The sequence below is a fragment of the Pelodiscus sinensis genome, chromosome 5 (genome assembly GCF_052426305.1).
Source record: "Pelodiscus sinensis isolate ZL-2025 chromosome 5, ASM5242630v1, whole genome shotgun sequence".
Lineage (NCBI taxonomy): Eukaryota > Metazoa > Chordata > Testudines > Trionychidae > Pelodiscus > Pelodiscus sinensis.
In genome coordinates this window covers 94,613,388-94,894,277 of record NC_143056.1, presented here as the reverse complement: position 1 = coordinate 94,894,277, position 280,890 = coordinate 94,613,388, and the positions used below count along the sequence as shown (strand labels likewise).

The window sequence follows — 280,890 nt, the reverse complement described above, 5'->3', positions numbered from 1 at the left end:
GTGCTTATACATCTGTGATCATAAAGGCACAAAAAATTAGAACCTTTCACCATAACAGAATAGTTCAATGTGTATAGTAACATGTGCACAACAACCAGGAATGCTAATAATGAAAACAGATTTCCATCTGGGTAGCCTTTCTATGCAGCTGCTACCATATACTTCTACATGTGAAATGGTTAACTTTTCCTGATTTAAAGACAGTAGCTATCTACTAGGATTAAATGAAGCAATTTTTGTGAATTAAAGGCTGTGACTAGTTACTAGGATCAGGACTGGTGTAGCCAAACATAAATGGCTCAGGTTGTACAAGTAAAATCTCCCCTTCTCCTGCTTTCTCTCTCGTGCATATATACAGAGTGGCCTGAAGCAGGCTGCGGCAGCTGGCACCCCAGGTAGAACGCGTGATTGGGCGCCCCTGCCTGCACGGCCATCAATGGGCTGTCAATGGGGTGATGTCATCATTGGGCGTTGTTGAAGGCGGCGCACTAGGTGACGGCCAAGTCGGCCTATAGCCACAGGCCACCCCTGTATACAGTGTATTGCTATTTAGATATAATTGTTGTTTTTGCTAATGGTTTGCCATTTTCTAGTCCTCTGCAATCTCCCCTGTCTTCCATGACTTTTCTGAAATAATCACTAATGGCTTAGATATCTCCTCAGTCAGTTCCTTGAGTATTCTAGGATTTATTTCATCAGGCGTAGGTGACCTGAAGACATGTAACTTGTCTAAGTAATTTTTCATTTGTTATTTCCCTCTGATCCTACATCATTTTCCCTGGTATTCCCCTATGTTAGGCATTCAATTGCTACTATCCTTTTTGTGAAAACCAAAAAAAAGTCATTTAGCATTTCTGCCATTTCCATATTTTCTGTTGTTTTTCCTTGCCTCCTTGAGCAATGGACTTATCTTGGTCTTCCTCATACTTCTAATTTATTTGTAGAATGTTTTCTTTTTACCTTTTATGTCCCTAGTAATCTTGTCTTGTGCCTTGGCCTTTCTAATAGACTATAAACAATAAAAATGTTTAAATACAAGTTCTTGCTGCTGTCATGAAAAGTACAGCAGAATCTAAATTACCAGTGGTTCAAATAATGGTGATTGACAGTGATCTGTCTTCGTTAGTATATTTGCCTTTTCTAACACTGATGAAACCACATTAGTTGTTGCAAGAGAAAAAACACTCAAAAACAAAAAAACCCCATCCGAATCTAGTATTGAGAAATGGGCAGGCAGGTTCTGTAAACCATTTAAACCTGGTATAGGACAGGCTCTCCAGGAAGGGATGTGTGTGAATTTGTCGCCCACAATTACATGTGCAGTCTTGGGTGGTATGTTAATTTGAACTCCCGAGGACACACTGTCACGTGTTAAGTGTGTTTAGAAAGAAAGCACAAGCTGTACAGTGGCAGAACTAATAAAAAGAGCTGATTAGGGTTGCCAGATAGTTTAACAGCCACCCCCCCCCCCCCCGCAAAAAAAAACAGAAAAAAATTCTGTTGAGAAAAAAAGGGGGGGGAGACCAAAGTTGTTGAACAAACAAACAAACAAAAAACCCCCAGTGTGGCCCCTTTAATAAACGTTTTGCTTTTGAGGCTTTTTGGCCCTAACAGGCTGCTGGCAGCTGCTTGTCATCTTGCCTCCCTTCTCCAGGCTGGGCAGCTCCTCTGCAGAACCCAGTAAGCACCCAGGATTTTTGCCTCCTGGCCGGGAATAAATCAGAAAATACCAGACTTTTTAGGTGTCCGGTATTTTCTGAAATTTTTTACCGGACAGGAGGTGAAAATACTGAATGGTCCAGGTCAATACCAGACACCTGGCAACCCTAGAGCTGATATTGCCCAATTTAAATCACCAGTGATACAAGTCGCTCTATAAAAGTACCAAAGCACACATGGACAAAGGTACATGTTGGGACCTATTCCTGGGCCAGCACAAGTTCTTCCCGTTCCCTTCGGTATCTTTGCCCCTATACTCTCGGCATACCAGCTCTCTGTTTTTAGGGCCCACTGGAACCTCTCTTCCTGAGGAGCTCCAGATCTCATGTATTTCTCTCAGATTCCCACGAACATGCCTCATCTCTTTATATCTCTAAGGTGCACCAGGTTTCTGCAGTCTGTATCTGCATGAGTAGAGCATCTTTCCCAGACCTCCTGTCAGGCTTCAGAGTGTCAATACAGGTGCATAGGAGTGGAGCACCTCCTGCTGCCTGTGTGCAGCAAGATAATACAGTCACAGTGGGAGCTGCATCAACCAGGCCATCAGCAATAGCAGGGCAAGGGCTGGAGATAATCCTGTATCTCCGAGAGGTGGGCCTGAAACAGAATTTGAGAGAAACAGAGGAAGTCCCCTGAAAAAGTCAGGTCCTCAGGGATCCCCTACGTGGGAGATAATATGGGCCCTGTCACATCATTGAAGTTTACATGTTTTTTTCCTTGGTTGGACAAGACAGAGCATTTCCCCTTCTGCTCCACCAAAGCATCTGGGCTCCTTGCCGTCTTTATTCTCATAGACAGGGCCCCTTCAAGTGATCAACAAATAATAGTTTAACTTAGTCAATGTTGTAGAAATGTGCGTCTATATGTGCACCCATCTGTGAGTCCGTTTGTTCAACAACTCCTCGTAAACAGTAAGAGCTAGGATCACCTCATTTTACATGCAGCTTCGTCTTATCATAACTTAATGCAAGATCAGGGTTTGGTTGTGCTGCTCAACCGCCACTGCCCTGGGCTGGCCCTGAGGAAAAACCAACAGGAAGGTGGCTTATGTGGGCTTCCCCCACCCAGGCTGGCTCCAGGGAGAAGCTGGCAGCCACCTTCACCCTGGCTATGTCTACACTACAGAGTTTTTTCGGAAAAACGGACGGTTTTCAAAAAAACTTCACTTACTTCCACATTGCAATCGTGTTCTTTCAAAAAAAATCGAAAGAATAGAGGAGTTTTTCCAACACTGGTAAACCTCTTTCTACGAGGAAGAAGCCTTTTTCTGAAAGAGCTCTTTTGGAAAAAGGCATGTGTGGATGGGGAAGAGTGAGTTCTTTTGAAAGAAGAGGAAAAAGGAAAAAGCGCAGGTGCCCTGGTGGCCATTCCATCCATAGCAATCACAGCTGAAATGCGAGAGAGCGTCCATTTAATGTGGATGCTATCTTTCGAAAAAACAGAACGCTTTTTTGATGTGCTTTGGCAATGTGGACACTTTCTTTTGGAAGAAGTTTTTGGAAGATCTCTTACGGAAAAGCTTCTTCCAAAAGAAACCTGCAGTCTAGATGTAGCCCCCCTCTGCTGAGCCTCCCCACAACCTCCAAATCCCATATACTTAGCGCCCCCCCCCAACCTCCTGCTCTAACTCCTGTGCCTCCTATCCCCTGCCCTGAGCTCCTCCTCACCCTACAACCCTGACTCCTGGACCCCTCCAAACACCCTTAGCCTCCTGCCCTGACCCCAGCCCCCCCCCCCCACATCCTCAAGCCCCTGCCATGACTCCTACACCCCCCACACTCCGAGCCCCATGCCCTGAATGACTCGAGCACCACTGGGTAAGTCTTCTAATTAAATATAACATTTTGATTTATAACTTATTTATATATAAATATACTTATATTTATATTTATATTTCTGCTTCAGTATTTCACAAGACCTAACATAATTTATTTGTACTGACTTTGATAGCCTTCTTGTCATGGCAGCAGAGCAACATAGTGTAAGGGAGGGCGGGAGTAGAAAATAAAAAAAAAACTTTTATGTGAAAGCAAATAGAGAAAACATAAATATGAGAGAATGAGTATATTTAATATATGCATAAAATGTCAGCTTTCTGGACATTTAGAAAAGCCTTCTTTTTAAATACTTGTTTAAAAAATGAAAATTCATGAATACTAAATAAAATCTTGCTTCAGTTTCCATAGAAAACTGCAACAACTTCTCAGTGGAGCCTATTAAAATCAGATGCAGTTATATTCCTGTATAACCTCCACTAGAATTTATTGCATATTTTCACACAGAAACAACACTGCTCATATGCTATTTTTACTTACTTAAGGAAATTCACCTAACTTTCTGGAACATGGGCTCTTTCCTTGGCCCAAAGGAAATTGTTTTATGTATATCTGTCGCCTTAGGACATATGCATGAACTCTGATCTTCGAGCAAGCTGAAATGTTTTATGTCACATTTGACACAGAGCCTGTTTTTCTATTCCTTGATTGAAATTAGAGTTTAGGGAGCACAAGAAATGTAGGACTGAGCCCATATTTTATTACCCTACTGTTACAATTCAGCTTACATTCCACTGAACTCTAAAAAAGAAAATAGAAAATCACTCTCAAAAGCATCTGCATTGTTTTTGTTCTTTTATAGACCTTTCCTAAGTTAAAACATAGATTACAAACATAACTACATGTCCTTAGGGCTTTAGGATGTTTGCCAGCAAATCTGAAAAATAATGAAGATAAAAGTACTGCAAATCATAACTACACAAAATAATAAGATCTGGCTGTTACTGAAATACATGTAATGAACAGCCTGACAAGCTAAAGGTTTTTAGTAGCTTTTTATGCAGGAGGTTTGTGTGAGAAGATATTAAAACAAACAGTGGCTGAAGCCTTAGATGTTTTCAGGGGCCTGCAATCTATTAGTCAATCAAGAGTCCCATCACAAAGTTCCCTTTTTTACCACAGTAGTGTATTGCTGGTATGGATCGTAGTACAAAGTGCTATGATTTGGCTCAAAGTACCCAGTAAAGAGAATATCAGATATTAAACACTTGCTTTTAACCACAGGAGCATGAAGCTCCATAGCAAGAACATTTCACAAAGGGTAGTAGACAAATATGCTAGTCAGTGCTTCCTGATTGGGCCCCTCGCTACTAAGACCAATGCACTGATGAGTTCAGATGCTTTGTGACCTTTGACAGATCTCACATTTTTCTCTTTCATTCATGAAGTCTAATTTTTTTTCATCTATAAAAGGTCCGGAACTATTGACTTCTATGGGCACTGTACTCAAGTATTTAAGGGCTGAATTTGGCCAATAGTGTTTCATATAATTTGGCTTCTGAATTTGAACTTTAATAAAATACTATCCTGAGAGTGTCAAATTTTTGGTTCATACAGAACATTGCAAAACAACATATTTTGGGTTTGATTATCAATTACACTACAGCTCTGATCCTGCAAAGACTGATGCCTGTACATAACTTTGGGTGTGTCTAGACTACATGGCTCCGTCCACGGAGCCATGTAGCTGAGTTTACTAGACACAGCAAAATGAAGCGGCAATTTAAATAACTGCCGCTCATTTACATCAAAATGGCCACCGCGCTGTGCCAATCAGCTGATTGTTGGCGCAGCACGGTAGTCTAGACGGGGATCAGCCGACCCCAGCACCCTTTGTTGTCAGATTCTGTAAGCCTCGTTTCGCGAGGCATAAAGGATCTGATGACAAAGGGTGCTGGGGTCGGCTGATCCCCGTCTAGACTACAACACTGTGCCGACAATCAGCTGATCGGCACAGCGCGGCGACCATTTTGATGTAAATGAGCGGCAATTATTTAAATCGACGCTTCATTTTGCTATGTCTAGTAAACTCATCTACATGGCTTCGTCGATGGAGTCATGTAGTCTAGACACACCCTTTGTGTTCAGTGAGTGGTTGCATTGAAGTCAATGGAACAGCTCAGTTTGTAAAGTTACCATGGAAATATTGGGACATATGCCATTCTGGTAATGGCATTAAAGTGAGTGCAACTCTAATTTATGCCCGCTTTAAGTCCCGTGTATTGGCCTTGCAATAAATAAGAATATTGTCATTAGATTCACTCACATTTTTCATAATCTGTCTCTGATGTTTACAAGTAAAACAAACTATTGAAACTCTGTTTTATATATATATATATGCAGAAATAAAAATGCAGAAAAATCTAGTAAACTGAGCAGAGGGATAGAAGCTAACCAGTCACTTATCTTAGCACTGACTTGTTATGTGACCTAGAGCAAACTTAAATTGTCTCTGTATCCCTCTTAGTTTGGGATTTTGGGGGGGGGATCTAGATTTTTTTAAATTTTGTTTATTTTTAACAGGTTGCTAAAATCTACAGTTCTGAGCTCCAGGGCCAGGCAGATGTTCTGCAGCTGTTCTACTCTTCAAGGGTCTCCAGCTTGCTTTAAAAGCAAATTAGTTGGTTCCAGCTAGCAGATGCAAATCCCCAACAAATCATGCTCAGATTCTCATCTATGGTTAGATGTACCTAAAAATGACTATATATAAAACTATATATATATATATAAACAGTTTCTCCATCTGTAAAATGGGGTAATAATACTTAACCTACCACATTCACAGGCTTAGGCCACTATTCCAGAAGATATGATTTAGATGGAATGATTTAGTTTGGGTTGATCCTGCTATGGGCAGGGGGCTGGACTCAATGACCCCCTGAGGTCTCCTCCAGCCCTAGGATTCTATGATTCTATAATTTTAAGTACCCAAAGAGTCCCATTGATTTCAGTGGAACACACCCATTCTATATGCTTCAAATTATGCACATGCTTAGGTACTTTCCTAAATAGGAGCCTTAATTCAGTCAGGTATGTCGCGTGCTTTGAAAATGAGAAACGATGCCTAAGTGCTATGTTGCATTAGTATTACCTGAGGACGTGCCAGAATATTGCTTCATTTTCCAGTATGGGAGGCAGAATATTTTTGCTCTCTTTCAAGTGAGTGAAGTGAAAAGCATGTCTCAATCTGGCTTCCCTAGGCGATGTCTCTCTGCCAAAAAGCCAGACTGTCACATGCCATCCACTTTGCTGGGAGACTGCACGCCACATTCCACAGCATGGAGCACCCTCTCACACATGTTGCATACGCAGCTTGGATGCTCTTGTGTCCTATCACACATGGAGGCCTGGGAGGGATACAGCAAGCAAAGAATACTTTTAACATGCAGTAGTCATTATTTCTATTGAATTATATCTGAGTCTTTTAACTAAAAGGCAAATCCTACCCATATGCTACAAGGGTGGGATGCTGGAATCCTATATAATATGCAGCATGGATCTATACTGCGGGAGAGCTCCCTGAACGCTAGGTGCGATTGTGGGAAGAGCTGGTGGACACACTCAGCAATCAAGATCCACTGACTGCTCTCCCCAGGAGGGAGGGAGGGAGAAACATCGGAGACATAGGGACTGGTTCTCTACAGCCTAGGGCTGAGGTTTCCTTCCTCCATGACATTCCCTAGAATACAGCCAATTAAGATCAAGACTTGGTCTCCATGCCTACAGATCAGGTGAAGAAATTCCTCTAAGCTGTGCTGATCTATATTTAATGATTCTTTCACAGGTTTTGTGAGCGCACAATCTTCCAGGGAGTTTCACAATTCAAAGGATTAAGTGTATGTGTGAATTAAAAGAATATACCCATGTGAGTCTGTGCTGCACTCTCACCACTTAGACTAGCAATTATGTCACATAATGTGGTATGGTCTCTGCATAGGCTCTTTATATCTTTGTATAGCTTTTGATCTTTTGGCTTTGTCTCAGATCTTTTTTGCAGGCTTGTAATAATTCTCCTTAACTCTTGTCTACTAGCTAAAACTATTCACTGGCATTCTTTCCAGCAACATAGCAGGACATCATGTTACAGGATGGGGTGGATAAGGCTGGCCAATGCTTTAATCTTATTTAGTTGGCTCTCTTCTGAAGACACTAATGTGCTAATCCCACTGCTCAGCTGTTTGTGCTGTGGACTGACAAGCATTTGATCTCATCCCTTTGTCCTGCACAAAAAAAACTGTAAAAAAACAAACACGCTTGGTGCTTGGAACACAAATCAGGTACCAATGAGACAAGCACTTGGCACCAGCCTGAGGATGGACAGGCTATTTCAGTACTCACAATTCTAATGACCAAGAAAAAGTTCTGAATAGTTAGCATCCAATCCAAAATGTTCAAAGCTCATCATGTTTCACTAAACAGGATCCAAAATAATATGCCTGTCAGAGAAAGTGACCTTTTAAAGAGATGTAACGTGAAGTAACTGGGGTGCAGTATAACCTGGCAAGTCTCCCTGTGGCAGATAAACTTAACCATCTTTCTTAAATCTTTGTGTAAGATTTTTTTTAATCGAATGATTTTCTGTGAGTGGCTATTGAATGTTCTATGTAATTTGTGGCTTCGCTTCTCTATCAGGAATGGATCCCTGATAGTAGCAGATAGTCTACTTCTGCAAATTTCAACTGTAAATCTGCTATTGGGCTAATATATACAAAATAAATTCTGCCAAAGTGGTGATTATCCCTTTTGGGTTAATGGTGCACTCACTAATGAATCTGTGGCTGTTAAACCTGAAAGTTTCCATCATTGAGGATCAAATTCTACTCGCCTTGCTCACCTAAGTAGCCCCAGTGAAGTTTTATTGAGCCAGGTTAATTTACTCCACTGCAAATCCAGCATAAATTCATAGGTTTAATGGATTTACTTTCCATTTACAAAGTGTAACCTGTAATGGGAATAGACTCAGTCGGCCTATTTGCTTAAGTAAATTTAACAAGATTTGATCTAAACATCAGTGTAAAGTAGCGTGTTGGGTTATGAGTGTAGAGTTATGCAATGTTAATATATAACTGAACAAATGAGACAAACATTCAATGGTGCATGTACCTGCTTTTTGGAAATGGTGCCATGAACATTTATATCTAATACACTAAACTTGCATATGAGCCCGTAGAATTCTATATCAGATTGGAATTTCCATGGGTTCACGTGTTGTTAACCTTTCTAAAATGATAAGCCTCTGCTAATAACTGCCAAGCTTTTGTATGCTTAATCATATATATAGTAGCCCATTGTCTGTGAGTCTGTAATGATGACGTATACGGCCATGCCCCCTGGCCAGGTACGTCAGTGCCCCGCCCCCCTTTCCCTCTCTCCATGGTGGTTCGGCCGAGCACCGCGCTGCTCAGCTGGTTCCCGGTGGGGAGCAAGCATCGGAAAGCGGCCGTTTGGGGTCCGCGATCCCCATGCATGGGCCCAGCTGAGCAGTGCAGTGCGCCACGGAAGGAGAGGGAGGGGAAGGGGGGCGGGGCACCACGCAGGGAGGGGAAGAGGGGTGGAGCTGGCCAGAAGGGGAGCAGGAAGCAGAGCTGGGGGGGATCAGGGGCTGTGGGACTGGAGAGGAGGATGGGGGGTCCAGAGGAAGGGGGGAGGGAAGCAGCGCTGGCGGGGGGAGGAGGGGAGTGTCCGAGGGGCTGGCCAGCAGGAAGAGGGGGTGGGAAGCAGAGCTGGGGAGGGATCAGGGGCCGTGGAGCTGGACGGGAGGAAGGGGGCGGGAAGCAGACCTGGCGAGGGGGGGGGGATGAAGCCATTGGTTGTAGCCGGACCCCAAATGGCTGCTTGCTCCCCGGCCGTGGTCCAGCTGAGTGGTGCTAGCGCTGCGCCACTCAGCTGAGCCCCAGTGGGACAGGAAGGGGGATGGGGCAGTGATGTACATGGCCAGGGGACAGTGAGAGAGAGAGAGAGAGAGAGAATCCCGTCTTATGACGGGCTAATTGGCTAGTTATACCATAGTCACAGAATGATCAATAAATCTTCATAATGACTTAGAATTCCTAGAGGGGATGTAGTGGTGCGGTAGCCCACTCCAGCAGGAAGACAGTTAAAAGCAGGCCAGAGGGAGCCTGTGCAAACCCAGCCAATTAGGACTGAGCTAGAGACAGCCAATCAGCTGAGCTCTATAAAAAGGCTGAAGAACTGAAGGGAGCTCACTCTTGCCTGGCCAGCAAGGGTGAAGGATTAGCCCTGTGGAGAGGAAGCACCTTAGACAGAGCAGTGCTGGGTAGGCTCAGGGGAGCTGGAGAGAAGCTCCCACACAAAACCTGCCAGGCTGTGGACCCTGACGAAAGGGCTGAGAATGTACAAGGATCACAGGGAAGTGGTCCAGGGAATGGGAGCAGTCAGGGGGGTAAAAGAGGGCAGGACATGGCAGCCACCGGAGGTCCCTGGATTGGGACCTAGAGCAGTGGGTGTCACCACACAGAGCATGACTTTTATAGACTGCAGCTAGCCCCTGAGGCAAGGAGCTAAACTTTGGGGCTGCAACCGGCCTTGGTGGCAGGTGCAAGACTGAGGACTGCTCAAAACATGGAAGGAGGTAAGAATGGAGAGGTGGACATAATGGAAGGCATGTTCACAGGAAGACATGGTGGAGAGCGGAACAGACAACAGGCAAGATGATCTGAAGGTCGTGCATTCCATAAACTGAGCTAATTCCCAGCATAACCAGCAGGCGGTGTCACAGTGGTGAGTAGACCTCATTACTGTAACCTTCATCCTAAATATGGATAAAGATTATCCAGTAAATACAGTGCAGTTTGACTTCAGAAAACCTTTGACAAGGTCCCTCGCCAAAGGCTCTTAAGCAAAGTAAGCTATTATGGATAAGAGGAAAAGTCTTCTCATGGATCATAACTGGTTAAAATGCAGGAAACAAAGGGTAGGAATAAATAGTCAGTTTTAATAATAAAGGGAGGTAAATAGCAGGGTCCCCCAACAGACTATACTAGGACCAGTGCTGTAAAACATATTCATAAATGATCTAGAAAAAGAGGTAAACCTTGAGGCAGCAAAATAACTCAAACTAGATAAGTCCAAAGCACACTGAAGAGATAAAAAGGAATCTTGCTAACTTGGGTAACTTGCTAAACTGGGTAACTTGGCAAGAAAATGGCAAAATACATTTAGAATAGATAAATGCAAAGTAATCTACTCTGGAAAATAGTCCCAACAAAACATGTAAAATGATGAGATCTAAATTAGTTATTATGACACAAAGACATCTTAGAGTCATTGTGGATGGCTCTCTGAAAACATTGGCTCAATGTGCAGCAGCAATCAAAAAAGCAAACAGAATATTATGAACCATTATGAAAGATAAGACAGTAAATACAATGCCACTATAGTCATCCATGACACATCCACATCTTGAATGCTGTTCTGGTCACCTCATCCTCAAAAACACATATTAGAATTGGAAAAGATACAGAGAAGGGCACAAAATGTATGGAACATCTTCCATATGAGAGAGATCAAAAAGACTGGAACTGTTCTGCTTTGAAAAGAGATGACTGAGGGGGGATATGATAAGAGGTTTATCAAATCATGTGTGATATGAAAAAAAGAAACTAAGTGTTGTTTATCCCTTATAATGGGGTGTCCACCACACACAGGTCCCAAAAGAGTGAAGGAAACTGAGAGGAGCCAATTAGTGAAATAGGCCCACACCTGAGAGGTTAAGGCTGGTGAAGCAATCCAGTTGGAAGATGGAGCTCAGCTGAGTCGGGGAAGGGGTGTTCTGGGTTAGTATAAAGTTAGGAAACTGGCAACAACAATGTCTACAGCCGGGGGCTGCTGACCCACAGAAAAACCAGTTTGGGGGCCACACACAAGTGAGAAGAAATTTTTTTTAAAAAAATCACTTGTGTAGCCCCTGACAGAGAAGAAGAAAGACACCCCAACATTCCTCTCATACACCAGAGCTTAGGAGGGACCAGGGTAGATGCTGTGTGCTCCAGCCCTGCAGAGGAGTGACAGGGGGCTGGAGTGCCAGAGTGGGCTTCCCAATACTGGAAGGGAGCCTTGAGCCTCTGGAGCTCAATCCAGGCAAGGCAGGGGCTGCATCCAGCCCCTGGGCCTTTGGTTCCCTACCCCTGGTCTACAGTAACTCTCTGCGTGAGAGGAAACCTGGTCCTGAGGGAAAGAGAGAAGAGTGAGGAAAAGAGCCTGTGGGAGTCAAGGAAGAAGCAGCCTTAGGATGAGAACAGCAAGACTGAGGACAGAATAGGCCTTGGCTGCATGTTTTAGGTCCCTGGGTTGGAACCTGGAGTACTGGTGTGGACCCTACCAGCTACTGACAGAGTGGTAGTACCTGGACAACAGATCCAATGAGATTCTATACTCCAAAAGGAGAAACCCTATGCTGACCTGACCAGAGGGACAAATCACAAAGAGGAGTTTTTAACATGTTAGATGGGGCTCCTATAAGGTGGGTACATAACTAGCTGGATAACCATTCTCAGAGATAGAAATGTAGCCATGTTAGTCTACACAGTCCTGTTTTTTGTTTCATTCTCAGAGAGTAATTATTAATGGTTTGCAAGAAGAAGAGAAGAGCAACAAGAATGATTAAAGGTCTAGAGAACATGACCTGGGAGGGAAGACTGAAAGAATTGGGCTTGTTTAGTTTGGAAAGGAGAACACCGAGAGGGGACATGATAGTGGTTTTCAAGTATCTAAAAGGGTGTTTCAAGTATCTACAAGGAGGAGGGAGAAAAATTGTTCTCTTTGGCCTCTGAGGTTAGGACAAGAAGCAATGGGCTTAAACTGCAGCAAGGGAGGTTTAGGTTGGATATTAGGAAAAACTTCCTACTTGTTAGGGTGGTGAAACACTGGAATAAGTTGCGGAAGTTGGGAAGTTGCAGAATGCCCATCTCTGGAGATATTTAAGAGCAGTTTAGATAGATATCTAACAGGGATGGACTAGATGGTACTGTGTCCTGCCATGAGGGCAGGGCACTCGACTCGATGACCTCTCGAGGTGCCTTCCAGTTCTAGTGTTCTATGATTCAATGTTCCAATCCCTTCCAAAGATAGTCACATGATTCACATCTGTTTTTGGAAAAGGATTTTCGAAGTCACACACAAGTACTACCAGAAAACAGGGTCTGTATTGGAAATGTCTACACACTCACCCCGTCAGAGAACAGAAGCAATATCAGGTAAAAGGTCTTGGATTAAATTGTTAATTGTGTATTACCTGCTCAGGTTTTGTGCTGTGCTGTGGAACCAAAGGGCTTAAAGAGAGAGATGCCTCTCCATGAATAGTCCACAGTGGCTCAGCTTTTGACTGTCTTCTACCAATAGGTCTGATGTAAGCTGTTTCCAGGAAGAGGACACTGAATCCTCAATCATCCATAAATGGAAACTTGCTAGCCAATTTGTAGTCACTTATTTATCCCCTTCTCCCTCCTATTCATTCTAAATGAAGATTGGATCAAAAGTTTCACTCAGATGTAAAGAACGTACTTTCACCCCACGCAGCAATAAAAAACATCAACATTTCAGTTCCATAGAGTTGGTGTTGTAGCAGAATCCCACTTTCATAGGTTTTTACTGCTGTGATGGATATTGTAATTCCCATAGCTGTCAGCTAACACCAACATGCAGCACCACCGCATTCGAAAAACTCCTGCTTATCAAAAGGTCCCACAATATGGTGACCTGGTTGGATACTTGCCTTGAGATTTAATACTTGTATGAAACTCTCAAGTAGTAACAGTTCTACAGGATAGTCGATCGCATTAAAAAAAAGTGAATGGTCACATACTGACTAATAAATATGTCTGAGAATTTGATTTACTCTTTAGATTTTTTAATGTTTGGTTGTAAGATTTTGTGTATTGGGTTGTCGAAGTGATAGATCTTCTTGTTGTTATATTAATGGAGTTAGGTCATTAGGGGTTAGCCCAGCCAGTTTAGACTGGGTCTAGCTAGTTTTGTGGTATGGAATAAAATGGAAACTTGCAACTGCTGCAGCTCTCTGTTTCAAACAATTTCTTCCTAAACTCCAAACAATACAACATTAATCATAAAGATTTCTCTGAAATGTTTTGGGAGATTCACATCTAGCAGTGGCACCTTTCATATGAATTTGGAAGTAAGGTGGGATGGGGGGAGAGAGAGAAAGGGGAGGAAAGATGTCCAATGGAAAATACTTAATTGGGATTATGGAATGGGAACACAGCTTTTTGTGGACCAAGCAGCCTGTTCAACTCAGAATGTGTTTCAATCACCTCTGTTCTCCACTGAAGTGGAGCCAAGCCTCAACTGTGAATAGCAGTAAAGGTGTTTAGGAGTAAAGTTTTGATTCAGCCTGTAATAAAAATAGGGACCATCAGTAAGTTTTGGATCTAAATCCAAAAGTTGAGTATTCAAATCTGGGGCTTTCAGCAGCCCTCTCTCTCTCTTAAATCACAGAATTTCACTACTGAACAGTTGGGCATATATTTTTTCTGTTGTCATTACAATGACACACAGAGTTCCCCTCCGGGATGACTTTTTAAAATGCAGTTCTCAATATAAATGAATGCAACAATTCCCACTTCAGACCAGACCTCAAGGCCAAAGAAACGTATGGGGTACAGGTCCATGCAAACCAAAACCAAAAGGTTTTTCTAAAACCTCCCAAAAATGGAAGTGTGAAATCTTGGACTAGGCTAACTGCAATGGTCCCTGCTCCTCAATCACCAGCAGGGATGGCGAGTTATATGGTGCCTGGGTTCCAGGAATATTCTGGGCCCAGAGGTCCGGCTCCACCAAAGTTCAGAGCCAGGTCTGTCTCACAGCCCTGCCTGCTGCCCCTGGGTGTCCCCTGAACCTTCTCCTGTACCCCAATCTCTGCCCCAGCCTAGAACCCACACCCAAACTCTGTCCTTGAACCCTCACCCCTCCTGCACCCAAACTCCATCCCAGAGTCTGCAGCCCTTCCTGCACCCCAGTCTCCTGCCCCAGAACAGAGCCTGTACCCACACCCAAACTGTCACAGAATCTGCACCCCAGCTCCCCTCCTCCACCCAAACTCCCTCCCAGAGTCTTAGGCAGGGTGGGAAGGGACTTGGACTATCCTGGATGCCACCAAAAATTCTAAAAACCTGCCATCCCTGGTCACCAGTGTAACTCTTTCATTCCTAGCCCACGGACTATTGGTGCTACTTGTTGTGTACTTTTTTTCTTAACTGGTTCAGGAGCTATTTGGCAAGGCCAGCCCAAATTCCGTGAGCAAAGGAAACAAAGCAGTCCCACCTGAGGGAGAGTGTAGGCCTCACAGGGAGATCAAGACCAGGACTCAAGTGTTTAAACACTAGCAAAGAGAAGATTTATAAACCTGTGTCACAGCTAGAATGCTGATTGGAGGTCCTCTGCTTACAACCCTGAAAGCCAGGAGCACCTGCTCATCCATGTATAGTGTAACTGGGTCTCAAAACCTTTAAAAAAAGGTCCAGCTTTTTGGCTGCACACAAATACAGAAGTGCACCAAAAAGCAGTGGTATAGGGACTTGATTTATGTCTGAGCAGCAAGCTGTATCATAAGAAACTTGAATATGCCTATGGATAGAATCAGATAATTTAGGAATCCACAAATGCTATAGTCTCTGTAGTTGATGCTGTATTAAATACACCTTTTGTAAATGTCTGTTTTGCCTTCTGCATGGTAGTAATGTAGTGTCGATTTGTTTGTTTCATAGGGACACCACAGAAACTGAGCTATTCAGTACAATAGAAAAGTCAAATTACTGCAAAAATACAGTGGAAAATGTGTTACTGTATAAATAGAACCAAAATCTCCACTGATTTATTTTCTGTTTTGAAGGAATACACTATTTTTCCCTATTCCAAGTAATTCTAACTGATGTAGTAATTCTCTCAGTATAAAAACAGGAATGGGCATGAAGTGAAAGTCAAAACAACTTCTTTTGGGTGGAGCAAATTCCTTTGCATATCACCTAGGTTATTATTTGCATGAAGGGAAAAGATCACAAGCAGCGCATCCTGCTTCTTTCCTGACTGAATTATAGTCTGTGGAAGATATGAAAGGCTAAGGAAGTAATCAGTAAATAATACTCTAGAGCACACTAATTCTCACAACACCTGAGAGACAGGTATCATTATCCTGATTTTATTAAAGCTTCGAGTGGTTGAATGACTTGTCAAAAGTCAAAGGAAATCAGAGACAAAGTTTGGCATGGACAGAGGAGCCTTGATGTGATCTTAGGTCAATAGCTCTGATTTTTTTTTCAGTCTTCTCCACCATCCTCACTCCCTCCTAATGTTACACATAGGCTGAAAACCACTCAAGAAAAATTAAAGAATAAATAGGGTTTGATTATGAACATGCAGGTGTAGAGAGTTGCTAAAGACAAGGCATTCCTAGGAGCTTTGTTCTCGATCTGGGAGCCTGGTTCTGCAGCTGCTATAAAGGCTTCTGCGGTATTCCTCTTTAAGATCTGGAGCAAGGACTGAGGCATTATGGTATATCTCAGCATTGCCCACTTAAGGATCATATTTGAATCCATGCCTCTTCAGATACATCTGTTCTCCACCTCCTTCTCTTTTTTATTTTATTTACTTTGGGCTATTGAGAGGGCATATGGGAACTGGAAACCAAGCTGTATTCACTGCAGAGTTAGGTCTAGTATTTTACCACTTGTGGACTGCTACCCTTTTCCCCCTATCTGCTGCTGGAGAACACCAACCTTGCATTCCTTCTGCTGCCCATGATACAGGGACATGAAAGATCAAAAGTAAAGTGCTTAATCCCATTTGCTGTCTTTGTTCACCATGGTATTGGAGTGCAATAAAATTGCACCTCCTTCTGCCTGCCATGCAAGAATTAGCATAATAGCAGCCCTTGACATTTTACCCTATTCATTTTTGTATTTGTTGTAACTATCAGATTACTACTGTGACAAATGGCAATTAGTTTGTGTAGATTGCATTATGGAATGCTTTTGTAATCACATTTATCCTAGTTCTGCATCAACATTCCCAGGTGGAATGTTCAACAAAGATTATCTTTTGTTAAAAGCAACATTATCTTATAGGTTTCAGAGGGATAGCCCTGTTAGTCTGTTTCAGCAAAAACAACAAAGCACTTAAACACTAACAAATTTATAAGGGCATAGTCTTTTGTGCAAGCTTGTTTCTGTAGTGATTGCTTTAAACATGATCTCATAGGCAGTTAAAGTTCAAATGAGAAACAAATTGTCTTGAGATACAGGTGGAGGAGAAATAGAGTTCAACAAAAGGACCAAAAACATGTTGATTATGGGTGAAGGAGGAAACCACCATATTACAGTGAGGTTATGGCCTTGGTTGAAATGTTTGGGTTAAATGGCTATTTTAATGCATAAATAACTCTATTGCAATTAAACTAATCCTACCTCACCAGAGTTAAGCACTTTTCAAGGATTTAATCCTCATCCTTCATTTTGGTAAATGGTTGTACCATATAAATATTATTATATCTGGAATTATATCTGGCTCCAGACTGCAATTTACAGAGGGCTTTGGTAACTCCATGTGTACCACTGACACACTGTCAATCCCAAACATTCAAAATGCATGAAGCAGGCCCCAAAATCATAAGATTCGCTAAAATCCATGAAATTTGTTAAAATAATGGTACAGTGTATTTGGATTTCTTCTGACTTGCTTTCTTGTTTGTGAACCTTTAGATTTCACATTTGCTCTGCAGCCATAGGCATTAGAATTTTTTTAAATAGAAGTTGAGATTGTCATGTAATGACATGATTCCAGCAGCTAGAGCTTTAAGAAAAACCTCAAATAGCATGCTTCATAATAAAATCACAAGACTTGGCAATACTGTGTCGAATGCTTGTTTCTATAGAATCAATGTGATTCCCAGTTTATAGCAGTTTAAAAAATATTCTAACCAAGACCCAAATTAAATGTTTCCCTGACAACTGAGTATAAACTCAAGTCGGTGCTAATAATTATTTCAAATTGTAATTAAGGTATAAGAAAAAATAATTACCTACCACACCAGGGCGTTGTGAATCTTAATTAAATTTATATCTAAGAGATCCCTGGAAGCGTTATGAGAGATATACAAAATATTACTGAAAGTGTTGTTATCATTGCTACTATTATTCAGTATGGAGCTGCTTAAATACAGCCACAACCTGCACTCCCTTTTTCTTGCACTTGCTAATTTTGCAATAAATGAATAAAAGATCTGTAAGCTTTATTAATTGGATTGCCTGAACCACTTCTTCTGAGAACTGCTCATTTACACAGCAGGAGTTGAATTCTGGCACCAAAGCACATACTGTTCAAACAATGATAGACGCAACACATAAATACAAGCAAAAAAAATTGCAGCTAAAATACGGCCTATTGGCACCACAATTATTGTATGAGTGGAATACGCTGCTTAGAAATCCACTTTCTCTTCCCCTCCCACTTTTTATGGGTTAACCGAAGGTATAATTTAAAGATAATACAGTCATTCTGCAATCGAAACTTAGTTAACAATTCTGCTGATGACTCATGAGTCAGAAAAGAATCTAGTTTGTTCTCTTTGAGCTTTATTGGCTCTGGAGGGCTGCCAGTTGTTTCTACAGTGAATAGATATGATTCTGATTTCACAAATGTAAGAGTTTGTTAAAGGGCAACTTTTATATCATTACTTCTTGGAGCAGATCTACACTATGAACTTACAAATACATTGCTCCGGGGTATGAAAAATCCACACCCCTGTGCATTGCAGTTATGCCAGAGGTGGGCAATAATTTCTGAAGGGGGGAAGAGCACTTCACGAATTTTGGAAGTGGTTGCAGGCCACCCCGGAAGGGGCAGGGCCTGAGGTGGAAGGCATGAGCCCTTTAAATAGCCGGAGTTGAAAGGGCTCACGCCTCACTAGCAGCTCCCAGGCATCACATTAGCGGCGGGCCAGCAGCTGTGAGCCCTTTCAACTCCTACTATTTAAAGGGAGCGTGCCTGCCGGGTGGTAGCTACTGTGTTGCCTGGCAGCCACACTGACGGCATGAGCCCTTTAAATAGAAGCAACTGAAAGGGCTTGTAGCTCCCAGTCCTGCCTCTGTGACATTGCCTGGGAGTTGGCAGAGAGGCATGAGCCTTTTCAATTCCTGCTAGTCAAAGGGCTTGAGCCTCCTGGTGGCTCCCAGGCAACAAGTTAGTGGCAAAGCCAGGAGCTGCTATGGGCCGGATGAAAGTGCTAGGCAGGCCGGAGCCAGACTGCTGACAGGATCTTGCCCTGCCCTGAGCTATACTGAGTTAGACTATACTCTGGTGTAGATAGCACTATATTAACAGGAGGGCTTCTCCCATCAACATAGCTCCCCCTTCTCATGGAAGGGCTCAGCTATGCTTACGGGATAAGCTCTCCTGTCAGCATAATAGCATCCTCAGCAGGGATGAGCAAATACTGGCCCGAGGGCAGGATCCAGTCCACCAGGGTTAACTCCTGGTGGGTTTTCACCGCTATATTTACCTGCACGGCGCAGTTTCCGTTGGCCACAGATCACTGTTCCCAGCCAGTGTTTTAAGTGTGGACCTGCCCTGTGTGTACATTTTGGGACCCAATCCAGAGCCCCTTAACATCAATAGGATTTGGATCATACCCTTCAAAGGCAGAGTTTTGAGTGGGGAGACCAGTCAAGACATAAGTTACTGACCTCTGTGTTGAAGAACTCGGTGTTAGAACATCTGTTCTATATGGAGTCTTATGCCCAGGCAGGCTTCTAACAGGAATTCAGTTGTTTTGTTTTCAGTATTAAACAATAATTTAGGCTACGTCTAGACTACAAAGGTAAGTCGGAAAAAGATACGCAAATTGCGAACCAAAGAGAGAGGCTTTTCCAAAATTTGGCGTGTCTACATGGCGCCAAATTTCAGAAAAACCTGCTTTTTCAACACATCCCTTCTTCCTTGTAGAACGAGGTTTACAGGGATGGCAAAAGAGTGCGTCCAGTGTCCCAGAAAAGCGCTGCAGTCTAGACGTAGCCTCAGACTCATTTTATTTCGGACCCCTGGCCTCATATCTTCACCCTCTAAGGGCATGTCTACACTAGGAAATTATTTCAAAATAGCTTATTTGGAAATAACTCCCAAAATAACTATTTCAAAATAAGATTATTACCCAAGGAAAGCAGGAGTTATTATTTTGAAATAACCAGACCCTTATTTCAAAATAACGAGCTTGGTAGTGAGGATGCTTTGCTTGTGGTTTCAAAATAAGGGTAGACCAGGGCTGAATGTTTGTTTTCATGCACACAGCATAACTGTATATACAGCATAACTGTATATACACCATATACACAACCTTGGGTAAAGATCTCTCTCTGGTCTTTCCAGCCTGGCCACATGCACAAAAGGAGTTTTCCCATACTTTCAAATGGCTGATAGTTTTAAAGCAAACTGTATTCTATTTTATGCCTGTAGCAGATAGTGTACAAATGGCATATATATGGAAAGCCTGAGATAAATGAGCTGAGTTATGGCCTTTGGGAAAAAAGATTTTAGGGGGGCGCATAAAAACATTTTTTCTTAAGAAAAGAGACGCTGAAAGCAGAAAATCAATCTCCACGTTCCCACACTTTCATTTGATTTTCTCAAAAAAACAAAACCAAACCACCATCAAAAAACTATACACAATATATACATTGTGACAAGGTCAGGCCAGAGGGTTGCAACAGAGTGGGGAAAGACAGCCCAAAAAGGCTAAAAGGCCTGCTAATTAGGAGTGGAGGGTTGCAAGTCAATTACAAGCAGCTGGCTGGGAGCTGGCCAAGGCAGATTGAGGCCACCTGACTCCACTTCGGGCCTCCTGGAGGCCTTTAAAAGCCTCCCCAGTTAGAAGGTTGGGGAGAGAACACACGCACACTACAGAGCTAAAGAGAGCAGGGGTGGGGAAGGAGTCCCAGAAGGAGTGGTTGGGTGCTCTATCTCAGAAACCAGCTGGCAAAGGAGGGATGGCTGCCCACCCAAATGCAGGTCAGGCAAGAGGGGTCTTTGCACAATGTATGTGTGACCATTCAAATATAAACCTGAACCAATGTGAGGCAAGCTTGTATGACTTTTGTGTTGGCTTCTGCACTCGTGCAAATGATAGGGTTTTCTCACATGGATGCTTCCAAAAGATGAATGTTTAGATTGCAAGTAGTGAATGTTAAACTCACACACAGGAGTATTTGCAATATATTTATAGTATATTTTTAAAACGCTGGAAGATCTTTGTTTTATATTGACATTATATTGGGTCCATACATCATAAAATCCTCTAAATTAGGAGCATATCCAGGGCCGACCTTAGGCATACAAGGGGACGCAGTTGTGTAGGGCACCAGTATTTCTGGGGCACCGCTCTGCAGGGAGAAACGGGAAGCAGCAAGGCTGCTGGTTCCTAGAGAGAGCTGAATACGCTGCCTGCAGCACAATCTGAGGAAAGGGATTGGCTGTTGGGGTCTCTGGGGAGGGAATGGGGTGACGGAAGGAACTCACTTGTGTGACTCTCTTCCCCTGGTGTGAGGTGAGGCAGGGTGGCTCTGGCAGTATCCTTTCTTTTGCTCCCCATAATGACCATTCTTCTCCCCTCCCCCCATGGAGCACTCCTCTCTCCCCCCTCCTGTCCAGCAGGGCTGGGTTGGGTGAGGTGCTAGGGAGAGGGGAGGTTGGGTGAGGTGCTGGGGGGGGAGGAGGAGGGGGAGCTGGCTGGCTGCGTGCTGAGGCAGGGGTGGACCGACCTGGTGGGAGGTCCGCCGAAGGGCCGGCTGGCAGTGGATCCATCGGGCACCGGTGCACTGCAACCTGAGGCTGGCACCAGCACTTTAAATTCCCTGGCGCCGGCCGGGGTACTGTGTGGGGCCGAGGGAGCGCATGCACAGTGTGCTTAAACGCCAAGGAACAGCTGAGAGGGGAGAAGCCTGGGCATCTTCCCCCTCAGCTGGTTGAGCTCTGCATGTGGATGCTGCCACCAGGGAGGGGAGAGAGAGGCGGGGCTGGGGCTGGGGGAATGATCGGGGGGAGGGGGCGCTGAGTGCTCAGCCCAGGAGGGAAGCTGGGGCCAGGGATCCAGGATGGGCAAGCACCTGAAATTCTCCTCCCTCCCCCCCAGTACTGAGGGGCGGGGAAGGGAAGAAGGCTGCCCCCCTCTCATTGTCAATTTGCGTTGGGGGTGGTGGTTGTTTTTGGGGCGAGGGAAGCCCTTGATCCGTAAATCCCCAGCTCCTGCAGTCCTGTTACTACATGACACACTCTGTTTTCTTCAAACATTTCTAAGCTTCATGGTTAAAGAGAAAATCTTGGAGAGGAGATATTATGCAGGTTGTGATTACATATTTATGTCCCTATGAGCATATCTGGATCTTTAAGAGGTAATTTCGGGGGAGGGGGAGAATGGAGAGGGGGAGATATTACAAAATAAAAGGAAAATGTACATGCTTTCTTTAAATGATAGAATTTTTCAAAAATGAAGGGAAAAAGGAAGTTTGTATTAATATCAGAAGAAAAGTGATTAAAACATCACAGTTTTTCGGTGGACAGTATTTGCAAGTTTTCTGTCTTGCTAGAATAAAAACTAGCAAGTGGGGGTACAGGAGTAAGGGCAGGGGGCTGGGAAAGTTGGGGAACTCAGGGCAGGGGATGAAGGGTGCTGGAGTGAAGGCAGGAGGTAGGGGGCTGAGGGCACAGGGTTTGGTGTGGGGCGTTAGGGCAGGAGTATAAGGTTGCAGGGCTGGAGTCAGGGCAGAGATATGGGGGACTCTTGGTAAGGGGTAGGGGTTAAGATGTGTGGGCAGGAGGCTGGAAGGTTTGTGGGGGCAGCTCAGGGTAGAAGGTGATAGAGTGAGGGCAAGAGGGGTGGATTCAGGGCACAGGGTCTGGTTGGGGGGGGCTCAGGGTAGGGAGGTGGGGGAGCAGGAGTCAGGGCAGGAGGGTGCAGAACTCAGGAGGGAGCTGGAAGAGATTACTGGGCTTACAAGGATGACAGTGCTGTGCTGACAACTCCTCCCAGGGGGACAGAACTTTGCTTTCCTGTCAGCGGTTCCACCGAGGGGGGAGAGGACCTGCATGGGCTGGGCCTGGCCTCAAGTTTGTCTGCGGTGAGCAGGGCTCCATGGGCCAGCCCTGGCCTTCAACTGGCCCCCATCTTGTAGCTGGTGAAGGAGGGCAGGGTTCTTCATATAAATTTCCAATAAAATGTTGACAAATTTAAAAAATTATATTATTTGCATCATTCTGTCAATAAACCAGAATTTTTTCTATAGTGCTACTTCTTTAGTGCTAGTCCATCAGCATTACTTAAGTAAGTGCTTAATTAAGTTTAACTGTTTTTAATAACATGCATGTGGCAAGTTTTCCAATACTGTAAGCTTACGTTTGTGTTGCTAAGAGCAAGTCAGGCATAGGGGCACCAGTTTAATAATCCCGCTAGGGCACCATAAATCCTAAGGACGGCACTGAGCGTATCTCCTCTTTGTTTATGGACAATGTTTAGCTCTGTTTTGAACACGTGCATAGAGCCTTTCCTCTCCCTATGTTCAAGCATAGCCAGAGAAGTACTGATAGAGTTTTGCTCTAATTTCTTTTTCAGTTGCTCCTTTATCTGAAATCCTTCCCTACCAGCCCTGCTGCTAAATTATGTGAAGTCATGACATTTTCCCAATGTTTTTGCAAAAAATACCACCAAAAATTGGATCTGACTCTGCAGTAATTACACAACATGGTATACAGTGCCCTGAAGTATGCAGGATTAGGCCCTTTTCCTGGGTCTTCTGTCTTACAATGATTAATCTGTTTTACTAATCAATGTGATCAAGAGTTGAATATGCAAAGATTATTTTCATTATCTTTTGGAAATGCACACATTCAAATTGCTGCAGAGATCTGTTTTCAGAGAAGGAATGGCAATTGTCAGAGCCATTGTCAGGAGTAGACTGTTTTTGTGAATGAAACACAATAACAACTTGGCAATAAAAATACAATCAAATCATTGATATGTAAATAGATGGGGGGGGGGGGGAGATAGCTATCTTTACTGCACCAAAAATGCGAGGTTACCCCAGCCCACATACCATATGAGCATGTTCAGTTAAAGTGGTAAAACTTGCAGCTGATATTAAGCTGCTCTAAATAGTTCAGATCAAAACCCACTATAAAGAGCTTCAAAATGCTCTCTCAAAGCTAAGTGATTGGGCAACAAAATGGCAAATTAATTTTAATGCTGATTAATGCAAAGTAGTGCACATTGGAAAAAATAATCCCAACTATACGTACAAATTGATGGGGACTAAATTAGTTATTACCACTCAAGAAACAGATCTTAGTATCATTGTGAATAGTTCTCTGAAAACCATGCAATATGCAGCAGCAGTCAAATCAAACTGAATGTTAGAAATCATTTAAAAAGGGATAGAGAAAGACAAAGAATATCTTATTGACTCTGGTAAATCCATAGTACACCCCCATCTTGACTACTGTGTAGAGATGTGGTTACCTCATCTCAGAAAAGGCACCTTGCCATCGGAAAAGGTTCAGAAAAGGAAAACGAAAACTATTAGGGGTTTGGAATAGGTGCCACATGAAGAACAATTAAAAAGACTGGGACTCGTCAGCTTAAAAAAGAGGAGACTAAGGGGGGATATGATAAAGGTCTCTAAAATTGTGACAGCTGTGGAGAAAGTGAATAAGGAAAAGTTATCTTCTTGTTCCCGTAACATAATTTCATTTGGTGACCCCTAGTTCTGAATAGGCAGCAGGTTTAAAACAAACAAAAGGAAGTATTTCTTCACACAGTGCACAGTCAATGTGTGGAACTCCTTGCCAGAGGATGTTGTGAAGACCAGGACTTTAACTGGGTTCAAAAACAGAGGTGAAAGTAAGTGAATGCACCCAGGTGCACAGCTCCAGCAAGAGCTGGCTGAGCTGAAACAAAAGCCAGAAGGGAGCTATTTAAAGAGCTGTCAGGGACCTAGGTTGCAATAGGACAGGACCTGCAAGACATTTTAATTTACTTTTACCGCTGGTTCAAAAAAGAACTAGATAAATTCATGGAGGACCAGCCCATCAATACCAGGATCGGTAGGAATGGCGTCCCTAGCCTCTGTTTGTCAGAGTCTGGAAATGGGTGATGGGATGGATCACTTGATGATTCCCTGTTCTGTTCACTCCTTCTGGGGCACCTGGCATTGGCCACTGCTGGAAGACCAGATAATGGGTTAGACGGACCTTTTGTCTGCGTCAGTATGGCCGTTCTTACGTTATGCTTCTGTGAATAATGGGAGCTGCCAAGTCAGCATGGAAATTCACATATAAATTCCATCTTGCTTATTACCAAGATACTTTTTGTAAATCCATACATTTTTAATATGTTACAAATGCAAAGAAGATCCCTAGCCAGGTCAAGATCATGCTCCTCAAGATCAGAGTGTCTGTGTGCAGCTTCCCCACTCTTCACATCCATGCACAGGCTGGTTAAAGTATGCTGCTTACATCCTTTAAATACCTCACAGTTCTATGATATAGGTGATAAGGGCAGACTTCCCCCAGCCCCTGTGGAAGGGATTAGACAATGTGCCCTGAGGGGCTGCGACTAAGTTCCTTTGCACTCTCAGAACTCTTGAAGGCACTGTTCTTAGCCTGGTACAATGCCCTCCATCCTATTATGTTTTGCACCCTTGCCTCCCACTTCTCTGTGCAAGGCTGTGATTCAAATGCCTCATTTAGTCATCAGCAGGAGTTTTGCCTGAGTAAAATCTGATGAAAGCCTGGAGGATTTGGGGCACAGAGAAAGCACTATTAAAAGTTGAACATCTAATGCCAAAAATAAAGCCCAAAGCATGGAGTCCATATGGTGATTTAATTCAATTCTCATTAGAGCAAAACGCAGTCAGTAGCTCTTTGATTTTGCTTGAATGTAGGTAGAGGGGAAATCATCTGTGCAGAACAGGGCACTTACTTTCACTGAGTGGGCTGTCATTGATTTTTCATATGTTCATAGAAATGGAAAAGGCCTATTAAATCATCTAGTTCATGTAGCCAGTGCAAAACTATTCCCTATTGGGTATTTACTGGTGGTCTGTCAAGTCTAGTTCAGGAAATTGAGGTGTAATGTCCAATGTAATGGATCCTGAATTTCCATTTAATATAAATTTTCTTTGACTTCTGCTTTTATAGTAACGAATTGATATGCTTTGTATTGACTGGCTTTCCCTGGAGTAATGAGAACAAAATTCCACTTATTATTTAAGTGATTTATATCAGGCAAAGCATGAGCTTCTAACAAGGTAATAACATATGAGAGACATTGGACAGCTGTGTGGGCACAGATATATCTCTTAGGTAATTCTGTAAATGTCTTTGTTTATTTCAAAACAATGATTCAAAAGAAAAAAGTAAACACTAGGCAAGTAATGATCAAAGGTTTTACCAAGCCAAACTCCTATGTACCCCACTTGATTTCTACCACACCTGCCTACCAGTCTTGTGTATCTTGCACTCTCACGGCTCTCTCCATTTAAAGAGAGAAAACATTCCAAAATCACATGAAACTCTTTAAATGTCATTAATCCTGAGGTTCTTAGTCCTAACACAGGAAATATTCCCACTGAAAATAATGGGAGTCTGCCTGAGGAAGGACTCAGGGAAAACAAAAAGATCAATTCTGCTGCTGTTCCTCTTATTTAGTAATACCTCATATGCCAGCAGTCCCATAGTTTCAGTAAAATAGGGTAGTGTGCAATGCAAGTACAGATGACCGAATTAGGTCTTGAGTAAAGACTCAGAGTTTTGGGCTCTCATAAATAAAATGCTGATATAAAGGAATTGTTACTATTGTTTTACATCCTGCAATATATATTTCAATATGAAAAATGTACTCATTACACTATATCTGTCCAGTATCATGTTCCTATAACTTTAGAATTTAAATGCAGGACTATTTCACAAATGTTGCCAAACTTCTAGTCACTGAAAAAGTTGTTTAAACACTCGAAGTGCAGATGTTGAACAGTATAAAATATTATCTAAAGCTGACAAAATCATCATGTTTTTTCCTAGCAATAAACCATCGGAAACCTTAAACTAATAATCTAGAATCACTTGTAACAGTTTCTCAACCTGTTTAGGAAGGGGAAATCAAGTTAAAATTGTTAAATTATCCCTTTCAATGGACCTTATGTATACTTAGCTCTCACCTTTTTTGTCTAGATATTCAAGGCGCTAGCCATGCACTTGATAAGACACCATTTAGACATACACATTGATTTTGGGCTGTCATAAGGATGTAAACGTGCAACCAAAGAAGGTACACCTCTGTGCATAAAATTTTACAGGCATAGTTGAGCACTTTCCATTTATACAGTAAACTTCCGATAATCCGGCACCTTTAGGACCCAGGGGGTGCCGGATTATCAAATATGCCGGATTATCAGAAGGGGGGGCTATGATGGGTCTGGAATGGGGTGGGAGGGGATGCCACCCCAGACCCTCATAGCCCCCCCTTACAATAGTCTGGCTCTGCCCCAGGCGTCCCTGATTCAGCTGCTGCTGGTCAGTTTCAGCAGCAGCTGAATCGGGGAAGCCTGCAATAGAGCAGTTGGGGTGCTGCCTGGTGGCTCCTGGGTGGTGGTTCACTGGGGCTAAGGCAGGCTCACCCCTGCCCTGGCCCTGAACCACTCCCAAAAGCAGCCAGCAAACTCCCTTCCAAGTCCTGTTGTGCCCCCTCTTCTCTGTGGAGATAAGATACAGAGTGGGAGAGGGGATACTTTGACATCATAATCCCTCCTCTCCTTCCCCTGCCCTGCACAGAAAACAGGGGGCTCCTGAGGACAGCTCCAAGGCAAAGGGCAGGAGATGAGCAGCAGTGGGAGGAGGAGCAGCTAGCGCCAGCACTTGGATACCTCCTGGCCAAGCCAGTCAGGATCACCTGTCAAAGGCTTCAAGATCTACCAGTAGATCCTGATCTGCTGGTTGGTGACCACTGGCCTAAGGTAATTTAGATTTTGCAGTAATAAAATATTGCATGAAAAATATTCTCACTTTGCTAAAATGCCTCTAAAGTTATGTCTGCATGTCAATAAAAAACCTGTGGCACTGCGTATCCAAAGCCAGGTCAGACCCATCCCTCTCACAGGATCCAGCCTAAATCTAATTTTTACATTGAAATTTTTAGCAGCCTGAGCCATGTGGACCTGAAGCAGCTGACCCAGGCCAAAAACAACTGTGCCATCAGGTCTTTTATTGCAGTGTAAACTCATCATAAGAGTTTGCATTAGAGAGAGAAGACCTTTGTCACATACTTTTTTTTTAATCAGTGTGACAACATTTTCTTCTGCAAAGAGAGAAAGTGGTTATTCCTTATGAATTCACACAGACATGTTTGTATCATTACTGTACCTATCACAAAAGGTCCTGGTCCATGACTTGGCCTCCTAGGTACTAGGCTAATACACAGAACATAATAATAATAATTAATAAAGGGCAATAAGACCTCTCTCTCTCTCCTTGTGGTCTGCCATATTGTATGTAGCATACCATAGAAGATAGTTACCAACATAGTTCAATCTGTTTTGTCTCACATTTCTCCAATGTGTTTCGACTGGGGAAAAAAAAACCCACTATACAAATTCAGGAAAAAGGCTTTAGTTTAACCCTAACAGCACATGTATTCATGCTCTGAGATAAATAAAACTCATGAGAGATGGGTATATTTAAAAGGAAGGTGAAATGTGCCCATTCTAGTTGAAGTAGGAATGTATCAGGTGAAGAATAAGAAATGTTTTCCATATCTTCCGGCTGCTTTTCTGGAAAGGTATCAAATACTTAACTAATGAAATGGTGGTTGTGAACACAATTAAGTCCAACTCGCCACCTTCCAAGGCTAATTATAGTATTTACATATGGCTGCTTTCCAGATAAAACAAATATAACCATGCTTCCTCTATCCATCTTGCCTCATTCTAGATGTAGTTCCCAAATAAGACTTCCAACTACTTACATTATTATAGTAAAACAGTGTCCCACTTTCAGTTCCCTGTACATTGAGATGGACAGTTCATGTTGGGAACTATGAAGAGAGCCATCTTGGTGAGTAAATAGGCTAGAATAGCCACCTCTTCCCATTCTGTGCCCTCCATCCAGGAGGTTGGGGCATATGTCTAGTTAACTATACAGTAGCCATTCCTTCCAACCCCCAAGTCTAGATGAACCTATTCAAAGCCAGAGTAAACCACTTTTTAGGGTGTGCACACTGAAGCCCTGCGTTCAAATAACTCTTGTCTGTCCAACCCCATTGCAAAGTCTGTTCAAAATCTCTACCAATTTTAGTCGTAAGGAGACCTGCACAGCTACAAAATTAGTATTTGCCTCGGTGTCTGCAATAATGATCCACGGACATCCACAAATTTGTTGGGTCCCAGATAAAAAGTGTATCTGCAGATATAAAGCACATATATGTGGATTTGCAGGATTCCATTTATTGGTGCACCTGGCTCTGTTGACTCTCCACCCCATGGTGAATTTCATTCCCAGTGCACAGGAAATGTAGTGTTTTGTTCAAAGACTTTGTAGATCACTATTTGAAGGTTTTTGTTGATTCTGAAGAGTATTTGGTTAAGTGTTTCTTATATTATTGCATCAAATGACTCCTATGACTCAGGTAAACCTTTCCCTGGGATGGGAGAGTTCCCTGATCATGTTCTGCACAAACTACTGGATCATGTGAGTCAAGCCTATTAATCACATCATGGAATGAATATGAAATAGAAAATGGTTTCGTAACATATAAAATAAGATGGAGTATGGTAGGGATTGTAGCTGAGTCATTAGGTTATTATACAAAGCTAGAAACAAAACAAGATAAGCAAAGATTATTAATGCATTTGGGGATGCCGTGTTAAGCAACCATTCATTTGTCACTTCACTGGAATAGGGGCCCTCTTATGAAATATACAGGCACGTGAATATTTTCCCATAATACAATTGTAATGGTACTATGTGAACAGGAACAGCTAACAGGGAGTTTGGAGAGGGAGTTCTCCAGGTAATAGAGGAGTAAAAACGGGACCCTTGTGGTAAGTGGCTGTCTGGAGTGTATGTTTGTGGGGGGGGGGGGAGCGGAGTTATTTGCTGTGTGCTGAGCTTGTGTTCGTCTGGTTGGTTGGTTGGTTTGTTTGTTTGAAGGAGCTTCTAAAAGGTTTGAAATCTAGAAGCCTCTGTTAATTGGCTGAGCCTCAGTAAGGGGGAGGAGTTACCAGAGCTATATAAGCCTGTGACTCAGCGACCAGGGAGCTTGCGAACAAGAACAGCTAACAGGGAGTTTGGAGAGGGAGGTTAGAGGGCACTAGTGACTTCTGACCTTCTTTAAAACATAACTCTTATAATAATCTATATTCCAGAGGTTTAAAAAGAATCCCAGTTTATACTTAAACTTATTCATTAGAAAAATGGAGACATAAGCCCAGCAGCAGAGTGGGGGCTATCCTGTTTATTGCATCGAGTGTAACATGTATGATTACCTGCCCTATGGGTGAGTGGCATATGTGTGCACCCGTTGCAAGGAGCTCCTGACCCTCAGAGACCGAGGTTGGGCTTTGGAGGCCAGGGTGGCTGAACTGGAGGAGCTAAGGGAAGTAGAGAGATATGTTGATGAGACTTTCTGGGACACTGTAGTACTGTCCCACCTCCAGTCTGAGAGCCCCAGTGCTCTTAAGGAGGATGAAAGTCTCAAGGGAACAGAGGATTCAATGGGAGCAGAGGGAAACCATCCCGTAGTTGGGACCCTCCTCCTAGAGGATGTTGCAGTATCCTCTCGCACTGAGGATACCTCTGAGGGGGAAGGAATGCCAGTTAGGAAGAGGCAGGTGTTAGTAGTGGGTGATTCAATCATTAGAAACATAGATAGTTGGGTTTGTGATGACCGGGAGAACTGTATGGTCACTTGCCTGCCTAGTGCGAAGGTTGCGGATCTCTCGAGGCATCTAGATAGACTTATGTGTAGTGCTGGGGAGGAGCTGGTGGTCGTGGTACATGTAGGTACCAATGACATAGGGAAGGGTAGGAGAGATGTCCTGGAGGCCAAATTTAGGCTGCTAGGAAAGAGATTGAAATCCAGGACCACTATGGTGGCATTCTCGGAAATGCTTCCAGTTCCACGTGCAGGGCCAGGTAGGCAGGCAGAGCTTCAGAGTCTCAATGTGTGGATGAGACGATGGTATAGGGAAGAGGGGTTTGGATTTATTAGGAACTGGGGACACTTTTGGGAGAGGGGGAGCCTATACAGGAAGGATGGGCTCCACCTAAACCAGGGTGGAACCAGACTGCTGGCACTAAACATTAAAAAGGCCGTAGAGCAGTTTTTAAACTAAGAGATGGGGGAAAGCCGATTGGTGCGGAGATGCACGTAAATCAGAGAGAGACTTCTCTTAGAGGAGAATCCATTGATAGAGATTCTCTAAGCTGTAGTCAGAAAGAGAGGAGGGGAGAGGGCAAACCATGGGCCAGAGCAGACAAACAACGGCATACAAAGGAATCCAATGCATCAGGGAAGGGCAGACAAATAAGCAGTGGCAAATTTTTAAAGTGCTTCTACACAAATGCTAGGAGTCTGACTAATAAGATGGGTGAACTGGAGTACCTCGTATTAAATGAGGAGATTGACATAATAGGCATCACTGAAACCTGGTGGAATGAGGAAAATCTGTGGGACACAATCATACCAGGATATAAAATATATCGAAAGGATAGAGCAGGCCGGGTGGGTGGCAGAGTGGTACTGTGTGTGAAAGATAATGTAGAATCAAATGAAATAAAAATATTAAATGAATCAACATGTTCAATAGAATCGCTATAAATAGTAATTCCATGCTCCAATAATAAGAAATTAGCAGTAGGGATATATTACTGACCACCTGACCAGGACATCGATACTGACATTGAAATGCTGAGGGAGATTAAAGAGGCTACCAAAATAAAGAACTCTATAATAATGGGGGATTTTAATTACCCCCATATTGACTGGATACATGTCACCTCAGGAAGAGAAGCGGAGATAAAATTTCTCAATGGCTTAAATGACTGCTTCTTGGAGCAGCTGGTGCAGGAACCCACAAGGGGAGAGGCAATTCTCAATTTAGTCCTGAGTGGCGCGCAGGATCAGGTCCAGGAAATAACTGTTACAGGGCCGCTTGGGAATAGTGACCATAATATAATAACATTCAACATTCCTGTGGTGGGAAGAACACCTCAGCAACCCAGCACCCTGACATTTAATTTCAAAAAGGGGAATTACACAAAAATGAGGAGGTTAGTTAAACAGAAATTAAAAGGCACAATGACTTGAGCCAAATCCCTGCAAGCTGCATGGAAACTTTTTAAAGACACCATAACAGGGGCCCAACTTAAATGTACACCCCAAATTTAAAAACATAGCAAGAGACCTAAAAAAGAGTCACCGTGGCTTAACTACCATGTAAAAGAAGCAGTGAGGGACAAAAAGGTATCTTTTAAGAAGTGGAAGTCCAATCCTAGTGAGATAAATAGAAAGGACCATAAACACTGTCAAATCAAGTGTTAAAATGTAATAAGAAAAGCAAAAAAAGATTTTGAGGAACAGCTAGCCAAAAACTCAAAAAGAAATAATGTTTAAGTACATTAGAAGCAGGAAGCCTGCTAAAAAACCTGTGGGTCCCCTAGATGATCGAACTATAAAAGGAGCAATCAAGGACGATAAAGTCATTGCGGAGAAACTAAACGATTTCTTTGCTTCAGTCTTCACGGCTGAGGACGTTGGGGAGATTCCCAAATCTGCACCGTCCTTTGTGGGTGATGAGTCTGAGGAACTGTCCTGGATTGAAGTGTCATTAGAGGAGGTTTTGGAACAAATAGAAAAACTTAATGTAAACAAATCTCCGGGACCGGATGGCATTAATCCAAGGGTTATAAAAGAACTCAAATGGGAAATTGCTGAACTATTATCTGTGGTTTGTAACCTATCCCTTAAATCGGCTTCTGTACCTAATGACTAGAAGGTAGTCAACGTGACACCAATATTTAAAAAGGGCTCTAGAGGCGATCCGGGCAATTACAGACCGGTAAGTCTAACTTCAGTACCGGGCAAATTAGTCGAAACAATAGTAAAGAATAAAATTGTGACGCATGTAGAAGAACATAATTTGTTGGACAAAAGTCAATATGTTTTCTGTAAAAGGAAATCCTGTCTTACTAATGTATTAGAGTTCTTTGAAGGAGTTAACAAACATGCGGACAAGGGGGATCCAGTAGATATAGTATACTTGGATTTTCAGAAAGCCTTTGACAAGGTCCCTCACCAAAGGCTCTTGTGAAAATTACATGGCCTTGGGATAAGAGGGAAGGTCCTTTCTTGGACTGAGAACTGATTAAAAGACAGGAAACAAAGGGTAGGAATAAATGGTAAATTTTCAGAGTGGAGAGGGGTAACTAATGGTGTCCCCCAATGGTCAGTCCTGGGACCAATCCTGTTCAACTTATTCATAAATGATCTGGAGAAAGGGGTAAGCACTGAGGTGGTAAAGTTTACAGATGATACCAAATTGTTTAGGATAGTCAAGACAAAAGCAGACTGTGAGGGACTCCAAGAAGATCTCACCAAACTGAGTGATTGGGCAACAAAATGGCAAATGAAATGTAATGTGGATAAGTGTAAAGTAATGTACATCGTGAAAAATAACCCCAACTTATACGTACAGTATGATGGGGGGCTAATTTGGCTACGACAAATCAGGAAGGAGATCTTGGAGTTATCGTGGACAGTTCTCTGAAAACTTCCACACGCGGTCAAAAAGGCAAATAGGCTGCTAGGAATTATTAAGAAAGGGATAGAAAATAAGACCCAGAATATCTTACTGCCCCTGTATGAAACTATGGTACGCCCACATCTTGAATACTGTGTACAGATGCGGTCTCCTCACATCAAAAAAGATATTTTGGCCTTGGAAAGCGTTCAGAAAAGGGCAACTAAAATGTTTAGGGGTTTGGAACGAGTCCCATATGAGGAGAGGTTAAAGCGACTGGGACTTTTCAGTTTAGAAAAGAGGAGACTGAGGGGGGATATGATAGAGGTCTATAAAATCATGAGTGGTGTGGAGAGGGCCGATAAAGAAAAAATATTTATTAGTTCCCTAAATAGAAGAGCTAGAGGACACCAAATGAAATTAATGGGTAGCAGGTTTAAAACTAATAAAAGAAAGTTCTTCACACAGTGTGTAGTCAACCTGTGGAACTCCTTGCCAGAGAAGGCTGTGAAGACTAGGACTATAATAGAGTTTAAAGAGAAGCTAGATAATTTCATGGAGGTTAGGTCCATAAAAGGCTATTAGCCAGGGGATAAAATGGTGTCCTTGGCCTCTGTTTGTCAGAGGCTGGAGAGGGATGGCAGGAGACAAATCGCTTGATCATTGTCTTCGGTCCACCCTCTCTGGGGCACCTGGTGCTAGCCACTGTTGGCAGACAGGCTACTGGGCTAGATGGACCTTTGGTCTGACCCAGTACGGCTGTTCTTATGTTCTTATTCATAGGCAATAAATGGCAGCTCCGCAAGCTGCTGCAAAACACATCTCAGCATCACCTTGTTATTCACTAGCATCTCTGGAGCTGTGTAAGGGGTTCTCTGAACACGTTGAGAATGCAACCAGATGTATTAGCAAGTCCTGCACTTGTACATATACTCTAGTGCAGGGGTCAGCAACCTTTCCGAAGTGACGTGTCAAGATTTAACCCTCCTGCGCTGGGCCGCACCACTCTCCCAAGGAGGGAGGGGAGGGGCGGGGCTCTCTCTACCACACGTCCCGTGGACCACCTGGGTCAATGCAAACCCTTCTGCAAGACTACCAGTTGCAAATGGAAATTCACCATTAATTACATAATTACGCCACAGCCATTTTGCCAGTGCTGCAGCTAGGGAGAACAGTTTAATTTAAATTATTAAACAGATTAAGCACTTTAACTTTCTCATGTTATCAAACTTAATTTTAAATGAAGTAAAACATAGTCCAACATAAAAGGTTTCAATGTTTTCTTTACTTATGGCAGGGGTGGGGAACCTTGTTTGGGTTGGGGGTCACTGACCCAGAAAAAAATCAGTTGGGGACCAAACAAGTGAGAAGCAAAAAAAAAACTCCTCCCAAAATCTCCAACCCTCACTGATGTGGCCCCCAACTGAGACAACTCATTCCTGTGGTGCACCAGCCCCCATGGGTAAGGGGAAGGGACAGGGAAGACTAAGGTTCAGGGCTTCCAATAGACCAGATTTACTTTTCTGGGGTTCTAGAGTTAATGGATTTTGTGGACCCCCCTTAGGCTCTAGGGTGGGAACAAAAATGAGGGGTTCAGTGTGTGGGGGTAGGGCTGCCAGCGAGTGAGATAGGGATGCAGGATCTGGGCAAGGTGGGGTGCAAGATGGGGTGAGGAGGGCAGGGTCTGGAAGGGAGTTTGGCAGCAGGAGAGTGTAAGAGGGAGTTTGGGGGTGAGAGGGGTTGAGGGTGTAATGCAGAAAAGGTGAAAGGGTGAGAATGCAGCCAAATAGCTAGTTGAGAGGGAGACAAAGACGTGGGGAGTAAAGTAAAGTGCAGCTTCTGCAAAGTAAAATTGTATCCCCCTCTCACATCTTCCTTCTGCTGCAGCCTCGCTCCCCTCATCCCCATGATCCCGCCCCAGCCCGATCCCCTGCATTGCCCCATGCCCCTCAGTGCAACCCCTGCCCCTCCCATCCTGCCCCTACAGCCTGATCCCCTGCCTCCTCCCATCCTGTCCCTACATCCTCCTTCACCCCTCCCTGCCTCCATATCCCTGTGCCCCAGTGCACTCACTGACAGGGAGCAGCGCTGGGGCAAGGAGAGGGTTTGGCAGAGTCTCTTCTCTGGCCTGGCCAGCCCAGCCCTTTGCCTGCAGGCTGGGCAAGCAGAGTCCGGGGCTGCCCCTGAACCTCAGTCCTCCCTGTCCCTTCCCCTCACCTCATGGGAGCTGTATGCCCAGGTCAAGCAGGGGCACACACATGCATCTCTCCAGCCACCCGCCCCAGCAGGTCAGTGGAATTGTTGCTCCAGCCTGCGCAGCTGAGGTTGGAGCCGCAGCACGAACTCCCACCCAGCGTGCCACTTGTAGTACATGTGGTGGGGGTTGCCGACCCCTGTTCTATTAAATTAGACCTTTGGATTCTATTAAGTAAAAGTTAATATTACCCACTTTTCCATGATTAGTGTGATTTTTAGGATGACTAGTCCTGGTACACTGGCTCTATGTATTTAAATGCCCTTTCTACCATACTTGCAACTAAATAAGTTATTCATGTTCCCTTCAAAAATACTACTGTGTAGTGTCACTTGAATAGAATGCCTGTAAGTTTCCACCTCAGAGTTAGTAGAAGATGATTTGAACTTTCTATCTGTAGACTGTGAAGTGCTCCAGGATCTTTCTGTATTAAAGCAGGTATATAAAAGCAAAGTAGTAGTATACATTACTATACACAAACTCTAAGATGCCGGTATGATTGTATATAGGGCCCTACCAAGTTCATGGCTATGACAAATGTGTCCTGGGCCATGGAAATCCAGTCTTGCATGAAAAATCTGGTCTTTTGTGTACTTTTTTCCTCCACGGGTGGGGAACCTAGGGCTTGCCTGCGAGGCCCAAGCTTTGTGAGCGGGAGACAGGCAAGCTGGCACCAGATTTGACCCATGGGCAATGCCTGCTGGATGGAGGAAGCAATTCTGCATGCTGCTGCTCTCCCTCTCCCTCCCCCTCCCCCTGCTGAGGAAATGGCAGTCAGTGCAGCAAAGCAGCCTCTTGGCTGTAATTGTGGCCAATAGGAGCAGCAGAGGCCAGTGCCTAGGAGTGCTGGGGTACTCAAAGCCATGTGTGTACTCAGGGAGCTGTGCCTGATAAGCGACCCCAATGGCCCAGACCCACCACCCCAGCCTATTCCTACACCCTGCCTCCCACTTAGCCCTTCCGCCTCCAGCCCTCTCCTGCACCCTACCTCCTGTCCAGATCTCTTGGCATCACCTCCCACCCAGGCCCCTCCCACATGCAGCCATGTTCCTGCACCCTACCTTCAACACAACCCTCCCACCTCAGCCCCCTCCTGCCAGATTCCCACCCCCACTTCCCTTCTATACCCTATCTCCCACAGCCAGGGTGCTCCCCAGCCCTACCTCTTTCCCAGACGTACCAACACACTCCTGCACTCTTTCCCACCCAGATCCCACACCCCAAGCTTGCTTCCTGGCAGTCCCCTCCTACACTCTGAACCCCTCATTTTTGGCCCTACCCTGGAGCCTAGGGGGACCCACAAATCTACTAGCCTGGGCCCCCTAGGTTCTGGTGTATAAGGAGAATGTGGGGAGTGTTTTTCTGCTTCTCAGTTGGAGGCCACACCAGTGTTTCTCAAATCCAGAGGGTTGCAAGTTGTTTTAGGAGGGCTATAGTATTGCCAACCTTACTTCTGTGCTGCCTTCAGAGATAGATGGCCAGAGAGTAGCAGCTACTGACCAGGCACCCAGCTTTGAAGGCCGTGCCCTCCCTACCCCCATGCCATCCTACTACTGAGGGGGTCTGAATGCAGTCAGCTGGAATTAAGGCAACAGCTCTCTGTAGCAAGCCCTGCATTCAGTAGTGTTTCTGGGATCAGACTTTATAGGTTAATGTAAAAACTACTAGACCTTTGCAGCTCTTGAATTCCTTATATGGATTTTTTTTAGATCAGTGATTTGTGGAATATATATTTGGCACTCACGTAATTATTCTTTTAAGCTTCAGGCCTGGCCTATCCTTAAAAGTTTTGCTGGCATAGCTACATGAGCTAAACATGTGAAAAAAAATCACATCCCCAGACTGCTGTAACTCTTCTGGCATAAATCCTAATGTAGACACAGTTATACTGGCTCCAAAGTCCTTTTGCTGATTTAGCTTATTTGATACAGGGAACTGGTTTAAACTATACTGATAAAATCATTTTTATCAGCTGGATTTTCACTAATCGGGTTAAGTGGCATTGCTATACAGTACCTGAAAATCCTTTCTAGAACAGAGGCCTACATTATAAACAAGTACATTCTACTCTGACTTTCAAAGGATATGTATATACCTCATTTTTATCACAATGTCTTTCAACAGAAATAAAAAGAAAATACCGTTATTCTGTCAAGCCACTTGCTCTAGCAATATTTGTGTTGCTGAAAAATCATAGCATGCAAAATTGTTAATGGGATGACATAATAATAATAATATTTTTACCTTTAATACATTCTCCCTGCCAAAGCATTTAGCATTTGGTCTGAATAAGAAATACTCCTGACACAGAGCTTGCTCAGTAGTGTCAGATCATTGTGTTCCCCTCATTTGCTTGGTAGACAACTGATCTCTCATTTTTATCTGTTCAGTAGCAATGCAAACAGCAAATTTTTCCTTAACTGGCTATAATATAGCCCCTTAACTAATCTACTCATACCAGCATTAAGCTTTTTGCCAATGTCACTATAAGCAGGGTCTGAATCAATGCTTCCATTACAGCCAGCTGGAATGGGAAAGAAATCCTGGGTGTGTATGTAAATGCCGTTTTTCCTTACTTTGCTTAGATTTTAGCTATTCAGCTGTTACAATGGTGTTTTGCTCATCAATTTGGCTGGTCTTGGGTCACAAACTGAAATATCTGTAATTATTGGGGGAATATAAAAGAAAGTCTGTACGTTACCTGGCACAAAGAAGGAAACATTCTCCACTTAAAGAATGAGATTCTGGGTGTGTGCACGTAAATACAGTTCACTCAGTTTGCTTAGTCCTGCTAGATATTCAAGAGTTACAGTGGTGTTTTCCCATTGTAACCAGTTTGGCTGTTGTGGGGTCACAAACTGTTAACACTAAATGCAGGAATTGTGAAATATGATCACCAAATGCTTGCACTTATTGGGGGAATGCAGAAAAGTCAGTGTGTGTTTAACTTAGTTCAAAGGAGAGAGATTGTCAGTGTAAAGACTCTCAGATGGACAAGGGCCCCCTGCCAAAGCTCTGTGACATTAGCTGGGGAGGGCAGGATTCTGAATCAGCAGGCTGCATGCCCTCTAGGCGTGAGCTTTAAAACTGCTTCAACCTGTTTCTCCCACTGTTCTAATGATAGAATTAGAGCAGACTCCATAAGGAGTGTCTTTATTATTTTAAATTTACTCCAGTAGATGCTGGAATTTCTTGTGACTGGTCTATTCTTTGGGCCAAGAGCTGAAGTCACTAGGTTTAGCCCAAACCCAAATCCATCACAAGCCAGTGAAAGATACAATGAGCGGTGGCAGCATGATGAGCAGCCAGCAAAGAGGCAACGGAGAAGTGTAATGAGTGGCCAGCAGGGCAGCGGCAGGGGAACGAGACGAATGGCCCCGGCTGTGAACAGGTGGATGGCGAGTGACCAGCAGAGTGAGTGAGATGCCTTCTTACCTCCCCACCCGCCCCACTCAGGATGGGAGGTGAACTTGTGAGTAGGGAAGCATTGCCTCTTAGAGGCACCCAGATGTGTGTGTGAATTTCCCAGATTACTGGGGGGGAGGGAAGAAGGGAGGCTCGAGCCAGTTCTGTGTTGGATGGATGGAGAGGAACCCCTAGATATTGAACCCAGCCCTGGCTGCTGCTAGCGTGACCTGGCAGGCGGATTATATCACATTAATTTATTTTACCACAGCTGTTTATCCATTTTGATTCAGTATCTTCACCTCCCTCCTTTGAATTCAGTTCTAACCTTCTCCAACATTAGATAGAGAGGCAATAATTGTGGAGGTTGTCTTGTGTATCTGTTTAACCTGAAAACCCTTTAATGAGAAAGCATGTAGTACCACAAACCCTTGGATTGTCCTTTGGCTTTCGAATCTCCTCATGTAAGTGTAAATTGAAGCATGACTGCAGAAAGTCTGCATGTTAGTATCCTCTAGACTTGATGATAAAAACTTTTAATAGACACCATTGTAGTTTGGAAGAAGAGCACTACATGCAAAAGTTTATGGACAGGGAAAAATTGAATTGGACAGCAACAACACAATGGAAAAGGAGTTACAGTGGAAGGAAAAAAATGTAAACAGAATGAATGAAGACAGGAAAGCCCTGGCAGAGAAGGCTGTAAAGAAATGAACAGGAAGGGAATTTGCTAGAAGACCAGGGTCTACCTTTTCCACCCTGCCCAAGGTCCATTTGGATGTAGTGAAAAGTGGAGACCACAGAGAACTTATGGCTCCCCCATGATTCCATGCCATCAGCTCCGGAATAAATGAAATCTGGTGAGGAGTAGCTTAAATTATATTACTGGCACAAAGTCCTTCAGAGCTGCTCTGAGAAGGACAAATTCTCCACTGGCCATTTTAGGTCCACTTTCTACTGCTCAAGCAGCACAGAGTACATAGCAAACAAGAAAATCCAATATTTTGCTGGTACAAAACCATGGGCCATACCATGGGCTGGAAATAGGGGATTTCTTGTCTGTCCTCTAACCAGGTGGAGAGGGACAATCTGACAGAGGAGAGCACTAGAGTAAGGATGTTCAAGTAGGAATGTTAAGTATCGGGTAACTGACTAATCGAATAGTAGATGCATTTTTGCATCAGCTATTTGATTAGTCGATAGGGCGCCTATGCCTTTGAAGCATAGCAACAGCCCTAGGGATGTTGCTACGCTTCAAAGGCGAAAACGCCAAAGCCCATGATCAGCTGGGGACTCCCCAGCTGATCCCAGACTCCAAGCGGTGCTACCGCTTTGAAACGCCACGAGGAGCCCAACACCAGGCTCCCCACAGCATTCAAAGCGGCAGCACCACATGGAGCAGCTGACCCCAGGCTCCATGCAGTGCTGCTGCTTTGAACTACCCCCTTCTCCTTTCCCCCCTTGCTGCCTCTATCTGATAAAGGCATCAAGGGGGAGGGGGGAAGCAACTAGTCGACTATCTGATAAGCATTTGCAGAGAAGGCATTTGCTTATCGGACAGTCAACTAGTCCTTTACATCCCTAGATTCAAGCAGTTGCTGAAATTTTAGATCTGAGACCCCTCTTTATGTATAAATTCCAGCATCCCTTTTTATTTTATTTTTGTGGTTCGTTCCCACAATCTTCTGTTTCTTGGTGAACGGAAACATCAAGATGAGTAGAACAGGTGATAAGTTTGGACTGTTGAGAGTGGGAGACTGGCGGCATCGCTCTTGAATAGGCATATCTGCTGGGAGCTTGGGAAGAACATACTGCTCTGAACTCCTCAGCATGTTAATTATGGCTATAGCAGTATTTTTATCATGATTTCTGGTGGCGCCAGGGACCATGGGTTGGTCAAACAGAAGTCAAGCACTGTAGAAAAGCTGATAGAAAATCCCTGGATCTTGCCAGGGCCTCCCTGAATAAAAATGTAAACACATGTTATGACAGAGTGCAGGAGTTAATAGGTACAGTTGCACTCTCATCATTCTACCACCAATTAGTTCCCCAGAGAGGGCTAATTGAGATAATTGAAGTTAATTGTCTAATCAGGTGGGGGAGGAGCTGGGTGAGATCACAACTGATAAGGGCACAGGAAAAGAGCAAGGGACAGGGAAGGATGAATAAATAGGGTGTTCTGAGCTCTATCTTGTATATTGGAGAAGGGATAAGCTTATCGGGTAGATGGAGTATTGACTACTTACTTGCCCCCTCTATGAGAGGCAGAAATATGGGCATGGGGAAGGGGGAAGAAACAGGAACCGGTGCTGGGGGGGGATTCAGCTTAAAAGCTGGTTCTCTCCAGCACTGTCTCCGCTGTGCCACCCTAGCCCCCTGCTGCCTCTATCAGAAGCAGCGGAGGGGACAGGAGAGGCTGCTGTGAAGCAGCCCCTGTCCACGAGGGGTCCAAGTTGGGAGCTGCCCCTCCCCACCCCACCCTGCTGAGAAGGGCTGCTGCTGTCAAGCGAACGGAAGCTGCTCCAGCTGTATACTAGGGATGTTAGTGAGTAGTGTGCAGGAGCTGCAGGGAGAGAGAGGAGGAAGAGCCTATTATGTACTTCTCTAGCACCCCCAGGAGCCTGGACTGATTAACACCAGCTTCTCAAGGAGCTTCCTGTTTCCTGCTGCTTCCTTGAACCCATTTGAGGAGAACAGGTAATCAACTGAAGTAGTAGGAGCCAGTTATGCCCTTAAGATGCTGGTATCTTCCCTCACGCAGGCCCTGCTATCAGCCTGCTTATTTGTCCCCTTCAACTGAGTATTGAGAGCCACTATAGCTGGCACAGAACAGCAGTCACGAGTGAAAGAAGAAAATGCCCCTCTGGGGCAGCATTCAGAAAAAGCAAGCAAGCAAAGGAAGCTTTTCTATCTAAGCAGGAAGGAGCTCTCCTGAGATACATAGACACAAATGTTCACGGTGAGCCTTCCAGCCCCAGTGAGGATGAGAGTGGTGAGGAGATACCTGATTTTCCAGTTAGTCAGAGTGCAGGTGATCTGGCAGCTACTGCAGCATCCTTATCTCCATCTCAAATGGATGTAACCATGCACATTCCTTAAGAAAAGTGTAGATCAGAGAAGAGTGTGGTGGAGGCGCAAGAAACAGCTGCTGCTGAGTCTAGTTCCTTAAGTCTAGATGATCCAGGATTGTGGACCCACTTGAGCAGTAGCGTGAGGGACTTCCTTGTACTGCATGGGCCACAGCAAGTGAAAAACTTCATGTTCCCCAAAGACCATGAAAATAGAAGTTTCCATCCAACATGTTACTGGTGTGAAATCCCCAATGGTGACAAAATAGAGAGGCCATGGCTTATGTACTCAAAAACCCAGAATGCTGCATACTGTTTTTGTTGCAAACTCTTCCAGTCTAATGTTCCAGCCACATTGGGTTCTACAGGAACAAAGGACTGGAAAAATCTGGCTAGAAATCTGGTATGCCATGAGAAGGCAGCAAATCACCAGAGAGCATTCCATAGGTGGAAAGAGCTTAAGATGAGACTAAGGTTAATGGCCACCATAGATGGTCAGCATCAAGAGAAGACTGCATGAGAGTCTATTTACTGGCAAAATGTTCTGAAAAGGCTCATTGCCATTGTGAGAATGCTTGCTACCCAAAATCTAGCACTGTGTGGCACTTCATATCAGCTCTATGTGCCAAACAATGGAAACTTCCTTAAAACTGTGGAGCTGATGGCTGAGTTTGATACTGTACTCCAGGAGCATCTAAGAAGAGTCACCACTCAAGAAATGTACATGCACCACTACCTTGGAAAAACCATTCAAAATGAAATCGTACAATTACTGGCAACAAAAGTCAAACAGAAGATTGTATCAGATCTGAAGTCAGCAAGATATTATTCTGTTGTTCTGGACTGCACACCTGACATCAGCCATACAGAATAAATGACTTTAGTGGTGTGTTTTGTAACAACAACAAAACCTAGTGAAAATGTCCTTGCAATGGTGACTGTCAGAGAGCATTTTCTAAAATTTATTGACATTGATGATACTACAGGAGTTGGTATGACAAATGTGCTTCTTAAAAAGCTGGAAGATAAGGGAATTGCAATAGCTGACAACAGGGCCGTCCTTAGGATTTATGGTGCCCTACGTGAGATTATTAAACTGGTGCTCCTATGCCTGACTTCCTCTTCCACCCCCTACTCCCTACCCTTCCCAAAAACCCCAGCAGCCAATCCCTTCCCTCAGACTGTGCTGCAGGCAGTGCATTCGGCTCTCTAGGACCCAGCCCTGCTGTTACATGCTCTTCTGCTTCCTGTCATAGGCATGCGCAGCACATTTCATAGGGTGTGCACCCAAATAATTTTTTTAAATGTACTCTTTGACCCTCCATTAGCCACAACCCTGACCCCTGTTAGCCACGCCTCTGGAGGAAACACTCTCGGGGTAAGATGGACACATGACCAAAAGTAAAAGGTGTCATGTGACCCCCCCCCCCCAAGGACTTTTCTCACCATCCTCCTACCAATAGGGATTTGATTGGCCCCCACCAAACCCCCCTCATGCAACTATCCTGCAATTGCATTAACCCAATGTGTGTGACATTAACTTGGGGGGGGGGGGGCGTAGAGGCTGGGGGAAGTGTTCCATCTCAGGTTGTGTCTACATTAGCATGATCTTGCGGAAAAGCAGCCACTTTTGCTCCAAAACTTGCTGCCTGTCTACACTGGCTGCGAGTTCTTGCGCAAGAACACTGATGTTCTAATGTATGAAATCAGGGCTTCTTGCGCAAGAATTATGATGCTCCTGCTCAGGAATAAGCCCTTTTGCGCAACTGTTCTTGCGCAAAAGGCCAGTGTAGACAGGCAACATGAATTTCTTGCACAAGAAAGCCCTATGGTTAAAATGGCCATCAGAGCTTTCTTGCGCAAGAGATCATCTACACTGGCATGGATGCTCTTGTGCAAAAGCACATCTCTTGTGAAAGGCACATGCCAGTGTAGACGCTCTCTTCTGGAAGAGTTTTTGCACAAGAACTCTTCTGCAAAAGAGTTCTTGTGCAAAATCATGCCAGTGTAGACGTAGCCTAAGAGTTTCCTCCCATAAGCAAAATTAATTTTGTGTTGTGCACCAGTACTGAGTTCATGTGGCTTGTTTGGATGTACCACTGTAGCTCCCAAGTTATTAATAAATATCTTATGGCAGCAGAGGGAAAGGTAGAGGTTTATGTCTCCTCTCCTTGCTCCATCAGTTCCCCTGGTGCCTGCTGCCCGCAGCCTCCCACCCTCCTCTGCTGTCCTGACTCCTGCCCTTCACCTTCCCGAGACTTGCCCCCCTCCACCAACCCTTCTCTCCCCCCGTGCCCACTCCTCCAGTAGCCCCACTCTGATCATGTGAGCTACCCCTCCTCATCGCCTCTCCTAACACCTCCCTCTACACACTTGTCCTGCCTCTCTCCTCTGGTGCTGGTCTCTCCCCTGCAGGTGTCTGCCCTTCTGCTTCACCCCAGAATCTCCTGTCACCTGCACCTTCCCTTACCCCATGACCTTCCTGGTGCCTCCCCCTTCCCTTACTGTCCCTGCCCCCTTTGCCCTCTTTTTTCCTGATGCCCACCCCCTCACCACACACTGCCCCATTCCCCTCCTGCCCCTCTGTGCCCTCACATGACTTGCTCCATCCCCACCTTTCTCATGCCCACCCCTTCTTTTAAGCCTTCTCCCCAGCACCTCCCCCTCTAGCTCCCAATGACCTTCCCCTCTCCTCTCCTCTCCCAGCATCACCCTGTCCCCCTCCCACTGACACCTCCCCGTCCTGCCCTTTTCCTCATTGTCTCCACTTGCCCTTCCCCCCCGCATTAGTCTCTCCTGCACCCCTGCCCCTTGGTGCCTTCCCCTTTCTTCTCCTGACCTGCCCTCCTCCCATCAGCACAAGCCCCTTCCTCTCGCACCCCTTCGCCTTGCCTCGCCTACCTTCTGCTTTCCCGTTTGCAGGGCTGGAGTCTGCTGCGATCGGGCCCCCAAAGTCCCCGCAGCCCAGGCTCCCGACCATGTGCTGGAGCCAGAGCCGGAGCTGGGCCACTCGGCGCTTGCAGCCCCGGCCCATCACAACACAGCCAGTCCTGCCCTAGCGAGGTTCTGCTCCCCCGCACCCTGCTTGGCGTGTCTCCTTCAGAGGCGCGGCTTGGCTGTTTTTAAAAACAGTGCCGCAACGCCAAGCCGCGCATGACCTTTCCCCCTCCGGCTCACCGCACGTGACCCCGCCCCCGGCGCAGCCCCGGCTCCTCCTGGTGCTGCCACCTGGGTTGACAGCTTCCCTTCTCCAGCCAGGGTCAGCTTGCTGACCTCCTCGCCGGAGTCCCTCGGCCCGGTGGGGCTTTCTGGCAGGGCCATAAGAGCCGGCAGAGCCCCTACTGGCTCCAGTGCAGAGCGCACGTGTATACTTCCCCTCCATGCCAGGCCGGCAGAGTGGTGCCCCAGAAAGCATGGTGCCCTACACAACTGCATACTCCGCGTATGCCTAAGGACGGCCCTGGCTGACAGGAGAGGTCAGGGCTATGATAATGGTACCAACATGAGAGGAAAGAACAGAGGAGTGCTGACATGGATCCGAGAGTTAAACCCTCGAGCTTTTTTTGTCCCCTGCAGTTCTCATTCATTGAACTTGGTGGTCAGTGATGCAGCATCAGCTGAATTTTTTAATGTAATTCAAAGCATCTATGTATTTTTCTCTGCACCAACTCATCGATGGCAAATTTTGAAGCAACATCTGGGAACATCCTCTTTGACACTGAAACCACTGAGTGCCACACGATGGGAAAGTTGAGTAGAGGTGATAAAGGCTATCAAACACCAAATTAGGAAGATAGATGATGCCATAGTTGCCATTATGGAGGATAATGCTATGACAGGAACAGTTTGTGGGAGAACAGTGGCGGAGGGAAATGGAATCACCAGAAACATACATAACTTCACATTTCTGTGTGGCTTAGTGTTGTGTGGCATGACGTACTGTTTGAAATAAAAGTTGTAAGCAAGAGACTCCAAGGTGTGGACCTTGATATATCTGGAGCAATGGAACAACTGGACAGAGCAAAGTCATACCTACAGTCTTACCAGTCAGATGAGAAATTTCAAAATGTTCTGAAGAGTGCACAGAAGTTGGCAGAGGAACTTCGCACTGAAGCTATTTTCCCACCCATTCAAGAATACAAGAGTTACCAAAGAAGAAGACATTTTGATTACGAGGCCCAGGATAATCCCATAAGAGACCCCAAACAACAATTCAAAAGTTGAATTCTTTAACCAGGTGCTAGATTGTGCAATATAGTCAGCTGAAGAACATTTCATGCAGCATGATATTCCAAAACTCCTCACTATACCTGAAGAAGACCTACACCAGCAATGCAGGGCACTAGAGACAGTGTTGACACATGATGACATGCGCAATATTGATGCGAGTGATTTAGGTGATGAACTGAAAGCCCATCAAGATACATTTCAGCAGGATCAACTCCAAAGGCTGTTCTGGAATATATGTGCACAAATAAAATGACCACTCTCTTTCCAAATGCTTTTGTTGCTCTGTGCATACTTCTAACACTCACTTCCTGTAACAGTTGCCAGTGGAGAACGCAACTTCTCCAAGCTGAAGTTAATAAAAACACATCTACGCTCAACAATGACACAGGAGAGGCTGGTCAGCCTTGCAACCATCTCAATAGAGCATGAGCTGGCCCAGACTGTGGACTTTCAGGAAGCAGTTCAAATCTTTGCACCCAAGAAGGCACAGAAAGCACCACTTTGATTATTCAACCAGATAAAAAGGCCAGTGTTTACTATGCAGACAAGAAAAGTTACATTTATTTGCTGTTCAGGCGTTTGAAAGCTAAGTGTTACTTAAAATTTTTGAACAAGGCATTTTAAGTTGTTAGTTCTCCTTTATTGGGGTAGATAGCAGAGCAGTAATATGAGAGGAATAGAACAGGAAGAAGGCAGAATTGAGACCTTTCAAAGTTTTGGCCCAAGCAAGGAGGCATGGGGGCGTCATTTGAGCTCCTCGCCTCAGGTGCCAAAATGTTGTGGGCCAGCCCTGGATCCTGGAGGAGCTCAGCAGAAGGTAGGATGTACAGAAAGGGAGACTTCAGGAGTGTACTACTGTAGAGAAGTCCTAATGGGAGGATTGTGGTGGGTTGAGAACATAGCCAAGGGCAGGAACTGTAATTTAGGGAGAATTCTTAAGAGGCCTGGCTCATTGAAAGAACCTGAGGGGAGAACCTGAGGAAAGTCTATGGTAAGAAGCAGCTAGGTGGAGTGCATGTTGGCTGCTAGTTGTAGGTTTCCTGGATTGGAAGCTGACACACTGGGAGCCTGGGGATAAAAAGCCTTGGCACAGGATTGGATGCTGGAGACCTAATGAGGTTTTAGAATTTTTGGGGCTTCTTTTTATGGTAGGAGAAAGGAACCAAAACCTCACTGGAAGGTAAAGTTGCAAGAAAAAAGATCAACTGTCTGCAGGAGGCTCTAGACGGGAGAGCTGCCATGTCTAGCCATGAGAAGGCACATGAGCACGAATCCATTCTTTAAAAGTATACACTTGCATTAACTCTGTTGGTTTTATGCCTATAACGTACCTACATCTTTGACCAAATATCAGCTCAGTAAAAGCAGCAAGGAGTCCTGTGGTACCTTATAGACTAACAGAAGTGTTGGAGCATAAGCTTTCATGGGCAAAGACCCACTTGGTCAGATACATGTAGTGGAAATTTCCAGAGGCAGGTATAAATATGCAGGCCAGAATCAGGCTAGAGATGATGAGGTGAATCCAATCAGGGAGGATGAGGCCCACTTTTAGTAGCTGATCTGGAGGTGTGAATACCAAGAGAGGAGAAGCTGCTTTTGTAGCTAGCTAGCCATTCACAGTCTTTGTTTAATCCTGAGTTGATGGTGTCAAACTTGAAGATGAACTGTAGCTCAGCGGTTTCTCTTTGAAGTCTGGTCTTGAAGTTTTTTTGCTGCAGGATGGCTACCTTTAGATCTGCAGTTGTGTGTCCAGGGAGATTGAAGTGTTCCCCTACAGGTTTTTGTATACTGCCATTCCTAATATCTAATTTGTGTCCATTTCTCCTTTTACGTAGGGACTGTCCAGTTTGGACAATGTATATAGCAGAGGGGCATTGTTGGCACATGATGGCATATATTATATTAGTAGATGTGCAGGAGAATGAACCAGTGACGGTGTGGCTGACCTGGTTAGGTCCTGTGATGGTGTTGCTGGTGTATACATGTGGGCACCGAGTTGGCACCGAGGTTTGTTGCATGGATTGGTTCCTGAGTTAGAGTTATTATGGTATACTGAGTGTGTGTGTGTGTATATATGTGTATAGTTGCTGGTGAGAATATGCTTTAGGTTGGCAGGTTGTCTGTGCCAACAATGCCCTTCTGCTATATACATCAGCCAAACTGGACAGTCCCTATGTAAAAGGATTTGCGCTGTCTTAAGATGAGGTCCTTTACATTTCTAAAAGGTATAAAATAAAATGTTATTGGTATAGATTTAAATCCAAGCTGAAATATACTTTTCACACACTTTGTAAATATTTTTTTGTTTTCTGTATGTTGTAAAGATTGTAATCAGTTAAACATTATTTGGTGTTAAACTTCACTCAGAAGATGGAGGGCCTGTTATTTTTATTTTAATAATGAAAATAGTCCCATTCAGGATCCCTGGAAGATGCTGACTTCAGTGTGATAAACAGTTTAATAGTGTCAATTTAATGTTAAGCTAGTTGTTTGTATCAATTTTATAACAATAAGACCTTTGAGAAATTGTATTTATACTTCATTTTTGGCCAGAAGCACTGCCATTATTTCTGAATAAAGCCAGAAATGTGTTACCCATCATGTAGTCAGGTCCATCTGTTCTTCACCCTGAAGATAAATCTGAATTGTGTTAGAGTTGCCTGACTTGCATGGAATGGGAGCAGGAACCACTTAACTTGACTGGTCTTTTGGGGTCTGATCCAACTCCCAGAGGAGTCAACTGGATTCCTTCAGGTTACGTCTACACTAGCCCCCTAGTTCGAATTAGGGAGGCTAATGAGGGTGACAGAAGTTGCTAATGAAGTGCAGGATTTAAATATCTCGCGCTTGATTGGCATAATCCCGGCTTGTCGCCATTTTTGGAAACTGACTAGCCGGAAGTAACTGCCCGCGTCTATACGTGGCAGAGAAGCAGAATTCCGAGATAAACCCCTGATTTCAAATTAACTGTTAAACCTCATTCCACGAGAAGTAACAGTTAATTAAAACTAAGGGGTTTATCTCAGAATCCCGCTTCTCTGCCGCATATAGACGTGGGCAGTTACTTCACGCTAGTCAGTTTCCAAAATGGCGACCGGCCAGGATTATGCCAATCAAGTGTGGGATATTTAAATCCTGCACTTCATTAGCAACTTCGGTCGCCCTCATTACCCTCCCTAGTTCAAACTAGGGGGCTAGTTTAGACGTACCCTCAGTGATTTCAGCAGAGCTGGGCTGAAACCCTATAGTGTAGAGAACATAGTAACATACACAATACTACATTCTGGGTGGCTACGTCTACACTGGCCCCTTTTCCGAAAGGGGCATGTTAATTTCACAGGTCGTAATAGGGAAATCCGCGGGGGATTTAAATATCCCCCGTGGCATTTAAATAAAGATGTCCGCCGCTTTTTTCCGGCTTTTAGAAAAGACGGAAAAGAGCATCTACACTGGCCCCGATCCTCCGGAAAAAAAGCCCTTTTCCGGAGGATCTTATTCCTACTTCAAATTGAGTGCGGGATATTTAAATCCCTGCCTCATTTGCAATGTCGACCTGCCTAATCTGCATCCCTCTGCCGACTGAGGGATGCAGTCTAGACATACCCTCTGATTCCACAAGCCAAATCACTGCTTTCTGCAGCCTTCTCTGATCCTGTAGAGATTTGTCTTAGAAGGTTGCATTTAAATATATATACAGGAATAGCTTCTGTTGGGAAACCAAGTGCCTAATCCAAAGCCCCTTGAAGTCAATAGAAAGTCTCAAACTCAGTTTGAGACTGTCAATGTTCTGTTGTGTTTGTTTTCTCTCAAAGAGAAATTCAGTGCAGAGGGAAGACAGCCAAAAGGTGGAATTAAATTCCAGTCCAAACACACAGAAGATCCTGTACTGCACAAATGCTAGTTCTTTATGATGCCCCATGCTGATCATCATAACAGTTCATCTATTCAGCATATTTAGTCTCACAGGATGAGAAACAGCAAAATGTGTATTGTGTATAATGATGCAGTATTTCATAATTCTGAGCTATTTGGTTCCCTAACTTTTCTCAGTAAAGAAGCTTCGGGGGATAGCCAAGTTAGTCTGTACAGAAAAAACAACAAATGGTCTGGTAGCACTTTATATACTAACAAAACATGTAGATGGTATCATGAGCTTTCGTGGGCACAGCCCACTTCTTCAGATGACCAGGGTTTTGAGTTTAGGATGTGCAGTCCCAAAATAAATAGGAGAGAAGTGGGGGGAGGAAAACAAAGGAGGGGGATGGGAGACAGGAAGCTAGAGGGAATCAGTAAGTATCTGAAGATTGGGTAGTTAAAACAAAGCAGATAAGAATCAAAGTCAATTGATAGTATCCTTCCTTACATAGGAGTCCTGGATACTATCAATTGACTTTGATTCTTATCTGCTTTGTTTTAACTACCCAATCTTCAGATACTTACTGATTCCCTCTAGCTCCCTGTCTCCCATCCCCTCCTTTTTTCCTTCTCCCTCCCCCACCCCTCCCTCTCCCCTATTTATTTTGGGTCTGCACATCCTAAACTCAAAACTCCAGTCGTCTGAAGAAGTGGGCTGTGCCCACGAAAGCTCATGATATCATCTACATATTTTGTTAGTCTATAAAGTGCTACTGGACCTTTTGATGTTTTTTCTCAGTAAAGAATGTCTTAATCAAAATCCTAAGGATATACAGTCTATTCCAGGCAGGGCCAAACTTACAAACCCACCAGGCTGCATACAACAATCTTCAGATGTTTGAGAGCCTAGGTTTCAGCACTGCTCCTACTGAAACTCTCAGCCCTGGCAGGTGTGCTTTGTGGGGTTGAAACCCTGAGACCAGTGTGCCCTCTAAGATGCAGGGCAGCACAGCTTCCCAGGTGATTAATCAGCCCTGCCCAGTCAGAAGCTCTGGGCTCCCTACAGGCAGCTAGCTTACCCACCCCCCAGTTTAGAGGGAACACTGCCTGAGACTCCCTCTCCCCACTGAGCAAAGAAGCACCTACCCTACCATCCCACTGCATGCAGAAATCCTAAACTCTCCCCTCAGCCTGCTAAGTGCAGAATGGGGAGAGGGACATGGGGATCTGTAAGCTGTACTTTAACTGCAAATGAGCCAAAAGTGACTCAAGAGCCACAGTTTGGACATGCTAGTCTACTCTGTGGTGTGATATCACATTTAACTCTAAGTAACTAAAGATGTTTTTACCATAACGGCTGTGGCGTTTTTTTATTCCAGTGGCAATAAATGTTTTTGAAAATATGAAAGATTATTTTTGTAACTTTTATACACTGTATAGATAAAATAACATAACTCCCTAGGATCCCTAAGGAGTAAATCCTTTAGAGGTGTCTATTTGGGATTATCATACTTCTTAGTTAAAAGCTTCTCCCTATACAGGAGAATGTTAATTCCACAAGTGATGACTCCTGGAATTTCCTGCTAAGTTGCGTTTGCTCCTGTGCAAAATGAACTGACGGTTTCACATGCTAAACTTGCAGATCCCCTAACACTTGCACTAAGTAGCGCGTGGGAGTGTGGGGGTGCAAGAGGAGTTCCACTGGAGACAGGGCTTGTTTCCATAGACATCATATGCTTCCATGCAGAATTTCTTTACCTCTGCACAGGCTCCCAGCCCTTCTGGCTTCCACCATTTCCAAGAGAACTTGACTCCCACAACTGCACCTGACCCCAGAACCTCTGTCTTGATGGTTCTAAACTGTGATGGGGAAGCAATGGCAGTTACTATATCATGTCTGTCATCATTTACACTGGCCTCTTTTATTGTGGGGAGAATCCGGGGGAGGGGGAGGGAAATCAGGCATTCTACCTTCTCCCAGCTGGGAGACTAGGTCCGATGGAGATGTTACAAAGTTAGGGGGAAAACAGGCACCACTTCCCCCTTTGGCACCTTTCCCACTTCCAGAAGTAATCCTTGGACACAGGTCCCCTGCACCTATGGAAACAGGGAACGCTTTAAAAAGCTAATACACTTTTATCAAAGAAATTAACTGACAGACCTTTTTGTGGGTGGAATGAGAACGAATCCCATAAGTAAATGAAGACGTGTGAATCTTTCTTATACCAATTCTTTATATTAAACGACACCTCCAAATCCTCAATGTGTTCAGCTAACATTTGCTAAAGTAAAATTAAGATAGCAAACAAAACTGTTAAAAGAACACTAAGATTGCCAAGTCTAGTGCTCCAAAATCAGGAAATACCAAAGATGCCTGCACAATATTAACTTTATGTATACATAATAACATATCACTCTGGTCTTTTCCAGAGGACAGCCTACATCATTCAGGATAGTATCTCCTTTCTATCTTTTTAATCTTACTATTCAGTTTATGCCTTATTCTCTGCACTCCTTCAAACAGTGTACTACTGAAGGCAATAGTAGTTCCATATGAGAACAAAACAAAATTAAAATTTGGACTATCATCCATACACAAATGGGAACAGTCAAGTTTGTTCTCTATTTTTAATGGAGTTGTTAACTTATGGTACGTCGACACAGCAGTGTTATGTAATAATGTCAATTATTCCGAAATAACATATAGAGAATCTACACAGCAAGTCCATTAATTTTGAAAAGCAGGTGTCTTACTCTGACTTCTGTAAACCTTGTTGTATAAGGAGTAAGGGAAGTCGCAGAAAGAGTGCTCTTTCAAAATAAGTGCTGTGTAGACCTGCCCAAATTCGAAATAAACTATTTTGACATAAGCTACGCAATTATTTGCGCAGCTTATTTTGAGTTTAGCCCTGCTGTGTAGACATACCCTTAAAAAGTAAGGTATTTATGTGGCTTTTTTTCCTGTTACCTTGGACTGTTTACTAGTCAGCAGCAGAATGTTGTTCTGCATATAATGAAATTGGGCAAGAGCTCTTGTGGCACTGTCTAAATGAGTGCAGTTTTATGTGTATACATACATGTACACTTAGGGTATTACAGAATAAGGCTAACTTTTGTCTCAATTCATACATACTTTCAAAATATATAGATTCCTTCCATATATACCAACAGGCCTCTTACTCAATAGAATAATACAACTATGTGTGTTGCTTTTTGAAAATCAAGCAAGGAACACAAAGTTCTAAATAAATTGTTTCAGGGAGTTAACTGGAATTCTAGTTTTACCTCTGTCAGCATTATCAATAAAAGTCATTTTTGATCTGCACAAACAGGGGAAAAAATCATAATTCTGAGCAGCAACAGAAGGTCCTTCCATATTATATGTCTGCTGCATGCTTCCAGGCTTGCCAGAAGTGACTACAAAACTTTGTGTGAACTTGTGCCAGCTAGACTCTGTGGAAAAATTAATCAGGGGAAACATTGTGTGATATAGATGATAATGCTGGACTCCTACAAGCAAATCAATCAGCATGTAAGAGATTGATTACGGTGCACGTTGTCACATGTGACAAAGAAAAACTCTGCTCTGTATCATGAGGCCTGACCTTATCTTATCATGATAAGAAATCATGGAACATGTTGTGTGACACATACAAAGCTGTGGACTCTGACAGGAGACACCAGCAATTAGCATGTGGCAGACCATGAAACTCATTCTGGGCTCTGCCAATGGGTCAAGCTATAGCTTTACATAAAAACACTCATGCAGCTGCCAAAGATTTTAAGGATAAAATTCAGCTGTATTTAAGCAATAAAACTTTACTACTAGGGTTGTGCTGAGCCAAAACAGATATCTTAATGGTCCAAATCCAATTCTTAGACTCTCTTCACTGACTGGAATCATAATTTAAAGCCCTACCATGGTTAATTTAGCTTTCCAAAGCAACCATTAAGGTTGTTTGCTTTATGACAGGCACGTCCAAAGTCCGGCCTGCGGACCAATTGCGGCCCGTGTTCCGGTTTAATACGACCCCACAGGTAATTTGGCAATATCTATCTTTTATGGCCCCCAACGAATCCATATGTATTGAGATGAATACATTGTAAAATCTCAGTTAATGTCAGTTGGTCTAAATCAGTTATAAATATATTTGGACACAACATGTATACTTGGTGTTATGTTCCTGTTCATATTTTTTGAACTTAAAAGTTGACAGACAACCTTTATTACCAATAATATGTAATGTACTTTACAATGTTCCTGACATATATTTCAGCTTCCTGGATTTTTTTTTATCTGGCCTTCAGATATGAAAGGCAGAGTGATTTAACACCTGTTTAGATTTGTCATCCATGTGACAAAATGAAAAGTATGCCGTTTGCAATAAACTTTGCATAAAATAGTTAATTTGCATTTAATTTTAATGGTTCAAAGAATGTCAGGCAAAATGGTCGGCCCTCACGCATGTTCACTTCATCAAATCTGGCCCTCTTTGAAAAAAGTTTGGACACCCCTGCTTTATGAGGACAGTAAAGATTTCAGGGCACTTATTTTATGTAAGAGTAGGGGGTGCTCTTGTACTACTGTTGTCCGCATTGGTATGCTATGTGATAGATGGCTGCCAGCCTCCTGCCCAGAGGTGGTGATATATAATACATATTTTCTACAGTCTTTAGGCAAAATTCCCTTTAAGTCAACTGGGGTTTCCTTTAAAGCTAGCAGTGCAAGTTTTGGATATTAGTTTGAAAAGTGCCTCGGGATCCTTCCCATTTCTGTGAATTTGCATATGTATTCAAAATAACAGCACATTCTCTGGTACAACCAGACTTTGTGCCTCCATTCTAAATGATGTGATCCAAGTACCTCAGTATGGAGCACACTTTCTGTTAATAATTATTGTAAGGTCTGATTTTGATAGGCGCTGAACACCTGCAGCTCTTCTTGGTTTTGGTAGGACCTGACATCTCTCAGCATCTCTAAAAATCAGGCCAAACAGCATCTGACACAATAGCTATAGTTGCAAGGGTGGCAGTACCTGTAAAATATTCCAGGTACATTTCTGTGCACCAAAATTCCTCACTTTTAGAAAATAATTTCCCCTTTTCAAAAGTATAGCCTTGAGTGAGAGAGTAGCCGCAACATAACTGAAGTAATTGCTTAGCTAGGAGGTGAAGGAAAACTGGTGTATACCATATTGGAATCTGTACTATAGGAAGTTTTAACAACATTTTCAATAGCTATATTTTTAAGTGCTGTTATGTTAGGCAGAGAAAGAGCAGAAAGGATTGTACACATCTGATCTTCAACTATCATGGCTGCCATCGACAATCTAAATTGGATAGGTCTGATATTTTCCATCTGCCTTTCTTCATTTTATTTGATTGATTCATTTCCACTCCACATCGGTTTCCAGGACGGTGCTTTATTTGCACTCTCCACTAGGTGGCAAGCATATTCTGTCACCTAAATATTCTGTCACCTAAATTCTGAAGTCTTAACACCAGCGGTCAGCAACCTTTCCGAAGTGGCGTGCCAAGATTTAACCCTCCTGTCCTGAGCCATGCTGCTCTCCCAGGAGAGAGGGAAGGGCTCTCTCCACCGTGTGCCCAATGGACCACTTGAGTCAATGTAAACCTTTCTGTGGACTACCAGTTGCTAATGGAAACTCACTGTTAATTACATAATTATAACCCAGCCATTTTGCCAGTGCTGCAGCTGGGGAGAATGGTTTAATTTAAATTATTAAACAGATTAAGCACTTTATCATGTTTATCAAACTTCATTTTAAATAAAGTTAAAATATTATGTCCAACACAAAAGGTTTTAATATTTTATTATGGCAGGCATGGGGAACCTTTTTTGGGTCAGGGGTCACTGACCCATAGAAAAATCAGTTAGGGACCACACAAGTGAGAAGCAAAAAGAACCCCCCAACCCGCACTGATGTGGCTTCACTCTTCTGGTGCTCCAGCCCCCACGGGGTAAGGGGAAGGGACAGGGAGAACTGAGGTTCAGGGTTTCCAATAGGCCAGATTTGCTTTTCTGGGGTTCCAGAGTTACTGGATTTTGTGGATCCCTTTAGGTGCTGGGGTGGGAACAAAAATGTGCAGGGCAGGACACCTAGCGAGTGGGATAGGGATGCAGGATCTTCCCTCTGCTCCAGCCTCGTTCCCTTCAGCCCCATGATTTCCCCCCAGACCAATCCCCTGCATTGCCCCATGTCCTCAGTGCAACCCCTGCCCCTTCCTATCCTCCTCACCCTTCCTCCAGCCCCCACAACCCTGTGTCCCCAGGAAGAAGTCTGTAGCTGGGAGGGGGGGGGGGTTAATCTGTTGGCTTCCGGGAGCTGCAAGCCCAGGCAAGGCTGGGAAAGCATCAGATACGTGCACACGCCTCTTCTGCCCCTTCCCCTAGCAGGAAGCTGGAGCGGTGGGAAATGTTTTTCATTTCCTCAGCAGTGAGAGTTCCTTAAAATTTCTTATAGCACCCTAGGTCCCTGCCAGCTCTTTACATAGCTCCCTGCTGGCTTTTGACGCAGCTCATCCAGCTCTTGCAGGAGCTGCTCACCAGGGTGCACCTGCTTACTTTCACCTCTGCCTTTCCTTCAATTGCTCATCTTTCAATCTCTTTTTATACCATAATCTCACTAGTCTTCAACTCATCAAGTTTCCTGAATAATTAAAAACCGAATTTCTTAAGTATATAATCAGATGGAAAAGAAAAAGTAAGCCCACAGCTTGCTTTGATCCGGCCTTCAGCTTGGAGGAAGCAGCTCTGCACACTACAGTTCCCTCTGCCCCCACCTCAGCTGGGGGAATCGCAGTGCAGGGAAGCTCTATCCTTGTGCTTGCTTGCAGGCTCAACCACCATCACTCCCACTGGTTGGGAATAGTGGCCATGGGGAGCAGTGCGTGCAAGTGCAACATGGTATGGAGCCACCGCTACCCTGCCCTGGGAGCTGTTCCAGCTCAGTGCCCCATTCCCCTGCTCCCTCCTCTGCCCAGACCCCACAACCCTACCCCACTCTGTACCCTACTTCCTACCCACACCCCCGCCCCTGCACCCTAACTCCTGGCAAGATCGCACACACCCAGCTTGGTCCTGTACCCTACCTCCCACCCAAACCTCCACAGTCCACCCTCAGCCCATTCCTATACCCTTCTGCCCAGACCTCGCATCCCCACCTCATTTCTGCACCCTACCTTGCACCCCCTGCAACTTATCCCGTCTAGACCCTGACTGTTGCATCCTATGCCTCAGCTCACGCCTGCACCGTACTTTCTGCACAGGTAATGCCACCCCCAGCCCACTTCTGTACCCTATCTCCTACCCAGGCTCTGCATCTCCAACCTGCTTCCTAGCAGCCCCTCCCACACAATGAACCCCTCATTTTGGCCCCACCCTAAAGCCTAGGAGAGTTCCAAAATCTATTAGCCCTGGGCCCCCAAAAGAATTAATCTGGCCCTGAGGTAAGACCTGAGCCTTGGTGTCCCCATCCCAACATGTGAGACCAGTAAGTTGGGGGGAGGGGTATTTTTATTTTTGCTTCTCACTTGTGTGTGGCCCCAACTGATTTTTATGTGGCTCAGTGGCCCCCTTTGCCCTGGAACTAAGCCACGACCAATAGTACATTACAAAAAATTACCCAGGGTTTGGTGTGTACGGGGTGGGGTACATAACTGGGGCAGAGGATCAGAGCTGGCTCCAGCTGGACACTGCTTACCAGAGGTGGCTCCTGGGTGGTGGTGCAGTGAGGATAAGGAAGGTTCATCCCTGCCCAGCTCTCAAAAGCAGCCAGCAAACTCCCTCCATCCCAAGCCCTGTTGTGCCCCCTCTCTGCTCTGTGGAGATGGAATACAAGGTGCGGGGGGGGGGGGCACCCTGACATAAGCACCCCTCCTCGCCCTTCCCTGCTTTGTACCACAAGCAGGAGGCTCCCAGGGAGGGGCAGCCCCAAGGCAAAGGGCAGGAACTGCGCAGCAGTAGGAGAAGTGCCAGCTGAAGTGCAGGCACTTGATAGCCTCTTGGCCAAACCAGTCAGGCTCACCTGTCAGAGGCACCAAGATCTATAAGTAGCTGCGGATCTACTGGTTGGTGACCACTGCTCTATGAAGGATGGAGTACCAGGCTTACCTACGGATTCTCCTTTAGGATGCGATTGGCAAAATATTGTTAAAGAGCTATTAAAAATGTGTCTCTTCACACCGCGCAGGTGTTCCTCTTACGTTTCATAAACATTGCTGCTGGCCAAGTGTCACCTGACGGCGCCTACACATTTTGGCCACTGCTAGGAGCCAAAGCCCTGGCTTTCAGTGACGTGAAGAAATACCCACATCTGGCTTTTATTCCAGGGCTGTTCTGTAACTTTTACAGCCCCAGCTGCTGGAACATCCCCCCCCCCCCCCCCCCCCCCCAAACATGCCCATAAGGGTTTTACTTTGTTCACTGGCAACGCTCAAACTATTTCCATTCGCGGCACAGGGCGCGGCGGGCCGCAGGGAGCAGCCTCCCAGCCCGCCAGGGGAGGGGCAGCCGCTTAATGCATCCCAGAGCGGAGCGTGCCCCGGCGCTTGCAAGGGCCCTGCCGTGCGCAGCGCTCTTCTCCGGCCAGCGCACAGCAAAGGCGGAGAGCAAGGCGCGGAGGTCGAACGGGCCCTCGGGGCAGCCTCTCGCGCGCTACCCGCTCGGATTAAATGGGTGGCAGGTCCGAGCGGCGCGCCCGCAGCACGTCACGCGCGCGGGGACAGCCGGGCACGCGCAGGGGGCTTTGCAGCCCGGGCTGAGGGCAGCGCGGTCTGGGGCGCACACGGGGGCGGGGCGGATTCCGGGGAGCGGACAGTCCCCGTCAGGCCAGAAGGAGCTGTGGGCGCCCAAGGCGAAGGAGACGTGCGGGCGGGGTCCCAGGCGCACGCGATCTCGCTGGCGAACTGCCCTTCCTACCGCTCCCCAACCGCCGCTCTCGCGGGCAGCTTCGCGCTAATCTCCCCTCCTCGGCTTGACCTTGAGCGCGGCGTGCGTCACTTCCGGCTCCGAGCGAGGAGAAGATGGCGGCGCTGGGGGAGCCTGTGCGGCTGGAGCGAGGTGAGCGCGCGCGGGGCGGGGGAGGTTACGTCGTTCCGGCCCCTTCGCCGCTCCCCACTGGGAGCTGCGGGCGGGTTCTGCCCGGCAGGGGGGCTGGAGCCGTGCGGGATCGGCCGCACCCCGGCTGCAGCAGTTCAGTGACACCCCCCCCCCATCGCCCTCGGGTGCCGGGCGCGGCCCCGGGCGTTAGGCGCTGCCTGCCCGGCGGGCCCGTGTTCTCTGGCGTCTCGCGTCAGTGGCTCCCTGCGCTCGCCGGGCGGGGCCTGGGCATGTTCCTGGCGCGTCGTCGAGGCGAGCGAGGCTTGACACGGCTCTTCGGATCGTTCGTCTCCCCTCGCTCAGCTCCCTCCGCTCGGTTCCTCTAAGCCGCGGTCACTGGCTCCCGGGGATGCCACTGCCTCAGATGTGCGTTCTTAGGGTTCACTAACTTCAGTGAACGTCTTGCAAGGGGCAGCCAGGCAGTCGGGTTTGCGGGGGAAGGGGGGGGGGGAGACAGGACACTTTTTAGCCTCCTCCCTTTAAAATCTTGTCAAGAATTTCCCTGTCAACTCTGTACTGGACTTGTTTTGCTGGACAGTGTTTTTACAAGTCTTGAGTCTGGGTGCCGACGGGGAGCTCCAGATGCAATAATGATCATAGGAATTTCCTATATAGAAAATCTCAGACTTTGCGTTCAGTTTGCTAGATTGTCATAATGTGTGAAAGAGGCAATAAACATGGAAATAAGCATTTATACCATTCATTGCTCATGAGTTCCACTTTTCAACTTTAAGTAATACTCTTGTACCTCCTTTCCCAGTTCATATTATTTCCATTCATCCTGGCTAGCTAGTATAGGATTCAGCTGGAACATTTACTCCTGAAAGCATTCTGCAACCAATAAATAAATCTCTGTACACTGTATTTTAAAACTGCAAGCTTTGTTTGTCAGTAAGTAGGTGCAGAGTAGGGATGTCAGTGTGTAAGCAAACACACAATTAACTGATAAGCCTGGGCTTATTGATTAATCTTGTTGACTACATGCATTCCCCCTCTCCTCCCCCACTTTTGCTTCCTGTATCCCTCTGACCCACCACCTGGACCACCATTCTGATTTTCTTCACACTTGGATCCTGACTGATTGAGCCTGCCTGCCCCTCAGTTGGTGCACCTGGAATAGAAGTACAAGACTCCTGTGTATTTCTGGGGTATGCCCAGGTCTTGTGTGGGCAAGAGGGCTCCCCCGGGGACTGTCGAATAGATGTGTAACCATTAAAATTTGATGAGGTTATATGACTGTTCAATTACATGCTAACATCCCTAGCACAGATTCCCTAGCGTTGCAGTGGGGGGCACATGCCACTGGCTTCATGAAGGGCAGGAAGGAGGGGAGGCTGCTGAGCTTCATTCTAGGGATGTGAATGACTAGTCGACTATCCGATAAGCAAATACTTATCAGTCAACACGCTAGTGGACTAGTCATTCACCCCCCTCCCACCTTGCTGCCTCTATCAGAAAGAGGCAGCAAGTGGGGAAGGAGAGGGTTCTTCAAAGCTGCAGCACCATGTGGAGCCCAAGGTCAGCTGCGGACTCCTCAGCTGACTCCAGGTTCCCTGCAGTGCTGCCACTTTGAAATGTTTCAGGGAGTACAGGGCCAGCAGGGGACTGTTTGAGTCCCTTGCTGGACCCGTGCTCCCCGCAGTGTTTTCACTTTTGAAGTGTAGCAACAGCCCTTGGGCTATTGCTATACTTCAAAGGTGGAGGTGCCCTATCGACTATTCAAATAGTCGATGCAATTTGCATGCAACAGTTTAGGGGGGTTGGTCTGGCAGCCCCAGCCACTCTTTGCAGGAGATGAAGAATTCCTGTATTCTACAGCCTGCAGCCCAGATTGGTCTAGGAGTCATTGGCTGCACCAGATATCTGAAATGATATACTTGCACTACTAGGGGAGTGGTATGTGACTATGCTTACAGCTTCCCTGTGAGAGAGTTATCTTTCTGCGCGGAACATCAATTTTGTGCACGTGCAGTGGCACAAATTTCCCTTTAGAGTAAACATTGTAGCACCTGACTTATAAGTCCCCCTTTTAGGCCTATACAGTATATAGCGAGAGTTAAATAACTAAGGCTATATCTACACTACCACTTTTGTCAGTATAATTTATGTTGTTCAGAGTGTGGGGGGGGGGGGGGAACCACTCCTAAGTGACTTAAGTGTCAATGTGGATGACACTATCATAGAATTACACAACTGGAAGTTACACAACTGATTTAGCTTATCGGTTAAATGGTGATCTGGCTAGCCACTAACATCCCTAATGCTTATATTTGAATATCAGCATTCTCCCTATGAATATCACTTACACCTGCATAATTTATTTTTGTTTTAAAAAAATCCCACCCTCTAATTGGTAAAAAAGGCTAATGCAGTCTTTGGATTCATAAAAATCGGGATCTCAAGTAGAAATAGAGAAGTTGTTTTACTCCCTATTTGGCATTTCTGTGGCCTGTGGTGGAATATTTTACCCAATTCTGGTGTCTGTAAATCTAGAATAATGTTGTTAACCTGGAGAGTCTAGCCGAGAAAGGTATAACATGATCCAGTATGCAGAGATTGAAGTGAGACAAATTCAAACTGGGAACATTATTTGTGTCCTATATACAAACAATGTTTATATATATTATAATTTAAACTGGTATGCAAGAAAAAACTTGACCCTGAAAACCACCCTGCTTGCTGGCCCCTACCTCCAGCACACTCTCTGTACCCCCATTAGGAGCACGCACATCTAGCTGGTATCTATATAGGCCTGACTAACTGCGTTCCCCCCCGACACACGCACTACCCTGTAGTTGTACCCAGCCCTGCAATCTGCTCCCTCCCCCATATGCCATCAGTATATATGCCAGGGCCATAACTCCCCTCCCCCCCCTTCCTCAACACAAACAGTCAGTACCTGGGCCTAGGGGCCCACAGCCCAAGCACCACTGCTCAGAGACCTATGCCCAGCCCTAATCTTGCCCTCCTCCCCTCATGGAATTTACCTGTACCTGATACCTCCCACCACCACAGATGGCTGGTGCCTTTGCCATCTGGCTGGCTTCTGTGTTGGGCCCCCACTGTCCTTGGCCCCCCTGCCTTCTCTGCTGGTACAGACCCTGGTACCTTCCCCTCCGCTTTCCCACTTGGGCTCCCACACAGCAGCCTCAGTTGCCGGAGCAGCCTCCTGCCACGTGGCTTGTGGTTCCCTTAGCCACTGGAGCAGCCACCTGGCTCATGGCTCCTCAAGCCCCAGCTGCACGGTTCTGAATTAGAGGTGGGAGGGATGGAAATTTTTTTGTGTGCGCCCATGAAAGTGCGCAATTTAGAGGAAATTCTGGGCCCAGGGTGTGAATTGTTAACAGTGAAGGTAATTGACCATTACAGCCTTCAACCAATGATTGTGAATTCTCCATTGCTGGCAATTTTTAAGTCAATTGAATGTTTTTCTAAAAGATAAGTTCTACAGAGGTACTCTGCAAGCCTACTCTGGATCACCAGAAGCTTTTGAATAGATCCCAAAATCTTTTCTTATCGTTGGGTTTCTTTATTATTTTTCTCTGGAGTCTGGAACTTGACTGTCCTTTGCCAAAAAATTTGAACCTTGACAAAAATAATTGACTTACTCCAGCTCTGGAAATTATTTTGCAGACATTCTGTGGCCTGTGTTATACAGGAAATGAGACTAGATAACCACAATGGTCCCTTTTGGTGTTAGATTCTGAGTCCATGAAGTGTCTGAAGGTTCTGTGCATACAGACATATATTTAATCCTGCTCCACATTCTGTAATGCAGTGTGTGGCATCCCCATTCTTTTGGGGACTAACAACCAAAAGAACATTACATCAGTGCTCTCTATATCTTCTGTTAAAGCGGCGAGGAGTCCTGTGGCACCTTATAGACTAACCGAAGTGTTGGAGCATAAGCTTTCGTGGGCAAAGACCCACTTTGTCAGATGCATGTCATCTGCATCTGACATGCATCTGATGAAGTGGGTCTTTGCCCATGAAAGCTTATGCTCCAACACTTCAGTTAATTTATAAGGTGCCACAGGACTCCTCGCCGCTTTTGCAGATTCAGACTAACACGGCTACCCCTCTGATACTTGATACCTTCTGTTAGAATCATCGACTACTAGGACTGGAAGGGACCTGTAGAGGTCATCGAGTCCAGTTCCCTGCACTCATGGCAGGACCCAGAACTGTCTAGACCATCCATGATATACATTTATCTATCCTACTCTTAAATATCTCCACAAATGGAGATTCCACAACCTCCCTGGGCAATTTATTCCAGTGTTTAGCCACCCAGACAGTTAGGAACTTTTTCCTAACGTCCAACCTAAACCTCCCTAACAGTTTAAGCCATTGCTTCTTGTTCTATCCTCAAAGGCCAAGATGAACAAGTTTTCTCCCTCCTCCTTATGACACCATTTTAGATACCTGAAATCTGCTATCATGTCCCCCCTCAATCTTCTCTTTTCCAAACTAAACAAACCCAATTCTTTCAGCCTTCCTTCATCGGTCATGTTCTCTAGACCTTTAATCATGCTTGTTGCTCTTCTCTGGTTCCTCTCCAATTTCTCCACATCTTTCTTGAAATGCGGTGCCCAGAACTGGACACAATACTCCAACTGAGGCCTAACCAGCACAGTGTAGAGCAGAAGAATGACTTCTCGTGTCTTTCTCACAACACACCTGTTAATGCATCCCAGAATCATGTTTGCTTTTTTTGCAACAGCATCACACTATTGACTCCTATTTAGGTTGTGGTCCACTATAACCCCTAGATCCCTTTCTGTGGTACTCATTCCTAGACAGTCGCTTCCCATTCTATATGTGTGAAACTGATTGTTCCTTCCTAAGTGGAACAATTTTGAACAGAGCTGGTCCCAAAACAGACCCCTGTGGAACTCCACTTGTTATACCTTTCCAGCAGGATTGAGAACCATTAATAACTACTGTCTGAGTACGGTTATCCAGCCAGCTGTGCACCCACCTTATAGTAGCCCCATCTAAGTTGTATTTGCCTAGTTTATTCATAAGAATATCATGTGAGACCGTATCAAATGTCTTACTAAAGTCTATGTATACCACATCCACTGCTTCTACCTTATCCACAAGACTCGTTATACTATCAGATTGGTTTGAAATGATTTGTTCTTTACAAATCCACGCTGGCTGTTCCCTATCACCCTACCACCTTCCAAGTGTTTACAGATGATTTCCTTAATTACTTGCTTCATTATCTTCCCTGGCACAGAAGTTAAACTGACTGGTCTGTGGTTTCCTGGGTTGTTCTTATTTCCCTTTTTATAGATGGGCACTATATTTGCCCTTCTGGAATCTCTCCTGTATCCCATGATTTTCCAAAGATGATAGCTAGAGCAGTGGTCCCCAACACGGTGCCCGCGGGCACCATGGCACCCGCTGGGGCACTTATGTGCACCCGCGGAGTGCCGGCTCTGGGCACCAGCAAACCAAGCACGTGCTTGGGGTGGCACATTGCCAGGGGTGGCATTCCGGCCACACCTGAGAGACACTGGCTAGAGAACTCCTAACCCTTACCTCCCGACGCGGGCCTCCCTGTGGCGTTGGGGACCACTGGTATATAGGCATCTGACATACTGATTTGATCTTGCCTTCCCCTTCCTCGTCCCCGTCCCCCCCCAGTTTTGCCCTGACCCTCCTTTCTCTCTGCCATGATAGCCCATGCTTTCTCCCATTTCCGACTCATCTCCCGGGTCTCCGTGTTCTTCACATACAAGTGAGCAAAGGTACCCGTTGAACCTAGTTTAAAGCCTTCCTCACTAGGTTAGCCAGTCTCTGTCCAAATAGGGTCTTCCCCCTCCTTGAAAGGTGAATGCCATCCCTGCTTAGCAGTCCTTCCTGGAATAGCATCCCGTGGTCGAGGAAGCCAAAGCCCTTCTGGCGACACCATCTTCGCAGACAGGCATTCACCTCCAGGATGCACCTGTCTCTGCCTGCGCCCCTACCTTTGACAGGAAGGATCGAAGAGAATACCACCTGCGCTCCAAACTTCTTCACCCATACTCCCAGAGCCCTGTAGTCACTCTTGATCCACTCGGTGTCATACCTTGCAGTATCATTTGTGCCCACATGGATGAGTAGCAAGGGGTAGTAGTCAGAGGGCCGGATAATCCTCGACAATACCTCCATAACGTCTTGGATACAGGCCCCCGGCAGGCAGCATACCTCCCAAGATGAAATGTCAAGGCGACAGATGGGTGCCTCTATCCCCCTCAGAAGAGAGTCTCAGACCACCACTACCCTACGTTTCCTATTCGCAGTGGTGACAGCAGACCTCCCAGCCTTGGGGGTACGAGGCTTCTCCTCTTCTCTTGTAGGGGGTGATTCCTTATCTCCTGTATCAAGAAGAGCATAACGGTTTCCTAGTATCACAGCGGGAGGGCTCAGAGCAGGGGTGGAGCACTGCCTGCTGCCAGAAGTAACCAGCTGCCAGTGTCCACCCTGAGCCGTCTCCTCCTCCACCAGTGATGTGCCAGCAGTCTTGTGTACTGGGACAGTTACCTCAGCTGCCTCCACATGAACACTGTCCAGGAATTGCTCGTGGATTCACATGCTCCTCAGCCTAGCCACCTCCTCCTGTAGCTCTCCCACCTGCTGCCTGAGAGATTCCACCAGCATGCACCTTTCACGTTGGATGGTCCCCCCAGCCTGGATATCAATAAGTGGGAATTGCAAGCCACAGTCCCTGCAAAACCACACCAGGATCTGGGTAGAGGCATCCATGCTCAGGCGCTCTGTCTGGCTACAGGCGCAGGTGGAGGAGACCTAAGCAGTGCTGGCACAGGAGTTGCGGGTCTTCCTAACCATCGTAAACCTCCCTTTCAAACTCCCTCTTAAACTCCCTTGTCTGCAGCCTCCTGGTCGCTCTGCCTCTGGCTTTTAAAGCCTGCTTGCCTAGGTCAGGGCTGCCCCCTTGTGAGTCACACAGGGGAAGGCTGACCAGAGGCAATCAAGGGAACAATCAAGAGAACAAAGGTCAGGCACTCAGTCCCAACTGCCACAGCAGCTGAAACTGAAACTGAAGTCACCTGAAATCAGAAATAAAATTCAAACAGTGGAGGAAACTCACTTACACCAACAGCTAGTACTCTCTCACCTGGTAGCCTGTTCAGCAGCGGGATCTCTTGCTCTCCCTCTTAAACTCCCCTGTCTGTAGCCCCCTGTCCGCCTCGTTCCCCTGGTCGCTCTGCCTCTGGCTTTTTAGCTTACTGTTTGTTTCCAGAGCTTAATCTTTAAAATGCTTTTGGGCTAGGGCTAGAATGTCAGTGCCTCCCCCCCCCCCCTTTTTTTTTTGTAATTGACCAATACAGCTGCATTCAGAGGGATATGGAAATTGAATTCCTAGTAATTAAATTTGAGAGCTGGAGATAAGGCATGCTCAGTTCCAGCTCTTATACCCCTGGGCTATGTCTACACTGGCAGCTTCTTGCGCAAGAACAGCCGTTCTTCCGCAAAAACTTGCCAGCTGTCTACACTGCACGAGCATTCTTCCAGAAGTAAATTTACAGTACAGCATTGTAAAACAGGGCTTCTTCTGAAAGAGTTATTCCTCTCCCCATGAGGAATAAGCCCTCTTGTGCAAGAGCTCTTCCAGAAGAGGCCAGTGTAGACAGGCAACATGAATTTCCTGCGCAAGAAGCCCCTATGGTTAAAATGGCCATCAGAGCTTTCTTGCGGAAGAGAGCGTTTACACTGCCATGGATGCTCTTGCGCAAAAGCACATGCCAGTGTAGACACACTCTTGTGGAAGAGTTCTTGCGCAAGAAGCTGCCAGTGTAGACGTAGCCCTGATGTCCAGCTAGTTACACTCAACTGGCCAAATAGCCATATTGTTCCAAGTTTAGGCCGTTTAGAAATTTGGGGCAAAAATTGTCAGGGATGGTACTTGGTTCTGCTGTGTAGGCAGGGGACTGGACTCGATGACCTTCAAGGTCCCTTCCAGTTCTAGGAGATAGGCATCTCCATTAATTTAAAGTTAACTAGCGAAATAGTCACATGTAACTAGCATGTAGGACACCATGATCCTAGACTGTGGAATACCTTACCAGAGCAGATCGAAATTGTCTAGTCCAGTAGTTTTTAAGCTTTTTTTTTCTAGTGACCCAGTTGAAGAAAATTGTTGATGCCTGCCACCCAACACTATTTGACTAGAGTGTGGGTTCCAGAGTGGGGCTGAGGAAGAGAGCTTTAGGGTATAAGAGGGGGCTCTGGCTTTGGGGGTGGAGGTCAGAGCTGGGTCAGGAGGGGCTACCTTGAACAATTTTCAATCACCAATGCAGCGAGGGTGCTAAAGCAGGCTTCCTGCTTTTCCTGGCACTGCAGACCTTGCTGCACCCCAGAAGCCCTTTGTGCTCCCCCCCACACACACACCCTCTCACCCCCCACCTATGAACTGGGCCTGTCAGTGGCTGCTTCTGGGGCACAGCGCAATCTGCAGTGCCAGGACAGGGAGGTAGCCTGCCTTAGCACCCCCATTGGTCACCTGATCTCCCTGCAGCAATAAGACCCAGTACCTGACATTCCACATCCTAGTGCTGGATTGCGACCCATAGTTTGAAATATGGATGTGATTGACTAGTTGGCTATCCAATAAGCAAATTTTTATCAGATAGTCAACACACTAGTCGCTCCCCCCCTCCCTTGCTGCCTCTATCAGAAAGAGGCATCAAAGGAGCGGGGGAGTGGTGGCGGCACTTCAAAGTGGCAGCAACGCATGGTGCCCGGCACCAGACCCTGGGCCCCACACAGCACCAGACCCTGGGTTCCACACAGCGCTGCTGCTTTGAAACACCGCATTCAGCCTGGGGTCAACTGGGGACTCCCCCACTGACCTCAGGCTCCATGCGGCTCTGCTGCTTGAGTCCCCCACTGGCCCCATGAGCCCTGCAATGCTTTCGCCTTTGAAGTGTAGCAAGAACCCTGGGTCTGTTTATTGACTAATCAAATTGCATCGATTATTCGATTAGCTGATTCATCTAAATTTAACATCCCTAGTTTGAAAACCACTGATCTGGGCTGTTTACTGAGCTTTTTGCAAACAAAACACTTTGAACAGGTTCCTGTCTTGAATAGTAGAAACTGAAGAATGGAGGTGAGGTAGCCAAATCCTGGCATAATATCTACAGGCAGTCCCCGGGTTACGTACAAGATAGGGACTGTAGTTTTGTTCTTAAGTTGAATTTGTATGTAAGTCGGAACTGGTACATATTGTAGGGGAAACTCTAGCCAAACATTTCTCCAGAGCTCAGTTTTATTCTTCCACACCTCACTTCCCTCAGTCCTTTATTCTCAAGCTGAGATGTCTGCTGAGAAAAGCCGCTCCGCGTCTCCCTGGTCTGCTGGGGGGGGGGGTGCAGCTAGTGTGGGGTTGCCTCACCCCGTTTGTAGGTAGGGATCCGATGTAAGTCGGATCCATGTAACCCGGGGACTGCCTGTATTTGGCAAAAAGCATTTGTTTCAAAATATGGTATTTGTCATTCACATACTAGTAATCAGATTATAAATGCTTTAGATGGGATGGACAGTACATTCCAGTTCAGTGTGAAGTGCAAACAATAGAAGATTTGCTATAGAAAGCAATAACTCCACAGCATATGTAATAGTGTCTAATCTTGTCACAGAACATTACTAATGCTATGGTTATATAATAGAATGATTTTTGCAGTGTTTGATTTTGGTTGGAAATTACTGTGTCAGAGGAATTTAACAGAACCTGATTTGAGATTTGAAAAAAAATTCAATCAAATCAAGTTTGCATTTTAAAAAAAAAGTATTTTCAGGCATTTTAGTACTTGTTTTAGTACTAAAAAATAGGGATGCAAGAGTGTGGTAAGGATTTTAGGAGGCAGGTAATTAGCTAATCATGTAGTCAATAGAATTTTTATCAACCACATGATTAGTCGATAAGGGAAGGCACTCAGTCCCGGCTCATGCCAGGTCCAGGAACTAACCCACTGCAGCAGCACGGCGGGGTAGGTCCTGGACCCAGTGCCAGCTGGGACTGAGCTGGGCTGCCTGCCTGGCTGGAGCAGCCCCTGTCCAAGGCAACCCAGGCTGGCCATGGACAGAGGCTGCTCCAGCAGCAGCCCCTGCCCACAGGGGGTCCCAGCGAGGAGCTTGGGTCTGCTGTGGACAGGTTCTCCTATGTGGCAGCCTCCCCTGCACCCACACACGATGCTGTGTCCAATAGAGGCAGCAGTGCAGGAGAGCAAGCGGCATTACAGAGATGGCAGGCAGGAGCTGGTTCACACAGGGAGCTGGTTTAAAAACTGGCTCCCCACACACACCAACTCCTGGGGAGCCACCTACCACCCCGCACTGCTACCTCATGCTGCCTCTGATACAGAGGCAGCAAGGGAGGGGGGAAATGAATAGTCAAGTAGTCTAGTCAACTACTCACTTACTTCCCTAGAGTGTAGCTGTATAAAAGGGTTCCTGATATATTGGTTACCCAAACTGCTACACAGGGCTCCTGGTCCATCTCCCTGGGAGCCGCCTGCCATCCCGCACTGCTGTAGCACAGAGCAGCGGGCAGGATCCGGTACGTATGGGGAGCTGGCTTAAAAGCCACCTGCCACCCCTCACTGCTGTCTCATGCTACCTCTAATAGAGGCAGCAGTGCAAGGTGGCAGCCGGTGCATTAAAAACCGGCTTCTGGGGCGCATCAGCTCCCCGGGAGGTGGCTACTGGCCTGCATATAACTGCTGAAAATTTCAGTGTTACACATCCCTATTAAAAGAGCATCAAATTGTCTGGAGTGGTTCACAACTGAGTGCCAGCCACAGAGCAGCTCGTCAAAAAGCAGGGCAGACTCCTCACATTGGCTGTATGTTCTATAACTAGATACCCTGGGGGAATTTTGCACCACTATTCTGCTGTATTCCCAGAGTACAAATATTTGAGGCCATTATTCCTTTCAGAGAATAATATGCACATAACTTGTCACCCAAATGACATTACCAAGACACTTGAGCGTTAAGACATTGTATTAGATAAAACAAATGTATTAACTACAAAGAGAGAGTACAAGGAATGAGACAAAAAGTCAGAAATGGGCTACAAGAAAAATACAGTAAAACACCTTAACACACTGTTTCAAGATTCAAGCAAAGTTTCTCATCACATACTTTCAGCAGCCTTGCTAAATAGACTCTGTCCAGAGTCTGGAATTAGCTTCCTTTTTCGGTTCAGGTGCTGTGTGTGTCATGGCAGGGAGAAAAAGAAGGGTGCCTTTGGATCCTTGTCCCCTTCTTGAAAAGCATTTTCAACTGGGTACTAGGAGTTAGAGAGTCTGTGTGAAAGGATGTTCTCTGTTGCTTTTCTTCCTCACCCATTTGAGTTTGGCTTTATTTATCAAAATTAAAATTAAACAAGGTATACATTCCTTTGTTTAGGACAGATCTGTTTGCCAGCCTCAGTTTGGGCAGGGTTCTGGGGTCTGGAACATGTGTTAATAACATCATACAGGGAAATCTTACAGCTTTATATACAAGGTTCTATACATATTTTATTAAGATGATATTGACCAGTAAATTATGAGTTTTCAGGTGATAGCTTGTACATCATGCTTTGTACAAAACTATTAAAGTAGTGTGTAGGGTGTGAATATTAGTAGATTTTGTCACAATGGGTAAATATGGGTTGAAGGGAGTCATAGAGGCAGTAGAACTGAGGGGTTGGAGTTGGTAGGGTCCGTAACTGGGATGGCAGGTAGAGCCAGGAAGGCAAGGAAGCCAGAAATACAAGTGAAGGAGAGTGGATAAAGCATCTGTGCACTGTTATCCCGTATACTGACACCAGCACTTTTACTCATTTCTTTTTTCTATTTTGTGTAGTCCCTTTCATATTCCATCTGTGAATGGTAATATTAATCAATGTTGATTTTAGACAAAAAAGGATGGAAAATAAGAGAGACCATAACATTTGACACATTGATGGAGCATTGAAAGTGGTACATACCACTATAAAGGGATTCAAAGGATCAGAGACACAAGAAGATTTCAACATGTGAGGATGAGATATTGAAGGAATCATTGTAGGAGGCAGGGCCTGGATGTTGATGCATTAACTCAGAGGTGGGGAATCTATTTTGGGTCAGGGACCACTGACCCATAGAAGAATCAGTCGGGGCCACACACAAGTGAGAAGTAAAATGAGAGGCCCTTGACTAAGAGGGCAAAAGACATTCCTCACATTCCCTTTGCACACCACAACCTAATGGGGTCTAGGCTGGTAGATTTTGTAGCAGCAGGCCAGAGTGTGAGTGTGGGCTTCCCAATGCTGAGGCCTGGGGGGCCAGATCCAGGCAAGCTGGGGGCTGCATCCGGCCCCCGGGCCTGAGGTTCACCAACCCCTTTATTAATTGGTGTCTTCTCCTTCATAGTTCATGATTGTGTTAAAGGAAATGCATTTAAGCATCCTTAATTCTGACTTACAAAGTTGTGTGCGTGCGTGTGTGCACGAATGCACTAAAATACCATTTTCTGAGTTCATCATTATCAATATTTTATCTTTTCCCAGACATCTGCAGAGCTATTGAATTACTGGAAAAATTGCAGAGGAGTGGAGAAGTACCACCACAAAAACTGCAGGCTTTGCAGAGGGTCCTTCAAAGTGAGTTCTGTAATGCTGTGAGGGAGGTAAGTTATCCTGACATAAACAAATAAATATGAGATATATGCCTGCTTTTAACATATATACTGTTCAAAAGCTTCAGAGTGGTAGTCAAGTTAGTATTTAACAGGAAAAACTTAAAAAACAACAAATAGTCTAGTAGCATCTTAAAAACTAACAAAACATGTAGAATGATATCATGAGCTTTCACGGGCACAACCCACTTCTTCAGATTGCTAAATGGTAGTTAGCTAATAGTATAGTCAATGCAATTTGTATTGACTATATGATTAGTCAGTAGGACCACGCTGCAATGGGGGGTAGTTCCAGAAGCCAGCTCAAACCTTCTGGTTAACTAACTATCACAAGCTAAAGACTCCATGAAGAAAAGACACTTCATTTTTGTTACAAGGTAAACTCACTTGAGTGTAATCTCAGTGAGTATACTTTGCAATGAAATAAGTGTCTTGTCTTTATGTATTGTTATGAGAAAGCTCATGCAATCCTGTACCCTGCATTGTAAAAAAAAAATTGTAGTTACCCTGCAATAAGAGAATGCATCTTTTTAAGTAGTAAAGACATGCACTGAGTCAGTAAAAATATGAACTCTCTTCTGTTTCCGCCTTAAGATTAACACTGTTCCAACATTAATTAGCATTTTCCCCAAGGCTTTCACTCCTTACCTGAACTCTTGAGTGGTTCTTCCAGGTGTGGACAGGAGTTGCTGCTGATCCAACTATTGCTTTTGGTTTCAGTGAGCAGTGCTGTTTATTTTATTGGTCATATTCACTGTGCTTCAATGGCCCATTCACAAGGCACAGGAGAAGATGTGACTTATTATTGTAGGTCCTGTCTTAGGCTGTGTCTACACTGCAGCGTATAACCACAAAACTTTAGCAGTTTAGGGATATTCCATCCCCTGAGAGACATAAGTTACACTGACATAAGCGCTTCTTTGCACAGTACTGTATCTCCAGGAGAGCTTCTATCACTCAGGGAGGTGGGTTTTTTATGTCAATGGGAGAGCTTTCCTGGCAACAAAGTTTGCCTTCATGAAATGCATTCAAGCAGCCTAGCTTGTGTTGTTACAGCTTGCTGTTGCAGTGCTGTATTTATGGACGTAGCCTTAGCAAGAGGTGGCTTTCCAATAGGGCAAGCTGTTTCTTTTTCATGCACTTACCCCCTTTCTCTATAAATTAGGAAATGCAGTTTTGAGAGTAGCAGCAGAAGAATTGATCTTTTGCACACATCTAGCATAGCAGTTTATTTGTCACATCATCTAAGCAGAAAAAGTATGTATTCATTTTTCCTATTAAATTACGTACCTACTAAATAACCTTGTCTTAAAGGTATATGAGCACGTATATGAAACTGTGGACATCAGCAGTAGCCCTGAAGTGAGAGCTAATGCTACAGCAAAGGTAAAAGTTTTACTATAACTAGAATGGAATTTTATAGTTTGTCTCAAAAAGGGTGAACTAGATGTCTCCTCTTGATATGACCTGTTAATCTGTCAGTTGTATGAACAAGACATGAAAGACTAGTTACTTAAAATGACATTCATTTTTATTTAATTAAAATGCCTCTTAGTTTTTGTATTCTGATGTTGACATAGAATACACATTACTGTTTACTTCATTGTCCATCTCAGAATAGCTAGCAAGACCTTTTCAAATATCTACCACCTCTGACTATAAGAGGCAGAGACTTTCTAAGGTTCCAATTTTAAGAAAAAATAAATAGTTTTGTTTCTTTCAGGCCACCGTTGCTGCATTTGCTGCCAGTGAAGGTCATTCTCATCCCAGGGTTGTTGAGTTGCCTAAAACAGAAGAAGGTCTTGGATTCAACATTATGGGAGGCAAAGAGCAAAACTCGCCAATCTATATCTCTCGAATTATTCCAGGCGGTATAGCTGATAGACATGGGGGACTGAAACGTGGAGACCAGCTTCTTTCTGTAAACGGAGTGGTAGGGATTGGTTTTAACTTTCAGTTGTAGTAACTACTTATGTCCACTTGAGGGTGCATAGAGACTGTAGTTTGCATAAACCTGGTGCCTTTTTTTAGGGTTTGCAATGTGATAGAAATCTTATCCTGCTGTTTGTAGTTGATTCATAATTATCGAGAGAAGGACGTTGGGCAAAATTTGAGTATGGTGAGAGTTCTTGGACTTTGCTTTGTTGTTGTACATGAGTTCACTAAATGATAATACAAGTATACCATGACATGAGGAAATATTTCAGAGCCTGGGAAGATAAATAAGGCACAGTGTTAGGTACTTTATTTTGAAGCAAATTGTATTATTGCCCTGTTAAATAGTTTTACAGTTATAGCTGGACATATTTTTTTCAACAAATACTGGAAAAAGCTGTTTTGGTTCAACCAAAACTATTTGTAAATTGGGGTTAAATTCAGTGAATAGCTTCAGCTGAATAAAAACTGGAAACAAAATTAAAAGTCAAAATGGTTTGTTTTGAAATTTTTGAAACACACTATTTGTAATCAGCATGTGCCATTTCAAAATGTCATTTTGAATTGACTGAAAAGAGTTTTTTGCTTTCTCATTTCAGCAAGAAAAATGGAGAAAAATATCAGTTTTAGTTTGATTTTTTTTAATTTATTTTTTGCTTTTATCCACTGTAATAAACAATTATTAATTCAGTTCTAGTTATAGTGGTGTTAAAGTGGTTGATATTGCAGACTTTTAATAATGTGATGGTAAGGTAGGTACCAAAACCATTCAATGTGAGACAAGATAATGAAGTGAAGGTCCTTTGATGTTGTCATTGTCCTGATAAAAATACTGCTGGAAATAGAAAAGTTACAAAACGCAAACAACAGAATAATTTTGGCAAAGGCTGTGATTTTTTTCACTTAAGTATTGAGATTTTAAAAATCATTCCTCCAGCTTCTTGTAAAAAGTAGCGTGTATTTTTAAATTCGGTGACTGATTTTTTTTTTTGTAGCCATAGTAGAGCTAGTAGATGTCCTTTGCATGGGGTGTCTTAAGACACCTGATTCTTCAGTCCCCAGTATATGGAATAGGAAGAGGTCATGGTCAAAGTGCTACAACTTTTGTTTGCTAGTACCAGGATTCCTTGGGCTAGACAGTGTGCCTCTATAGAAATTCCTAAAATAAAACATACTCTTAGAAAATACTGAGGCTAGCATAGAACTGGCCGCAGAATCCATGAGCCTAAGCTGGCTGGCTTCTGCCTTCCTCATCCACAGACACTCCAAAAAAACCCTTCTGCTTAGCAGACAATGGACATAAATTTAAAAATAGAATTTTAAAATAAATAATACTGTGATATGTTAATGCACACCCAAGATGTATTGTTTTTATGTTCCAATTTTAAATGAAGAAATATATCTAAGTATATCCTTAACATCTTAATATATATACTATACAACCAGCTTGTTTTGAATAACTGTATTCAGAATTAACTTAGTGTTGCTAATTGAGGAGTAACTGCACTTATGTTGCCTCTTGAGAGTGCCTACTTACCATTTTAGGCTCACACTTGTCACTTCTTTTAAGTGGAGGTCTCAAGGCTCTCTCCTTTTTGACTGGGAGTTTTAGGCTGTACAGCTGCCAGCCTTACACTGTGATTTGTCCAGCAAGCTAGTTTGCCCGAGGCCATGTCTGCACTATGAGATAAGGTCGAACCTATTAAGGTCGATTTCTGGTCACCTGATTTTGCAAAATCAAAGGTCCATGTCCCCCTGTGCACAAGAATTCAACATAATTCGAAGTAGCATGTCCCCCATTAGGGAGACTGCTGTCAACTTTGAGAGCAATACACTGTGGGGCAGCTATCCCACAATAGCTGCACTGCTTTGCATTCTGGGTTATACTCCTGGTGCATGCTGGGACCAAAACTTTGCAGAAGGTGGTTTATGGGTTCATGTCATCAACGTCCTATAATGCGCTCATCTACTCTCTCCCTCCTTGCTTGAGGTCAACAGGAAACAATCTTTTTGGCCCTGGTTGCCCACACCGACATCATAGCAGTGCGAACATGGCACTTCTTATGATGTTGATATCTACCTTGATGCGCCTAATGGTGCAGTATTTTGAGAGCATAAGCACATCACTCCATCAGGAAGAGGACGAGGAGGCATCAGGAAGAGGACAAAGAGGAATCTCCTTCTTGGGGTGCCATGGGCACTCTACAAGTGAGCACTTGGGCTGAGTGAATTGGAAACACAGCCAGCAATCAATCCTCCGGAAACAGTGTCTGATGGGTCTGTTACCCAACAGGCTGGTGGGACCGCATAGTGCTGCAGGTATGGGACAGTCAGCAGTGGCTGCAAAACTTCCGAATGCGCAAGGCCACTTTCTTGGAACTTTGAAAATGGTTTTCACCTACCCTGAATGAAACCCGCTCTCACAGTGGAGAAGCATGTGGCAATTGGCCTGTGGATGCTTACAAAGTCAAACAGCTACCGATCATTTGGGAATCAATTCGGAGTGGGGAAATCTACAGCGGAGGCTGTTATACAAGTAACCAAAGGAATCAATGCCATTCTGCGATGGAGGGTAGTGACTCTGGGAAAGGTGGATATCATAGCAGAGGGCTTTGCCTCAACGGGGTTCCCTAATGCAGTGGGGCAATAGACAGAACGCACATCCCCATTTTGTACCACCTTGCCACAGAGTACATAAATCGCAAGGGGTACCTCTCCATGGTGCTGCAGGTGCTTGTGGATTACAAGGGCCATTTCACCGACATCAATGTGGGATGGTTGGGGAAAGGTCCATGATACCCGCATCTTTAGGAACTGCTGCCTCTTCAGAAAGATGTAGGCTGGAATTTTATTCCCAGATCAGAAAATCAAAATCAGAGGTGGATATGCCAATATTGATCCTTGGTGACCCAGCCTATCTCTTGCTCCTGTGGCTCATGCAGCCTGGACACCAGTAAGGAGCAGTTCAACTACTGCTGAGCAAGTACAGAATGGTGGTGGAATGTGCTTTTAAAGGGAAGGTTTAGGAGTCTACTGATTAGGTTACACCTCAGTGACTGCATCATTCCATTTGTGGTGACAGCCTGCTGTGTGCGCCCTAATACTTGTGAGAGCAAGAGGGAAAGTTATCTGGCAGGGTGGGGGACTAAGGCAGAGCACAGTGGGGAGAGATTTTGAGCAGCCAGACACCAGGTGATGAGAGCACAGCACAGGCCAGTGCAAATCAGAGAGGCTTTGAAAGAAAGCTTCATGAATGACCAGTTTTGAGAGTCACGCACATTACTCTCAACAAGATGCTCCTGCATTCAGTGTGTTAGCGTATGATCCTCCTACCCCACTCCTGTAATACAAGCAATAAAGAGACTGTTGTTCAGAGTTCATGTGTTTTTATTTAGGGAAGACAGTAGAGACATAAAAGAAGTCCATGGCAGGAACTGAAAGGTGGGATGGAGGAATCAGAAATGCAAGGATGACAACCTTTTGCCTCCCAAGCCCCTGTAGGTTAAGTGTGAGGCTGCCCTTGAGATCCCCCTCTACCATCACCTTGTGTCCTGTGGTCCCTCAGGGTGAACACTATGGAGCTGGGTGAGGAGGGAAAGTTGTTCTGAATGGGGTGGGAGGGTCCCACTCCAGGCTGTCTGCCAGGTGCTCCATCACAGCCGTCAAGGGTGGAAAGATATTCTTTTGTTGCTTTGCTTGCATTCCCTGCACTCTTTCCTGTACTGCCACTGCACTTGCATCTTCTCCAGGAACTTATTCCTCCACTCCATTTGCTCCTTAAACATGTCTTCTCTTGTCCATTTTTGCCTGCAGATTTGGGCTAGATGGACAGCTTTTGGGGAGTACACAGCAAGCTGCCTGCTGTTCTCACTGTAATGAAAAGTTATAAGAGCACACATTACAGGAGGTACATAAACGTAATCTGCTGACATACAGCAAAGATCTCTCTAAAGACAATGGAGATATGTTCTGTGCAAGGCCAAAATTATGCTTTAAATCGACTACTGTACAGCAGGTACACCACAGAGTTCTAAAGGGAGCATCTGGGCTCATGGCAGTTTTGAGGCAGGCATGATCCTGCAGGTGGGAGGAGGGATGACAGGGGCATGGTGGTGGTGCTCTCAGCTTCTTCCTGGGAGAATGCTACTTTCCCATCCCACAGGAGCTTATGGTTGCCATACAGGTTATCATGTGAGATACCAGTCTTCTCTGAATCTCACGGAGTGATAGGGAGCTGATGCTGACTGAATGTGGCCAGAAACCTGGGCCTTATGCTGCAGTGACATCAGATCACTTACTGCTGGCTTGTTGTAGGAAGGTGTCCTACTGTGGAGGGTGGAATAAAACAGGCCTCCCCTGAAACCTTGTGACAAGGATCAAATAGTTCTTATCTGAGAGCTTCATGGAGATGTGCAGGGAGGATTCCCCTTCCATCTCCAGACACGTTAACAAGCTGTTCTGGGCCCCGGGCACACACTGTAGGCACAGAATATGCCACAGACCACATCCGATTGCCTTAACCTGCTTGTAGTAAGAAAAAAATTGTGCAGTCACCAGAAGAGCCCTCCTTGGGATCAATGCTCGACTGTAAGATGTGCTGGAAGGAGGGGATTGGCTCCAAAGTGATGAAAAGTTCTTGGCGCTCACGGCTCGCTGGCTACCCATTCTCGTCATCCTCCCACTACCACCATGCTGTCCTCTACGCTACTGCCCTCAGTGTCTTTGGTGGACTACACAGTCTGGTTTGGGAAGCTTTTCGGGTCCTCCCCTAGAATCACATTCAGCTGGTCATAGAAGTGGCATGTTTGTGGCAATGCACTAAACATCCATTTGCCGCCTCTGTCTTGTGATAAGACTGCCTCAGATTCTTTATTTTAACATGGCACTACTGGGGGCCCCTGGAGTGTCTTTTCTCCATCATGCATTTTTCTCTCTTTGCGTAGATATTGGCATTTCCATTGTTGTTTCAGAGCTCCAAGATAATGGATCCCTCTCCCCGTACCTCAGTGAAGTCCAAGATATGCTGCACACTCCATGACTGGTGCTCTTGCACATCTGGGAACTAGAGCTAATGGAACTTGAACTTATGGAAGTCATGGTCACATGTGTTGCTCTGGTGTACTACCTGCTCTGAGGAGCGCTTGGAACATTGGCCACATGGGAAATGAAATTCAAACTTTCCCAGGGTTTTTCCTGTTCACCTGGAGATCAGTAGAAGCACAAGTTCTGGTCAGAGTGGGGCATTATGTGATGCCTCCCAGAAGCCAAAAACCTAAACTTTCTCAACGCTGGGTCTACACTGCCGTGAATTCAACTATGCAAGGTTGAAATTTGTGTTACTCCTTGTGCAAAGCAGAAGCACCGAAATTCACTTCAGCAGCCCTTAAAGTCAACAGAAAGGGGTTGGTGGTGTGGACTCGCTGTTTAGAAAATCGACCTTATGCAGCTAAATTTGACCTAAACTCCTAGTGTAGACCAGGTCTACGGCTCTGCCCTGTGTATTGCTTTCTCTCAGGACAATGGCAGTGTGTTTTTCTTTTGGTTGTTTGTTTTATTAACCAGTGACTATACAGTTGTAGCAAAGTAAAGTAAATTTATTCTTAGGTCAAAAGTATTACAGAGAAAACATTTAAAAGAGCCCTTACAATAAATAGATTTAAACCTCACATTAACCATACCAGAAGTTGCTTGTCAGTCTTATGGGGCCACAATAGGACAAAGGCTTTCCAGGGTTCAGTCCAAGAACATAAGAATGGCCATGTGGGTCAGACGAAAGGTCCATATAGCCCGGAATCCTCTTGTACAACAGTAGCCAATGCTGGTGTTCCAGAGGGAATGAACAGAACAGGTAATCAAGTGATCCATTCTCTGTCACACTTGGAGAATTGAGGTTCCCCTGAATCCAAATTCCTACCTGTTTGCTGAATCAAAAAAGACCCCAAGTCAGTTCAAACTCATCTGTTTATACCAAAAGGAATACATTTAATTAGGGCTCTCAAGTGATTAATTGTGTTGTTAAAAATAGAGAATGCTATTTATATACATTTTTGTATGTTTTCTACATTTTCAAATATATTAATTTCAGTTACAGTACAGAATATAAAGTGTACTATGCTAACTTTATTTTTTATAACAAATATTTGCACCATAAAAAAATGGTATTTTGCAATTCAGATAATAAAAATTCAATCTACTGTGAAAGTGCAACTTACAAATGTAGAATTAAGTACAAATAAACTTTTATTTTTGAATGCAATGTAAAACTTCAGAGCCTACAGTTCACTCTGTCCTTCTTGTATAGACAGTCACTCAGATAAACAATGTTTACGTTTGCAGGAGATAATGCTACCCACTTCAGGTGCATCTATACAGCACCCTTACCTTGAAATAAGATAATGCAATTTGTGCTATGCAAATTGCAAAGCTTATTTCGAGGTTATTTTGAAATCGCTTATTTAGAAAATTTTGAAATAAAGCACTGTTTCAACAAATCCCTTAACGCTCGTGGAACAAGGGTTACAGGGATGCTGGAAGAGCGCACCCGTTATTTTGAAATATTTTGAAATAACTGGTGCGTTTAAACACTCAGAATAGCTATCTCAGGATATCAGAGGTGATGCAATTCATTGGTCTGTGCTGATTTGGATCATCATCGAACAGAACCCTTATCAGCATCGACACATCTTCTGGAATGGTGGTTGACACGTGAAGGGACGTATGAATCTTTAACGCATCTGGCATGTAAATATCTTGCAGTCTAGGCATTCCATGCAAACATCTGTTCACTTTCAGATGACATTGTACACAAGAACCAATCAACATTATCTTCTCCAGAGGTAAACAAACTGGTTTGTCTGAGTAATTAGCTAAGCATGAAGTAGGACTGAGTGGACATATAGGCTCTAAAGTGCTGCATTATTTTGTTTTTTAATGCAATTATGTGATTAAAAAAATCTACATTTGTAAGTTGTACTTTAATGGTAAAGAGATTTGCACTACAGTATTTGTATGAGGTGAATTACAAAATATTTTTTCTTTTTTCATTTTTACAATGCAAATATTTGTAATAAATATATTGCTATCAGTCAAAACACAGACTACAGTGTACAGTGCTCAATTTATATTTGAAAATGTAAAAGAAAAATTCAAAAATATTTAGTAAATTAGTTAATTGCACGCATTAACTGCAATTAATCAACAGTCCTAAATGTAATTCAGTATGCTCCCCAAAGACGTGGCGTGTTGCTGCAATATCAGTCACATTTGGCAATTAAAAGTTTCTGTGTATTATTGCAAAGGCTTCACTTAATATTGCTTATGCCTTTGCCAGAATTTAGCTAATAGAAATATTATATAATATAATAGAAAACTAGATTTTTGTCCATTAAAAGATTTTAATGGTCTTCCAGAATTTTTATACTAGCAACATTGATTGTATTTTGTTTGTTTATAATAGAATTAATCTATATTTGTATAAAAATTGCTTAGTTCCTAAACTCATATTATTTTGCAATTGATTTTTTCAAACCTCTTACTTACACCATCGATCCTTACAAGCTTCTCATGCCATTTTTAAAAGAGAACGACTTGTGCATCCAACCGAATAACAAAAAATGAAAATATCGAAGCACATTTTCTAAATCTGATGGAAGGAGAAGTAACTTGGTTTTTTTTAACTGTTGTTTTTCTTTTTGTAAGTAACTTTATAGTAACGGGGAAACCCTCCAATCAACAGGTACATCACCTGCCTTCTAGCTTCTAATAGCAGCAGTGGGAGGTAGGCTTGGGATAGTAATGTCATTGTGTTTGATGATTTTAATAAAGTTGGGAAAATAAACTTTTGCTGACTGATGATAAACCATGGTGCCTGGATCTTATAACAGATGCAGTGGTGGGGAGAAGTTGCTATGTACTATTTGTCTGGAGGGCAAATTTTATGAAGTCTATTAAATGTAGTCTCTAAAACCTAAAGGAACATGCTTTAAAATGTTGTCATTATTGTTCTGATTTTGTGTGTGAAGTATACAATATAGTGATTCTTTGTATGTCTGCTTGTTCCTTGTCTTCTGTGATAAATTTGTTGCTTGGCATTCATTTCCACATTACCTTTTTTAAAATGCTAGTTAGAAAAGAAAACATCACCATTTGTTTAGAACATCACCATTTGTTTAGAGACTTGTTGAAGCCTCAGATCTTCAACTGGGTGATAGAGCCCCTTGCATTACAGTTTCAAACCTGACATATTTCTAGTTTTTTATTATAATGGAAGTTTTTTGAGTAACAGAGGAGCTAAAGAATCTTCTGCAACACTTGCATTTTTTGCTAATGTGATATTTAATGGTTTATGCTTTACAGAGCGTTGAAGGAGAACACCATGAAAAAGCAGTAGAACTGTTGAAAGCAGCTCAAGGAAAGGTTAAGTTAGTTGTACGTTACACACCAAAGGTCCTGGAAGAGATGGAGTCACGATTTGAAAAAATGAGATCAGCAAAACGAAGGCAACAGAACTAATACTGAACATTCTAATTTATGGAGAAAATTATATTCTGTTTTACAGTTAACAGTTTGTTTGTGACCTAACAAGAACTGCTCGGAACTATAAAAGATGCTGTCGTTTTAAAAATATTTGTTTGGGATTTTATAAATGCCTTCATATTTACATCATTTAGTTCTAAAACACACATGCTTCTTGAAAACAGAGTTTACATAAGCATTTCTATCCAGTTGTTCTTACAGATCTTTTGCAGATAAAATCTTTACTGACCAGACAAATTTATAGACTTTTAAAATGCATTTTTAATAAGATGTACTTCTACATTTGTAACATCGTTTTTCTAAATATTTTTATTTGACATTGATCAATTTTAAAGTAAAGTCTTCAATTTGTGTGTGTGTGTGTGTGTGTGTGTGTGTGTGTGTTTACTGATTAAAAATCAAAGACTTTTACCTATGAAGCTTTTGGCACTTTTCTTCTTAAAAGCATACTGTACATCAGCTACATAAAGCTAATCATGATCTCTTGTGTAGTTGATAAGTACTGGATTTTGTATTTTTGATGAGTGCATTGTATTTCCCTATGTGCTAAATCATAACTTATGATAAACGTTAACCTGGAAATTTTGTTACCTCTTTTGTAAATAATTTACAATGAACATTCACTTAACTGATTTTTTTTTTAACAATTGACATCTAAAGATCTGGAACAGTATTTTATATTTTATACTAATTTTGGAGCAGTTGGAGAGAAGTTGTAATTTGATTGTCATCATGATCGTGTCCATATATATTTATATTCAGGAAAAAAGAACAGTATCTTGAATGCAGTGAACTGAGAATTTCATATGTATTTCCCTGTTTTTTCCACTTCTTGTTTTAAAAGGTATTTGTCTGAACTGGGATTTGAATTTGTCCAATGGCAGTTCTATCGTTTATAGAGATGAGACACACAGGATTGGGGGTAGTTAATACTGACGTTAATAAAAATTTTCATTTCTATAAGAGTAAGCAGTGGTGTGGAATATTCTGGTTGGGACAGCTAAAACTTGCAAAAGTTAACAAAACTCACAGAATTGTATATAAGATTCTAAAAGAAGAAAAATACGTATGCCATGTTTTTTTTTTAAAAAAAAAGTGATTTATCATTAGCTACTTCTAAGCTGGAGAAAACTGATTCTTCCAGTTCCTAGTCCAGAATGAGCAGCATCATAATATACAAGGAATAGAAAATGTGAAAGATTTGATGTTGCCCACTTTGAGGTAGGAACAAGGAAATCTGCAGATAAGATGTCTCCAGATGTGGCTATTGACACTGTCAGTTGTGGCGCAGTGCTGTTTTTAAGCATGATTGAGACGTTTTTGCAATATGCTTTTTTTTAATAACTTCACCTTTTAATATACTTCTGGCGTTAGCTTGACAGTACACTAAGTGTCTGTTGAACTGAAAGGCAGCTATAAGTGCATCCTACTGAAAGTAAACAAGTCTTAGAGACTTAACTGAAAAGTGCAGTTCTGAGTGTCTGTCTCATCTCTAATCTCTGTTCACATGGAACAACATGAAGTCAGTTGTAAAGTTAATTTCACTGTATAAAGATGGTCTAAGATGAAAAAATTTCAAAATGATGGCATGAAGCTTATGCTTAGCTGGCCCAGTGTATAAGTAATAACACTTGCATGGCTGCTACAAGCAAATTAGAAATGTGAACCCTTTCTGGATGTTTGTAAGCATTGTAAGAGTGTAAAGATAATATTTTAAAGATGTTTGAGAGTAGAGTCTGAAAAGCAATATGAATATTTATCAGTTAGATGATTCCGAGCACTGAATTGCATGGTTGAGTATCTGATATTAGTCTGTTTTGGAAGGCTTCTTGTTATTGGTAGGACCATGTTATGAACTGTATATTTTTATGGAATGATTAATGTTTAAAATTATTGAGACCAAAATCAATAATTAGACCAATCATGGAAGTGTTTTAATTTAATTGTAAAATAGTGGAGAATTGTTTTTAGAGCTTTATATATTAAAGAGAAGTATGGGTTCAAGTAAAGATAGTAATATGTATTATAAAACTCATATACTTTGTGTTACTGGGTAAAGCAATGTGTTTTGTTACCCTAAAGAAATATTTACTTTAGTGTAGCTAGAGCTGCTATAGGTAAGAGCATTAGGATTTTCATTTTAAACTACAGCTTTTGAATTCAGAATATCAACTGTTCCAAAATGCTTGCTTAGAATACATGCTATTGTATGTGTATGTTGGGTTATGGGTTAATTGAAAGGATGGGTTAAGTCACCAAGAAAGTTATATTCTTTACTACTACTTTGTGCAGTGGCTGCACTATGTTAGTACACAGTCCCTACATGTGCAATACTTGGACACATCATCATGAGTTAAGAACGGATATATTTTCTGTGGATTATATGTACCAGGGTCCTTGATTTTAGGAATACATAAAATAAAGATATGGAATTTCACATTTTTGTGTTCAGTTTTTTTTTGTTTCCTCATTTGCCACTTTACATCCAGTGAGCTTTACGAAAGAGGATACTGATTGGCAATTCAGAATCACTCGCAGAATTGAGAGTATTCATATCACGTTCATATGACTGCAAATTAAAATGCATGTGAGGAAGTTAATCCTATCCAGTGTATGTTTTGCTCTGCTGTCTTACAACTGATTGGGTTGGATTTGAGGGTCTAACTTAACTCTAGACAGACAGCAAAATAAGAAAAATTAATAGAAAGACTAGATAAAGTTCTTGTGATTATGGAGGTACTACAGGGTGGACCTTCCTGGTCCAGCACCCCCAGGACGTGACTGATTCCGGATAAGGTATTTTTCCGGACCTGGGGAGGTAATTTCCAGCCTGCCTCCCCTTCCATAGAATTCCTCTCTCCCACCGCAGCCCAGCTAAGCCACATGCCAACTCCAGCCTAAAGATGTCAAAGACTAGTCGACTATCTGATAAGCATTTTCTTATCGGATAGTATTTTGACTAGTCGATATTCCCCCCCCCCCCCTTTTTGCTGCCTCTATAATATAGAGGCAGCAAAGGTGTGTGTGTGAGAGGGGGGAGACAGCATACTTCAAAGTAACAGTGCTGCTGTGCGGCACTGCCACTTTGAAACTCCCAGGCGACTTTTCAAAGGGACAGCTGCTTCACAGCTGATGCCACCTGTGCACTAAAGAGGCAGCCGTCGAGCCTGGAATCAGCTGGGGAGTCCCCAGCTGACCCTGGGTTCCCCTGCCACTTTGAAACTGCCACCTCTACCTATTTTAAAGGGGGCAGTGGAGCTTGGGGTCAACTGGGGACTACCCAACTGACCCCGGGTTCCGCGTGGCACTTCCCCGGAACCCGGGGTCAGCTGGGGACTCCCAGCTGATGCCAGGCTCCCTGTGGCAGCAGAACCCGGGGTCAGCTGGGAATTCCCCAGATGATCCTGGGCTCCCCAAAGCAAGGGAACCCAGGGTCAGCTGGAGACTCCCCAGCTGATCGTGGGTTCTGGTAAATGCCACGGGGAGCCTGCGGTCAGCTGGGGAATCCCCAGCTGGCTCCAGGGCTGCCCCTTTAAAACACCGCCTCTGTGGTGATTCAAAGGTGCTGCTGCCGTGGAGCCCGGGATCTGCTGGGGATTCTTCAGTGGACCCCGGACTCCCTGTGGCATCTCCCCAGAACCCAGAATCAGCTGGGGAGTCCAGGCTTCGCTGCTGTACGGAGCCTGGCATCAGCTGGGAGTCCCCAGCTGACCCTGGGCTCCACTTCCCTTTAAAACGGGTGGAGGCAGCGTTCCAAAAAATAAGGAATAAGGGTTCTTGCGCAAAAAGGTTTTTTTTCCCCACAAAAACTGCTTCTGGAAAAAGGATTTGAAGAGAATATGCAAATAAGAGTGCGAGAAATGCTAATGAATACTTCATTTGCAGTTTCTCTTCTGCAAAAATGATGCAGTGTAGACAGAGCCTTTGTGTCCAGTCCTATCTATTAAAAGAATATTGTTATTTACTAGACTGGACTTTGTGTTTGTGTTCAAGTACATATTTTACATAAGTCTTTAATTTCCACTTTGTGTGGTGTTGATATTCAAGCCATTAAGAGAGAAGATACCGTCTTCATGTGAACAGCAAAATAGCATGAATGAGACCTAGATTAGCATAATTACAAGGAAAAAATGGGGGAAGGGAGATTGATCAAAAATATACTGTAGTCAGTTATACTTCCTGAATAAACAATTCCTTATCTTTTTTCCTGTTGAGTCATCGTTTAGTCATGCAGCCTATAATCTGAAAAATAGACTTAAAAGCTAAAATAGCTTCTCTCTAAAAACGAAGTTTTGTGAATTGTCATAACATTTCAGAAGTGCTCACTGATCTATCTACCTATTACTACCACAGTGATATATAACACTGTGAACAGGAGGGGCTGCTTTAATTTCCTCTTATAGATCAAGAGTGCAAGTAACCTTTCAGTTTAATGCAAGTTAGGTTACTATTAAAGTCATGTTCTGTTTCACAGTAAAACATTTGTCTTGTAGCTCTTCTAGGATAACATACTCTGAAAGTTTGCCTCTTATGAGATTGGAATAATTCATATGAAGCTAAATAGTTTCTGTAGTATGTCTTAAAAACAGCATCATAGCTTTGTGTCTGCTTGAATTCTTGAGCTAATGTGTAATTTCATTTTTGTCAGTGGAAAATTACATTCCCAAATGTGATCCACACTCAAACTGAGATTGCTATATGTGACCATGCCCCATTTTTAACAAACCAAGCAAAAAACAGAACATTTAGCTGTACAAAACACATGGCATCTGATTCAAGGTCCTCTGCCTTCAGTGGGGATTGGATAGACCTACATTGGAGATGTATTCTTTCTGTGAAAATTTAAATTAATGCTCATATTTCAGAATATAACCATAAAATACAGTGGACTCCTTAGATTGCAATACCCTTATACTGTTTTGTGGCTTTGCAGAATTCACCTTTATAAGCAGAATTCAATCAGTGTCATTCCCTATCATTAAGATACATTTGTTCCCTGAGAGCTGTCTTGGGTTTGGCATGATTATTAGTGTAATTCTCTCCTAGGTCCAAGATTTATCCCATGCTCACACCCACACTCTTCCACAGTCAGATATCTTTAAAATGCTTACTGGACCAAAATTGTTTTGTTAATATTTATTTAAAATGAATTGAGAGCACAAGCAATCTCTACGGGATCTACTGAAAATATTTTTGCCTGAGTTGTTTAAAACTGATTTAAAAAAAACAACAACCCTGAGTCTTAATTCTGAGCATGCCACAAATACCTAATTGGCGCGAGATACCACAATTTGATATGGAACAAGGAATACTGAGTCCAGGAAGCCTGGGCATTGGAATCGTCTTCCATTGGATGGAGGAACATCATAGATTTCTGTGCTTTGTTCCTTAGGCATACTGATGCGTCTCTCTAACGGTAATCAGTATATTTTACACTCAAATTATCACTGACTCTTCTGAGCCTGCTGTTAAATAATGTCTGCTACTGCACACTTATGATGATCTAGCAGTCCAGTGAAAAGCTGTTTAAAATGTATTTTAAAGTTAGTTATTTTGATGTATACTATTGCAAAACAGCATCTATCCTAAGATTTGCATGCCTCCATCCCTTCCTGCCTGCTATTATTTCTTAAAATCAGTACTTTGATGAGCAGCAAAACCTAAACCAAAATTCTGCAACCATCCTTTCCCCTCACTACTGGCCAATTTCTCTCACATCTCTCCCACAGCCCCACTTCCAAAAAAAAAAAAAAGAAAAAGAAAAGCAAGGGTTAAGAAATATGTGTTCTGCAGTTTACCTGAATGATCAGCAAATGTGGGCTATGAATTCCAAAAGTAAAGGGCTCAAATGTCTTATAAACAGGCCTTTATGTATTCATCTGAATAACTATAACTGTAATTGTTTGCCATGTAGCCAGACCTGGGGTGTTAACATAAAGCTAATTTTTCCCCTCAATATTACTAGGCTTTCGTACTCAAGATTCTTGTTTCTCCAAAATTTCTTTTGTAGTGAAATGATTACAGGCAGTAGAATGCTAAAAATATTTTAACTTTTTTTTTTAGTATTCTCTCCTTTGTTTTACATTCTTTCCTATAGTTAACTTTCTTCTCAAACTAGCAAATCAATTTAATAAGGAGAAAGCAAAGACATCTGGTTGAAAGGTGTGGGGACTGTAATTTTCTTTCTTTTAAATTACAGAATGTTTGTCCACTGAGAGACTTTTACGTGTGACCTGAGTGCTCTGTGGTAGCATCTTCCACGTCTTGGTTCCAGCATCTTCCACTTAATGAAGTGGACTGGGAAGTATGGAATGAACTTGCTGAACAGTGAAGAGCCTTAATTTGTGTGTGCTAAATGGTAAGCAAAACCACCTGTGTGCAGCTCTTATCTAATTACAGCTCAGGTTTTCCTCTGCATAAGCAGAATAGTAGTATGGTCTTAATGAAATCTAATCTTTGTAGGAGGTGGGATGGCTGGGGGTCAATAGCAAGTCACTGAGCCTTTGGCCTAGTTCAAGTGATAGATAAAAGGCACTAATGTTTTATTATATTGTGTTGTAGCATCTCATAGTCCTAGTCATGGACCTGAACCTAACTGCACAAACAGAATAAAGTTACTTGTTGCCCCCTGCTCCCCAAAAGGTTAACTCTGTAACAAGGGGATCAGAGATACTAATATTTTATTTTTAGTAAGGTGGGTGTTTCTGAGAGTGTCCAACTTCGTAAATGAACACCAAATTGTCTCCTTGTTTTCCCACAGTCATTTAGTCACAGGCATTTTCTGTCTCGCTTCAACAAAAAAATGAATGAGTGTTTTGGGCCCCTCAGTCTGCCTGAGATACAGGCACAAAACCAGTGCTTCTATATTCTTTCTTTCTTCCCTGATAGAGCTTTACTAAATGCTTCCCTCAATAACTACTCCCTTTAAAACACCTTTTCATGTGTGGTCTATGGTGCAGAAGGGAGCCACAGGAAAGAATACACTTAGAGGCTGTAGTGAGCATCAGATTTTTTTTGTTTTGTTTTTTAGGTGTGCAGAGGCTGATTTTCAGATATGCTGAATCCCAGAGTTTCCATGGCTACTATTTTCAGTCATCCATGGGAGTTAGAAGCCGGAGTCCCACTGAGTTTCAATGAGAGTAGGACATAAAATCCCCTCATTGACTTTTGAAATTCCTACCCTACATGTCTAAATTTGGTCATTCAGAAACAGGCACCTCAGATTAATAGCCACGTCAGAAAGTTTGAACTTTAATAACTGGTAAATATTATTGTATTAACACTATTTCATTACAGATGAAAAGCGAGGGAATTGCCAAACTGTGGCTTAATGCAAACTGCTGGACACATCATGGATGCCTGCCCAATTCATGTTCATTTTGCATCTATTCACAAGGCCTACCCCGTCTGCTCTGGACTGGATAAGAGACCTTAAAGTCCAACTGCCTTAAAGTCCACTACAGCCATTGAATGCAGAAGAGGTGAAAAGGTGTGGGGCTACACTGCAGATCATAATGAGAAATTACATACACATAAACAGTGTGAAATTTTAGTAACTCAATTCAGTCTACAATAAGGAAATTAGCCTCTGTGTAGCTACATCAGTGTGAAAAACCTAACGTAGATATGCAAAGCAGATTTTACTTGAGTGCAGTTTCATCTGGCACGTTACTGGATTACGTTTATATCAGTGTAAAGTCCATATTGAATCTGGATGATTCAGGTGTTTCTTTGTGAGGGATTTGCAATGATAGGACAACATTGATGTAATTACAACAATGAATGTCTTCATTGTAGACATTGCTTAAATCTGGGCAAAGTTGTTTAGCTTGTTCTCACCACAGAACCCATTTTAATTAAGAGGCCTTGCCTGTTCATTAAGTTATGCTCTCATTTTCTTCAAAGCTCTATTTTATGCCCTGCTTCTCATCTCTGACACATCAACAGTGCAAAGGATTATTCTATATTATACAGAGCCTCTGCGTCTTTAGGAATACGTTTATTCATAGTTTACTAAAATGCTTTAGATCACATAGGCCATGAGTGATTTTTTTTATATAAACTCTACATAATTCTGGTGTCAGCCCTCTGTTGGAGTGGATAATTTTGCCCTAATGGTATTTTAAATTGGCAGTGCAATTTCACTGTGTTGGCTCTTGACTTCACAAGTCAAGCCAAAAGGTCAGTGTCTCCTCCGTGCCCTTGGTGGAGCAGCACCTCCTAGCCCAAAAACTCTCACAGGTGTCAGGCAACTAATTGCCAACTCAAAAGTCTCAGCTGACAAAAGCACCAGGCATAAAGTGATACCTGCCCGCTCTGAAGATCAAGACTAGCCCTGGTCCATTCCACAGTGAAATACTGTGCCTTAAATTAGAGCAGAAGCCTACACACCATTTTAGTGGACACCAAAACAAGTACTGCTCTTCATAGTGGCACCTGCACATCAACTCCATGTCAATGATTAGAAGTATTGGCTAACACTGCACCAGCAAATATCCATTGAGAGGCTGTGACCATTAGAAAGTACTGAAAAAGCAGGGTAAATTTCACACTATTGCTTCACAGTGACTTTTAAGACTCTCCCTCTCCAGTCAAAATGAAGAAAACTCTTCTGGTCTCATTCTACAACTCTCCGTAGGGACACTAAAGAGATTCACAGAAGATGGTCTGAAGCCTGGGTGGCTGCCAACATACTAAACAGCAATTTAACCAAAGACCCAATTGTGCAAGTGCTGGGCCTCTCTTGCCCATAGTGCATATGGCTCTAAACTATCTGCACCCAGTGTGGAAGATGTGCATACTTACTCCATAGATGAAAAGTGAGGGAATTGCCAAACTGCAACTGTGGCATAGTGCAAACTGCTGGATACATCATGGATGCCTACTCAATTCATGTTCATTTTGCATCTATTCACAAGGACTACCCCATTTGCTCTGGACTGGATAAGAGACCTTTAAGTCCAGCTGTCGCCACGCCACTGCTTTCACTGTGCTGCTGCCATATGGAATAAGTGCAATTTCTTGTCTGTCTTACTAGACTGATTCATTCTACAGTGCCTCATCTGCGACAAAGAATAAATGATAAAACCATGCTGGTTAATTTCATAAACAAGCAAAATATTTATTAAAACAAAAGTTTGTGGATCTTGCAAGAAAAGCATTTTCAGAGCAATATTTCATTCAGAACAAAATGTTTCCAAAGCATATGCAAACTTTTATTACCTTTTGCCACTAGGTGTTGCCAAAGTGCTACCGTGGGAATGTTTTCAAAGGCTACTAGTGATAATCCGGTGGTGAATGCTGACTGCTTATACAATTACTTATTTTGTCATTCTCCTTGGTCTTTTACTCCTCCCTCTTTTTTTCCCCCAAATAAAAGTCTATTCTACCTTTTGAGAATTGGTTTAATAAGTTTCAAATTGTATGGCTATACAAAAGTATTTAAAATATATTAATTGCTCTAGAACCCAGAGGAAGGAAAAAGGGCAAACAGTTTTTGTGTTATACTTTGTTAGGTGCTTGTTTTCCATTGTAGAATAGTGATAGAAATGTAGCCATGTTAGTCTGGGGTAGCTGAAGCAAAATGCAGGACAATGTAGCACTTTAAAGACTAACAAGATGGTTTATTAGATGATGAGCTTTCGTGGGCCAGACCCACTTCCTCAGATCAAATACTGGAAGAAAATAGTCACAACCATATATACCAAAGGATACAATTAAAAAAAATGAACACATATGAAAAGGACAAATCACATTTCAGAACAGGAGGGGATGGAGGGGGGGGGAAAGGAAGGAAGGTAAGTGTCTGTGAATTGATGATATTAGAGGTGGGGAGAGTGGGATGTTTGTGAGCTAATGGTATTAGAGGTGATAATTGGGGAAGCTATCTTGGTAATGGGTAAGATAGTTTGAGTGTTTGAGGAATGAACAAACACTCAAACTATCTTGCCCATTACCAAGATAGCTTCCCCAATTATCACCTCTAATACTATTAACTCACAAACATCCCACTCTCCCCACCTCTAATATCATCAATTCACAGACACTTACCTTCCTTCCTCCCCCTCTCCCCCCGCATCCCCCTCCTGTTCTGAAATGTGATTTGTCCTTTTCATATGTGTTCATTTTTTTTTAATTGTATCCTTTGGTAAATATGGTTGTGACTATTTTCTTCCACTATTTGATCTGAGGAAGTGGGTCTGGCCTACAAAAGCTCATCATCTAATAAACCATCTTGTTAGTCTTTAAAGTGCTACATTGTCCTGCATTTTGTTTTCCATTGGTGATAGCAATGATGATCTTCTACCCTTCCATTTCTCTGCACTGGAGGCCATATGACAGAATGGAATTAAAAGTATTCTTTTCTTTTACCACCGCTGCCCTTTTAGGTTTCCATAGACTAGCTACTAGTCTTTTGACACCATTGAAGTCTCTTTCCTTTTGACTATCATGCCATTTTTTACTCCAATGTTAATTAGTTTCATTAATTCCAAGGGCCAGAACCAGTCAGGTCCCGAGAGTGCCAGAGGGAGGTTCAACCTGTACCATCAAAATAGTACATTCAACAGGTATATTATCCAATAATACAGAAAATTTGAAGAACTACAGACCAGTCATGTTATTGACAGTGAGACTAGAGAGAGCTTCACTGTCACAAAAGCACGGATGACTAGACTGAAGGCATTTCTGGACTTGCGACCAGAGAAATACCTGAGAGATTAATCAGTTCTAAAAATCTGAAGTAGAAAAGAGGAACACATTTTAATTTTAAGCTAGTGTAAATCTGAACAACTCCACTAGAATCAAAAGATAGTTGTTGGGGGGAGGAGGGGTGTCACTCTGATCAGAATCTGTCTCTGTCAATCTATTTCTGAAAAATACAAGACTTTGTACACAATTTAAATGATAAAAACAATGGATGCTATAGAAATAATGCTGGAAACATTGGGGAGGGGTGAGAAATTGGAACCATTCTCTCACACAATAAAACTATAATATACATGAATAATTGAATAAGCCTTAATTGTGATCAGGATAGTAAAAAGCTTAAGTTTATTTCAAGGTGACAATTGGAGCTAATAACAAATGTTCTCATAAGCTGTTCTGTCTGGAAAAACTGAGTAAAAGGGTTAGGAAGGAATATATCTATTTCAAAGAAATTTCATTTTGAAAAATAATTGAAATTAGACAATTTTGATAAGCCTGAAGCATTCCATTTGACCTTTAACAGAATTAAATATTTGTTTCAATTTATTGTGTGGAAATGATCCACACAAAAAATTGAATGTGTCATTCTGACAAGGCTGAAATGTTTATTTTGATCTTTTGTATTTTATACTGAAATTAATCATACTTATATTCTGTGAAATATAAAATAAGCTCTATTCAGAAATGTAAATTGAAATGTAACAAGTATATCAAAGTGAAACATTTTGATCTGAACATTGTGGGGCAGAAATTTCATTTTATAGAGAATTTCAAATGTTCTGAATTTTTGTTCTGATTTGAAACAATGTGTTTTAAAAATGTTAGAATTTCATTCAGACCAGACATTGAATTTCAAATTGTTGTAAGTAGTCTTGCCTAGACCCCCTTCAGTTCTTCCCTGTAGAAAGTCTTCTGAAACTCTGAATGATGAGTGCATTAGTAGAGAGTTTGTGTCTCCTTTTAGGCTGGCATTATTCTTTTTTGTGAAACACCTGTAAATCCTAAGACATCTAAACATAAACAGTAAAGTATTAAGAAACCATGGTCTGAAGACTAAAATTTTGGGTCATTCCAAGGATGAAGAAAGAATAGTTCGCTATAAGGAAAATAACTCAGATCTGATAAGGATTTATGCCTAGCGTAGCTAATACATTATCTGAAACCAGAGAAGCCAGTTGAAGAGAAGACATAATGGTCCTGGCAGAAATTTTTGAAGGAATAAAGAGCAAGCTATTGTCCGGTAGGATTTGGCATCTAACATAGAGCCAGTTGCAATATACGGAATGAGGTAAAAAGAGGAACAATGATCAAGAAGATAAAGGAGAAGTTAAAAGCTGGATAGCGTGCATAGACACATACATATTATAAGGAGATAATGGTGAACAAGTGAGGATGAAAGCAAACAGGATTATCTCAGTGTATACTGCTAAATGTATTTCTCATTCACTTCCTACAAAGATGTTTGTCATTTTTTTCTTTTCAAAATACACAGTCAGATACTTTCCCCAGTTTTATCCAGTGGTAAAGTCGTATTTCCCCCTTTCTTTTGCTTCATATTAACTTCAAGGTACTGTTCTCACTGATTATTCTTGAAGGGGTCAGTGTCCTTGCTGTTCTCTGACATCCTTTCCCTTACTAGGTTGAAAAGGCTTAAAAACATGCACTGACATTGATCTTTCTCTCTCAGAATTCTCAGTCTTAAGCAATTTTTCATTCTTCCGATAGAGCTCTTTGTATGTATTGAGTTTCATTAATCAAGCCATTTTATGCAAGACTTCAAATGAGTCTTGCATAAAGTTTTGAACTAATGTCGAGCTCCTCTCTCAAGGGCTATTAATTTTTTTTATACAATGTCCAAATCCTCTTACATATTCACGTTGAAGAATATGATTGTGTGATTGGGCCATTTTAAAGGTGTCTATAACATACACTTGACTAAACCATACTTCTGAGGGATTTTTTTTAAACCACAACTTGTTTCATTGGTACAAATATACTGGACTTTATCTCCCCCCACACATACAACACATTCTAAGGAAGGATGGGCAATAAAAAACAGCAGCCTGCAGGGTTAGTCCCTGGCAGGCTGCTGCCGCTATGTTTATCTGTGTGTCTGCAGGTATCGGAGGGCTGCAGCATTGCAGACCAGGACACCATATCCCACCACTTGCATTGGCTGCGATTGGCAATTTGCCACCAATGACAGCTGTGGTCCTCTGATACCTATGGAGTTACAGGTTAACACTAGAGATGGGAGCCCGCCAGGGACTAACCGTGCGGAGCGGATCTGGCCTGTGGGCTAGAATTTGCTCACCCCTGCTCTAAGGCTAAAATGGTCTCCATTTAACTTAACTGGACCATAGTATCTCCTCTTGAAAATCAAAATAAAGTACTAATGAAGTTCTTGGAAGCATGTGACTCAAATGCTTCAAGAGTCGGTACAGCAACTTTTGGATAGATTGCATTTCCTATTGTTGGTAAATCTCGATATAATCTAATTTAAAACCCTGCTTTAAAAAAATCAATTATGTGTAATGGTTCACTATGAAGAGTGGTTCAGTGTGAATTGTATTGGGAAGGGGATTGTGGATCTTTATGTATTAAATTGCTGGTTCTATTCCAGGCTAGATCTGTAGAGACTAAAATCTAATCTTTGGTGCAAGTTTTAAATTTCAATTGGGCTGACCTAAAACTGGCATATTCATTGCTGCAAGCTCTCCATTGGTCAACCTCCTTGCTCCATTCTCTGCGGAGTGAGTATAGCCAGGTTATTCTGCATTCAGATAATTCCCCATCTGAAAATACAGGGATCAAAGTAGTCCCATATCAGCCTGAGAATATAGAGGAACAACAGTACAGAACCTACAATCACTTTTCCCACTTCCCTCAATTCTGTGCTGAACACAGATCAAATGGATCAGGAGATTTGCACTTGAAAGTTGCTTCTATATGATGTCTCTTTGTTGGCCTGTGTGAAACTGGCAATGGTCTTAGAGAAGGATGTTCACAATCCAAAACCATCATCTGTGCATAGAGGCTTTTCACAGCTATCTAGCACATTCATGAAATTACAAAATTGAAGCACATTAGGAATTTGCATTATTCTGATCGTGACCATTACATTACGCAACTTTCATTTTACCAGCCAGCAAAATCATGATGCAGAAGAAATTGGAGCATCGTGTTGTTAGTGTGATGGCTGTACAACACACATTCAATGTTCCCGCTAATCTTTTCCATCTGTATGTGCATTGAGGCATGTGCAAATGTGCGCCACAGATAGAAACAAAACCTAGCTGTGGGCGGCATCTGAATCTCTTCCAAGCAGTTGCACAAGCACCCAGCTCACAAGAACACTGCACATATTCCCCAACATCTCATGTTTGTTGACAACCTATGAGAAAGAACGCTGCCATGAAAAGCAATTTTTGTGAAGTGTAGGCCCTACAGCAGGGGCAAGGCAAACCATGGCTCGTGGGCCACATCTGGCCCATCAGACATTTTAATCCAGACTGCATGGTTCCCAGAAGCAGCAGTGTGTCTTCCCACCCTAGCTTCTACATCAGGGGTGGGAAAATTCTAGCCCACAGGCCAGATTCAGTCCATCTGGGTTAACTCCTAGCAGGCCCCCAACACTACATTTACCTGCACAGCCACAGGTATGGGTGGTTGCAGCTCCCATTGGCTGTGGATCGCCATTCCTGGCCAATGAGAGCTGTGGGAAGGGGTGTCCATGTCCGTGCTGCATCACTGCACCCACATTGGCTGGAAACGGCAATCCACAGCCAATGGGAGCTGTGATCGCTGGTACCTGTGGCATGCAGTGTCAGGGGTTAACCCTGTTGTATAGCCACTGTGTTATTGCCAACCTCTGTTCTACACATAGGGATATCCAAGGGGCTCCGCACTCTGACTATGCCCCAAGGACCATCCCCACAGCTCCCATTGGCTAGGTATCATGGCCAATGGGAGCTGCAGGAGTGATGCCTGTGGATGGGGAGACAGCACACAGCAGCATCTTGCTGCACCTCTGCATAGGAACCAGAGGGAGGGATGTACTGCTGCTTCCAGGAGCTGCTTTAGGACCAAGCACTGCCTGGAGCCTGTACTCCTGAGCCCCCAGCCTCCAAAGCCTGCAGTCCCAGTCCAGAGCCCCTTCCTGAACCCCAAACCCCTCTTCCTTGGCCCACCTCAGAGCCCACATCCTTAACTGGAACTCTCACACCCTCTACACTCCAACCCCCTCTCCCAGCCCAGAGCCCCCTCTCGCACCCTGCCCTCATTTCTGGCCCTACCTCAGAACCTGCACACCTAGCTGGAATCCTCCCACCCTCCCATACCACAACCCCAATTTTGTGGCCACTCATGGCCCCTCTATACAATTTCCATAGCCTAATGTGGCCCTCAGGCCAAAATGTTGCCCACCCCTGCCCTACAGTATCCTCTCCTGCCTTTATTAGACAATTCCACTTTTGACTACAGCCTCCTGTCAAATCCTAATGAAATACCCTTTTTAAGCTGAATTTTAGTGGAGTCCAGGAAGTAACTTTATTGCCACACAGTTCTGTGGTAGCGGAAGAAAGAAAAACTGCATAGCCAGATTTTTGTAACTTTTTTCCTTAATTTTTCATGGCTTCAAAACTCTCACTAATGCCTTCTCAGCAATCTCCTGGCAAATGCTTCACAGGCACATTCTTTACACATTAGATTCTAAATCGTAGGCATCTCATTTGTACAATGGCAGGTTTATTCTGCTTTGTGATAGTTTCAGGAAAGTGATCAGGGTCCCCCTAAAAGATTTGTAACCTGTTCAATGGGTCATCCCAAGTAATGCCAGCCTTCTAGAAATTACTGCAGTGTTGTTTCCCTTACCTGGCTAACAACTCATTGCTTTCCTCTTGTCTGTAGGTCTGTTATCTGCTTCATGCTTTGCTTCCAAAAATGCACCTCAAAATTCTTAGTCTGTTAGAGCAAGGCTTTGAGCAGAGGCTGGGATCCACCTGTGTGTATTTTATTGGCCTAAGAACTGGGTGCTAAGTGGGGGCTAGGCAAATCACTTTTGTGCCCTGATTTCCCTTATTGCAAAATGGGTATAATTATACTTACCTACCTTAGAGATGTCTTATAAAGCTTAACAAGGATCTGATCTTGCAATGTACTCTCTGGACAGATGGCTGTGTCTGCATAGAACCACAGTAATTTCAGTGGAGCTCCACATAGTTGTAGGATGTTTACTGTACATAACAGGATCAGGACATTAGTTTGTGAAATATTTTGGATGAAAACTGTAAAGTGGTATTATTAAATTGTGTTACAATCCTTATTATTGTTTTTAATAATATAGTGAATATACACAGTGATATACAATAGGTGAATTGAATTAAATGAATAACAGATCCCTGTCTGGATGTGTTTACAGTCTGAAGTAAAAAAGACAGGATCTAAAAAGTAAATAGAATGCAGAATACATACAGAGTCATATATGGTCATTACGGTAAGACTAAATGGAGTTTTAGAAGTTTTTGAAGGAAGTGAGAAATGAACAATACACGTCCCCAGCCAGCGCAAATTTATCCAACATTTGTAGGCTTTATAAAAACAAGCTACTTTTATGCCAGAGGAAACGTGTATTATTAGAACTGTTCATTAACTGCAGTTAACTCATGCAATTAACTAAAAAAATTAACCATGATTAATTTTTAATCACTATTAATCAGTTTTACTCATACTGTTTAAAATCTCTTGAAATGTATTAAATATTTAAATTAAAACACAAAATACAAACAGTAACTAACAATACAGTGATCACTTTACTTTTACTACAAATATTTGCACTGTAAAATGATAAAAATAGAATTTTTCAATTGATCTCATACAAGTACTGTAGTCTGTTGTGAAAGTGCAACTTTTATTACATAACTGCACTCAAAAACAAAACAATGTAAAATTTTAGAGCAGCGTTTCTTAAACTGTGTTCCGCAGGACACCGGTGTGCCGTGAGGCAGTTGGAGGTGTGCTGCGGAGAACAACAGAGATACTATGGTCGCCCTTAAAGGGGCAGGCAACTTTTTTTTTTTTTTGCTCATAACTTTCCCCCCAAACTTCCTTTTTTTTTTTTTTTTTTGCTCAACAAAAAATCCCTGGTGTTCATGAACACTGCTTTAGAGCCTATGCTTACTCAGTATTACTGAGTTTTGTTCAAGCAGTCACTTAGACCAGGGGTGGGGAACATCAGGCTCAGGGGCAAGATGCGGCCCCCAGCTTGCCTGGATCTGGCCCCTGAGTCTCAGGGCTCCCCCCCAGCCTCAGCCCTTACCCCCTGACACCGCTGCTCCACCACGGGGCTGGAGCACACAAAATTCACTAGTCTCCCCCCGCCTCCCACCCAGGCTCTGATGTATAAGGAGAATGTGGGGAGCATCTTTCTCCTTCTCAGTCAGGAACCATGTCAAGTGAGGGTTTGTTTGTTTGCTTCTCACTTGTGTGCGCCCCTCTCCCCCAACAGATTTTTCTATGGGTCAGCAGCCCCTGACCCAACAAAGGTTCCCCAGCCATGAGAAGACAAACAAGTTTATTTTTATTTATGGGAAATAATGTTGCCTGTTTCTAATTTACAATGCCACCTGAAAGTAGGAATTTAACACCTCTCCTTTTGTAGCTAGCATTGCAAGGCATTTGTGCCAATTATGCGAAAAGTTCGTATGCCGCTTCGGCCACCATTCCAGAGGACATACTTCAATTCTGATTACACTCGTTAAATGAAAAGACGTTAATTAAATTTATGACTGAAGTTTTATCTGCATTCTGCCATACTATAGCAGTCTCAGATGATGAGCCAGCACATGTTCATTTTTAAGAACACTCTCACTGCAGATTTGACAAAACACAAAAAAGGTACCAATGTGAGGTTTCTGAAGAGAGCACTTGACCAATGTTTAAAAATCTGAAGTGCCTTCCAAAATCTGAGAAGGACAAGGCATGAAGCATGCTTTCAGAAGTCTTAAAAAGGCAACACTCCAATACAGAAACTACAGAACTCAAACCACCAGAAAAGAAAGTCAAATTTCTGCTGGTGGCATCTGACAGATGATGGAAATAAACATAAATTGGTCTGTACTGCCTTTGACCATTATTGAGCAGAACCCTTTATCAGCATGGATGTATGCCCTCTGGAATGGTGATTGAAGCATGAAGTGGCACGTGAATCCTTAGCACATCTGGTACATAAATATCTTGCAACAACAGTGCTATTTAAATGCCTGTACAGGCAGTCCCCAGGTTACGTACAAGATAGGGACTGTAGGTTTGTTCTTAAGTTGAATTTGTATGTAAGTCGGAACTGGTACATATTGTAGGGGAAACTCTATCCAAACATTTCTCCAGAGCTCAGTTTTATTCTCCCACACCTCACTTCCCTCAGTCCTTTATTCTCAAGCTGAGGTGTCTGCTGAGAAAAGCCACTCCGCGTCTCCCTGGTCTGCTGGGGGGGGGGCACTAGCTTCGCATCTCCCTGGTCTGCTGGGGGGAAGCAGCTAGTGCAGGGTTGCCTCGCCCCGTTTGTAAGTAGGGATCTGATGTAAGTCGGATCCATGTAACCCGGGGACTGCCTGTACTCACTTACAGGTGACACTGTAAATGAGAAGCAGACAGCATTATCTCTGCAAATGTAAGCAGACTTGTTTGTCTAAAGTTTTATATTGTTTTATTTTTGAATGCAGGTATTTGTATGTACATTTGTAAGTTCACGATTGCACTACAATATTTGTATAAAGTACTTATATAAAGGGTTATATACTATTCAATTTGTATTCTGTCTTGTAATTTACACCAATATATTCAAAAACATCAAAACCACCCACAAATATTTAAATATGGTATTTTATTATTGTTTATTTTTAATCGCTCGACAGCCCGAATGATTATTTTAAAGTTCTTTACAGTGTTTGCCTATGAATTCCACCTCAGCAGGTTCAATACTGCAGTTTGTTCTTTAAGTGTTTTTGATCAAGTCTGGTAACTTTCAAGTCTGTGACTGGTTAAAGTCCTCTCTGACTGGTTTCTGTATGTTACCATTCTTGATTTCTGATTTGTGTCCATTTATTCTGTTGCATAGACACAGTCTGGTTTGTCCAATGTACATGGCAGAGGAGCATTGCTGGCACATGACGTATATCACAGTAGATGTGCAGGTGAGTACCCTTTGCATAAGTGCTGCACACTAGAGAAAGTTCCTGTCCTGCAGAACTTCTTATCTAAAATTCCAATCCTGCAATTTGTTCAGTGCAGGCTCTAGGTTCCTGCAGGTGGAGCTCATTGAACAATATGGCTTAATTCAAAGCCAGGGAAATAAACCAGGCAAGACAGGGGCAGCTAGTAGAATAGGCAAGGAAAGGCACTGCCTTCACAAACAGCCAGTCTGGCCCCACCCAGACTCCACACCCAGAATACCTACTCTAGTGTTACTGCCCCTGAGTGCCTGCCCTCCCCATGCTCCAGGACTGAGAAAGTCGGGGCAGCCACCCTCTCTATGGTGCTCCAGGTGGGGAGAAGGTCTTGGCTCCCATGGCGGGCAGGGCCTGGGCAGAAGGGGTGAGGCTGGGGGCTTGCCTCCCCTAGCCTTATCTTCACCCACTGCCCATGAACCAGGACTATGTCTACACTTGCAGAGTTTTTGCAGTTTAATCAGTGATAGGGAATTGGTAATAGAAAAGTGCTAGTCTCTGTACTCACTTAGGATCACAAGTCTCAGACATGTTTACATTTGCAGCACTTCCATCACTGATGAGAACAGTGCCGAGGGCAGCCATCCCACTGTGCAGCTCTTGTGAGAAGTGGGGAATAGATGGGAGGTCCATCACAGGGCATTCTGGGTCCCTGCAGAGCCCCTTTTCCCCAAACATTGATGAGCTCCAGGAGTTCAGCATTGCTCCAACCAGGGGATCAAATGATCAATTTGCTTTATGTAGTAGCAATTGTCACCTGGCCAGATGATAACTGAGCGCGTGCCAAGAAAACAGGGAGGAGAGTTACAAAGTCCCCAGGACTTTACAGGGAGGAGGCGGACACCTATTTTTTTTGGATGGAGAACTACTGAATAGAGTGGTCACCTAGGCATCCTGCCATATCCTGTGGAGGCTAAAAGCTCTGTATACTTCAGTTGTGCATCACCTGTAAGAGCTATATGCCTCTCATGGAGGTGGCTTTCTTTTTGCAGAGAAATTTCTGAGCAGTGTTGTCTTCAAGTCGTCATTGTCAAGTCCAAGTCGTCTCAAGTCACTACAGTTCAAGTCTCAAGTCCCTAAAGTCACTTTTGAGTCAAGTCCCAAGTCAAGTATCAAGTCTTAATTTAAAAAATGTCAAGTCACTTTTGTACAAGCCATCAATATCGGCATTTTCGGACAATTTTTTCACCAAGTCGATTTAACAAAATTAGCAAGTCTCAAGTCACAAACAATGAACCCGAGTCTAGTCTCAAGTCGAGTCACCTAGGTGACTTAAGTCGGACTAGAGTTCAAGTTGTGGGACTCGAGTCAACAACTCTGCTTCTGAGTTTCACCGCAAAATGTTATTGGAAAGTGTAGATGTTCCCATGTTTTTTGTGCAAAAAAGGGACTTTTTCTTGCTTTAAATGGCAAGGGTAGACATGCCCCAAGGGAATAGAGAATGGAAGACAAGTGATAGACACATGATTACATAGACTAGTAAGGTGCTCAATTATATTATACACCCCGATGATATCAGTACCGTAAAATTTAAGGACACCATGAATTGAAAATACAGTTAATTTAAAAAGAAGAGTTCAAAATAGTTTTGAGTATTAAATCTGCTCCTGAAGCTGCCTGATGATGTTTTCTGTGGTTTTATGATGACCTTTCCATATTGAAACTAATATTTTATCCTGTCACCCTATGAAAGACCCACACAAAAAAACCCAAATGTTTATACAGAGGGAAATTAATGAGATTACTCTCAGGAGTAAAGTTAGGCCTGGCTCATAGACAGGCGGCCTTCAACAGGTAACAAAAAACAGGACTATGTAGCACTTGAAAGACTACCAAGATGGTTTTTTAGGTGATGAGCTTTCGTGGGCCAGACCCACTTCCTCAGATCAAATAGTGGAAGAAAATTGTCACAACCATATATACCAAAGGAAACAGTTAAAAAAATGAACACATATGAAAAAGACAAATCAAATTTCAGAACAGAAGGGGGAGAAGGGGGAAGTAAATGTCTGTGAGCTAATGATATTAGAGGTGATAATTGGGGAAGCTATCTTTGTAATGGGTAAGATAATTGATGTCTTTATTTAAGCTTAGGTGTAAAGTGTCAAATTTAAGCATAAATGACAGTTCAGAGGATTCTCTTTCAAGTGTAGTCTTAAAAGGTCTTTGAAGCAGGATGCAGGTAATCAAGTTGTTGAGACAATGTCCTTTCTGGTTGAAATGGCAAGAAACTGTTTTTTCTTTGTGATTCTTTCTAATATCTGTTTTGTGGGCATTGATTCTTTGGCGAAGTGTCTGAGACGTTTGTCCAATGTACATAGCAGATGGACACTTTTGGCACATGATAGCATAAATTATATTTCTTATCACCTAATAAACCATCTTGTTAGTCTTTAAAGTGCTACATAGTCCTGTTTTTTGTTTCAGCTACACCAGACTAACATGGCTACATTTTGATCACTATTAAAGAGGTAAGTAAGTATTTGGAGGGTTGGGCTTCAGTTGGCTCAGAGCTGATGCATGTTTTTAAACTAACAAAAATTGAAACAATCAGATTTTTACAAAAGCCACATTTTTGGTTTTCTGATTTGAGTAGCCGTGCCAGGGAGGCAATGGAGACACATTGTAAACTACGGCTTTGAAAGCGTCTCTTTGCCATACACAAGGGCTGTGTCTACACTGGGCCACTTATTCTGGAAAATCAGCCGCTTTTCCGGAATAAGCTGTGAGCTCTCTACACTGGCCCTTGAATTTCCAGAAAAGCAACAATGCTCTACTGTACAAAATCAGCCGCTATTCCAGAAAAACTATTCTGCTCTTGCTCGGGCATAAGTCCTTATTCCGGAACACTGTTCTGGAAAAGGGCCAGTGTAGACAGCCCAGTAGTCTTTTCCGGAAAAAAGCCCCGATCGCGAAAATGGCTCTTTTCCGGAAAAGCGCGTCTACATTGGCCACAGACGCTTTTCCGGAAAAGCAGCCTGCCAATGTAGATGCTCCTTTTCTGGAAAAACTGAAAACGGAATAGTCTTCCGTGTTAAGCATTTCCGGAAATTCATGCCAGTGTAGACACAGCCAAGGTGAATCGCGTTTCTATGGGGTCACTGCTGCTGACTAGCACCTTGCACCTTCCAGTCCTTCCTCCCTCACCTCTGCCGGCGTGCGCGCCACCGCGACGCGCCCGCTCAGGGATTCCACGGGCAGCCCCGCCCTGTCACTCATCTGTCGGGGTAACGCCCACCAAGCGCTCCGCTTCCCAAAGAGGCCACGGCGCCCTTCGCCCGTTGGCTGCGGCCTGGGGCTGCGCTTTGCATATGCATCAACCCCAGGCCGCTCCTGCGCCAATGGCAGCGCCGGCTTCGCCCTCAGCAGACACACCTCGCGGATTTGCATAGGAGCCGGGGCCGGGCGCCGGGCAGCCCTAGAAGGGGACGGGAGGCTGCGAGGGAGCGGAGCGGACGGGCGGGCGCGAGAATGGCTGCGGGGCTCGCTTCTTAGCCCCGGCGGCAGCCCCACCAGGGAGCGCGCAATGGCAGCGGCCAAGCCCGGCGCACGGTGCCTGCTGGCTTGAGACGCGCCCCGGAGAGGGACGGGAGCGGCGGCCCGTCCATGGAGCGGGAGGCAGGCGGCAGAGAGGCCGAGGCGCTGCCCGCCTGCGCACGCCGCTGAGCAGAAGCCGGAGCGGGCGAGCCGGCCGGCCAGAGGTGCCGCTTGCGCGGGGCCCGGCGGCGGGGAAGGGAGCCAGGACTGAGCCCGGGGCCAGGGCAGCCCGGGAGGCGTCTTGCGGCGGCCGGGGGAAGGACTCGTTCGGCAAAGGGACCGGCCCGGAGCACCCAGCCCCGCCGCTGCCTGCAGCCGGGCTCCCTGCACGCACCGGAGGGGCCCGCGCCGTGCGCGCCAGGGGGCTCGCGATGCGGTGCCTGGCCCTGCTCGGCTTCTTCGCCTGGGGCTTCGGGAGCTCGGCGGGGCCCAGCCGCGGAGCCTCCCCCCCTCCTTGCCCGGCGTCCTGCAGCTGCGACGGGGACGGCGGAGTCGACTGTTCCGGGAGGGGGCTGACCGCCGTGCCCGAGGGACTCAGCGCCTTCACCCACGCCCTGTAAGTGCGGGGGCGCCGCAGACAGGTTTCCCGGATGGGTGGGGGTGTGCGCGGCGCGGCGTGGACAGGTACCTGCCCTACCTGTTAGTGGGGTTGGATCCGGACACCGCCCTGGGCACTTGGGACTGAGCTAGGTTAATGCCAAGTGCTTTCCAAAACAGACTCGGGAATTGTGTGCGCGCGGGGGAGAAGGGGTGTGTGTGTGAAAGGCGTGGGGTTTTTTTTCCCCCAGCTCGCCCTTCCGCTAGTCTTTTTTCGGGTGGTTTTTATACCCCCAGCTTTGCATCCCATTTGATAAGTCCGGTGGGTACAAGGGTGACCTTTGCCTTATTACCCCTGGCCCCGATGGAGGAAGGGTAGAGGAGATGTTGGGTCTTGTTTTAATAGAGCCCCTTCCCTAGAGAAATGGCCCCCTTGTCCTGTACTGTTTCCTTGTCCCCCTCCTGCAGGCCTTTAGTATCTCGAGTCCAAGGATCTGCATATCTGGGTAAAAGTTGGCACCTTTTTTTATTGGGTGTGAAACAAACCAACCCCTGACTGTGCTGGTTGGTGCATGTATATTCCCAATCAACTAGCAAAGACCATCAACTGGAAAGGTCAAGGCAGAATCAATAAGACAGTATTTTTGAACTGCTAAATTTGGGCATGCTGAGTGAGGAAACACCTGGATTCAAGCAGTGTCAGTAAAAAAAATAAAAAAATAAAAAATCCAGATGCGGTAACTGAGCAAATATCTCGATTTTGCTGGCTCTAAAATCTCAATACAGCAAACTCTGACCCTTCTGTCTGTCAAGCAAAGCCTTATGAATAGACCACAGTATCTTAAAAAATAAGCAATACTATGTACATTTAATATTTTTTTTCTTAGGAACTCTGTCTAAAGTGTGTTGGGCCTAAGCATCTGTGGTGTTCCTGTTGAATGTATGGGTTGTAAATGTTTGGGCTTGCAGAAGGATTTTCTGAAAAAATGTTGTAAAAATCTACAAGTCTGTTGGTATCAATCAAGTGCAGGAGATGTTTTTCCCAATTGGAAATTCCGAAGCAGGTTAACTTACTTTAAATTGCCTTTGCAAGATCTAAACTGAAATAAAGAAACTATAACTGACATAGAGACTTTAGGCAATGAAGTACTGTTTTGGCATGTCAAGATTATGCCCAGATGTGAAGACTAGAGGTGAGAGGAAAAACATCAATTATTAATTTGAAAATGGAATTATGTAGTGATACAGTGTGGCTCAAAGGAGCAGAGTAGTTTAAGAGTTAATGCTAATTTTTGTTTAGGTTTGCAAAGATAAGAAGGATTAGATGGTGTGCATAAAAATGAGAGAAAAAAATCTGAAAATAGGTAAATGTTAAACCTATATAAATACAGTTAGGGGTAAATATAGTAGGTAACAACATGACCTTCTTTAATTCTTTGTGACATCCTCATATTAATTCAGAGTTTATTTTATTAGGTAGGAAGTTAATTCGAAGTGCTGCTTCCAGCAAAAGTTTTAAGGTTTTCTTCTTTTTCTTTTTTTCTGGAGGGTAAATTAGATAGTTCATCCATAAACAACTCTAGCCATTTGTCTGCCAAAATATCATGTCTTGTCCACAGTGTAGGCAGATGTTGTTGATTAAGCACACTAAACCTTAATTTGTACAAAATGTTGTCTAAACATGGAATGAGAACTTTTACCCCCAAAAATACTTTATTTACCTTTTGTTAATAGTCTCGTCAATTACTACAAAAGGAAACTGACTAACCAAACTTTCAAGTTGTCATTTTGAAAGTTGGCACAATAGGCAAGAATAGCCAGTTGATATTTGTGTTAAATATTCAGTTTCATTGACTTTTAATTGAAAAATGAACATTTTCCTTATGTAGTGAGATGGCTGAAGAGGGATTTATAGCTTTCAATATGGTAGAGTTTCGCTAATCCACAAACCTGTTAAGTTTCACAATACTGCATGTCACTCTCACCCTACTTCTCAGCAAAGATTTAATAGCAGAGAGCTGTAGTGAGGTTTTGTATTACTAAAGCTTCACTACTGTTGCAAAATGTGGTAATGCATATTATAGTAAATTATGAGGACTCATAAATCACTATTGAACTATTTAAAAGTCACAGACTAACATGGCTACCTGTCTGAAACTTTTTAAAAAAGAGTAGTCCTCAGAGTAGCATCTTAGAGATTAACAAAATATATACAGTATCATGAGCTTTCGTGGGGGAAAAACCCACTTTCTCAGATGAGTCTGATGTGTACTATACTGAAATATATTTGTCAGAGGAAATGAGCAGAATACACTTTGGGATGAAATTGTCTTTTTGTGTGTGTGTGTGTGTGTGTTTCATTTACTTTCTTATTCATGGCTATACAAAGGGGTTCTTGGTATGCATTATAAGGATTTTCCTAGTACTAGTTCAACAGTTGTACCTTAGCAAAACATGTCCCATTTCTCTTGTGTATCAGGTTTGCAGATATTTATTTTGGGTGGTGTAGAGTGGTTAACTGAGCCTTAGATTTTATAAGTCTTTTACTTGTTACTTAGCTGGAAGTTGCATATTTCATTGAATAAATATTACTTTGCACTCAGGCGTATTGTACAGTAAGACCACAAAGTCCTACTGTGTAATGTTGGGCTCTGGCTCACTCTTTGATTTGAGTAGGGGGCTGGAATTTAGGAGGGCTGCGATCTTACTCTGCTACTGAGTTACTGTGCAAACTAGGGGTGGAGATACATGGCCTCAGATTGTGGAGGTGTGTCCAGCAACTTGCAAGATAGTTCCATGCTGTAACTCCCCTTCTCACGGCTGTTTTTTGAAACTTTGCATTCAAATTTCCATTTTGGAGCACTGCCATTCCCAAGTTTTGGATATGGGGAAAAGACAGAATAATAGTTCTATAGGTCAGAGAAAATTCAGCATATTCAGTAAGCATCGACTGAGCCTGATATTCTACAAGTTCTACGGTTTTCATTTAGAAACAACATTAAGTTTTTTCTTTTTTGTTTTGTCCAAAAAACTGCCATGATGATGTGCTGCTGCCTTGTTTACCCAAGCTTGAAGAAAATAATCTCTCTAGACAAACAATGACTGTATCCTTCACCTGCAGGGTGGGATTGGCAGACCCTATCTGTGAGGGGTCTGCGCTCCCCACAGATAGAGGCTGCTCTGCCCCACTGCTTCCACTCCCAGCATTGGGCAAGCTGTCCAGCTCTTTCCTGGAGCAGGTCGGGGGAACTCAAACCCACAACCCCAGACTCGAACACACAATTCCTGACTCCACAGACTGATGCCATATCCATTAAACCACTGGAACCCACCCTCTGACTTCCTTACCTTCCCTGCATATTACCTATCCTTAAATATAACCCTTGTTCTTGGTAATGAGTATTAGGACACACAGTATTTTGTTTGAAGATTCGCTGAAGCATTTAGAAAGCTTCAAATTTCAAGTATTCCCTTCCCCCTACTTTTCAAGAACTTTTCCAAACAAATTTTTTGCTACTTGCTCAAATTGGATTAAATGGCTAAAACTGTTTTCTACAGAGCACATAATCCATTCTTTTAAAATGAGCAAGGTCTAGCTATTTGATGTCTTTGCACTTGTAAGGAGTTAATTAATTCTTAGAGATTTATAATATTCTTGAACTAATCTCAGAAAAGATTTTATCAGCTGCACCTGAATCTGGTACAAGAGGGCTAGTTCTGCTTTGTAACATTAAGGAGCATTGGTATGGTGAGAAGCCTGCTGAGGTGCAGTGAACACGGTCTAATGGAGAATATGCTGAAAAAGCCGAATGGCTGGGCATGACCATCAGTCTGGAGAAATTAGCATAATTACAAATTTCCTTTGAGAGAGAGAGAGAAGCTTCATCTCGTTAGAGGTTTGAAGGTTTTGCAGTTGGGTGGTGTTTAACTTGCCTGTGCCGTATACCATAAGCGATAAAGCCCTCCTTTAGTCCTGTATTAGACCAGGGGTGGGCGAGGGACCTCTCATGGGCTGGATCCGGCCCATCAAGCCATTTGATCTGACCCACGGACTCCCCTACGAAGAACCTCAGTCACGCAGCAGCCACTGTTTTAATCGCAGGCCTGCTCTGTGAGACTCTCTACTGTGGAGGGAGAGGGAGGCTTCGGGTGACCTCCACACCCCCAGCCCTATTGGAAACAACTGGCCACCAGGAACTCACCTTAGCCAATCTCTCAGCTCCTATAGGCCAGAAACAGCCAGCCAATAGGAGCTGCGAGATTGGCCTGCCGGACAGGGGCTGAGTCTTACATGGAGGGAGCAGCTTGCAGTTTTAAGTGGTCTGAGGCTGCAGCAGACAGGGAGTCCAGTGTGCCTTGAGGGTGCTGCAGGGCTGCTGCCTGGGAGATGCTTAGGTAAGCACCTCCCAGCCAAAACCTGCCTCTGGCACCCCTACCCTTCTGCACCCCAACTACCCCAGGTCACCATCCAAGCCCTCTGCACCTCCCTGCCCCAGGTCACAATTCCCTCCCAGACCCTGTATTCCCTCCTGTACCCATTTGCAGGCCAGAATCCTCTTCTGCACCCACACTCCCTCCATGACTCTACATCCTGATCCCCTGACCCAGGTCACAACCCCCTCCTTTACCCCAACTCCCTCTCAGACCTCACACCTTCTCCTGCACCCCAGTCCCTTACCCCATGCGCCCTTCTGCACCCAGCCTCTGTCCTAGACCCTGCACCCCCTCCACAGAAATATGCAGCCCTTGACCACTTTCCAAAGTCTTGCAGTGGCCCTCCATCAAAAATTGTCATTGTCCACCTGGCATTAGACTAATTTTTTTTTCCTTCAAAAGGGCAGTTTCTGGAAGTTGTTGTCTTTTTGAAGGCTTTATTTAAAAAAAAAAAAAAAAAAAAAAAGACAGGCCACACACTTATAACAAATAATTTTGACAACAAAAAGTGTTGTTTTGCTTTAGAAATATTTTCATCTCCCCACCTTCAGCATTTTAGCTTTGGGTTAATGGATGAGAACCAAGAGTGAAATGAAATGACTAATATATTTTTCGTTGTTCATTAACAAATTGCATGAATGATGAGGAGTTGAAAGGATTCTTTAAAAATGAAACAAAAGAAAAACCAGTCTGAATGTTCTAGGCCCTGACTCTGCATCTTGATCTGATACCATGGAGCTCAACATCCATGCAGAGTGTAAGACTCTTCATGAGTCTGGACTAGGTAACAATGCTGAAGTGGATACATCAACCCAGATCCTGCAGCTGGATCCAGATGAACAGATCCTTGCAGCTGTGGGAAGCCGAAACTAACTTCAGGGAAGGTGTCTCATGCTGATCTGGTTGCAAACTTGGGGCCTTTTAAAGTATGTCTGGGTTTTTGTTTTTTTTTTAATCTGATAGTCTTCTTTCTTCTGTAAGAAATATGAAGTCATGGATATTATATGAGACGGTAGAGACTTTTGATGGTTTTTAGGTGTTAAGGAATAAGTATGTAAAATGTGTAATTGTCAGCTTGTAAGTCTCCACTCCCTCCCTCTTCCTCCTCGCCCACTGCCCTGCAAGAATCAGTGCCCTACCACAGCGTCTAATTTGTCAGGAACTTGACTCTTATTTTTGCACCTTGAGCTCATTACTGTGACTTCAGGGAGCATGGAAATCAGTTTGCTGTGTGAAAAATTTCAGCATGTTAGTTTAAAACAAGTGTGCACTGATAAATCACTCCATTTAACCCTTGATAGGTTTTACTAGTAAATATGTCTTTCAATTGAAAAACCCAGCAGGTGTCAATTCAGGCCTGCAAAAAATTCATGAGACACTTTTTCCTATTTTTATTTTTTAAATGTACACAGAGAAAGTTAACGAGTAACATGAAGGGGAGCTACTGGCTTCTTAGTCCCATGGGAAATTAGGCTGTGAGTATCTAGCCTTCATTAGTTAAGACTTCTATTTTAGAATCATAGATTCATAAAACTGGAAGGGACCTTGAGAGATCATCAGGTCCAGTCCCCTGCCCTCATAGTAGGACCAAGCACCTTAGCAAATGTAAGTTGGTGCAGTATTTGTATGGTGGAGGTTTTGTAGACTGCTCTAGTGCCTTGCTCCTACCTGTTGTTTGCCAAAGACTCAACAGAGTGAAATTAGAGACTGATTAATTTTCACTTTGTCTTCTGAACTCGGGGCAGGTGAAACTGTCAAAAATATGTCCATTTTATGCCACTGCTCTTTGGAAAAGCTGGGCTGTTGGATTTATTCATAGACAAGATGAAGAACCTGAAAGAGTCTGGAGGAGGGTTAGAATAGCAGAAATATTTTTCTCTTCATCACTGTCCCTGAAAGGGCTGTGTAGAAAGAGGGAATGGTAGAGTATCAGATGGTCTTTCTATTCTTTTCTATTCTTTCTGACCAGCAGTGGCTGAATCAGGACGCCTGGGGCAGAGCAGCTGGGGTGCTACCGGGTTGGTCCAGTGGCGCCCAGAGCGGCGCTACGGGACCAACCGGCAGCGCCCCAGCTGCTGTACCACAGGCGTCCGGAGCAAAGCCGCGGAGCACGGGGGCAGCGGGACAGCCCAGACATGCCGTGGCTGTCCTGCTGCCCTCGGGCTCCGCGGCTTTGCTCTGCTTTGCTCCCCGTCTTCCTGGTCTGCAGACTAGGGGGACGGGGAACAAAGCCGCGGAACACGCAGGCAGCGGCTTTGCTCTACTTTGCTCCCCTTTTCCCTGGCCTGCAGACCAGGGAGACGGGGAGCAAAGCAGAGCAAAGCCAAGGAGCACGCGGGCAGCGACAGCCCAGACGCGTCTGGACTGTCCACTGCCTGCATGCTCCGCCGCTTTGCTTCCTCTCCCTGGTCTGCTGGAGACCAGGGAGACGGGCCCCGTTCGTAACTGCGGATCCGACATAAGTCGGATCCGCGTAACTCGGGGACTGCCTGTATACCTGGGGTTGGTGCACACCTGTTACATGGCTTCTTTATCATGTGAACGGCTCTGTAGTGAGCATCTTGGCCTCCCTCTGACCCAGAAGGGGAAGGACTCCAAGACCCCCAGGTAGGCAGGGCCAGAACAACCCAGCTCCACCCACAGGAAACAGAAAGGCAGGGCCGCAAGTATAAAAGTGGGAGCCAAGAGCTCAGTTGTGGCCAAGCCACATGCTCCGCTCAAGCTCCCAAGGAGGAAGACTCAACCATACTGCTCTAGAAAGGAGAACTGGATGGGGCTGCCAGAGCCACTGCTGTGCCCAGAAGATGGGGTTGGGCCGCCCAGACTACTGTGACCCTGACCCAATGGACACTCTGGCAGCACTGTCATCCCTGGTGGACCCCCAAGGAGCAGAGACTAAGCCAGGCAGGCCCACAGGGGGAACCGGGGAACGGCCAGGGATAGGTGACCCATTGCTGCCTGAGGGAAAGGCGGTGAACTGGGCTGTGTGTTGCAGTCAGGATCCCCGCTGACCCAGTGTTAGCCCACGCTGCTGCTGTTGGGGCTTTGGTCCTGCATCTCCTCTGCCACCCCTCACCTTAAGTGGCAGGTTCCTTCTGTTGCGGGAAAAACCCCTGCACTTGACGGTTCTCTGCCAAATCAAGGAGACCCAACCCCCAGTCTGCCTGAAGACAGTACAACCAGGTTATCTAATCTGTACCTCTTGCCAGCACAGGATTGCTCTCTATCATATATTGCTCCCTCATGCTGTCTTGCCTAGTTTTAAATAACTCATGCAACACCGCTTCCACCTCTTTCATTGGAAAACTATCCTTGTTCCACTGGTTGTACTGTTTGCTGCCCAGGCCTGGGCATATAAACTTCTGCTCAGCCTAGAGACAGGCCTGAGCCTTTAACTGTTTTGTTGTCTTGCCCTGAACAAGAGCCAGGTCCCCAAACTGCTGCCAGGCCTGAGCCCTTAAACCAGTGGTTCCCAATCTTTTTTATATCATGGACCAGCAAACCCACACTGAAACTTTTGGTAGGCTGGTAACATTTTATTTGCATATTCATTTTTTAAATAACGAATATGCAAATAAAATATTACTGGTCCACAAAAAGCCCCGATCTCCTTCCTTCCCCCTGAGAGCTGCCACAAACAGCCAGCTTCAACTCTGCCAGCCCCCCACCCTTTAAGGCTTAGAGCCCCCCACTGTGAGACCCCCCATGGCACGTCTTGGTTCTGGAACCCCACTACACCCAACCCCCCCAATACCTCCCATGCCAGCCTCCAATATTAGCCCCATCTCCAGAGCCTCCCAGTGACACCTCCCCACCCAGATGCCCCAGTGTCAGTCCCCTGCCTCTTAGAGTCCCCCACTCCTTAGGACAACCCACAATTCAGCAGCCGGAGAGCCAGGCAGAGAGAGCTGGGAGAGGGGAAGGAAGTTTCTTGGAGTGACCCATGAGGGGACTGAGTGGAAACTGGCAGGTCCCAGTGCATGGGGGCAGGTGCACAGGGGTTAATGGCTCGGTGTTTACTTAGCTGTTACCCCTGGCAGCGGTGCTGCATGGGAGAAATGTGCCACCAGACTCCGGGCCTGTGTCGGACCCAGTGGCTTCTGGGCTCCCCTGCTGGTCAGGGCAGGATGCGGACAGGAACTGCTCTCACCCTTCCTGGTGTGGCCTGGCAGGGCTGGGATCTGTGCTCAGTGTGTGCAGGGCAGGCAATGCAGCTTCAGCCTCCTCGGGCTGGAGGTTCGTCCTACGGCAGCACATGGGCCTCAGGCTGCCGTGCAGCGCACTCCGCCCCACCCGCCAACGTGACCCCCTCACCGCACTTCCCGCAGCTCCAGCTCTCAGCAAGGGCCATCCGAGCAGCTGCTGCCTGCTGTACAGCCCACAGCTCCAGTGCTGGGGAAGGGCTGACACTAGGTCCAGGGCCATGTGGTGGCTGCCCTGCCCTGGGAGGGGGCAGCTGCTCGCCATGTGGCCTTGCCCCAGAGCAACTGAGTAGCCAGGTGGGCCTCACATTCTTGGTGCGTGCCATGCAGGCGTGCATCTTAGAGGGAACACTGCTGTGCTCCCCAGGAGAGCCCAGCTGGAGGCATGGCGTGGCAGTATGCTGCGACCCAGCGGGCAGGGGTCTGTGGCCCAGCAGTTGGGTACCGCTGCCCTTAAACTGTTTGCAGTCCTGCTCTGAGCAAGGGCTTGGCCGGTGAATTGCTGCTTGGCCAGAGCATTGGCCTGAGCTCCAAAACTTTTGATTGCTTCGCCCTGAGCTAGGGCCAGGGCACTTGGTCTACTATTTAGCCAGGCGGTCGGTTGGAACCCCGGCCTAGACTATGGCAGGCTGGCCCTAAAGCAGGGCTCTACAGGCCTGCTGACTGGTCTGAACACTGTGTAGTGAGGCAACTTGGCCTCCCTCCAGGCAGAGACCAGTACAAGCTCTTTCACAGGTTTGAGGTCTGCTAATAGGTCTGGCAGGCTTTTTCCCTTTAAGTTAACAGGATCCTCTCTGGAGGAAGCTGAGCTATAGAACAGGAGTAAGAAAGACAGGTGGTTGAGATTAAGACCCCCGTAGTGCCACATATTTTCGGGTGCCCTATGCGACTGCATATTCTGTACATGGGGAAGGATGGCTCTGTACTGTATGTAGTTCACTGCAGACATCAGTGCCTAGCGAGAATAATGCTGAGATGGCACATAGTTTGCTCAGCAAAAGAAAGGACTTGATTTTCAGAGGTACTGAACTACTTTTACTCCCATTGACTTCCATCTCAGACATGACCAAATTTCAATGATTTTACATTTGATTGTTAACACTGATTACTACAACTGAAAAATTGGAAGAAGAAAATTGTTTCTGTATTTCAGTTTTACTGTATGCGTGTGACGATACTTTGTGTGTGTTTGTGTAGCTCATCATCAATTTCCCTTATTGCGTGGTAAGGGTCTTTTGTGCAAATTACTGGCAACATTATATACTATGCAATATCAATATTATAACATATGTTTTAAAAAACAAAAGGGAATTGTTTCTGAACAGGTGTTGGTGTTAACATTTGTCTCCAATTGGCTGGAATATCTGTGGAAGACAGAGTTTTTAAAAGCAAAAGTATAATTTGATATGTTTGTCAACCTCATATAACTGGTATTTTGCATTTGTCCACTGGGAATTATAGAGAAGTCTTTTTTCTTGTGTTGTTGTTTTATATGTGGTGTCCCGGGGCTTAGTAAAACCCATATCAAGTCAGTTGAGCTTTTAAAATGAAACCAGTCTATTAACTCCTCCCCCTTTTAGACAATACAAGCCAGTTCATGCAGCATTTGGTACTGAGCACAACTTGGCATCCCTAGGAGGAAAAGGGGTGTGATGGGGAGCTTAACCCCCCCCCCCCAAGTTGGAGAAATGACTGAGGAAAAACTAAGCTTTTCAGGGAGTGTTTTGATAAGGATGGAAATCAGTGACAACGACATTAATAATTACATCTGCTGAGAACTAGTAGATTCTGCAATCTCCTGTCATTTGTCGATTTTGAGAATCTGCATTGTGAAGGTTAATTTCCACTTTGAAACCACTCTTCTGCATCATCTGAGTTGTGATCTAAAATACTAGGTACTTTTACATAGTGTATGAAAATAGGATCAAGTCCTATTACCTTTTAAAATTAGTAACTGGTTCCAGCATATTGCATGTACAAATGTACAGGAAGGCTCATGCCATAAAGACCCAAACAGGCATAGTGCTGGCTGCCACTTGGGAGGCACAGGGCACTATCCATAATAGAATTGTGGGTTTTTGTTGAGAAAAAGGATGTGGTTGTCTTAAAATAAATAAATAATCAACTTATTTTTTCCTCATGAAGACTAGCTCCAAGGGGAGTTTGCAGATGCTGAGCACCTTCTGGGAGTATGTAGTGCCTTGAAGGATCAGGCCCTAAATGATGAAATGGCTCTACACTGTTTCCCTGGCTGTGAAGCTAACCTTTCCTTTTTAAAACTTAAAACAGCTTATTTTAAAATTTGAATAACCTAATCATGGCAAAACAACAAGCCTGTTGAAGATCTCTTCATAAAACTTCAAGAAATTGCATTTGACTTCTAAATGATACACGGTTGGCATTGAATCATAAGATACCATCTGACCTCTGAGCTGCTCACCTTTAATTTAGCTTAACTGAATAATGCTACAAATGGAGTTGTGCTATAACTTCGTTCTTTGAAAATGTTTTTGTTGAAGAATGTTCCCATTACTTTCTTGACATCTGCATGGTTACACATGAATAGCATGACCCAGTCCCACAGCAGGGAGACTAATGTGGCCCTGCTTTCGATAGCCATGTTGCTGACACAGAAAACATATGGAATATTTCAGTGCTGCCTTTGCAAACAGGGTGTGGGGCTGTAAGGGCAAAGGGCTACAAGCTTCAAACTTCATGGTAAATTGGTACGCTAACCACAAAGAGGTTTACTGTTAGTAATCAAAGTGCTTTTACCAAAGTCCTGTTATTTCACATGACACTGTGTGTTGCTTTGGGAATAGAATCCCAGATGTAGAACAAATCTATTTCAGAAATTCAGTATTAATAATGGAAAGGAGCAGCAGACTGCTCCATGGTTGCATTACATTTTAACCACATATGATACTAAGTGACAATTTTCCTGAAGTATTTGGACACTCTAGCTGTCAGTGTTTGCTTGGCAGATACACAAGATATGAACACAGATGCGTGATTCCCACTGGAAGAAGTCATGGGGGCTATTTCTCGTTGCATTCATTACATCTCTTTTCAAGCCACAAAATGGGGTCAATTGTTCCCTGTCATCTGAACCAAACACCGCACTGTATTGACTCTAAAGTTTCTCTTGTCTGGTAACAAAGTGAGAATCTGCTATTGCATTCCACTCTAGCCAGTGGGTTACTGTTCAGTCATCAGGAGTGTAGAAAGAAAACAAGACAACACTGATGTTTCATTGCCAAAGGGAAAGAAAAGCCATTGTCAGACTGGGGGAGAAATGAAGGAAACACTTGCCACTGGATTATGTCAAATAGTTAAGCGGGGATTCAGGAAACTTACCTCTCATCTGTTCCCCTAACTTCTTCCATGTTGTTAGTGCATCCAGTACTATTTGAAATAGTGTTTTAAATAGAATTTAAAAGTAATTCCTACTATGGAAGTAGTTCTACTAATTTTCTATATACTGGCTCAACATTGGGGATGAACAGTCCAATTGTGAAAGTGAAGACCATATTTAATCTGCAGTTTGTGGGTGCAGACCAATGCTTGCATCTCAAAACGAATCCCATTTGGACTACTGCTTCCAGTCCCCCTTCTCTAGATCCTTTTTAGGTGAGGCAAGATTCAGACTGATCCTTTATCTATTCCTTTCCTACACCCAGAAATTGTGAAGAAGCTATCCCGTTTCCCAGGTTACAAGATTGAAGATCTAGAATCCTATATCAGTTTCTGGTTAGCAAAAGCCTAAAATTGGACCAGGAAAGGGCCTATAGTCCTATTAATCGGAGCTGCCAAAATATGGACCCTTGAACTCACTGAGTTGAGCTTTGCCTTAGAAGTTGAATGAGCTGTGAGCTTCACAGACAAACATGTTCTCAGGAAAGTTGGAATTTCCTGCCTGAACTGCATCCTACAGAAATCCCTGCTAGTTTCCCTCCTCCCTCGCCCTACCCAGGTTGCTACCCCTTCAAGGCCAGAGACTGCACCCTCTGGAATGCGTCCCTTGCAGAACTTTGAACTCTTTCCAAGTATAACTGGAGGGGGTGACGCATCAAGATGTCCTGTGAAGTGGCTTCTCTTCAAGGTGAAGCTAATTCAGTGTAATTTGCTTTGGTGGTATATTTTAATTTCACACCTTTCGAGTTCATGTTCATTGCCTGAAACCCCCGCACCCACGCCCCCGGCCGGACCCAGTCCACTCCCCTCTCCCACCTCCTCCCACTGAACGAACTCCATCTCCTTTCCCTCTCCCCACCAAACCCTCGTGTCCCTTCCCCACAGCATGTGCGGAAACGTCGGAGCGCCGTGGGGGAGGGGGTGAAAGTGGCACGGCGCCAACCCCCCCGCTCCTCTGGCAACACGTGGACAGTCATCAGAGTCTGAGCAAAAGATGGAGTGCGGCTGGTGGGGGTGTGCACTCCGGAGCCAGCCTGATAGGCGGAGCACACCCCCACAAACTTCCTCAGAAGCAGCACTTTGGCTCGAGGGAAGTTTGCAGTGTGGAACATGCTGCCTGCAAGCGCGCCCCTTTCCCACCCAGCCCACTGCCAGTGCCCCTGCCTCCCCCGCCCTGCCTCCCCCAGGGGTGGTGAGAGACTTCCCCGAGCGGCCGCACGGCCCCACTGGAAGAAATAGGAGCACTACCCCAGCACTGCCGCTGCGGCCAAACCCCATGCTGCAGCCGGGCGATCTAGAAAGCTGGTGCATCCAGCCCCAGTGCAGCTGTGGCTCCCTCCAGCCCCACAGCACGCTGTGAAGCGGCTTCCTGGAGCTGCGGCTAGGGGCGGGAGCTGGTACTCACCAGGACAGCAGCATCCCTCACACGGCCGGGCATGCTGCAGCAGACTTTCTTTCCAACTCATCAACTTTCTTTCTAGCCCCTTCTGCGTTGGGTGGTAAGGCTTGCTGGGATGCCGCCCCTGGAAATGCCCCACCCCAAGCACGTGCTTGGTTTGCTGGTGCCTAGAGCCGGCCCTGCTAGGAACTCCCTTTGACGAGTTTATAAGGCAACGATAACTAGGCCTCACAACTTTAAAGATAGTGTCTTGTTCTGTTATACGTGTTCTGTAGGTAGTTCCTTTGGATGATGAGCATACGTGCACTTAAAAGCAAGAATGGAGAAAATGGGGGCTGGATATTGGGAAGAATTTCCCAGTTGTATAATCTTTTGAATAGTGGACATAAAAGGTGTCAAGAGAAGTGTTGGAAGTCTGTTACTAGAAGCTTTTATTAAAACAGTGCACAATAAATCATGTGGAGAATAGGATGTGGCTGTTCAACTAGTGGGGGCTGGAGCAGCCCCTGCCTGAGTAGGGGCTGCTTTAATGTCCCGACTGCGGTGGGTAAGGGTGCCAAAGCAGGCTCTGCCTGGGGTGGGGATGGGAAGGAGCAAATGGCCGCTCCAGCCCTGCGGCAAGCGGGGGGGGGGGGGCACCCCACTTTTAATCAGTTAACCAATTAAACTATGTTTTGGCTGGTTAGCCAGTTAAATAAGATTTTACATCTCCGGAGGTGAACAATTCTGTAACTTCTTCCAGTGCTCGCACTGAATGATAGTGAGGGTCTCTTCCAATGTTTCCTCTAATTTTTCCTATGCATGTATGGAATGAATTTTGTTATATGTACCGATTTAAAGGTAATGTATGGCAGGGATGGGGCGAGAGGTTCAGTGTGTGTGAAGGGACTCAGGGCTAGGACAAAGGATTAGGATACAGGGAGTTGCAGGCTCCATCTGTGGGTGTAGACTCTGAAGTGGAGCTAGGGACGAGGGATTTGGGGTGCCAGCTGCTCTGGGGCTGTGGTTGGGAAAGATGATTCTCCTTTTCCAGTTGCAGCTGTGCTGGGGCTTGGTGAAGAGGCACCTCTCCCTGTCACAATCCTAAGTACCTGCATGGCCCTTACCAGGATGCTGCATGGCAGTGCAACTTGGAGGGAACTTAGAAACCAGATATAGAAGAGAACCTAAAATCAATACACGTAAATTACGTATGTGTGCACAAGGCTTATCTTGCTGGCTCTCGGCATGCACACTTCCCATTGTGCTCAAAATTGCAGGGTAAAGCTCACTGCCTTTATAGGCCTTATAATTGAATTATTAGGTATTCTTAAAATTGTACAAAGCCCACTTCCTCTTAATGTCTTATGAACGTTCATTTGACAGTGCTGCTCTTGCTAATTACTCCAGTGGATCATGATTTTGTAAATTCCTCAGGGGAAAACGAGAGGGGAAAAAACCTGTGACTTGATTGCTCATTATAATTTATTTTTAATCTGGTAGAGTAGTGCTTTGTAGCTTAAGAAGTCGCTCATGTACAGTAGTCTATTTGAAAATTTTGCCTGGGGTCTTGTTTTCAGACAAGCCGCTTTTGTGAAAGTGGAACTTAGACATTTTACTCAAGGATATTTCCCCCAGTACTGTGGGATTCTACTATTGAAACGTGGCAGCTGGTGGTTTGGATTTGGGCACACTCCTGCCTTTGGATACTTTCTTACTGCTATTGATTTTAACACTTGCTTTTTTTAAAATGGCTAATATTGACCAAACTGTTAATATTTTACAGAACTAGTGTGCTGAGTCTGGTAAGGTGTAGAAAAGTCATGTCTGCTCCAAGGGCAAATCTGCTGGCACAATAACAGTGTTGAGTGTTTACTGGAGACACTACATCCCTTAGCTATCCAGGTCATTAATCATTTATTTTGTTTTGACCTACTCTTGCTTGAAATGTTTTATTTTAAAAGCTCTGGCTAGTGTATGTACATGTTCACACCCACTTCCTCCAAAAAAAAACGGTAAAATGGAGACAATATAGCACAAATAGTGGTGCTCAGAATTCCTGGTTAGTAGTGTCTAGTAGCCTGACTTTTCAAGCATTTTAAGTCGGGTTTGGAGTCACTGAAAATTAGTGTTCATAGCCTCTGGGTGGTTTGTAGAACTCCAGGTAATGCATCTATGTTGAGCCTAAGAACTCCAGCAGGCCTACACAAAGGCTGGGGAGAAAAGTTCCCGCTCTGGGGCAGCACCTCACATGTGCCGTTACTATGAGCAGCTGGATGCCACCCTGGGAGGTGGGCTGGTCACCTTTCTCTACCCCCCCCCCCCCCCGTCATTGACTCTGGACAGGACACGCCCATCATCATCAGCCTCTACAAGGGCGGGGTTGTGGAGGAGGAGGAGCAGGCCAGCCTGGACACCGTGCCGGCCAGCCAGGAGGTTGTCTTCTGCCTGGGGCCTGTTCCACCTCCTGCTCCCCCACTTTCTCCTCTTCCCCTCCCCCCCCCCCCCCCCCCCCGGATGTCTCCCAGGGCTTGGACGAATCTGGGGAAGGCAGTTCAGATGAATTTGATAACTTTCCCTTTACACATGTGGGTAGTGAGGGGCTGCGTGCTTCTTGCTTGGCCTGGGGCTCTCATAACAGTTTGTGCATGTGGGTGCATGTTAGGGATGTTAAACAGAGAGCAATTGACTAATGCATCGACTATTCAATTAGTCGATAGGATGCCTTTGCCTTTGAAGTGTAGCAACAGGGCTGTTGCTACACTTCAAAGGTAGAGGTGCCCCTTGGGGTCAGCTGGGGATTCCCCTGCTGACCCCAGGCTCCATATGGCGCTGCTGCTTTGAAAATACTGCAGGTAGCCTGGCGTCGGGCTCCTCCTGGCATTTCAAAGTGGCAGTGCTGCATGGAGCCTGAGATCAATAGGGGAGTCCCCAGCTGATCCCAAGCTTCACACGGTGCTGTCACTTTGAAATGCCGCGTGCAGTCTGGCGGCACCCCAGCTGGCCCCGGGCTGCACATGGTGTTTTAAAGCAGCAGCGCTGTTTGGAGCCTGAGTTCTGGCCCCAGGCTCCATGTGGCACTGCCACTTTGAAGTACCCCAACATCTTCCTCACCCTTGCTGCCTCTTTCTGATAGAAACAGCAAGACGGGGGAGGAAGCAATTAGTCGACAGGCTATCTGATGAGCATTTGCTTATCGGATAGTCAGCTGGTCCTTCACGTCCCTAGTGCACATGAAGTGCCAGTCCGGAGCACTCTGCTCCATCACGCTCTCAACAGGAACCCCTCACTCCTTCTCACAAGGTTCCTGCACAGACCCGTCCCACGGAATCCGTGGTAGGACACTTTCCCACAACACATCTCCACTTTGGAGGCTGGGGTCATGGAAGCACACGGCACGCGCTCATGCCCACACGCTTGGGCAGCATCCACTCCCAGTCAAGCACGGTGATGTGGAGGAGACCAGTCCCCTTTGTGGGAACTTGCCAAGGAAGGAAGAGGAGGGGACCCCAGTATCTCACACTCCGGAAAGCAGCATCTGTTGCTCACACACACCTCCTCCAACACACCCTCTTTCCCTGTGGACAGGGATTGAAGGTTCTCTCTCTGCTGGACCTGGCATGTGTGGGACATGGAAGAAAGCTGAGCCACTCTGACCCCTCCTGGCTGCAGGCTCCTGGCCTGGCCAGCACCTTCCCATGCCTGCTTGTCCCCAGGAGGTGAGGGTAGCAAGGCTTCCCTGGGATGTTTGTGCCCCTGCAGGATAGTGCCCACTGTCTAGGCAGATGGCCTTGCTCAAAGCACATCACCACCGTATGAACAGGGACCTTGGTGTGTCTGCTCAGAGATGAGGGCTAGGCTTCATGTACACTGCCTCCTGGGATGACTGCCCTTGTCACTTGTCTTCACGGCTGGGCCAGCGCACATGGCACGTCCACCACCTGCTGTGCCATCTTCTCAACCCCATGAGATCCATAGGTGGAGGCAAACCTGCAAGGATGTGGTGCAAAGACACTTGGACTGCTTCCATTCCCTCAGCTGGAGCTTCAACGAGGACTGCCAGGAGTACCAGGCTGACTGCAAGCTGAGGAAGACCATGTGGGAGCAGCTGTCATGCCAGCATGAGGCCATGGTCTCCTTCATAACATCTATCATGGAGCGCATGGTCACTTGTCTGGAGCAGTCCACCAGCCTCTTCCCCCCCCCCCGCTCAAGTTCCCACTCCTTCCCCCCCAACTTCAAGCACACCTGCCCCCCTGCTTTCTCCTCATAGCTCTTCACCTTCCTCCCCCCCCCCCGGGCCCGCAAATGTGGTGGTGGGACCACCCAGGCAGCCAAAGCCTCACAAGGTACCAAGGCAGGTGCCAGTCCCTGCCCCCTCCTTCAAACTCTGCTTTCTCCACTCCCTACACCCCCCTCCCAGATTCTTTCCCTAGTCCCTCCTTTATCCCTCAAATAAAAAATAAAAATTGTTTTTTCCAAAGAAAAAGGCTTTATTATTTGGTCTTCGGGGTGGGGGGTAAAGTGGGAAGAGAGGGCTGGGGAAGGTAAAGGTGGGGGAGCAAAGGCACATGGGGCAATACAGGAACCACATGTGGGGAGGCCTGGGGGAGAGTCTTACAGGTGGCTTTGGTGCCAGTCGCCTGCCCTCATGGCAGGAACCAAGTACCATCCCTATTGATGTGCTTGGAGGCACGGTGGTTGGGGGCCAGGATGAGGATGTGGGTACTGTCAGTGCCTTCCCTCCCTCCCCCAAACACAGTTAAGGAAGCCCATGGTGGCAAAGCCAGTGATGATGGTGTCCACGTTGCCCAGGGTGGTGACCCTCCTCAGCAGGATGTTGATGGCCTTGACTAACCTGTAGAAATATAGAATCATAGAGTTGGTGGAGACTTTGGGAGCTCATCGACTCCAACCCCCACCCAAAGCTGGACCAACCCCAATTAGACCAACCCAGCCAGGGCTTTGTCAAGCCAGGACTGAAAATTCTCCAGGAATGGAGATTCCACCACGTCGCTAGGGAACCCATTCCAGTGCTTCACCACCTCCTAGTGAAATAGTCAAATCAAACCTTCATGCGTAGGGCTCAGGCATGGGGAGATCCACAGTCAAACTGGTTCCCAGCAGAGTGGAAACTGTCCGGCATGGCGAGCTTCTAGAGTGTAATGGTGGTTGTGGTTCTGAAACACCATATGGGCAGTGTGGATAAACTGCACCTTGAGCGCAGTGGGAGACCCAAGAGCCTGGCACTGCTTTGCAGCAGCTCCGGCTCCACATTGGAAGCCCTGTGGCATCTGCAAGGGGCAGCCAGAGTGTGTGGTGTGAGTTTGCTGTTCCACGAGGGGCTAGGCAGGGGAGAGGTGATGTGTGAGATGCAGCTGTAGGCAGGAGCCCCTTTAAGCACCAGTCTCAGCTAGCCTCAGGAAGGAGCTACAGGAAGTGACTGCCCTCCCCATGCCCTCCCCAGAGTGCTTTAAATGCCATTACAGTATATGGCAACATACTATCTCATAGAGCTGGAAGGGACCTTGAGAGGTCATTGAGTCCAATCCCCTGCCCTCAAAGCAGGACCAAGTACCATCCCTGAGAGACTTGCTCCGCATCTCTAAATGGCCTCCTCAAGGATTGAGTTCACAACCCTGGGTTTAGCAGGCCACTGCTCAAACCACTGAGCTATCCCTCCCCCTCATTTAGGTGCCAATGAGTGGGGATGTGCTATTTCAATAGAATTCTGCACTATTTTGATGGTGCATTGTAATGTGAAATGCTATTTTGAAAATGTTATTTTGGGAGTGATTTCAGAATAATTTATTTCAAAAAAATTTCCCAGTGTAGAAATTTCCCTGTGTGTGTGGTGAAGGAAATCTTGATCCTGTGGTGAGTGGAGGATTTTTCTGCCTTTATCTGATAGTTATTCAGAACCATGCTTGAGATCCCATGGAATATGAACTCCACTGAGTACAGGGTAAGCCTAGTGATCCTGGTTTATATTTCTGTCTTTAGTTGCTATTAGCCAACTCTTTTATGCAGTGCTATCCAGTTGCATAGTTTCTCTGCTAAGAGTCTTAAATCTTTCAGTTTCTGAATGATACATATCTGCAGGTCCTCTTTTAAATAAACTTCTTGCATAACTTCTTCTAAAGTTTGATTTAAAGCCATTTACTTTGGTGAGTTTTTCGGTCATACTCCTTGGCTACGTCTAGACTGGCCCCTAATTCTGGAAGAGGCATGCAAAGCAGGTAAGTCAGAATAGGGAAATCCGCGGGGGATTTAAATATCCCCCGCGGGATTTAAATAAACATGTCCGCCGCTTTTTTCCCGGTTTGGGGAAAAGCTGGAAAAAAGCGTCTAGACTGGCACGATCCTCCGGAATAAAGCCCTTTTCCAGAGGATCTCTTATTCCTGAAGGAGGCCTGGGGGAGAGTCCTACCTGCAAGAAGTTTATTTAAAAGAGAACCTGCAGATATGTATCATTCAGAAAGTAGGAATAAGAGATCCTCCGGAAAAGGGCTTTATTCCGGAGGATCGCGCCAGTCTAGACGCTTTTTTCCGGCTTTTCCCCAAGCCGGAAAAAAAGCGGCGGACATGTTTATTTAAATCCCACGGGGGATATTTAAATCCCCCGTGGATTTCCCTATTCTGACTTACCTGCTTTGCATGCCTCTTCGGGAATTAGGGGCCAGTCTAGACGTAGCCCTTATGAAAAACTTTATGTAGTCCATTTGCTTGAAACTCCCATCAAATGCTTAGGACACTAGAAATATGGAGATGTGTTCCTCTTGTTTTGTACATTAGGAACATTTTGCACCTATTTCTTTGCTTGCTTGTTGTTGGGTTTTTTAAAAATATATATTTACAAATTATCCGTAAGGTAACAGGAGCTAACAGCATCTGAGACTGTGACAATAACCAGATGTGATGCATCTGATGAAGTGGGTCTTTGCCCATGAAAGCTTATGCTCCTACACTTCAGTTAGTCTATAAGGTGCCACAGGACTCCTCGCCGCTTTTGCAGATTCAGACTAACACGGCTACCCCTCTGATATTTAATAACCATTAATTACTCGCGATGGGTAGTGTATTGTTAAACCTTTTAAAGACCTCTTTGCACCAGAATTCTGACTCACTTAAAATGAGAGACTCCTATTTCAGCTGTTCTGCAGGATTTTTCCAGAGTTACGCAAGTGCCTTTTGGTGTTTCCACATGGTAGCCCAAGGCATTGGAGGACGGGGTTGATTAGAACTCTGCATTTATTTTCATGTGTTGGATTTAATTAAGCAAAATAACTCTCAAAATTCAATTGTGGTCTGAAAGCGTAACATGCATTTTAAATGCTGGAAAGCGTTGGTCACATTTTATCCATTTTTAATTGGGAAGAGAATATCTATAGAGACGAATGAGCAAGAAGTAAACTATGTTGGAGCTAGACTTGAAAAATGCAGTTTAACCACTTATTCTTCAGCATATTCATCTTATAAAGAATAGCAATTGCAGTTTAGGAATTTTATTTTTGTGTTTCTTAAACAACTATAGTTTGATTACCTACTGCCTTAATTTCTGTCCAAGAACTTGGTAGATAAATTTTGCCATCATTTACACTTAATGACTTCATTGTTAATTTCCATGGTGTGATTTAGCATTCACTGGCTTAATTATTTTTTTCTGGCCTTGTGAAAGATTTCCTTCCAATAATTACCTTCACTGTCCTTTAGCCTCTTGTACATTGGCTTGTTGGGAGAAACATTGTTGGTCAGTAAGCAATTCCAAAAAAGGCATTGCCTAAAGCTGTCTTGGAAACATAATTTCTATCTGTGACATAGTACATTAGGCCTCCGTGCCTGAAACACGCCTACTCGGGGGTGGGTGTGTGTGTGTGTGTGTGTGTGTGTGTGTGTGTGTGTGTGTGTGTGTGTGTGTGTGTGTGATTAGAGATGGATGTGGAATGTTAACCTGTACCATGCTTTGGTTTATTAATCTATAGCAAATATGCTGCAGTGCTAGGAACAAAAATATTGGAAGCTTTGGTTACCAATGAAAAATTATTTTGCAAAACTCTTCTGTATGGTTCTGTTAATTTTTCTTAGTCATGAAACATCTTAACCAGAATTGCCTAGTTACAGGAAGAACATAGTGCAGCACTGCCAAGTTGATTGTTCATGAAACAGCAAAATTCTGTATCCGTTGTTTCTGAGATCTCTTGCTTTGGATTATAATCTGCCCTATGGAAATGCTGTGTGCTAAAATAACACATCCATGGCTCGACCAGCGTTACGGGATCTGCTTATTTGTATTTTTTAAAATAAGATAGTTACATTTGGTTCCTCAGAATATTTGTTTACAACAGTGGTCCCCAACCTTTTGGGGCTGCCACGCGCCCAGGGGCCGCACATGCGCCACGTGCCCAGGAGCAGGGGCACAAGAATGGCTCGGGCCAGCCCTAGTCAGTAGGTGGGCGCACATAAATGCCCAGCAGGCATCATGGTGCCCGCGAGCACCACATTGGAGACCCCTGGTTTACACTATGCTCTCCTTATGATGAAAAAGATTAATGTGCATCACTTAAAATTGATACGTTTGGGGTTTTTTTAATTTCAAGTTCCACAGTTGGAAGGCTGAGTCAGTAATGCCTAGCAAAATTTGCTTGATAGCACACCAATCAATGTGTGGCATTTGAACCTCTAGACTAGGGTAAAACCAGTGACTGATCTGAGTACTGTATATGATTATGGGGGAGGGGAAGGGCCATCAGTATGTATCTGTTTCCTGTACGATCTATGAATGGATGGTCTAATCATGCTACATTATCGACATCATTCCAGAATTGCCAGATCTTGCAATTTTGACCACTAATCTTGAGATTTGTTACTTTTCTGAAAACTTGAAGAAGCAGCACTAAGCTATTGCATGTGAATCTTGGCTTTTTAAAAATATATTTCTGAGTTAACTTACTGCCCTGCGTTAAAAACGAGCTGTGCCTTGTCCCCATTAGGGTCTTGCATTGAAAAAGAGAGCTAATTCAAATTAGCAATCTTTATGTAAAAAGAGAGCCAAAACCCTATCCATTTGTTCACAAGACCATTTCCCCCCTCTTTGCAGACAGGGACATTATTTACTATAGACTGGGGACGTTTGTCCCTCCTCAGACCTCTTCCCCCTTATTTTTTCATAGGCTTAAAATAATTAAATATCAGTGATTATCTCTTATTAATTAATTTGGGATTTTTTTCTCTCTCCATACATATGCAATGAGTATGTGTATATAAAGTATTGCTGCCACTATATACCTGATTAAACTTGGCAACCCTTAAAGTCCATTCCTGAGAACACAGAGCTGAATAGTCCCTGTGTAGCTTGTTCACGTCAATACTTGTACAAAAAGTTGTTTTTCTACTGTCTAGGCATGGAAATTCGTTACTTTAATGTGTTAATTGTCTTATAGCCATCATAGAAATTAAAGCAGTGTTAAAATGAAGGGGCAGCCTTACCTTTAAAATAAAGGCAATGAAAAGTGCTTCTTTGACAGGAGTTGATTTTTATAGTCACAAGTGAAGGCTGCCCACTGTTTTGGGTGAGGGTTTGTGTGGAGTAAGGATGTTAAAAAGCGGTTATTTAGGTAACTGGGTGATTGTTAAACATCTTAGTGATTACACTGAAATCTTAGTGATTACACTGAGGGGCAGTGCTATGGGACCAACCCGGCAGCACCCCAGCTGCTCTGCCCCAGGCGTCCAAGTCAGCCGCTGCTGAAACTGACCAGTGGCTGACCCGGGGAAGCCTGGGGCTGAGCAGCTCCAATTGTCCGGCTGCCTGCAGCACTTCTGGGTTCCAGGTGGTGCCGGACTAGCAGGAGTGTCGGACCACTGGATGCAGGACAACTGGAGTTTTACTGTACTTTTCAATAGAAATGTTATAAGTTTCACCTTAAGTTCTGTTGAAAGCTTTGTATAAAATGGTATACCTGTTTTCACTTTGATTTTTTTGCCCTGATTTCATGCACTCTAAGTTGTTTTTTTGTAGAATATTTTTTTAGTTTACAATAAATATTACCGTATGCATGCATCAGTCAGGAAACCAAATGGTACTTACAAATGCACACTGAGCCCTGCAGATTGGAACTCTTAGCATGCAGGAAAACACCTAGCTGTCTTTATAGATGTATAGCAAGCATCACTCTGTTCATAGTGTCAGGCAAAGCCACAGACCAAGCCATATTTATAATTTGCAGCAGGCACAACAGAATTTCTACCAGCCGGTAAAAACCAAAAAATACATTATTTAAATTACACAAGACAAATATCAGAGCCGCTAATGTGGCTGGTTGTGAAAATAACCCTTTAAAACATCCCTCAACTACACAGCTTCACTGTGGGATCTTCTAATAAGGATCTTCTAGTAGCACTGCAGTCTGGCTGCCATTGTACCTTACCATTCCACTCTAGTGGCAGCTTTTCCTTCTGTGCCTCTCACATAGTGTGCAGCACATAACATGCAACTGTAACACTGGGATATTTTTCTCGTTGAGGTCTAATCTAATGAGTAAACTATGCAAGTGACCTTCCAGTCTACTGAAAGCAGCCTCCAATGCACCGAAATTATTCTGCACAATAGTGAGAAATTTCTCCCCTTCCCCCCCTGCCCTTGGTACTATTCACATGGACAGTCCAGGGCTTCATGAGCCAGGGGAGCAAGAGGTAGACTGGGTCCTCTAAAATCACTCTGGTTATTTCCTCATCACCAGTGTAAATCCCCTTTTGTGGAAAATGTCCCTGCTTTCTGAACAGTCCTGTAGCCTTGAGAGGAGTCTTACACCTTCCTAAACTAACCCAGACTGATATCAGTGAAGCATAACCAGTGATCCGCTAGCACTTGGCAAAGTATCCCTTCTTGTCAGTGTACTCAGGAGTAAGGTGAGCCAATGTCAGAATAGGGAGCTGCATTCTATCTATTGCTCCACCGTAGTTTGAGAACCCAATGCTGCAAATCCATTTGCTGCTTTATGCACATGGCCAGGAGTCACAATCCTGTGTCGCACGAGACTCTTAATGGCCCAACGTGTTTGGCATCCAGTGTGGGTTTTCCAGCTCCAGCATGATTTCCAACTCTAGCATTGCTGTCACTGTTGTTGAAGGTCCCGTTCTGGTGCCCTACACAGAATGGCTAGGGCGAGCTTAGTGTTTAAATCCAGGAGTGAAGCAGTTGCCATTCATAAGTTCTTCAGCTACTGGTGGTTGTTCCAAATCTGAATTACAATGCAGTCTTGCCAGTCAGAGTTTTCCCTGGCTCTTAAAGTTGCTCTCCGCCATGTGCGGCTGCTCTGTGAATTCTCATCAGCAACCTGGCATCCATGTCCCCTAACAAACTCCTTGAAGAAATCCTCACGTTACTCATTGTGATCCTAGGGGTGGGCAATAATTTTCAAACTGGGGCCACTTCGTGAATTTTGGTACATGGCCACGAGTCAGCTCTGGAAGGGACAGAGCCTTGAGTGGGAGGGGTGGGGCTGGAGGCTACAGTGCGTGTGTGTGTGAGAGAGACTTTGTGACACAGATTGAGTGTGTGGTGCAGAGATGGGAGATTGTGTGTGTGTGTGACAGTGACACTGTGTGGCACAGATGGGGGAGGCGGGAGATGTGCCGGTTGTTGCTCTGTACGTTTCTGAAATAAGTCACACTGTCTCTTCAAGACAGGGAAAGCTGTCCTGCTCTGTCGTCTTCCCTCTCCCCTGCTCTACAGAGGTGGGGAGGGAGCATGTGCACTGAAATCTGTTCACTGCCTCTGAAGACAGGCACTCCTCCTGATTCACTTACCATCCATGCTTCAGACAGGAGCAGCTCTGCTGTGTCTCCCTCTCCCCAACCCTTGCTCTGCAGAGATGGGGAATGGACAGGGGACACCTTGACTTCAGCACTCCCCTCTCCCTGCCAACCCCCCCACCCCTGCTCTCCCCAGCTAGCAGGAAAAGGGAGCAGCTGGGCTACAGGAGGGAGCAAGGTGGGGGGAGGGGCAGCTGAACACACAGTGCAGGCTGAGAGTCTGCACGCTCTGTTAATCAGCTGGGCAGGCTGGAGAGAAATGCTTGGTGGGTGGGATCCCACCACCCTGTCCTAGTCGTTGGGTACATTCTGAAGGTCTGCGAATGCAGTATAATCGTGCATCCTGTGTTTGCAATGTTCGTGAGAGGAGTGCTGAGCTCTGAGGGCTCCATGTGTACGTGGGTTTGGGGGATTTTTAGAAAGTGGCATGAAAATTGAGATGTGGCATGTGCTATGGGATGGATAAAGTTGCCTACTGTGAACTAGACCTCTAGCCCCTGGAAATCCCTGTGTGAATTGTTGTTGTCCCACATTAGGAATGTTTTACCAGTATAGAACACTGCTATCGCTATACAGGCAGTCCCCGACTTACGCGGATCCGACTTACTTCGGATCCGCACTTACGAACGGGGCTTTCTCGCCCCGGAGGTCGAGGTAGCGGATTGCTACCTGCGAGCTCCGGGGCGAGAGAGCCCCGTTCGTAAGCTGCTCCGGTGCCCCATGTCTGCTGGAGACCGTCTCCAGCAGACCAGGGGCACCGGGCGGGTTCCCGCACTTCTGAGGCTTTGCCAGAGCAAAGCCTCAGAAGCGCGGGAACCGCCGCTGCTGCCGCTTGAGATCCGGTGCCTGTGGTCTGCTGGGGACGGTCCCCAGCAGACCACAGGCACAGGGACGGTCCCCAGCAGACCATAGGGACGGTCCCCAGCAGACCACAGGCACCGGGACTCAAGCGGCAGCAGCGGGCGGGTTCCCGCGCTTCTGAGGCTTTGCCAGAGCAAAACCTCAGACGCGCGGGGAACCGCCGCTGCTGCCGCTTGAGACCCGGTTCCCCGCGCTTCTGAGGCTTTGCTCTGGCAAAGCCTCAGAAGCGCGGAAATCCGCCCGCTGCTGCCGCTTGAGTCCCGGTGCCTGTGGTCTGCTGGGGACGGTCCCCAGCAGACCACAGGCACCGGGACTGAAGCCGCAGCCGTGGGGGGCGGGGGGGTCCCGCGCCTCTGAGACTTTGCCAGAGCAAAGCCTCAGAGGCGCGGCACCCCGCTGCCGCTGCTGCACTGCTCCCCGTGTCCCTGGTCTGCGGGGGGGGGGGCGCGGATAGTGTGCCCCCCCCCCAGCAGACCAGGCTTTTGTTTTGGACCCTGGAGCAGAGCAGCTGGGGCGCTGCGGATGGTCCTGCAGCACCCGCTCTGGGCACTACTGGACCAACCCGGCAGCACCCCAGCTGCTCTGCCCCAGATCCTGATTCAGCCACTGCTGGTCAGTTTCAGCAGTGGCTGAATCAGGACGCCTGGGGCAGAGCAGCTGGGGTGCTGCTGGGTTGGTCCAGTAGCGCCCAGAGCGGGTGCTGCAGGACCATCCGCAGCGCCCCAGCTGCTCTGCCCCAGGCGTCCCCAAGTCAGCCGCTGCTGAAACTGACCAGCGCTGACTACAGGAAGCCCGAGGCAGAGTTGCTCTGCCCCAGGCTTCCTGGAATCAGCGCTCATCAGTTTCAGCAGCAGCTGACTTGGGGAAGCTTGGGGTTCTTAAGTTGAATCTGTATGTAAGTCAGAACTGGTGGTCAGTTTCAGCAGCGGCTGAATCTGGACGCCAGTTCCGACTTACATACAGATTCAACTTAAGAACAAACCTACAGTCCCTATCTTGTACGTAACCCGGGGACTGCCTGTACTAGCAACACACCCCTTGTCCCAGTTGAGAGGCAGCCCTTTGTTACTGGGTAGTGTACACAAATGTATACAGGTTGGTCCTCCCAAAACCTGGACTCCCTCATCTGGCCGGACCATGGGGTGTTCTTGGACCAGGGCATCCTGGCTGGGAGCTCCAATTGCAAGAGAGCTGGTGGAGTTAGAGCCTGGTGGGGCTGGGACCAGTACTGGAGCCCTGGTAGTGTAGCAGGGGCTGCTGCAGCCCCAGTATCAGGGCCGGAGATGTGGCAATCTCAGCAGCCCGGATAGCGGGGCTGGAGATGGGGCAGTCCGGGCTGCCATGGCGGGAAGGTGGCCTGGGGAGCCGGTAGCAGGGGTCTAGCACATTCCCTTGTTCAGGATCAGTCAGGTCCCAAAGGTGCAACCTGTAACAAAAAACAACCCACTCTCTTAATTGTTGCTTTATGACACTTTGAACTACCGTTTACTTATTTTAGAGCATGTCAGATTTCCAATAAAAAATGTAGTATTAGTATGAAAACGTTTTTAGTGAGGTTTGTGTTTTTGAAGCATGTTGTCTTAAGTGAATTTAAGGCATTTTATTACTCGTTAAATTCATTTTGTGTGATTGTGCATTAACTTCATCCTGAACAGGGAAGTGCAAGATTTAACTATCTCCTCTTTCAATCTTATGGAAAATGACTGCATTTCTGCAGTTAATGTTGTAAAATTCAAGAGCAGACTTTGCTTGGGAATTGAAACTGTAGCGGGGTTAGTTATAAAATGAATTCTAATAGAAAACTTATGAACAATGTGTGCCTAAGCTTCTAAATCAAAGTCTTACAAATACTCCTGTAACACTCAGGACAGGTTAAGTCACGTTACTTAATGCATTATTTAAAGCAGGCTAGATTCTGTGAGGATGAGGTTAGATTCTGTGTGGTTCAGTATAAGAACCATATTATGATAGGCTGTGGTATTTAGGCACCCAAACAGGTGGTCTGATGTTTTCTTAAAGTCTGTGGGAGCTGCTGAAAGGTTAGCACTTTTGAAAGTCAGATCCTTTTTAAAATGTCCAAATATGGTCTCAGAAGCTCAGTCCCTAGACTGTTGTTTTATTAAAATTCTTGACATGTGTCTGTGAAATTTATGTATACTTGGGGACAACTTTAAATTTATTTATTTTACTTGGATACAGTGGAGCTGTAGAGAGTAGCTACTTGTGGGTACAGTTGTGAAATTTTGAGAAGTTTAAACTTGCTTTTCTAGCTGGTTCAAATGGATGTTAATCAGAAAGTTTTTTGTTTTTGTTTCCCACCTTTGTGTGTCAATTTATTTTAAATTTTTTTTGGCATATTGCTACTAGTTAGTAAGCATATAACCTATTGCAAACACCTAAACTGGCTTGTGATTCCAATGAAAAGTGCCCTTTGATAATCATTTTGGTAGTTTTGACTGCATCCTCTATTGCTTAGCCAGTCCCCTGAAAGCCCATGTGCTGCTTTACACAGAATAAACACATTTACAGAAGAATACAGACCACATTGCATTTGAAGAATTGAAAGCAACTCCCCAGGATGATGGCTTTGTTAGGTATTTGTTCTACCTGACCCTTTTCTTCCCCCATCTTCCCCACACTTGGTGACCTAAAGAAAGAAAGCTATCACCATTAATCTGTCATCCAGAGGGTTTTTTTGAGAGTGGGAAGGAGGATAGAGACTATTGTGGTTTTGCCAGACTAGTCTGGGACTGCAAGGATCATATTTCATTGTAATCTTCTAAATATTTTTGTTTTCATCCAAATGCATTTTGTTTTTGGTCTCTGTCTCTATTAATAGGAAGTTATAGAGTGATTGTCTGCTCTGTTGTTTTTCTTTTTAACCACAAATTATCTTAACATGAATCTGTTACACCAGTCTTCCTACTGAAAGTAGAGACAGTCATGGAAAATATTTCCATTACATTAGGTTAATAGTAATACATTTATAGATGCAGTTCGGCTTCAAGCATATTCATTATATTAAAAAGTCCCCTTTTAAAAACTTGTTTTCCATACCCAGCATTCAAAACCACTGATTTTTTTTTTTTAAAGAAAATGCTACAAAATTGTGTTTTGTTTCAACAAATTAGTTCCCTGGATTACCAAATACTTTCTCAGCTGTCTGCTTCAGGATGCCTCAGGATGTTTTATCAACGTGCATTCCTGTTTTCAGTTTGGGAGTGTTGGCCTTTGTTGGATTTGAAGGAGCGATTCTGGTTATTTCCAGTTTATGGATGCATGCTTTTAAAAATATTTTGCAAAGGTGTGGGGGGGAGTGAACTCAAACTTCAGATAATGGCTATAATATTAAGAGGTAAAATGTTACAGTATTTCAGTTGTGAATACATGGAAATTGTGTATAATGCTTAATCTGTTTCAGAAATCCCTGTTGCTTCTTTTAATACAAGAAAACAGGCATGAAATGTCTCATTGAAAAAAGCCTGTAGGGGTGCTTTGTGCAGGTCTTAATTAAGGGCTTTGAAAGACTAAACAAAAGGAAAAAGAAAATGCTACAGGGTTATTGTTATTCCACCCCATTGGCTCAGCTAGCTGATCATCTATTGGTGCATTTTGTTCATTTTGAAACTCAATGACACTTTTGTTCGTAGTTAACAGAGGTGAAAGAAGCCAATTATTGGCTGTTTTTTCCACATGGCAGCTGCAGACAGATTTAACTGCAGGCAAATATGAACTTTTCTGTCACAAGGATGGCTGTGATGACAGTTACTTTTGTGGAAAAGTATGAAAGAAAGCAGATATTTTCCTCCCTGCTACTTGTGTAGATGTTTATTAGAAGATATTGTGAATATACTGGGTTGGAATGGAGTTGGGTAAAACTGTTTGGACTTCCCCCACACTATCAGTATATGGCATGTGCATGTTAATTTTTTTCAATCAAGGCTAATTTTAAGTGTATATTTTAAATAGGGTTGCAGCATTCATTAACCCTTTCGTGGCTGCAGGCTCAAACTGTGACCGCTGCTTTTTGGCTGTTTTCCATATACGTTAACCGAATTGGGGTTAGTTATAAGTTTGAGCTGCAAAATAAATTTGCATTTAAATTTCTATCTATTTCTCTTCTCCCTACTAAAAATTTAGTGTGTTTTATGTTGGCTTGGCTCTTCAGAGAGAGAGAACCAACTTCTGCATTTGCTTTTTGGATTTGTCCTCATTTCTCCTACTTCACACTGCCAAAGGTTGGTTTGATTCAGGCCCCATCTCTAAAGATCATCCAACTAGCTGGGACACAGACATCAGTCAGCACAGAAGTTTGGTTTTGAGTTGTTAATGTTTTGAATGGACTTTAAAGTATACACCTTCAAGACCCTTTGTACTGGCATAGAAAATACCATCATCTGATTTTTAGTACAGCTCTGTCAAAAGTTCCTCTACTGCTAGAGAAAGAGGGGTTTGCCCTAGCATCTGAGGAAGTATTCATTGTTGTAGAGTAGGCAGCATTTCAAGCCATAAAGAAAGTGTGTGCTTCCAATTATATGGCATGTGGGAAAAATAATCTATAGGAAGAACATTTTAAATAGAAGGTTTGTTACCACCCCATATCCCAAACACGCAGGTCTGGTTGTCCCTGCCAGTTCCTGTTATGTTTCTAAGACAGCTGGATACCAGTTATAGAAGCTGCCGATGAATATTAAGTATAAGAGGGCAGTCTTGCTTGTTGTGATAGTGAGTGGAATGCAAAGCTGTATGGGCTTTGGTCGGTGGTAGCCAAAATATCATTACTGTCTGAGCTAATGTGGCCTACATGGAATGAACTTGTCCTCTCAATCCAGTTCCTAATGGCTGTGCCTACTTCAGTTGTCTTGCAGCAGAGTGCACAGACTGCCCCTTGTATCACTGGATATGGTCCCTTCAAAGCAGGGTTCAATTTGTCTGGTCCCTTCAAATCTGACTCATTCCAGTCTCCTGCTGTATCTGCCCAGCCATTCTCCATGTAAAGAATAGCTCTGACTCTCACAAAACTAGGGTTGAGCTCTGTACCTATTGGCTTGTCCCTTTTTCCAATTAACAATACTGTTACAGAAGACTGAGTGGATCTACTTAGCCTCGATCTGTCTGTACTATAGGAGTGAGGGGGAAATTCTGTGTGGAGGCATTACAGGGACAGAAAGACCAAGATGATTTCCCCCCTTCCCTCAGGTTGGGTGTCACACAGTTTAAAAACTGTAGGTGAACTTGCAAATGGAATTCAAGGTAACTTGAGTATATTTATCCTCAATATTTAATTAATTTCAAATAAGTGTAATTTATACAATTTAAGTACCATTTCAAGTCATGATTTTTAGATCTCTAGCACATGTGTTATATAGAAGCTTTGCACTTAATGTCTAGTAGTAAATAGCATTTACCAGAGGACAGGCAAGTATAACTCGCGTCATTTCGAATTCTCGGAATCCTCATGAAGTTTGTTCTTTGATTTTGCTAATGCTTATTGGCTGCTGTCAGCAGCAGTGCCAAGCAGGGGGCCACGATTCCATAAATATCTATACATATGACTAATTTGACATGATGAATTGTCCTGTGTAGCTGTTTGCGCCATAATTGTTGGGGTTGTGTCAGTAGTGGAAAGTGAGATGGAGAAGTCACTTTTTTTGTGCAATTGACTTTAAAAAAAAATAATAAAAAAGCAGCACCCCAACAGCATGCTTACCAATCAAATGTTCTCTTAAGATTAGGAAACCAACCAGTAATGTCGTCAGGAGTGATTTCACTGGCTGATTGCTGCCACTGAAGGAAAGGTAAGAGGAGGAGAGTGAGCAAGAATTGCTCACATTGCCTCTAAACATGACCATGGCACCAGGGCTGCTGAAGTGGATGTGCTGAATGACAACAGGCTACAGCTGACAAGTCTGCAACCTGGTTATCCTGGATAAAAAACCCTTTTGTTGAAATTAGAAGTTGCGTGTAAAATGATATAACTGGCAGCCTGATTCAGTTCTCACTGTTGTCACTGGACTGGTGCAAAACTGCTCTTCATAAGGAACAAAGCTAATGCAGCATGAAAAGAAGTCATCCACGTTAAATAACTTTGACTATGAAGAAAAAGTTGTACTTGCTGGTGACAAGGCAAAAGCAACCATAAAATTCAACTTAAGAGGAATGTTAGCTCAGTAGTCTGGTATTTAGTTAGGAACAAGATAGTTTTTAAAGATTTTATAACAAAGTGCTGTATCAAGTTAAGTTCTAAACAGACATTTTAAATAGTATTGAGCCAAGTTTTGCAAAGATTGGAATTAAAATGGCTGCATTATAGAACCATGAAATCCAAAGCTTTTAATAGAACAGCCAGCATGGACCATGTAAACAGGTGGCCTTGGAGTTCTGTCCTGCAACATAAGCTTATAATACCAAATGCTTCCAGAGCAATGATGGATGATGGGGGGGCTATTGTAATTGTTTCAGCAGTTGCAGGCTGTTCATTTGAAGTCCCTTGTTGTGCCCTGTGTTTAGGTTCTTGTTGACGTGGAAGTTGAGGGTCCCATGTTTCTCCTAAAAAGTCAGTCAGTTTAGGTGTTCTGGCAAACATTTTACATATCTTTCATTCTAATTCATGCATAGGGTTAATTGCAAGGTAAGGCTGAGTCCATATTTTCATGCATGTGCAGGTTTTGACCACGGCTCACATTATAGTCAAAGGAGAAAATATAGTTAATACAAATGGAACTCTGAAAATGACAAGAAGCTCATGAGAGAGCTGGGAAATAATCTAGACCTCTTGACAAAATTGTATTTTTGTTGTGAATTAATCACTGACATCTTTCCTTTCAATATACAGCCCCGACTTCATCCTTGCACTGATCTGCACTATTTCTAAGGTGCAACACAGCAGCTATAAACTAGCACACAACAGTATATAGAAAAGAGAATGGAATTTTCAGAAGATGTCAGCTGGCAGACTTAATGATTCCAATATTATTGACACAACTTTGCTCTTCAGTAAAAGTGCTGTGGAATCGTTGGTGATCAGTTGTTTTCAAGACCTTTATTTTACGTCTGATTAAAAATTAATTTGCACTTTGTCAGATGCTTGAGATGCCTTCGAAGGTGCTATATAAAACAATGTTATGTAATTTGTATTTCAGGTATTGTCATGAAATCTATTTTGACGCTAGAAAGTTGAAGTATGCTTTTAGTTTTCCCACAGCATATAGATAATTATAATGCTCTGTTGCAACACCAGCTTCTTTTGCCAGAAATAATTCCTAGTTACTTCAAAATAACTTAGATGCAAACAAGAAAAATATTTAAATGTAAAAGCTACTGTATGTAGGCTTGGACTGATGGAAGTATTTACATTGTGTGTTCTGGCTTAACTATATCGGTGGCTGTGCTTATATGCCAATTTTTTATTTTTATTTTTTTGGTATTGGCTTGGCAAAATGTAAAACTTAACCCAACATTTCAGGCTCATGTTACTTTCTAAACACTGGGTGGGGCCAACGAGACCAAAATAAATGGGATGAAAATGGACAAAATTTAAAATACGTAGTTACTGAACTTGGCAGTCAATAAAATTTGAACGGTAGCCATGTTTAACCCTCTTTGCAACAGGGTGAAAATGTATCAGATGCTATTTTTAACATCATACGGTAGCAACATACAGTATTCTGCCAGTCTCATCATACAGCGCCTGTAGTATGTAAACCCTACCCAAACATTTCATGAGTACCACTGTGAGATTAGGAAAAATTAATTTCATTTTACAGATTAGTGAAGCAAAGACAGAGACGCAAAACTCTTTGTCTAAGGTGTCAGAATGAGCAAGGATCTTTGCTGCCCTGCCCAGTGCTTCAGCCCAGAGATAGTTGCTCCTTTAAGAGGTGTGTTCAGCTTTTATACATTTATGATGGCAAATATTCCGACTATGTGGTGACGTCCAAGGATTCAGAAGTGCCTCAGGGTTTTCATTCACTTATTTAGGCAGCTTAATTTATTTAGAGCTACACTTAGAACTGTTCAATATATGCTTTGTTTCGTTATGTACTTCACACTGGTACAGACTTAAATACCAGTGTGTGTGGGTTTTTTTAAAAAAAAGTTCTGTATGTTATGTAGCGTGATGTTCTTGCCAATACTTTAACAATGAGCACCCACAAGTTTTCGATAGGCAAAACATAATTGAGATTTTTTGGAAACCACGGTGTCAGGGTGGCTGGATGACTCATTTGGTTTCATGTCTCATCTTGTTTAGTAGTGAAATGTGCTTTGAATTAAAATTCTCCAAGATTTAACCTGGCTCCACTTTACTGCCTCCGAAAAGAGAATATAGAGTATTTAAGCAATGTTTACTTCAAATATGACACTGAGACAAGGACGATCAACTCTTGTTTCCTAGTTTGTTTTCATTTGAATAGAGACTTGGTGTTAATTTTACAGAGGAAGGAACTGAGGGTTTGATCCACAAAAATCCCTTATGAAGTTTTGCTGTTTTCTTCACTATGAGCAAGACTAGACCTTATTTATGAAAGCATAAGTGCCATCTCCCTGTCCTCAGAGATTTATTTGAGCAAGACTGATGGAAAACTTCCACTCATGTTCAGCTACTTTGACAAATTACCTTTTGCCCACACATTAAAGGAACACAGAGTCTAGGCAGTCCAGTATTGATTGAGACATTCCCACATTTTCAACATCTGTCCCAGGGAGCTGATTTCTCAGCCAATGAATTGGGATTTTTGTCAAGAAGAAGTTAAATTAAAAAAAAATGCACATGGGATCCCAATATTAGTAGAAATGTCTAATCAGATTTTTTAAAATCTGCAGACTTTTTGTATTTAAACCATCTCTTGTAGTGCAAGTACTGTTCCAGTGAGCAAGTACATTAGTCTGAGTGTGAAATTAGCTAGAAACTGTAGAGACCAAGTAGTGTGAGTTCTTTTGCAAGCTGAACAAAGTGCAAATAGCAAATGGATAGGCTAAATGGCAAAATGAATATTTTTTTAAAGAATTTTAATATTTCTTCTCTTGACAGATTTCAGATTTGAGTGATAACACATGCTGTAATTGAGAAGATCTTTAACATGATTGATTTATGTTAAAAGGAGATAAAATGTGGAGCCTTGATTTCAACCTCATATTTGAAGCACACTGCATGATTAGGCTTCGATCATAGAACGTCTTAAACCTGTAGAGAGCCCCTCTGACTTCATAGGAGCTTTGTATGCTATTAAATATGGGACTGAGTCCTTTGTAATTTTTCAGTGACATTTAAGTAGGGTCATAATATATAACCCCCATTCTCTTTTCCATGCCTGTTTACAGAAGTAACAACATTTTGCATACTATAGGACCATGGTTGGCAACTGTTACCTATCAAGGTTCTATGTGTGTCCCATGAGATATTGTTTACTGCTGCCATGCACAGGGTTGCTAGATTCAGCTGGTTTGTGCCCATGTAGTTTGTTTTTCCTTTTGATATTACTAAAGGGACACACCCGTAAAACAAGGACACTAAAGTGAAGTGTGCGCTGATTGAGCAGTGCACTTTCTGCGTCCAATCAGTGCTGCTACAGTTCAATCGGCACACCCCACAAACCCTAGGTACACACGCGTAGTTAGCAAAACTACTTATCTGTGAGACAGTCTTGTTTATGACCATCTTGTGGCTCACTGAGATGATGTGCCACTTGTGTGGTCTACTCACTAGCCTTGGGTGCCCATCACTGGTGTAGGAACTGTAATGTATTGGTACATCTCATAAATAGATAGCATTGGTAACAATTTGAATAAAAAACTAGGCTTATTCTCACTGAATTTTAGACGTATCCCCTTACACTCTTCTTTGTACAACATTGCTCACATGACCCCTCAAAAGCAGGATAAAGTGAATTTCTTGCTGAACAACTTTGAAGTTGATTCTTTTAAAGACTTGGTTAAAAATGGTTATGCACTAACCATCAGAGCAATTATCTTTGATTAATAAGAGCAGCAAATGTCATCTAATGCAACTGTGGGTCAAAAATAGGTTTTGGTTACAAATTGGTCCCTCGTTACAACTTCATTGCCATTTTAAATGGTGTCTAATGGTGTTATCCATTTTAATTTGACTACTACTACTAATAATAAAAAAAGTGAATTGTTTAAACCAGAGAGGAACTTTGGTGCATTGCACTAAAAGCCAGCTTAGGATCTGTATAGAAAAGGGGAAGGCAAGATTTGAGATGAAGTTTGGTGTTGAGCTTCAATAGCAGGTCTGGGATTCAGAAGATCTGAGCTTGATTCTCTTTTCTGACACAGGGTTTTTTTGCCAAGTCATTTAACTGATGTAGGCATAGGTCTTGTATGTAAAATGGAGAATTCTTTTCTCCCAACCTTTGGCTGTCTAATTTGACTGTAAGCTTTTCAGAAAAAGATTACTTCTTTCTTTGGGTGCCTATCACAGAGAGCCCCTGCTCTTGATTGGAGCCTTTAAACACTACTTTAATTTAAAACAATTATAAAATCCTGAACAATGCATTCCAGTCCTTTCTATAGTAAATAATCTTTAGCTATGCAAAGGAAATGCTTTCACATCCGAAATAAAACATCTCTTCTAAAGTTTTTTGTAAACTTGCCCATCACCCTGCACTGTAAAGCACCAGGGTAAACAGGCTCCTCAGGTAAGTGGTTTATATAGAGCATGGGGGAGCTGTGACCGCACTTTCACTTTAAAAAATGCTTTAGGTGTTGGCTTAGCCTTAATCTAGATGGGACACTGAACAGGAGGCCTAGGTTGTATTCTTGACTCTGACCTGCTGGGTAATGTTGGGCAAGTTAGTTAATCTCTCTGTGCTTTTGTTTCCTCTCCCACCCTATGTCCACCTCCGATCAATTAGACTAGGTATGGAATGCCTCATACCAGGCATCCCGAACTAATGTAATACATAATAAATCCCCATGGTCACTTGAAAGATAGACGTGCTTGAGAAATGGTTCAAGGGCATTGGCTGGTGAGGACTATAACAAGGAGGGGGCCAAGTATTTAATATGAATCCTTTAGACTTAGACAGTCGCAGCAGATGTGGACAAAGGTTTACATGTTTAGGTATGTCCTGTCTCACAAAAATGCCTTACAGGTACTGTAGGAAAGGATACATGTTCCAGACCTTTAAAATGTTCTCATGAATGAAAAATGTGAATGAATAGCTGCACGTAAGGCACTGATCGTCAGCATCAAGTGGACTCTGGATACAAAAAGAACATTTCTTTGTCTGTGCTATTGCTTAAAGTAACAAACCTATTTAAATTTGTAGGTGATGTCTTAAGAATTCGTGGTGAGGACTTGAGTAAACTAACCTGCTCCCAAAAAGTGTGTGGCGGGGGGGGGGGGGGGGATAATATTACACTATTTATGGTTACCAATACATTTCCTCTTTTATGTAATTAATATATATAGGAAGGGGGAGGGGCCCAGCTGGATACCAGGAATTTCCCGGTGGGCCGTCATCTGGTGGGCTGTCGTATCCGCACGCCGTTGCCCCTCACTCCAAGCAGCTCCACGTCCGTGCTGTATGCAGCGTGCAGAGCCTGACCCGCCGCCTGCGCTGTGTCCCGGACATGATGCAGGGGGCGGGGCTTGCGGGGCACTCAGGGGTGACGTCATGGAGAGGGCCATTCTCAACCCATTTCCCAGGCTTATTTTGATTGCCAGTACGCTCCCGAGTTCTGTTCTCTTGTGCCTGTTTTAAACCCCCCTCGTGAAAGTGTTGTGTTTTCCTGTACACTGCTGCCAATCATTCATAAATTCATGGATGAACTATTTACTTAAACAACCTCCTGTACATTTCCTACTCTGCCACCAATATGGAACGATGGGGGGGGGGGGAACAGTGTAATAACTTTAATTAAAAGCTTGCCTTTTGGCAAGCAGGTTTTATGTTCCTTTTAGGTGTTGATTCACTATATTAATGAAGTATTGATTATTTTTTTAAATGTCTTAGTTGACACATGTTTGAAGAACCTCACTTCCTTCCCACTTCACATACATTGTCATCCAGCCATAAAAAAACCCAGGGAAGCTGAAACCCCTCGCCCTAACTTGAGTACCCATGTTTTAAAGCTTTTTAATAACTACCTGCTTTCCTTTACCAAAAAACTGACATCACATTAACAAATCGAAGAAGGATGGTACAGTGTTTAGGATGTTAGCCTGCAGCTTGGGATACCAGGTAAGCTGAGCTCTTGGGCGGCTGCCCAAGACAGATTCAGATGCCACTAAGCTGATTAGCAGAACGCCCACGGTTGGCAGCATGTGTTTCTATTGGTGATGCACATCTGCTCGTGCCTTGGTGCACATCATAAAATGTATTCTGCACATGTCTGGAAACAATTAGAGGGAACCTTGAACGTGATATTTCTGGACTCTACCACAGTCTTCCTGTGCGATTGTCATGTAGGGCTTGGCTATACTTAAAATGTGCTTCAGTGAAGGTGCTATCTATGTGAACAGGAGGGCTTCTTTCATCATCAACGTAGATACTTTATCTCCTTGAGGGGCAATAGCTAGGTCCACAGGAGACACCGAATGTTAGTTGTTTAATTGCACCATTCGGGTGTGTGGATTTTTCATATCCCTAAGCACTAGAGTTATATTGTCCTGATTTCCTTGTTTAGGCCAAGTCTTAGTTTCTCTGTGTCTCAGTCTCCCATCGGTCAAATGGGCGTCTAATAGCATATCCCTAGTTCAGTGAGATAAATACACTAAAACCTGTGAGGTGCTCAGACACTCTGGTAATGAGGAACTATGCAGATACCTAAGATAGATTAGCAAAGTGGCTTAATAGAGAGATAAATGGACATAGGAAAAATCTCTGGAATGATGTACAACTTAGTTTTATATTTTAATATACTAGTGACAGTTTTTTTTCACTGACTTGTTCACGAGGGAATAAGATTATGAATTAAAACCTTGTCATAATGTTTTTGATTTTTATTTTACTTTGCTTGCCCTTTTGTACCAAGAATCTTAACTTTTTTTTATAAATGTATTTGTAGTGCCTCCTACAATAGGGGCACTTGTTGATCAAAGTAAAATAATATTTCAGTTTTTAAAATGCAACCCAACAAAGCATTCTAAGTAAAGCTTATAATAGAGCTTCCCGTGTCATCTAGCTTGATATTTCAGTGCTTTTACTGTCCATGATTTCGCCTATTAGGATGGACATCCTTTTGTAGAACATGCCTGCAAGTTTGGTACACTACTGTGTTGCTTCACATATGATTACTGTATAAAATAGAAGTTTTAGAAGGGAAGTACTGTAATGTGACTCTCCAAGATAATTGTTGGCCTCTGTTATCTGGAGGATTCCAGGTCTGCTTCCATGTTTTCCTAATTCGGTGAATTTAAGGTTTTTGAACAGTGCTTTGTATAGCAGGGGTGGGGAACCTTTTTTGGGTCGGGGGCCACTGACCCACAGAAAAATCAGTCATTGGCAGCACACAAGTGGGCAGTGCCCCCCCCCCCAAAAAAAGGCCTAGTCCAGGTCCCCAAAGGAGACATGCTGGGCCCCCATAGGCTCTGAGCGAGTCTAGTAGATTTTGTGGTTACCCAATACTTCAGTGGGCCCTAAGCCTCAGGGACTGGATCCGGGCAATCCAGGGGCCACATCCAGCTTGAGGTTCCCCATAAGGATGTTGAATTTCAATTAATCAGCTAATCAAGAAGTCAATGGAACTTCCATTGACTAGTCGATAATGGGGAAGGGGCGCTCACTATCCTCACGCTTGCTACATTTCAAAGGCAGAGGCGCAGCAAGGAACCCAGATAAGGGAGACAGCAGCACAGTGGGGAACCTGGGACGAGCGGGGACTCAGGCTTCTGCCCCTCAACCTGTGTTCCCTGCTGTGCCGCTGCCTTTGAAATGTAGCAAGAGCCATGGGCGGCACTTACTACACTTCCAAGAGCAGAGGCACAGCGTGTGAGGCAGCTGAATCCCATCTCGTGCACGGTCCCCCGCTGCGCCTCTGCCTACCCCCACACTTATGCTTATCAGGTAGTCATCTACTCGACTAGTCGCTTACATCCCTAGTTCCCCACCCTTGTCCTAGTGGCTACCAGACCCTCTCTTTATGCACAGAACATGAATAAAGCACAGCACAGTATCAGTGCAAATTTGCATATGCTGTCCCTGTGCCTTTCTGCTCCACTCTGGAGGAGGGACCAATAGATGGGAGGGTGGTTCTAGCATGGAGATCTAGTTTGTACAGCTCCTAGCACAATGACATCCTAGCGAATCATTAGAGGTCCTACATGCCCTGGTAATACAAATAATTTTAATAATTCAGTTTGTCCTCTACAGAGGCTGTCTGCTAAGTTTGAAAATAGAGATGTTAGAGAATAGTCGAGTGGAGTATTAGACTGCTTGCTTCCCTCCCTTGCTGCCTTTGTATCAGAGGCAGCAGGAGGGGAGAAGAAATGATGGTGCTGAAGGAGAGCCAGCTTAAAAGTTGGTTCCCTCAGGACCATCTCCATAGTGCCACCTGTGGTGCCTAGCTGCCAACGGCGGAAGCTGGGACCAAGCAGGCCAGCTCACGCTGGTCCAGGATGCTGCGCCCCTGCATTTTAAATGTACTCAGAGCCTGGCAGGTCTTATGACATTTAAAATGCAGAGCCTTACCGCGGGTGACTCAGTCCCAGTTTGCGCTGGCTCTGGGAGCTACCTTCGCTGCAGCTCTGCATAGCAGCCTTATCGACTAATCATATAGTCAATACAAATTGTATCAACTACACGATTAGCCAGATAACATCAGCAATTTGACATCAAGTTGTGGTTTCAGTATAGGGATGTAAAAAGCGGTTTAAAAATGGTATCATGGAACCGCTCAAAATCCTAGCAGTTACATGCGTTGTGGGCCTGGCATTAGAAAGGCCACTGCAGAGCCCGCAGCAAAGCCTCCCCGGGAGCAAAACTGGCAGGGAGCCTGCCATCCCACTACCAAGGAGCCAACCTGTAACCTGTGGCAGGGAGTAGACGGGCCTGCCACAGACAATGGGTGCTCCGAATAGCTGGCCGGGGCAGTCCCTGCCTGCAGTGGGCCTCACTGGGCTGGAGCCCCTACTAGTAAACCAGAACTGGTAAGCCTCTCCCATTAAGGGGGGTGCTTGCTGGTTAGCTAGTTTACTGAACTGAGGATGTAAATGGTTATGTCCACATTTCCCACTAGGAATTGAACTCAGACATGTTTCAGCCACTGCACAGTCTTTGCTCATCAGTATTTTTGAACCTGTGGGGACTCAGTATATTGCTAATGGGGTGTGCACACACAGATTTCATGCCAGAGAACTCAAAATGTGGGAATGAGTCTTTCTGTAACCTTAGTGGTCATTCTTGTCTGCTGTGTAAAACAAATGAGAAAGTAAGTGAGAAACATGGTACTATACGTAGGCACAGGGAATTTGGGTATTGTGAGTGCTAACCTCAAAGGGAGGTATTTTGAGAGTTGGTTACAGTTGTCCTGTCCTGGGCTGTATTCAAGCCAGGTAGCAAAAAGGGAAACGTTATGAATCACCGGTACTACCACAATGTAGTCCCATATATTGATATTACTTGTTAGCCTGACAAGTAATATCAAAACCTCCGTCAAGTCTGCCCTGAAAAAATTCTCCAGAAATTTTCCAACATTGGTAACATAGGTTGGTCTCAATTGCCACTGGCAGCATTAGGCCCACTAGCCTAATGGATGGGCTGCTAACTGTTGCCAGTTTGTTCAGCTAGCATCATAGAATCACACGATTAGAGGGGATCTTAAGAGATCATCTAGTCCAGTCTCCTGCACTCACAGCAGCACCAAGCACCATCTAGACTACTCCTGACAGGTGTTTGTCTAACCTGCTGTTAAAAATCTCCAACAACGGAGATTCTACAACCTCACTAGGTAATGTGTTACACCACCGTGACAGGAAATTGTTCCTAATATCCAACCTAAACTGCTGTTGTTGCAATTTTAAACCCATTGCTTTTTGTCCTTTCCACAGAGTTTTAGAAGAATTTCTCCCCGCTCCTTGTAACTCCACCTTTTATGTATTTGGAAACTGTTGTCATGACCTCCCTCAGTCCTAGCTTCTCCTGACTAAGCAAACCTAGGTTTTTCAATCTTCTCTCACAGGTCATGTTTTCTAGGCCTTTTTGTTGCCCTTCTTCGGGTTTTTCCAATTTGTCCACATCTTTCCTGAAATGTGGCACCCAGAACTGGACATAATATTCCAGCTGAGACCCAATCAGTATGGAGTAGAATGGAAAAATTACTACTTACATCTTGCTTACAACACTCCTGCTAGAACATCCCAGAATGATGTTTGCTATGTGTGACTATGTGTACACTGGTGACTCATGTTGAGCTTGTGATCCATTATGGCCCCCAGTTCCCTGTTCTCAGTGTTCCTTCCCAGGTAGTTAACTTGCTATTTTGTATGGGTACAGCTCGTTGTTCCTCCCTAAATGGAATACTCTGTGTTTTCCCTTAGTAAATTTCATCCTATTTTCTTCAGGCCCTTTCTCTCAGTTGGTCCATGTGATTTTGAATTATAATCCTGTTCTCCAAAGCACTTGCATCCTCTCCTTTCTGGCAAACTTTCTGGCAAACTTTATAAGTGTACCCTCTTTACCATTCTCTAATTCATTGCTGAAGATATTGAACAGAACCTGATCCAGAACCAATTCTTGTAGGCCTACGCTTGGTATGCCCTTCTAGCTTGCATGGGAAGCTCTGAGAACTACTCTCTGGAGCAGTTTTCCAACCAGTTATGCACCCACCTTATAGTAGCTTCATCATTCTAGGTTGTGTTTCCCTAGTTTGCTTATGAGAAGGTCATACGAGAACGTATGACAAATCTTACTAAAGTTGTACATCTGTTGCTTCCCTCCATGTTGATTTAGAGCTGCTCTTGCAAGGTAGTGTGACATGGTGCTTAAACACCTGAGCAGCCTATCCAAACTAGGGATCCCATTGTGGCTGAAACAACAGCAGCAGCAAATGTGAGGGATATTTAGAGCTTGTCTCTGGTATAAGTAGGCCTTTGTTAGCGGAGACCCTGCCTTAGCTAATGGTTTTTGTCCAATTAGGAGGACTTCATTCAAACGTAGATAGCTCTGCCTCGGTTATTTTGTAAGAGTTATAATTATTTAATTCAGTGGCAGAGGGCCCAAGCCTTGGAAAAGACTCAATGGAGCCTACAGTATTATATGTTATTATCTTTCAGCAAACAGGTTAAGCTTGTTCAGAGGGAGCGCTTTACTGGATTTTAAAGGTGCCTTGTTGTAACATGATGTTCTTCTTCCCTTCAATAGACACTCCCTCCCCCTCCCCCGACACCACCATTTAAAACTTCACAAAAGGTGGAGACAAACTGGAGGTGAAAGGGAAAATTTAAGCATTCATGAAGTTGTAAGGGGCTCTAAAGTTTGGAGCCTTTTAGTCAGTCAGTTAGTGCAGACTTTCTGGCTGGGGTCCAGTTCTCCTTTTTGATAGCTGGGCATTTCATGTCGTCAGACTCCTGTGCCTTCTTGCAAGCTGCTGTGTTTGAAGTAAATCAAAATGTTTTTCAATGTAGTGTAAAACGGTTGCATTAAAGTATCTGTGACACTTGCCTACAGCTGATTGCACTGAGGTTAGAATAAATCCTTGTGGTGGAAAATGTTGGCAGTAGCAAGTACTAGAGCAGGGGCCCTGTGTGAAAGACTCATGGCAAAACTCCCCATCATATACCTGCTCCCCCAATGCTGAGTGAATGAGACAGTTACTAACTGGGATATGGAAATTTTCCCTCCTAAGGTGCAGGGGCGGGAGTGCTGGTCCAAGTCTGGATAGATTATCACAACTGTGACCAGCATAATTTTTTCCTTTGCAAGCCCAGAGAGGTAGCCTTGGTTTTCGGACTTAATTTTTGTGTCTATACCTTGGGTCTCTCTCTCTGCCCCCCCCCCCCTTTTGGGTCTCCTTCTCTAAATGTCTATTATCCCTTTTCCTAGTGAATAGGGATTTTTCCTTCTGGCTGACTTCCTCTAAACCACTCACAACAGCACTTAGAGGAAGTTAAAGGAGGTTCCATGGAGTATCTCTCACTCTCCATCCCATCTCCTGCTGAAACAAAAATAAAATACAGGGTCTTTTGTAGATGCAGTGTTGGATCTGTTCTAGGTATTGTGCTTTTCTGTTACCTGGCCATTTAAATTGTAGGGGAAAAGAGGGGCATGAACAAGGTACCACTGGAAGGCAGACATTAAAGGAAAAGTCTGGTTCCATTTAAATACCTCTCTTCCAGTGCTGCGGCTTTATTGTCTTGGAAGCATCACTGCTACGCAGTCTCTTACCCTTCACCCTTTTGCCCATTTTCTGCTCCTTTAGGTAACCATCCTTGCTGGCTAGAAGCTCTTTCAAACAATCACTAAGATGCACTTAATTGAGTTTTGACAGATGCTCCGTATAATAGATTTTATTCATAAACACAAGCCATGAGTACATTGCTTCAGCAAAACTCTCCACGCAGGATTTGCTTGCCTCACACCCCTCTTATATCATTAATGTATTACAAGAAGGAACACTTTTGGCCCAACCTCAAATCTACTAGAGCATCTTGGGTTTGAAAGCAAGCACTAAAATCATGCATTGCAACTCTTGTTCCTTTTTAGTGCTGATGAAAGGCCAGTTTTGAGCAGTTGCTGAGTGATCTGGACTCTCTCTGTCTCCCAAGTTGTCCTATCTGCATCTTCTAGCTTTCAGGGGGAGGGGCTGACAAAGAAAACCGTTCCTTGGTTGCGCCCAACCTTCACTCTTCATGTGACTTACACCACCATACTTTTTATGGAAACTGTTTTTAATATGAATATGCATAACTCGAATACAAAACTGGGCAAGTAATCTTATTCAAGAGCTTATGATCCTCTGCATGTGTCATTCTTGTTTGTGAAGTTACAAATATTAAATGGAAATTTGTTATATTAATCTAGATCTTCAAATGAACGCCATTAGTGGTGCTTAAGGAACTTAACAGTCCCATACTCAAAACAATGACCTATGAATGGTTTTAGTTTTCCTGTAAAGCCTAAACTGTGGTTGGTCCTACAAATATATGTGACCATGCCACCTAGTGTTGGACTCCATCTTGAATTTGGTATTTTTCTGGTGGGGGAAGGAGGAATTGAACAAAGGATTCCCACCCTGGGGAAATTCTGTATAAGTGATGGGAAGCAAAGAATGATTGGTCTTCAGCTGGCTTTTGAAACTGCCTTCCTACCCTGGTTTGTGAAGAATATTACCAGAAATAAGGCCTAGGGCGAGGAATTATGTTTTGTAACAGTTTCTCTTAGTATATTAGGCTTAGCTGATATGTGTTTTGTTTGTTTTAACTTAGTAACTATAACCTGTTTTCACTTATAATCACTTGCATCCTATTTTTGTACCTAATAAAATACCTTAGTTTATTATCAACGCCAGTAGAAATTTTTGTTAGCTGGGAGGGGACATACAGCTGTGAATATCTTTTATTGATAACGAGAGCAAACTTTTTATGAGCTTTCTCTGTGTAAAACTTTTATAAAGAGTAAGACTGGTTTATTTGGGATTTTGGTCTCTTTTGGGGGCTGTGCTCCTGGGTGCTGACAAGTTCCTGTAACTGGGTATCATAGAATCATAGAATAATAGGACTGGAAGGGACCTCAAGAGGTCATCGAGTCCAGCCCCCCGCCCTCAAGGCAGGACCAAGCTCCATCTACACCATCCCTGACAGATGTCTATCTAACCTGTTCTTAAATATCTCCAGAGAGGGAGATTCCACCACCTCCCTTGGCAATTTATTCCAATATTGACCACCCTGACAGTTAGGAATTTTTTCCTAATGTCCAATCTAAACCTCCCCTGCTGCACTTTAAGCCCATTACTCCTTGTCCTGTCCTCAGAAACCAAGAGGAACAAATTTTCGCCTTCCTCCTTGTGACACCCTTTTAGATATTTGAAAACCGCTATCATGTCCCCCCTTAATCTTCTTTTTTCCAAACTAAACAAGCCCAGTTCATGAAGCCTGGCTTCATAGGTCATGTTCTCTAAACCTTTAATAATTCTTGTCGCTCTTCTCTGTACCCTTTCCAATTTCTCCACATCTTTCTTGCAATGTGGCACCCAGAACTGGACACAGTACTCCAGCTGAGGCCTACCTAGTGCAGAGTAGAGCAGCAGAATGACTTCACGAGTTTTGCTTACAACACACCTGTTGATACAACCTAGAATCATATTTGCTTTTTTTGCAACAGCATCACACTGTTGACTCATATTCAACTTGTGGTCCACTATGACCCCTAGATCCCTTTCTGCCATGCTCCTTCCTAGACAGTCGCTTCCCATCTTGTATGTATGGAACTGATTGTTCCTTCCTAAGTGGAGCACTTTGCATTTCTCTTTATTAAACCTCATCCTGTTTACCTCTGACCATTTCTCTAACTTGCTAAGGTCATTTTGAATTATGTCCCTATCCTCCAAAGAAGTTGCAACCCCACCCAGTTTGGTATCATCTGCAAACTTAAGCGTACTCTCTATCCCAATATCTACATCATTGATACTCCCACAGCTGAGCTGTTATCAGTGTATTACTCTTCTGAGGGGCTGTTACCCCAAGTCTGTGCCTTAGCTGGGGGAGACCAGAGCTTTTGGCCTGGTAGAACAGGGTAGTGGGGTGCCCCAGAAGGCATGTGGGTGGGCTCAGTGGAATGGTAGCTCATCTTGTGACAGTCTCAAGGGGATCTCTGTGATCCAAACTGTCACACTCCAGTCCAAAGAAGGATCATGGTTTCTCTTTTGTCCATCCTATAGTGAGTGCAGTGGGACCCTATTCCACTGTTGTGAAGTGTGTGTTAGGTAAACTCAGGTAAGGGGAAGAGAGCTTGGGGCCTCAAGAAGGCAGATGGATGGGGTGTGTGGTGGGGAGATGGATACTTCAGCTCTTTTACCCTTGGGAACAAATACACTTGACCTGTCTGTTCCCTTACGTGTTGGGTAAGGGCTTCTACTATATTCTCTCAGTTTGGGTGTTGCCAGATGCCTGTGATTACAAGACTTTGTGCCCCATGAGGATCTCCCTGCCCTGGTTCTGAACATACTCAGTTTTGTCTGTAGATTCCAAATTAGCTGTATTTAAACACTTTTTTAAAAAGTCTGTCTTTCCCCCTTCATTTGGGTATGTACAGAATTCAATCATACTTTCTCTCCCTCCCCTTTGCTTAGTTAATATACATTTAGCAGTGAGATGTTACTGAATAAATGCGCACTCATGGTACAGTAAGATGAGTAGTTCTGTGGCACCTCAGGCCGTGTCTACACTAGAAAGCTATTTTGAAATAACTAACTTCAGCTTAACTCCTGATTTTTTTAAAATCAAAATAATGTGTCCCCACTACAGGGAAGCCTCAAAATTAGTCCGAGCCGGGCTCTGGTTAATGTGGATCCGTTACCTCACCTTAGAGCCCTAGGAAACACTGTGGAGTAATTGGTTCAAATTATTCTGGGGAGTAGTTATTTTAAAATAGTGGCACTAGAACATCCACACTAATGCTATTTCAAAATTAGCGTTATTTCCCAAGAAAAGCAAGAGTACGGATTTTAAAATAAGTGGCCCCTTATTTCAAAATAACAGGCTTTGTAGTGTGGACGGTCGGTCCACTTATAAATTCAACCTACGGGGGATTATTTTGAAATAAAGACCTAGTGTAGGCCAGGGCTGAGAGACTAACAAATATATCGGATCATGAGCTTTCTTAATGAAACCCACTTGCTCATTGGATGATGTAGGTTTTACCAATAAAAACTTGTTATCCTGTATATTTGTTAGTCTCTAAGGTGCCACGGGACTACTCAGTCTGTAACTTTAAGAACAATAACATGGCTACCCCCCTGAGATTTGGTACAATAAGATGTTTAGGATACTTTTAACTAGTATCCTTATTAATTGTCACACTGTTAAATAAAGCATAATATTGTCTAGTGCAAAGGAAACACATTCTTCTTCCTAAAGGCACTGATGTGGCATTGTTATTGCATCTGTTTTTTACAATCATGTATATGTGTCATTCATTACTACACAGCTTCACCTGTCATGCAAGTTGTATTCAAATGCACTCTGTAGAGTGATGTAAGAGTTGATTTATCTCTCTATTTCTGGGGCATATATAGTCGCTGCCCGTGTCCTCCGGGGCAAGAAAAGCTTCTCCTGGTCTCCCTGGTCTGCTGGGGGGGGGTCCAGCAAAGCCGCTGGACCCCCCCAGCAGACCAGGGACACCCGAGCAAAGCCGCCGCCTGGGCAGCTTTGCTCGTTTGCCCGGGAGCAAAGCTGCCCAGGCAGCGGGACCTCCGCTGCCTGAGCGGCTTTGCTTCTGTCCCCCTGGTCTGCTGGGGGGGTCCAGTGGCTTTGCTTAACAATTAAGTTGGTTAAAATTAATTATTTAAATTAAGACTTTTCATTAGGTGGTATAAATTGTGATTTAAATTGCCTTGATTTAAATCAATTCACCCTGCCAAGTGCAATCTCTTGAATAAGTTGATTTTAAAAACAGGTGTAAAGTAAATCACTTCAATTTGTGGGTGTAGACCAGGTCTAAAGTTCATTGGGACAGCATGCTTGCAGCTTGGAATACGGCAGTAATGCTCAGTAGCAGTGTCACGCATAGGGAAGATCAAGCATGATGACAACCCTCACTTTTTCCACACTCTTAATGGCCTCTTAGGAAGGGAGGCCATGTTGCACATTTCCAGGTTCCAGGGCCACAGCATAACCTCTTTTCTCTATTTTCTCTCCTCATGGAGCTGGTCCACGTCGGCAGGGATCAAAGAGAATGTTTCTCTCGCTCTGTTTGAATTTTTGTAAAAGAACAAGTAACTTAAGATAAACCTCTCAAGACATTTAGTTTAAAGTCTGTCTCTAGCATACCATTTTAGAGCAGTTGATTTTTTTCCCCACGTAGATGTAAACCTAGAGACACTGAGACCACTCACAAGGGAGGGTGAAGTCTGCTCTATAGCCTTAGCTGAGAGCCACTTGGCTTTTAGCTCATGCAGTAGGGCATGGACAATGGATAATATAAGCAAGGGAAGGCATTGCCTTCCCAAAATTGCCCATATTGCCCAGCCTCCCGACAGGGGCTGGAACCATAGTGGGCCTTGGATAGGAGGGTTGTTGGTTTGAAAGGGCATGGTCTGGGGGCAGGGGTGTGGCTTTGGTCAGAAGGGGTAGGGCTTCAACTTGCCTTCCCTAGATGGACCTTCATCCACTGCACATAGATTTAGCCCCTAAGGTTTCAATAATGCTTTGTCCTTGGCAGTAATAACTAGTTTGAGAATGTATTAAAGTGAGACTCTCTGGTCCATCAACATCCATGATCGGGCCAGACCACAACCGGGGCGGCCCGTGAGTATAGGCAGACTCAGCAGTCGCCTAGGGCACCGCCTTCAACGGGGTGCCCGGGGCACCTGATGATGTCATGGGGCACCCGGGGCACCCGATGATTACGTCACGCCATTGACGACAGTGCAGGCGGGGGTGCCGATCATGCATTCCGCCTGGGGCGCCAGCTGCCGCAGCCCATCTTCAGCCACTCTTGACCACAACTGTTCCAGGACTATAGCGTCCCAATGTCCTTTTCTCATCGAGAAAATATTTCTTCTATAACTAAAATTCTGTTGACTTCATGTTTAGTTGGGAGATAAAATTTAGTCCTGTTTTCCTCTCAAAATGTTCTTATCGATTGCTTTAAAAGGTTGATATCTGTGTTTCAGCTTTCTGTCATGCATTGTTTTTCTGGTGTAAAGCATTTGGATTACTCACCAGAAATTAATCCTTTAAGATGATTACCATATTGATGAGAAAAACTAAGATGACATATTTGAGAACGAAGTAAATTCGAATATGAACATTGTCGTATTAGTAATTTGAAAATGCAGTCGAACTTTGTGTAGTAAAATCTGTTGTTTTTCCGCAGAACAACTTTGCTCTGACTGGAGATTCACTCCATAATTTTGGAGCTAAAGCTTGCACGTTATAATGTCGAAACAATCTGAGACGTTCGGCTTTGTCATGAACAAAGTTTCATTAAAAGTAGGCCTCCGTATATAACACATTTTGGGTGTTTAATGGAAAAAACGCTAGTGATTAAATCCCAGGAGTCATTGACTTAGAGGCATGAGTTCTTAACACTTCTGAAAATCAGGCACTTATAGCTGTAATCATTTTCATTCTGTCCGCTGCTTTGCTGAAACTATTGATTTCAATGCAATGCAATATTCTCTTCCTATCCTAAACTGTTTAAGGTTGCCATGCAAGTTTAAGTAACTCTCACATTTTATCCCAGAGGTGGCTGTGTTAAGTTCATAATTAAAAGGCTTTTCTGTTTGCCTGTATGTATATGAAGTGCATTTTGATAATATACGCTATATAAACATTATTGACATCCCATATTATGAGACAGTTTTTAATAATTTAAAGAGCTATGTTGCATGGATTTTCTTTTAGGAGACTTCTTGAAATAACAAGAATTGTGTAGGATTGCCAGATACTTTCACAAAGACATACCAAACACGGTGGGGGAAAAAATTGGTTGAGCAAAAAAAAAAAAAAAAAAAACAGTAGGGGGGAGGGAGCACCCGACTTGTTGAGCAAAAAAACAGGGGACATTTGAGTCAGTGAATTTGAATGGGCAAGTCTGAACTGTGGCACAGGTACATGGTTTAGTCACTTTCACAGCCAAGTTTGTGTTACACCTCTTGGACCGTATTCTGATCTCCTTTACCTTTGGTTTGCACTGTTGCAATTCCTGATTTGCAAGGGGGAAATCAGAACTGGGCAAATATTTTGGTGAAAGAGGCCATTGTCAGTAAAAGTGACATTGCTCAGTGTATATTAACATTATTTGCTACCCTTTTGCTAATGTTTTGTGCACCAGTGTAGAATTTGAGTAGGGGATCAGCAAATCAGTGACTGGTTATTCATCCATTGGATGAGCAAACAAACCTGATCTAAATTCCATCAAGGGCCAACTTGGTCTTTTTTTTGTGTGTGTGTGTGTGCCAAAAAAATAGGATAGTTTTTCAATAAGTAGTGTGTGATTTCAGCAGGTATATTGCCCTGGTAACATACTTGGATGTTGGTATAAATTGGGGTGGGGAACCTTTTTTGGGTCATGGGCTGCTAACCCACAGAAAAATCAATTGGGGGGCCCCCTCACAAGTGAGAAGCAGGGGAGAAAAAACAGATCTTCACTGATGTGGCCCCCGACTGAGAAGGAGAAAGACACTCCCCGTGTTCCCCTTGCACACCAATTCTGCGCTAGTGGATTTAGTGTGCTCCAGCCCTGCAAGGAGGCGGTGGGGAGCTGGAATGTCTGGATGGGCTTCTCAAGACTTGGGGGGAGCCCTGGGCCTAGGTGCCAGATTCAGACAAGCCGGGGGGGGGGGCATCTGGCCCCCGCGCGTCAGGTTCCCCTCCCCTGGTATAGAGCTGTTACTTTCTTTTTGAATTACAATGAGACGTTATGCTGTCGATTGAAGAAATAGCATGGACATTACTTGTAGTGTTTTCAGGACAAAGCTACTTAGTATATTGAGGGTATATTTTAATGTACACTATATGGATTTTGATATGTTTGCAAGTGTCCTGGAGGCTTATTTCTTCAGAAAATGCCCTTTGTGGCTGCCAGCCCTCAGAGAGGCTTCCATTGCTCCTTAGGAGTTTGTACCTGTTAAAGTTAGTGCCAAATCTCCTATTGAAAAAACAGTGAAAGATTAAGCCCTGGCCATGGAAACTGCTTTTGATTCTTCAACAGAATACTTTTCTTTTGCTGCCCCCAAAATGGCTGATAAGGGATTTGTGCCACTCCATGTTCTAGGATGGTATCTGAGTGAACTCAGCTCAGTTGTTTTATGTCCAGAAATAGTGACCCTGGTTTGCTGGTTGAGAGTTTTTCAAAAGTAATGATGGTGCAGGCTATAAACACATGCTTGCAGAGTTCCACAATGGTCATGGCCTGTAGTTCTTTCTTTGGCTGAGGAGCCCTTCAATGTCTGACTTAGTCAGTGTCTCTGGTTTTATTCCATCCTAGGATTGTGCTGCTGTACAAATGCTTATCTGGATGGGCCAGAGACAGGATCTGAAACTACACAGATCTAGGATGGAAATAGATCATAGAATCATAGAGCTGGAAGAGACCTCAGGGGGTCATCAAGTCCAGCCCCCTGCTCAAGGCAGGACCAATCCCAACTAAATCAAGCCAGCCAGGGCTTTGTGAAGCCGAGACTTAACCTCTAGGGATGGAGATTCCACCACCTCCCTGGGTAACCCATTAGGTATGTAAATGAGTAGTCAATTTGTCAACTACCTGATATGCCTAGGCTTATCGGGTAGTCAGGTTGACCACTTGCATCCCCCCTTTTCCCCTCTGCCTCTATATTAGAGGCAGCGATGAGGGGGAAGAAGAGGGGAGAAGCAGAAACCGGTGCTGGGGAGAGCTGGCTTAAAAACTGGTTCCCCCCCAGTACCGTCTCTGCGGTGTCACTTCCCCACACGTACACCCCCCCCCACGCTGCTGCTTCTATCAGAGGCAGCAGTGCAGGGAGGCTGGGGAGACTGCTCCAGCAGTAGCCCCTTTCCATAGGGGGGTCCCAGCGGGGAGTTGACTGCCCAACAGACAGGAGCCTCTGCAGCAAAGCAGCTCCTGTTGGAGAGCAGCCCCTGTCCATGGGTGGTGCTGGACCCGATGTGAGCTGGGACTGAGCAGGCTGCGGCTCTGCAGTTTAAATGTAGTAGGAACCAGGCTGCCTGCACACCTGGCTCTTACTACATTTAAACTGTAGAGCCACAGTGGGGATCGCTCCTTCTGAGTGCCTTCCCTTACCGACTAATTGTGTAGTCGACACAATTTGTATCCACTACACAGTTACCCACCTCTTAACAGCCTTGCCTTGGGTAGCAAACACTAGTACCAGACACATACCATTCCCAAGAATTGATGTGACAGGCATGTGTAGAATGACCATTAAAAATATACAATGTCCTCATATGTACTGGTTTGACCTCTGTGGTATGGATTTCCGGCATCCCAGGCTGGAGCACTCCTGGGGAAAAGCCAGGCCCTCGCTCAGCAACCACTCCCGTGTTCCTCCCTTGAGTTTCTGGAGCTCTGCAAGTAGCTCTGCAAGTAGCTCCAGAGGGAAGAGTCATGGTGACTGTGGAGCTTTGCAGCTGGCGGCCAGGAGTGCAGCCAGCAACCACAGGGCTCAGTGCACTCCCATGGGGCTGGGCTCTGGACCCCAGCCATGGGGCTTGGCAGCCACCCTGCCTCTCTTCCTGAGCACCCCTTGCCCCTAAGTCCCTGCTTGGTCAATGCCGGCCCTTGTGCTACCACTGGAGTGGAGCCTTGCAGCTGGTGGCAGCAGAAGGGCTGGTATTGACCTTCCCTGGTTCATCAGATTTCCTGGTTTGGGACTGGTCAGGTGTGAGGGTGTGCCTAAACTACACCCCTCTGCTGACAGAGAGATGTAGATTAGGCACTTCGCTATTGCAAATGAAGCGGGGATTTGAATATCCCACGATTCATTTGAATAGAAATGGCTGCTGCTTTTTGCCGACGCAGCACTTTGCCGGCAAACAGCGGCAGTCTAGACGGGGATCGGTCAACAAGGAAAGCCTTTTCCGACCGATCCCTTATGCCTCGTGCAACGAGGTTTATAGAATCAGTTGGAAAAGGCTTTCCTCGTTGACAGATCCCCATCTACACTGTCACTTTTTGCCGGCAAAGTGCCGTGTTGGCAAAAAGCAGCGGCCATTTCTATTCAAATGAAGCGCGGGATATTTACATCCCCGCTTCATTTGCAATAGCGAAGTGCCTAATCTACATCTCTCTGTCGGCAGAGGGGTGTAGTTTAGACACACCCTGAGAGTTCTATATCGGGGAGGTACAACCTGGATAGCTGACATAAGGGGATCCTCAGTCTGTACTTCGTTGCAGGCACATCTGATGGCTTTGGGCCGACTATATCTTCCAAATGTTTTCTAAAAATCAGGCATGTAACACATGTTGTTTAGGTGGTAAGTGTTGCTGTGCAGTCCATAAGGAATAAAAATTTTCTCAAGCTTGATGCCAGAGTGAGTCTTTGCTCTAAATAGAGGACTGATGATGCAACCGAGATTGGAAGAGCTTTGCAGCTATGGTAGCAAACCTTTTATTTTTATTTATATATATATATATATATATATATATATATATATATATATATATATATAAGTTAAAATTAAAGGGCAGCAAAAGCAAGAACTAAAATTAAAAGGTTAAACAATAAAATAAATTTGTCAGCTTTGAAACAAATACTTGTCAAATCAAATTCTTGATTCTGGTCCTGTCATCTCATTTTTGCTCAGGTTGGGCTGTGATTTCATGCTAGGTATTCAACCAATTTGTTGTATGTCTTTGTTCCCTGAGTTATGGAGTGATAGGAAAGTGCTACTCATCATGAGTTAAGGGTGGTGGAGTTTAGTTTGCCATTTACTGCCAATGAAAAAACAAGAAAAGAATCAGTCTGCATACCTGTCATGTAAGCACTTGCTGCCTGCTTGCATGTGCTCATGGGCCAAAAATGAATTATATTTAAAACTATTACCTCAAGGACTTTTATACGTTTTGCAGAAAATACAACTGCGGTAGAGCTGAGGCATGTTTCTGCTATTGTTGATAGCTGCTCCAAAAGCCACACTTGCCCGGAGGTCTTTATTTTATCAAGTCCCAGTGAATGTATTTTTTTAAAAAATACCCTATACATTACAGATGAATATTTAAAGTCTGGGTGGTCACATTTTTTACAGGCGGTGGTTTGAGCAGTTTTAGTTACATACATCAAAATTGTGTGTGTAAGGAGTCTGTAAAATCAGGACTCAGGAAATAGGTTTCTAATAAGTTTTCCCCCAGACTATTCTGTTTTGTAATGTCAAAGTCATTTTCTCTTTCTGATGGTCAGAAGAAAGCCTTAGACATCAGTCTTTCAGGATGCTCTGCTTTCTTAAGACTGTATCTTTAGATCACTATATTGTGTAAGTCTAGCATGCAAACTTCTTAGAGATGCCACATTACACTGAAAAAAGCTTTTTCTATTATCCCAGCAACTGATCTGTTTAAAATTGCTTTATGTTTTAAATTGTAACATTGCTTATCATTTGACCCATTTGCATTTTCTTTTTTTCCCCAGGGATATCAGTATGAATAACATCACAAAGCTACCAGAAGATGCATTTAAGAACTTTCCGTATCTTGAAGAGCTGTAAGTATTTTTACAGTACTGTAGTATGGTTGTGCAGTTCACCTGAAAATGGGTGAGAAAGCAAATCCTGTTAGGACAATTATACCTTAAAAAAAAAAACAAATCTATATATGTTTGGAAGCCAGAATGGTGAATGTTACTTAGGAGAATTTTTATGGTAATTATTTTAATCATTACTGCATTGATTATTATTGATACTAATTACAGTGTTATCCAAAGATAACATAGGAGCAGAATAATTACAATTGTTTCCAATAGAGTTACAGTATAGCTATTGCACAGCTTCAATAAATAGGCTTTCATTTATTGTGCAGTTAACTCTGATCACTCCTACAGGTAGTAGGGATGTTAATGTGTACCTGTGAACACCGTTAACTGATAAGCCTGAGCTTATCGGTTAACTCTCACAGTTATATACTACCTTTCCCCCTTCCACCACTGTATCAGAGGCAGTGGACAGGTGGCGGCCAGTGCGTGTAGGGATCCAGATAAAAGCCAGCTCTGTGCGAGCACCTGGTGCACTGTATGTAAATGTGTAACCACTAAAAAAATGCAGTGGTTACATGTTGACACAAATAAATGTGTTTTAACATCCCTAATAAGTAGGGTGACCAGACCTCTCATTTTTAAAGGGTCAGTCCTATACTTAAGCTCTACTGTGGTGTCCTGACTTTTTCTCAGATTGTCATGTGTTTTTTTTGCTTTGTTTTGTTTTTGTTCTTTTTGGGGTTTTTTTTTTTTTTTTGAGACCCCATATCCGTACTGGTGGGTCCTGATGATGGCCAAATCCCTGCTTGCCAGTTGCCTTTCCATCAGCATGAATGGGCACGTCTGGTGGCTGACTGTGGTGGGGCAAAGATGCAGTGCCTGGGGCCAGTTGCTCCTCCCGCTGGTCCGTCAGCACAGCCGCTGCTGTGTGTGATCTCTTGGACAGCCCGGCCCTGCCTCCTGTCCTGTTTCCCGCCAGCACTGGCTGTGCACTGTGAACTGCAGTGGCTGGCGAGTGCGGGACGGCACAGTTACGTATCACTTCTGTGTCGTCTTATGTGCGCCTCATCTGACTGTTGTCTCCCTGCTGTGCCCCTTTGTCTCCCTCCCTCTCACCTGCAGCTGCTCATTCAGACCCCCCATCCTCCAATGGGGAACGTCCAATCCCACTACTGTATGGAGAACCAGCCGCTGTTTGAAGTGCTCAACTCACTAACAGCCTGGCCAGCAGGCTCCTTCCTTCCCCCACTGCCTCCTGCCCTAGCTTCTGGCCAGGAGGAGCCGAAGCCCCCCACAGTGCTAGCAAGGGGAAGTCTCTCTGCCCCTCAGCTAAGCTCTGGAGTGCTGCAAGAGGAATGCGGGGAAGTGATTTCCAGCCTGTTCCTGTGCTGAGCCTGCAGTCTCCACAGCAGCTTCCCAGGGCAAGTGTTTAGTACCCTCTTCACCCTCCCGCCCCTATTTCCTGCCTCAGGGAGCTTGAGACTGCTCTGTCCTCTAAGCACTCTCCCCTGCTGAGCTACATCTCTGCCAAGTTCAGTCCAGCCCCTCTGCATTCTGGTTCCCTGGGCCCTGGTGCACAGTGCATCCTTAGGCTTTCCTGCCTGTGCTAGGTTATGTCAGTGGCCAGTTGCGGCCAGGAGATGTTAGCTGCCTTTTGGCACTGTGTGTGCCAGAAGGGGCCACAGAGGTTGGGAAAGGAGGGGAAAAGAGAAGCTCTGCAAAGACATGGGTTGAGTCATCTCTCCCCTTCTCCTTCTCCCCTGTGCCTGGATGCAGCTCCATCCCTTCCCTCCGGCACAGTGCAGGAAGGCTGCTGTTGGCCATGTTCTGGTGTGAACCCTGGCAATAATCGGAGGTGGGGGAGGGGGAAGAGAGCATGACACCCATATGCCTTCCCTCCCCCTCCCCCCCCACACCCCATGTGTTTCCTCGGGAAGATTGGTGCTAGATACCAGGAGATGCAGGGTCTATCCCTGGGAGCCCAGCCAGGCGTGGAGGGCAGAGAGCACCAGGCAGGGAAGGTCAGGTCAGTTGGTCACCCTCTCCCCAGCCAGGTGTGGAGGGCAGAGAGCACCAGGCAGGGAAGGTCAGGTCAGTTGGTCACCCTCTCCCCACCCCGTACATGTGAGAGAGGTGTATGGGAGTGTGTCTGTAGAGGACACGTTCTCTGTGTTGAACCCTGAAGCCTTAAAGGTACAAAGCTAAATACAAAGAATCCAGCTATGCAGTATTTCTTTTTAATAGGGGCTCAGTCAGCTTGATGTTAATTTGAAGGTTTGCACTGCATAGTTCTGGTTGACTGCTGTTTGAACTCACGTGAATGAGTAATTTTAGCAGCTGTCCTGTATTCAGCATAGGGAAATGTAAGTCGCCCCATTTATCCATAGCAGCAGCCGCATAGTGTTGGTCAGGATGTATTTGGAAAGAAATTGAGGCTTTGTGTTACAGCTTCTTTTTTATAATTTTTAGTTTTAGCAGCGCATCTTCCCTTGTCCTGCCTCCCGTCCCCTCACCCTTCGCTCAGCTACCTCACATCCAGCCTCGTCTTTAGGTCCCAGGTCAATAAGTCACTGAAGCATGATCTTAACTCTGAGCACAGCAGTGTTCCTGTTGACTTGCCCACTCTCTCAAGTACTCTGCTGAACGGGGGGCTTAATTCAGGCATCTGAGCTGAAGCACCCTGTGAACATGGAGCAAAAAAGTCACAATGTAGATTTTAATTTAAATCTCTGTATATTTCTGATTTTTTGTTTCAATAGGAAGAGGCGCAAGTCTTTATCTTAGTCCTAATTTTCACTTCAATCGCAGTGATAAATTGCACCTAGTCACTATATCTTGGTGTCCCCACCTATGAAATGGGGCTAATGCTACTCACCTTTTTAAAAAGCTTTGAGGTTTTCTAATAAAAAGCAGTGTCTAAGAGAAATTTCTGTTACCCTTTTGACTAGGAGTTGCTTAATAATTTCGGTCTTTTAAAAGTGCTTTGAGATAAGTGGTGTTAACCTTGTCTGTGGCTTTGTCTAGACTGGTAGGGAAATCGCATTTCAAAAAGATTAAATAAAATCATCTTGGTTAATATGTTTTAAATACATTTTTCAAACACAATTCATTTTCCTTACTTCCCAGATGAGGAAAGTAAGGCACTTTTTAGAGGAAAAGCCACTTGTACAAGGACACACAACATAGTGAATCAGTGCAGAGTTTGGAATAGATTGCAGATCCTTTGGCTCCCAGTCACCTACTCCAATTGCTACATCACATGTTTCCCCGGTAGGTCTGAAGTATTGTGCAAAAATGTAAAGGTGATCTAGTTGTATCAAAATGCCCTATATAAGTATACGTGACCCAATGATGTGCATAGATTTTCACTGTCTTGTGAATAATTCTGGTTTGGGTCAACGGGTCTGTGAATCCAAGATGAGTTTATTCATCTAAAGCTAACTGTAAATGAGTTTCCTTAGATTAATATACTCCAAAGAACTGTTCCTTTCCACCAGGCCCTGGACACCCCTACATTAATAACACCTGAAATCATTTAGTGAAGTAAAATGGTTGCTTGCACGGTTCTGGACTGTGTATTCTTCCCCTACTTGTAATTTCAAAAACAGTATCAGCATTAAACTGAAAATGGAACAGTTTAAGAAAGTTTGTGCCATGGCATGAGGTGCCCACTACATGGAAAATTACAGGGTTAAGAAGGTTCAGCTGGCTCAGGATTTAGTTTGTGTGACCCCTCCCTAAGTGCTTTATAATAGATGTAAATGAGTGTCTGGGTTGTGTGTGTTTAAATTTCCAATATCTTATTTATTTTGTTTTCTGTCCAGGATTCTCTTTTAAATTTCTTGCCTATTCATATTTCACGCTAAATTTAAAAACCCAAAACCTCACCTTCACACGGACTGTGGGATCCTTCATTTTTTCCCTATAAGTAATGAAGCAATAAAACCTAACTGGGTGGGTGTGCATTTCATTGTGTAATCTCTATAAACCCAGGGTGCGTCATGAAGTATGGAGACAAAAAGGCAGAGCCTTCAGCCACCTTATACTTGTGCTTTATTACACAAGAACCATACTCTACAATGTATCTCATTGTAAACATAATGCTGGAATTTGGAGGGGAAAAAACAGTCAGACCTGTCTTTAAAGTAGGTCAGGGATGGGCAAGACGGCCTCCGTGGGCTGGATCTGGCATGCGGGCCCCCGCCCTTCCCTCCCTCCCCCCCTGCTGCTTCCCCGCCCCAGACCAATCAAGAGCTGGGAATACGGGTGAGGGGAGCATGTGAAGTCTCCTTCCCTACCAGGGGCACATGGAGGTTCTCTTGAGTCGCTGTGAAGCCCTGGCAGGGCGGAGACAAAGGGTGAGGGACGTCTCACACTCTGCCCACCCACAGACCCTGATTGGCCTGAGAGTGGGAGAGCGCATGAAGTCTTTGCCCCCCAGCACCTAGAAAGAATCATCAGCTGTTTTAGAATCGCTACCAGTTCTGTCTAGGCGCTGCAGCAGGAGGAGACTTCACGTGCTCCCTCTGCCCACAGGCCAAACAGGGTCTGTGGGTGGATGAGCATGAGTAGTCTCCTGGCTCCACTCCTTCCACCCAAGGCCCTGCTCCTTCCACGGTGGTCCAGGGTCACTTCATACATTTCTGAAGTGGCCCCTTTTAAAAAATTATTTAAATTATTAGGCTGTAGTTCAGAATAGGGATGTAATAGTGTAGTCGATTAACCGATAAGCAAAAGCTTATCAGTTAATGTTATAGACGACACTCTCTCACTCTAACTCTCACTCTCACTCACAGGCTGGCCAGCAGCCCAGCTCAATCCCAGCTTGTGCTGGGTCCGGGACCTACCCCTGCTGCGGCTCTGCATTTAAAGTGCATTAGGAGCTAGGCGGGCAGGCAGCCCAGCTCAGTTCCTGCTTGTGCTGGGTCCGGGAGTTGTCGGACCTGCCCCTTGGACAGGGGCTGCTGCCACCCAGTAGCACAGGGCGACAGGCAGCTGGTCCACAATGAGAGCTGGTTTTTAAACTGGCTCCTCTCGGAGACCACCTGCTTGGAACCCCATGCTGCTATCTCTGAAACAGAGGCAGCAGCACGGAATAGCAGGGGGCTTCTTGGGAGCACACTGGCCTCAGCACCAGAGACTATAGAATAGTCAAGTAACCGAGAAGAATTCATGAGGTTAATCAACTATTCAGTTAACCAACATTTAACATCCCTAGTTCTGAACATCTGGATGTTTAAAATACTTGCTAGTGTGGTTATATAATGTGTTGAAATAAACAGTTCAAAATATTTGAATAAAATTGGTATTTGTGTAAAACATTCTGACACATTCAGGTCTTTGTTGCAAATGAAAAAATCCTTGAGTCCTTTTTGTGTGTGTGTCACAAAGGCCCAAGAGCTGAGAGTTTTTCTTTTATGGTTTCTCCATTCCTTGCTTTGGATGACAAAGGGGCAGTGGGGAAGATGACACCTCCCACACACCCCCACACTACACAAGCAGCAACCGTTTTGGCTGCACCATCACTCTATCCCTGTCCCAAAAATCACTCCTCACCATTGCTGTACCGTGGGAATCAGGAATCCCCAGAAGCACTGAAACTAACACATACCCAACCTACTCAGTCCAAATGATCATTGATACAAGAAGACTCCACCCAAGGGAAAAAGCTCCAAGGTGATCAACATCAAACAGGCAACTGTTGCATATTCTAAGCCTGTCAAATGCCACAGTGACTAGTAGAATTGTGTCAGCTGACAAGCAGTTACCTTAGACTTGTACAATTGAATGCCAAGTGGTGGCTAGTATGAGAACTGATCACAAGATTCCTGACTTGACATCCAACATAAAAATTGGGTTCGATGGTGGAGCCAAACAAGCTAGTCCTAGTAAGATACCTAATACCTTGTGGCTTTTGAGGGGTAAGAGTGGAGGCTGTGTGTTCATCATCTCTTCTAGTTTGCTTTAAAAAGCAAGTCTTTGTCTCTTCCCCCCCCCCATTCCCTCCCCCCGCCCACACACACATTTGAGTCTGTTTGGCCGGAATATGAATTCAGTGGCAACACATTTATATATCAGACTTACTCATTTAACAAGAGTCAGCCACATTTCTAGAAGAATTAGTAAGGCTTCAACTGAACCTAATGTCATAGTACAGAGATTCATTGTCCAGGAAGATTGCAACTTCCATGTAGAAAAACATAATTTGATGTAATAGCCCAAGATATGCTATGGGCCGTGATGGATCAGGGTTTTGCCCTGGCCATGTCAGACTCTGCATGTGCAGGGGCTACATGCATGCCTGGCCTAGGACTTGTAAGCACTGACAGCACACCATACTCCTGGGAGGGCTGCCACATCCGTTGTCACTACTGAAGACTGCTGTACCTATCTTTGTCCCTTCAGTGAACTGATTCACCTTCAGAACAATCTGGAAACTTCGTGTGACAGGAAGATCTTGAAAGAGACAGGTTCCTTATCTAAGAAATGTAGATGTTGAATTGGTGAAGTACTAACAACCAAATGGTGACTGAATGAGCTAGACCCAAAATAACTGCTTGCCTTGCAGCTCACTGTGTTTCTCTGAATGATGAAGCAAGAAACCTGCTCACAGAAATGCCAATGACAAAATATGTTCCACACCAGTGTAGTGCTGAGGCCCACCTGTAGCAAATGCTATAAGCCAAAAAAATTCATTTTTTTCTCATGCAGTTGTGCGAGCAGATAAAAGCAGTTGAACTGCTCTATGCACCAATGCAACTAATCTATTGGAAGGTCTAAATATGCTTCTAACCCAAATGCAGCTTGTTGTGTGGAAAAGAGGTCCACTTCAAAAACAAACCCAGCAAGATCTTACAGAATCTTTGTGAATGAAAGCTGAAAAGTTGCCCTGTGGAACTTGTTGAGAGGAATGGTGCAGGACCCTTGCTTTCTGACATGGGCATTCATTCTTTTGATCTGTAAGGTGCTTGATAAATAGTTTAAATAGCTAATGAGCAAGACCCCACTATGCCAGATACATTCAGACAAAACCATTTGTGAGCTCCTCAGCTTTTCCCCAGCCATTTCAGAATGTTTGGGGCAGGAGGATGGAGTGGCCAGTTTGGAGAGTGGAAGTTTTTCACGGGCACTAGTGATGCAACAGGCTGCAGCACTGTCATAGGTGAAGTAGAGTGAGGCATGCAGAAGGCAACAACTGCACTTCTGCAGTGTGTGGCATTCCCAGGCGGCAGGTAATCCCCCACCTGTGCAGCTCCTAAGCCACAGAGGGATGGAGTAGTACAGGTTGGACCTTTCTCGTCCGGCACCCTCGGTACCTGACTGGTTCCCGAACAAGGGGATTTGCTGAACGAGGGTCAGTCCCTCCCAACATGGCTCAGGCTGCCTCCAGTTAGTACTCCAGCTGAGCCCCGTTGCTGCCTCTCCAGGCTGGATCTCCATGGGTACTGGGGCTCTCAGGCTTCCGGTGCTATCACGGCTGCCAGGACTCTGTGGCTGCTGCCGGCCCCCACTACCCTACAGCAGCAGGGGCCAGAACTCTGTATGGTAGTGGGGGGCCGGCAGCAGCCACAGAGTCCTGGAGCCCTTATACCTGCTCCAGGAACATCCATGGTCCTGCCAGTCCATGAATGTTGCTAGACTAGAGAGTCCCAGGAGGAGGTACAACCTGTTCTTTAATGGGTCATAGGAACTGTGGATAGCAGCTGCTGCTTCCTGCTGCCCAGCTCCTACATCATACAGGACTAAGAGCACCACTATTCCAGGGCATCAGCACCACTTGCTGCTGCCTGCCTTCTGTTTCCTCAATTTCACAAACTCTCAGGTGATCGTACTATCTCATACGCTATTAATATGCCAAATAATGTCACAGAATGTTATGATGCATAAATGGAGGCAGTTAGATGCATACTTTAGGTCACTGAGCCTTGCTTGGGGATAACAAAAGGAGCAAGGTTCATTTGAAACAACTATTTCTGTTGCAATAGGGAGGTGGATTGTTTGAAGGCCTGTCACATTTTTAAACAGGAATCTTTTTTACCTGCTTAGAGAAATATTAACAAAATGGAAAGAAGACGCTTAGTACTAGGAATTTAAAAATGTATCTACTAACTTACAGGTGCAGTCAACGTCACTAAGGGCAGGTCTACATTGAGGCAATGTCAACCTACGGTATGCAACACCAGCTACCTAAATAGCGTGGCTGGAGTTGATATACATCTTAAGTTGAAATGTTGTGGGGTCTCTACAGTGGGGAGTCTAAGGGAGCAACTCTCCCACTGACTTTCCTTATGCTGCTAATTCTAGAGAACTACTGGAGTTGACCAGAGAGTGATCAGCAGTTTATTTAGCAGGTCTTTATTAGATCTGCTAAATCAGTGGTGGCCAACCCAAGGCTCACAATCCGCATGTGGCTCTTCAAAGGAAAAATTGTGGCTCCCGCACCTGCAGCTGTTCTCATGGTCCCCCACTCTGACCTTTTTTCCTTGTCTGGGCAGGGTGCCATTTTGCTCAGTGACATCTGACACTGCGGCCAACAGAAGTTTGCTTGGGCCCCAACAACTTCTCTCTCTCAGCTGTTTGCACTGGATCCACTGCTATTTTGGCTCTTCATCCATAAACGGGTTGGCCACCGCTGCTCTAAATGGATCCCCAGTAGCTCGATCACAGCACTGATTTCCCAGTAAGTGTAGACTTGCCCTAAGCATGTGATCTGGAAGTCTATTTGGGTGGTAATATCATCCCTACCTGCAGATAATTGCAGGTACAAATTTAGGTACAAATAACTACCTGAAAATAGTGTTGTTCACACACACCCATATTCTCACTGCGGAGAAGCTCACAGTGCACTTATCATATGCCTCTAGGATTCTTGCAACATTTATAAATGTTGTTGTAAAAATTCTCCATCTTGCTGTAACTGATACTCATCTGGAAGTAATTTACAAGTTACTGAAACTGCAGTGGTCAAAGTCACTGCGGAGCAGACCACCAAGGCTTTTGCCACAGCAGTTAATGAAGTACTTTCTCTACAAAATGTTAACATGCTAGATCTCTGAACTTGATATGGAAACTTAAAATCCTGGAAGAATTTGGCCAGAGTTTCCTAACCACACCTATAAAGTATTTATAGAGGGCTATAAAAGAAATGCAGCTAGATACCATTGTGTTTGTGAAAAAACAGAAACCATTTGCTAATATGAATTCTTAACCAAAAATTGGACTTAATGATGTTCTGATGCATTTCCAAGTGACTAGTTAGTTCCTTCTGATATTTACCCCTCTCTTGACAATAATATGCAGGGTTTTAGCCATGTGATTTCCACTGCCTCTTTTGTTGCATGATTTACCAAGTTAACCCAAATACTCTAACCCATCAGTTCTTCAAAAAGACTTAATATTCAGGGTGTCAGAAAATTGTATAGTGTGAAAGCAGAGGTTCAACTTACTCAAAACACACTGTCTCTTTGACTTTATGACCTTTATCTTATTTTCATTTCTACACTCAGCCTCTTAAACCCCTGGTTCCTTATTTACTCTGGGTTGGTGAGTAATATTTAAGTGATAACACACCAGTTCATTATCAGTACTTCAGGGCTAGTAGGAGATAGGTAAGTAAGTGATTTATAAGCTGGCTAGCACAGTTGAAGTGTAGACCCTTGTAAAGGGTTTTACGCTCGAGACCAGGTTTGGGTTTGTATTGCAGTGTAGATATACTCTAGGGTGAGTTGGTGTGGAGCTGAGAACATAATCTAGTATCCCTGACTCCAAGTTGCATGTAGTAATCATTAGTTCTTAGTGACATCCCTGTGGATGCTCCATTCCAGGTGATGGTATGTTTTAGAGCTGTTGATTGGAGCTCTTTGGTAGCAGTGCCGAGTTGGAACGTGTGTCTAATTGAGGTCTCGTGGCAATGTCTGGATTTGTTTGCTTCACTTCCTGACCCCTTCCCCCCTCAGTTACTTCTCAGCTGTCCTTGGCTGAAGATGGGAAAACATATAGCATTGTGCTGAGACAGTGACAAAAATTAGCATATTTTAGATACAAATATTTGTAAGATCATTTAAGATCATTTCCTTCTTTTAGAAAAATTAGTTTATTAGTTTTAAAAATATATATTTCCCAATTGCCATTTTTCTCCTTTGAGAGAAATCCCAGAGACATGAAACATGCCAGGAAAGCCTGGTTTTAAAAAGTCTCTCTACTGTAAGGATTCTCAGTCACTTTCAGACAGACATTGCCTTTGCATCAAATGCCTTGACGAGATGCATGTTTCTGCCATTTTTTGAGGAAGAACGGCTCTTGCGCAAAAACCTCTTGCGCAAAAGGGAAAGGAAGAGGAAATGCAAATGTGTGACCTATAGAAATGAGTGCTCCATTTGCATTTGCTGTTCCACAAGAAGCTTGTACTATAGATGTAGCCTAAATAGAAGGTGGTGGGAAACTGACAATAAAAGGCACAGGTGCTGCACCAGAAGGGATGTCCTGCTGGTTTGTAGACAAAGAAGGTGTCCCAGGGTGAAGACTTTGCCACATGTGGTGTCAGGAGTGGGATCCAGCACCAGCAAAAGTGGTTGGCATCCCAGAGATGGAGTAGACCTTGCAGTGGCTCATCAAGCAGCAAGAGCAAGTGCAGCAGGCCCTGCAAAGCTTCCAGTAGTCTCACCAGGCCGAGAAACAGGCCTTGCTAACCTGGCAGGCAGAGCAGCAGTAAAGCCTGCAGGACTTTATTAAGGAGCAGAGCAAGGTACAGCAGCAACTCCTGCAAAAAGTGCTGAGTCCTGGGGGAGAGAATGGCACCCAACCACCAGCCCTGGGACTCTGTAAAATGGGGGCAGCAGGTGACCCAGATGCCTTTTGGGGTACATTTGAGCAGGTAACCAGGGGTGCTGGATGGGAGAGAGCTACCTGGGCTCTGCGTGTGGTTCCTTACCTGGCAGTAGAGGCTCAAGCAGCCTACATGGGCTTGAGGGATAATCAAGCCCACAACTATGAGGCAGTGAGAGCAGCCATTTTGAATCAGGTGGGTCTGTCCACGGAAAAGTACAGGCAGAAATTTTGGTCAACTTGATGGACAGCAGTTGTGAGGCCCCGGGCGTTTGACCAAAAGTTAGTAGACTGGGCAACTCGCTGGTTGAGGCCGGAGACGCAGAAAGTGCCAAAAATAATGGACTCACTCGTACTTGAGCAGTTGCTGCAAGCCCTTCCAGAGAATATCTACTTGTGGGTCAGGCGCCACAAGCCTGACACAGTGGCTGCAGTGGTCGGGCTGACGGCGGAGTATACCGAGATGGAGGTTTCCCAGAGAGAAGGCCTACCTGACAGGGACAAGGAACCAGGGAGGAAGCTGGAAGAGCCCCTTTCTGAGAGAGGCCCAAAGAGGAAGGAGGCTCCCCGAGGAGCACCTGTGGGGCCTGGCACAATGACTTGCTGTCGATGCGGAAGGGCAGGGCATAGGAAGCGGGACTGCCTGGACAGTATGGACTGGGGTTCTGTGGGTTGACTCAGGCGGGAGAAATTGGAGAAGATCCAGAGAAGAGCAACAAGAATGATTAAAGGTCTAGAGAACATGACCTATGCAGGAAGACTGAAAGAATTGGGCTTGTTTAGTCTGGAAAAGAGACAATTGAGAGGGGACATGATAGTGGTTTTCAGGTATCTAAAAGGGTGTCACAAGGAGGAGGGAGAAAATTTGTTCTTCCTGGTCTCTAAGGATAGAACAAGAAGCAATGGGCTTAAACTGCAGCAAGGGAGGTTTAGGTTGGACATTAGGAAAAAGCTCCTAACTGTCAGGGCGGTTAAACACTGGAATAAATTGCCTAGGGAGGTTGTGGAATCTCCGTCTCTGGAGATATTTAAGAGTAGGTTAGATAAATGTCTGTCAGGGATGGTCTAGACAGTATTTGGTCCTGCCATGAGGGCAGGGGACTAAACTTGATGACCTCTTGAGGTCCCTTCCAGTCCTAGTATTCTATGACCTGACAAGAGGCAGAGTCTGCCCACTGTCCCGATGCAGTGTTCTAACCCCGCGGGGACAAACAGGTGGGAAGCGTGTCTGGGGGTAATGGGTAACCCTAGCCCCTCACAAGGAGCGGAGGTGCAATTGGATCACTCAGAAAAGGAGACATCAACCCTGGATGAGGGAAACTGAGGAATAGGTACCGCCCAAAGTGGGGTGGGACCCTAACCCCCCCGTGCAGGTTGAAGCAGCATTGGAGGAAGGGCCCCAACAGGGGTGCATTTGGTGTGCAGTTCTATGGGCAAGGCCTCAATTTTTATGGGCCAAGTCCCTTCCACTATAATTTTTATGGGGAGGGAACAAAAGAGCCTCCTGAAGAAGCATTGAAGGAGTGCTTGGGCACAAGTGGGGATTTCCCACAAAGGGACCCCCTAGCAAGGACCAGAGTGGTCCAGGGAGGGTGGAACCCCAGAGCAGGATCCCCAAGGATTGCCCAGACAAGAGCAAAGGACAGCTCCCCAAGGAAAAGGGGGGCAAGCCACCCCCAAGGGTAGATAGTTTTAAGAACTAGCAGGCTGCCTTACACACTCAGCTGTGGGAGGCACTGAAGTGTCAAGGTAGGGGACCCCGAGAGAGCCAGGGCAGGCCCGAACCTGGCAGTTCATAATGGAAGGTGTGTGACAGACTGCTGAAATTTGGGATGAGGCCTGAATATGACCTTACCTTTAGTAAAAGTAGTGAACGGTAGTTCAGCCATGAAGGCTGCAATTATGCCCACTCGTCTTGCAGATGTTATTGGCACTCTGAAAGCCACTTTCATGGATAAGTATTATAGTAATGTGGTGGCCAGTGGTTCAAAGGATGGCCTGGTGAATTATCAGAATAGGACAAATAAGGACTTTCTCCTTTTCGCAAGAGTCAAAGGAAGGCTAACCTCTTCTTCTGAAAGAAGGGCGAATGGAGCAAGAGCTCTATAAAAGTAAATGTAACTTACCAGAAGAGGGAGACTGAAGAACTACTTGAATGTTTAATGGCCTCTGGAATTTACTTCATTTTAAGATGCTCCTGGTCTTGATTGCCCATCTTTAGAATTTTCTGAGAGCTACATTTAGGGTACGTCTGGGATGAGGCATACCTGGGAGGTCGAAAAATGCCTTTGATGTCGACCTCTGAGCGTCCAGACTACCACGCTGAGCCGACAAACAGCTGATCAGCTCAGCGCGGCAGCCATGTAAATTTAAATGAAGCGGTGATTATTTAAATCGCCGCTTCATTTTCCTATGCCGGGTAGTCTAATCTACATGCCTCTGTCGCCAGAGGCATGTAGTCTCGACGTACCCTTACTGGGCAGTGCTTGTTTTGGGAACAAAAGAACTAATTAAAATGCACACTGATGGTAGAAAATGAAATGTTTGGTATTTTGCTGTACGATTGCAGTCAGGAAGAAAAGTCAGTCTGTGAAAAAAGACAAGAATTAAGAACGTCTTGGCTCTAGCTGCAGATGACCACCTGGCTGAAATTTCACAGCTGCTTGCGTTCATACTGTATATTTTAGGGTGTAATTTAGATGCCCCTTTTGTTCCAGTTTCATCAGCACTAAACTGCAATCGCCTCCTTTTTCGGTTTATTAGTTTGGCTTTACAAATAATAGCATGAAGAGCTTATACTAAGGCCACCAGGGCTGAGCTCTTCTAGTATGAGAAGAAGCCTGGGCTAAAAGAGGCATCCTTCTTGTCCCTGGGCGGAAAACATGTCTTGTATTGAATTTAAGTGAATGTGGCCTTTAAATTGGGGTTGCTTAAAAAGGCTGTGCTAATACTATTCTAAAGTTTCATTGAGTATTGGGTTGTTTAACTTGATGATAAAAAATGAATAATTCCTTCATTTACATAAAAATCCAGTATCCCAGAACTCAGATGGGAAGCCAGAGACAAAGAGCCTCTATAGTCAGAGCTAATACACAACATACATGTTATGGTATCTGTCTGCAGTGCATCTAGCATGATAGGGCTCTGATTCCTTACAGAAGTCCTTAGGCACTGCCAGAAAACAATTAATAAAAAAGGGCACATTATTTATTAAATATTACAAGAACTAAGTGTTGCTTTCCTCACCAGTATCCTAAGCTGCAACGAGGAACTCCAGTAAGTGATAGCAGCAGGCAAAGTACTCTAACCCAGATGCATTTATACAGCAAACACTTGACAGACATACAAAAGTCAACATGCTATTACAGAAACAAGAGACACAGCTAGGATGGGAAGCATCCTAGAAAACCACAGAGAGAAATTTACTGCAGATCTTTGTGTGTGAAGATTTTCACAGGGAGAGGAGGGGACCTAATAGTCTATTCAAATACCTTGAGGCTCACCACCATCTGGGTTGAAACTAGAGTTGTCAGATGGTTGAAACAAAAATACCGAACATCCCCCCCCCGAAAAAAAAAACGTGGAAAAAAATCTGTTGAAGGAGGGAAAAGGGGGGGGGGGGAGGAGACAAAAGTAGTTGCGGGGGATGGGGGGAGAGGAGGACTCCAAGGACTTATTAAGCCAAAAAAGAAAATTAAAATAAAACATGTCCCCTTTAAGAGTGAGTGCAGGCATAGGAACAGGTGAGCGGTTGAGCACTAAGATCCATGGGAAGCACTGCTTTCCCTAGGTCTTTTGGCCAGCAGCCATTTTGTGCCAGCAGCTTTGGGGAACCTGGGGGTGTTGGGGGGCCAAGGGGAACCTCGGGGGGAGGGAGGAGGCCAGGCGCTGAGTGTTTGTACGGTTGCCAGGTGCCCGGCATTTTCGACTCCTGGCCAGGGAAAAATTCAGAGAATACCGGACTGTCAGTGTGAATATTGGACACCTGGCAACCCTAGTTGAAACACAAGAACAGAGAGAGGGCTTCCAAGGGTGTCTTGAGTCAACGTTCTTAGGAGTGACTTGGATAATAAGAGATGAAGTTATCAAAATGCCTGGTGTAGCCCTTCATATTCCTTCATCAAAGGTTTCTTTAAGGCCATTGGGACCAGCCCATGTTGCTAATTATTGTCTACTGTTTTTTAATGCTGCTATCCACTGAATTCTCGGTACGAAGCAGGCTACCTGACCTGTTAACAGCTTGATGCACACAAACTATCCTTGTCTGTCCCTGCCCTGCTCGGTAGTGGCTGGCCTGGGGACTCCACCATCAATTTTATTTCATCTTTTTCCCAGACTTCAGGGGCAGATGTTTCTCTGCTAGAGGGTCTGAGTTGGGGTGGGCAAATACCAGCTCGCAGGCTGGATCCAGTCCGCCAGGATTAGCCAACCTTGTGCCTACCCCACTGTTATATTTCCCTGTGCCTCTGCAGGGATGGGTGGTCACAGCTCCTGATGGTGTCCAAGTCCACGGTGCTTCCTACCACTCCCATTAGCTGGGAACAGTGATCTACAGCCATTGGGAGCTGCGATAGCTGGTACCTGCAGAAGTGCAGGTAAATATAGTGGCTAATCCACTGCCATTTTATTACCCACTCTGGTCCAAGTTATTCAGGTACATAATTTTACTTAAAATTCCATTTACTTCCGGCCAAGAAGTTATTGGCTAGAGAGATTTTTCTGAACAATGCAAGATACTTAATTCTCACTTCTGGTTGAGTCCCTGCCTACCCATCCTTCCTGAGCAGTAAAAGCCGATTGAATTAAGTTTGTCTTATGACATTGGCAAACAACCGAAACATGAAATGTGATATTCTGGAGATTTTGATGTAGGGAGAGCAGACCACTGTGAAAAAGAAATTCTTAAGTGCTACATAATCGTATCTTGCTAAAACAAAAGGAAAAACTAACACGGCTATCTCTATTACTATTCAAGAAAATCTTAGTTATTCTTTCATAGTGATATTCCTGAGTAAGTGCAAACCTTCCTCCACACATAATTTTTCAGCTCACAGTGGGACATGAAATAGCCAAACTCGATTTAAGAATAATTACAGAAAATGGAAGGTGAAAGCATATCTGGAGCCAGAAGTGGTGACAGCAAGAATAATCTGCAAAATGTTTACAAGGTTGTATGGGGAAGGTGGGTAATGTTACTCAGATTTTAGCAGCTGTACTGTTCCCTGCACTGCTGTTGACAGTATAAATATTTGCATTTAATCAAGATCTTTTGATAGCTGATTTTTGTTTCATCACTTTCTGTTTCATCACATAACTGCATTTTTTTCATGAGTCTTTTGCCAGAGAAATTAAGGGGATGCCAAAAAATAACTTTAGGATAGATTGTGGCTTTAGAGGGCATAAGATGTGCTACTTCACAAACCACTGTACTTCTGAGAGGCCTGGTTCTTCCTTCGGCCCCTCTGATATTAGGATGGAGGAATTTGCTACAGCCCATTTGAGGGTGTACATCTGCCCCTTTTTTCCCCACCACAGAACCTGCCCTGCTTTGTTGCCAAATCTAGCAGGGGACAATGGAATACATAGTGCCCATTTTACCTGTTCCCTGGGAGAGGACATCTGATGCACAGCCTCTGCATCCATGGCAAAGAGCTAAGGAGCCTACTGGGTAACTGTAGTTGCAGCCTCTTAATGAGAAGCTACTCCCCCCCCCCCCCCCCCCCCGCCAGGCTAGTACGTGCATGATAAATGTATATTTGGCAAACTGATTAGTATAGCCTTTGCACACTTGGCCAGTTGCATCCTGTTTCCTGGAAGGCTGCCAGACTTAGGCTAAATGGAAATGTAATGGATTGCCGTTCTGTCGGTTGGTTGGTTGCAACAGGCTGAATAAACAAGAGTTGCCTTGAGGTAGACTAAGTATTCCTGTTTAAAGTCACGCAAGCCTGAGTTGTGTCTTGTTTCTAGTGCACATTACCTTGCTTCAATGACAGTGGATGGGCTTGGTGTTCAATTTTTTATTTTCTTCAAAGAAAATTTTTTGTGGCAGGTGTGTGGTCAACCCTAAAAGCAGCCCAGTTAGGTAGAGAACCTAACACTTAGAACCACAACTGCTGCTGTTCATACATTTGTGGGGAATGGTGCTTTATTTTAACAGGTTATGAATGTCAATAGTTGTCTAAGTCAATTTTGGGCTATATGTTCACTTTACATTTGTGTTGATTTAAGAGTTTCTATTTTGAGTTTAAAAAAATCAAGTTTGTATCTTATTTTAAAATAAAGAAGCTGTGTTTTGCTGAAAACCGGCAAAATACAGGTTCATAAGCACTCATTATACACTCTGCAGGGAGCCCAACATGTGTTAAACATACTAGTTCTATTAGTTCTCAGTGTAGGGTTTTTTTAAAGGAAATTATTTAAAAAGAAAGGCATGGGCACTTTTGAAAGAAAAAATTTAAATCCAAACCATTTAGGGCAGCTAGCTGGGAAGTGTAGTACTGAACTTACTTGGCTTTCATTGCCAATCAAGTTTTTCCATTGTTTGAATTCTAAAACATCAACAATCATCTTAGGCCCAGCCCTTCCTCCTCACCAAAAAATAATGAGATTTAAAAATATAGTTGTGTGCTGGATCTTGGGGAAGGAGGTTGGACTTTGGTATGAGATCCGTTAGACTATGCTTGGGTCACATCTTCTATTTTTCCATGTAACCAAGAGAGTTTTGTATGTGTTTACCTGTCTCCAGGAATTGGGGCTTTAAGAAAAACATAGTGACAGACTCACCATAAAATTACAAATGGAAGCTGTGTTGGGGCAAGGCCATCTTTTTGTTCCATGTTGGCATAGTATTTAATATAATGAAGTCCCAGCCCATGACTTAGGTTCCTAAGTGGTAGGCAAATGCTACTAAGTAGGCAACACTGTACTTGCACCTCTGTAGTTTATTGTATTAGAGAGGGTAGGAAAGAGTACATTTTTATTTTTTAATTGGAAAGTATTCTCCAGCTAGAGCCCTGTAAAGCTGCAGATATCCAGTTTATATCTGCACGTATCTGCACCTGTGGATGTCAGTGTTGATATCTGTGGCTCACTTTTGCGCATACAGATTTGGAAACAGCATATGTATCTGTGTAGGGCTCTCTATACAGCACCTAGCAAAATGGGCCCCTAGCTTTGATTGGGGCTTTTAGGTACTATTTTAGTTTAAAAAAGTAGTGTGCCTGAACGATGCATATTAAAACTCCAGGTCTGTTGAGTCCTTTGTGCACTTGAATAGTGCCATTCATTTCAGTGGGGCTTCTTTTTACATTCTTGCTTATTAAGTCTTTGGCAAATCAGGATCTACAACCACAGTTCTTCTGGTGGATTCTAACCATGATCGCCTAAACCATCTTGTCAGACCTTACACCTCCTTTGTTTTCATGCCGGCAGAGTCTGAAGTGACATCTGTGAAACAGCTTCACAAAACATAATAAATTCCCTTTTTCTTTGGCCTGATAGTACATGGAAAGTGATATCACTTGTTAAACCATTACCTTCCTGTTCACACAAGACGGTCACTGCTCCATTTGTTTATAACCCAAAATTCTGTTCTTGTCAGGTGGATTGGGAGATAATTAACACGCAGAAGATTATTTTGGTATCACTTCAATCATAGGCACATTTACGTAGGAAACCAAATTAATATCTTGGGTGATCTTTTTACACACATGGAGAGATGAACAAAACAGCAATTTTGCTACCTTTTTACCCATCTGAGGGTATGTCTACACTAGCCCCCTAGTCCGAACTAGGGTGGCTAATGTAGGCATTCAAACTTGCAAATGAAGCCCAGGAATTAAATATCCTGGGCTTCATTTGCATGTTCCCGGGCGGGCGCCATTTTTAAATCCCCTTACTTCAAACTGACTGCCCGCGGCTACACGCGACAGTCAGAAGTTAATCCGAACTAATGCCTTACTTTGGATTAACTGTTACACCTCATCGCAGGAGGAGTAACAGTTAATCTGAACTAAGGATTTAGTTCGGATTAATTTCTGACTGTCACATGTAGCTGCGGGCAGTCAGTTTGGACTACGGGACATTTAAAAATGGCGCCCGCCTGGGAACATGCAAATGAAGCCCGGGATATTTAAATCCCAGGCTTCATTTGCAAATTCGAATGCCTACATTAGTCACCCTAGTTTGAACTAGGGGGCTAGTGTAGACATACCCTATCAGAAGTAGCAAGTGCAGGGGGTGTGGGGGGAGCCAGCACATCAGGGAGCGGCACGGGGGAGGGCACATGGGAGCCATTACATGCAGGGAGACAGCTTTTAAGCCAGCTTTCCATGCGTGCTGGCTCCCACAGAGCTGCTTTCCCCTGCCTCTTCCTCCTCCCCCCCCCCCCCCTCCTGCTCCTGCTGCCTTCCACAGAGGCAGCAGTGTGGAGGGGCAGGCAGGAGCCAGTGCCCGGAGGGGTAGAGAGGCAGCAGCGTGTAGGATGGGAGCGGTGAGGGGAGAGTAGGTAGAAGCCAGTACATGAGGCAAGCCTACTTTTAAGCCAGCTCCCTGCAAGCACCAGCTCCCACCTGCTTCCCTGCATATAAACATGTGATTGCTTTTAAAAAATCAGTGGTTACATGTTAACAAAAATAAGCATTTGTTAACATCACTAAGGTCAGGTCAGTGGTCCTTCTAGCCCAATGTAGTGTGTCTCAGTGCCAGAAGCTTCAGAGGGAGTGAACATAATATAGCTGTTTCCAAGTGATCCATCGCCTGTTGTCCACTCCCAGCTTGTCAGTTGGAGGTTTAGGGACAGCCAGAGCATGTGACTGCATTTCTCACCATCTTGACTAACAGCTATTGATGGACCTATCCTCCATAAACTTACCTAGTTCATTTTTGAACCCAGTTATATTTTTGGCCTTTGGCATATCTCATGGCTAAGATTTCCATAGGTTGACTGAGCATTATGTGAAGTATTTCCTTTGGTTAAGTTTTAAACCAGCTACTATTACTCAGGTTGATGTGTTTATTGTTATTACTGTCATCTCTCCTCTAGAAAAAATATGCTAGGGTTTTTCCCTTGATGCCGCATCAATTCACAGTTCAAAGATGATAAATTATAGTCTGCTATTAACTTTTTTTAAATAGAATGAGCGTTAGTAGTCAGAGACAATGATTGTTTTGTGCAAATGTTCCCATTGTATATTTCCATTATATAATCTATACGAACCTCTTCAGATCGCAATTTAGATAATACAGCAAATAAGGGAGCTAATATTTTGGCTGAAATTATTTTTTCTCATAATGTTCTCATTCTTTGGCAGTTAGAGAGTACCAGGTGTTCTGCATATTATCGTTTTTTACCTTCATACAACATCTAGTGTCACAAATATTAGTAGCTCAGCAAAGTTAGACCACACAGCAAGTACTAATCTAATCTGGAAGTTAGTAAAATGTTTGAAGAGAATTCTAGGGGAAAAAATAAGTAGCTGAGATTCTGAAATTGCTTGGGTGACTTTTTTTATGTCTTGTGTTCTGAAGAACCTTTTCCACCCTATTGTCATGATGATTAATGTTTATTAATATGTGTTGCATTATCTAGGAGAGGCTTGGCCCCACTAAAGTCAATGAAAGCTTTGTGGTTGACTTGAGTAGATCCAAGATGTTCAGAGCAAAACTTTCTCACAATCTTCCTTCTAGCAATTAGTTATTGCTGCTTTGAGTACATCGTTTCTTTAGAAGCTGCTAGCTAAATTAAAAATGTACAGATAACTGAGTGTTCTTTTCACCAAGCCTATGCTACAAGCCCCAGGAATATATTGATAGCGGCTAACACATTTTTCAAACCCAGGGTCATAAGAAGAATCCTAACTCATCCATTGGTGTGTTAATTTTAATTTGTCAGTCTCTCCTTAAATTGGTAATAAATAGGAGGCTTAAGAATCTTCTGATTTTGTTAACAGGATTATGTTCTTGGAGTGACACCGGACTTGGGCTTCTGAGAATGGGTGGCTGGGTGGGAATATAAACTGCAGATGTTAAAATGGGGATAATTGGCTAACTGTGTGTGTAACCGCTCAAAAATGTCAGCTCTTACATAGTTACAGGCACCTGCAACGAGGGTGGCAGCCAGCTTCCCCAGGAGCTGGTGTGCACCGAGAGCCAGCTTTTAAGCCAGCTCCTGGCGTGTACCAGTTCCCACCAGGACAGCAGCCAGCTACCCAGGAGCTGGTTCTTACCAGGGAGCTGGCTTTTATGTTGGCTCCATGTGCGCACTAGGTTCTGCCTGCCGCCCCACGCTGCTACCTTGCTACCTGGTACAGAGGCAGCAGCGCACAGTGGCAAACGGCTATATGGGAGCCACACCAGGAGCCACGTATAACCGTTGATAAGGAGCGTATCAGTTACCCATTTAAACAGCTACACTTTGACATCCCTAATATAAATATATTCTTATAAAGGAAAATATCAAGTTGGAAAAAATCTGCGTAAGAGCGGTCTAATTTCTGAGAGCTGTTTCTCCGTGTACTGAATTATCTGGTAATTATAGTAAAAGTAAAAGAAAGTGTATGATTAAATGGGTTAGTCACAAATGTAGGTCTAGCAAAATGATTTTTAATGCATTATGCTTCTCTAAAAATGTGTAATTGTGAATGAATGGTAGTAAATGTGAGGACCACAGATATAATATGATTCAGGTTTTGGAGAATTGATGGTTTCATCTATTAGACACTGGTAAATGTACTGTATTTTCAAAACATGAATTGTAATAATATTTTTTTTCCAGGCGATTGGCTGGCAATGACCTTTCTTTTATCCATCCGAAGGCCTTGTCTGGGTTGAAAGAACTCAAAGTGCTGTAAGTAATTACGTTTTAGAGCTTCACAGCTAGCTATGTGTATTTTTCTTGCACCGTCAGCATGTTTACTGGTAGGCTGGACAGAAAGAGACTTTTTTGCTCAGACAGTACAGCAACATGAACATCCTTACTGCTTTGTTATTTTTGCATAATCCCTTGGGAGGGCTAACTGTGACGATGACGTGCATTCAGTAACAAAAACAGCCATCACCTTGATTAAACTGTAGTTATTACATTTTATTGGAGTACTGGTTTTGACTCCCAGATACATCTTGTGGTAGAGAAATACTAATAGTCAGGCTTAGACTCTATCTTTTTCTCCTTTCTCTCTGACTGTCCAAAACCAAGAAAAACAATGGACCCTAGAGGGTTCAGAGGAAGCCACCGAGACTTTTGTCCTCTTATCCCATCAGGTGCTCAGACATTACTGTAATGTGTTTAGTATGAGAACCTTACTAGTTTTGGGGTGCCATTATAATTCCCTCAGAAAAGAATGTAAAACAGCCACTCCGGTAACAGAAGTTGACCACTAGAAGGATTTCTAAGTGAGGCAGTAGTAATGTGCTTCTCTCCCTGTGCCCTGTTTGTCCCCACAACAGCTGCTGCTCCATAATTAAGGCTGAAACTAGCTTTCTGTTATAAGCCAGATTTGAAAGATGAAACAAAACTCTGTTGTGACATTTTAGCACTTAAAATGAGATGTATTTACACAAAGATAGGCCCAATAGAGCAGGGATTCAAAGAGTCTTAGAGAAAGCCAGTGAAGGGAAAAAGGAGGTCCTCAGAGAAGAAAGAAGAGTAAGTCGTAGGAGTAAGAGGGAAGACTGGAAAACTCATGATCTGAAATACTGCTTATGGGAAGCTCTGTAAGGTAGATGTGAGGAAGGTACTTAAAATTAGGCCATTTAAGGTATCTCAAGCTGGGTGCCCAAAATGTGTATGAATTCTTATAATATTAAAACCTAAATATGTTACCTGCTTTCTTAAGACATTAAGTGGCCCACTTCATAACAGCAAACAGATCAGCCTTTAAGATGCTGTTGATGGAAAATATTCTTTACCACTACCAATATAATGAGAACTTAAAGTGATGTAACTTAATGTAGCTCGTCACTACCTTTCTTTAGAAACCTCTTTTTAAAATCACCAATGTATATCCCACCGTATGGTACAATTTTAGAACAAAATGGAGGGGCAAAAATCAGTGCGTGTGGCTAGAGAAATGGTAAAGGATTATATGGTTTTAGAGAGCAGGCTGGATTCCTTAATATTTCAGTGCACACTGCCTATAGCAGGGGTTACCACCGTGGGGTATATGTACCCCTAGGGGGTACGAGAAGCTTGTCAAGGGGGTACGGGGAATGTTTGGTAAATAACTAGATTATCCTAATTGAAATATGCCAAAAGTAGTAGTGTTAGTGAAAAAAGTTGTGGATTCTTGAGTCTAGAATTTATTTTCTTCCATATTGAAAAGGGGGTACGGGAAGGTTTACTAAAAGCCAAGGGGGCATGGGCACCAAAAAAAGTTGGGAACCTCTGGTCTATAGGGTTGCCAGATGGTTTCAACAAAAATACCAGACACTCTTTACATTACATCTTATTTTGAAAATACCTCACATTTATGTTTTCTCATTTATATTTTCTCAATTTGTTTCCTGAACAGAGAGCTCAAATATTGGACTGTCCGGTTCAAAATCGGACATCTGGCAACCCTAACTGTCTACCATTTGGTATTTTTTTGCTGATAATTCAGTAAGATTTGTGTTATCTTGAGAATTCCAAAATGCTTTTTCTTGTGCAAAAAGTCCACTAATGAGAAACAGGGTCTCTGTCAAATAGAAACTACTTTAAAGATCATTGTGAAAAACTTTTACTAACAAAGTTTCTTCTACAGAACCCTACAGAACAATCAGCTGAAGACTGTACCTAATGAGGCCATTAGAGGATTAAGTGGTTTACAATCCTTGTAAGTTGTGTTTTGTTGTTGTTGTTTCCCTTCCCTCTCTATCTCTCTCTTCTTCCCCCACAACTCTATATACTAGGGCTGGCCAAACTGCAGCTCATGAGCCGACTGTGGCTCATGTACGGTTAAAGTACGACTTCCAGATCCCCCTGCCTCCCTCCGTTCTCTGCTACCAGACTGTTCAGGGGAGCTCAGGGCTTCCATCCAGAAGCAGGGTGGTAGGGCCCCACAGCAGGTGTCTGCCAGGACTCAAGGCTTCAGTGATAGTGGGGATGAAGCCCTGACCCAGCCGGTGCACCCTGTGAAGGTGAAGCTGCTTGATCCTCTAGCCCTACCACCTCTCTGTTCGGGAGAAGCCCGAGCCTTAGCAGACACACTCCAGCTCTAGAACTTCTGAAGATACTTGTATGTGGCTCAGAGGGTCAGGAAGTTTGGCCGTCCCTGATGGATTTCTGTCTCTCAAATTCTTTCTGCTGGACTCTGGAATACATTGAAATGCAATGATTTGGGTAAAATAATGCTTGTGGGTATCGTGTGTTAATGTGAAGTGGAGCAGAAATTTCAGCAAAGCATTGAAAGGAATTTATAATGTTATCTCTAAAAAAGAATAACTTTCATAAACCCCTCCCTAAGAGAGAACGTAGATACAATGCAAATATGGAAGTCCACATTGGATTGCCCCACATGTCCAAAGGTGTTGAAGCAAATTAAAGAATTGTGCAGAACTTTGTGAGATTTTTTTGGTTGAGAAGGAGGCTTTCACCTCCCAAAGGGAGAGCTGGTTGCGGTTTTCATATAATTCATTTTAATGAAATTCATTTAAATCTTATAGGCTGCTGTGCAAACCCCTACTGTTATTTCCAGCCACCCACAAATTTTCATGAGGGTTTTTTTGTTTTTGTGTGGCTTTTGGTGGTTTGGCTCCTTTTGCATGGCATCTTAATCAGGCTTTGTTGGCCTATTGCACCCCCCTTGCACAAGGTGAGTGTTTTTCATTTTCATACAATACCTGGACTTTGCTCCCTTCTCCCTATCACCTTTGTGTTCTTAGCATGCCAAAGCTCTGGTTTCTGCACAAAGATCTCCTTCCCTCCAGCTCTGCACTGAGCCAGGTACAAGTTGTGCACAGCTGCTTCCCTGCTCCATAAGTGGGGCATCTCTGGCAATGCAGTCTGTGTGCTATGCCCCGGCCTTTTCCAGAAACCAAAAGAAACTTCCCCTGACGGTGTATGGGTTGGTGATAGATCTGTGCTTTCTTTGTCCCCGTCAGTTATGGGTTCTTTTCTTGATATGTGCAAGTGAGTCACTTTAATTTTCATAGGGAGCTACGTATCTCTGGATAGAGACTACATTCCATTATGTGTTACCTGCCTGAATTTAAAGCAACTACAGGCTGGCGTCCAGAGGGGTGTCATGCTAAGAGGAAAACACTTCAAACATTAGTTCATTGTTGTAACATGCTCTTTATCCAACCAAAAGTTCTTTTTTCTTGGTATCCGTAATCTGATGGTGTATCCATTAGTAGTCTCACTGTCTAGAATCTATCCTTTTGATCTTCAGTAAATATGTTTTTGTTTTCACATACATACAGCATCTCTGATTAAACAGTCATCTGATTAAGCCTTAGATGATTAAAACCAGCGGTTGATGATTTTGATAACAACTTGTGATCAAAAAGAAAGGGAAAAACACCTCAAGGCAATAGTAGTGAATGAACAAATTAGTCCAGAATCACTCTTTGGATGATATGAAAGTTACCCTAGCAGCTGCATTGGTGACAGATGAACTGTAGGTGATGTGATTGTTAGAGAGTTTGAAGAGGAAGACATTAACAAAAAATAACCTATTTTTCTGCCCTCTTCAGATACCAAGTTGAGTGTACAGAACTATCAGAGAATGTGTGAAGCATCTGGATGTCATTGGGCATAAATATTGGAACCTCAAATGACATGTTAACACTTTTCAGACTAAACTTAAACAGTCTGGTATCACTTCAAAATCTTTAAAGTGCTATCAGACTATTGGTTGTTTTATGTTTATCCTGTACAGATTAACTCGGCTACCCCTTTGAAACTTTTCAGACTATTTTTTTCTAGAGAGAGGAATTAAAATTTTATTTGTATTTCACTCCATTCCCAAGAGGACATCTGTCCATCTGTCCCATGACAACTTGTTAAAATTGGCAGCCACCTGATATTAACACAGAAATGATATTTTAGTTTGAGACAGCTGCACTGGTATATATGTATGTGGAAAAACATGTAAGGCAGATTGTGCTTAGAATGTGCTGCTTTCATGGGTTCGTAAAGTTTCCATTAATAATAGGACAAGAGTAAATTAGGAATGAATCATGCAAACCCTCAACTCAGAGTTCACAGTGATTTCGAAGAGGGCACTTCATGCATGGAGGTTGCAGGCTTGGGCACATAGTTTCCATATCAGAAAATGTAGAAACATTGATATTACAGTAATGTGCTGCTGTATACGTAACATGATCTTTAACATAGGAATTTGTCCTAAAAAACAAAACAAAACAACAACCCTAAGGTCCCCTCAGCAGGGATGATCTCCGTATAAAACAGACAGCTCTTTGCATGATATATGCTAGAAAATTGCTGCTAACTTTTATTTATTTATATAATCTCTGTTCAAAAACTACAAGTTTAAACATCAAGTTGTTTCTTGGCAGTTCCCCCGCTTGCTGTGAATGAGGCTTGAAAGGGTATTTTTTTCTTGGTGCAGACACAAATGATTCTTAAAATTTCAGAATATATTGGTAACCATTTGGTTTGCAGTTCCTATCTGGCTATGTTAGTCTTTGTTTTACTGCACTAAGATGTAGACTGCATAGAGAGACAGTTGTCAAATTGTACGTGTTCATGATTCCTGTAAATGTACCTGGTTTGAAATGAAATAATTACAGAAGCTTTACAATTCTTAATGTTTGCATGATAGCTGTACATTAGCTAGTGTGGTTCTGAATACACAATGGCAACTCTATATTCTCTGTTGACATTGGCTTTTTTCCCAGATCTCTCTTCCTGAAGAAAGTTAGAATATAGTCATTATTTATGAAGAGGACAGTTTACCAAAATGAGGGTTTACTGCGAATAGAAACCTGCTTTTCAACACTTCAGAATACTTTATCTGGAATGATGTCTTCACACAGCAAAATGCAGTGGTATCTTTGAGCACTAGCAAGATAAAATATGCTAGTTTTTTTTCTTATCCAAATTATATCTGCTGGTGCTAAAGCAGGAGCCTGATAAAGGTGGAGTTCACTTATTGAAATTGATACTATTGCTTTTTGGTTTACTGCCAAATATTAATAGTATATGCTAATCACTTAGTGTTTGGCATCCATAGACCACACATGTGTCAAGAAGCGACCTTCTTCCCATCTGCATTTAGTAAATAGATACTGATTTTTGAGCTGTAATATATATTGTAGGGAGTCCTTGGGAAGCTCCTGTAAATAGAGCAACCCCTGGACTACTCTGACTTTCCCCCGGAAAGTCTAAAATCTAATCTTGTACAAACTCTCTCCTGGATTGGAGGGATAGACATGCTCAAACTATGTAATGAACCATAGCATGCCTCATTTATGTATGCAAAATAGAATAATTTTTTTTATCCAAAGACTTCATAATGTTTTATAAATTAGAATTACTCCTGCATTCCACACAGAAGCTATGTCTAGACTGCAGAGCTTTTCCAGGATACCGGATGTGTCCCAGAAAAGCTCTGCCATGTCCAAGGAACGCGTCTGCTTTTTCGGAACCGTTTCCAAAAAAGCAGATGTGTTCTTTCGGCATCCCTGTATTCCTCTCAGTGAAAGGAATAAGGGATGTTCCGAAAGAGGACCAAATTTCGGAAAAGCCTCTTTCGGAGGAAAAAAGTGGAAAGATACACGCAAATCACGATTCACAGTTTGTATATCTTTTTCCAACTTTTCCCAGAAGTGTAGACATAGCCAGAGAGAAATAAAGTGAAGGGCTTGGCTTAGTGGGTCAGCAGAGAATAGAAACCTAGATTTTGCTGATCTGACCCGTTCTTAAAAAAAAAAAAAAAAAAAGAGAGAGAGAGAGAGAGCGAGATAGCATTGACAGATGTTAACATTTTCCTGAGGAAAATTGAACTGGTGATTTTTAATGTTGTGAGCAGAATGTTGTTGTTCTCAAATATTTTGGTATTTTGAAAGTAACATTAAGTAGAAGTTCCCGTTTCACTGTTTTGCATGAAATTGTTATGGAAGAGTTTAAGTATGGTATGTGGAGGGACAAGAAGCATTTTCAAGTTGTATTAACTGAACTGCTCTTGTATCAGAACAGTATGTCCTTCAGTTACAAGAAAAGAGCATTCTGCCTATGCAGCTCTGAGTTCCTGCAGCCTCACTCTTGCTTTCTGGTTCTACAGTTTTGCCATCCTTCCCTTAAGATCCCGACTTTCAGTTTTATAAACACTGTGGCTGAGATTCTCAGAGCTGCTAAAGAATTTGGATGCTTAGTTCCCATTAATTTTAATGGAATTTGGGTATCTAAATCTAGGGTTGCCAGGTAGACCCCACCAAAAAACCAGACACACTTGATCGTGGGCGGGGAGGAGGACGGGGACTGGCCGGAAGGGGGGGGGGAGGAGGAGGGGCCGTGGAGCTGGACTGGAGGAAAGGGGGGGCCTGGAGGAAGGGGAGCGGGAAGCAAACCTGGTGGGGGGGAGGGTGCAACCACTGGCCACAGCCGGAGTCCTTCAGGCCATGCCCCCAGCAGGCACTATCTTTGGCAGGGGTGGGGAAGGGGCTGGGAGCCACTCCCCCCGCCCAGCTTCTGCACGCAACCAGAGGCTCCCAACTGAGAGGCAGGGCCACGATTGGCGCTGGGAGCCTCTGGTTGTGTGCAAAAGCTGAGTGGGGGGAGTGGCTGGGAGTCCCGGCCCCCGCTTCTCCCTGTCTTGCCCCACCCGGCTTTTGCGTGTGACCACAGGGCTCCCAGCGCCAATCAGGGCCCAGCCTCCCAGTTGCTCTCCTGCCCCCGCCAGGTTTCCGTCTGGTGCCTAGCCGGGAATTCAGAAAATACCAGACATTGCACATGTCCGATATTTTCTGAATTTTTCTACCAGACAGTGCAAATACCAGACTGTCCGGTAGAAAACCAGACACCCGGCAACCCTATCTAAATCCATGAGTTGGGTTTGAATATCTTAGCCAGTAGCCATCAGAGTATCAGAAGCGCATTGTGCTGATGACTTTGAGTGACTGCAGCACAGAAGCTACTGTTACTGTCCTGACAATGATAGACTCCTTCTGTGGCCTGTATATATATTTATATATACACACATGTCAGTCACACACACAGATGTACCCCACATTGCTCAGGTGTGTGTGAGAAGCAAAGGGGAACCTTATTCATATAAGGTAGCCTAGCCAACAACATGCAGAGCCCTGTCCCCAGCCAGTCCATCTCAGGCTGGTATGGCTGTCCCCAGTGCTTACTCTGCAGTATCTCATCTCACCCTTCTCCCCCCCTCCCCCGCACCTAGTAGTAAGTATTAGGATTGCGTCCTCCTTCTCTGTCCCTCCCCTTCCATGCTGTGGAAAACAGCCCCATTCCCACCACGTCCCATTTTCCTGCACAACCAAACTCGGACCTTGCTTTAAGTTAGGGTAAGAGGAAGTTGCCTAACGCATTTGGTGGCCCTAGCTTATTACCATTTAGGCCAAGTTCTTGCATAGACAGATATTTAATTTCTCATATATAAAATATTATATAGTACCTGAAAGCACTACAACATGCTGTAGCTTGTAAAGGATTTTTGCTGATAGTCTCTAATGATTTTACTTATTTAGTTTATGAGAAGTATGAAAAAAAGCAAATGCATATTTGTTAAATCACTTTTTTAAAATGCCATCCTTTCCTGGCTAACTTCCTGTTAGTGACATTCAATCACCCTGACTCATGTTGGTAAGTACTTTGTTCCACGTTGTCCCAATAACTGATGGGCATAACTGTGACACAACCTGTCCCCAAAATTCTGTTTTAAAACACCTGTTTCTCTTCTCTTTGTAGTGATAGTGCTGATTTTTTTATATAGCCATCATTCATCCACAATGTACATATGTTGAATCATAAACAGAGAATTATATCTTGACTTGTCAGGTACAAGCAGCAGGAAGACTGTATAGGGAATGAAGGCTGTGAGGGAGTTGGGGGGACAGGGAATATGTTTAAATACCAATGTAATATCTGAGGAAGCACAATACATTCCTTCCTGAAGTTAATGATTTGCGGTCTCCTCTTGGCTCTTCCATATGAGTTGGTATGAAAATAAACATCTTAAATAAAAAGCTTCAATTTCAGATGATCAGTGATAGGAAACCTCATCTTGAAAATGAACAAGGGTTTGAAAATGCAGGCATATTATTATTATTATTATTATTATTATTTATTTTAACATTTTACTAGTTGTGAAACTCTTACTGTAATGATTCTGAATAAAGACCTTTGAATACAAAATTACATCATTATCTCTAAGGATAATCAAATGGATTTAAAGAATGTCAGTGAGCCCCAATAATTATTTTCAGGTAATCCGCATCATTGCATTTATGCCCCGATTCATTCCACTTCTTTCCTGTAGCTCCTGCCCCACATTTTCATGCCTCCTCCCCTGAGCATACCCCATCCCCTCTCCTCCCCCTTCCTCCGGGCCCTGGGAGGGCAGGGGAGGAGTTGGTAAGTGAGGCCACCAGCAGGTGAGAGGCATGGAGGTGCTGCTTGATGGGTCCTCAGCAGGATCCACTAATTTTTCCTCATGAGTGCTCCAGCTGTGGAGCACCTATGGAGCTGGTGCCTATGGATGCAGTCCGGGGGGGAGGGGGTATTTTTCACTGAGGATTTCAAACCCGCTCTGCCATTTCTCCACTGTTACTGAAGAGTTAAAGATGATTTGTGCATAAGTGTAAATCTGTATTAAACTATAAAGTTGTGCTGAAGGACTGTAAGCAAGGTGGTGGGGAACAGAGAATATTCAGCATGTTTGTTTTTTAATCTACAAAAGAAATATTAAGTTCAGACGTACTGAATTGGCTTTTCTACTTCTGCATTTGTTAGAAATAGTAAATGTTTGATCTTTTGAGCTGTGTGCTGAAGGAAAGAAAAGATTTTTAATATGTAGCTGTTTGAATGTAGCACTCCATAGATTTTATGGAATTGTTGATTGAGGAGAGCTTTGTTTTTCCATTCAGTGTGTATGTTCAGGAGCCACCCACTTTCCCTTGAAACTGAGTGGGTGAGTTTTTTTAGCTTCAGGAATCCCTTCAAATGTTGTACCTTGTCTACTAATTGGGTTTGTTTGAGAAATTACGTTCTAAATATTTGGGTTAAGCATCAGGGAGTAAATGATTGAGGAACTGAATGCATCTATTTTTTTTTAAGCAAAATCTACAATGTCCATGGATGAAAGTTGACTGTTCACCTCACATTTCAGCAGTAGTCATTTGGATTGGATTATAAGTAATTTTATTATTCTATTTACTGGGCATGTGGGTGAAAGATTTACACCCAACATAACCCCAACATATAGAGAGAACTTTCAGCAAATTTTAAAGGAGTCAGATGGTGTTATTCAGAGATCATAGGGATTGAAAAACATACTTGGCAAAACTCATTTATTGAGTTAAATTAGTTTGTGAAACACTTTTTGCTATTTGCTGCAACTTTCCCACTTTGAGTGGAGCAAATCCATGTATTTGTGTCCCTTGGCACTTCAGATATAGTGAGCAGCTGCTAGAGGCAGTGAGCAAATGGCACTTGTGAAGTCATTTTATGTATTTTTGAAAGTGCTTTTTCTTAACACAGTGGATTTAGTTGTTCTACATTCTGATAGAATTTCCATTGTATCCAGGCTTAACAGTACTTCACTTTGAAAATCTAAAATCTACTCCAGAGTGTTTTGATTTTCCTTGTGGTTTTTGAAGTAGCATTTGAAAGGAGCAAAGTTCATTACTGATTGCATTTGACCAAAAGTAGTTGAACACAAGTGTATACTCTATGGTGATTGCTTTCTATTAATATCAACATTTAACTTTCACTGTGAGTATAAAACATTTCCAGAACCATGTAAACTGAAGAATGGAAAAGGAGCAGTGTGATTGAAAACAACTCTCAGCAAAAGTAAACAGCAGCTCCTTGTGATTTTTTGACAGCTTAGTTTTGACACAAAGCCATGATTTTTTTCCCCGTCTTTAAAGGAAATAACACAAACAATTTGTGTGTATGGTGAGTGGCTGGGAATACATTTATCGTTTCCAGTACCAAAATCGTGCTTATGAGATTTCGATCTGTTGGCCAGTCTAGCCTGATGGATTTTGCTAGGCGCGTGTGGGCCAGATCTGTTAAGGGAGATCTGAAGAAACTGTTGTTGGCTAGCTAACCAGGGCCTGCTTTTATTACAGAGAGCCATCTGATTGATTGATTTCCCTTTCAGAGATGAGACAGAGCTTCCAAATTCCAGTTACAGGCTGGATGGATATTTGCTCAATGCTAGAAGGGGAGACTATAAAACTGGAAGAAGCTTTGAATTTAGTTTTTATCTCATACCATGCTTTTGTGCCCTCCCCTTCTTTACGTTTGTCCCTTCCGTATTTCACCTCCTCCCAATCCTCCTGCTGGCATCATACCACCTGCAAACTGGTATCCTGAACCTTTCAATCAATCACTCTAATTATTAGTGCTCCCTGCTCTAACAATCATCCAGGCTTGGGAGATGAGCATCCGTCAGGACAAGGGACGGTGGGGTAGGGAAAAGAGTACAAATTAAAGAGAGTATGAAGGAAAGTAACAGGCTGAAGAAACAACACAGAGTAGATGAGGCAGGCAGTGGAAGGCTCACATGCTTCCATAAAAGAAGTCCCAAATACAGGACACTCCTGCTACAGGAAGAAATCTTAATAGGCCTATCCCAGGACATCACCATTTAGACAGATGACCAAGGGGTTTTAGCCCATTGAGCTCCTCCCTAGCTCTGGTATCTAGTGCTCCCCAGAACTAAGGATGTTAAATAATGATTAATTTACTAGTTGAGTAGTTGATGGAATTTCCATCGTCTACTCAACTAGTCAATAGGCACGTCTGCATTCCTCCTTTGAAATGTCATTTCAAAGCAGAAGCGCCTACATGAAGCCTGGGGTCAATGGGGGACTCAGAATCCCCCGGTAATCCTGGGCTCCATGCGGCGCTGCTGCTTTGAAATGCCACGCAGAGCCAGCTCCGTGTGGCATTTCCACGGAACCCAGGATCAGCTGGGGAGTCCGCAGCTGACCCCAGGCTCTGCATGGCATTTCAAAGCAGCAGCACCAAACGGAACCAGGGATCAGGTGGGGACTCCCCAGCTTACTCCGGGTTCCATGGAAATGCCATGAGGAGCCTGAGGTCAGCTAGGGACTCCCTAGCTGTCCTTCATTTGTGTGTCCTGTGCTTCATGTGGGACTGCGGTGGCATTTCAAAGGGGCAGCACTGCACGGAGCTTGGGGGATGGGTTCCTTGCAGTGCTGCTGTTTTGAAGTACCCTCTTCCCCTCCAACCCCGCTGCCTCTATATCATAGAAGCAGCAAGGGCCGGGGGAGGGAACTACTTGTTGACTTGACTGTCAGATAAGCATTTGCTTATTGGATAGTCGACTAGTCCTTAACATCCTTACCCAGCACTCTCCTCTGGAGAGCATTGCTGTTGGAATGCGCTTGCTGTGTGGCCTTTCAGTGTGTGCTTACTGTATGTTATAGTAACCTGTTGTTACAGCTTTATTGGAGGAACAGCTAATTCTTGTGAGGTTGTAGTTAGGGCTTGATGTACACTACATACCTACGTCATTAAAATTGCATTTCTCAGGGATCTGAAAAATCCACCACCTAGACCCATGTGGCTATACTGAGCCAATCTCTTGCCTATTCCCCCCCTCCCACCCACACTTAGTAGACAAGTTGCGTTGGCAGGAGAGCTCTCTTGGCATCAGCTGAAAGGCATCTTCACCAGACGTGCTTCAGCAACACATCTGTATCGGTGCAGTTATGCTGATGTAAACCTGTCATGTAGACCTGCCTTTGATGGTTTATACTCGACCATTGAATGTCTCAAAAAGTCATTGTCTTATCAAGCTATCAATACTGATTTTGAGGAGCCTTTCTCTGTAGGGTTGGTTTCTAAGGCTGCAGCTGAGGAAGGTTGACTGTTTCCAAAAGGATTGTACATGCAACTTCATGGTGTTTTGCTTTACACTTTGTTGGGGTCCCCATGCTACAGAAAGCTACTACATTTGCCTCTTTATTTAGGGGTTAGCTGTGTTTGTACTAAAGGCTGTTTCTTGCTGTTTTCAGTAAAGTTGTGGCTCGTGTTTCATGTTTCTCCCAGTATTGTGTTGCACCCTCCATGACAGCCACATCCTCAGAAGACTGGTGGAGAATTCTTATAAGCAATGTAAATTTGATGATTTGAATAATAACTTGGCTGACAGCAGCAATAATTAAAAAAATCAAAACCATCAGCTTATGTAATGTCAACTGGCGGAACCAAACTTGGGCCTTCTGCGGCTTAGTACATAAGTCTACAGCTTGAGCTAAAAGCCAGTTGGCTCTTAGCTAAGGCTGTAGCGCTCTCGCTCTCTGTCTCTGTCTCTGTCTCTGTGGTTGAATTGCCACTGCATGGGACAGTGAACCACGCTCAGCGGGTGTGTGGGTTATATTTGGTCTCCATTTTTGAGAGAGAGTAAGAAGCACCACCTCAAGAGGTAGGTGGAAGTTCTTCTCTCCATGGTTCTACGAAGCCAGTGTGGTAGCTGAAAGCTGTTAAGCTACACGTTTGGTTTATTTTTTAAACCTAGTTTTAATGTTCTGCTCTTATGAGACGTTCAGGACACCTGGGTGTTTTTCTGTCACTCCCTCACCACTTGTGAGGTTTGAGCTTATTTGAGAATGGAAGCTGACAGGCAATAAAAGTATAGATGACAGCTCAGCAAGTAAACCCTGAATTTATAGACTAAAATTTAAAGTAGGCCTCTTGCAAGCCAATGCCTATGGGGGAAGCTGGGATTGTAGTGGCTTCTAAAAGATTAAGAAGTTTAAGTATATGCTGCATGCTGTAATTTAAGTTTTATCTTTAATGCTTTAATGGGCAAAAAGGACCATCTTTATAAACCAGCAAGGAATGTTGGTCCTTCTGCTACGTAGTGTTAGTAAACCTTTCCCTATCCCACCTTCCAAACAGCGAGAGCATTGGCTATTGTCTTTAGCAAGAAAGTTACAAGGTAGTTACCAAATATTTAGAGGTAAGTGACATTCCTTCACTTTCATCCACACCTGCTCCTGGGTTCAGATGTGTCCTTTTGTGGTCAGGCTGTCGGCCATCTGGCCAGAGATAGCCGGGTTCCTGCATCTGGTGCAGAGATCCTGGAGGTTTTCCTCCTTGCTCCAAACCTCAATGAGGTCCAGGATCTCCGCACCAGACCAGGAAGGCACACGCCTCTTTCAGGCCTGCGCAGGCTCCTGGGAGCTGCCTGACTGCTCCCTGGGAGTAGTGGAGGGCTGGCTGGGAGCAGCAGGCTGGCTCATTTTTTTAAAAGTTGAGGCAGAGGCAGCTGCTGGGTGGCTCAGGGCTGCCAAGGGCCTCCTGCTTGCCACAAGCCCTTTCCCCTGAGGATGCAGCTTTAAGGGCTCCAGGGGAAGGGGGAACTACAGAGTTTGGCCGAGTGTGGACAAAGGGCCAGGCAGGACACCTTGGGAAGGGCTGGAGGCCCCTTATTTTTGGAATAACTTGCAGCTGCCCTGTCTACACAGCCCCTCTTTCAAAATAGCTATATCAGAAGAGGTATTATTCCTTGTACAATGAGGCTTACCAACGCCGAAATAAGCCACTTGTTATTTCAAAATAATTTTGAAATAACGCAACTGCTATGTAGATGCTCACATAGTTATTTAAAATAACAGCTGTCATTCCAAAATAACCTTGCTGTGTAGGCTTACCCTTGGGTGTATGAAAAATCCACGCTGCTAAGAGACATAGCTGTGCTTACCTGATCACTAGGTCGAAGAATTTTGTTAACCTAATTATCCCCTCTGGGGGAGGTGGAGTACCTACACTGATAGGAGAAAATCTCTTGTCAGTGTAGGTAGTATCCATGCTAAGTGCTACAGTGGTGCAGATACAGCTCCATCCATCAGTTTGTGTAACCAAATGTTAATGCTTGGGTTTATCTCCAACACTATAAAAATGAATAACTGTGAAAATTCTGTATGTAATACTTGTATTTCTAAAGTGTTATGTCAGTCAGTCCCTTGGACCTCTGATAAACCTAGGCTAGTGACACTTAAATTCACTTTACATTTTAATATCTCCTATTAGTTGATATTTAGAAAAGACACACTGAAAATAAAAAACCTCTCTGCAGCAGCAATAAAAGAGCTGTTAAAGAATAATCACAAGGACTAAGAGCATTGTATGTGTCTCAAAAGTATGTTGATTTACAAATAAAAGAATGAGGGCATTTATTGAAGAAATAAGCTGGAGGTGTTTATTCCACTGGAAAATCGTTCTTTGATCTTCAGAGAGGTGTGTGAGTTTGGTGGTGGGGGAGAGATGCAGGTGATTTCTAGTTGATTTTTCACCCTAAGGGAACTGTAGGCTTTTTTAAAAAATCACCAGACGTTTAATTGCTCTGAAATGTTCTAGTCTCAGTGCAGGCTAAAAGTATTCACAAATAAGGGTGTATATACCTGCCAGCTCATAGGGATGGCCAATGATATGCAGTTGCTAGTCTATGAATTCTAGGCCTTTAATGGCAATTAAATGTCTGCTATTCTTTTCCCAAAAAGTTTTAAAAAATTGAACTATTTCAGTATTAAACTCCCTTTTCATAAGAAAACTAGGGAAACGTGGTCTAGATGAAATTACTATATGGTGGGTGCACAACAGTGAGTGTTCCCTGTAAAATAACTAGGCATGTTTAGCATTGAGAAATTATGATCACTTGTTCTCCATGTCCACTGAATATAGGATAATAGGGTCAATCGGTAGCAAGGGAGATGGTAGAAAAACGTTATAACTAGAAAGGGAGTTATGCTCTGAAATAGGTTCACAAGGAGGTTGTTGAATCATTTTCAGTGGACCTATTTAAGAACAAGTTGGACTAACACCTGTCAGGGATAGTCTAGGATTACTTAGTCTTTCCTCAGTTCAGAGGACTGAATGTCTGATTTCTTGTGGTCCTTTCCACCCCTATATTTGTTTGATTCACAACTCAAGAATAAGAATTAGTCACTGATTTGTTACATAGAGCAGTGGTTCTCAATCACAGGCACATGTTGCTCTAGAGCAGTGGTCCCCAACGCGGTGCCCGCGGGCGCCATGGTGCCCGCCGGGCCATTTATGTGCTCCTGTGGAGCAATCTGGGCTGGCTCCACCCCCGGGCAGGTGCCGGCCCCTGCCCGGGTGCACGGCGCATGCTTGGCCCCGCCCCCAGGCCCGTGGCCTGTGAGCGGCCCCGCCCCCGTACGCGTGGCGCATGAGCGGCCCCGCCCCCAGGCGCCTGGCAACCCCAATACGTTGGGGACCACTGCCCTAGAGGTACTTAAAGGTCTTTCAGGGGTATATCAACTCATCTAGATAATTACCTAGTTTTACAACAAGCTACCTAAAAAGCACTAGAGACTGAAATTTTATACAGTGACTTGTTTGTACTGCTCTATACACCATACACTGAAATGTAAGTACAGTATTTATATTTCAGTTGGTTTATTTTATCACTGTATAGTAAAAATAACATACGCAATTTTTTAGTAATACTGGGTTGTGTCACTTTTGGTTTTTTGTTTGATTTTTGTCAGCAAGTCATTTTTAAGTGAGGTGTAACTTGGGATTAGGATGTACCCAAGACAAATAAAACTGCAAGAGGTACAATACCTTGGAAAGGTTGAGAACCACAGACATACAGAATATGCTAAATACTGAAATAGTATTTAAAATATAACTTTCAAAGTGAATTTAACTATTGCATGGAAAGTGAGACGGTAAGTAGGCAGAGAGTATTTTTTGTGCAAGAATACGAAGTCAGTTTGCAAGCTTAGCTTGTCATGCCCAAGGAGTAGTACCATTTTGTCACCTTTTACATAGGAAAGATCTTTCAGTTTGATTCTGCTAGTAAAAGCTGCACCTTCTGGATAAGTACTTCAAGTCTGGAGCCTGAAACTGATGCCAGGCATTCAGCTACTTTAGGTTTTCCAGATATGAAGTCCTCATTTTAAATTCCCTGAAACCTAAAGAAATGTTGTATAACCTAATAATTTAGCTAGGTTGATAATTGAAGCAAAAATAATTATTGAAAGTCCTTTGGTACTCTTTGAAAGAGGGATAAGTAATTTTCTATATAAGGATGAGGTGGTGTTAATAATTTCCATGATCAGAATTAATTTTGGAAAAAAATATGGCAGAGCTAATCCTGTGCAGATTACAATAGTGTTAAACTTTGTTGTTGCATTTTTTTTCCCTGAAGCATGGTGGAAAGGAGGGAAGTCTGCCAGAAAAAAGGAAGTCTTTGAATTTAGTTGGTGATATAATCTTTATTTGTCAATGTGATTCATTGCTCTGACATGAGGTTCAATATTTTATTTTTAATAATGCGATTCTCTGACATGAGTCACTTGAGAGAGAAATACAGTAATAGTAACAAAGCACCACATTCATACTGTAGTATCTAATACTATTTACTGGGTACCAACAGAGAGAATTTAAATCAAGATAATGTCTACAATGTGTATTAAAACAATTTCTTTGTAAATTTCTTCCGATAATGTGTATTGCCGTACCTAGTGGGAGTCTTCTGTAGAATTGTTATCCATTCAGTTTCTTTATAAAGATAATTTTAATTCTAAAAATTATTTTACTTTATTAGAAAAAATACTTTTTGTATTAGTTATCAGAGGTGTTTATTTGGACAAATAGAAGTTCAAGCCCCTTTTAGTTGCTTCTCAGAACTTAAAATAATTAACTGTTCCAGTGAAACTATTTTAGTTTTTAAAAATGTTCACATGTTGTTTCAATCCAAACTTGTACTTAACAAAGGCTTGTGAACTTCACTAATCTCAATTATTTTTGTTTTCATTTAGGCGTTTAGATGCTAATCATATTACTGCAGTCCCAGAAGACAGTTTTGAGGGTCTTGTCCAGCTACGTCATCTGTGGCTGGATGACAACAGTTTGACAGAAGTCCCCATTCATCCACTCAGCAACCTTCCTTCTCTGCAAGCCTTAACTCTGGCTCTCAACAAAATAACACACATTCCTGACTTTGCATTTACAAATCTTTCAAGTCTCGTTGTTCTGTGAGTATTATCAGCTTTTTCTCTTTAGAACTCAATTTGATCGTCTGTGTGTGGATCTAATTCAGTTGGGGTTGTAAGAAGTGTGTCCTGTTCTGTTTCACTCAGGTGGCTAATTGTTTGTATCCCAGAAAATAAAAAATGAAGTGACAGAGGTTGTTCAATGATTTCTTTCGTAACCTAGTAATTCTTGAAAATTTTAACAACTGAAAAAAGTTGGCAAAAGAAGGCATAGTAATTTTTGGAGATGAAAGGGCCATCTGCCTCCGGCTTGATCCTTATGTGATATTTTTCTAATGCTTTATGTAGTCTTAAATATTCTTGGGACTGGTGTTAACACCAGAGCTAGTCTAAATATTTTAAATTTTGAATTTAATTCAAATTTCATCACTTTTGGGGTTTCCTAACTAGCTGCAAAGCTAGTTGCAGGCTTTAAGTTTTCAAAAAAAATGTCAGTTTAAAAAAACACACACACACACACACAAAATTTAAACCTTCATGACTTTTTTGGAATTATGTTGTTTTTGTTTTTGAACTGCTCTAGTTGTTGGTACCATTCTGAATTAATACTGTTTAAAAGCATTAGCTATAATCTGAAGGCTGTACTTCAACACTTAGAAATTAATTGTAGTTGTGTCAGAATCAGGAGTGCTGAACACGGCCTTGGATAGGCAATCCATTATATCCAATATCCTGGTCTCCTCCTACATCAGGGTAGACAATGAAATGGCAGAAGGTCACCAGGGTTAGCCCCTTGTGGGCCGCCACCACTCGATTTATTTGTACCTCTGCAGTTACAGGTGACTGCAGCTCCCATTGCCACGGATCATTATTCCTGACCCATGGGAGCGGCAGGAAGCAGCACAGACATTACTTCCCACAGCTCTTATTGGCTGGGAACGGCAATTCGCAGACAACCGGAGCTGCCATTGCCTGTACCTGCAGAGGCACATGTATATACAATGGCAACAGCCTGCTAGGGGCTAACCTTGGGGACCTGGATCCAGCCTGTGTGATGGTACTTGCCCACCCCTCTCCTCGATTGTGACATCATCAGGAATTGAAGCATATTTTTGTAAAGCATCACTTCCCCTCATCCTTCAATGGTGGTTTCAAAACATCTTGCTGTTGTTGTATCCAATAGTCACATTTATGTTCATTTTAAAACTTATCCATGAGAAACTCATCATTTGGAAATTAATTTTGTTGTCTCTTTAGGCATCTTCATAACAATAAAATAAAAACAATAGGAAAAAATTGTTTTGATGGATTAGACAACTTAGAAACATTGTAAGTACATTTTCTGTGTTAATTCATTGCACTGTTTGTAGAAATCTCTTTACCACACTAGTTATGGAAAATAGTTTGACAGAAGACTTGGAAATGATAGTTAAGATAGCCCTAGTTTATAATTAAAGTATTATAGCTAATAATAGTTACCTCAACTTACTGTAAACAATAAACTTATTTAAAATATATTGCAAAAAAAAGTTGCCAGTTGTCTTTGACAGTGCTAATTACGTCTGTCCTTGTGTAATAGTGACTTATGCTTGAATGTCTCTGGATAAAATAATCTTGAGTTTCAGATGGAGGGCTCAAACAAAATTCATAGCTATTTAAATGTTTGTATGATATTTCATGGGCTGTAGATCTCCTTTCAGTTTGTTTCATGAATTTCTAGTCAAAGATATTTCACTGACTAAAAATGTGTTACATTTAAAGACTTCAAAAAGTATCTATCCTGAAATGCTGGCCCTACAGACTCCATGGCAGCTCCCATTAGTTAAAGGGAAAGTGTGGGATTTTACACCTACTTTGTGAGGGTTTGGGGGAGTATTGGAGCTTTTCTTGTTCCAGAAACCCCATACATCTTTATTTAATATTTACAACAGTCAGTTATCAGGGTAAAATTGTAATTTGAGATCTTTTAAAGTTAGAAACCTGTTTCTAAGGTAAAGTAAATCTTTTCCCTCTCAGTGGCAGGAACGTATATTCTTTTGAGCCCAGTCTTGCATCCCTTCTCAGGGGCAATGGGGTGGGAGAATATGGATGAGCTGCATGATTTTGCCCTTTAATATTACCTTGTGCATTTTGATAAAACAAACAGCTAGCATAAAACTGAGAGCTTGACTGGTACTTGTACCAGAATGGCGACAGGACAATTGTGGTTTGCTGACTGTGTAGTTGAAAAGTGTTTCCGTTAAATCCACTTTGCTACTGTAACAAGGATTTGTATTGTAGGATGTACTCGGTCATACATTGCTAGACTGTACCTCTTCTTCTGTTCAATTATAATAGTTGTCTTTTACTACAAAGTCTATAGCTCATAATTTGCTCTAGTTCCTGACTGATACTAGTGTATATTTTATAAAATTTAAGGGAATTTCTGACTAGATTAGACAAAATTGTCATCCATATCTGCATCTTTTTATTGGTGGTTTTAAAAGATTGTGTTTTTAGTTATAAAGGCTTATGAAGGATAAGATCATCATTAAGAAAGTACAGTGTCTAAAGAAGCATATAGCTTTGCTCTATGCTGTATAGATCAAACAATATAACATTAAGTGTCCCCTGTGAAAATGTGTAGCTAGCACTGTGTGTTTACTGATCTCTTTCTACTAGGGATTTAAATTATAACAACATGGTAGAATTCCCTGAAGCCATTAGAGCACTTCCAAGCCTAAAGGAACTGTGAGTATTATTACATCTTCTTCTACCGATTTTCTTTATCCTTTTCATAAATTAAAAAAAGCAATCCTGACTCCAAAGTTAGGAATGCTTCTCTTGTCTCATTACCCGGTTATTTGAAATGGATTAGGTTATGCTGAGCAATGCCATAATTACAAGAGGGCTAAATAAGCTGTTGGTGAGACAGCATTTTCAATAGGCTATTGGAGTAATAAATGTAAGCAAATTATTCTGGATAGTTAATATCTGTATTAATGGCTATCAGCTATTTTTACACTGCTTTGGGGCTTCCAATAGCAAAATTATGTAATCATTGATCATTATATGTTGTTGTTTTTTAATTTATCATAGATTTATGCAGAATGTAGCTTTCTCTCCCAGATAAGTTTCCATTTTAATTACTGATATATAGCAGACAAAAGTCTGAGTCTTCAGAGTTACTCCTATAATTGTGCATAATTCCATTTAACTTCAGTGTAACTGTTGCGGGATTGAACCCCGAGCTTGTATATTATTTGAACATAATCAAAATCACAGTTGATTAATTCTAATGATGCTATATTCTAAGATTTATTTCTCTTTTGTCAATATATTTTAGGGGATTTCACAGTAATTACATTTCTATAATCCCCAATGGTGCATTTGGGGGAAATCCCCTTCTAAGAACTATGTAAGTATTTTTATATTTGTATTTGTAGTTTAATGATCAGATAGTGATTATGTGAACTGATGGGAAATCTGTTTTTAATTTTTCAGATATTTGTATGATAATCCTCTCTCTTTTGTGGGGAACTCAGCATTTCAGAATTTATCAGATCTGCATTCCTTGTAAGTACTTTCTCAATTTATATAAAAGAAATATCTGAACTGAAATAGTATGTCTATGCCTTTTGAATAACTAATTTTGCTGGTCAGATGTTACTTCAGGCACTGTTTTTATTTGCACTTAATTTTAAAAAACTTGTCCGTTTTGTTCTTGAAACGTCCTGTAGCTTGAGAGTCTGATAACTACAGGCAGTCCCAAAGTTACGTACAAGATAGGGACTGTAGGTTTGCTCTTAAGTTGAATTTGTACGTAAGTCGGAACTGGCGTCCAGATTCAGCCGCTGCTGAAACTGACCAGTGGCTGACTACAGGAAGCCCGAGGCAGAGTTTCTCTGCCCCGGGCTTCCTGGAATCAGCCGCTGATCAGTTTCAACAGCAGCTGAATCTGGACGCCTGGGACAGAGCAGCTGGGGCGCTGCCAGGTAGGTCCCTGCAGTGCCGCACCTCGTCGCTACAGGGACCAACCTGGCAGCACCCCAGCTGCTCTACCCCAGGTGTCCCCAAGTCAGCTTCTGCTGAAACTGACCAGCGGCTGATTCCAGGAAGCCCGGGGCAGAGCAACTCTGCCTGGGGCTTCCTGTAGTCAGCCGCTGGTCAGTTTCAGCAGCGGCTGACTTGGGGACGCCTGGGACAGAGCAGCTGGGGTGCTGCCGGGTTGGTCCAGTAGCGCCGAGGAGCGGCGCTGCAGGACCAACCGGCAGCGCCCCAGCTGCTCTACCACAGGTGTCCAAGAGAAAAGCCTGGTCTGCTGGGGGGGGGGGGGGGCACACTAGCTGCGCCGCCCCCCCCCCCCCCAGCAGACCAGGGAGACGCGAAACAAAGCCGCGGAGGACCCAGGCGGCGGGACCGCAGCGTGTCTGGGCGGTCCCGCCGCCCGGTTCCTCCGCGGCTTTGCTCCGCGTCTCCTTGGTCTGCTGCGGGGGCGGGCCCCCAGCAGACCAAGGAGATGCGGAGCAGCTTTTCTCGCCCTGGAGGATGCGGGCGGCGGGACCGTGCCGCGTCTGGGCGGTCCAGCCGCCCGCGTCTTCCGGGGCGAGAAAAGCCCAGTTCGTAAGTACGGATCCGACATAAGTCGGATCCGCGTAACCCGGGGACTGCCTGTAGTCTTAAAATCTTTTGTTGTCCTGACTAACGGGCAAAAGAAAAATAAACTAAAGCCAAATGCTGAGGTCCTTGCCTAGACAAATTCCCACTGAAGCCAGTGGAGCCTATATACATTTCTGAATATGGCTGGACATTGGGAATGTATTTGCAGACAAGTACATGCACACTTCAAAAAAAAAAAAAAGTCTAGTCTGGGAGTTCTTAGTATAAATTAACTTTAAAACTTCAAGATCATAATCAAAAGATTTTATACTACACTGTTTACTTTATACTATATTCAGAATGTAGATCTATGTGGCACTTTGAAGTGAGTGTCTTCTGCTTAGGCACCAATTCCGGGATGTCTTAATCAAAGACCAATATGTTTTAGTAAGTTAAATGGGGGCTGATGTTTGCAGAACAACTGTGATGTTTCCTTTGTGCTGATCATTCAAATGGCACATGTAAACATCAGCTCCGAACGTACTTGCTGGAATGGAGAAGCTGTAAAAGTTGGAACACAGCACCAACGTAGTTTTACTTCGTGTGTAGTCAAAAAGTTTCTTTAGATCTCTAGTGTAAACAAAATTCATTTTAGGTAATCAAGAGATTAGTATATAACTTTCTAATAAAAACTTCCATAACAGGATTATCCCCTTCTTCTCCTCCCAACCCTACCCCAATTGCCCACAATTTCCAGAATATAATTTACAGATAATCTTCCTGTTTATTTAGGGTCATTAGGGGTGCCAGCATGGTGCAGTGGTTCCCTAATTTGACAGGAACCAGTAATCTGGAGAGCCTGTAAGTATCTTCTTCCAAACACTGTCAGTACATTAATTTCTTGTTCTGTCTCTTCTTGGAACAATTAGTGTTACCCATTAACTTCCAATAGTAGAAGTGTAGCTTAGAGAACAGGGCTAAAAGCCAGGACATCTGGATTTGAGTGCCTCACAATTTTTAATGTATATGCTTGTGACAGTGGCATAGCCAGGATGGGACAGATAGACCCCAACTTCGGGTGGACAAGCAATAGGACATGTCATAGCGATAGGGCTGCTTGGGGGCTTTCCTAGCTGGCCTTGGTGGAGAGGATGGGGAAGAGATGCTCTGGCAAGGGGCCCTAATAAAATTGCGGGGCCCTACAAAAATGTGTACCCTGCATCTCCACACACTTCGTCATCTAGTGCTTGGGGATTGGCCAGCTCTGCCCACCAGGCACTCTTGGGGAGAGGATCAGGGACTTACCGGCTCCACCCATCAGGAGCTCCCGTGGGGGAGTGCAGTCAGGACATGGGAGCTTGAGCTGCTCTGCCTGGTGCTCCAAGCAGGGTCAGGAGCTTGCCCTGCTCTCCCAGCCTGCCTGGTGCTCCAACCTGGGAATGGAATCGAGAGCTGCTCCACTTCCGCTGCCCACTCAGCACTCCAGCCACAGAAAGGATTAGGGGCTTGCTGTGCCACCCCTTCCCCGCCCATCCAGTGTTCCAGTTGTGGAGTGGGATTGGGGGCTTGCCCTGCTCCCCCTTTCTGCCTGGCATTCCTGTGAGGGAGCGGGATTGGGGTGTGGCAAGCTGTCAGCCCTGAGCTCTGGGCTCTGTCGAGTACTGGGTACAGAGGGCCAAGCCCCTGTGCCCTGGAGGAACCAAAGCTTGGAAGCCGGGGTTGGGGGCAGGTGAGCCTAGATGCTAAATGTGTGGGCTGCAATCCCCCGCCCCATCTGTGGGTATTCCCCTGACTTTTGAGGCCTCATCTGGAGTACTGTGTCCAATTCTGGGTGCCTCGCATGGTAAAAGACATGGGTATGTTTGAGAGAGTCCAGAGGAGAACAGCAAAAATGATAAAAGGTTTAGCAGATGTGACTTCTGGGAAAGATTAAAATAACCGAGCATGTTTAGTCTTGAGAAAAGACTGGGGGACCTGACAAGTCTTCAGATATGTTAAGGGCTGTTATAAGGGCGATGATGATCAGTTGTTTTCCACAGTTCAGTAGGACAAGAAGCACCAAAGTTGAGGAATTAGGGAAAAAATTATGACTATAAAGGCTGTTAAGTACTGGACTAGGTTACCTAGGGAGGTTGTGGAATCCCCACCACTGAAGATATTTAAAGATGGATTAAACAAACACCTGTCAGAGGAGTTTAATTGGCCCTGACAGCATGCAGGGGCTCAGACTAGAAGCCCTCTGATGTTTCTTCCCAGTCCTACATTTGAGATCTTCTATGTACTGTTTGAGCATTGAAACATATATGTATGTTTGTTTTTAACACAGGACTCTTACAGGCACCAAAATAAGCAGTATTCCCATTAACCTGTGTCAAGAACAGAAGATGCTTCAGACTTTGTAAGTGACAATTTCCTGATCCTGTTTTACTGATGCTAAAAATAATTTGATAGAGAAAGTATCATTGCTCAAAGACACGCTCTCAAAGTTAGTTGTTGGGTCTCAAAATTGTTCAAATGTCTGATCCCTCTTTGACTCATCTGAAGTCCTGATGCTACAAAGTAGTGTGTTAATGGACCACTTGCACTCCTGAAAGAGGTGCATTTACTGAAGTATGTAGTGTTTCTTCACCAGGGAAAAACTTAAACTATGAATGGCCTGCAGCACCTTAGAGACTAACAAAATATGTAGATGGTATCCTGAGCTTTCGTGGGCACAGCCCACTTCTTCAGATGAATGGAGCAAGGGGTCCAAAGGTACAAATAAATAGTAGAAAAAAAGGGCATGGGAATGGAAAGAGAGGGGGGGAAATTGCCAGTTAGAATGTCTGTGCTAAATGAGCCTAATAGTGTGGGCTGGGAGTACCTGATACTTAGCTTTTGATGATTTTAGGGTGTTGAGTATAGTGGCCCATCAGTTCATGTCTTTGTTCAAACCTTGATTAAAAGTGTTAGATTTGCAAATGAAGGCAAGTTTTTTAGAGCTTCTGTCTCCAGCTGGTTTTTGAAATTGCTGTGTAAGAGTTTGGTTACTTTTAGATCCATTAGTGAATGCCTGGGCAAGTTAAAATGTTCCCCAACAGGTTTCGGTGTGGTATCATTTTGATTTGGGTCCGTTGTCATAGAGACTGTCCAGTTTGCCCAATATCCATGGCAGAGGGGCATTGCTGGCACTTGATTGCTTAGATCACATTAGTGGATGTGCAGTTGTATGAGCTTCTGATGCGGTGGTTTACATGACACTTTTTAATCAAGGTTTGAACAGACATGAACTAACATTTTTTGTTAGTCTCTCTACGGTGCTTCAGGACCATTCGTTGTTTAATTTTTTTCAGTTACAGACTAACACAGCTACTCCTCTGAGACTTTTCACCTGAGGAAGTTACACTCCTGTAAGGATATCAGTGTAACAGCAATTGTGTTTCATTGTGCCACCCACTCACGCTCTAGAGCACACTCATCAACCCCTATAAATGCTGTGGTAGAGGAAAGGAGACCAATGTGGAATAGAAAATAGGGGAGGAGGGAAAGAATGGTAAGGTGAATGAGAGAGCAAGCATGCACACAGAAGGCAAAGGTAAATGATGGAGAGAGAGCAAATTGGAAGAGTGGGGAAAAGATGATCACAAAGGATAAATTCTTCTTACTGAAAGACTGGAGGGGGGATAGGTCTTCTCTTTGATAGAAGGAAAAGACAGCACAGCATTGTGCTTCTCTCAACCTTTACCTTTTCGATTCTCTGGTTAATGGCAGTTTGGTTGTCTTCAGCCCCCTTTTTTTGCCACCCTGTCCTGTCCTCCTCCCTCTCTGCCCTCCCCCGAAATCTGAAAACTTTACCAGCTTTGGATGGGGAGCAATCTTCACCCTTACAACTAACCTGCATCTACTCGACATGTCAGAGGTCACTCTTCAGTTTCTTGTGGAAAAAAATGCTCATTTAATTTTGAAGTCTCAAAATTGAAAGGCTTTATACAGTAGTTATACTCCTACTGAGTGAATAAGTTGACCTTGTTTTGTGCACTCTTGTATGCAGAGCTAATAGCACCACCTCCAATTAACACTTGCTTGACATTTTTCATTATATAATTTTAGTTGCCAAACTTTCATTTTGCTAAACTTTATCTATTTGGTCTATTTTTTTGATGCTTGCAGTTTGTCTAAAGCTAAATATTTCTGAAAAGTCTCAAGTTAAAATAGTTTAGCCATTTCAGAGAGTGAGAGTGAAAAATAGGTGAGTTTGTCAATGTTACAAGAACAGACACTACATTTTCTTGTGCTTAAAGTACTGGGTATGGATTAGAGATACTGTATGAGCAACCTTGGTTCTGGCATTTCCTCACTCTTGAACTTGACTTGGCAACCTTTACGCTGTTTTTCATACATTTTGATATGTATTGTCAGTACACACAGGGGGCTGGTTGCTGTGGAGAGCATAGCTGTGAATCTCCTGACTTTTGTGTGCCTTTAAACGGTTTTCAGTTCTTATCTAGAACTGTGGTAGAAGGACAGTTTATATGTTGATTTGTATTTAATTTGTGGCTGTAGTAAAGTAACTTCTCAAATAGAGCAGAATTAAACTAACCCTTCTCTTCCCATTGTCTGTTTTTAAGGGACTTGTCTTATAATAATATAAAAGAGCTTTCAAGTTTTAAGGGCTGCAGTTCTTTAGAAGAAATGTAAGTAGAAATGCATGTTAATTATCTTGAATAGCCCTTAGTGTACTGAGTTCACAGATCCCAAACTGTGTTCATGGTGTGGGGGGAGGGGGGAGCAGGGGGAGGTTATGTTCAATAGTAAGAAAATGTCATAGATTTTTTTATTTTTTTTTTTTGGACCAGAAGGGAATCTTATGATCATGCTGGCCACTTACATAACATAGCCAGAGAATTTCACCCATTGAGTTCACTCCCATAGTCAGAGGTTTAACATTTCTTCCTATTTAGATGTGAAAGGAATGAAAGAATCCATAATCCTGCTTTACATAGCAAGATTGTTGTGTTTATAAATGTGCACTCCTTCTCCTTGGTATTCCCCCTGCTCAATCCCTTGGGTACTGTAACCTTCTCTTTACATTTTCCTTCTCGCCTCACAATTTTGCTCAGTCCTTTCTATCTACCCAGCCTGGCATTGTTAAAAGATCTCTTCTTGTCCAAAAAATGCTTTTCCTGCTGAAATCCCTGGCAAGCAGGTGGAGTAAACAAATGAATCTTGTCCTGTGCCTTGACTGTCAGTCCAGCAGAAATTGCGTTTTCTATCAAGGACAGTGAGTTCTGGGACCAGTTGTCTTCTGCTAAAGCTACATTGCCTTAATATTCCTTAAAGTTTAGATATATAGACTAGAATACAGGAGCACTTCTATGAATGTTGATTGTCAGGTGGACGCATAAGAAGTGAATGAACTGGAAATATAACCGGCTTGTTAGCTCTTGCACCGTGAAGGGACTCTCCATGTTTTCCTTTTATAAACCTGTGTTTTAGAAGGAAATGGTTCACTCTGGGCTAGAGCTTGGCCTAAATCATCTCAACCTGGAAGTGAGTAGGTTTGTGTTAAATGCCAGTTTGTATCAATGTCGCAAAGTGACACTTCCAGCATAGAGGTAGTTCAAACCACACTTGTCAATGTTTGCTTCTGCCAAATGGGTTCTTAATTCAAATTGGCTAGAAACTCATAAGAGGGCTTCAGATATTGAATTAATCTCTCAAACTAAAATAACCATGTGTATTCTTGTGAAGTAGAAAACAGTTATTTAAACAGTGGGCTCAAAATGGAGGGATGATCAGAAAAATCGTATCTGTCAAATGCATTGATCAGTATCTTTCTTAACTTATTCCCATTGTTCTGATTTCACTTAGATCCACAGAGATACAAACTAGGGAAAGCAGTAAAGGAGAAGATACTAATAAAAGCAAAAGCCAAATATCCTTCATTTTGGAGGAAATTAGCCTCCAAATAACGTTTTTTCTCTCCACATTCCAGTTCCTTACAACATAATCAAATACAAGAAATCAAGGAATTCATCTTTCAGGGATTAACTTCCCTCCGCGTCCTGTAAGTGGTTTTTTTTTAACTTATTTTCTGAATATTGAGTTATGATTCATAACTAAATATTTGGGTTTGAAGGAAATTTCTTGTATTAATAGACTAGATGTTCGGTATCCAAACAAATTATTACTGTTTTTATTAGGCACCAGTATTACTTTCTTTTTGTTCCTAATATTTTACATAAGCACGCACACAGAGAAATATGTATTTTTCATACCATGTTTGGTAAAAAGTGGTTCTTGTTATTTTAATAATTAACTATTTTTACCTGAAGTACATTGCAAAAAGCAGTGTAAGTTAAGTATGGCAAATGTCATTCTCCGAGACCTAAAGTAGTAAATATTAGGAATGTAAGTGACTAGTTGTCTATCTGATAGTGAACTAGTCCCTCAACTAATCGCTTCCCTCTCAGAGGCAGCAAGGGGGGGCAGCAGGAGCTGGTGCTGTGGGGATCCATCTTAAAATACAGTTCCCCCCAGCACCATCTCCGCAGGAGGCAGTGAGGACCTGGTGCAAGCCGGGAATAAGCTGATTGCTGGCTCGCGCCCAGTACCAGATACTGCTCCTCTGCTTTTTAAATGTATCTTAATACATTTAAAATGCTGGTGTGCAGCAGGGAGGAACCCTGTGCAGCGGGGAATCAGGTGTTCTGGCTCATACTGGGTCCCTCCTGCTGCACTTTATCCTTTTAAATGTATTAAGAGATGACAGGCTCTTAATATATTTAAAAGGCAGAGCTGCAGTTCCCGGGCTAGGAGCTAACCCTGCTACAGCTCCTCCTGCTTATCACCTAGTTGATGGAAAATCCATCGACTAGACAATGTGTTGATTAAACTAAATTTAACATCCCTAGTAAACATGATACATAAATGTGACTTTTGAATGGACAAATAGTAAGGAGTTTGAGAGCAATAGAGTTAAATTTCTTGGGAGATTTTTCTGACTGTTCACTGTCATGCTAATGTTTTTCCTGGACCATTACTATCTGTGTTTTACTTGATGATGGCAGATTTATAATATGAAACAGTTTATCAATAAACTTTAGGACTTAAAATGTGGTTGATAATATACATAGAGGAGCTAATTAATGGGAGATATGGGATCCCAGAAATTCACAGCTCTATTAAGTAAATAATAGCAGCAGTTAGTCACTGCAGTGTAAGGCCTCCAGACTTGATCCTGCTTGTGAAAACTGACTTGCTCTCTCCACCTTATTTATATTAGATTAACATTCCAAAGCTCCAGTCAATCCCATTGTGTTAAGTACTATACAGATATAAAATAAGCCATGGTCTTGTCCCAAAGTGCTTATGTTCTCACCTTTCTGCAGATGCACAGCACCTAGCAGGATCAAACCCATGTATATGTGATTCTGTATGGAAAATGTTACATAATGTTGTTAAACCAAGTAGATTACTTGGCATTCCTGTCAAAGATACAATGTGACTGCCACTTACAGAGCTCCCAAACAATGATTATTCCTAAATTTCAATGCAATTACTAACATAATGGCATTTTTTTTTCATTAATTGTAGTGATCTCAGTAGAAACCTGATCCACCAGGTTCACAAGGAGGCGTTTACTACACTTGGTGCCCTAACTAATCTGTAAGTAGACCATTTTTGTGCAATAAACCAGCACCCTTGTATTAAATTACTGAAATGGTAAAACTTTCTCACTCAAAACTGCTGAGTGTTTGCCTTTCATATCACTTTTCATGTGTATAGATTCCCAAATACCACACAAAGTACACACAGAGCAATGAAAAGAGGCACTTTCCTCTCACCTGTGTGGAGGACAACTGATTTGCAGCATGGTGCTTGATGAGGGTTTGAAAGACAGGAACAATAGAGCAGATCCCTGTTCATATGAAAAATGCCATGGGATCTTCAGATTTACTATCTGTAACCATTTTAATATTCACCTTACAGAGACATAAGTTTCAATGAGCTGACTTCATTTCCAGCTGAAGGATTGAAGGGACTAAACCAACTTAAGCTTGCAGGCAACTCTGAACTGAAAGAAGCATTGGTAGCAAAGGACTTCATGAAGCTCCGGTATGTTGGTAGATATTGTTCAGATGTACATTAAAGATAGCATTCAGAAAAACAAACAAATTGATAACTCAGATAAAGCCACAGCCTTCCTGTTAACTAAGTTCATTTGTGTCAGAGTCTTGTAATAAGTCCAGGGGGATCTTGATCATTCTTATTCCATAAAATGGCTTTCATTCATATGTTCCTCTTAGAATCCTTAACATTCTTGTCCTCCACCCTTTATATCTGAAATGGAATAGTGATAAAGATGGAGTTCTGGACACCTGTGAAGACCCATTGGCCGGTGACTGAGCATGTCCACTCCTGGGGCTCATCTAGACTTTGCTAGAGTGTCGAAAGAGGCTTTTGAAAGTGAAAGTAGTTTAGACATGGCTTTTTCGGCAACCTGCCCCTACCCCCCCCCCCCCTTGTCAAAAAGCCGCTCTTCCTCAAAAATGAGATTTACGTGAGCCCTTAGAGTCGGGAAAATGGGCACAGGGTTATGATTTTACCAACCCAACCCTTTATACAAATGCTGATTATTCTTTGAGGCCCAGCACAGTAACAACAGTAGGCATTTAGGGCCAAATCCAAAAGTCTGTTTGTCAATGGAAACACTCTTGTTGGCTTTGGTGAAGTCTGGATCAAACCATTGTGTAGCTTTTCTCATTTTCAAAGAACTTTAGAAACATCATTCTTATGCCCCCCATGAATCAGGTAAGAATGGTTACAGATGGGGAAACTGAGACAAAGACAGTGTTGCTTGCTCAAGAAAAAGTCAAAGATGTCTAATATTCAATCCTAGGAGTTCCCAAGAACTGTAGTATAGCATTCAGTATTCTGACACTACCCCAAGATGGGCGTATAAATAATATCCAGGCACAATACAATTCTTGTAGGATTTCTATTATAGCCTTGGCATAGAATGACGTTGGTCTTGTGAGATTTTGTTGTCAGGCTAATTAGACAGATACCTATCTCAAAATATTGATTTTATGTATATTGCTTAATATTGATTAGCACAGGGGCATTCTGGACTGATAAGACTTGGCATATTTTGACATGACCTTTGTAAATGTCAAAATTTCCAGATGCAACAATCACCTGAATGGTGAGAAAATACCACAGTTTTACAGTACAGAGATCATGCTTCAGAAATTCAAGTGCAGCCTACCTAGTCAATCTTGTGGTAGTTCTTTAATTATGCACCCTTTTTCTAAATCTTTTCAGTGCCCCATCTGCTACAAGTGTGGTTTACTGTACTATTCTCCTCCTCCCCTTAATTTTCTTTTTATCTTGAAAGAAAAATAACTTCTAATATTAGCAATATAATCTGTTTCATATCGATTGAGGACAGGCAAAACAGTCGGGTGCATTGTTAGCAATTAGGTTGGTCACATCATCTTACCTGAAAAATTCAGATAAAATTCCATGGGACCACTGCTTTTACGTAGAATTTTGTGGCAGCCAGTTAGTGCTGAACTATATATGTGGCAAGCTGCTGCAATCCTTTTCTGCAGTGTTGTTTGGCATGTTCCATTGCTTTCAGAAGGGAAGATACATACCAGGACATTCTGACTTATACTGTGAAGGATTAAATGTCAACAAAATGAACAATGAGAATGACAGATGCATGCTTAATAATGTAGTCATCTGGGAATTAGTTTGCTTGCACAATAGAGTTAGTCTCCAGCCAGCTTGATTAGTTTTCATTTCTGTACATACAGGTGATAACATGAATACTAGTGCTTTGCATAGGAGAGATGAACCAAACCTAGAAGAGTATTTCTTTACCTTTTTCGGGCTTGGATAAAATGGGATCCTGATCTAAACCACTTCTAGTTTAGCTTTTGCTTTTGCAAAATCAAGCACACCTTTTTTTTTTTTTTTTTTTTTTGCCCCTCCATTTTAGAATTCTAAAGTAAAAGCTCTTTAGAAACTCTCATCACTGGTTCCAGTTAGAAGTTGGTCTTTACTAGTGACAAAATGATCCTCTTGAACAGCTTTAGCTTTGAAGTATGCCACTTTTAAAAATTAAGACTATAGATGCTGCCAGCTAATATTGCTCATTGCCTGTGTTTCAGGTCTTTGTCTGTTCCATATGCTTACCAGTGCTGTGCATTTTGGGGTTGTGACTCTTATTTGAACTCAAACATGGAAGATTCCAGCCACCAAGATCAGAGCGTGTTGACAGATCACGAGAGAGGTAAGTGCTCCATTCTAATAGGTGTTTTGCTGCACTGTGCAAGTTAGGCCAGACCAGGGAGATAATTATGTTCTCCAACAAAGAGGTGAACAAACTCACTTAGACATTCTACTATATGAGAACCTGCTAAAAACGTTGGTGCTGTGTGAACCAATTCCTATTCCAAGGATTAGTCTGCTTGGCTAACAGGCTTCAGAATAATTTTTTCATCTTCTGTTGTTCTAAATTGGCAGAGTCAGTTACCTTGCTGTTCACTTGGTCCTCAGAGTGCTCTCTAAGAAATACCCTGCTGGTCTCAGCATCTCCATCTCCCCAGAGACTAGGGCTGTCAATGTGTAGTCGACTACACAATTAACCGAAAAGCCTAGGCTTGTTGGGTATTCTTGTTGACTACATGCACAGAGGCAGCAAGGTGTGGGGGGGCGGGGAGTGGGAGCTGGTGCCTTTGAGGAGCTGGCATTAAGCAGGCTCCCTATGAGCACCGGATCCGCCTACCGCATTCCCCCCCACCCGCCCCTGCGCTGCTGCCTCTGATAGAGAGTCAGCAGTGCAGAGAGTGAGAGAGGCAGGCAGCAGCTGATATGCACAGTAAGCCAGCTCCACGGACCCCTCTGCCCCTCCTGCCTGCCTCCTACAGAGTCAGGGGCGGGGGCAGGCTGGTGCTGGGGGGAGCTGGCTTAAAAGCTGGTTTCCCCCCAGCACCAGCTCCCCACCCCCGTGCTACTGCCTCATCAGAGCTCCCCATAGACAGCTGCTCCAGCATCCCACAGAGCAGCCTCTGTCTGAGACAAGCCTGGGCCTGCTATGGACAGGGACTGGTCTGCTGCAGCAGCCCTTGTCTGTGGGAGATCCGAGCTCCCTGCGGACAGAGGCTGCTGCTGTGGACCAGCCTCTGTCTGCAGGGAACTCAGCTCTCCTGCAGACGGGTTGCTGTCGTGGAACAGCGGGGAGCTCAGACCCCAGTGGACTGGGGCTGCTGCCACCCTGCGCTGCTTCCTCCATCAGAGGCAGCAGGTGGGATGGCAGGCAGCGGGTCTGCATGGGGAGCTGGTTCCTCTGGCGGACCTGTTACTGCCCGTCACCCTGCATTGCTGCCTCTGATAAATAGGCAGCAGCATAGAGTAGCAGGAGGCTCCCCGGGAGCAGAGCCAATGTTAGGATTGAAAGTTTTATTCTTTTTATATTTCTTATCTTAGGTTTAGTAATGTAAGGTAATTATATAATCATATAGTAATGTAGCAATAATATAGCAATATAAGGCATATATATTAACATACATTTAATAAACCTAGTATAAATATAAAAAGAATACAACTTTCAATCCTAACACCAGAAGCACACTGGCTGCCAACCTTGCCCCCCAGGGACTATTGAACCGCTAAGATTTCATTCGGTTACACCACTTGACAGGGCTCGACAAATACACTCGCCCGCTCACCCGTGGCGAGTAGATTTTGCCAGCTGGCGAGTGTAGGGGTGGACTGGCCCGGTGGGCTGTTGTAACAGGCTGGCCGAAGCCCGCACTATGGGCGGCACGGCCCCATCCAATCCGCCAGCCAGCGGAGGAACAGAGCACTGCTGGGGAGGGGGAACTGCGGCGATTCTCAGCACCAGGCTGCCTGCGTGCAGCTGCAGTGCGAGGAGGCGGAGCGCCGGCAGACACCAGGACACTGGCGGATGTGACCCCGCCGATTTTTAAAGGGCCACAGCAGCTCGGCTCTGGCTGCGTGTCCCAGGCAGTTGGCTGTGATGCACGGCGGAGCCACGCTCCGCCCCTCTGGCTCCAGTCCTGCCATAGCCCCAGCCCCTCGCTGGCGAGAGACCACTCCCTGTCAACCGCCCGTCTCGCTGCACCCGCCCTGCGCCCCATCTGGCTCCCACCACCCAGTCACCACACCGCCTCTGCACCCCGGATCCCCTGCTCTCCCTCTGGCTCTGCGCCACACTCTGATCCCTACTCCCGTCCCCCCCCCCATCTCTGTGTTGCCCGTTCCCTGCACTGCCTAGACCCTGATCCCTCTGCCCGTCCCATTCCCCGTGCCTCCACTGTACCCCGCACACTGCTTCCCCCGATCCTTGCGTCCCTCTGCCTCTGTGCCTCCTGTTCCCCGTGCCACCCCTGTCCCCCCCCACCACTGTTCCCTGCACCCCTCTGGCTCTGTGCTGTCCCTGCACCCTGTTTCCCCTGTAGGTTGGGAGTGAGGGGTGCTTGTCCATAGGGAGGGGCTGGACAGGGAAGGAAAAAGGCTGCTGTGACCCAGCAGCGAGTGAAAGGGGGAGTTCACTTGAAGCGCCATTGCCTTTATGGAAAAAAATGAATGAAAATGCTATTTATAGGGCTAAAGTGCTGGGACAAAAATGAAAACAAAAAAAAAACCCACATTGCAAAATGCAAACATGTAAAAGACAACAAAAAAGTGGGGGGAGAATTTTTTGCTTGGCCCTGGGGGAGGAGAAGCGGCTGGGCTGGGCTGTGGGCGGGGAGGAGACAAATATGGGGAAGGGGCTTGTGCGGAGGGGGGAGGAGAAGAAGAAGAAAGGGGAAGGCACCAAGAGACAGGGGTGCAGGAGAGACAAATCCCAGGGGGCCAAGTTCAGACAATGAGGAAAAAGGCAGAAGGGGAGGTGTCAGTGGGAGGGGGGAACAGGGTGATGCCGGAAGAGGAGAGGGTAAGGGCACTGGGGGCTAGAGGGAGGGGGGTGCTGGGAGAAGGCTTGAAAGAAGGGGTGGGCATGAGGAAGGTGAGGATGGAGCAAGACGTGTGAGGGCACAGGGGCATGAGGGGAATGGGGGCAGAGGGTGCTGAGGGGGTGGGCATCAGGGAAAAAGGGGGCAGGAGCAGTGAGGAAAGGGGGAGGAACCAGGAGGGTGCAAGGGTAAGGGAAGGTGCAGGTGCCAGGAGATGCTGGGGGTGAAGCAGATGGACAGACACCTGCAGGGGCGGGACCAGCATCAGAGGAGAGAGGCAGGGCAGGTGTGTAGAGGGAGGTGTTAGGAGAGGGGATGAGGAGGAGTAGCTCACTTGATCAGAGTGGGGCTACTGGAGGAGTGGGCACAGGGGGGAGAGAAGGGCTGGTGGAGGGGGGCAGGTCTCAGGAAGGCTAAGGGCAGTGAGAAGGACAGGAGTCAGGACAGCAGAGCAGGGTGAGGGGTTGGGGGGCAGCAGGCTCCAGGGGAGCTGATGGAGCAAGGGAAGGAGACATGGCAGCAGAGGGGAAAGGTGGAAGTTTATAAGATATTTATTAATAACTTGGGTGATATTTATTAAGAACTATTAGTAATTACTGTTCTTCTTCTTACCAGGAATGTATGCCATTAAAAAAACCCACTTTTTGGGAGGAGGAGGGTGGCGAGTCCCTTTTTTGTCTGGAGAGTAGGGTTTTCCATAATTTGTCGAGCCCTGCCACTTGAGTTACACGCTATCTAACATTCCAGGGTCTGAACTATGATACTTCAATCCCTGGTTTCAGGGTTTCAAGTTTTCCTCTCGAATATGCCATGGCTTACAGTAGTAGTTCTCAACCTTTCCTACTCATGGGACACACAGTCCCTCTGTATTTCTTTTCCAAGAGCCAGCCAGATCCCACAATTCTTTGTGGGCAATAAGGATTGCAACCTGACAAAACCCATGCTTGTGTGTTGTTGTAGGGAGTGCTGAGGGCAAAGAGAGGAGAGGGGTAGCTGGTGGGACTGCATCTCCTCAATCCTTCCCCCACACAGCATTCTTCTGGTGGCTCAACTGTGCAGGGGAGAGGATAAAAGAGGGAAGAAACAAAGATATGTAAAAAAAATTACTGTACGGGAAGAGCAACAACAGAAAGAATGGAGCATTTGGTCTTCCTCCTTCCCTTTCTTGAACTCCTGCTAGGTCAGGGGTGGGCAAGATACCTCTCGCAGGCTGGATCCGGCCTGCCAAGCCACCGGATCTGGCCTGCGGACCACGCTGCCGGGACTCTCGGGCACACAGCAGCCACTGTTTCAAGCACAGGGCTGGTGCTCTCTGCTCTGGAGGGAGGAGAGGTTTCGTGTGATCTCCCTACCCGCAGACCAATTCTCAGCTCCTATTGGACAGAAACAACCGGTCAGTAGGAACTGACCCCAGCCAATTTCTTAGCGGGAAACAACCAGCCAATAGGAGCTGAGAGATTGGCCTGGGGGATGGGTGTAATGCGAGCCTCTCCCCACTCCCAGAGTTGAGAACCTCATGGAGGGTGCAGTCTGCAGTTTTAAACAATCTGGGGCTGCAGCAGGCAGGAACTCACCCTGTCTTGAAGGCACTTAAGTGCCTCCCAGCCAGAGCCTGCCTTTGGCACCCATGCCCCTCCCGCACCTGAACTTCCTCCCCAAGGACACCATCCAAACCCTTTGCCCCCTTGCTCCATGTCACAACTCCCTCCCAGACCCTGTAGCTCCTCTTTCACTTCTCCCCAGGCCTGTATCCTCTCCTGCACCCACACTCTGTTCCTTACCCTCCATCCCTATCCTCTCACCCAGGTCACAACCCCTCTCCCAAGATCCAAACGCCCACTTAGACCTCTCACTGTCTCCACACTCCAGTCCCTTACCCCATGCGCCCTTCTGCACCCAACCTCCATTCTAGACTCCTCATCTACCCCACAGAAAAGTGCAGCCCTTGACCACTTTCCAAAATCTTGGAGTGGCTCCCCATCAAAAATTATTGCCCACCTCTGTGCTAGATTCTAGCATCCATGGAACTTGTCCTGGTGATTTTTGAAGTTTCTGAAGTCCCTCAAAACAAAAATAGAATCTAAATAGTGTGGCGGGGAGGGGGACAGAAAACATTTTAAAAATTAAACTAGCATTGCACATATATAATCCCCAGACAACTGAGTTAATTGCTTCTGGGATAATGATTTGAAAAATACTTTGATGTAAAATTAGGTGGTTTAAAAAATATTTGAAAAAAATCAAATGAGTATTATTTAGGGCCTTAAATTCCTATGTTTACTCAGCTACAGCAGATGCAGATATTCCAAACCCTGATGAGAATGAAGAACTGGGTCAGACAATTATTCATTGTACGCCCACAACAGGTAATTAAACCAGCTACTTCAGTTATACTCTGAACTTTTAGCTTGTCGTTGTGCTTTAGCGATCTACTGAATTATGTCTCCAAGTCCTCATGATGCCTGTGTACACACAATTCTGTAGTGCTTGAGTGACATTCCTATTGATGTCAGTAGTATCTTTGGGTGAATAAATATCAGAGGATTTGACCCAATTTAACACTGTAGTAGAGAGCCATTTTGGAAAAAGTCCAGCTGTGGTTCCCAAGCTCAGTGCAATCAGCATCTTAGCCTTTACATTTAGAGGTGACAGTATTTATTGCCCTTTAATGCTTTGAACCAACTTGCCACATTAGCAGTGCTCTGGCTATAAAGGGTTGCAGTGCTTGTGGTGTTGCTGAAATTCTCTGATATTGCGAAGGAATGCCAAAGGCCACTTGTATCATTACTCTTCCTACCCACCTATCTTCCTTCTCCATAGCAGCTACTCCTTCCTTGTCAGGTTACACAGAAGATTCAGACATACCACTGAAGTCCCTGCCCCCTAAAGAGCTGCTGAGAACCAATGATATTGTTCCAGCCAGCCTGTCAGGACTTCTGCCCTGTACCTGCCACCTTCCCATTCCCCTCCTAGCCCCCTTCTTCCCTGCACAAAGACATACTGCCAGGGCAGTTGTCATAGGATAGAAGGGGGCCTGCACCTATTTTATCTGCCTCTTGTAGAAATCCATTATTCAGGTTCAGCAAATTGGCTTCTTTGCCTTTTGTGCTAGCTTCTCTTTTCTTAGGGGCAGTATTAGAGTGATCTCCTGGGTCACAGGAAAAGCATTTTGATTAGAAGGGAAAATTCATCATTGGTGTAACTTGCACTGAACTCAGCAGTGGGAATGAATTTAACCTATGCCTCTTTTTGTGCAAATTCACTTTTGAATTATTAGGTTACTTACAGGAATTCTAATTCATGTGCCATGGTAAAGGTTTACAGTCTTTTTTAATGCTCTCATTTTGCACGTGCAGGTATGGCTTGAGCCCTTTAAGGAGCTAAGCACAACTATTTGTTTTTTAAGCTGACAGCCTGTCTGCAGTCCCCCTCCCTTGCTCATAATCTCTTCCCAATCCAAGATGTTGCTCTCATCTTAATTTGGACACCTGACCTCTGAGTAAATACAGAATAACTGCTTCTATGTCAGGTTCGCTCCCCTCTTGGCCTAGCCGCAGAAAATGGATTGTCAATTACTTAAGCAGTGGAGCCAGCAATTAGAAGCATCAACAACTCTTCTAACCCACCTTACCCATGGGAAAAGAGGAACGTTCTCTTGGGGAAATGAGAAGCATGAAGTAGGAGAGGAAGCAGCAGATCAAGGTGGCTGAAAGCTGAACGGGATTTTTTTTAGCTGACAGATAGAGACAGCCATCGGCATATCTTGCAGCTGTTAGAAAATGAATTGCAAATTGGTCTTGAATTCCCTTTCCACCAACACTTTGTTTCCTTTTTCTTTTCATAAATAGTATGTAGTTTTTTACTTTTCAGTAGCATTCTTCTTAACATTAGAATGTTCATGTGAAATGAAAAAACAAAACAACTACTATGGTTTGAAAATAATTGTTCAGTGAAGAATCGAGTTCCTGCAAGAAAAAGAGATTTGGCAGCTCTTTTGTTTAGTCTATTTTCTAAGGATCCCAATGGTGCCAATATGAACCTGCCCAGAAATAAACATATTTGCCTCAATACAGAAGAACATGTTGATTAATTAAATTCTACTAGGTTCAGAAACAGAGTTCAAAAAGGCAGTTAAGAACTTTGATTATTTTCCACAATAATTGTTTGTCAGAGTTTGGAACAGACTGCACCTACTGTGTGGTCTTGGGGCCATTTTTATCCCCAGAAACTCTAAATTGAGGCTATCTTGTGCTGGATGGATCAGCCTCCATCAGCTGTTTTACTAACTCAAGATGGTAGCATCATCTGCCCACGCCCCTTTCCCTAGAAGACTATCCATACCTGAGGCCCACTGGCATGTGACATAAAGCTGGGGCCACCTGGAGATTCCCCTTATCCAAGCCACTTACAATGGTTAGTGTAGTTTTCAGTGCCAGGGAGGGCTAAGGCCCTTTATATTGGTATTCAGAGTGTTCAAGGACACCAAGAATATTACTTTAGATCTTATCATACGCTTTCACAGTACACTAAATACATTAATTAAATAACCTTCATGATATGCATATGATCTCCGATAGGAGTTTATGTGGAGGGAATTTGAGGGCGTGTAGGAGCAATGATGCCACTTACACTTAGTTTCTTTCCTTGTGACAGATTTATAGTAAGTTGATTTACCCTTCATTTCTTCATCTCCATGGTGAAAAATGTAGAGAATAATTTTCCTTTCTGACTTCCCTATGGTAACATGGTATGTCACTGGCAAGGCTAGGAACAGAAAACTTGGGGTAAAATCCTACCCCAAATAAATAAATTGAGTTTGTCGGCTTTTTACACGTTCCCTATAACTTTAAAAAAAAAAAAAAAAAGAAGAAGAAACAATGATAGCTTAAAGCAGTGATTCTCAAACTTTTTGGGCTCCGGAGCCCTTTACATGCGTAAAAATGTATGCAGAGCCCCAGCAGTCCACTGATTATATATGTTGGGGCTCCGCATAAGTACAGGCAGTCCCCGAGTTACGCGGATCGAAACTCTGCCTCGGGCTTCCTGTAGTCAGCTGCTGGTCAGTTTCAGCAGCGGCTGAATCTGGACACCAGTTCCGACTTACATACAAATTCAACTTAAGTACAAACCTACAGTCCCTATCTTGTACGTTACCCGGGGACTGCCTGTACACCGGTCCACTGATTGTATGTGTTGTACCTATCGATGTTTCCAGTTTGTCAACCTCACGGAGCCCCTGGAGATGTCTCGTGGAGCCCTGGGGCTCCGCGGAGCAGTTTGAGAAACACTGGCTTAAAGTAACCCACAGCTCCTTGTATACTACAGGAACTTGGGGAGGGCTGGCTGGCATTTAAGGAGCAAGGGCAAAATTTTCAGGATGGGTTTGAACAGTAAAGTGTTTCTATCTTTTTTTATTATTATTATTATTATTATTTTTTAAAATTAATGTATTCATAAAAAGTATGGAGGTAAAAATAAAATGTAGGTACCCCTACTGAGAGCTCTATTGAATAACAAAGACTATTAAAAACTTAAACAACAAATAGTCTAGTAGCACATTAAAGAGTAACAAAACATGTGGGTGGAATCATGAACTTTCGTGGGCAAAACCCACTTCTTCAGATGACTGGAGTATAAGAAGTCCAGATCCAAGAATAAACAAAGAAGGGGGGAGGGAAGAAGGAAAAAGGGGATGGGAGGAAGAAGAAGAGAGACAGAGTAGATAATGCAAATAGTTATAAAATGCTGTTAAGAACCATTAGCACCTCCATTGTTTGATTGGTTGGATAAGTCATTAAAAGGTGGAAGATAGTGTGCAAGCCATCCTCTATCTTGGTTCAGACCATTAGCATAAGAATAGGTTTTAATTATTTATTTTGCTTATGCAAAGTATTCCTGAGTTACTATTCTTCCTAGTAACTATCTTTTTGGGCTTAATTTGTAAATAGCTTCAGTGGCAGTACAGTTGACTTTCATCTGACTTATTTAGGAGTTCATATGCATGTTGTTATTCCAGAAATAATGAGTTGGATGCTTGTAATGGTGTTTAATTATGTAAGATTTTCAATGCTGTTTTATTTTTTTTTAATTCCTTGTCCTTTTCATTGTGTTTCCTCTAGGTGCTTTTAAGCCCTGTGAATATTTATTGGGAAGCTGGATGATTCGACTTACTGTCTGGTTTATTTTTTTGGTTGCCTTATTCTTCAACCTGCTTGTCCTGTTAACAATATTTGCATCCTGTGCTCCACTGTCTTCCTCCAAACTGTTCATAGGCCTGATTTCTATCTCTAATTTATTTATGGGAATCTATACTGGTATATTAACTTTCCTGGATGCAGTCTCTTGGGGAAGATTTGCTGAATTTGGCATATGGTGGGAGACTGGCAGTGGTTGTAAAATTGCTGGGTTTCTTGCAGTCTTTTCATCAGAAAGTGCCATTTTTTTCCTGATGTTGGCAGCTGTTGAACGAAGTTTTTCTGCAAAAGAGATAATTAAAAATGGGAAAAGCAGTCGCCTAAAACAATTCCAGATTGCTGCAGTTTTTGCTTTCCTGTGTGCTGTAGTAGCAGGATGCTTGCCGCTTTTCCATAAAGGAGAGTATTCAGCTTCACCCCTCTGCCTGCCTTTCCCCACTGGAGAAACACCTTCATTAGGGTTTACAGTAACTTTAGTGCTCCTAAACTCATTAGCATTTTTGCTAATGGCTATTATCTACACTAAACTTTATTGCAACTTGGAAAAAGAAGACATCTCCGAAAACTCACAATCCAGCATGATTAAGCATGTCGCTTGGCTAATCTTCACCAACTGCATTTTTTTCTGTCCTGTGGCATTTTTTTCATTTGCACCACTGATCACTGCAATTTCTATCAGCCCTGAAATAATGAAGTCTGTTACTCTAATATTTTTCCCTTTACCTGCTTGTCTGAATCCAGTCCTATACGTTTTTTTCAACCCAAAGTTCAAGGAAGACTGGAAATTACTTAGACAGCATATCACCAAAAAGAATGGCGCAGTGGCAATCGCTGTCAATACTCAAGATGGCTGTGTGACACAGGATTTCTACTATGACTGTGGCATGTATTCACATTTGCAGGGTAACCTTACCATGTGTGAATGTTGTGAATCACTACTTTTTTCCAAACCTGTACCATGCAAACACTTAATAAAATCACACAGTTGTCCTACGTTGGCAGTGGTGCCTTGCCAACGGCCAGAGGGGTATTGGTCAGACTGCGGCACGCAGTCTGCCCATTCTGATTATGCAGATGAGGACGACTCTTTTGTGTCGGACAGTTCAGACCAAGTGCAGGCCTGTGGTCGTGCGTGTTTCTATCAAAGCAGAGGATTCCCTTTGGTACGTTATGCCTACAACATACCAAGAATTAAAGACTGAAAGGCTTATCAGAAAGACGTACAGAATTTCATAGACCATATCTGTTCTGACCTTTTAACCAGGAAGCACTTTTGTAATCACTATACGGTGTCACTCATAAACAAGGGAAGTGGGCAGTAAATTTCTTGAGCCATACATTTGAAGGGGAGGGAGGAAGTTGCCAACTGTAAATAATTTGTAAACCAAAACTTGTAATCCAATATTTTTATTCTTTCCAAGAAATAGTGGTTTATTTTATACAGTTTTTATGTGCTAACGGTCTGTTTCCATGTTGAACTCCAATTGTGTATTGCTTTTACTGTCATATGAGGCAAGTTCTGTCAATCTTTCTGGTTAAGCACAATATAAGGGACAGCTGTTAATATTAAGAAATTATTTTTAAATTTGATTTTTCTATAACTAAGAAAATTGTTGCTGGCTTTGTATAGTATTTTCAGCATTAATCTCAGGATGACTTACTGCAGGGCCAAAAGAAGGGACTGTGTCTCCCATATAGAACTGTGAGAGCAATACAGGTATAACATTTTGTTTTTTATATTTCAGACTAAGATTTGATTTTAATAAGATACAATTTTTTAAAATAAAAAATAGTTGTCAGCCCTCAAGATCTGCAGACTGTTTGAAATAAGAATATTAACAGTTGTTGGGAGTGGTAGAACTGATCATGATTTTCAGTGGAGACACACTGCTTCCTCTGGAAACCATGGTACCATTCTTCAATATTATGTAAGAGTTGCCATGGGCTTAGACCCGAGATGGGCAATAATTTTTGAAAAGGGGCCACTTTGGGAATTTCAGAAGTGGTCGTGGGCAGCCCTGGAAGGATGGAGTAGAAGGGGCGGGGATTAGGGTGGAAGGGGTGGGGCCAGGAGACTTCCAATGTGCCCCTGCCCACAGACCCTGACTGGACATAGGGTGGGGAGGGAGGGTATGTTACATTTTGCGCCCCTTCCTCCAGCCCCCCCACCAGGGGCTCCAGACACCTAGAGAGAACCTCCAGCTGTTCTGAACAGCTGACCGTTCCCTCTAGGAGCAGTGTGCCCCTGGTAGTGTGAGGAGACTTCCCGGACTCCCTCTGCCCCCAGGCCAATCGGGGTGCACTCTCCCACCCCAGCCAAGAAAGAAAGAGAGAGAGTCCAGCAGCATCAGGACAGGCGGGGGCGGAGAAGGGACTGAAGGGAAGCTTTCCCCTTCCTGTGCCGCACCTCCCAGCCACTGGAAAGGGCCTGGGGAAGGAGGAGTAGACATAGTCTCTGGCTCTCGTGCCCCACCCCAGGCATACAGTTCCCTCTGGTACATCAGGCTCTGGGGGGCAGGGGAGCTTGCGCAGTTCCCTCTGGTGCCACATGGCCTTGGCAGGGATAGGTGACTTCATGTGATCCCCCATCCCCAGGTCTTGATTGGCCTGGGGGCAGGGGAGGGGCAGTGCAACTGCAGGCCAAATCAACTCGCTTGGCGCGCCAAATCTGACCTGTGGAGGTCCCTTTGCCCACCTCTGGGCTAGACAGTGTATATTGTAAGTGTTGTCTGTGTGTCATGCTTGCTTAGAGAGAAAAGCTAACGTATTTTGCACCCCTATTTGCTGTTTGCAACAGTGCTAATACACACAACGTCTGTGAATATCTTGACACTTTACCAAAAGGGTGGCAATGAAAAGCAGTTTTGCAGTATAGAAACTTCTGCGTTTCTGCCAAAAAATTTTCTCAAAGTAAAGTACGGTGTGGTGAGATGAACCAGATTCATGTAAAACAATGAATTAATTCCAAATTTTTCTTAATTATCTAAGGCCCAACTATCACTTAATTACCATCAATTTTCCTTTAATCTGTACTTAGTTTGAAGTTTGATCAACATAAAGTTATGAATGCATGATCAAAGTACTTTATAGAAGTTTCTTGAACAGTATGCTGGATCAAAAGCAAGTCCACTGCCATACCAGTTCCTCTGGAAATGTTCTTTTTAAGATTTAAGCTAGATTGCTGTTTTGAAAATTAAATTGTACATACTGTGCATATAATGAATTTTTATCTTTGTATTGTAAATTATTTGATAGAATACATGATGGGAATTATGGCTTCAATTCATTTTGTTAATTAAAGCTACCTCCAAAACTATAGTGGCTGCCAGTAATTGTGGTTTATATACTTTTTTGCATTGTAAATAGACATGGTTGTACATTGTCACTGTAATAAAACAGAATCCTTGTATATCAAAATCATGTCATTTGTAGAAAATATTGGGTGGGTTTCATTTACTATATGCTGTAATTTTTGTAAACCAAACTATTCATGTAAAAACAAACAAAAGCAGAGACAAAAGAAAACCATCCCAGAGGTTTAGCTTTCTTATAGTTATAAATACTTCATTTTAAGTTGGCACAGTGTGTCCCACTAAAAGCAAATAAAGTATACATGGATATTGCTAGAAATCACACTTCTTAAAAAATGAATAAGATCTTGGAAATATTTCAGATGCACAGAATCATCATGGTAAATTATGCTCATAAATATGGTATCTGATACAGTGTATTCCAAATCTCCAACCACATATGTAAGGGGATGTGCTAACAGAATAACAGAGTTACTGGTTTAAATTATAAACTAAACGTCTTGCAAGTCTACAATATTAGGTTAAAACATTCAGAGAACTGATTGGCTTTTTACAAAGCACTTTTCATTATGAAATATAGAATTTATGCCCAAAGGTACCTGCATATTTTTAGAATGACTTGGAAGGTCATCCAGATGTTAAATATTTATTTTTGTTAAACCCATCATTTTAAAACCCAAGTTTGTATCACTTTTGAGTCACTTATGTGAGAGATGCATAGTTTTACACTCCTGTTGGCAATGTAGCTATTTTCAGATCTTTTGAAAAGTAAGTTTCAAATGGAAAAATACTACCAATAGGAGAAAAAGGTAACTACTGTCAAACTTCCAATAGGGAATGGAGCAGCAGAATTTTTTTAAAGTCTTCATTAAATTGATACCCAAGTGTTACTAAAATTATCAGATACTGTTAAACTCAGGCTACAATAATGTTTCCATTTTGAAAGCTGGGAAATACTGGTTTGTGATATGTTTAATTGCAATTGTGACTTAGTGGGTGCTTAATTGTGTTCCCCTAATTTCTGCCAAAGCTAACAAGTGTGAAATGGGCTCTATCAGACAGATAGAAGGGAGGAGGAATGTAAGCAATGATCCTCTGAAATCATTTCCTTGAGAAAGAGGGCTGCAAAACTGAGATGAGGCCCAACTCCTCCAACACAAGATAAGGGTGGCAGGAGTGGGCTTTCTCAAGAAATTAAGAAATCCAATTAAACAGTAGAAAAGACCTGCCAACACCGTCCTATGCCTCGCAAGTTAGATGGAATAATAATGCTCATAAGTAGTCCAGCCACAGCGTAGGATACAGGAGATACCAACAGAGAATACAGCTGTTAGCATCTACCCTTGAGCCCTTTATAGTCGCTGCAGGAAACACAACAAACAGATGACATGATTTTTTCTAACTCCAACCCTTATTTTTAAGACCCAGACTTAAAGCCGTCCTCACAGCTAGAATAAGGATTAGGGTGTTTTTTTCCTAAATCCTGACACATACAAACACTGGACCTAGGCCAACCGAGAACTCACCCAACATTCGAGATGTAGGAGAACAATTGGAGGTCATCTGTCCTCCATATTCTATAGCTGTACAGCAGTGGTTTTCAAAGTATGGGTTCTGACCAAGTATTGGGTTGTGGAATGTCAGGTAGCGGATCACTTTGCTGTAGGGAAAGTAGATGACCAGTGGGGGTGTTCTAGCAGGCCTCCTGTCCTGTCCTGGCTAATGGGAGTGGTGGGGAGGTTCCTGCAGGCGAGACCAGCACACAGAGCCACTTGCATGCCTCTGCCTAGGAGCCAGACCTGCTGCTGGCTGCTTCCCGGGTGCAGCACGGTCCACAGTGCAAGGACAGGCATGGATCTTGCCTTAGCTCCCCTACTGTGCTGCTGACCAGGAGTAGCCAGAGAAAAGCCCGTGCCCCAGTCCCCTGAGCCCTCTCCCCTCCAGAGCCCCCTCCTGCACTCCAAACCTTTCATCACCAACTCCACTTTGTAGCCTGCATTCTAGTCAAAATACATCATTATGTTGGGTTGTGGCCATCAACAATTTTCTTCAACTGGGTCACGAGAAGAAGTTTGAAAACCACTGCTGTAGAGTGACATCATGAGCACTCTGGCTTTTTTTTCTTGTCTACTGCTGGTGGGAGGTACTAACTGCCTGGCTGTGTCTAGACTGGCAAGTTTATCCACAAAATCATCTGCTTTTGTGGAAAAACTTGCCAGCTGTCTCCACTGGCCGCTTGAATTTCCACAAAAGCACTGAGGATCTCATGTAAGATTGTCAGTGCTTTTGCGGAAATACTATGCTGCTCCTGTTCAGGCAAAAGTCTTTTTCCAAAAAACTTTTGCGCAAAAGGGCCAGTGTAGACAGCAGAGATTTGTTTTCCGCAAAAAAGCCCCGATCGCGAAAATGGCGATCGGGGCTTTTTTGCGGAAAAGCGCGTCTAGATTTCTGTTAAAAGCATTTCCGGAAAATCATGCCAGTGTAGACGTAGCCCCTTTGTTTAGGGATAGGCTGTCCATGGGAAGATACTGAAAGGAGAAACTTAATCTCTTACATAATAAGATCTCCATTAGAAATAACTTTCTATTTATTAAAATTTATTAAAAGGCAAAAAAAGGGGGGGGGCATTACCATATTGGGCTCCTATTGAAATCAGCTTCTTCAAATATTTTAGCAGCTTGCTGTTATGCCTCAGTGATTACCTGGGCTTCAAAATCTCTAATTGGGAGTCCAGTCCATTCCTGCAGACTTTGTGCAGTTATTCCTTCGATGAAAGTTTTAAACAAGTAATGTCTGCAAGCCCATGCTTTTCTAAGAACATTTAAAATATTGTTAGATCAAAGACAAAATTGGATTATTGTATTATACCTTTTAAAAATTAAACTAGTGTTTGAGTTTAACTTGCAGAATCCAATCCTTCCATGTACAAAAATGTTTTCTTAATCTGATATTTCAGCCTTTTTTGTTTATGTATAAAAAAACTTTTATTCAAGCCCCAAGCTGTCAATTCCAAACCTGAAGTTTTTGGTTCTAGCTATACCCTTCCAGATTAATCCTGTGTGTGTGTGTGTGTATAATTATAAGTAAACTTTTCAAAATTGTATACAAAACCTTTTATCTTCAGCTTCTGTGGACTTTATTGAACAGCTTTTATATCATATATCATCCAATTTTGTCTTGTCTGTTCTAATTTGCAAGTTAATACTTTTTAATTAATAAAAGCATGCATAGCTTGCTTCAGAAGCTTATCCATATCTGAAATATTGTACTTTCAGTTTAATTAGTTTTTTTATTGCGTAGGTGCTTTTGATCTCTTCTAGCTTCCAAGTTTCAATTTCTTTTGCTGAAGGTTCTTTTTAAGACTCTTGCTAATTTCTATTAAAGACTGTATTTTTAGTCTTTACTAATGACTGAATTTTATAAAATTTGAATGAATGAAAACAATTGAGAAGTGAGGAAACTGCATCACAAACTATTGTTTTTGGTAAATTGTAGAGGCATCCATACACCATAATGAATTAGATGGATGCATGAGTTTAATGTATTATTACAAATGTAATTATAAATGTTTTACATTTATATTATAAAATGAAATTAAATAGATTTTGTAAATGAAATAGAACACTCATATTTGCTATAAAAATCTTTGCTTTTAGTTGGGATTAAGTAGACTCCTGTTTCTGAGTAGGTCAGTGGAGATTTACTGTCAAAATATCATGTTTCATTGGGTTACAAAGCCACAAGGCACTACCTGCATTTTTTTCTGAAAGACTCAATCTAACCATATGATTGGTTATAAAAAGAAAGCAGAAACCATATTGTTAATGGGAGTTTTTACTCCAATTAGATGATCATTCAAGTGAAGACTTTTTGCAAAGGAAAAAAAGGGCCACACAGTTGACTGATTGATGGTGACCTTCAAATAATGTTAAAAACAATGACACAAATTTGGCTTGAACATAGACGCTAAGGGTACATTTACACTATAATGAAAGACTTGCGGCGTGGCTGCAGCTGAGAGGCTGTTCAGCTAAAATTTCAGCATATACATCAGGGTTTGGGCTGGAGCCCACAAGAACTTTAGAAGAATGAGGAATGCTAATCATGTTGTAATTAAGGTGCCCCATATTCCACAGTCTCTGGGAAAAGATGACCAATTAGAACAAAAAGTAGCCTTTATATCTTCACAAACATAGATAGTAGCAGGGTGGCCCATGAGTGCCTGGTGTATTCATGTGATTGGTATGAGGCTAAGTGGTGTTCTCCCTGGCTCAAAACTCTGTTATTCTTCCCTTTGTTGGAAACTGCAGGTTTAAAGACCAAATACTCAATCTGTAGATTTGACTAAGGATGTGACAATGACCAGATTAGACAGCATATTTTTAGACAAAATGGAAAGTAAAACATAGAGTGCATGAAGAATAGGCATTTTAAATTTAGATGTACTTCCTAGTTTTGAAAAACTATTGAAAACTATAAAATGTGAATTTAATGTTTCCTTTTACCAAGTACAGCTAAGAATAAATTGCATTATTTAATTTTGCCGAGGCTTCAGGGAAACATGCTCAACTTTTTGCCCTCTGTTAACTTGCTAGAGAATTCAGAAACAAGATTTTGGTGAATTGGGAACCCTGCAAATTTCTAGATTCTTCATCAGACAGATCCATAGAAAGAAAATATGAGTGCTGTGAAATCTGCGTTTCGAAGTGATGTTCAGATAACACATTTTTAATCTGCAAAATTGCAAGTTTAAATGAGGATTAGTATATATGAATCTCAGCCAAAAGAAATGTCTAAATTGACAACATCTGCTATGCGTAAATCAGTATCTTCTGGGAATTAGATTAATGATGCCTACTTTTCATGTTTTTAAGTTAAGAGACTAAGAATATCTGTCAGCCGATGGTCAGGGCAGTGTGTGCATGTGTGTTACACCCAAGTCTTCAACTGCTGAGACGCAAGGTCTCGTTGCAGTGGGCAGCCTAGGAGGCTGGAAGGCACCCCAAAAAGAGTTTAACGTCCGTGACTTTACTGCTAGGACCAGGGTCCCATCGCAGAGGGCTGCCAATAGGCTGACAGACGCCCCGAGTTTATAGGAAGAGCCCATTACATCTCAGATTTCAGCCGCTAGGATACAGGATCCCTTCGCAGCGGGCAGTCTAGGGAAGACTGAGAGATGCCCCAATGGATCTGTCACCTGGGAATGACACGATTCAAACGCCCGAGCTCTTCCTATACCTGTCCCTTATGACCGGCTGAAGTTCTTTTAAATTGTGCTTGGTTCTGTTACAGCAACAGAAGGAGTCAGGTTAAAACTTAAACAGTTACAAGTTTATTAAAGAAGCTTATAAATCATATGGTTACAATGGCTATTGCTCTCTTTCTTAACTGCTAGCAAATATAGATCTTAAAAATGGTTACAAAGAAAATAAAGATAGAAAATAGAAATAATGGTACCAAGTGACAGCTTAATCTTTAAAGAGTTCTAAGTCTATGTGTACACTTAAGACAAAGGACCACATCCAGGTACAATTTTTACCCCCTTCTGTGCCTCTCGACTCCACCGTGTCAGGCCAGGGCCGGTCTCTCAATTCCTAGGAAAGACGAATACGAGGTGGGCGTTCCCGTGGAACCTCGGGAGGTCAAACACCTAACCCGACCAGCAGGTAGATGGTAGATTGACACTGAAAGTGAGTGTGCTGCTGGACCCATCTTTATACCCATGGGGTCACGTATTTCTCTTTCTTATCTGTGATGCCAAATGGTGCTGGTCTGTCTTGTTGACACCAGTTCTTACAAGGGAGTTGTGAACTTAATTTACACTTGTAAGAGAGAGAACTAAATTGGAAGTACTGGAGATTCTTTTCTCAGTGGGAGATTCCTCTCCCAGGGACACTGTGTGTGATCGTATCAACATGGGTGCCAGCCAAGGCAGTTCTTGCAGCCTCGAGGTCAGCTTATTGCCTTAATCTTTCTCTCCTCATATCTATATTTTCAGCTTAGTAGGATCAGATGAGCCAGCATAGACTCTGCTGATTTTATTGCTCCTTCTCTGCCCTGTATGATTCAGGGACCTCAGAGAGGCAAATAAGATGGATGTGATGGGGGTGAAAGGGGTGTCTGTCTTGCTACAACATCACGAAAGGGTTTTTATGACAATTTAAATGTCTTTTTATTATCAGTCGAAGTGTCAACGTGGTAATAAATGCTGTAACTCATAAATATTTTGATTGCCTGTTTCTTTTCCACCTTTCCTTATTCATAGGCTTTTTCTCGATTATTTAGCAGAATACATTTTCTAGCATCTAATAACTTTTTCAAATTTTCTAGTTAGAACTTTCAGTAGCTGTAATTAAAAACTTGTATATAATTTTTTAAAATAAGCAACCTGATCTTAGAGGGCTTGAGTCAAAGCCCACTAAACAGAAAAACATAACATAATTATGGGGCAGGACAAGGAGTAATGGGCTTAAAGTGCAGCAGGGGAGGTTTAGATTGGACATTAGGATTGTCCAATATAGATTGGACATTAGGAAAAAATTCCTAACTGTCAGGGTGGTCAAATATTGGAATAAATTGCCAAGGGAGGTGGTGGAATCTCCCTCTCTGGAGATATTTAAGAACAGGTTAGATAGACATCTGTCAGGGATGGTGTAGACGGAGCTTGGTCCTGCCTTGAGGGCGGGGGGGCTGGACTCGATGACCTCTTGAGATCCCTTCCAGTCCTATGATGATTCTATGATCAAAAGAGACTACCCCTTAGTGAATGAGTGCTGAACAGGAACTTAGGGTATGATGACATCAGATGCTTTAGTGGCACGGCAATAGCACTGTAGTGCCTGAGTGTAGATACTTGATACATCAGCAGAGAAGGATTCTTCCATCACAGTTGTTAAACGCTGCCCTTGAGAGGTAGTAGCTAGGTTGATGGAAAAATTCTGTAAATCTATTGGTACTTGTACTGGGGCTTAACTGTGTGTCTCAGAGCACTGCACTGGAGATCAACATTCTGGCATTTGATTTAGTGGGTCTTGAATAGACCCATAAATCAAATGTTGAGGGCAGCTACAGACAGCATCTGTACTCCTTGCAGTCACAAAGAGTAAGGGAAGCTGATGAGTGTTTGCTCCCTTTGGCCTCCTGTGGTGGGGACAGCACCAAACTTCTGCATAGCTGGAGTTGCGTACCTACAGGGCTGAAAGGACCTGATCACATTCGCAGAAGAGAAACCAAAAATGGCACCAATATCTGAGGCCCCTGTAATGGCAGAGAATAGATCAGGGAAAATGTCTGGATGACCCTATCATGCAATCCATGGTGCATGCTGCAGAAGAAGATGGAAAGAAAAAAAAAAAGCCCACAAAGGTCCTAGCCAGTCTGACTTGGAGGAGAATTCCTTCACAACCAGTTTGTTCCTGAACTCGAGCAAGACGCATTGGCCAAGCTTCTGAAAAAAGAATTCTCTACCATTTCAGAGAAGTGGCCACCCTCTCCAGTGTCCCATCTTCAGCGGTAGCAAATCTCTGATGCTTCAGATGATGTGAAAAAACACCAGTCAGTGGGCTGACAGACTGGCCAGGCCCCTGGGTGAAGTTGAGAGGGGGATGCCCAACGTCATGCTTTGGGAAGGGACGGGGCCTCAGGCAGGTGGTGCAGCCAGCCCTCAGTGCCCCCCAGAGCATGCTGCACCTGGCATTCTCCCTGCAGCCAGCCCTCAGAGGTACCCAGAGTGGGCCCATGCAGTGCTCCTACAGTGATTTAAAGGGCTGGAGGCTCCAGCTGCTCCTGTTTCTGTGGTGGTGGTGGCAGCAGCTGGGAGCCACAAATCCTTTTGAATTGCTGGGCCCCAGAGGCAATTGCTTACTTTCTTCCCCTCCCCCGCAGCAGCAGGTATGACCAAAGCATATATATGTGATCAATTGTGCTTTTCAGGGTGGATTCCTTCCTGATCCCTGCACAATGTTGGCCGTAACCCTGAAGGATAAGATTTAATTATAGATATCTTAATGCAGAGCTGCACGTGTTATGAGCAAACAGAGGGAAAGCACTGAAGACCCATCTAGCACGATCAACAACCTACAAGCGATACCAGGACCAGATAAGAGTTCCATATGAGATCCTGTCCATAGAAGACACTTGACGGGGCGAGGTCATAGATGACCCACTGGGGAGACTTCCGGGGTGCTGACATGGCCACTGCCACTCACCTTCCCACTCACTGGAGATTCTCACCCTAAAACTCTGTTCCAGCTGCATTTTCAAACCAGGGAAATCTCCACTTCCCTTGGAGTCCCTGGTTGGCTCTCCCGCGTGTGCCAGTCAAAGATAAGACTCCTACTTTCCTATTGTTTTTAAAGATTCCCTTTTTCCATGGGAAGTGACCTGATCAGTTAAGGGTAGACGTGATTTCCCCAGACTAACTACTGCTAAGACTTAAGGGCAAAAGGCTATTTGCATATGATTGCTCAGACATGGAGGCCTCTCTTGATGGCTTTCTTTCATACATTTAAAACCCATAAAGAATTCCCTGCTCCATGTGTCTAATTTTACACACAAGAATGATACATACCCCAAAATAAGATAAATCAATCCAGACGATTAAGAAATAAAGATTGATAGGTTACATGAAGTCATTTGCTGAAAGCACCTTTGAGTTATATAAATTTATGTTCATAAATCCATTTCATAAAGTGTGTGTGTATAACCATCACAATACTCACAAAAGGAGAAGTAACCCGTCACAAGGACACCTCAAAGGGACTTGGGGAATGATGTGTACTTATCGTTAACTTACGCGGTACAGTAAGTGTTGGCAGAGTCCATAGTTGTTTTTGGTGGGTCAAAGCTAGTGTTATAGGGTTACTGATCCCCAACTGAATCTCCCTCTTACTGCAGACAGGGGTGTAACAAGGTGAATCACAGTCCTGGATACCATTGGAACTATCATTCTGGGCACACTTATTTTGAAATAAACTATTCCGGAATATTTATTCCAAAATAACATTTCAAAATAGCACATCTACTCTGCAGGGAAGCTTCAAAATTAGTCCGAGGCAGGCTTCCCTAATGTAGACATGCTACCTCAATTTAGAGCTCCAGGAGGCACTGGGGAGGGAATATTTCAAAATAGCAGCAGTTGAGCAACTACACATGCCTTATTTTGAAATAACTATCATTCCACATAGAATGAGGATTACAGAAGTTGAAATAAGCCGTCCATTATTTCTAAATTATTTTGAAATAACGGAATGGCTGCGTAGATGCTCACATTGTTATTTTGAAATAATGCTAGTTATCTTGAAATAATGGCGCAGTACAGATGTACCCTATTAGACCATTCCAGTGCTAGTTTCCTACCTCTTTAATTATATAGGCATGCCAAATTCATATTCTGTCACTTTGTTGTTTAGCAAATTTAAATGGCAGAAAACTCACCTTGCTAGTAAATCTGGAAGGAAATAGCTGAAACAGATACTCAGTTGGCAGTAGAAATCAGTAATGTTGAAAAAACATCTGATAGTTGGTAGTAGAAACATTGGAATGCATTTCTGTATATATAAAGTCATATACATAATCAGGGCTCGACAATTAGTGTAATCTACTCGCCTATGGCAAGTAATTACACCCCGGAAGAGCCGGCGCAGAGCAACCTGTGCATGCGCAGAGTGCAGCACCGTGCGGCTGGCGAGTAGGGCTCGCCGCCACTTGGCAAGCCCTGCACATAATAGATTAGAGAGATGATAATCACTCAATACAGCTCTGGTTATGATCCTATCTAAAAATATTGCATTCAAATTTTGGCACATCAATTCAGTAACTATATTGACTAACTGAAGGGAGTTCACAAAAGAGCACAAGGAAGGACTGATTTATGAGGCAAGATTAAAGTGGTAAATATGTGTGGCATGACTAAGATAATTGCACTGAAATGTAAATGGCCAATCCTGTCCCTGAGGAGTATATGGGGATAAAACTGGACACTAATTTTATGAATATTTAAGTGGTAAAAATTACAAGAAGAGAGGAATTTAGTAAGATAGCCAAAAGGCAGAATAGCCAGTAGTAAAGGGATGTAACTAAAAAAGAAAAAATAAAAGCTGCATATTATACGAAACAAAATCTTGAGAATTAGATTTGCTAGAGTGTGTAATAGTCTCCTAAGGGAAGTGATGGAAGTGTATGACGCATTTAAAACTAAATTGCATAAATCGCTAGAAAATATTGTATGGAACAATCTTGCATTGACAAGGGGACAGGCTGGGTAATCAAAAATTGCATAAACTCTGTTTCTATGAAAATATATGTTAAACATGAAGGTGAAATGGAGAACAACCTCAGTTTAGTATCCTACTTGTGACATTTAAATGTTGTGGTACCCTACCAATGCCAAGAAGTCTGTTTATTTACATGCTGTTACCATTGTGTTCAAGTTAAAATACATTGGGGACCCAATGCTACAGTCTTTGTGCAGGAAGAATGTTTCAATGATAGTGAAACTCTGATCCCATCTGTAATGAGTATTTTCATTGAGTTCAATGGAGCTGTGCTGATTTATACCTGTTGAATATTCTCTCTCTTTTTTTAATCACTGGTGGACTAAAGGGACTGTGAAGAAATCAATTATCCTTCAACTGTTGTTGCTGCTGTTTCCAATTTTCTGGTAAGCAAAGCAATGCTAATACAGAAATATGTCTAAACAGAAATTGATAAGAAATCACTTATTTTTTCCCCTTCACCTTCTTTCATTTTGAAATCAAATGATGCTAGAATTTGGTATGGCCATTAAAAGGGGAGAGTAAACAGTTCAGATTCCACAGAGCCACCCATGGTGGGCTCCTCTGTACCCATATCTGCCCTTGCCTATGTAGCCCAAGGTCCAGTGTGTTTCAGCAACAGCCCTGGAACTACAAGTCATGGATTACAAACTGCAGCATGTTGGGAGAACTTCCTGGTTCCTGACAAGATGTGCCCTCTACCCCAGCAGGGTCTCAGCAGGAACTGCTAGAAGCAGCACACAAGACCACATGCTGAGAGGAGGGGCTGCTGAATTGTGATCCTGTTTTATGTTTTTTACAGGTAGGACCAGAAAGGGCTATAGAGCACTCTGAGAGGAGTTTAAGTGACACAAAGGGAGAACCTGGATTTGGTTATTGTGGGGTTTAGTTACTGTGGGAGTTGAAACATGTTGTAAAGGGGCTGTGTTGTATGCTGTAACCCAGTGGTCACCAACCAGTGGATTGGGATCTACTGGTAGATGTTGGCGCCTCTGACAGGTGATCCTGACTGGTTGGCCAAGAGGCTATCAAGTGCCGGCACTTCAGCTGCTCTTCCCTGCACTGCTGTGCAGCTCCTGCCCTTTGCCTTGGAGCTGTCTCCTCAGGGGCCTCTTGCTTTCTGGGTAGGGCAGGGGAGGGAGAGGAATGGTGTTCATGTCAAGGTGCACCCTCTTCCCGCTTGTATCCCATTTCCACAGAGCAAATAGGGGGCACACCAGGACTTGGGAGGAAGTTTGCTGGCTGCTTTGGGGAGTGATGCAAGTCCAGGGCAGGGATGAGCTTGCCTTAGCCCTATTGCACCACCACCCAGAAGCCAACTGATATAACCAGTGCCTAGCAGGAGCCCACATCCCAAAATCCGACCCCAGTCATGAACCCCCTCCTGAACCACAAGTCCCTGCCCCAGCCCTGAGTACCCCTGCATCCAAATGCCTTCCCAGAGCCTGCACCTAGAATCCCCTTTAGTACCCCAACTGCCTACCCCAAGGTAAGATCAGAACCCCTCTCACACTCCAAATCCCTTAATCCAACACCAGAGCCTGCACCCCAGGCTGGAGGAAAGGAGGGATGATGGAGTAAGCAGAGGTGGGGCCCCGGAGAACAGGCACAGAGGAGAGGGGACAAGGGTATTTGGGTTTGAGCTAGATCTTGGATTGCATTTAAATTCAAAAAGTGATCTCATGCTTAAAAAGGCTGGAGACTACTGCTGTAACCTCTGCCCTCAGCAGGGTTTCAGTAGAGACTGTGCAAGAAAGCAGCACACAGACCGCCTGCTGAGAGGAAGGGCTGCTGAACATTGATCCTGTTTTATGTTTCTTACAGAATAAAACCTGTTCCTGGTGGTTTGTCTGAGTGGTCTGGTCTGAGGCGCGCACACACAAGACACAAAGCAGAGCACCCCAAGCAGCCTCAGGCCTAGCCTCCCACAGTGGTGTAAGAAATCCCAAGGCTTCTCCTATGGTATGCTGAATAATCTCATAGGCTATGTCTAGACTGCAGGCTTCTTTCGAAAGAGAAATCCGCTTTTTCGAAAGAGAGCACCCAGTGAGTCTGGATGCTCTCTTTCGAAGACGGCCTCTTTACATTGAAGAACGCCTTCTTTCGAAAGAGGAACTTTCGAAGGAAGGCGTTCTTCCTCGTGAAATGAGGTTTACCGCCATCGAAAGAAAAGCCGCGTTCTTTCGAAATAATTTCGAAAGAACACGGCTTGAGTCTGGACGCAGGGGAAGTTTTTTCGGGAAAAGGCTACTTTTCCCGAAAAAACCCCTGAGTCTGGACACAGCCATACTGGGCTACCGTACAGAAGGTTTTAGCCTGGGCCCCAGGGCAAGTGCTGTGCCTGGCAGTGATGAGGCTCTGCAGGCACCAAGGGGCTTTTGGTTTAAGAAGGATTTCACAAGTGCCCCCCATATCTCGAAGCTGTAATGGCGATGGGGCTGGAAGCGGCCTGGGTTGAAAGTCCAAATGCACAGCAGCTGGGCAGCTTCCTTCAAGCAGAGCTCGGGGCCCTGTGCAGAGCGGCCCCAAGGACCCAGTTTCTCTCTGTGAGGAGGCAGAGGCGCGCTCTGCGGGACGGGCTCGCTGGTGTTCAAACGGCGAGGGGGAAGCCGAGCAGTAGGAGGGGCGCCCACCAGCTGGAAATCCCAGGCCTTGCACCGGCAGGGCGGTAGGGACAACGGGGCTGGGGTCAGGGGGGCGGCAGCTGGGACGTCGCATCACCAACCCCAGCGGGATTCCTCAGGCCTGGGGCAGCGCGGGGAGTATCGACCGGCCCCCGGGGCAGCGGTACCGCCTCTCCCGCTAGTCCTGCAGCTTGGCGCTGAGGAGCGACCCCCTCCCCCGTGCAGCTGGGCCTGGGCGCGAGGCGGGGATTGGCCGGCGGGAGAGAGGGCGGCAGGAGACGTCGCGCAAGGCCGAAGCGCCCCGGTTACCATGGAGCCCATTGCAAGCGGCGATTGGCAGGGCGGGCGGGGCCGCGGGGGCTGATGGGAGCGCGGAGCCGAGGCTGCGGGTTTCAAAGCAGCGGCCTCAGGTAGCGCGCGGCAGTTAGGGCCGGGCCGGGCTGGGCCGGCGGCGGCGCGCTGGGAGTCGGGAGTGTCGCAGGCCTGTGGGTTGGACGCGAGTGGGTCGGGGTGGTGGGAGCCTGGAAACGGGGGCTGGGTGGGGACTGTGGGTTGGAAGCTGAGGGGTGGCGGGGTTGCTCGTTCTGGGGGAGGGGGGTTGCCCGTGTTGGGTGTGGGTGTGTGTTGCCCATGGGGGGGGGGGGGGGGGGTTGCCCGTGTTGGGTGTGGGTGTGTGTTGCCCATGGGGGGGGGGGGTTGCCCGTGTTGGGTGTGGGTGTGTGTTGCCCGTGGAGGGAGGGGGGGGCTGTTGCCCGTTCTGGGCGCGGGTGTGGGTGTGTGGAGGCTTTATCACATGACATAATCTTAATTTTAAAAAAATCTTTAATTCCTTGGGACTTCAGGACTGTCCTGGAGGGTTAGCAGCTACTGGGGGTGGAGATAGGTGATGCTGAGGGATCTGTGAATTCTAAGTTTGAGGTTGGGGCACAGGGGCTTGTGAGTTGGAAGCTGGGGGTGGGGTGTACATAAGAGTGGCCGTACAGGGTCAGAGCAAAGGTCTATCTAGCCCAGTAGCCTGTCTGCCTACAGTGGCCAGTGCCAAGTGCCCCAGAGGGGGTGGACCGAAGACAATGATCAAGCGATTTGTCTCGTGCCATCCATCTCCAGCCTCTGACAAAGACAGGCCAGGAACACCATTTCTACCCCCTGGCTAATGGCCTTTTATGGACCTAACCTCCATGAATTTATCTAGCTTCTCTTTACACTCTCTTATAGTTCTAGCCTTCACAGCCTCCTCTGGCAAGCAGTTCCACAGGTTGACTATGCGCTGTGTGAAGAAGAACTTCCGCTTATTAGTTTTAAACCTGCTCCCCATTAATTTCATTTGGTGTCCCCTAGTTCTTATAATATGGGAACAAATCATAGAATCATAGGACTGGAAGGGACCTCGAGAGGTCATAGAGTCCAGCCCCCCGCCCTCAAGGCAGGACCAAGCTCCGTCTACACCATCCCTGACAGATGAATGAATAACTTTTCTTTATTCACCCTCTCCACACCACTCATGATTTTATATATCTCTATCGTATCCCCCCTCAGTCTCCTCTTTTTCCAATAGGGATGGAAAAGAGGGATGTAAAATCCCAGTTAATCAGTTAACCTGTTAAACCTTAGGTTTAACCAGTTAAGCAGGATCCACTCCCTCCCTTGTGTGAGGTGCAGCTGCAGGGCTGGAACAGCCCCCACCTGTGGCCACTGCTCCTGGGTAAGGGTGAATCTCACTGGCTAACCAGTTATTTGTTCACATCCTTGCTGGGGTTAGGGGGGCAGGGACCTGTGGATTGAAAGGTTGGTGGGTGGTAGGGGCTTGTGTGTTGGAAACTGTGGGGCCTATGGACAGGCACTGCTCTTACCCCATTAACTTTTGACAGATGCTTACTGCCTCCATGCTCAGTGATCAGCCCAGGACTAGGAGGAGGGAAGCCTACTGCAGCATTTCATCCCCAACCAGCTCTGAGGATGAGCAGCCTTTGAGCTCCTCTACTTACTCCCTGCTTTCCCCAACTTACAATCACAGCTTCCAGAGCTGCAATGAAGAGGAGGATAGGGAGGCAGCGGCAACATCAGCTAGGGGGCAAACAACCGTCAAGAGGAGTAAACACAATAGGTAATCTCCATTCCCTGTCTCTTTGCTACATTAGACGCAGCCTTGTTCAGACTCCTGGATCTGTTCTCATCCCCATCACTGATGTGTGATCATGCTCCTTCCTTGTAAGGCTAGATTTTCAAATTTGGGTGTAGAAAGTTACACAGCTAAATACTTATTTAGTCACCTAATCAAGGTAATAATGCACAATAATAATAATAATAAAAATAATAATAATAAAATATCATGTTTATGAATGTTTTAGTACAGTGATTTTCAACCTTTTTTCCATTTGTGGGGCTCCAAACATTTTCAAATAGAGGTGCTGACTCCTTTGGAAGTTTAATCTGTGGTTCTTGGAAGCCAGCTATAGATGTCTTAGAGTAGACTGAAAATTGATTGAACAGAATTCAGCTTAAATATTGCACATGTTCAGCATGACATTTGATGCAGTGTGAGTGAGGGTGCTAAACTATGGGCTTTTATGGTACCAGTGATATTATCCAGTCAAAACAATATAATAGGTACCATAAAAGCCCACAGGTTTTGACCTGGTTCTGGCGGTATTCACGCACTTTTGATTGATCAGAAAAAATGGAATGGCTTTTCTGGTATCTGAAACTATGAATAATCACCTTTCATGGCCGCTTATGCATAATCTTCTGGTCCCAAGGGCCTGTAGGCCACAAGTTGAAAACCATTTTTCTATTAGTTCAGAAAAATGGTACTTTGACTTTCCATCCTACTTTTAGGTGAGTCAGATGTCAGCAAGCAGTATTCAGAGCATCTTTGTCACAAAGTCATTATCTGTAGATGGTATTGGATCACAGTTGGATCACAGACTATTGCATATAAAATAAAAATCATAAAACTTTAAGACTACTTCATCCCTTTTTCAGATTCCATTACATCAACAGCAATAAAAATGATAAACGGTCTAGAAAACATGTCCTGTAAGGGAAGATTGAAAGAATTGGGCTTGTTTAATTTAGAAAAGAGAAAACTGTGGGGGGACATGATAGCAATTTTCAAGTATCAAAAAGGGTATTTCAAGGAGGGATATCTCAGTGGTTTGAGCATTGGCCTGCTAAACCCAGGATTGTGAGTTCAATCCTTCAGGTTGCTATTTAGGGATCTGGGGCAAATCTGTCAGGGTTGGTACTTGATCCTGCCATGAGGGCAGGGGACTGGACTCTATAACTTATCAAGATCTATGAGATAGGTATATCTCCATATTTAAAAAAAGGGGGTGGGGGGAATTGTTCTTCTTGTCCTCTGATGATAGGTCAAGAAGCAGTGGCATTAAATTGCAGCAAAGCAGGTTTAGGTTGGACATTAGGAAAAACTTCCTAACTGTCAGGGTGGTGAAACACTGGAATAAATTGCCTAGGGATGTTGTGGAATCTCCATCTCTGGAGACATTTAAGAGGAAATTAGATAGACATCTATCAGGGATGATCAAGATCAGTGATTCCCAACCTTTTTTCCATGGAGGAACCCCTACAATAATTTTTGATATCCCGAGGAACTCCTACCTATGAAAACGTTTGCTTGGCCAGAAAAAGTTGACAGCAGGGAACACAACTCTATTACTGCTAAATTATTGTACAAAAACGTACTTGTAAAGAGCTGGTGTTTTTAATATATATATATATATATATATATATGATTTCTCGCAGAACCCCTGATGATGGTCTGCCGAACCCCAGGGTTCTGTGGACCCCTGGTTGGGAAACTCTGATCTAGATGGTGCTTGGTCCTGCAGTGAGGGCAGGGAACTGGACTTTATGATCTCTTGAGGTCCCATCCAGTTCTAGTGTTCTATGATTTGTTTTCTTATAAAGGATGTTTTTTTAAAGTGAGCCTGATGTTTTCAGAAGAAAAATCTGTACTTTAACAAACCATACTCCCCAAAATTACTTTGGATTTGACACACAGAGCCGCTATTTTGGGAATTCTTTGTTTGAGAGTCTTAAAGGTGGAAAAGACTATCCTTACCGGGACACATTGCTTGCCAAATTATGACTGCTTATGATCAAAACTAACTTATAAAATTCCAGTGGGAATCTGAGTTTTCTACATATTTTCTATACATAAACTTTCCTTTTTTTTTCCAGCCAATATATTTTATCCAGTCTCTAACAGTCTAAATATCTCAGATATGTCTTCTGCTCCATCTCTCAGGAGACTGTGGAAGGTTGAAGTCATAGGAGTAAAATTAGGCTAATGCTGAGTCATTTTGAAAGTCCCAATTAACCCTTATAATGGTTAATGATGATATTCAGCCTATATTTTTCTCTGTTTAACTTGTTCTGATAACTTATAGTTAATCTCTTTTACCAACCTAAATCATTTTTGTGGTTTTTGATTTTTATACCCTTCAAATACTTGTACTGTATTTATTTCCCTAATTCACCAGGCTCTTTTTGTTTAATGTTACCTTTCCTGTAGACCTCAGTCTTCGTAGTTCTGCTCTAAACTTCCTCCAGTTTTCAGTCTCTTATGGAGTGCAATAATGAAGGTGCACTCTAACCACAGTCATGTATTGAATAATTGTCCCTGCCACTTTCCGCTTGTCTACACAGTTTTGTGTTGGCTTCTTTTCCTGCTATCTCACACAATAGCCACTGTGATCTGGGTGTTTTTTATTAGGACTCCTCAGGTTGCCCCCCTCACCTGAACAATTAAGTTTTAGATTATTTTCTTCCAAGTGTATTAGCTTGCATTTTTCAAGTTAAATCTCATTATTTTCTACAAATATGTTTATCATTCTGTTCCCTTTATATTATTTCACTGCTCTCATTAATGTTTACTGTGATTCTCAGTTTAGTGTTGTCTTTGAATAATAATTATGTTTATCCTCCTTATAGGTTATTATTGATTATAAATGGAGCGGGTTTATGTTAGATATGAAGAACAGATACTGAAGTTGCTGAATCTTCAGTGTCTTTTATATTGAAAAAAAAATCCTATGTTTAAATATACTTCATTAAATAGTCAATTTATTTTACAATGTTACTATTAAATCATTTCTGGATGCCTCTTGAACTACATCAGTGGGACTACTCACAGTAGTAATGTTAAAAGTATAGTTAAGTATCCTCAGGACATCAAAGAAATTCAGCATACATTGCTGGAAAGAGGGAATTTCCATTTTTATTGTCTGAAAGAAGAGAAGATTCTGTGTAATCTAGAAAGATATGTAGAAAACTCACAGATGAGCTCATTGTCATTTATAAGTTAGTTTTGATCAAAATGGAGTCTAATATCACATACATTTGCTAGCTCATGTGTAAAAGTATCTGGTGTATTATCAGGTTTTATTGACTTGAGATTGGGATAGCTATCTTACTGATGAGTGGGGGAAAAGAACATGAGTGAGTTATATGGGGTGTCCCAAATAAGTTCTAATTAAAGTTCTCCTCAAAGTTCAGGTTCCTTGGTGACATTAAAATCTGTTACTAGACCTGAAGGGTTGAGACACACTGGACTTGTTACTGGTCAAAGAGGGCATATAGCAGATGTAACTTCAATTCCCTGCTTTTTCCTGATCTATACTTCAGGAGAAGGAAGGAAACATGTGAACGGTTTTTTGTTTTTGTTTTCTTGTTAAATGGTAGCATTTTGAATCTGTTCCATAGTTTGGACTATTACAATTATTCCTTAAGAAAATGAGCTAATTATGTGGAGTAAAATAGACAATCAAAAGTTCCAAAAAAATGCCATTTATCACTTTATTCTAGATGTTATCACAGAATTGCAGAAGTAAATGAGTTTATGGTATCATAAATACCCAAAGTATAAACGTCATTATTTCATATCAGTTGCACTGGTTAATTTTGAAATAAATTTGATTTGAAAGTAGTATCCACTAAAATGTCTTCCCTTTCATTTGTAATACAGTGCTGAAAACTGTAATGTAACAGAAAAGAAAAAACAGTCCTCTCCAATAGATAATCTCTCCCCTTGGGAAGAATGGTTCATTTGCAAAGAGAAAGAGCTACGCATCCGCTTACAAGCCAGAGCGTTAGAGGTGAATATTTCTATTTTTCCTTAGTTTTGACATCAGATTAACAGGCAGTGAAATGAAGATTTTTTTTTTCTGTTTGTTGTGAAAACGAGGTAGATCTGTTCTTTAGCTTAAGGGAATCTTTAGACATGCTTAGCTTTTGTGTTTGGGTAAACCAGTGTGATTCATGTTCCATTAATTTCTCTTTACTAAATTGTTACACTTAGTTGGAGTTGTGGTATACATATTCTCGTATACAACTGTCTGGTAGTGGTTCAGCTTTAAAGGATTAAAACATATTTGTGTAATTGTACCTTGATTTTCCTCATGGTTAAATACACCTACATTTAGCAATAAAACATGAATGACAGGATGTGTGTTGTGTATAGACACGCCAAGGTACATGGTTAGACATGAGGCATACTGTTGGCACCAAGGTGTGGTATTATACAACTATTTCATACCTCTTCCCAAAATATTAACAAGTGCTTCCTATCCCAATTTTTTTCTTTATCCTTTAATTACTCAGAATAAAGTGAGACAATCAGAAGTTCCAAACTTTTGCTTTCTTATAAATAACCTAGTCTTGAAGACTACATCTAGATTGCATCCCTTTTTCATAAAAGGGATGCAAATTAGACGCATCGCAATTGCTAATGAAGCGGGGATTTAAATCTCCCCCGCTTCATTAGCATAAAAATGTCTGCCTCTTTTTTTCGGCACGGAGCTTTGCTGGGAAAAAGCGCCAGTCTAGACACGGATCTTTTGGAAAATAAAGCCTTTTCCGAAAGATCCTTTATCCCTTATTTTAAGAGGATACAACTAAGGCTAAAATGTGGTTATCAGGCAAATTGTATAGTTGATACAGTCTGTATTGACTGTACGATTAATCGATATAACTGCTCTGTAGAGTTGCAGAGGGGGTGGCTCCAGGAACTGGCTTGAGCTGGGACTGAGCAGTCCTGGTTCATGCCAGCGCCAGAAGCTACCCATGCTGCAGCTCTGCATTTTAAACGTAGTAAGAGCCGCCATGCAGAGGCACTGTGATCAGTGCAATCTGAGGCTGCTGGGACCAGGCTCGGGCTGCTGGACTCAGCACCACAGGGCACTTGTACATTTCAAAGGCTGAAGCAGCTTCAGTGGAATCATGGAGGAGCGGGGGCCTGCTTCAGTCCCCACTCGCCATTTCACCACTGTGCATCTTCCTCCTCTCCCCCCCCCAATCCTGCAGCGCCAGCTCCTCTCCCCCCTCCCCTCTTGCTGCCTGTCTCTGAAAGATGCAGCAAGGGATGGGGGCAGCAACTAGTTGAGTTGCTACTCGACTATCCAATAAGCTTATGCGTATCAGATAGTTGACTAGTTGCTTGCATCCCTATATACAACACAGATATTTTTCGTGGCTTAACTCATTAGTGTTTGTAAAGTACTTGGAGCCTTCATTTTGAAGACAAGTATTAAAATACTTTGCTGAGTTCAAGGTCAGAGGAAAGTTGAAATTACTTGGTAAACTGCAGCAATGTGTTCTGACTTCCCTAGCATTCAGCACATATTTTGGACTTCCTTTTTAGATTAAGTTGGCATTCATTTGTCCCTCCTCCCCCAAATATTTGTTTCAAACTAATTTCTGGTGATACGTGAAAAATGTGTTTCATGTGCAATCTTAGTCATCAAGATTGGATCAGAACCAAAGTGCCATATAGGAATATTAATTTAGTTTAAGCAACTAATCGACAGAATTTCCATCGCCTAGTTGATAAACGGTGGCACTGCAGTGGGGTTAGATGCCAGCCCCACTGCGGCTCTGCCTTTTAAATGTGTTAAGATTCAGCAGGCTCTTAATACATTTAAAAGGTTGAAGCACACGGGGGGGGAGGATTTGTCACTGGCCAGCAGGCTCTTAATGCATTTAAAAAGCAGAAGTGCAGCATCCTGGGACTGGGCATGAGCTGGGAATCAGCTGATTACTGACGCATGCCTGGTCCCACTGCCTCCCCAACCCCTGCAGAACTGGTGCTGGGGTGAACCGGCTTTTAAGCTGGTTCCCCCCGGCACCGGCTCCTGCTCCCTTGGGGATAAGCTTATGCTTGTCGTGTAATTGACTAGTCACTTAAATCCCTACTTCTACATACTTGAGACAATGAAATATTTATACAGTAAACAATTTGGAATGACTCGTCTGTTTTAAATAGATTTTTAAAATCAGTGATATAATTCTCGGCACCAAAGGAAATAATAGAAGGGTTAAAAACAGAATTCTGAATATATTTAATTGAAAATAATTCTATAAATATTAAGCATTAGTAACTTTCAGTGATTTTGCTAAACTTGTCTGTAAGAAGAGAAAAGCATATTTGTTTGTAAAATTTCACATTAACACTGTTTTTTAAAAAGTATTCTAGGCTCAGATTCTGAGAAACTTCAGAGTGAGTGATATTAAAATTATCCTAAAGAAAGCTAATGTGTAGATAGAAACATCCATTCCAAATCACGTTGAGCACATACCTTCTGGACAGAAGTTCTCAAACTTTTTTTCCTGAACTGTTGCCACTTCCCACATACTATAAAAAAATCCAGTGCCCCATACGGGCAGGGGTTCTGGGGCTTTGGGCTTGAGTGTTTAGTCCCACAGGTAGCTGTGCTTCAGCCAAGGGGCCTTACAGCCCCACAGGGAGTGCAGACTCTTGTTTTTCTAACTGCTGCTCTAGGATACGTTAGATATCACTCTAGCAGAGGAACATGCCTACAGCGCAGATTCATCAGGTCCTTTATGAGTCTGTAATTGCCTAGATCTTGTTAAAATACATAATTTCTTAATTGTATTTTTAAACAATGACTATATTGGGATTTTTTTTTTCTTCAAATCCAAGAACTGATGTCGAAAACTAAGATTCTCACATGAAAACTGCATGTAACATACAGACCCTAAACATTTTGTTGGGAAAATAACAGTATTGAAAGAATAATACTGTTATATTTTCCATAATATAAACCATTCATTTAAAAACAAAGTTTCATTCTAGCCCTTCTAGTGTTGAAATTAGACTTGACAAATTTACATTGAAATCTTGTTATAGAATCATAGAATACTAGGACTGGAAGGGACCTCGAGAGATCGAGTCCAGTCCCCTGCCCTCATGGCAGGACCAAATACTGTCTAGACATTTATCTTACTGATAGACATTTATCTTACTACTCTTAAATATCTCCAGAGATGGAGATTCCACAACCTCCCTAGGCAATTTATTCTAGTGTTTGACTACCCTGACAGTTAGGAACTTTTTCCTAATGTCCAACCTAAACCTCCCTTGTTGCAGTTTAAGCCCACTGCTTCTTGTTCTATTCTCAGAGGCCAAGATGAACAAGTTTTCTCCCTCCTCCTTATGACACCCTTTTAGATACCTGAAAACTATCATGTCCCCCCTCAATCTTCTCTTTTCTAAACTAAACAAACCGTGTTCTTTCAGCCTTCCTTCATAGGTCATGTTTGCCAGACCTTTAATCATTCTTGTTGCTCTTCTGTGGACCCTCTCCAATTTCTCCACATCCTTCTTGAAAATGTGGTGCCCAGAGCTGGACACAATACTCCCAATGAGGCCTAACCAGTGCAGAGGAGAGCGGAAGAATGACTTCTCGTGTCTTGCTCACAACACACCTGTTAATGCATCCCAGACTCATGTTTGCTGCTTTTTTTTTTTTTTTTTTTTTTTTTTGCAACAGTATCACACTTCTGACTCATATTCAACTTGTGGTCCATTATAACCCCTAGATCCCTTTCTGCCGTACTCCTTCCTAGACAGTCGCTTCCCATCCTGTATGTGTGAAACTGATTGTTCCTTCCTAAGTGGAGCACTTTGCATTTGTCTTTATTAAATTTCATCCTGTTTACCTCAGACCATTTCTCCAATTTGTCCAGATCATTTTGAATTATGACCCTATCCTCAAGATTAGTCTGGAGATTAGTCGCAACCCTTCCCAGCTTGGTATCATCTGCAAACTTAATAAGCGTACTTTGTATGCCAATATCTAAACCATTGATGAAGATATTGAATAGAGCCGGTCCCAAAACAGACCCCTGCGGAACCCCACTTGTTATACCTTTCCAACAGGATTGTGAACTATTAATAACTAATCTCTGAGTATGGTTATCCAGCCAGTTATGCACCCACCTTATAGTAGCTTCATCTAAGTTGTATTTGCCTAGTTTATTGATAAAAATATCATGCGAGACCATATCAAATGCCTTACTAAAGTCTAGGTATTCTACATCCACCTCTTCTCCTTTATCCACAAGACTCGTTATCCTATCAAAGAAAGCTATCAGATAGGTTTGACACGATTTGTTCTTTACAAATCCATGCTGGCTGTTCCCTATCATCTTGCCACCTTCCAGGTGTTTATACCTGCTTAATTACCTGCTCTATTATCTTCCCTGGCACAGAAGTTAAACTAACTGGTCTGTAGTTTCCTGGGATGTTCTTATTTCCCTTTTTATCAATGGGCACTATATTTGTCCATTTCCAGTCTTCTGGAATCTCTCCTGTCTCCCATGATTTTCCAAAGATGCTAACTAGAGACTCATATACCTCCTCTATCAACTCCTTGAGTATTCTAGGATGCATTTTGTCAGGCCCTGGTGACTTGCAAGCATCTAACTTTTCTAGGTGATTTTTAATTTGTTCTTTTTTATTTTATCTTCTAAACCTACCCCCTTCCCACTAGCATTCCCTATGTTAGGCATTCCATCAGAATTCTCGGTGAAGATTGAAACAAAAGTCATTAAGCATCTCTGCCATTTCCAAGTTTCCTGTTACGGTTTCTCCCTCCTCACTGAGCAGTGGGCCTACCCTGTCCTTGGTCTTCCTCTTGCTTCTAATGTATTTATAAAAAATCTTCTTGTTTCCCTTTATTCCTGTAGCTAGTTTGGGCTCATTTTGTGCCTTTCCCTTTCTAATCTTGCCCCTGCATTCCTGTATTGTTTGCCTATATTCTTCCTTTGTAATTTGTCCTAGTTTCCATTTTTTATAGGACTCCTTTTTAATTTTTAGATCATGCAAGGTATTGTGGCTAAGCCAACGCGGTCTTTTGCCATATTTTCTATTTTTCCGACACAGCGGAATAGCTTGCTTTTGGGCCCTTAATAATATCCCTTTGAAAAACTGCCAACTCTCCTCAGCTGTTTTCCCCCTCAGTCTTGATTCCCATGGAACCTTACCTATCAGCTCTTTGAGCTTACCAAAATTTGCCTTCCTGAAAACCATTGTCTCTATTCTACTGTTCTCCCTTCTACTCTTCCTTAGAATTGTGAACTCTATTATTTCTTGATCACTTTCACCAAAGCTGCCTTCCACTTTCAAATTCTCAACCAGTTCCTCCCTATTTGTTAGGATCAAATCTAGAACAGCTTCCCCCAGGTAGCTTTTTCAACCTTCTGAAATAAAAAGTTGTCTCCAATGCAGTCCAAGAACTTATTGGATATTTTGTGCCCCACTGTGTTATTTTCCCAACATATATCTGGATAGTTGAAGTCCCCCATCATCACCAAATCTTGGGCTTTGGATGGTATTTTAGTTGTTTATAAAAAGCCTCATCCACTTCTTCCACCTGGGTAGGTGGCCTATAGTGGACTCCTAGCATGACATTACCCTTCTTTTTAATCCCTTTTAGCCTAACCCAGAGACTCTCAACACTTCCGGCTCCTATGTCCATCTCCACCTCACTCCACTTGTGTTCATTTTTAATATATAAGGCAACACCTCCTCCCTTTTCCCCTGTCTACCCTTCCTGAGCAAGCTGTACCCTTCTGTACAAACATGTCAATCGTGTATTGTCCCACCAAGTTTCTGTGATGTTCACACTTCCTGATATGACAGTTGAAGTCTGCCTGCAGAATAAACTCTTTGGACTTGATTATGAACTAAGGATGTTAAATTGCATTTAATTAGCTAATCAAGTAGTTGATGGAATTTCAGCTACAGCGGGTTCTGTGTGGCTCTTACTACATTTAAAAAGCAGAGGCACAGCCTCTCCCTCCCCTGCCTCTCTGTGAAGATGGTGCTGGGGAGAGAAAGTCAGCTCTTCCCAGCCCTGCCTCCTGCTGCTCAATTAGTTACTTACATCTCTTTTATAAACTTCATTCTCTATTCCCAACCTCCACACATACTACTCCTAATTAGCCCCCCTAACTGAATATGAACAACTCCCATCAACTTGTGTCCTGAGGGGAGACATTCAGAACATCTCCCTTCATGAGTAAGTATTTAAAAACCGGCTCCCCGCGCAGACCAACTCTGCTTGCCACCCCACACTGCTGCCTCTGATACAAAGGCAACAGCATGGGATGGCAGCAGGCCCTGTCCACAGGGTGAGAAGGAGGTCCTAGCTCCTTGTGGTCAGAAGCTACTTAATAGGAACCTCCCCTGCCCCCACTGCCCGCCCCTCACTGTGCTACTACCCCACTGATAGCCTCTTAAAAGCCAGCTCCCCTCCCCCCCCCAAGCACCGACTCCTGTCTCCTGCCTCACTGTTATCTCTGTAGGAGAGGCAGTAAGGGAGGGGGTAGGTGGGTCCACGGAGCCAGCACACACAAAGAGCTGAATTAAAACCAGTTCCTCATGCATATGGGTGGGGGGTGGGGGAGGAATACATGAGCTGACAGGGTTAACTGATAAGCCTAGCGTTATTGGTTAATCACGTGGTTGTCTGCATGTTGACAACCTTACCGTATATGTTCCTTTTATGTAGCAAAGTCCTGCCACTGCACATGCAGATGAATACCGAGGAATAAGATGAGATTGCAGAGTTAATTTTGCTGTTTGACTGTAAATTAATGAAAACATTTTTATACAATAGAAATTGGAAATATGTCAAGAATTTTCCCCTCTTTGCTTGCTCTCCCTCTTCCCTGACTTTTAGCCCTCTCTAAACTATGGAAAACTTTCAGGAATTTCCTGTCTGGTTTAACATCATCATTGGCAGCATTGAAAGTGCTAGCGTAAATGGGTTGTCGCTGCTGTTTTAAATACTGGCCATCTATTTTTGCTCAGAACTGCTATAGGCGAAATGATATTTAAAATGGTAGCATTCACCAGCACCCTGTCTGTATTAGGACATCCAGTGCTGATGCATTTTTGTGCACATTTACATTGGTTCTATAACGTCTGTAAACGTTACAGAATTGATCATATATTTGACAGTCTTTGTTACTGCAAGAAATTTGAAAGTTTCTACTGAAAAAAAAGTCACTAGTGACTTTCATTGGTGCCTGTGTGTGTGTGTGTGTATATATAAAGTTGATTTCAGAAAGTGATTCTTAGAAATAACTGCTGACACCGTGTGACTAGTGTCTTGTCAACCAGTAATGTGCATCTCAGAAACTATTTTTTGCACCATCTTAAAGATTTTTTCAGATAATTCTTGTCGCTTTAAATTTATGTATTCTATGAATGGATTTGAGATCATAAGCTAGTGCTAGAAAGCACTGCCATGTAATGATTTTGGTAAATCTGAACTTTATGCTTTTCAAATTACTTTGATTTGTTTGAAAATAAATTATGTATATACATTTATTTTAATTAGGAAATGAATTTACAACTGGAGAAAAGAAAAGAAAAGCAGGAACTTGAAAGGAAAAAAAAGATAGCTGAAGAGAAACACAAAGAATGGGTGCAGAAAAAGAATGAAGAGGTAAATACTGCATTAATTCACAATACTTAAATCCAGTTATTTCACTCAGTTTTCCCTTTTTACTCACTCTTTCATATTTCTTTCTCTGAGTACACATTTTAGTAGGGATTTTTTTTAAATCCACATCCCAGAAGTTGAAGAGTGTGTCTAAAAATGTTTTATGGCTCGCTTTTGCTATAACTGATAAGGCAAATTGTATTTGAAAACTTAGAAGCTTAATGGCTAATCTGACTATTGTGGCTCATTATCCCGATAAATGTGCCCTGGGTTCTTTTCTGGTAAGTGAAGTCTCACTTGCTGACTACCTACGACTCCATTGCAGAAGAACTTTAGAAAGAGTATATTCGTTAATTACATACAGTTTATTGTGTAGCTTGTAGAGAAGAGCCTAGAAAGATTTAGGTAAATATGAGAGTGACCAAGCAAATCATATGTTTCTTCTGCCTTGTGGATAAATGAGGTGTGAGGCGCTTACAACTGACCTAATCCATGAATCAGCAGTAAGTCCATTTGTGATGGAGTCATTAGCTTGTCCAGTAACCCATATTTAAACTTTAGCTGTCTGGACTTCAGAGTGTCTTCAGATCTCACCAGTGCTGTGTGGACAAAAATACATTTTTTGTCTGTGTCTATTGGCATCATCTTTGGAGTCCACTGTGGATGTGCTTGTTGCCCTGAGGTCCTGTATAGACCACACAAAGGGCAGAAACAAGGTAAAGAGCAAATCATATCAGACCAACATAATAGCTCTCTTTGGGTATGTCTAGACTACATGGCTCTGTCGCCAGAGTTAACTTCACCAGTTGGCATGTTTCTGTGTAAACATAATTTTCAAGTTTTAAAGGTAGTTACTGGGTTTAAAATAACACTTTATATGATACTGAGCTGTCAAAAAGCACCATGTTGAGTTGTGAAAAAGATATTTATATTGACATGGCATTTTGTAGTTCAGTAGGAACAAGTGCTTAGTATATAGTACTCTTTGGGTACTCTGCACTATGATAAAAGACCTGCAGCACGACCAAAGCTTGCTAGTCTATAAAATTGCAATGGAGATGCTTGGGCTGGGCCTGGGCTCTGAAATCCCCTCTGGGGTTTGGCTGGTGTGTGAGCCTCCACAGAGCTAAATTGGAAACTTGTTTTTTCTGTCAAGTTAGTATTGAGTTATTTGCGGGCAGACAGATTAACTTGTGTTGGTTAAGCTGCAGTATCGTGCTTACACTCACAAGAACACAGATCAAAACACACTAGCCGAAAAAAACCCAACCAAACCAAACAAAAACCCCACAACCCAATCGAATACTACTTTTAATCCAGTAAAACATTGGATTTAAACTAATAACAGCGTGACCTCTGTGTGTAACAGACACACTTTTCATCTTTGTTTTACTTTCTTATTTATGTACAAAAATAACAAGGTATTGTTGATTTCTGTGTAAAATTTACAAGCAGATCGGTTATGAATATACACTCAACAAGCCATTTCAGTGTTAAAATAGCCATTTTAGGAGGAACTGAATGGCACAGGAATTAAAAATAGGTTCTCAGAGCCATTATAATCTGATGCAGTTAGAGAGCACTCTTTGTTATAATCTTTCTGGTTTGTTTTGGTATGCATTTGTCAGTCAAGTCCAGTACTGTATTTAACTCCCAGTTTCACATGAAGCTCTCCGGAGGCAGTACTTAGTGGACATGTGCATTTTTAAAGACATTCTTGTTTGCTATCTTATTAAAGAGGCCTAAGACTTAGAATCATAGGACTGGAAGGGACCTCGAGGGGTCATCGAGTCCAGCCCCCCGCCCTCAAGGCAGGACCAAGCTCCGTCTACACCATCCCTGACAGATGTCTATCTAACCTGTTCTTAAATATCTCCAGAGAGGGAGATTCCACCACCTCCCTTGGCAATTTATTCCAATATTTGACCACCCTGACAGTTAGGAATTTTTTCCTAATGTCCAATCTAAACCTCCCCTGCTGCACTTTAAGCCCATTACTCCTTGTCCTGTCCTCAGAAACCAAGAGGAACAAATTTTCTCCTTCCTCCTTGTGACACCCTCTTAGATATTTGAAAACCGCTATCATGTCCCCCCTTAATCTTCTTTTTTCCAAACTAAACAAGTCCAATTCATGAAGCCTGGCTTCATAGGTCATGTTCTCTAGACCTTTAATCATTCTTGTCGCTCTTCTCTTGAGTGGATGTGTCTTATCTCTCCTGGTCAGAGTTGATTTGTAAGGAAACTTGACTTGCTGTACAGTTATTTGTGTTTGACTTAATTTGTTTTTGTGAATAGAGAACTTGAGTCTTGCACATTTTCATGGATTTTAAATTCCCTTTCTGAAAAGTTTTCCCTTAATTTTAAAGTATTTGAATCTTTTCTCTTTCTAATAATTCTAACAACTTTTAAAAGGGTGAAGTTCATTGGTGGTGTGAATAATTTTTTTGACTTGAAACTGACATAGCTCAGACCATTCTTTATTCAAAATATATTGTGCCATCCTTATAAGGAAACTAGTGGGAGTTACCAGGCGTTGCTTGGGAAAGTGGAAGAACAAAATTTAGAAAAACAGTAGTCCATTATTGTTTTTGAATGGTAGAAAAGTTGCACTGAGTTCTATAGGGATTAAAATATATTTTAAAAGTATAAAACAACCAGTTTTACATGTTATCAAACTTTATTGTAAACTATATTTTTTGTTTCATTATTCTTAACAAATATGTACAAATTTTTTCCACTTCCAACTCTTGAACACGCAACATAGAGTTGTCCATGTGAAAAGCAAGATATCTCCAAATAAATTCCAACTACTTTAAGTGACTGTCCTTGCATTTTGTCAGTATACATTGTTGAAATATCAGTTATATCAACTGTCAACTTGTATGAGGAACCTGAGGAGAGGAAGGGGGAAAGAAGCCACATGCTGCTTCCTTGTCTCTCCCCCGGCTTTAGTGAGTGACTGGCCCCTGCACTTCCTCCAGGAAGCCGCTTCTCCCTGCACTGCCAAGCTCTGTGCAGCCCCGGGGAGAGGCGTCGGTCTGTCATCTCTTCCCTCCCACAGTACCTTAAAACCTTTTCTACTGGATAAAAGATTATTCCATGCAAAGTTTGGTTGCGATAGCTCTTATAGTGTCCAAGTTATTAGTGCACAACCATTCTCCTTTATATATTAGATTTAAAACTTGCGGAAGTAAGGCATGAAGTGAATTTAGGACTAAATTTAGTTTCAAGCAAGGATATGGTAAATTTGTATAAAGTATGTGTGCAAGTTGTATTGGCTCCTAAATTGCTTCATTGCTATAATAGTCAGCTTTTTCCTTCTAGATTATGCCTCTGTTCTTAAATCAGTCCTGGTTTAAATTGTAGCAGTTAATGTTAGTAGTTAATATAGAGAAGTTGTTGTCCAACATCCAACTTTTAGATTCTTTAAATAGCTTGTAGTAGTCTAACAACTATTTATTTCCATTGCAGTTCTACCTCTCAGGGCTGTTGAGGATTAATTAACTCATATTAGTGATTTTATGATTTGAAGATGAAAAGCGCTCCATAAATGCAGAGACTATGGTCTGTTTTGTGATTTGCATAGTGGATGGCATCTTACGTGTATGTGACTTACTGGGTACAGACTTAATTGATTAATAGTAATGGGAGGGTATTGTGGGGCTGATACTAGGGATGTAAAAATGAGTTTAATTATGTAATTGTGTAACCCTTCAAAATTTCATCGCTTACACATGGTGGGGAGAAGTGGGGGAGACGGGGCAGGCAAGAGCTGGTGAATGTGGGGAGCTGGCTAAAGGTGGCTTCCCGCTCGCTGGTTCCTGCTTTCCATAAGAGGTAGCGGTGTGGGGTCCAGGCAACACCTTGGGAGCTGGTGCACCTAGAGAGCAGGCTTAAAAGCTGGCTCTCACCCGCTACCCTGCGTTGCTGCCTCTTTATCAGAAGCAACTGTGCGAAGGGGCAGGCGGCTCTGTGGGAGCCAGTGCAAGTGGTGAGCTGGCTTAAATACAGAGGCAGCAATGTGGGGGGTTGGGGGACTGTGAATGTTAACTGATGAGCCCAGGCGTATGAATGGATGCACTATCACATCCCTAGATGATACACTCCATCATACATTGGGATTGGAGGGAGAAATCATAGTCCCACATACGAGTCTAGAGCCATGGTGTCCAACCATTTCTGAAGCAGTAGCCACTCCTGCTATAGCAAACTAGTCACATTCAGTTGGCCAAATAGCCACATGTGACTAGTGGCTAGCGTGTTGGACACCATGGTCTAAAGGGTGTCCCACATCTCAGGACTATGTGGATCAGTGTCCACGGTTGTTACTGTGTCCCTCTAACAGTTGCTCTCATTTGGGATAATCTGGTCCAATAGCCAAAGTCAATAGAACAAGCCCCCTAAAGTTGGGATAGTATGGCCCACTGTATAATCCCCTGAGCTTGGGGTAGCGCAGCCTAATGGCCACAGTTGGTGTATAGTAGGCGGGTCCACCACCCTCTGGTGGGTGGTGGCCAGGGTGGGGGGATCCAGGCCCTCCCGCTCCACTGAGTTCTGACCCAGAGCCCTGTTGGTGGTGGACTCTCTTGCCACCGGCTCGGCAGGGATCAACCTGCAACATTCCAAGCCTTTTAGCCAATTCCCCCTATAGTTCCATGGGTCCCTTTCTACTTGATTCTGTGGCATCTGCAGTTCAGTGTCTCTGTATTCCTTGCAACATCCCTGGTCAGTGTGGGTCGATGTGGTTCTGTTTGGCTGACTCCCCTAAACTTGGAACAGCTGTGGTTCACTTAATCAGCTTGTGGTACACCTGACTTCTCAGCAGTCAGCCCAGATTAAGCTTATCTCAGGCCTTTTATACCCTGGTTCCAGCTGGAGTATGCCCAGCAGAGCAAATGGGGCATGGCTTCTTCCTCTAACAAAGATGGGTCAGCTCTTGATGTGCCAGTGCAGGGCTGACACACCTAGTCACAGAGGGATATCCTGCAAATAGGGCACTGCCTCAGGATCAGAAACCTCTCCTTTAGTGGACGGTTCCTTCCAGGCTGGTGAAGGGAGTGTCCCGGAGTGCATGGCTTCTGCCCCCACCCACCCTTCCAAAATGACGCCCGTGCGTCCTTCAGAAGACTACTCAAACAAGTCTTCAGTGATAGTGATCTACAGACAGGCACCAAGATCGTGGTTCACAAGGCAGTTATCATCCCCACCCTTCTCTATGGGTGTGAGACCTGGGTAACTTACAGAAGGCATCTCAAGCAGCTGGAGTGGTTCCAGCAGCACTGCCTCAGGAGGATTCTCAGGATCAGCTGGGAAGACTGACACGCTAACGTTGGCATTCTCACTGCAACCAACATCAGCAGTATAAAAATTGTGTTTCATAACTTGCAAACTCTGCTCAGCTGGCCATTGTGTACATAATGGGGATGTTGTATATCGGGTAATTGAACAGTTGTGTAACTGCATGAAATCTTAGTGGTTACACACCTATTCGATAAGCTCCAGGGCTGGGGGTGGGGAGCCCCCTGCCACTCCACGCTGCTGCCTCTGTATCAGAGGCACCAGTGTGGGGTGCGAGGTGGGAGCTGGTCCATAAAGGGAGCCAGTTTAAAAACCAAGTATCAGAGGGGTAGCCGTGTTAGTCTGAATCCGCAAAAGCGGCGAGTAGTCCTGTGGCACCTTATAGACTAACTGAAGTGTAGGAGCATAAGCTTTCGTGGGCAAAGACCCACTTCGTCAGATGCATGTAGTGGAAATTTCCAGAGGCAGGTATAAATATGCAGGCCAGAATCAGGCTGGAGATGACGAAGTGGATCCAATCAAGGAGGATTGCTCTACCCCAGACGCAGCAGTGTGGGGGTGGGGAGCAGGTGGCACTGTGGAGCTGTTGCTGAGGGGAAACCAACTTTTAAGCCAGCTCCCCCCGGCACTGGCTCCTGCCTGATATAGAGGCAGCAAGGGGGGAAGGGGAATTCGAGTAGTCGACAAGATTAACCAAAATACCTGGCTTATCAGTAAATCGTACAGACAACTACACATTGACTTCCTAGTACATAGGCCTGACGCTTACCTCCCAAAGCAAGTACTCTTAAATCAGGGGGAAAAGGCTTGTAGAGGGCAGTTGAAGTGCTTCAAAGACATACTGTAAGTACACCTTAAAAGGGAGTCATCAACCCACCAAACTGGGAGGACCTGTCACAGAACAGAATGCAGTGGTGCCGCAGCTCACTTTGAGGAGAACAGATGTATTTGAGACAGAAGCAACAAAAGAGGGAAGAAAGGGAACACAAACCTCCAAGCAACAATTATGTCGCCTCTAGGATCACACCTATCACTTTTGTGGGAAAATCTGCAGCCCAAAAATTGGGCTCCTCAGGCATTTAATAACTCACCCGTGAACCCCCTTAGTGCAGATATCATCCTTGCATTGAAGGATAGCTGAAGAGGCTTGGTTTAAATCACTTTGTGACACTTTTCTCTATGAAATCTGTAAGGTGTCACTGAAGTTTATCAAATTTTTACCTCCATTATTCTTGAATTAGTTAATTCAGATGCTTGCTTTGGCAGAGCAAACCTTTTATTTGAAAATATTTGGGCCATTAGTCACATTCCGGTAGAAGGGACATCTCCTAAGTGTGGGGAACTACAATTCATGACGCCAAAAGAGTTCTCTGTACAAAAACATTTCCAAGTATATTGCCTTGGCAGACCTAGACTTGCCCATCATTCTTCTCTGCTTATTTTTTTTAAAATTCTTAGTCTTAAATGATACTTCAGAAACTGAAAGATTGAGAGCTTTATATAGTCTTATGCCAAACATGCAGACCTCTCTAGGAACATACACTGCCTCAGTAGTTGTTTCTAGATATTTTTGTGATCCAAGATTTGCATGTGTGTCAAGTGCATTTATCCTTAGGAACACTATTCTTCGAAAAGTCAGGCTGTATGTGAGTTACTTGTCTTTATGTTGCCAGAATTATAACAGTAGCATGTCTGTTTTTCTCTACCTTCTTTAAGGATTTGATCCTGAGGTGCTGAGCCTCTTCAGTTTCCATTGTCTTGAGCTAGAAACAGCTTGTACGATAAGGACTTAAATGGGCTAAATGCTCTGAATTTAGCCTGATTACAGTCAAGCTGGAATATCTGATACTGAATGATGCATATCATTAAACACAGGTAGAGCTAAACTGGTGTGAGAATTTAATTAATTAGAAGCCTCTCAAACATAGTGAGCAGCTCCTAAATACAGGCAGTCCCCGGGTTACATGGATCCGACTTACATCGGATCCCTACTTACAAACGGGGTGAGGCAACCCCGCACTAGCTGCTTCCCCCCAGCAGACCAGGGAGACGCGAAGCTAGCCCCCCCCCCCCCCCCAGCAGACCAGGGAGACGCAGAGCGGCTTTTCTCAGCAGACACCTCAGCTTGAGAATAAAGGACTGAGGGAAGTGAGGTGTGGGAGAATAAAACTGAGCTCTGGAGAAATGTTTGGCTAGAGTTTCCCCTACAATATGTACCAGTTCCGACTTACATACAAATTCAACTTAAGAACAAACCTACAGTCCCTATCTTGTACGTAACCCGGGGGCTGCCTGTAAGTCCCAAATAAAATGGGTTAGGAGTATTGAAAAAGACAGAGGAGATATGTTTTTGGTTAAATTTGAAAAAAAATCGTATTGACCACATGCTTTATTACATTTCTTTGGTAAGATGACGTGTACTTTATCTTCCATTCCCATGAAACGCATCTTTATTTACTAATTTAATCTGTCTGTTTCTTAGGACTGGTCCACGCTATAGAGTTAGGTTGAGGTGGGCAATATTTTTTTTGTGGGGGGGAAGGCACCACTCAGGATTTTGGAAAGTGGTGAAGGGCTGTACTCTTCCATGATATTAATGGAGGAGATGCGGGGTCTGGGATGGAAGTTGGATGCAGAAGGTTTCTTGGGGGTAAGGGATTGGGATGCAGGAGGGAGTGTGGGGTTTGGGAGGAAGTTTGGGTGAAGGAAATGGTTGTGACCAGGGCATTGGACTGGTAAGCAGTGGGTTATGACCTAGAACAGGGGACTATGGTGTGGAGGTTTGGGATGTGACCTAGGGCAGGGGATTGGGGATCAGGAATTTGAGTTACCACCTAGGGCAGGAGGGGATTGTGATCTGGTGCGGGGGATCTGGGACTGGATCAGGGAGGGAGATATCATTGTAGGAAGGGACAGAGTGTTTGGGTATGTGGAGTGGGGGGGAAGAGGGCTGGGGAAGGGAGGAGCTGGGGTGCCAGAGGCAGGCTCTGTCCAGGAGATTCTACCTCTGTGACTCCCAGCCAGCAGCCCATCATGTTTGCCAGCCAGCCGTTCTGCCTGCCTGCTCTGCCCCCGTACAGGCTGCAAGGCCATATGCATGTGAGAATAACTACAAGCCGGAGGGGAGGAGGTGTGGTGCTTTGTGGTAGCCTGTTATTCAAACAGCTCCCATTGTCCAGTTTCTGGCCAGAAACCAGCCATTGGGGTTGTGCTGGGGGTGGGAGCAGCTCCTGAAGCTTCCCCCCACTCCTGGATCACAGTTTTGAAAGAGAAATGGCCCGGCAACCACTTTTCTGAGCTGCGTGCAGGTAGGGTGAGGCAAGCAGCAAGCCTGCCTGGGGTTCCCCACTGCGTCCGCATGCTGGATCCAGTTTCTTGGCGGGTCGTATTATGCCCAGGCCTAAGTTAGGTTGAAGTAAGGCAGAGTGTGTCAACCTAAATCTGTCAATGTCTACATTAAAATGTAGCTCCAAATGATGTAACTTTTCCACTATACCAACTTAACTCCACCTTCACGAAAGGACTGGCACTTAACTCAGTGCTATTAGGTCGATGCATTGTCAGACACTATATTGCTTGACATTGACTGTTGCCTTTGAGAAACTGCCCCACACTGCCGGTTAAATCCGTGCAAATGCTCCTGTGAGGATGCACACCACTGACCCAGGAGCATAGATAGTGTGGTTCCGTAAAACCATTCAATTACTGTGATTTCTATACTTTGATGTAACTTAACTAAATTTTATACTTTTGACTTGCCTTTAGAATGGTGATATATTCAAAACTAACTTATGCTAAGTGTAGACTGACAATCTAACCTTTTTAAAAAAATGTTTTATTGTTCAGTATAGCTACTTAAAAAGAACTTGACTTACAAGTATTAAATGTTGACTGTACCCAAATAGAATAATTATTGTTGCTACTTTGCAAATCATAAACCTAGCACTTAACATGCACTATAGCATTATTAAAACTTTAACTTGTGTAATCAAATGCAAGAATCCATATTAATGCAACATTTACGACTGATCCAAAAGGCACAGCAATGCAGTCTCCCTTAACATCATAGACTTTTAGAGTGAAAGAAATTTTACAAAATCAGAAAATGTAGGTCCAAGTTCTAACAGCAACATTACTGATTATTGTATCCCGAATATTTTATGATGGAGTAATTGTTCACAAACAGCTCTGAATGGAAAATAGAGATGTAAATAGCATTTAAAATGTTGACGAGTTAAACAATATGTTTAACTGGTTAACTGCCCACCATGTCTCACTGTAGGTGGAGGGCCGCTGGAGCAGCAACCTGCCCATGGTATGGTGAGCACAGCCGGGCTGGAGCGCCCTATGGCATGGTAAGGTGGGCCCAGCTGGGCTGGCGCGCTCCCTACCTGCAGCATGCCATAATGGGTCTAGACATGGGTGGTAGGCTACTCTAGCCAGGCCAGGTGCTGGTTAACTGGTTAGTGATAAGCATCACCCTTACTGGTGATACTTGCATCCCTAATAGAAAACGTTAACTCTTTCTTGCATTTTCTGACTTGTAATTTTTTTACTAATAGGCTATAACGGTGCAGCTCCATAGGGTGGGATTTTGTGCGTGTGTGTGTTAGGGATGTTAAATTTTGATTAATCATCTAATCGAGTAGTCGATGGAATTTCCATTGACTACTCGATTAGTCGATAAGGGGCACTCGCTATCCCACTGTGCCTCTCCCTTTGAAATGCACAGGAGCCACCTATGGCTCTTGTTTATTTCAAAGGGAGAGACTCAGGTTCCCACTGCCTCACTCTCTTGGAAATGTACAGGAGCCGCCCACAGGTCTTGTATCTTTCAGAGGGAGAGAGATAGTGGGAACCTATGCCAGTGGGGACCAAAGCAGTCCCTGCTGGCATGGGTTCTCCTCTGTGCCTCTTCTTTGTAATGTCTAAGAGCCATAGGCGGCCTTTGTGCATTTCAAAGGGAGAGGAACAACAGTTGGACGGCACGAGCGGGACTGTTTCAATCCCGACTTACGCCATTTTCCCACTGCCCTCTGCTTCCCGCTGAGACAGTGCTGTGGGCAGGAACTGGCTTTTAAGTCAGCTCCCCCCAGCACTGACTTGTGCACCCTCCCCTTGCTACCTCTCTCTGATAGGGGCAATGGGGGTGGGGGAAAAGGACTAGTTACGTTCCCCCTCAATTACCCGATAAGCATTTGCTTTTTGGTAGACAACTAGTCACTTACTTCCTGTGTGTGTGTGTGTGTGTGTGTGTGTGTGTGTGTGTGTGTGTGTTTTATTTGCTTGCTCTTCATTTTAAATGAGGGGGGGAATAAACAATAATAGTATGGAAATGGTTCCATTTAAGCTTTGACATTCTGCTGTATTGGGGTGAATGAGGTGTCAGCGGTAGTCATTGGCTGGGTCTTTACACAAGAAAAAATGCTGATCAAATATAAGACGGAATTAGCAAAATATTATGGAATAATGCAAAAATTGCAAAGATGCTAAAACTGTAGGATCTACATTTTTTTTGCTCATTGTCACTTTTCTCCTGTTTCTCTAAGCTTTCCTTTTTTTGTCTTTTGGGGTGTGGTAGGGTGTGGGTGAGACTGGATTTATTAGGGTGGGTCTTAATCTGCCCTGCAGTAAGACATAATCTCTTTTAGGCACATTGTCTCAGGAGCAGTATCAGCATCACTCTTTATTTACTCTCTCTGCATGGCTCAGGGAGTGCAAATAGTGTTAGTGATAACATGTAGCTACTGAGAAACTTGGAAGTGATATTTTTAAATAGGTTTTTAACCTCTTTGAGTTGACCTCTGTGTATTCCCACAAGTATCAGTAGTGGGTTTCTGGAACATTTTAAAAAGCAGCATCTCTTTGGGGGTTATCATTGTTAGTTTTGTACACTGAACTGTCCAGCCCTTGTTGTTACTTAGTGGAGGTGCAGCCCAAGCCGCTTCTGTTTTTTTTCTTACTTCTGTAGACGGCGTAGTAGCTGCAGGCAGTACAGGTTGTACCTCCCTTAATTGGGACTCCCTGGTTCGGCAACATCCGTGGTCCAGTATGAACCACAGATGTTCCTGGACTACAGAGCCCAGGAGGAGGGAGGTCAGGTGTCCAGGCAGGAGTTGGTCACTCAGCTGGGAGCCCAGAGTGGGTGGGTGGGTGGGGGAAGACGGATGGCATGATGAGGGGAGTTCTGGCCCCAGAGACTGGGAAGCTCTAGCCTGGCTGCAGCTGTGGACCTCCAGCCTCAGCCAGGGAGCTCCCACTGCAGCAGCACCCATGGAGCTCTGGCCCTGGCCACATAGTTAATGGCCATGTTCTTGCTCTAGCGGCCAGGGAACTCCATCCCCAGTGGCAGCCTGGGAGCTCTAGCCCAGCCCACAGAGCTCCAGCCCTATCCTTTCACCCCGGCTGCAGAGCTCTGATCCCAGCTGTGGAGGCAGGCAAGTGCAGAGCTCTGCCCTAGCTGCAGAGCCAGGCAGTTGTGGAGCTGTGGCTGTGGTTCTCCACCGGAGAGCCCCGGTGGACTTGGGCAGCAGCTTGGGCAGGCTTGAGCCCTACCCGAATGGCAGCATGGCCACGAGGGGTGGGACCTTCCTTGGTCCAGCAAATCCCCTCTTTTGGTACTAGTCAGGTCCCAAGGGTGCAGGACAAATGAGGTCTAACCTGTTCTCAGGTCTGAATTGGTCAGACTTTATCTCCAGATCTCTGTAGATAGATTTGCAATTAATTTCTAGTAGTGGTAATTTTAATGCAGGGATAGTTTTTAGGTAGTTTTTGATAATCGTCATTTTTCAAGGATGGATGGTTTTAGGTGTGATATGCTAGGTTTATGGGGACTCCATTATAATGTGGTCATCCAGGAGCAGTAAAAGGTATTGAAGAAATACACTCCCTTCCCTGGGATTTTCTGAGTCTGACACCCACAACAAATATCTTTTTCTCTTCTCACAGCAGTTGGAACAGACATTATATATTAATGAACCTGAATCAAAGGGAGTTGTGACAGGATCTGACAGCACCAAGTATAAACAAGTTCTATATTCCCTCTATTTACCATCATACTATGTATTTAACTTAGAAACTTTTCATTTATAGTTAAATACATTGGAGCCAGACTTTGTTGATACAGAGTGACTCACAATAGTCCACTTTTAATCAGATGCTTACAGATACTTATGCAACATAAAGCGATCCGTAATTGATATACATTCATTAGTTAACCTGTTCCCATAAGATGGTATCAAAAGATGGTATGGGTGAGTGTCATGAAATATCGATCTAATTTTCATTATAAACATGGCTTGGTTTGGTTTAGTTTTTAATTAGATTTCTGCATGAGTTTCCATTGCTGGCATTTCAGGGTCAAACAAACCACAAATCTCCGTGGTTCCCAGCCAAAATGTTTGTTTAACCTGGGTTCCACTCAGTCATAGATTTGAGGCAAGAGATGGGGTAGGTGAACTGCATCCAGCCTACTCTGGCTCTCGAGCTTCAACTAGGGTGTGGGGGGGTCAGAGGCTTGTCCCGTTCCATGTGTGCCAAGGCTCCACATAGCTATGAAAGTAGGGGCAGAAGAGGGCTCCATATGCTGCCCCCACCTCAAGCACCAGCTTTGCAACTCCCATTGGCCGGGAACTGCCACTTGGCGACGCCTCTTTGTATGAGCAGGACAGACAGGGAGACATGCTACTGCTTCTGAAACTGCTTGAGGTACCCCAGTGCTCTCCAGCCCTGAATGGCTTCCTGCCATCCAAACCCTTCAACTCCAGCCCAAAGCATCCTCCTATACCTCAGACTTCTCATTACCAGCCCAGCCCCGTAGCCCACACTCCCCTCATATTCCCACCTTCTGAATTCCTCAGCACAGCCCAGAGCATCATCCTGTACCCCAAACCCTTCATCTCTTGCCCCACTTACAGCCCACCCCTCCACCTGGAACCCTCTACCCTCCCACATCCCAATCACCTGTCTCGTCCCAGTGCCCCTGCTTCCACTCTGAACTCTCATTTCTATTCCCTCCTCAGAGCCCACACCTCTGTCTAGAACCCTCACTCTCTCCTGCACCCCACCCCATACCCCAGCTTTGTGAGCATTCCAGCTACATCTAGATTGCAAGCCTCTTTCGAAAAAGGCTTTTTCGAAAGATACTTTAGAGAGCCTCTTTTGAAAAAGAGTGTCTAGACTGCAACCAGTACTTTTGAAAAAGCACAGTTTGCATTACATGGTGCCTTTTTTCGAAAGAGCACTTTCAAAAAAAGGTGTTATTCCTTGTAAAACGAGGTTTCCGCGGTCGAAAAAACTGCCGTGTTCTTTTGCTTTTCTTTTGAAAGAATATGGCAGCAGTCTAGATGCAGGGGAAGTGGTTTTTTTTTTTTTAAAGGCCACTTTTATTGAAAAAAAACCCTGTAGTCTAGACACACCCTCATTGCCTGCCATACAGTTTCCATACCGGTGTGACCTCAGGCCAGAAAGCTTACCCATTCCTGTTCTAGGAGATTCACTGAAAGGTTTCTTCATTAATAACTACATTATAGTGTTAAAGAATTGCTCCTTTTACTTAAAGTAATTTTATGTTTGGCATGAAACGTGTCTTCTTTGTTTAATTCTCTTTTATGGGAAACATAAAATATTGCAGTGAGTGTTGAAGCTGGATTTCACTTGCATTTTATACCAACCTTATGCTTTAACACTATTTTATCTCCAAATGTTGGTGTCTAGTTGCTGTTCTCAAACCAAAATTCTAAGCTGTTGCAAGAGTGATTTCTCAAGCTTGTATCCGTTCTACTTGGATATCCATGATAACTTCTCGTTATAAGGAGGAGCCAATAATGACCTTTTGAAAATACTGAAAAGATTGTTTCTTTGTTGCTATTTTGTGTAGGAAAGAAGGGAAAAGGAACGAAAGCTCATCAAAAAAATGGCAGAAAAAGCAGCGAGAGATCTAGAGAAAGTCCAATTGCAGGAAAAAGCTAAAGAAAAATATAAAGAATGGCTAAAGAAGAAAAGATCTGAAGAATCTGAGCAAAAGAAGAAAGAGGAGGTAGAAATCATCATCTTTGATACCAGCTTGACAGGCTGTTCTGTTATTCATGAAGTGGCTTTGTTTTGTTTAAATTAACATTATTAAAAATTATATATGGAAACGTGACTGTAAATATAAAAGAATATCATGGGATCCCTTTTTGTGATTCTATAGTTAAGAATGAAATGAGTTTCCATTTAAAGCAGGAATTTAGCTACTGTACAGCCTATTCCTGAATTTTGTGAGAATTTATAAATAAAGCTGTTAATTAGTTTGACTTTCCTAAAAGGCCATTTTTTAATTAATATGCTGTCAGATCACTTTTATGACATGAATGATCTTAATAATGCAGCCCCCTCCAACTTTCCCACATAATTAAAACTCACTGAAAACTTGTGCACTGGCCAAGTTTTAAATTTTTTTAGGGTAAATTGTCATTTTCACTCTTTGTAACTGAAAATTTTTCCTTCAACAGGTGTCTGATAAATGTGTTTTAACAAAAAAAAAAATACTATAAAGAAATGCCCTCTTTCAAAATATCTGCCGTCTCCTATTATTCTCACTGAGAGCAATGCAACTGAGCGAGCGCCAGTTGGGTTTTTTTAAGACCTCTTTTGAAATGGCTACCATCTCCAGTTCTTCCCAGTAGGAATGAAGTCAAGCTGACTTCAAGGAAGATGGTGGCACCCTCTACTTTCAGGGACAAACATCTCCTTCAGTATTTCTTATGGCTGGCAGAGCTTTGTGGTTCTGTCATTTTTAATAGGACACAAAGCTATTGACTGCAAGTACCAGCAAATAGATATGTAGTCTTTTCTACTGATATGTTTCAAATTTTTGTGAGATTTTTACATCTATTTCAGAGCCAAATACTTGTGAAGACTTGGAATATTTCAGTTAATCTTTTAGTGATTTGCAGAATTGATGTCCAAGACATGAGAAAACTGAGCTCATAGTAAGAAGAAAAATAATTTGTAAAAATTTAATTCTACTTAAAAAGCACTTTACTAAATGAGTACAGTGTGTTTAGTATAACAAACTTGTAAACCCTGTGCCTAACAAATAGTTTCTCCTGGAGCTATTTATGTCACCAAGGTGTGCAGCTGTGGGTGAGATTGTTAATGGCTTAGTTCAGAGGCATAGCACAGAACTTGTAGGAAGCTACCTTTGAATCCTCTAATTTTGGACTTCTCCAAGGTCCTAACAGGGGGAGTAACTTAAGCAGTGCTGGGGAGCTGATCTAAGTTTGGGAGCCTCTCTGAGCTGTAGACTGTGCCCCTACCTCCAACACACCCCAAATGTCCCTACCGTAGGGTTTGTGAAAGAGTCCTGATGAGGTGGTTTTATGGTTTTCGAATCGGGGTGTGCACCGCGTCTCCAGAGTGTTTTCCCTAGCAGTACCCGTAGCACCGGCAGGGTGCCCCCTAGAGTGGTGCCGCTATAGCGGAGCATAAGTACCCCTGCCGGCGCGCCCCCCTCCTCAGTTCCTTCTTACCGCCCGTGACGGTTGTTGGAGCATGTCTCTCTCTTAGAGTAGTTAATGGTTCCCGTTTCTCTTAGTGTAGTGTTTGTAAATAGTTGTAAATAGTTTTAATTAGTTAGATAGTTAGCGAGTTCTTTGTTTCCTTCCCCCCTTCGGGGGTGAGGAATACCAGGGCCACAAGGCTTTAAGGCTTGTGAAGCATGTGCCAAGTTCATGCCTAAGGTAGACCCTCACGATAGCTGCTTAAAGTGTTTGGTTGAGGGCCACTCTGCAGATGCCTGTAAGATCTGCTGGTCGTTCAAGCCGCACACGAAGAGGGAGCGAGACTCGCGCTTGAAGCTTCTCCTTGTGGAGGTGGTCTTCAACCAGCACCAACTGGCTACTCCACGGTGCGCAATGCACCGGCGTTGACACGAGACGCCCCATCCCGTGCACGGACTTTGGTACCAAGGGCTCGGCACTGTTCTCACTCCCTGGCACCGAAGAAACTAAAGGCTTTACGGGGTAGGTCTCCGAGCCAGAACTCCAGGTCAGGCCTACGTCGCTGCTATGCCTCGCTGGTGCAGACGTCTCCAAGTGCTGCTGTGTGGTGGAAGCGAGCGGGCCGACCATCCAGTCCGTACCCTCGTATCGTCCCTCGACACTGGAGACTTCTGAGGCGGCGTAGGACTTGATTAGCCTCACTACCTGTCCTCCATCGTCTGTTGAGGCAGAGAGGTCAAGGGCTTCTACGCTGGGAGCCATGTTGGCACCGGTTTCTCCTCCGCACCGGTTGGATTGGTTGGCAGCGGTCACGTATGCAGTGGGACCATCCCCTGTGGGACCAGTACCACTTGCCTCTACGTTGTTGCCGGACTCGGCACAGGCTGCCAGGCCTCACCCGGCGCTCGGCTGGACTCAACTTTCCTCGGTGCTGGGACCTCTCCCGGAGCCGGTTTTAGCTGCGCCGGTGCCATATTACTCAGGCCATGTGGCACCGTCAGCAGTACCGGCACCGGGCCTCTTGCCCGGGGTGCCAGTATAGTCATCGGCACCGCCCTCTTCGGCACCGCACCGGGCCTCTTGCCCGGGGTGCCAGTATAGTCATCGGCACCACCCTCTTCGGCACTGCTGCAAGTTTCGGCACCGATTCTAGTACTGGCATCGGCCCTGTGGGCCATGCCGGTATCACCATTGCCAACGACGCCGATCCTTTCTAGGGCGGCCACCACGGCTCCAGCTCAATCAGTACTACCCACCATGGTGCCCACGGCGGCACCAGTAGGAGCGCCACCTCTGGGGCAGTTGGACTCTGCAGTTCCGCGCCCACAGCCGGCACCGACCTCGGCACCGCAGTCCACGTGCACCATGTCTGCGCCACAGTCGGGCCTGAAACCTGTCTTTCCGGTACCAGCACTGGTACGACCTCACCGCATGCACGTGGGCAAGCTGGAATATATAGCCAGGTTCGCGCCCCTTCCCCCCCGATGGTAATGGGGTACTCATCATCGGTGCCACCCTGGGCTGAGTCTGATTATTCTTCAGATTCGGATGTGGGCTCTTTCAGATCAGGGTCCTCGAGGGCTTTGTTAGAGCATAGATCCCATTCCCAGCACCGGCGTGATTGTTCGCACGTGCAACACTTGGCTGCCTCAGCCACAGTGGCCTTTCTGGACGCCATGGGCATACCATCAGTGGCAAGGGCCTGTCCCCTGTCTGCGGTGTCCAGTGTCTCCGGGCACCGAACGCCCCCGTTGGCGTCGCTGTTGCAACCCCCTCCCTCACCTCAGAGGACAACAACCATAGATGCTGCTGCAGACCCACAGGCTTTTGTGCCGGAGCCACTTCCGCACACGGTGTTACTTGCCCAACCGGCCCCTACGCTGGATCCGGTGCCAATTCAGGAGTCGTCGTCATCTCCTGATGAGGCCTTAGCGGATCCCGCACCGGCAATGCTGACTATGGATGCTCGGTCGCATCAGGATTTGCTCCGGCGTCTGGCCTCCAACTGGGTGTCCTAGTGGGAGCCAGTAGTAGAGAACACGGATCCGATTATAGACATCCTGTCCGACGATGTGCCCGCCTGGTTGGCTTTGCCACTCAACAAAACTGTGGCTAAGATCACAAATGTCTTGTGGCAGACCCCGGCTTCCTTAACCCCTATCTTAAAGGGAGTTGAGGTGTGCTATTATGTCCCGCAGTCGAGACATGATCACCTGTTTTCCTAGCCAGTCCCAGGTTCCTTGGTCGTCCAAGCCATGGCTCAGAAGGAGAGGCTTCCGCAGCTGGGGCCGTCCCCAAAGGCTAGGGAGCCTAAACACCTCAATTTAATGGGGCGTAAGGTGTATGCCACCGGTGGGGTGCAACTCCGCATTGCTAACCCGTAGGCAGTGCTGAATCGATACACCTATAACACATGGCAGGTGATGGATAAGTTCAAAGATAAACTCCCCACCGAGGCGCATCAAGGCTGTGTCTACGTTGGCACCCTTTTCCGGAAAAGGGATGCTAATGAGACCAGTCGGAATTGCAAATGCCGCGGGGGATTTAAATATCCCCTGCGGCATTTGCATGAACATGGCTGCCCCTTTTTTCCGGCTCGGGGTTTTGCCGGAGAAAAGCGCCAGTCTAGACGGGATCTTGCGGAAAATAAACCCTTTTCCGGAAGATCCTTTATTCCTACTTTCAATATTTAAATCCCCCGCGGCATTTGCAATTCCGACTGGTCTCATTAGCATTCCTTTTCCGGAAAAGGGTGCCAATGTAGACACAGCCCTAGAGTTTGTGGCTATGATCTCAGAGGGCAGAACCATAGCCCGCACCATGGCGTCGGGTGTAGTTATGCGCTGTGGTGCCGGGCTGCAGATGTCTGGAATACCTCCTGATGTCCAGACTACTATACAGGACCTGCCTTTTGATGGCAGAGCATTGTTCTCCGAGCATACTGACTCGAGGCTCCAAACGCTCAAGACACGAGGTCGACTCTCCGGTCCTTGGGGATCCACACGCCGGCTCCTCAGCGACGTCAGCTTCCCTACAGACAACAGGAGAGAAGGCAGCCCCGGATCCCCCGTGGGAATTACTGGAGATGCTGTCCTCACGCTCCCAGTGAGGGGGCGGCTGCGGCCCCATCTTTGTCCCGAGCTCGTCGTCGCTGCCCGAGAGGGGACAACCCCTCTCAACAGTCCAAGCACCCGTTTTGATGGTCCTCTAGAGCGCTGTGCACCAGTTTTCCTCCCCGGTCCCCTTTTTGGGGCCAGGTTATCCTGCTTTGCCCGCGCCTGGGCAGAAATCACCACCGACGCTTGGGTTCTGAGAATAGTCAGGGATGGCTATACTATCCCTTTCCTGGGCTTGCCCCCTTTCAACCTGCCCGCCCCATCCCTTTTCAGGGACGCCTCTCATGAAGGCATTCTCCGCCAGGAGGTGTTAGCGCTTCTCCAAAAGGGAGCGGTAGAGAGGGTCCGTTCACACTTACGGGGCAAGGGGTTTTATTCCCGGTACTTTATTGTCCCAAAACCCAAGGGTGGGTTTCATCCCATTCTAGACCTCAGGGACCTCAACAAGACGGTGGTGAAATTCAGAATGGTAACCCTGGCCTCTGTCATCCCGGTGTTACAGTTAGGAGACTGGTACGCAACTCTCGATCTCAAGGATGCTTACTTCCACGTGGCTGGCAGACCCAGCCACAGGGGGTTTCTCCGCTTCATAGTGTCCCGCTGTCACTTCCAGTTTACGGTGCTCCCCTTTGGACTTTCAATAGCAGCCAGGCATAACTCCCTTATGCCTTGTTCAACGAGGTTTACAGAATGGTAGGAAAAGGCTTTCCTTGTCGACTGATCCCCGTGTAGACTGCGGCTTTTTGCCGGCAAAGTGCTGCGTCGGCAAAAAGCAGCGACCATTTCTATTCAAATGAAGCGTGGGCTATTTAAATCCCCGCTTCATTTGCAATAGTGATGTGCCTAATCTACATCCCACTGTCAGCAGAGGGATATAGTTTAGACACACCCTTAGTTTCCTACTATCGTTTCTCCCTCCTCACCAAGCAATGGGTCTACCCATCCTTAGTCTTACTCTTGCTCCTAATATACTTGTAGAACATCTTCTTGTTACCCTTTATGTCTCTAGCTAGATTTAGCTCATTTTGTGTCTTTGCCTTTCTAATCTTGCCCCTGCATTCCTGTGTTGTTTGCTTGTATTCATCCTTTGTAATTTGACCTATTCTCCACTTTTTATTTGATTCCTTTTTTATTTTTAGATCATGTAAGATCTCCCAGTTGATCCAAGGTGGTCTTGTGCCATAATTTTATCTTTCCTACACAGTGGAATAGTTTGCTTTTGGGCCCTTAATGTCCCTTTAAAAAACTGCCAACTCTCTTCAGCTGGTTTTCCTACTAGTCTTGCTTCCCATGGGACCTTACCTACCAGTTCTCTGCGTTTACTAAAATCTTCCTTCCTGAAATCCGTTGTTTCTATTTTGCTGTTCTCCCTTCTACCATTCTGTAGAATCACGAATTCTATTATTTCATGGTCACTTTCTCCCAAGCTGCCTACCATTTTCAAATTTTCAACCAGTGCCTCCCTATTTGTTAAAATCAAATCAAGAACAGCTTCTCCCTTACTAGATTTCTCAACCTTCTGAAATAAAAAATTGTCTCCAATGCAGTCCAGGAACTTGTTGGATAATCTGTGCCCTGCTGTGTTAGTTTCCCAACATATGTCTGGATAGTTGGAAGTCCCCCATCATCACCAAATCTTGCGCTTTGGATGATTTTATTAGTTGTTTAAAAAAAGCCTCATCCATCTCTTCTGTCTGAGTAGGTGATCTGTAATAGACCTCTAGCACGACGTGTCTGTTGGTTTTTTATCCCTTTTACCCAAAAACTCAACAAGTCTGTCTCCTATGTCCATCTCCACCTCAGTTCAAGCGTATTCATTTTTTTTAATATATAAGGCAACACTTCTCTTTTCTCCTTACCTAAGAAGTTGGAGGAGGGTAAAGATCTTGCCCTGGATCACTTGGTGGTGATTGTTTTCATTCTTAAAGACTTGCTTGTTGTCGTTGGGCTGGAAAATAGTCAATCGTCTGGGAATCTATTTGCAGTATTGCTGTGTTTACTATTGTTTTAGTCATCTGTGAATCCAGACTAAATAGTAATTTGATAAATCATTTTAAATATTAGAGACTTCTAATTGGATGGAAGCCTAGGTCCCATGTTAAATTATTTTATGCAATTGAAGGGTGGAGCAAATAGGTAGCCTGTCTATCACAGAGCAGTCCTTGATGCATGGTGTATTTTTCCCCTTTACACTTGCCCATCCCAAATTATATACATGGGCTAATAATTTATTGGAAGCTGAATAGAAATAGTTTGTGTGTGTGTGTCCATATTAATTGTGATCAAGTTTATTGGCCATATCATTTTAGAAATTATTTTTTTCTGTGTCTGAACATTAGGGTATTTGACTCTGCTATGGCAAATTAATACACAACAAATACCTTTCTACACAACAGTAGCTTTATTCTGAAAGTGGCTAAGTGGCAAACACTGATGCAGTTGCAAAACAAGAGAAAATACTCATTACTTCATTAGCATAAAAACGTGAAACCTTAGGTGAATTGATCTGTTATGAGTAGCTGCTGAACATTTGGATAGAAGTTTGGTTGTAGGGAAATGGCTTGTAGAGTTAGGTAGTTAAGAACGTTTTCATATTTTGTTCAGCGTACTGTCTGTGAATGTTGATTTTTCTTCACTTTTTAGGAAAAGGAACAAAAAAGGATAGCTGAATTACAGGAGAAAAAAGAGAAATCGGAGAAGATCTTTAGAGATTGGCTACATAATGCCAGAAATAAACCCCGTCCAGTTTTACACAGTTATGGCTATACAAGTGGGAAACTTTCAGGTTTGTACTTGTACTAGACACATGACATGCCATGTTTAAAATATCGTGGCAATCTCAAACTTCATTATGTGTTCAGCTTATTTAAATGGAAGTCGTTTAACCTTCTCATCCTGAATCTAATATTGTCACTTTTGTGAGAAGACAGTATATTACAGATATATTGCAAATATACTTTTTCACTATTGGGCTGTACTAAAATATGCATTTTATACTCATTCAGAATTATTAGACAAGAAGGATCATGTGCTTTTTTGTTTTGTTTTGTTTACTCTGCATTTTTATCCACTGGGAACAGTGAAATTCAGTGATGTCATATTAGGAGATGGAAGAAGAAAAAGAGGATGGGGACACTGAGGTATGAGGAAAATCAGAAAAGGAAAGTTGAGGCTTATTAAGAAGACCTTCCTTATTGATACTCCTTTGTGCTCACTTAATCATCCCTAGATGGACTATGAGGCATAGAGGGCCATCACCACAGTCCAGTATGCTTTGCTGGATAGTTATTATATGTGGACACCCTCCCAAAGTTAGTTACAGAAAAAAATCTTGATGTTCTCACTCCATATGCAGTTTTCTCAGAAAAGGGTGTTTGGTGGAGGTGATTGAGCCAGTGGAAGTATAATTCCTAAGAAAGTGTGGCAGAAACCTGGCAGGTTAATCCCGTGCACAGTTAACCTTCATTTCCATTGAATCTCTGGATTTGGAGCCCATACCCTTGTCCACCTCAATAGCCTTCATTTTCTTCCTGCTCTGAGGGAAATATAAGACAGATGTCCATGATAGTCACGACATGGAGTTTCCTGGGGCACTGTCTTCAATTTTTGTATGGTTGGGGAGGTAGCAGGAAGGACAAAATAGAAAACTGTTACAGAGGGGCTTGATGTCCATTCAGACCTCATATTATAATACATTGAATATATACTTTTTCATTTTCCTTTAATTATAAATCACTTATAAGAATTTAAAACTTAAACATTGTTGACGGACTGCCATTTTCTAAGATCTGTAAACAAAAAAGCTCACACACCAGACACACCACCAGTCACTGTTTTGGCTAAACCTGGTTATAGATAGTAATACATAATGCTTTCAAGCTTTGTGTTGGAACTTTATAACTTGCTGATAGCTGCCCTACTTTGTCTAAGTGATTTATTAAAAATAAATCTATACTTAGTTTTCCAGGTTTAGTCTTGACCACCCTGGTGAAGTATGTGTTGAAATTTCACCGAGTGGCTTGCTATTGCAATGGTAATACATTCTTGCTGTCATGGTTTTAGGCCTTATGGTTTGGCACATAAACCACTAATTGCAGATAGTGAATATTTTCCCCTTGTTTGGGGAAAGGTAACAATTAAGCAAAGATTGAAATAGAAACGTGAGTTCCAGAGACAAGGCTGTAAGAAACAAAACTTATAAATTAAATTTAAAAATAATACTGACTGGTAACTTCCCCACTGTGTATATGCTCCTTCTTAATGTTTGCCTTGACAAGGTTTGTTCATGTACAGCATTTGACATACTTACATTGCAGTTCTTTAAAAATACAAATAGGGGATCTACAGGTTGTTTGAATCAAGTGTGAATTACTTATTGCCATGTGTAGAAACTGATAAATTGTGCTAAACTGTTGTGCCATGTTCCATTAAAGATCTCAAAGCTGTTCCAAATTATGTTGTTTATAATAAGCAAGGGTATGTCTACACTACCCCCCTAGTTAGAACTAGGGGGGGGGGGTAATGTAGTCATATGGAGTTGCAAATGAAGCCCGGGATTTGAATTTCCCGGGCTTCATTTGCATGAAGCCGGCCAGCGCCATTTTTAAATGCCGGCTAGTTCGGACTCCGTGCCGCGCGGCTACACGCGGCACGGACTAGCAAGTTCGGATTAGGCCTCCAGCAGACCAGGGAGACGCGGAGCAAAGCCGCGGAGGATGCGGGCGCGGGACCGCGACGTGTCACGGTCCCGCCGCCCGCGTCTCCTTGGTCTGCTGGGGGGCAGCGGGGCGCAGCTAGTGCGCCTCCCCCCCCAGCAGACCAGGCTTTTCTCGCAGACGCCTGTGGTAGAGCAGCTTGGGCGCTGCCGGTTGGTCCCGCAGCGCCGCTCCTCGGCGCTACTGGACCAACCCGGCAGCACCCCAGCTGCTCTGCCCCAGGTGTCCTGATTCAGCTGCTCCTGGTCAGTTTCAGCAGCAGCTGAATCAGCAGCTGGGGTGCTGCTGGGTTGGTCCAGTAGCGCCGAGGAGCGGTGCTATTGGACCAACTCAGCAGCACCCCAGCTGCTCTGCCCCAGGCGTCCCCAAGTCAGCCGCTGCTCAAACTGACCAGCGGCTGACTACTGGGAGCCCGAGGCAGAGTTCCTGTAGTCAGCCGCTGGTCAGTTTCAGCAGTGGCTGAATCTGGATGTCAGTTCCGACTTACATACAAATTCAACTTAAAAACAAACCTACAGTCCCTATCTTGTACGTAACCCGGGGACTGCCTGTACACATTACGATTTTATTGTGTTTTCGGTGTAAATATTGTCTTTCTAATAATGTATTTTCTAAATATTTTAGGATATGCTGATGGAAATTCATATCCAGCTCCAGCCTATTGTAATCCTATTCCCTGGAAACCAATTCATGTGCCACCTCCTAAGGAAGACAAGCCTGTTACAGTGAAAAAAACTAAGAGACCTATATCTAGTCACTCATATCGATCCTCATCTATGCTTATTCATAAGCCCAAGAACAATCTTTGTATTGGATCATTGCACAGAAAACAAAGATAGTGTAAAAAGAAAAATAACTTTCTATTGGCTTGATTTAACTTAGTTTTGAAGCATAAAAGTTATTTCTTGGTTAACTGTATCCTTAAATGTTACAAATAGGGTATTGAAAGACAATACTACTGTCCTCTTTCTAACAGTTGTGATTGTTTACTGATAGCTAAGGAATATCTTTTTCAAAGACTTTTTAACTGTTACTTCAATACTTAGAAAATTGTGTTTTTAAAAATTTAACTAGATTTTTAGTCACTTAAGTGGTTTGTTTTTTAAAATTTGATATGTAGCCAGTTATTTTGCAGCTACTCTTTGATATCAATAAAACATTAGTGATTAATTTTTGTGCTTCTTCTTAGGGGTATAATATCTTGTTGAAATGTGTTTTCGGGGGCTATTTGGGTTATTATGCTCATTGCTTTATACATGCTAGATACAGCTAATTTTTGGTGGGAGAGGTGGAATATGGATTGGGAGGAATGGCAAGAAATTTCATTTTCCAAACTCAGAAACTTAATGCTATGGTAAGAAATATACCAGCACTTACTTAACTGTTTATTTTGTAAGTACAGGCAGTCCCCGAGTTACGCGGATCCGACTTATGTCGGATCCGCAGTTACGAACGGGGCTGTTCCTCTCCCTGGTCTCCAGCAGACCAGGGAGAGGAAGCAAAGCGGCGGAACACGTGGGCAGCGGACAGGGCTGTCCGCTGCCCACGTGCTCCGCGGCTTGGCTCTGCTTTGCCCCCCCGTCCCCCTGGTCTGCAGACCAGGGGGACGGGGAGCAAAGCAGAGCAAAGCCACGGAGCCCGAGGGCAGCAGGACAGCCACGGCGAGTCTGGGCTGTCCCGCTGCCCCCGTGCTCCGTGGCTTTGCTCCGGACACCTGTGGTACAGCAGCTGGGGCGCTGCCAGTTGGTCCCGTAGCGCCGCTCTGGGCGCTACTGGACCAGCCGGGCAGCACCCCAGCTGTTCTGCCCCAGGCGTCCTGATTCAGCTACTGCTGGTCAGATTCAGCAGCGGCTGAATCAGGACGCCTGGGGCAGAGCAGCTTGGATGCTGCTGGGTTGGTCCAGTAGCGCCGAGGAGCAGCTGAATCTGGACGCCAGTTCCGACTTACATACAGATTCAACTTCAGAACAAACCTACAGTCCCTATCTTGTATGTAACCCGGGGACTGCCTGTATTACAAAGTCAACATAAGATCCATTACACATTACAAATTCAGTGTTGTGTTAACCAGAAAATGTATTTTTGTTATATTTATCTAGGTTTTTATTTGGTTGTCAAAAATAACAAGATTGTGCTACCCCAACATATTAATTCTGCTTCTTTTAAAATAAAATTATTCTTACAATTACTATTAACAAAGAATAATAGTCAACTTCAGCTCCCTTATAGCTGAGCGAGGGAAAAGAGCTTTATGTTAAACTTTTATTTGAAGTGCACACAAAGGCAGTTTACAATGGACAGAGAGGTCTTTGAGTATGTGTGGGGGTTTTTTGTTTTGTTTTTTGGGTTTTTTTTATGCCTCTTGTGCTATATACTTGTAAGATGATTTCAAGCTAGTATTTTCTAGGCAATGCCAAATGCCAGCAATGGAATGCAGCATCTTAGGCTATGTCTACATTGCTATTTATGCCGGTAAAATTTGTAGTGCTCAGGCATGTGAATAAGCCACCCTCCATCCTTCCCAACTGGCATAAGTCACACTGACCCAAGCACAGGTGTGGACAGTGCTGCGTTAACAGGAGCCTTTTTTTACCAAAGTAATTACTGCTGCTGTTGGGGGTGGATTAATTAAGTTGACTGGAGAGCTCTCTCCCAATGGCTTAGAATGGCTACACTACAGGGTTTATAGCAGTGGCAGGCATCCTGTGTTCTACTCACGGCCAGTCGGGGTTCTACATGTGGCTTACAAGACATATTGTTTACCGTTGCCCATGCAGAGGGTTACTAGATTCCACTGGCTTCTGTCCACATAGGTTTTTTTTCCTACCAGTATTACTAAATCACATGCACATAAAGCAATGGCATGTGAGTGAGATCTGTGCTGCTTGCACTCAACATTGACAGTGAGAACCATGTGTTTCCTTTTCATCCCAAGCGCTGCTATAATTCAATTGGCACACCCTGCAATAGGGATGTGAGGGACTAGTTGACTATCAAGGGGTATGTCTACAATACAAAGTTAATTCGAACTAACAGATGATAGTTCGAATTAACTTCGATAGGCGCTACACAGGCAAACGGCTAGTTTGAACTTAATTCGAACTTAGCGGAGCGCTTAATTCGAACTAGGTAAACCTCATTCTACGAGGACTAATGCCTAGTTCGAATTAAGTAGTTCGAGTTAAGGGCTGTGTAGCCACTTAATTCGAACTAGTGGGAGGCTAGCCCTCCCCAGCTTTCCCTGGTGGCCACTCTGGGCACCACCAGGGAAACTCGTCGGCCCCACTCCCAGCCCCGGAGCCCTTAAAGGGGCACGGTCTGGTTACGGTGCCCGTGCCAGGTGCAAGTCTGCCAGCACCCAGCCAGCAGACCCTGCACCTGGCACGGCATGAACCATCCACCCACTGCCACCCAGCCCTCTGCCTCTTCCCGGGACCAGGCTGGCGGTTCCCGGGGGCCTGCCCAGGTCCGCAAGAGGTGGGCGCCCACCAGGTCTAGTGCGGAGACCGTGGACCTTATCCACGACCTCCGCACTAGGCACAGGAAAGTGGCCGGCTAGGGCAGGATAGCTGCCAGCCTGGCCACTCAGGAGCAGATTTGCATGAAAATCAAGGTGGTCCTGTGAGATCCCCGACCCTGAGCTCTGAGCTTAGAATGGCCGTACTGGGTCAGACCAAAGGTCCATCTAGCCCAGTAGCCTATCTGCCGACAGCGGCCAACACTAGGGACCCTGGAGGGGATGGCATT

The 280,890-nt window shown here is 43.9% G+C and overlaps 3 protein-coding genes across 7 annotated transcripts; all 3 read left to right on the top strand.

Annotated features, from left to right (window-relative positions):
- Positions 1-58,763: 58,763 nt before the first annotated feature.
- LIN7C (lin-7 cell polarity scaffold C) lies at positions 58,764-84,878 on the top strand. Its single transcript, XM_075927776.2, has 5 exons — positions 58,764-59,252; positions 71,844-71,962; positions 73,286-73,357; positions 73,695-73,904; positions 82,262-84,878. Exons 1-5 carry the CDS (start codon positions 59,216-59,218, stop codon positions 82,415-82,417), a joined length of 594 nt encoding a protein of 197 aa, XP_075783891.1. The 5' UTR covers positions 58,764-59,215; the 3' UTR covers positions 82,418-84,878.
- Positions 84,879-104,629: 19,751 nt separating this feature from the next.
- Positions 104,630-226,966, top strand: LGR4 (leucine rich repeat containing G protein-coupled receptor 4). 2 transcript variants are annotated; one of them, XM_006111507.4, is made up of 18 exons: positions 104,630-105,463; positions 160,795-160,866; positions 182,453-182,524; positions 184,419-184,490; positions 199,633-199,848; positions 201,064-201,135; positions 202,468-202,536; positions 203,132-203,203; positions 203,290-203,361; positions 205,177-205,245; positions 206,711-206,782; positions 208,992-209,057; positions 210,359-210,430; positions 211,960-212,031; positions 212,356-212,481; positions 214,545-214,666; positions 219,641-219,721; positions 223,475-226,966. In XM_006111507.4, exons 1-18 carry the CDS (start codon positions 105,279-105,281, stop codon positions 224,749-224,751), a joined length of 2,859 nt encoding a protein of 952 aa, XP_006111569.4. In that variant the 5' UTR covers positions 104,630-105,278; the 3' UTR covers positions 224,752-226,966. The 2 variants fall into 2 exon arrangements, with proteins under 2 accessions (XP_006111569.4, XP_075783890.2); XM_075927775.2 differs by lacking the exon at positions 104,630-105,463 and adding an exon at positions 160,581-160,639.
- Positions 226,967-239,779: 12,813 nt separating this feature from the next.
- Positions 239,780-278,313, top strand: CCDC34 (coiled-coil domain containing 34). 4 transcript variants are annotated; one of them, XM_075927772.2, is made up of 8 exons: positions 240,226-240,243; positions 241,370-241,460; positions 241,627-241,862; positions 245,745-245,874; positions 253,426-253,533; positions 267,707-267,865; positions 275,072-275,213; positions 277,768-278,313. In XM_075927772.2, exons 3-8 carry the CDS (start codon positions 241,627-241,629, stop codon positions 277,980-277,982), a joined length of 990 nt encoding a protein of 329 aa, XP_075783887.2. In that variant the 5' UTR covers positions 240,226-240,243; positions 241,370-241,460; the 3' UTR covers positions 277,983-278,313. The 4 variants fall into 4 exon arrangements, with proteins under 4 accessions (XP_075783888.2, XP_075783886.2, XP_075783885.2 ...); XM_075927773.2 differs by lacking the exons at positions 240,226-240,243; positions 241,370-241,460 and adding an exon at positions 239,780-239,802; XM_075927771.2 differs by lacking the exons at positions 240,226-240,243; positions 241,370-241,460 and adding an exon at positions 239,911-240,168.
- The last annotated feature ends 2,577 nt before the right edge of the window (positions 278,314-280,890 follow it).

What these genes read in the sequence shown, in the direction of transcription:
- LGR4 (XM_006111507.4), top strand. Translation starts at nt 105,279, where the DNA reads ATGCGGTGCCTGGCCCTGCTCGGCTTCTTCGCCTGGGGCTTCGGGAGC. An exon ending in AAGGACTTCATGAAGCTCCG is followed by an intron (nt 212,482 to 214,544) that starts GTATGTTGGTAG and finishes CCTGTGTTTCAG; the next exon opens with GTCTTTGTCTGTTCCATATG. An exon ending in GTTGACAGATCACGAGAGAG is followed by an intron (nt 214,667 to 219,640) that starts GTAAGTGCTCCA and finishes ATGTTTACTCAG; the next exon opens with CTACAGCAGATGCAGATATT.
- LIN7C (XM_075927776.2), top strand. Translation starts at nt 59,216, where the DNA reads ATGGCGGCGCTGGGGGAGCCTGTGCGGCTGGAGCGAG. An exon ending in GCCTGTGCGGCTGGAGCGAG is followed by an intron (nt 59,253 to 71,843) that starts GTGAGCGCGCGC and finishes ATCTTTTCCCAG; the next exon opens with ACATCTGCAGAGCTATTGAA. An exon ending in GAGCTAATGCTACAGCAAAG is followed by an intron (nt 73,358 to 73,694) that starts GTAAAAGTTTTA and finishes TGTTTCTTTCAG; the next exon opens with GCCACCGTTGCTGCATTTGC.
- CCDC34 (XM_075927773.2), top strand. Translation starts at nt 241,627, where the DNA reads ATGCTTACTGCCTCCATGCTCAGTGATCAGCCCAGGACTAGGAGGAGG. An exon ending in AAGAGGAGTAAACACAATAG is followed by an intron (nt 241,863 to 245,744) that starts GTAATCTCCATT and finishes TTTGTAATACAG; the next exon opens with TGCTGAAAACTGTAATGTAA. An exon ending in TACAAGCCAGAGCGTTAGAG is followed by an intron (nt 245,875 to 253,425) that starts GTGAATATTTCT and finishes TATTTTAATTAG; the next exon opens with GAAATGAATTTACAACTGGA.